At 37.0% G+C, this 238721-nt stretch overlaps 4 protein-coding genes and 2 long non-coding RNA genes across 22 annotated transcripts; 2 read left to right on the top strand and 4 right to left on the bottom strand.

Moving 5' to 3' along the window:
• Positions 1-35464: 35464 nt before the first annotated feature.
• Positions 35465-114451, bottom strand: BRIP1 (BRCA1 interacting DNA helicase 1). Of its 6 annotated transcripts, XM_068910179.1 has the most exons (21): positions 114359-114450; positions 113722-113829; positions 112710-112837; positions 111777-111888; positions 110612-110806; positions 108793-108920; positions 107956-108090; positions 98565-98858; positions 96366-96587; positions 95642-95841; positions 91463-91595; positions 90798-90949; positions 89742-89913; positions 89490-89627; positions 88909-89070; positions 60188-60347; positions 59321-59442; positions 43939-44051; positions 41425-41507; positions 39731-40057; positions 35465-38917 (listed from the first exon to the last, which is right to left on the bottom strand). In XM_068910179.1, the coding sequence occupies exons 3-21, from the start codon at positions 112800-112802 to the stop codon at positions 38028-38030; spliced, it is 3831 nt and encodes a 1276-aa protein (XP_068766280.1). In that variant the 5' UTR covers positions 112803-112837; positions 113722-113829; positions 114359-114450; the 3' UTR covers positions 35465-38027. The 6 variants fall into 6 exon arrangements, with proteins under 6 accessions (XP_068766280.1, XP_068766283.1, XP_068766277.1 ...); XM_068910182.1 differs by lacking the exon at positions 110612-110806 and having other exon boundaries at positions 114359-114451; XM_068910176.1 differs by lacking the exon at positions 113722-113829 and having other exon boundaries at positions 114359-114443.
• Positions 114452-115165: 714 nt separating this feature from the next.
• On the bottom strand, positions 115166-135142 carry INTS2 (integrator complex subunit 2). Its single transcript, XM_068910183.1, has 24 exons — positions 134754-135142; positions 134491-134629; positions 133673-133775; positions 133303-133416; positions 132478-132608; positions 132195-132368; positions 131452-131678; positions 130494-130619; positions 129826-129897; positions 129600-129714; positions 128874-128942; positions 128298-128432; positions 127611-127787; positions 126768-126876; positions 125652-125756; positions 125043-125207; positions 124624-124825; positions 123917-124042; positions 122098-122287; positions 120755-121000; positions 119625-119732; positions 118141-118246; positions 117783-117959; positions 115166-116945 (listed from the first exon to the last, which is right to left on the bottom strand). The coding sequence occupies exons 1-24, from the start codon at positions 135044-135046 to the stop codon at positions 116776-116778; spliced, it is 3579 nt and encodes a 1192-aa protein (XP_068766284.1). The 5' UTR covers positions 135047-135142; the 3' UTR covers positions 115166-116775.
• A 2011-nt stretch (positions 135143-137153) lies between these two features.
• MED13 (mediator complex subunit 13) lies at positions 137154-195699 on the bottom strand. Its single transcript, XM_068910175.1, has 30 exons — positions 195217-195699; positions 192956-193190; positions 182728-182896; positions 168430-168575; positions 167148-167345; positions 165714-165908; positions 164332-164494; positions 163911-164021; positions 161125-161808; positions 156765-156981; positions 155714-155798; positions 155212-155333; positions 153150-153240; positions 152767-152981; positions 152099-152295; positions 149978-150894; positions 148384-148551; positions 147342-147565; positions 146593-146782; positions 145625-146090; positions 144739-144958; positions 143871-144062; positions 143481-143704; positions 142856-142998; positions 142467-142625; positions 142172-142357; positions 141824-141972; positions 141363-141536; positions 140038-140138; positions 137154-139284 (listed from the first exon to the last, which is right to left on the bottom strand). The coding sequence occupies exons 1-30, from the start codon at positions 195280-195282 to the stop codon at positions 139152-139154; spliced, it is 6540 nt and encodes a 2179-aa protein (XP_068766276.1). The 5' UTR covers positions 195283-195699; the 3' UTR covers positions 137154-139151.
• Positions 195700-197739: 2040 nt separating this feature from the next.
• LOC138061225 (uncharacterized) lies at positions 197740-207776 on the top strand. Of its 2 annotated transcripts, XR_011134926.1 has the most exons (4): positions 197740-198159; positions 203223-203301; positions 205561-205675; positions 206064-207776. It is a non-coding gene; the product is annotated as an uncharacterized lncRNA (long non-coding RNA). The 2 variants fall into 2 exon arrangements; XR_011134925.1 differs by lacking the exon at positions 197740-198159 and having other exon boundaries at positions 203026-203301.
• On the bottom strand, positions 202581-229462 carry LOC104142769 (uncharacterized). Of its 11 annotated transcripts, none has more exons than XR_011134921.1 (12): positions 229323-229462; positions 228458-228540; positions 227739-227772; positions 226451-226587; positions 222706-222775; positions 222458-222554; positions 221937-222017; positions 220943-221059; positions 220365-220463; positions 219573-219618; positions 207770-207827; positions 203370-205041 (listed from the first exon to the last, which is right to left on the bottom strand). It is a non-coding gene; the product is annotated as an uncharacterized lncRNA (long non-coding RNA). The 11 variants fall into 11 exon arrangements; XR_011134924.1 differs by lacking the exon at positions 228458-228540 and adding an exon at positions 227423-227510 and having other exon boundaries at positions 220943-221087; positions 229323-229458; XR_011134919.1 differs by lacking the exon at positions 222458-222554.
• On the top strand, positions 229408-238382 carry RNFT1 (ring finger protein, transmembrane 1). Its single transcript, XM_068910174.1, has 9 exons — positions 229408-229515; positions 231357-231774; positions 232100-232176; positions 232807-232907; positions 233534-233687; positions 235515-235673; positions 236011-236076; positions 236945-237046; positions 237441-238382. The coding sequence occupies exons 2-9, from the start codon at positions 231399-231401 to the stop codon at positions 237573-237575; spliced, it is 1170 nt and encodes a 389-aa protein (XP_068766275.1). The 5' UTR covers positions 229408-229515; positions 231357-231398; the 3' UTR covers positions 237576-238382.
• Positions 238383-238721: the final 339 nt, after the last annotated feature.

Raw genomic sequence — 238721 nt, 5'->3', positions numbered from 1 at the left:
CAAGTTTATCATTCATCAGATTTAAATGAACATTAAAGAAAAGACTAAAACATAAAAGTTAGCACCATGGGTTAACGTGCCCATTCTTTCTTCCTCTCAAGAATATATTCCAATGGAAAACTGGGGAAGAAAATGTTTTCACGGCCTGTTCAAAGGGCTAAGCATTGTGCAGTGTTGAGTGGTTTTCAGTTTGAATAGCAATATAAGCACACCTGCTGAAACACTATTCTTCAATTAATGTTTACTTGGGGAATAGGAGTATGGTGTTTGGACTCTCTTGCTATGACACCATTGAAAACATGATTTGAAAAGGTTATTTCATTAGTACCTTTTCAGTGATCTGCATTGGACTGTTAATCTGTTCTGTGCTTTCGTCTATTGTTCCGTTGTGCTTATCCAAAGTCTTTATTATTAGTGACTTGCTATTCATGGAACCTGTGAAAAGTTCAGTATAACTAGTGATTAAATGAAAGGATCTCCAGAGGATAATAACTTTTGTGGCATTGGGTGTAACCTAAAAATGGGAGCTGGTGATTATTACGCACTTTACCACACCGATATCACAACTAAATTCTATATGAAAGCTTTATCATACATGAAAAAGCTCTTCAATGCTCAAGGTATTGTAAAGCTGAGATATTATTTCCATTCAATAAAGTGCCGACAATAACAGAACAACATGATGTATGACTAAGGTAGATCAAAATGAACATCTGAAACGTTATCTGAAAGCTGTGAATTGCTTACTTATTCTAAAGAATGCATTAGTTTGCTTTGAACTTCCTTTTGCTATGAATGATGACAGTGAAGAGTATGAAAAACTGGAGAGAGAGTAAACACAGTTAATTTTCTAACTTGCAGCTACACTGTCCGCAACTCATTCCTGCATTTTTCCCCCAATTTTACATCAGGAAGAACTCCAGTTGTAAGGAGAAGTAAATCCCCTTATAGATGGGCATGAAAAAGTTTTATAGTGTTATTGAGATCACAGCATTTTCAACCTATTCACAGTACACATCAACAAGTAACTTGTATTTACTTTACAAATATTTCTATAATATTTCAAATTTCTTAAAAAAAAAAAAAAACTAGTCTGAGAAATGGTAGACACAGTATTGTTATTCTCAGTAAAGACTCCAATGCAAAGTAAGGTAAAACTTCTGTCAAACAACGTATATGGACAAACGTACAAGAATCTTCAAAGAGACTCATTATTTCTCTCCTAGCTCTGAATCAAATTTATTCACGCATTCTTGAAAAAGGGAATTTAGTTCTAGACAAATGTGTCAGGCTGACAGCTCTGGAGAAAGAACTCTGCTTTAACACGGAGCAATGTAAACCTATGGCTGTCTGCTACCCCACATCTACTTACAAAGGTGATTCAGCGTGGACCAAGCATATCTCTACAGATGTAACTCTTGTTTTCATAACCCATCCATATTTACCCAGACTGGTGAGACCAAACAGTATGTATTTTTTGTGATACCTTCACAGCATGGCTATCATGACAGCATGGGTCACAGCATGGGACAGCATGGCTTCATGGAGAGCTCGACTCTGATCACCACCTTCAATCAGAAAGGCTCTTGAATAGTGTTCACACCGTAGCAACCTCAGGCAGATTTGAAATCACATCACTTGACATGGAAGGTTCCATATCCCTTGAGCAATCTCCTTGACCAAACCAATCTGTGAAGGACTTTCCTTTTCTATGGTCACTAAGAAAATGACAATTGATCTTATCCACACTTCAGTAATTTGAGGGAACCACTACATCACAGTCAAGCTATAGCAGACATGAATCTGTGTATATATAACAGACAATTACAAAAACCAAGATTTTGATATTCCAAATACAACTATGTTTCCACCTCTCTCCTTACAGATACACTCAAAAACTTGATGTATACAGATAGATATTTACTATGCTGCAAGAAGTAGTTTCCATTCTGCTAGGTTTGGTGAACTTGTACTGACACCAAAGACACTCGCTGGAGGCCAGGTCTTCACCATGCTCCAGAAGTACCTGTCACTCCAACTGCAACTTGCCTTCAGGAAAGTTGATATTGCACAGTTTTCATAAATTAAAAAGCTTCATGAAAAAAGGAAAGAATTATAGAAAGACTACAGAGAAATGCCCTTTAACAGTTATAAAGGAGGTCTTCCTCTCAGCAGTTCATCAGCATGGGAGCTTCTGCATCTACACAGGAGCTGGAGACTGCAGTCCCAGCCCTTGGCTTCACAGGACTTGCCAGAGCAAAGAGCTTGTCCCTATTTCACTTCCATAATTCAAAAGCTAGTGATAACTTAAAATATTCATTAAAAATACTTTTGTGGCACTTTGTATCATGGTGGTTCATTTTACAAGATTTTATAGGATTCTATACGTCTGGCAAATTACCTGCTTATATTTAAGACTGTGGCATTAATCTTGCAAACACTTAACATTCACTGTTCTACCTTTATGCATGGCAGATCCATTTGACTTAACAATTAAGTGAATAAATATTCATCTGCAGGCCTCGGGATGAAAATCTTAGAACTTTACTTGTACTATCTGACTTCAGCATTACAGATGAATCATTCACAAATCATGTCATGTGAATGCCTTATTACTATCAATTTACTAATGGGCCTTCCTGCATGTATTTCAGTGATCCAAAGCCAAACACCTATTCAAAACAAGCTTAAAATCAATGAGTCAGCTGGCCATTTGGCCTAGATTTGAAAAAAAAGTTGGTAACTAAAATTCAGACAAGCACAAATAGTGAGATATTCAATAATGCCTATGTTCTTAATTCCTACTGATTTCAGGCCAGATTCTCTCCTTATTAACTCCTACTCAGCAAGAATATTCGCCATACTTAAAGACAAGCAAAAGTTGGTGTTTTGACGAATAAGCATGAGTGGCTTGCTCTGTGTCACTTCAAACTCATTCCTTGGGCTGTCATGCATTTCATGCTTCAGGAATGATTTGCTAAAATAAACTCAGATAAAACCTTACAGGATTCAGGAAAGAGGACAATCAGGCCTGAATGCTCTGTAATATTTGAAAGAAAAATAAGTCCTATCTGCAAAAAACAATTAGATTAGCATATAAAATGTTTCTTTCAACAGCATTATCAACATTTAGATTAGTATTCTCATAACATTTAGCCTAGATGCTGGGGCTGGGTTAAAATAATGCCAGTGTTCTGCTGCCATCTGCAGCTGAAGAGTGCTAGTTTCCTCAGCAACAGCTCAAGACCAGCACCTGTATTTGAAGTTATACGCTATTTTCAATGGTTAAAATGATCTCTCCCTGGTTATAATCTACGAATCTATACCAGTTGTACTGTCTCACATTACTGAAGAGAAAACTGGTGAGGAATTAGAAAGGCTAGTCCACCCACGTGAGAAATTCAGAAGAGTAAGAGAAGAAATAATTGAAAGTTTAAAGAGTATGAAATATAAGACAATTAAGCATGCAATATTCAGTATTTGTGAAAAGTATATTTCAATCTTGTCTTTAGTTAATATCTGAAAAAAGATATTAGTTAATCATTGTGTTTTGTTTTGTTTTTTTAATTTCTGAGGATGTCCTTATCTATCTATACATACTCTCACCATCAAGTTGACTCACAACTTTATAACCACTTTGCTAAAGGAACTGAAGTAGCTTTAATAAACTTTCATTTTTATGCTGACCAAACTGATTCATGTTCTGGTGAACAGCTAACAGACTCCATGCCCAGGAAAGCCACATTTGTCTTGCAACTGGGTAGTTGTGTGGCAACAGGAGAAGAAAAATCACATCCATCCTTCTACGTCTCAATTTAATAACCTGTAAAGAGGGTCTTAATAGTGCTTTAGGCAGCTCAGAGGTGCTACGAAACTTAAACGTTCCAAGAGTCCAAAGGAAAACAATATTATTGACATACACGTTTTGCTGCACTGAAGCTAAACTATCACTGAAATCCATTAAAAGTTTCCATGAAGGACTCTCGTGGATATAGGCTGCTATGACTGCTAAACTTACTTTCCTCTTTAATTTTTGAAAAATGATATGCATATTCATATCAGCATAAGACAGACAGCATATTAAAAATGCATATTAAAATGCTAATTAAAAATGCACTAACACTAGGGATAAAACTGTACACCTTCTGTATCAACTGCATGTTAAGCACTACCTCTGACTTCATTTGTACAGCTGCTTGGGAGGGAGAGGTTAATCGAGGACTCTGTAATATTGTGTACCTCCTTTTGGACTTTCCAAACAGAAACCAGGAGTAAATAAAAGAAAGCATCAAAACTTATTGCTGTTCTGTAAGAGCAATGACAATCAATTTAACACAAAAACAGAATTCTGCTTCTTCAGAACAAGGTATTAACAATTACATATATAGAGAAATAAAACCCAAGTAAACATGTTGCATTAAAAAAACTGTTAACATTAAAAAGAAATGTGTTAGCTACTTGCTATTCTTAGCATTTTTACAAGCTTTTAATCTATTTAACTTTTCATTAATAAAACATTTGAAATACTTCTATAAGCATCACAACTGCTGTCATCACAACTGTCACAACTGCTTATGCTTTACTTGTCACCACAATCTATTCAAATACTTTATTGAGATTACAGATTTTTTTTTTCTGGAATGAGGCAGTGGTAGTCCTTGTAAAGATATATTACAGCTTCATACCACCTCCTGATACCTTTCTCTGGGTGTGTTATTTTTAAATATCTCTTAGCATCCAGAAGTCAACCCAGCCATATATATGAAACGTCATACAAGATTTAAGACAAACACTCATAGAAATTACATGAACAGTCTCTCACTCATCTTTCATCATGTGTAAAATGCTCCTAATTTATCTATGCTCTTTAAAGTAAACAAGGCGATTGCCAAGAAAGGCTCTGAAAACTGCAGTTTAAACTAAAAATCTTCCATAACAGATCTACAACTTTGAATATCCAGTTCTGAACGGCCTAAATTCTTATACAATGAAAGTCATATACATGCATGCACACGTATATCCTCATGTGTGTATACACAGGCACACACACACATATATACATATTAAAACACATACATGCACGTGTATACGAGGAGATTAAGTCTGAATTCTCAAAGAGCAAGACTGTGTAGGGAGTATGTAGGCAGCATAAGGGCAAAGAAAATTGAAGAGAGGACTGAGAAGAGCTGAACAGTTTGAATAAAAATGATTACATTTAAGTTAGCTGCTGAAATTGAGAATCTCTGATTACAGATCATGAAAAACACACAAATACTCAAGTTACTATCGATCTGATTTCTCACCTTTGTCGTTCTGTCAGGGAGCAGAATCAATATCTTATGACTCACCTAACCAACTACGCAGCACCAAAGCATCAAATTTAAAAATGACAAACACAGTAGCTCACAATGAATAAAACAGACTATATTAGCTATGCTTTGCCTCCTGAACAATTTTGAGAGCGTACACATTGTAAAAGCCAAATTATTTAGCAATAATTTTCAATAGAGAAGAGGGCAAAATATCAAATGCAGTAAGAATAAATTGGCCTTGCTTTAGATTTCTTATTAATTTATTCCAAAATGTGAAGCTAATGTTAAACTGTTTCGATATACCTCATCAGAGGCTCGCATAATGTGTTTTAAAAGAATTTTTATCTGTTGCAATACGAAGCTGATGCATCTTAAACTGAGGGTAGGTTTTCCTCTAAAAGCTTCCACTGCTTTCATGGTTCTTCTATTCAATTTGTATGTGAATAGAGAGAAAGAAAAGATATTTTAAAATTTAAGAAACAAAATCACAGAGATACAATGTCACTTGGAATCAGACACCACTATGGAGGTTGCCCCCTCAGTCCTCCTCCTCTAACTCTCCCCTTTCACTCAAACATCAAGTACGTCCTACCAGAACTTTGTACAAAACTGGTGCACTCCACAGTTTCCATCTACTTCAGGGTATTTGTCTGTTCTCCAGTAAGTTAAAAAATACTTAGCTTGGATACTTCTGAAAAATACTGCATAGAGAAGTTTCCTGTGCCTTGTACGTATCTAATGACGTCTATTCATTCCAGTTCTGTCCTCTCTGAAACAGGGCAGACCCAATCTATGAACAACCAAACAAATTAAATAGGTAATAACTAATATAACCTATCATGTGTTGCTTCAAGGAGATACAAAAATCAAAGAAAATGACCAGATATCAATATTAAATCAAAGAAGTCCGTCAGAAACTGGAAATAAAACACATACCCTTTTGAAAAATACAATGTAACAATAGCACGTGTTTGAAGGTAAGGATATAGATTGTGCCCAGACATCAAATAATGTGACAGCTGGTATTACTGCATGGGAGATAAGCATCCCACTGAGGCCTCAGAAAATGATCAGGGACCGCTTAATATTTACTAGTCTGAGTACCCTGTCTGACATGCTGGAACAGTGGCTGTAGCTACCAGTCACTAGCGCCGCCCTCCTCCTGTCTTTCCAATGTGAGGGTTACGAGCTCCACTGCAGCGTCGCAACTCTCCTGTCAACGTTACTCACTGTCTTCTAAAACACAGCAAACCTCTAACGGCATAATAATTTAATCATGCTAAAAAGGAGAGTGACTGTCATGCTGATGGCTAGCGATTGGCATGGCCTGGATTTCTGCTGTCAAAGATTTGCATGTCAATCAATAAGAACCCATATGGCATGTGTTTACAGTGATCATAAGTCATTTGATATCAGTATCGTAGGAAAGCTTTGACAGAAATGACATGAGACCCATGTTCTATATTCCCAAAGATATGAATTAGAACAGTTTCATTTAGAGGTCGCATTAACTGAGTCAATGCATATTAATACTGAGATAGATTTGAGAACGCAGTGCTCTAACAACAAAAAAAGAGGCAACTTTTACTTATTAAATTCAGTGCAGATGCCTTGTCTACCCCTGGCATGCTGTCTCAGAGCTGCTCCTATTGATTTTGCAGCTTTTCATTGTATGAAATAATACATCTCTTCTAAATGTATGTGTGTGTGAATCTCATCACCTCTGGTAATGTCATCAGCCATGAATTATTACTGAGCTACCTCTAGACTTCTTTCACAGTTTCTTTTGGCACTTCATGCGTTCACTTCCACTTTTTGTTTGAAGTATTGCAAGATCATTAGCTAAATTTGGAATGCTATTGGAGACCAGTCAGGCCGACAGAGGGGGAACTGAACATTAGATTCAAGAGAGAAAAATAACTTATCAAGCAGATATCCTTATTGCTTCAAATATCTGGCATGGTATTCATTGGGAAACGATTCTGGATCAATGCCACAAAAACATGGACTCCTGCTGTTTTTATTGTAAATTCTTGATAGCATGAAAACGCACGTCTGGTAGCAATCACAGCTGGGCACAATACCATCCTGTAATGCAACTCTATGCACCCAAAGAGTGATAAAAAGCATCTTGACCCTTCATATCCATGACTGAGGAGGCCACAAATTTACCCAAGTGTACTGCAACAGCAATAAAGCTTTTCTCTCCATAACTGAATTTCATGTTCCTAATCCTGCCAGCCTGCGGACAGATCGGATCACAACGTTCTTCCACACCGAGAGTCAGATTAAAAAAAATACACCAAGACTGCAGAATGCCTGCATAACTCCCCTTTATTAATTGGTAATTTTTTCTTCTTTATTCACTCGGAACCTTTTCTAATGCCTGACCGGCTACAGTTGCTAATGCCAGTTTTTCCAGATAAACTGAGTATTGGCTGCATGTGACATTCAATCACAGTCTAAAAGTGTCAAGTGCACTCACATTGTATGCAGCACTCTCTGGACCATTCATTAGAAGGCACAGAGCTGTCAAATTTCCCAAGTATCTCTGGGGATATATCTAAGTATAAGACCAAATGAGTTATCCAGCAGAACAATAATGACTTGAACTTTTTTCAGATGGACAAAAATGAAAAAAAAAAGTTAGAACTAGGGGGAAAAAAAGAACCAGGAAAAGAACCCAGGGGTGGGGATTCTCTCTGCTCTAATTGCCAAGTCCAGGTTATCTTGCTTGTATCAGCTACTTACATTTCCTGGATGGTCACTTAATGAAGTAATTAGCTCATCATCTTTAAGTTTAAATGCTATGTGCCTAGACAAGTTTTGATTTTGGATACATAATTCCTTCATCCTTTTATTGGCTTTAGCGCAATTCAGAGTGACTCAGTTTACGAAAGAAAGAGGCGCAGTTTCAGTTTAGATAAGAATTAACTGACTATCCAGTAGCAGCAAGTTTTTCTCTCTCCAGAAAATGCTTTAGCCCAGCATTCTTCCATTGTGACCCTAATCAAATAAACTGAGGAAAGTAAACATCTGTAATTCAGGGGGCATTTGATCACAGGCTTTTGGGCTTTCCTCGGCATTTCAACCAGGGGGTTCTTTTACAAGATAGCTGCCCTCTCCCAGGGTGGTATGCATTGATTACCCAATTCCTGTTGTTACAACAGACATGCTTAAACTGCCTATTGAGTGTACTATCCATAATTATATTTGTGGTTTTGTTACATACTATCTCCCAGTCTGTGAGCTCATGCCTCTCCTAATCCTCTTTAAATGAATGACACAGTTCTAAGGTCTGAAGATCTTGTTACCAACATTTACCAGTTTCTGCCTTTTTACAATACTTCAGGAATCAAACATACAAAGAGGATATTAAAGATCTTTCAGACATATTAATCAATAACTCATGTGCATGTCTCTATGTAGACAGATTAAAAGAATTTATCTGTACCCCTTTCTAATAAATCTGGAAGTATTAAAACTATGAAATATTATAGTGACCCCAGGTTAAGGATAATAAGAGAAAATAGATGATGAAATACATTTAAAGATTGTATCGAAATATGTGTGCAGAAGACACACTGGAGGCTGGAAATGTAGAGCTAGTCCCCCCTCTATTACTTTCATTGCTTTGGTATGTCATGCATGTTCACAGGCCATGGAACTAATTGAAAAAGCAAAAAAGTCTACTCTTCATAACAGAAAGACTTAAAAGTCTTGAGGTACTTGCATCCCCATGAGATCTGCTTCTAAAGCATTTTGGTCACTTTTCAAAAAAGTACTTCCCTGCTACCACTGCAAAACAGCTTTATTTCTATTATTTATGAGTTTAAAATTTGCTACACGAGAGAACCCCGTATTTTCAATCATTGCTTGCTTAGACCAACGCCTGGCCCCTAGCAAGAAAGAGAAAAGCCTCTCCCACCATTCTTATACCTGCAGGGATTAGAACGAAAGCAACCACGGAAGGATCAGCCTCGTGGCACTTTTCTCCTTTATCATTTTCATAACCTTGTGGTGTCTTCTCTTGGTATATTCTGTACGATTTCCCCTGACAAAGAATGACCCTTCATGTATCAGCAGGTGACAAGCGCCTTGAACTATTTCTGTTACCTATTACGCCACTTTTTAACAAAGTGGTTTCAATAAGGTCTTCCTAAGTAGATCTGTTGAGTATGCTGCTCCAACAGCTCTGACTGGAAGCTGAGAGGAAGGCACCTAAAGATACTTAAAATAGACAATTCTACTGTGCAGTAGAATTAGTTCTAACATCATGTAACTACTATAAGCCTGAACAGAAAAAAAGTAGACATTTCCAGAAAAATTACCATAAATTGAGACAGTATTTTACTGGTTGTTTCTTTTGCACCCGTTTTATGATAAAGCACAAATAAAATCTGCATACATTTAACAAAGAAAATAAAAATTACATTTTATTGATACCTATCAATTTTTTCTCTGCATTTTGTAGTATAATTTACAGGAATCAAACTAAAGTAGCAATTGCAAACTATTTGGACTTTTTCATCCAGTTCCAAAATACAGTTTCAATAATAGTAGAAATATTTTATAACACACAGCATGATTGAAATCAAGGTTGAGGGAAAAGAAATCTCTTTAAAGGTCAGATGTATTTAATGTTATTTGACTGAAAGTGTAAAAAGATCAGAGTAATAAAAATTACATTGAATTTGAGACACGTCAGAAAAATTTATAAGAAAAAGTGGCTCTCACAGTAAAGTCAGTTTTGTTTTTGTGTCACTTACTGGTTGTATAAGAAGTCTTATATCTTACTGAAGTCATCAAGAAAACTTCTATTGATTTGATAGAAATCCCCCAAAACAATCAACTACAGAATTACTGAATAGACATTTGTTACATTTCAACGAACATCTAAGCACTGTGTCCCTACAATAATAATATTAATTCCAGAGATTAATATTTTATAGAGACTTTACTATAATGCTAGTATATTAACTACATTCTTTTCCTAAACACAAGAGACAAATTAATATCCACTCTATGTTGACTACCACATATAAAAGGTAGTTAATTTAATTGGAATATCTGGTAGAGTAAAAGTAAAAAAAAAAAAAATTACAGACAACATTGGAATGCTAACAAAATTTTACAATCCATAGTATATTTATTTCCTTATTGCCCAACTCTGATAGTTTTATTTTCTTCCCTCTATACAGATCCTTTATATTGAAGTTGGATTTGAGAGATTAGAAACTGGTTGGAAGTTTTGAAAATGGCCAAATTCTGCAAGCTCATATAACTAAACACATTTTAGGCTAGGCAGAACTGTATGAGCATATACATACACACACACACACACACACACATCTCTGTCTGTAAAGCGCTTAAGATGACAAGCAATATGAAGACTCAGGAATACACAAAATCCCATACAGGTAAATTTAATCATCAGTTTAATCTTATGTCCCATCTCTAACAGTGTTGATTCAGACAACCACGAAATCCTTGTGTACAGATCGGGACCCCCGGTACAAGGCAGGCTCTGATAAACTGGAGCAAGTTCAGCGGAGGGCCACCAAATTGTCAGGCTGCTGGAGCATAAACTGTGAGAAGCTGTTGGAACTGGGCTTATTCAGCCCGGGAATGAGAAAGCTTGAGAGAGGGACACAAGAGCAGCCTACGAGGAGGCTACCAAGATGATGGAGTCCAGCTCCTTACTGAAGTGCAATGTAGGAAGACGAGACAGAGGTCATAAACTAAAACAAGGGAAGTTCTGACTGGATATAAGGGGGGAAAAAAAATCCCCATCAAGATAATTAGCAGTGCAACAGGGGCCAAGAAACCCCTGGAGGTTTTCAAAACCTGACTGGACAAAACCTGCAGCAACCTGGTCTGAATTCAATTAGGGTTAACCCTGCTTCGAGCAGGAAGCTGGACTACAGGTTCTACAAGGTCTCTACCACCCTGAATGATCCACAGTAACGGCTGTGCTGGGTCAGATGAAACATTCATCTGAAGCGGCTACACCAGTCTCCTGAGAGCGGCCAAGAGTGGATGGGAAAAGAAATAAAAACAGGAGAATTGCAACGACCCCTAGCCCAGGTTCCACTTTATGGATTGCCTGAGCTGATGGGTTTTTTATTAACATCTTGTTTTTGGTTCTTGAAACAATTCAACCAATTCTTGTTTGAGACCTTTCTTCCATGAGTTTTTCCAATTGCTTTTGGAATCCATTTATGCACAAGGCATAAATGGATGTTACATCCTGTTGCAAGGAGTTTCACTGCTGAAGTCAACAATGCATGAAAAGTATCAGCGTCCCACATATACATCAAGAACTCTTCTCATTCATTGTTGTACTCATGCTTTTTCTCATTGGAAGTCTTTTTTTCTTATTATTTATGAACAAAGTAATCAAAATGTAATCAGATTTGCAATGATCATTTTGGAAGAAAGACAGCAGTGATAAAATCCCTTATGGATCCACAGTTGTCAGTCATTTTAATCTGTTCTCTTTAAAGTTCAAATACAAAGATTAGACACATAAAAGCACTAACACTGAGTCATTATTGCAAGATATAGTATCAACCTAACAAATTTTTAAGAGCATTCATAACAAATATGTTCCTTCACAGAGAGACAAGTTCCCTTTCGCTTTGCTTGCGAGCCTAAAATAAATTCCTTTTACATTAGTCTTTCAGTGGACTCCAATAGGATCTGCATCAGATCTTTACTGAACAATAATTATAGAGAACAGTGACCTTTTCTTTTTTTCCTTTTTTTTTTTTTTTCCTTCCTCTCCCACAAGTCTACATACAGGTCTACCAACAGCTGAAACTATTATGAACCTCTAGCCAACCAATGCAATTCATCGCTGTTTGACTCAGCAAGGCTATGGCTGGCCACAAAGGTGGGCAGGACACAGAGGCTGACACAGCACAGCGTACTTGTTTAAGATTTGGCATTGTATGCAATTTCTTATTTTAAAAATATCACATCTCATTATGACAGTTCCAGAGGAGAGAGGCTGGGCACAATGAAGGGCTTGCCTTACACGTCTTTCAACAGCTATTAGATGTTCTTCTTCTGAACATTCTCACTAGATTTAACTTAATATTGTTACAAAATTTGATTCCTTCCAATCTTTCAACATTTATTTTATTCCTTATCACTGAAAAACTGTTCTCTTTCTCTGCTGCTGAAAACCCAAGAAAAAATTAGCTTAATTTGCAGCAAAAATTAAGGTTGCGTAGAGGAAAACCTTTTTAGCTCTGAAGGTAGTGAAACACTCCAACAGACTACCCAGGTAGTTGATGGAATCTCTTTCACTGAAGATTTTTAAAGATGACAAACATCTGTCAAAGATGGTCTAAGTAGATTTGATCAAACTAAACAATGTCTAAAACTTCATTCTAGTCTCATACTTTCGTGATTTCTATGACTAATGAATTCTCTTAAAAATTCTGGCCTCTGTGCATTGTGCAAATAATATTTTTATTTTTTAAACCACACCAAGCACTTGCTTATTCATCAGGCTATAAAGTTTGTAAATGCCATAGCACCTAAGCAAGCGAGAGTGCATGCCACGCAAATTCTAAACACATGTCTAAAGAAGTTTTATGCACTTGCAGTAAACCACTGGTTATTTTCTTTTAAAGACAATTGAAGCAAACCACTAGAATTTTGTCTTATTCACCTTTTACAAGTGGTATAAATATGCTACTCACAGATTTACTGTTCATTCAGAGACTGATACAAACCTGGAAGCTAGAAAGGCATACCTTTCAAAAATATAGTTACAGAAATAAGATCATTTACTGGGCTCATTTATTCTACTAATTGAAGTTTGCTTTAAACAACCGTGGCCTATAACTTGGCATAAACTACTTATTCCAATGCAACTCATATTCAAAAGTTTTACTCAAACTAGACAATATGGGAGGGTCACTTTTCTTACTTTGTTTTTTCTTTTTTAAGAGAGCAATGAAAGTACAACAGTCACAAAGTCTGCTCTAAAGCAGAGGGCCTTGGCATGGAAAATTAAACATTATGTTCAGTTAAACCTCAGCAACCAGCTTTAAGCTGGGATTTTAAAAGTTCCTAAAAAAAATGAGAAACCTGCTTGAGAACAGCATCATCAAAATGAATACATTTGCATATATTCTCAGACAACTAAAATTTACATTTTGTAGGCAAAATTGGCCAAGCTAATTACAAAGTCATAAACTGAACTATGAAGTTCCTTGTTACTTTCAATGATACATTCAATGTTATTTTAGCATATTTTTAATAGAATTACGGCTAAACACAAATACGCTATATAGCACACACAAACCTCCGCTGGGAAAAATACTCAATTACTTTCTGCATGCACAATGACACTACATAATAATCCTAAACATTTATACAAAAGAAGTTTAAGTTTTTAACTAGGGATTTAGTCACACTTCATCAGTATCATATTTACATGAGTTCAGCCAAACACAAGTGAAAGTTTTACTGTCAACTTACTTTGCATGTTCTGTTATTAATCCATACAAAGTCCGTTGGGCTAGTCCCCAAGGTACAATCAGTTTTCAAATGTTGTGAAGAGAGTGTTTAAAATCTAGGCTAAATGGATTTGCCAAGGTATGGATTTTATCCTATGACAAGTTTAAAATGTATAACACAACCGAAAACAATCTGTGGTACCAGATATCAGCGTTAAAGATGACAGAGAGTTAATGCAGGATATTAAATAGGTGGACATTACATAACTGTATGATGTGTACATGTATGCATATTACCTTCTTGTAGACATATGTGATATAAAAATTATATAAATCATTATAATGCATACTGTTTTGTTCTTATTTGAAGCAGTGAATTCCTACAGACATTAACGGAGAGTGAAGCCCCATTATGCTAGGTTTTGTCTAGATATATAACCTGAAATGGGCTTTCAAGGCTTTGCTGTCTAGATAGATGTCAGATGAGTCCTCTCTGCATTAACAGATACATACAACATACTAAGATATACATACTACAGAGAAAAGATACAATAACATAAACAATACAGGCACCTATAGTATGTGGCAGTATCATAAATCAGCACACCAATAAAAGCATATATTTCTATATAGCAACAGTACTTTTTAGCTCTTTTTAACTATTATAAATAATCAGAGATGCCATACATGGGAATTTAAGGTCTAAAAAGTAGGTGAATATGAGCTACACTTAAAGTAAGTCACATAAAACTCAACATTTTAAAGCCATAAACTTCCCAGTCTGTTAGAAATAAAGCACGTTTGTATTTAAAGAGGTTTTCCAAGTGCAAGTGTGATTTACATTGTTCAGACACTTACAGTTATTATTCATTTCCGTGAAGCAATGCCCAGGAGAATGGTTTTGCATGATTCATCTTAAACCTGTGCCAGTTCTGTACTTTCTGTTTACACCTGTGTAGATGGCAGAGTTTTTTTGAAAAGCCATATTTTCCTTCTGAACTACCTAAACAAACATTAAAACCCTTATTTTACAAATATCTGCCATTCATACTGAATATTTGATATATTCTGTAGGTTAGCTCTAAAAAATTCCATATAGTAGTCAAAAACTATCAAGGTCGTTTCCTTTAGATGAATTATGTTTTGACTGGATTTTTCAATTTTTTTTTACTATGGTAACATATGGCCAATCAGAATATGAAAGTTCCATCTGTTTGCAATTGGTTTCAGCTACTATGTTTTAGTCTGTTGGTAATATTTTGCATACTAAGCTAAGTAGGACTTAAACTAAGATTTTTTTTTTTTTTTAAAGTAATATTGCCCTCTCTAAAGGAGAAGATTCCTAAACATAGAATATCGAAATTTCTATAGAAGATAAAAGTATGGAGGAATTTGCAAACCCATCCACAACTGTAAGTATCTTTAGTATTCATAATACAGTCCTAGACAGCGATCATTGTTTTGAGAGATCAATAATTGTTTCAAGTTATGATTTAAAGCATTTAGAGGCAATAGTTTATGACAAAACATGACTGCTTTTGGCATTGAAACTACATGATACTGGGCTTGTCGCACCAGCTTTGAGGGAAATTCTTCTCTCATCACTTCTTAGGAAGACTTCCCACTAAACACACACCTGGGTAGGGAGAACAGTTGGATGAACCAAGCCTGCAAGCCTCGGCTACATTCATATTTACTAGATTACTTATAATACATGCCACTGCTTCTTTCTAAAACTCTTCAATTTATATATTCTTAAGAGCCTATAACACAACATATCACCACTTTTAAATACAGCTAAGCTGCTTTGAAAAAAAAAAAAAAAAGCAGCCACAGCATGATCAAATGTTATAGTGAACAAAGAAAGGAGGGCAGTATTTACTAAATTTAAGCATATATTTACTACATGGTATATTATATATCTCCTGAAGTAAGCAAGCAAGTGGTATACCAGATGCTATGAAAAAGTGACTTATGAGATCGTTACACTTACTAGGCATCAGCTAAAACAAATTGCATATTCACAGGACAAGGAAGTCTTTAAGATTAGTGTCTGATAAGGGAGTAAATAAACCATATACCAAACAGGAATAATAATCCAAGTATTTAAGTTATTAAACCTACTGTGCATCAAATCATCTCACCACTGTGTATGATGAAAACTTTCAAAAATAAACACCCGATAAATCACCCACGCAGAGACACAGTTAAATATGAACTTATACAATGTACACAATCAAATGAAAATTTCAGGACAGATTTATTAGCTTGTGGATGTTCCTAATTATTTGAAAAACTGTAGTCTTACTCCCAATAGCAACAGCAATCTGTAATAAGACTCTAAATCTCAGAAAAATGAAGTTGCTTATTGAAGAAATGAAGAATAAAAGGAGAGAGAAAATTAAACCAATCTTGTAATGTGAGGCAAACATATGGTGGGCAATGGCAGCGTCACTCGCATCGGCGCTGTTACACTGTCACTACCAACAAGGCTTACTATAAGTATGAACTGAAAAGATACATTGCAGAAGGCGTACCAGAAGGAAGGCAGGGGAAGATTTATTGCTTTCAATTATTTTTGTTTAAAAGTTTCCTCTGGGGCACAAGCACATAATATATTGTACTTTCCATTACCTGGCGCAAATGTAAAACATACCTGAAAAACACATTTCATGCTTATAACATATTAAAACAACAAGTAAGATGTCATGGCATGAGTTTGATAGATTAACTGCCAGTTACTGATGTTGTACTATATTAGTTAACAGCAAATTAATATCATCAGGCATATTTCCTCTCTTATAACTAAAAAATATTAGTATGGAAACAAAGATTCCCATAAATTCCTTATCACTGGATTCTAGAATGGGGCTTTTAATCTAACTTGAGGCAAGATAAGAAACAATTTATTATCCCAATCAAAAGCCTCTTCTACCTCAGTTACCTTTTGCAATTTAAGAATTTTTGTAAGCTCAAAAACCTACCTAGGTATCCCCGAGATTACTTCACTGTGGTATTGATTCTACTTCACACATGGGTGCGCGCACACATACACACTCTTGTAGTTTATGAAGTAGCTCTTAAAGAGCATTTCAGCAAATTCCACTGAGCTTATGATAACCATCCTTACTAAAGGATGAGATCAGGATCTTTCATCAACACCTCTTATTTCAAATTATAGAGCACAGTAGATTGATGGTTATTTTAAATAAAAATAATGGAAAGCTAGCATGTTTTCATCTAAAATTTATATTACCGTACTTATTTTCTACAAACCCAGATCATCTGGAATGTAATTCCACTTCCATTGTTTTGCTTTGTCTTCCACATTTTTTTTTTCAAAGCAAGGGAAGCAAGGAAATAAATATTAAGCAATTTGACATAAAAATCAGGCAAAGATAAAAGTCTGAAATGCTATCATGTCGAATATATGGTAAAGTCTGGCCTTTCATGTTTAGCATTTCATATCCTCTACTGGATGGGTATTTCAATAAAAATTAAGTGCAATGAGTGATACACTGTTACATGCCATTCCTGGCTCCGCCTTCAAAATAAAACTGCAGACACATTAGTCATGGCTGAAAAACTTCAACTTGCATTTAGATACCACTTCAAACCACATACCAAAATGAAGGTTATTTTAATATACAGTGACCAGCTCCTGGAAAGCACCAGTCCTAACTATGAGTTGGGCACCTCCCCACTACTGCTGTAAGTCTTTCTGTAAAATGTTCCCCTACAGGAGAGATCCCTAGCCATTGTTTGGGTTTTTTCCATGTTAGATCTACATACTCTTATGCTTCCTTTGACCTGAGAAGACTACAGCAGTGACCCTTGGGCGTCTCCTGAGTACAGGTTCTCCACACTGGAGTCCACAATCCACTGTCCCTGTCCCAGCACTAACCCTCACAGTTCCCTTCCTTTCCCAGTTTGAAAGTCATCAATTGTATTGCTTTCACATCAACATTGCCTCAGATATGGCTGTATTAAGTTCCAGTGATATCTTTCATCTAACATCCTCCTTTGTTTATAACCCTTTGGTGAAGCAGGACTGTTAACTCCTCTACCATCTCTCGCATTTCTTGCACGTTTCTCTTGCTTGTTTTCTTAATTTTTCTCTTAAAAGGACATCCTTAGATTTTTACTATAATAAAGGAGTTACTGAGAAACTATTAGCAAGCAGTCTTTAATTCACTGCTTAATTTGAAAAAAAAGTTACGTTCCTAATTACTAGTATATTTTCATTTACAGGGTTCACATTAATGGCTTTCAATTGCAAGAGCCAGAAGAGGGAAACCTGCTCAATGGCCTAAAATATTGTGTTATAAACTTTCTGCTAAAGTGATATTTCTAAAAAGGCCCCAAATGAGTCAGGTGATTGACTGTTAATGAGAGTCGGGTGCCCAGTTCTCTTTTGTCTCTTCTGCATCTTTCAGTGTTTCATTTGGTGCCAGGGTACCATCCCTCTGTAACAATAATACTGGACTCTCTAACTGACAGATTTCTAATTAAAAAAAAAAAAAAATCATCTCAGTTTGAGGATCAATGTTCAAACAATCCACTGGAGTTGGGTTTCTTAATGCACGCTCCTCAGAAGTTAACTTTCCAGTGGCCTAGTACGTTACCTATGGTCTCATATGAAATCAGCTGAGGAAGGATGCGTGTTTTAAGTGCTAACATTCAACTTTTTTTCTGTACTAAACTATGAAGTATCAAAATGATTGATTTCTTCATTTGTAGAAGCAACTAAGAACACCCCCCCCCCCCAACAACCTTAACAAAATAACTTTGAAGCAAAACAATGTAGATTAAGCTATGACAATATAAACCCAATGGAGTTCAACAGTCATGCTATTGAAAAACAGTCACGACGAAAGCTTCAATTTTCAGTTCAGGGATGACAAATGAGCTCTATAAGCTGACATTCCTAGCTTTTGCCATAAAACAAACAAACAAAACCAATAGTATCTTTAATGATACACAACAGTCTTTAATCAAACTGAACAATTGGTTGAGAATTCTCCTGTGACAAGAACAAGACTATGTTGGCATAGTTAAAAAACAATCCCCTGTCAAAAAGAGGAATGGTTCTGCAGCTCCTGCTCTACAGAACAGCTCCGCGCCGGCACAAGAGACAGCTGGCATGAGCAGAATTGCTGAAAATATGCAAAACTATTTATTAGTAATTAGATGATAAATACAGGAGAAGAGAAAAATCACACTGCAGGTACGTTAACTTGTGCTGTAAACCTAAATGCAGAAATGACTAAACATGAATTCAATCCCTATCTTTGTATTTTCCAGGTCCAGAGCACAAGCAAGTACAGATTGAAGGAAGTGGGTTTGATTAATTAAAAAAAGCAGTACAAGAATGCAGCTGCTTCTGCTTAAGCACACAGCCTCGGAGCACTATTCAGCTTTGCAGCCTTGATCTCAAGCCACTCCATCCTGGTTTCCTTCAGAAGAGGAAGGAGTTGAATACGGCTGTATAACATGGCTTAATTTTCATCCAGAATATCTTCATGCTTTTCCTTTTTAATTAAAGAAACCCATTTTAAAAGAATTTGGGGGGGAAAGTCTGATTTAGAAAAACTAGCTGCTGCAGTAAGAAACAAACCTGTTCTGTTAAAAATTTATTTTGACAATTTAGAATGTTAAGCAAAAGTTGTTTTAAAAAAAAAAAAAAGAAAAAAGGAAAAAATTCCAGATATCATTTACCCTTTTTTAAACTAAAGAAATCCTGAATCACATAACTGTCTCTTGTTGATTAAGAAACCAACAACTAAAAGCAGAGGAAGGATGTTCTGTGCAGGAATCCTAAAAGAGCAAGTATCAAGAAACCAGTGAAATGTAGAGCCCAGTGAAAGGTTCAGCATACAATGATAACAGCACAGCAGTGATTCAAAAGCAAATAAATCCTGCTAGAATGAAAAATCAATGAGATTTGAGAAATTCGGACAATGAAAGGGTCTCTCTCCCTGTGAGATCAAGTGGAGAAGCCCCATTAACACAGCGGCCATCTGCTTTTCCCTGATTGTTCTGTACCGTGGAACCATGTATGCTACTTTCTCCTTCACCAATATAAGGGCATCAATAATTGAGCAAAGAGGCCCAAACCTTGCCAAAAAATAATCTTGAGTGACAGAAAAGGGAGCCAGATAAGAGACCTTAAAACAAAACAAAACAACTCCCTTCCCTCAGCAAAGTATTTGGAAATCACGGAAACACCTTCTTGCTGCACACAGTATCTCTAGTGAGAGGGAAACCAAAGACCCAGTGAAGGCTGAGAGTTCGATTTACCCCATTGAAGAAACTGATTGTTCCCTGGCAGAAAAATTAAGCATTTGTGCAAGTTCCTGTGTAAGAGTAATATCTGACACAGCAGTGGGCAAAGGAGTTTAAAGAAGCCACCAGCTTCATGTCAAACAGACCTGATTTCCTTGAGTGCTGCTGAACAAAACTTCCTTTGAGGAGAGGAAGGAAGAAAGAATTTGTATTACAGACAACCAGCTCTCTTGACATGTCTCCTGTGACTACATACTGTGTCAGTGTTTTTCTAGACAGGCTAAGGGTTTCTAATGCAAAGGCGAAAATACCTACTGTGGAAGAAGAAATTATATAAGAGATACTGGGTAACAAGAATGGACTAGGTAACAGAAGCTTAACCACTCTTTTGAAGAAAAAATTGGCTCCGATTCTTTCCCTAAAGGTGACATTCATAACAAAATCCAAAACAACAAGTGGTTTGGATTTGGTGTCTTTTTATCAGCTGCTAGTTGAGATACAGCTACAAGAAAGGAAATATTCTGGTTCCATTCATGGTTATTCTCTTGTTGCTTTGCATGCCTTTGAAAATAACAAAATAGTTGAGAAGTAAATGAATAAAAGTTAAAGAACTACACAACATACCCAGTATAATTAACAGTCAGATTTCTGCGTTTATAGCATCTAAAATACTCAAAACGAAGCTGGGTTCCTAATCCCAGTCAATCACATGGACTGCACACTGTGGACGAATGTTTTGGCTACAAGCGCTAACTCTTTTAAGTGCATACATATATTTGTTTTAAAAGTAATACAAAACATATTTATCCCTCTCCAAATTCCCCAAGTGCCTCCTCTTCTTCTTCCCCATCCTTTCTGTGGGGCTGTAATTAATAGACAAATGTTTCTTCAATCTCCTTAAATTTACAGCTAAGAGGGCATACAAGTTCTTTACCACTAGTATACAGCTCTGTTTCTCTTCAGCTAACTATATTCTTCAATACAATTTATACTGAAAGTATAATTTGAGCAAACTGACTTTGTATAATGACTCTCAAATTTATGACATGAGAGAAACAGTTTCTCTACTACTATAAATTCTAATGATTTATTTTAAACTAGTAAAATGAATTTATTTTAGCCCTAAACTAAACTAAACACAAACTAAAACCCAATCATTCACCAGCTTGTGGCATTCCGGCTTTATGAGTTACGATAACAATCTAAGCTATGATCCACATAACCTTTATTTATCTGTCTTTTCCCAGAAATATCCTAGACTGTTGAAATTTGGCACGGAATATAGATATGCATCAAGCAAAACACTGCTTTACAGTGATAAAAGGGACAACAACAAAGTTTAAGAGATAATAGTACCTAGTAGTTTGTGTCCCAGAAGAACAAACTGTAACCTCTTAGTTGGGTGGTTCAAAAAAAATAAAGCTAACTCAAAAAAACCCCAAATGTCTCTGCGAGCTACATATTTCTTACTCTTAAAAAGAATGCACAGCACTATCATGGTTTACTACGATTTCTCAGATGATTTCCAAATGTTTCATTACTACATAGTATGGGATACAATTTCTGATCCAGATGCTTAAAAGAACAAATCTAACAAAGAAACTTAATCTGAGCTAGACTTGGCAAATTTTCCAGAAGAAAAGTAGGATGATGTTTTGGAAGCTGCTCAAACAAAAGCCAAAATGGAAATATGCCTCTTTCAACCATACCCTAGGCTGCTGTTAAAAATAAAAGGACACTTATATTTTCCACAAGTGTGAACTGCAGCTGAGGTTTATAAAATATAAAATGTAGATGTCAAAACTGCCCAAGAATAGTTCTTTTATCTGAAGTTAAAATAACCATTTCTACACTGTATTAACAAAAGAAATATATAAATGAAAGGTTTTATGTATACAAAAAAGGTTTTATATCAATTAGGATGGACATTCGTTACTTATAAAGTGTTAAGTCTTTAAAAATAAATCACGCAGAAGCATATAAATGGTTGAAAACTGACACAAGTCCCCTAAACAGTAATAACATATGCTTCTATAGAAACTTTTATCTCCTAATTTCAAAGCATTTAATGAACGCAAGCTAAATGCATGTATAAGTTTTCTCCACTTATTTCCTAGGAAACTGTAGTACAGAGAGCTCAAATATGTTCAGAGTCGCATAAGATTTCTTTGAATTTAAATGTATTGAGGTATCGCGTTATCTGAGCCACTTTTCCTCTCCCGAACAAAGATAATCACCTGGCTAAATCTTTGTATAGCAATGCATCTATCTATAAATACCATAACAAGATCTTTAAGATTCCAGCCCTTTCATTTATGTATTTATTTTAATTTCAAGCCCTTTGGAAAGGAGAAAGAACCAAATTTATCCTTGGCTCCATTGACTTCAGGCAAAGAATTTGGCTAAATGTTTGTGTTCTGTGAAAAGGAAAAAAACTATGAACTTACACAATAAAGATAACCAATACCATATACAAATTACATATGGAAGAATGGTGGTAATTATGTGTCTTTCCACCCCCCTGCTAATATAACTGCTGTATGGTTGCAATTTAAGAAGTAGAAAAGTCCCCAAACTAGAATTCCTACAGTGAGCTAGGCAGACATTACTACTACAGAGAATATTCCTGCACGCTGCATACCACAGTCAGCATGGTCTGAGATATACCATGGAGTTTAATTATGTAAATATATAGTATTATATTTATGTTATACAAATCAATTTTATTCTGATTTCCTAGAAAGGACGAATGGCTTACAGAACCCAGAGGTATCTGATTTAGGAAACATCTGCAACAAATCTAACTCTCTCTTTCATTCTAGCGCAGCCACTTGGCTCCTGAAGTGTGAAAAATGGCTATCACTTAGTAAACTTAGTGTCAAACTGCCTTGAAAGGATATTCATTTTAAGATTAAAAATAAAAAAAATTACCAATGTTCTTACCTTGATTAGAGATTTACATTTTACAATAGAACAGAAATTTACAAGAAGGGAGAGTTCAGTATATAAAATTCATGATGAAAAGTTTAGATGCATCTAGTGAATAAAATAAAAGTTCTATAGGATTCAGATGCTCTAAGGGCTTCATTTATATCTTAATTATGGAAAAAAGTACAGTAAAGCAAGATTTTTAAAAAGACTTGAAAAAGCATTAACAGGAGACGTTTAAACTCCTGTAAATGAATTATTGAGCTTTTAATTTTTCCTGTGCACAATTGTTATTCTGCTTTGAATTCACACCCATAATGGCCAAGATATTTCCCATACTGATAACAAAGAGGTTTTTTGTTACTGCTGATTGAGGGGTCAGTGGCAGCTGCACTATGTAGCGGACATAATCAGTATAAAATACTAGCTTGTAATAATGGGTGCTCATTAGAATATAAAACAATCAGAATGTTGAATTTGTAATTTCAGCAGCTGCTACTGTACACTTTACATACAACTTGCTAAGCATCAGCTATACATACACTAGCTTTCTGCTTCTCCACATCCCAAATCTCATTTTGCTGATAAAACTCTTTGTGGGGCTGTACCATAAATGGGATTATTTTAAAACTGCATTGTTTCAAGGATCTCACCAAAACAGGCAATGCTTTTCGTCCAAACCATTCCAGAGATCCATTTGGTAACAAAGCTTCACAAACAGTTGTCCTAACGCAAGAGAGGAACAGACTGAGGCGCAGAGGGGGAAGCGGCAGTAGGGAAAGGACAGCAACTTTAAAGTAGGCTTTCCTTCAAAGGCAGCATTTCCTGAAAAGATGACCTGAGTTTATCTAAATCAAAATTTGTTGCATTCCTGTATCAATAGAGCACTACCGCAAAAGAAGCGAGCAAAACAATTATGCTTCACCACTCACAAACGCAAACTAGAAAGGCTTCAGTTAGGCTTCAGTTTTGTTTTTGTATCTGAAGATATAAACTCTAAACCATGCAGACCTGACCAAGGCTTTAAGTGATACACTTCAAAAATGCTGGCACTTTTGCCAGTCGTCTTGTAATTTACACTGATATCACTGAACCAAAAAAGAAAATATGCAATTATTGAAAACTTTTATAACACCAAGACTTCATGTGTTCTTACTCTACCGCAATTCTGACATTAGCTTGTTTTCACATCTACACTTCCTTTCTTGGTAACAGTCTTTTTGATTTGTGAATTAAAAATCGTATTTTATTCTGTAGTATGAAGGTCTTTCCATGATTTTGTTATCTCTTAAGTCATAATTACAATGGAAGGTTCTAAATTTATAAGCTGCGGGGATCATCACTGTAGCAGATAAACACAAGGACATACATTTTTCCGAACAACTGTCTAAAATTAAGCACTGGAAAATTTCAAGATGTAGAGTGAATATAGCCGTATCAATTTAAACAACTGGTACTAGTTCTAAGCAGTTACACAGAATATGTGATTTTCGTCTTCATTCTAATTATTTCTTCCCATACCAACGCAGAAGTCTTTTAAAGACTTCTAGGTAAAGGCAGATTCATATCTTACAAAACAGAGCAAAAGCACTGGTAACTGCAAGACAGCATTCAAAAGTTGGCCTGTATTTCTCACTAATTAGGATTAAGTTTCACTAAATAGCTCTCAAGGAACTTGTGAAAGAATAAAATATTCAACCCTTGATACCTAGAGCTTTCACCCTTATCAAAGACAAGTGTAAGCATGGTGATATGTAAGCATATGATGATAAATATATGGAAGATTTTACAGTGACAACAGGGCATATACTAATGCATGCACAGATGCATTCACTAAACATTGTTTGCTCTTCTTCCCAAAGCTATAAACCCGTTTTTTCTTCTTTTTCTTTGTCAGGAGGCAGTACGTTCAGCAACCTTAAAAATATTATCAAGGAGGCCGTGAACATTCTTTTAACGGCAAAGGTAGAAGTGGCCTGCAAGCACTTTCAATGTATTTCATAAAATTCAAGCAGGACTGTACACCACAAACAGCAACGGCCAGTGGAGAGGAGAGAAAGAAAGAATAAATATATTTTCGGAAACATGACCACAAATATATTCAATATCAAGCACAGGTAAAGCAATTCAGACAGGTACCTCCTGGGAGATTACTGATTCTGGCACTAGCAGAGGGAAAGAACCCAGAAGAGAGGTCTTTTGTGAGGTCATCTAAGGCTCCTCCCTCCTGAAGGTGTGCATGCAGATCCTCCAAAAAGTATTTAATCTATTTAAACTTAAACAAGTTCCTATATCCCATGGCCTGTCAGTGCCAAGATCCTTAGTGTGCTACTTCTTGGAAATTCTCAACAAGCCTTGCAAAAGTGCTCAAGAATTGGCGTGGTGTGACTGTACTCTTTTGTACAAAATACATTTACACATTGGAAATAACACAGGTAGGTTTAGTCATGTTATTTAATTAGCACGCCTAACTAAACGGATCACTGAAACTCAAAGTAGCAGGAAAAGAAAAAGGGCAGAGAATAGAAAAATAAGGATTATGGAGCAAAAGAACTGTACTGTCAAATCAGCGTGGATCTAAGGCCAGTAAGTCCTCAACCTTATTCAACAACTGGCTGCAACACGTATACGTGTTTTTACAGAAAGGGTTTTTTTTATATGCACTTCTATTATATGTACACATATGTCTGTGTGATATTACCATTGAAAAGTTGAAAAGCATTCATTAAAACTGATGATAGAGTCATGCTTGCAGAACCTCTGTATTAATAGGAGTATACCTGTGCCTATTCATAGTACTATATTCCCAAACAATAATTTCAAATAATCCAAATAAATAATTTATGCCATTCAACCATTTTCCATGTTTAGTAGTCAGGTGATTTATCATGTTAAACCATACGCCCAGTTGCTAGCAGGGCAGCAAAGAAAATTTGGTCTCTACAGAAAAAATGCATTCTGATTTTTGGAAGTGTAAGATAAATCTATTCTTCCCGAGTACTCAGTAATGACCTATTAAAAGTGACATGTTTAAAGAATAACATATAACTTCCATGCTCGATTTATTTCAGCTTGTATTGTATGAAGCAATGGCCACTGTGTTATTTAGGTTATACTGTTAACAAGAGTAACGTTAAGAAATTTAAGTTGATGTAATGATTTTCATGGCATCTTTTTGAAAACAACGTCTGCATCTGAGATCTGACTACTCACAATTTCTAAACCAGATTATAAAGCTAAATCCATGCAAACCCCTAATGGATCAGGATTTTATTTCTAGCGCTGCAAAAACTTCAGTTGTGGCCAAGTCTTATCAGCTACAGTGGCAGACAGATTACAGAAGATGTGCCATGGATAAGTATGAAGCACTACCAGCTTAAACCAATTAGACACTTAGCACAAAGTTGTCAAACTACAGATGAATGCCAAATCCTAATATTTATTTTCTAACATGCTTATATATTTTAAGGAGAATTATACTGAAAAGAGACTCCGTAAGAAATGCAAAACATAGCTAGGAAAACATAAGGGAGCAAGAACGTTATTTTGGAAATACGCAAAAATTTAGTGGTGTGTGAATAAGAAAACCGTACTTAATTCAAGAATTTCCATTTAAGAAGCTACAGGATATTTTACGGGAAGTCAACAGTTCAAACTCGTCCATATTTATTTGTTTGGCAGAGACATCTATTAAATTATTTGCCACTTGAGAGTCATTTCTTTTAAAATAAGAAACCGCGTAAGAGGTAGCTACAAAACAATCCATAGTTGCCCTAATTATTCCACATAGGGGAAAAAAAAAAAAAAGTGTGCTAAAATGCATGTTTTGTGCTTCACTTCCTCTGCTTTACTTGCTTCAGTACTGTTAACCTGTAGCTTCTGATGGTCTTCTACAGTGCTCTTAAACCATATGGAAAAATCAAGACAGACAATCACTGTACAATTTAAGGCACATAATTAGCAATTATTTCATGCACACTTCACAATAATAATCTGTTACATGCTAAGGGAAAGAAACATTAATGAGCTACTTCTGGTGCTGCTCTGTGTACTGTGTTTGCATAATAATGAGGTCCAATCTGCTGGAAAACACATAAAGGACAAATTAATAAGGTCGTCATTTTTGTCTAATGATGCTTAATACAGTTTTAGCAATCTGCTCAAGACAAAAGATGGTCACTCAGACATAGCCGATTACGCATTCGCGTGGCAGATGAAATCTTTATTAAACAGAATGATGAATCTGATTAACATGCGATAACAAATATACAGCCTGCGAAAATGACCGTGCCACCTCCTGCAAGCATCCCTCACGTCGACTATTAAGGCTTTACTCAGATTGAGGTCAGACTGGTATTCCCGAAAGGCGCATTAAGATAAAAGTTTGCCAAATGTGGTAACATGATGAACAAAACAATATCCTGTTATATAAATGCTACTAACTCAACAGCTGACTGTCTAATCAGTTATAGTAACAACTGCTTAATAAGTTTAAAAAATTTAATTGTCAGACTTTCATTTACCTTTTAACATATGAAAGATAATTTACTGCATTAGCTAGGCTAGATCGTAAAGCACCCTGAGTCCTTTACATTTATGATACCAAAATATTTTCTCAAAGTTCCAAAGTACAGTCTTCGGTAAAGCTGTTACCGCTTCACATAGAAGACTGCCAAGGGGGATACACAATTATTTAGAGTATTTTAAAGAATGTAAATAATTATAATATTAATTTATATGTCACTGACATCACATAAAGCACTCATAAACCCTGAATAAGTTAACGGAGGTTTCTAGGTCAATGGCAAACACATGATGCAACAGAATTTGTAGAAATGTAGCAGTAAATTTAAAAATTCAATTTTCAATATAAAAGGATACTTCTTTAAAAAAGTGTAGATTTGAAAAAACCTGCAAGATTAACAAAATGTAATTTATAAATCACAGCTTAAATTTAGGTCATGAAAATACAGTAGGGACTCCTTAAACGATTACCAAACCCTTTATTTTAGAAATAAATTATAGATACTAGTGCCAGTGTTCAGGCTTGTGTTGCTACAGCAATGTGATTTTTATTAAATGAACAATTTCTTGCCTTCCAAAACCAACTGTTCTCAATTTACAGAGAGCACATGACATGAAGTAATTTAAGATGACTTCTGATATCCCATGACAATGTACAGGGTTTAACATAGAATAGGCTGCAGTGTAAACTACAATGTTGATTTCATCTCCACAAATATATTGCTCAACAACAGGAGAATCCTGTATTCAAGAATATACAAGTGGGAGCTAAAACAGACTTAATCACAGCCTCTTCACACCAACGCATGTGCGTTTGCTCTGGCACATGATAGCGTATAATAAATCATCGTTTTCACCTCCTTTGACTCATTCCACAAGTCTTCGTTTACGCTCATATACTCCCAATTACAAAAATAATAGCCGTTTGATTTAAAGCCAGGAAATGATCAAATTAAAGCTATCTTTACTTCTACCATCATTCATCCCCAGTCCATTTTAACCTTCTAAATAAGTAACACTATTCTCATAAAAAACAAGGAGTAGCTTCCTTCCTCACCCCAGCAACTCTCACAATCAAGTCATCTGTCATATTAACCTGGTCACACGGCACACAGTTTGCAACAGATCCAGGGCAGAGATGCCAGCTCTGACAACTGTTTCACAGGTCTACTGAAGATGATGGGATTTTTTTTCCTCCGAGCCTCTCTTTGAAACAAAGACTTGCATTAAGAGATTAGGTGTCTCTCTACTGAATGCCAGTAGCTTTCAGAATGACTCTCAAAAGCCAGATGTGGCCTTTTTTCTTTTTTTAATGTATGTTGCTCTTTCATAGACAAGGAGCTCACTGAGATTTCTTTCTAGTGTACAGAGATACAGTATAAAGAAAGAAAAGGAAAGAAACAGGTGTATTCAAAAATCCTGTAACAATTAACAGTGTTTTTAGCTAAAAAGACATAGGTGAGGTTAAAACCTGCAAGTGGACCAAGAATACAACACTTGCTTATTTTACACAGTAATAAAAATACAACACATGCAAAACTAAAACCAGCTGATTACACATTTATACTTGAGGCACCGGGTACGAAAGACAGTCAGTCCCCCTTCAAACTTGTCTACCTCACTAGCAGTATGAATAAAACTGCTGACATTGTTTGGTTTGTACAGCCAGTCATGGAAAGCAACAAAAACCAGAACACAATGCTTCTGATCTCCTAGCAGTGCTACAGAACCCTTACTTTAAAGGCACAGATAAAGACTGCTAAAACAAGATATGTTAAAACAAGAAAACATTTTATTATACCTCATAGGAACCCATTATTTCCTGTTCTCTCAGCATAAATTCCCTCAATGTAACATTTCGTTACGTTCGGTATTTCTCACATAAAATGACTCCCGAAATATTATGAAATGTTAATAATACAGCCTGAAATACCAACGTTCACGGAACAGAACGCTTCATAAACTTAGTGTCATCATCACACAGTGTCATGTAGCACATTTCAGATAGCTTGTTCAGGGGATAATGACATACATAGCCCAAAATCTAAGGATCATATTCAGTTTTTGGTGAAGTTTTAGCTTTAAAAATCTCTGATTAAATTCAATTCTATTTCTGCCAACAGTACAAACGAAGGAAAATTCAGGAGAGACATCGGTGTCCTGAGGTTATCTGCATAGCTCATTCCCGATGGAGTCCCACCCTCTGTCTTTATCTTAAAGACACTATTAAGAGTATGGTAAACTACACATAGCTTTATTATCTAATTTTCAAAGAGGTCTATTGACAATTTATTTTGCTCGATGGAGTCCCACCCTCTGTCTTTATCTTAAAGACACTATTAAGAGTATGGTAAACTACACATAGCTTTATTATCTAATTTTCAAAGAGGTCTATTGACAATTTATTTTGCTAACATTACTGGAAATATAATATCTATAATTGAATTTCTTCCTGTGACTCCTTTAGACCTTTTCCATGTTCTTCCATCATGGTCTGATTAATATTTTTGTTATTGCCACAAATAAGGTAAAACTGTATGTCTGAAAATTCAAGTCTGACTACACCACTTGCACAATTATGTTTTATTCCCATGTTCCCTTCAGAGAAGACAATGGTAACTGCAGCCTATTTGCCTATCACCTTTCAAAAAACTTAATACTATAGACATTGCATCAAATGAGGTAGAAACAATGACAAAATGTTAATTAAGTGACCTGTCTTCAGTTCTTACCTACTATACTGAAAATCATGTCAAGCCTCTGTGGTAGAAATTGGACTATCATCTGTAATACCTCTAACTAAAATAATATTTTCATTCTATCTTTTAAAGAAGTGGTATTTCAATATTTTCTATATGAACAATTGAGTAATAATTTTAATATATATAACAAACCACTTTGACTCACCCGTGACTGTGCTTTATTATTGAAAAGAGTAACTTCAGCTCCTATTAAAGGACACGGAGAGATGGACTGGATGACACAGTTCCTGCATTGCAAGTAACTTGTCAGAGAATATTGGTTCTCATTCCAAACAGAATTTAAAGATAAACTGCCACTGAAGTCTTCCAAAAAGAAATAATAAAAAACAAAAAAACCAAGTGCTTTACATAGACATCAAGAGATACTTTAAAACAAATAAAACAGCACAAATTATACTTCCCACTTGAAAATGTGAAGTTAGTTCTTATTTTGCCAGGAAGTAATGTAATAAAGAACACTTACTAACCTCTGCAAATTCAGTAACATTTAATACAGAGCCTTTGTGACAAAAATCACATATGATTGTGCCAGCCTAACATCAGAACTGCCCCCACACTAACAAAAATATGTACTTTGCTTTCAGTCTTTGTCCTCGGAACGCTGCTAACGGATTACCCATTCCATAGCTTGGCACCTGAAATCATGTCTTATGAAACAGGTTGCTTATACACATCCTTACTTTTAACCACTGGGGCTGGGTATAAACCCCAATCCATGGATGTTAATCTTTGTTATCAGAAGTGTAAATAACTCTCTTTTCATAATCCTCATCTTTTCTTTTTGATCAGAATACTACATAAGGACCTGAGAAATTCTGGAAGGGAGGGCAGGCTGGTGCGCATTTCAGCGCTGGGTTGAACATATAAACTCAGCAGAACTCAGTGGAGTTTTGCCTGCTTCCAGCCAACAGCAAATTGTGCGTGAAATTCCAGTTGTGTGTCAACCAATTCTCTCTCATTTTCACCTATTGATGGTTGAGGTAATGAGATAGTGTCCCAAAGGAATAAATCTTTTGGTCAACTTCGCAAAAGGTCAAAGGCAGAGGCTGTCTTGTGAATGGCCCAGTTAAGAGGAAATGAAAGTATATAAAGTATTTTCTTGGCTACGGCCCACCGTCAATATCTGATTCCCTGACTTCTGTATTTCCAATCAGTCTCCTGAAAAGCCCCACTGACCCACGTGGTTTTGCTGTTTATCAGCTTTCTAGACAATGCTGTGCCATGGATAGCAAGCCTCTACTGAATTCAGCTTTCTTACTCCATAAAATACCAAAACTTCTCCCCATAAGCTTATAATGATCTTCTTCAATAATCTACACGTCAAAACCATACTTTAGAGTTGCCACTAATGTCTTTCAGTATTGCAGTATTGTTTTTATGATTAAATTGTATCAGCTTTCAGGTATTTCCTGGAGCTTTCAGAAACATCCACAATCCTTGACAGGAGGATGTAAAAATACCAGCATCATTGAAGGTTTTGCTATTTTGATTTAAGAAGTAACTTCATTTTCTTTAAGGAGCAAAACGTTCCTTTCAGTAAGCTATTAAAAGGAAAGATGTCCCTGAAGGAGAAAGCAAACAGCTAGAGAATTTCACTCATAGTCAGAAAAGAGTTGCTGGATACTCAAGAATACCTGACTTCCTTCAACCTTACAGAAACCTAAGTAGGAGAAAGGAAAACGTATGGAAGTTGAGGAATTAATGCAGACTCAACCACCACACTATGGCAATAAACATAACACCGTAAAGTGAAATGTTTCTTGAACAAAGACGTAATGAACCAAGATGCTAGAGAGACAAAGATCAGAAAAAAATGAAGTCAGGATTATAGAACAATAGGTGGGTAAAAATCAATATCAAGACCTTATCTAGAGGAAAAAAGAAAACAACGATTGCGGCAACTACACTCAACCAGGAGGGAATTTCCTGATAAGGAAACAATTACAACAAAGCTTTAGTACAGCTTTAAATCGTTATATAGAATATTTAAAGAAAGCCATATTATAGCTTCATTGAAAGCTCAGATGTTTCTTTTGGCTCAAAAATGTTTTCCATTAAAAATATCTGCAAAACCTATATAACACTATTTTGGAGACTGAAGAAATACTGAAGCAAAAAACTTGTACTGGTCCTTTCTGTAGGAGGTGATTTCACACACAGCTCAGGAGCTACAAATGTTACCAAAAATCAGATGCACCTGCAGGAAATAAACAATCTATTCTATTCCATTTAAAGCTAAAGAACTTGACAACCCTTAGGTGGTATTTATCAGTAATCAGTAAGATTTACCTCCACATGTCATTGGCACCTCATAAACTTTCAAAGTTTCTTTAAGGTGACTAAGACTTGCAGCATCTGTGATGATCAGCATCATATTATCATCTTCTGAAATGGCACCGAGCTCACACATACAATTGCTGAAGGATTGTATACGTCTTACATTAGTATTTCTGAAGAATTTCCAGATTATTTTCAGTTCAATATTGCTGCAGAAAGCTTTCTTCAGAATTCCTATAATTTAAAAAGTGGAGTGTAAGACTTTATATATAGATGGTTTTGAATACAGTAGTGTTTGAACTTACTGCAAATTTTCCACATTTACAAGATGGCAATTTAGGCCCCGGTCCAATACCCACTGAAGTCAGTGAAAAAGACTCCTATTGTTTAAAATGGACCATGGAATAGGGCCTTATATAAATGTTTTAACATATCCGAAATCTACTTTTCAATAGATAATTTTTCCCTTCATATATCTAAGTTGACCAGTAAGTTTGAATCCACTTTGAATAAAGTTATTTATTTTTTAGTTTCTTCAAATTGTAACAGATTTTTTTTTTTTTAACTTTCATCAATTAACTGACATTCAAGATTCACTTTAAACACTGTAAAACTCAACTTTAATAGATCCACAAGCAATAGGGATATCTCCCCTTCCCCTCAGGCAATTCATTGCTGTATAGAGCACCAAGCAGAGAGGTCTGGTCTGCAGAAGAGGGGACTCCTCCTTTCTTCATTCTTCTGAGCCGGATAATAATGTCTGAGTGAGCTTTATGACCTGATGCGCAGTCCAGTTGTATCATACAATGGAGTCATGAGCAGTTAACAAATAGTTCCCGCCTCCTAAACCTGGCTTCCCTCACTCTTATTGCTGAAGTGGGTTACTTTGAGGGCTTTTTCTTTTTGCAAGTGTCACTTACTTGATTCTACTTCCACCCTTGTTTCATCACCTAATGAGCTTTGGCAGGGGGGAAGGTCTTCAGGAGTGTGGGGGTTTGGTTTTTTTTTTTTTTTTTTTTTTTTTTTTAAAAGGATCCCACGATATTGGGCTGCCATAAACTTAACTCTACACAAGGGACAGGTCTCTGCTCTGTGTCCAGTGCACATCTCTCTTCATCTCAACCCTCACATCCTCCTAAAAGCGCTGGCATTCAGGCTTTCAGTCAAGGTCCTGAGACGCATTTGGAGACACATATAGAGGACTGTCGTCTTATCTTCAGCTTTGTAAAACCTGGGACCAGTTAAATCCTCACTAGAACAGCCTTGGCAGGCAGATTACTAACTTCTTCTGGAGGACAATGTTTTTATGCATTAACTGTATTAAGCATCTTTATCTAATTGCTTCTGCACGTACCTCATGAGAACAGCCTGTAACTAGGCCATTACCACATACAGCCCAGTAGCCTGAAGATGCAGTGCCTTTCAAAAAAGTGGCAGTTATTACCGTTATCAGCTTTTAGACTTTCCCAAATTAAGGTGCCTCACAAAAACAGTAGAGGCACTTTCAGAGAACATTTAATCTGTTTCATATAATGTATCAATTGAGGGCTAAAAAAGCAAACTAAGTTAATATGAGGAAGGTTACATATTGAAGAATAACAATATGATGATATGGCTTTTCAGAAAAGCATATACAACTTTTGACATTTTCATTAGCACATGTATTAGACTCATAGAGTTATTCTGCCAAGATATTACTAAACTTCTCATAGCACCTGGTAGCAAACTCCTGGGAAGGAACATACTCCCCTACAAACAGGCCACAACGTTACCACCTCCCCTTCATCTCTTTCAGCCTTGATGATGCCATGACTGGTTGCCTTCAGTTAACTCTCAAATGCCATTCAGTTTCCCGTTATATTTCAAGACACGTCAGCATACTGAGATGAGTGAATCGTGAATCAAGCAACAGAAATACGGCAGAAAGAGATTACATGAATGCAAAGTCATTTTCACTGAGATCCCAAGTGGGAAAGTCTGCTTTCTTGCGACAACTTCCTCTCACTCCCAGAAAAGATTTGCTGCAAGTCTCAAGCGTATTTCTAATAACTTATTTAGTTACCATATCCAATGGACAATTAATCAATTATTCTAAAATATGCCTGCAGTATGCAAAGCTGTGGAAGTAAAAAGATGCATAACAAATTCTGTCATTCTGAACACAGAACAGGAATGATCAGTTATATAGATCTCACCCTCTGCTTTTGGTAATATTTCAGCTCCACAGATAACACAATAAAGTCCTTCCTTGCAAGGCTGGCGATGTGTTTCCTTCTAACAAGCCAAAGTACAAGTTAATATAAATACTGTTTTGCATATATTAGCTATGCAACTCTGTATATTGAAGCATTTAAATGTAAACACACTGAGAAATAGAACTGCCTCAGAGGAATACAGAACTTGTAATACTGAAAGAAATCTGTTTGAATCAATGTTTATCATTTACATTAGCTAGTAATTAACATACGCATCATACTAAAAGCATTTAACCAACTTACATAGAAATATTTTGATACAAAATATAAGATGTTTTATAGAGTCAATAAGGCTCCAAGCTATGAAAGACTGAGTTTGGAATTTTGCAAAGGAACCTGGGAAGTTAGGTGCCCAACTCTTGTCAAGTTTCAGTGCAACCATGGTCTTAGGCTTGAAAGTCCTACCCTAAAAATTACAAACTAATCAGAAATCAGAAGCTCTGCTCATATTGACATAAAAACCACATTATAATGAGTTGTAAGCTGGATTCTGCAGCCTGTTAAATATCTTCAGCTTCTACCTACATTAACAGGACCTGGAAATACTGTCCTTTTGTTTCAGATGAGAAGCAAAGGTATTTGCTGAGTGTGCAAACTGCAAGGAATCTAGAGCAAGCCATAAGGAACTATGAATACATTGCACTATTTCATCTGTATATTTCATTTAAAGATTATATTAAAATGTTATACATTTCTTTTATCTTAACAAACAACACACTAGCAGCTTAAAGAACTTTATTCTATCTGCACAGTACCTTTCTTTCACAGGTGTAGCCACTTTCCCTAACAGTAGCTTTTCTTCGTCTGCAGTGTCTCTGAACTTTCAGTCCTTCAATAAATTCAAGATTTGATGATTATTTTAGAGATCATATACAGTTATTATATCAAAGTACGAGAGCATTTTTGAATAATTTAGCTTCTATAGATTTAGGAGGTCCAAATGAATAGTTCTACGAAAAAAGGTAAATTGATTTTGCTTCACTTCCGTTTGCAGCCTGGGCAGCTCAGTATTTAATATAGTATCCTGAATTACTATAAATATTTTAACTACAGAAATGTTTTTATCATTGACATTATATACCATAGATACAATTAGATAAAAAGACAAATGAAGATTGAATTTACAGCTTTACACCGAAAGAATCCCCCCAAACCAGCAGTACTACAAAGGGTTATTATCCTCAGTTGTCCCAAGCAACTCAGCTGTGGTCAGGACTTGAGTTTGGTGAATTTGTGGGTGGAAACTCTTCAAGAAAAAACATAATGTCTAATAAGGAGAATGGTGAGATATCAAGACCTATAATTATAAAACAGAACAATGGCTAAGGAACAATTTTATATAAAATAGAGACAATGTACATTACTGTAAAATATTTGATCTGAAGGCCCATGCCTTAAAGAGTTTCTAATCAAAGTAAGATGCAACACAAGACAAGACATTGACTCAAGAAAGGAACAATCTGCTCCTGACAAGGAAAGGAATAATTTTTTTTTTTTTTTAATGTTAGGGATTTAAAGACAGATACATAAAGCTTCTGAAAGATGAATATGGAGATAATATTCTGTGAGATGTGTAGACAAGCCACAAAGCTAAGCTTAAGCAACTTTGATTACCTATTGATATATAAACGTAAAAAAATGATCTGCTACAGACAATAGCGTAGCTTTTAAGACAAGTGATCTTTCAGAGAGCTGTGAGAATCAAGCTGGTCAACTCGTGGGAGCACAGCTGCCCCCACCCCAGGCTGCCTCCACGGTGGCCGTGGGGTGGGGGACAGTTCTGGTCCAGCAGCCCACTATACACAGACCCTGCCTGGCGTACTAAAGTCCTGATACTCAATCATTTACTCAAATCTAAATTAAGGGTGTTTATTTTCAGATGTATCATATGTTTAAGTTGCTTCCAAGCATTAGAGTTTGTTTCTGCCCCATCAGGCAGAAGCACAGGCAGAGCTAGTTCAAAACTGTCAGCACCTGAGGAAGATGATTTCACAAAACCTAAACCAAGGAATGTAATCCCTAGGTGGCATTAATAAAACAAAAGATTTTAAGCAAGTGTCTTAGTATCCTGAGTACTGCAGGAGAATGCTTGCGTTAAAGAAATTCAACACAATTCTTGCCATTCTTGCAAATACAGTATCTAATTTTATACAGCTGTATTTATTGTGCAAAGAAAGGATACAATTTAAATCAAATTGATACGAACACATTCACAGTTTCATAGAAGCGGACATCAGGGAATTATTTAGACCAATTTGTATGGAAAATGACCAGTTTACAATTTCATCTCAGCTCTCATTCAAAATATATAAATATCTATAAACCAGTCTTAGGTTGTAAAAATCCAGCATCTTAATATTAATATATTGTGGAAATAAACAGTCTTTTCTTGAAAATCAGGCATACCATGTTTTATTACAGCAAAATCTTGGCTTATGCTTTGATTGCAATAAATCAAAAAACCGTTTAAAACACTTCAAAAAAGTACACCAAGAAAAGTTTAAAGTCCATTATGTATAAACTTACCGTATAAATGTATATGTATAAAAAGAAAATAAGGCCCTCTCAAAAGGACACTTTAAAGAAATTTCAACTTTCATATAAAACAAAGAAAGAATGTTCAATAAGAATACTCTAATTATTATCAAATATCGATGTGTCCAAATACCATTACACAACTTCTGATATGCTCATTTTGACAAAAGGAATTTGAGGGAAACAAAGTACTGAAAAACCCAGCTGGCCTATTTCAGAATCTAGACTCAATCTATCATATTACTTGATCTGCAGAGATGCTATTCTGCATAATTAACAAAAAAAAAGCCCTAACAAACGTAGATAACCGTAACTGGATTAAATAGGTGTTTTGCTTTCTCAGAAAAAAATCCAGTTGTTTGATTGCTTTTAATAGAAAACTAATTCAATCTGCAACAGACCAACCTTCTCCTCACTCTGTAATTACAGGTAAAAAGCTATACAGGCTTCCAGTTAGAATTTCCACACATCATATTGGGCCTTTGGCAGCACAGTTACGATGAATAATCTTAATTATATCTACAGAAAACTGCATGGTGCATAACTTGCATACTGAAAAACAAAAAATAAAAATCAAGTCTGATCGCATATATCAATGAGAACGAGAAACTGAAGACTGCTCTATAGTAAGGCTATGTCATAGAGGCTTTTCCTTATGTCTCATCAAACCTGACACTATGTGCTAGTATTGGTCAATAGGAAAGATGACACACCTTTATTTCGTGATCTGGAAAGACTGATTTTCTGATTTTTGGTGTCCGCTTCTTGAGATTGTGTCTGCTCTGCTTCTATTCCACTAGTTATGTCTACAACATTATTAACTGCACTATTCTTACTCTCATCATTTTGCCTTATTCCATGTAAATTTGTGTTTATGTCATCAGTAATTGTTTCTTTAATAACACTTAGTGTTTTTGAGGTGCTGGTTTCAAAAAAATCTTCAGCAACTGTGCATTTTCCATGTTCAATCCAATTCTCAGCTGTACTACTGGCCGGAATTAGCAGACTGATTTTCTGTTCCTCTGGTTCTACATCATCATAGAGTTCTGGTGTAAAGTAGATACTCTCATCCTCATCCTCAGCTTCCGCAGATACATCTAACCTTACAAGTTCAGACTTCCCCCCTTTTGAAGGGGATTCACTACAGGGCTTAACTTCACTGTCATGAAGCTGTGGCTTACAAAGGTCCTCCTCTTCAGCAACTGTAGCCTCAGTATTTTTAAGTGAAAAATTAGTTGTTTCCAAACATGATGCTGGTACACTTGGTTTATGTTCTGTAATGAATGATGACTGGCATTGATTTACACTGTCAATAAGTTCACTAGCCTTATTCACATTCTTCTTGTGTTTGCCTTTAGCCATGGACATGTAGTTCTCAGCTACAGACAAAGGTGTTGAAGTCAGTGGCTTAATGCAGAAATACTCCTTCATAAAATCAGAATTAGTCCAATTGTTCTTTTTTTTTCTCTCCGTTTCAGTGGCAAGCATTTTGGACGTGCAGTCCATATGTTTTTCTCTTTGTGTTGCATGGTGAGACTGACCTTCTACATCAACTTGCTGACCACCTGTGAAAAATCACAAAACATTAATTAATTGTATATGCTTTCTCCCCACTGATTTACAACATGTTTAGCACATCAAAACTACCACTGTTTTATTAGGTTTATAGTTATTTTATAATACTCATTAAGATCCAATACAAACAAAAGTCCAGATGTTACAACTATCTTTGCGCATGAATTGTCTTAACGAAATCAATAGATTAACTGGCACATGTAAAGTCAAAGCACATGCACACGACTGGATTTAAAAATCAGTATCTTTAATTCTTTGTGTTCTTATTTTATTTACATCTTTCTTATCCTAAATGAAATAACAAGTTCTTCCTCAAATTTAGGAATGGATGGATAATTACTTCTACTAAGTAAAGCTATTAAAGGAAGAGATTATATAAAAGGTGTCTGTCTCCCTAGTAATCTCCAAATATCAGATGTAGCTAGAATCAAAGCATTTGTTCAGATTTCACACTTCTAAGTTAGGTAAAATTTAAACAGTCATCTATTGTATGAGTTCAGCTTTTTTGTTGTGATAATGCTAATACTCATGTGTTTCAAACACACTTTGTCTTCATATTTTTCACTAACACAAGCATTTCCGACTCTACTATAAACTCACACGTTATCAAAGTTGTTTTAACCAGATGGAATGACAATTAATTTTACAGTCTGCTGAACACAGTTTATATACCTTGGTGAATAATTATCATTTTGCAGCATAATACCTCATTAATTAAAAAAAATTTTTTTTCTTCCAAAAAAAGATGTATTTTTCATAGTTAAAGTTGTAAATAAAGTTTTTCTCAAATGAAATGAACATACTTTGTTTCATTGTTGCCCTGACAGTACTTGGCTGACTTGATGATGCAGGACTAATTGAGGTGATCGTTTTAAAAATATTCATTTCTGGGACTAAATTTTTCTCCTCGCTTTCAGCAGGAACATCTGGTGACAGATGAATAGTAGCCTCCAGTGAAGAAGCTGGTGACAGGTCTTCTGAACTGGAAGGTACATGCAGAAATTCACTGTTGCACTGTGATGAACCACCAATGCCTTTTTGGTTTTTGCTAGCAAATGCATCCAAGGATTCAAGCGCACTACCAAAATTTTCATGGTGCTGGATTTGCTGACGAATCCATTTAGATAATCCTAAGAAAAAGAAAGTATGTTACCACAGAACTACATAATCTATATGAGGTGTTTCACTTTAGTAAATAGTATCCTAAAATTGAAACATTTTTATATATGTTTAGTGCATACAAACTCAAACAGATTTCAAGAAGTTGTTCATGACAGTAACATTATGTATGTCTTCGTTTCTAGGGCCAGGAATACGATTTAGTGAATGGTACTAATAATATTGCTCTTTTTTATTAAAAGAAAAAAAAAAAAAAAGGATTGCCACTAACACTATTTTGAAGTTTAAACTGCTACATTGCAAAACATCATTACCCTTCTCCATTTACATCTGTGTGTTCGTTTTCCTTGTTATCATGAACTATTAAAAATTAACTTACATAGAGCATAGCAATTTATTATCAATCATATCAACAGGCTCTGATAAAAATTAGAATTTAAATAAAATAAAGACTTTAAAACTTTGTTTCCTATTACTCAGCAGTAACTCGGATATTCAGAAAGAATCACAACAGCCCTATAGCTGTTAAAAATAATGCAACATACTCTTATTTTATACAGTAATCATTTTTTAAAATTCTCTGATTCAAGAAGTCTTAAGCACAATAGCTGTTTGGATGATACTAGAACATTGAAGATTGAATTCAAATTTAATTTTCTTGAGTTTAAAAATTGAGGTTTTAAAATACATTTAAATATTTTTAACTGTTGTTTTTTTTTTTAAATCCCCAACAGAATGGAAATGGATTTTTTAATGAAGTTTTTGCTTTTTAGAAAAAATTGCTCTTCCCAAATGTTGAACGTATTTTGAATGTATTACTAATATGTATACACTCTTAGTGAAAACAGACATGTTGGAAAATGGCTTGGCTTTTACTACAGCAGCTGAGCTCCACCTGCTGACTAGACAGCAACATTATCTGTTTTACATCATCTCTTATAAACATGGCAGGAACAAAGATACGTAATGAATGCATCCCTGAACAAATTTTTTAAATATATTGTGCATGTCCTTTTGTAGTTCAGCTGCATTTATTTCTAGCCTGCATAAAACTACAAACAGAACCTACTTTTTGTGTACTAAGCAAATGTTCACTGATTCCATTACTAGGAATGACCCAGCCTTTACCTTTTCCTATCTAAATTAACCCTGATTACTAAAGCTCACTACGGGCAGAAAGAACAGCAGGTGAAAGAAACGCTACATCCACTAGAGACTTATCCAATGTCAAAATAAAAATGTAGTAGTGACTGTGTGTGTGTGTGTGTGTGTATATGTGTACACACATATACACACATAAATTCATATTTCTGTAGTCTTGATTTTTCAGCATGTATTACATGTTAGAAACTTTTCCAGAAACATGTTTACATCTTACCAGTTATGTATTTATTAGGGTTATTCCGAAAGCGGTCATCAACTAAAATAAGAGCACCCCAATCATTCCTGTGTCTTATACACCTACAAGTGAGCAACAAGAAAGAGTGCATATAAAATTAGAGTGCATATAACCAAAAACTGCGGGGATCAGAGAAGAGGACTTGCAGAGTCAGCCAGCTAGAAGATGCAAAAACATATGGGAAATGCTTTCCTATTGTCTTGCAGCAAAAACGTTTGTTACAGATGCAAAAATTCCACTACGAGAGTTTAGCACAGAGGCTTATTTTCATTCAGTTCCTAATTGACTATGGTAAAAGCAGATGAAATTAAAAAAATCCCACAAATATTCAGCTGATAGTCACACCATACGTGTTATCTGTTTTCCGCTCTAAAATACTGAAAGGAAAACATATAAGAGTATAAAACAAAAGAGAAAGCACTCTGATGCAATTGCAAGCAGATTTTTAAAAAATAATTATGCACTTTATTTTTAAACAAAAATATTATTTTTAACTTTATCTTTAATAATGAAATAAGTAATGTTACAGATAAAAGTACTAGGTGGTACTGTTCAGTTTGTAATTCACTCGTTAGAGGCCTACAATAATAATCCAATAGTCACTATATATACACACTAATGTTATTTTTAATACCATTAGAATTTCTATATTGTGACCCAGAAAATAATTCTCAAAGAACAGTAATAATGTAAACGAAATATGGCAAAAGAATTTGTAAGTAATAGTTTGGGATTATTATCCTCGTTGTATCCCCCACCAAGAGGACAACTTTGGAAAAAGGTATTTACTTAATGTACTTAAAATACAAGTGCATCAGAGTCAGGGCTTAAAAGGGCAGCGATATGGCTGGCTCTCCAACATGTTGTTTATATTTGAAGTATCCCCACAGTAAGAAAAGCTGCGAAGACAATTTTAAGAAAAAGAAATTTCTTCCAACTTTTCATTTTTTCATTGCTAAGTGTTCTTTTAACTCATAGTTTAAATGAATTATGCCCACTGGAGACATATCCTACACTTCTAGAAAAAGCAGCATTGCAAGGAATTCATAGCACAGTTGTCACCTGGCCATACACACCATCTGTTATATTCCCAAAGGCTGTTATTTCATTTCATGGACTTATGTTACTTCATATACTGTAACAGCACTGAATTAAGAGAAAAGTGCCAGAGTCAAGACTAGCATGCTTCTGCTCACTTCAGTCCCTGCAGGCATCGTTGCAGTAGGAAGCTCGTCTATCTACAGCAACTGCTCTCTGCAGTTGTCAGAATAAGCTATATTCCGATGTAAAACAACTTAGTAAACTCTTCTCTTTTTATAAACACAGTCATCAGGCACTGTCATCCTTCTTGAAATATCAGTTTACTAAGACTTAGTCTAATATGATACACAACAATTTTCCCTTGTTTTACTAAAGGGTAAACCTTTTCCATTTCAGTCGGAATGGAAGTCTCTCTTCTCCCTGAGCTCAGATTAGCAAGCTTTCATTCAAATGACTAACTATACAATTCACAGCTTTCACTAAAACTAGTTTTAAATTAAATCTCATTTCACAGTGATAAAATGCCAGATTTGTTTTTTTTTTACTATTGGCATTCCACTGCTGCTCTAGCTTTTTCTTAAATAATAAATTTTAACTAATGCTTTTACTCTCCAAAGATGAAACTAAGAAATCAGACCTGTAACAACATGAATTAACAATGAGATTTTACTACATAAAAGATATTCTCTCAAGTTCCTTTCTAACCTTCACTTATGTCATCACATTTTTATTAGGTGTAATTCAAATTGCACGTGTCTTCCAGCTGAGATCTCTCTTTCTATTTACAAATCTGTGTCGGTACTTCTGTTGATAGATATATCTAGCTATGACACATATAGATGATAGATAGTCGTACCTGCCCATGTATATTATACATTATGATGAAGGAGGATGAATTAATTCCATCCTGTTAATAAAATTATGGGGAATTTTTTCATTTGAGAAAGTAAACTATCCCACTACGTCTAAATTTGGGAAGTGATCAATGAGGGTAATTAAACCGATCTTTCGAAAAGCTCAGAAAATAAAAAAAGCTATTTCTCCATTTCAAAAATACTTGTAGGCTAAACTGTAAACCATTGTTCTGAGCGTGCCAAGAGTATAATTAGTGTATTTGAAAAGACCTAATAATTTTAATTTGATTTATCAGCTGAAGCATCATTTCTCTCTGCAAATACTTTCATAGCTGCATATCTGGACTAATTGTCAAAAAAACCTGCAACTAAAGTGGATTTTGAATGCAAAATGAAAACACCAAACACTAAAATGCACAACAGACTGAAAATCAGACAGCTGCCAGTGCAGAACAGCTGAAGACCTCATTTCAGCAATACAGTTTTTTGGTCTGATTTATCCCCTTTGTGTTAACAGTGAGGAATTAATCACTAAAGGTGCAGCAAACAAGAAGCTCTATAAATACATATATTTTTAATTACGTTCGTTTTATCTTACCTTCCCAGGGCTTGGTTGAGAGCTCTATAAGCTTGAATTTCGTACCACTGACTCCCTGATAAAAGGCCTCTCTGATTTTTGTGCTGGTCATTGTATTTCCTCTTTAATTCAACCTAAAAAGAGAAATCACGAAATATTATTTATAATAATAATTTCCCAAAGGAAATATTATAAAGGGGGGAAACCAAGCAAACATTGATTAAATACGTAAATACGAGAAGACAATCAGGCAGCTTGTTAGATAAAACAACAGGTTAAAACAATGTCACCTCCAGAGAAAGTCTTCTTCCAAGCACTGCCCAGATCATAAGTAGAAATAATTATCCAAATTGAACCATTATTGGTTCATACTATATTATGGCTAATCAATTCAGCATAATAGCCCTTAGTCAGGATTAAATTAAGCCTTACCTCCAGACTAAAATGAAGAGCAGAGCTTAGACTTGGAGTTAGTGTCATTTACATAAGAATCACAAGTCATCAAAACCTTTTAAAAATGCTTAACGCTACATCCAGTTGGAGCCACGGAGCCACTGCCTCTATAGCTATGGCATCATGCACTCACTAGCAAAACCCAACTACAGATTCATCATGAGTAACTCAAGTTCTTCTGCCAGCACAGTTCCACTAGTCTATGAGCCATATAAAATAAGCTGACAAAATTCTTTTCTGTCAGCACAATTGCATCCCTACCAGGCATTTTGCTATAACTTTCTCACTTTGCTGAATTTTTTCACATGCTCAATTCATACCACTGCACAGACAAAAAAAAACTACAGCACCGAGATCACCTCACCTTCTACCTCAGCTTTACAAAACAGCTCTGAAAATAATGCAGTAAAGCGGATTACCGCTTCTTACCACTTAAACATGCAAAACAATGACATTTTAGACATGGGGTTTGTCATATAGACTTACCAAGGTTTATTTCATCAGCTGGCAGCGTGATGCAATATGAGAGGTATGGAAAGTACACCACAAACAGACAACCATACATAACCTCCAACAATATTAAAAGTACTACTATCCATTTATCCATTATAAATGAATGGCATCAAGTAAAAAACATACAAAAAGTGTTCCAAGCTGTAAAGTTAAAATATTCAGTTGACTCATGACTGCAGTTTAAAAGGACCGAATACAACAGAAATAGAAACGGCGTGTTTGTCAACAGATCTGCTATGAAGCCATTGGAATTTGAAAATGTTCTGTATAAATTTCACAACTCTCTTTTTCAAGGAAAGATTGCACCTGTAGTAAATAAACATTTATCTATACCATTGGTGAAAATAGAAATTGGATGTACTTTAATAAGAATGGCTTAATATAGAGAACTTGATTCTTTTGCTGCTTTCTAACTATAAAAAAACTCAAAAGCTTCAGTTTCAACTTTATATTTTACATTCTGACCAGTTATAGCTTTCACTCTTCAAGTTATTTGTAACATGCAATTTGCCCAAATAATTTACACTTAATAACACAACACACACACTTATCCCAATCTCTGTGCTAGCGGTAGAAGGATAACCATTAATATGGCCAATATTGTGATTTTCTGCTTTACTTGCTCATCTGGAAATAAATGATATAACGTAGAACTTTATCCTTTCCTTTATCACAAAGGCTGAGTCCCAATCTATTGCTGAGACCAGACCATACTTCTCTCAAGTGAGGGTTAAGCAAACATAACCTCTTCTTCTACAGAAGGTAAGGAAGCATTTCAGAGACAAAACGGCCTCCCCAAAGTACTGAACGTTAGCAGCCCCGACTGTAATTTCCAGTTTGGAATGACCTTCTGGGGTCTGGAAACAAACACTTCACTGACTAAACGTTGGGACAATTCAGTATGAGGGAAGATGAAAAGCCACGCTTCTTCAACTGTCTTGCTGTGAAGACAAACTTCCTTCCACACCCCTTCCCATCCACCAAGAGAACGACCAACAATTTCTACTGCAGGTTGCAAACATCTGCCCCAGATTGCCCCCTGAATGGCAAGCTTCAAGTTCATGAGTAGCAAAGAAACAGGTCAAAATAAGGGGAATAAGTTGTGAACTCCTTTTCTGCTAGCAAGAAAACACTATAATCTGCACAAGAAAGTAGCTTCATTCACTATTTTTCTGCAGCTGAAAAACAAACATGGGCTGCAAGGAGCCATATTTCAAACATTAACCAGGAGGCGAGTGTCGAAAGGACTCCTGCCTCGTTACACAATACCACTATCACGGCCATGTGGTGTTCTGACCCCTAACGAAGGAATTCCAACAAGCTCATCAGGGTGAACATTAATACTGGCAAGAAACATTCATATTACTCACAGTTAACAGGAGGCAGGCATACACTGTGGTTTAATATATAGACTCGATCTTTCCACACATTGCAGAAGTGCAGAAAAAGAACCTCTGTCGCTGCAAGATTTCCAGAGATCTGACTTTGACACAGAACTGGAGGGGCCAAAGAAATGGATTAAGCTACAGCAATCTCTCCAGACTTATGGTGCATTTTGTAGTCTGTTTGTGATCAAAGCAATATTATTTTACTCGTAGAGCTCTTTCTTGTCAGTACCTTTTGACGTAAGATGCAGTATTTTGGGGCTGAGCACATCAGAGGAGGAAATGCTTTCAAAGTATTAGCCAGAACAGAGGGAAAAAACAGAATAAAGACCACGGGTGTAACAAACTGAATTCAAAGCAATTTAAAAAAAAAAAAAAAAATCAACTTTTAGGCTGCTGAAGCAGCAGTCTAGCATGCTGCCAAGCAAGAGGGTGACTGGGGTTAAAACCTGTGGGCTAGAGTAAGGAGCAAAGCCTGCTTCCTCTCTCAAAAAAGCTCTCTCCTAGCTGCTCCAAAGGCAGATCTGATATCAACCGCAAAAGAAAGCCTGCCTCCCCTTTTCTAATCAAATGGATAACTACACATAAAATGCCTGATCTGAATTTGAGCGTGAGCTTCTTATTTGGACATTATACACAGGTCTAATATGTATCATAAGATTTGATTATAATTGGGGATGGGGCATTGAATTTTTTTTTCCAAAACAAACAAACATAAAGCTACACCAGAAAGGGTCTTTCCATTGCTCTTTTGTTCAGTATTAACCTTTCTAAACTGACAACCGAAAGGACACGCTTCAGGAGAGAAAACAGCAGACTTCTAACCTCTTCTGACAGGTAACTTTCAAGCTGAATTCGGATAAGAAATTTTATTTTATGTACTTATGCCCTTTAAATAGCCTGTCAAATTTACAAATTCAATCTTTACAGCCAGAAAGTAAATTCAGTTTGATTTCACAGATTTAATATTTGTTCCAGTCACTCAAAATTTATTGACTGGCACATGAGGTTTTCTCTGTAATTTTCAAAACAGAGGCTGATTTCTTCTGAACAGCACTTGAACGTTTATATCAGTTTCTAAAAAGGAACTTGTACATATCTGTGCCTTCTGACAAATGCAAATACAACCAGGAGAAATTAAAGAGTTTTACTCAGTATTTAAAATGAGGCATAAAGTTGGAAGATTTTATTAAAGTCTTTAAAACATAACATTTAAAGTCTTTGAAACATAAACATTAGGTTATGTTTTAAATATATTCCTGTAAATATTTTGCATCTGTCTTCTAGTCCTGGTAAGTTTTCTAACAATTTCCTCTTGTGAAGAAATTCTGTTATCAGCAAGATTTTGGCCATTTGTAACAAATGTATCTTTACCACAGTTTCTTACTCCTACAACAGGCTGCTGAAAGAACGCATTAGAACAACTCGTCATGTGTCTTACACCGATAAAATTACGTGCACTTATAATTATGTGCACAAAAACACTGAAGTAACGGGAATGCAAAATTCATTCAGATCACCTGTGCTGAGTTGTATTACCCTGTGAACTGAATACACTACTTCTACAGTCTTCTATACACCATAGCACTAGGCAAATGTATACATTTGCTTGCACAATGACATTTCCATTTTTGAAATTAGGGAAAAAAAACGGTACTCTCTTGGCTTAAATGTGTAATGTATCTTTAAAACCTATCTTTTCTATCTTATTTAAAAAAATGGGATAACAGAAAATAAACATTATGTTTTCTCACTCTAACAATCGTGTCTCAGCATGAGATGACAACTTCCATTGCCGAGAGTTCAGTTTTCATTATAAGTCTACTAAAGGTAAAAGGCCAGGGCATGTCATTTTAATGCCATCAGAATCTATTTCATTGTATAACTCTTACATTATCAAGCATCAAATCAGCGCCCAATTCAAAATGACATGTTGCATATGTGAAAAAGCCAGTCTCTCCTGCTAGCGAATATCCTAAATGTGCAGTAAACCACAGGCTAGAAGGGATTAGTTAAAATGTCAAAAGACAGCCTTTTACTTTTACCTGTTCATCCTTAAAAATATACTCTTAGCTATCAGGCATGCTTTACAGACAAATAGCTTCAGCAAGCAGCAGCAGCAGGCCTGTGGCAAGCTCTGCCATCTTGTAGCTGTCAGACAGATTAGTCTTTGATCTATCTGGGAGGTCATGGTCACATTCACATTAAGTGAAGTCTAACAACATTATACCTGCTAACCGCTCGTTCTTTTAATGCTTAATTAGTTCGACATCTTCCACTGTGGAATATTAACTGAGAAATACCAACAAAAGAATAAATGCCACAAAAAAAAATTTGTTTTCATGACTTGGAAAAATACGTTGAGGAAGTTTATACTGCAATTCAAATGTATTTTGGCTATTTTTTCCCCTAAAGTTAGCAAAAACAAGTTACTGTTGTTGTTCAAGAGGTTTTTATTAAAACAGATTTTAGAAGTGTTGATAAATCACAGGAAATAAAGGTTAGCTGTGGTAAGAGCGCTTCACCTGCAGAAACACAGACTTATTTCGGATTCGAAAGACACATAAAGTAAGTATATCTAGTCCACAGTAATCATAGTATAAAACTGCCGCTTTATCAGCCAGCTTATAACATGATGCTCAGAAGGCTAGAGGAGGTTTTGTTTTTAAACCCCAAGATAACCTGCAAAGTTACATACAGAAGCCTGCAACATTCCTTTTTAGCAACATGCCAAGCTGAACCACGTTTATTCAAATTTAAAAGAAATGGTTGCATTTAACAGTAAGAAAGATATACAAACAGCAATGTATTATGAGTTAATACTTTCTACAGAAAAATCAATGGTTCGACAATAAAAGCAAAGCAACGTTTTATCCTTCAAATAGAATTCTTTCAGTTCTCAAACATAAGCCTCTCCTTGTTTGGCAGCAGTAATTACAACTGAGATGATACGCAAATTTGAAATGAAATTTGAGTATATTTTAAATATCTTCAACTAATTAGTTGTACAACATCACACTTCTGAAGTGTGTTTACTTGTGAAGAACTTTTAAGGAGAAAGAGCTTAACCAAAGAATAAAAGCTAGCTTGCTAAATACTGATTAGAACAATTTTACAAACCTTGCTTCAGTAAAAATAAACAGATGGTCCAGCAGAAACTCATTCAGAATAATTTTATCTCCAACCAAAACTTAGTCTTAAAGGGTTTATAGCAAAACCAAACTGGACTGGAGAATGTACGTTTGCAGCATTTACCTTTCGTCATCGGAATACGGTAAACCTATTTATCAGTGCTAGTACCACACTATGAATTCCAAAGGGTAAATGGACTAAACTACAACAAAAGATTTTGTATTTCGTGCAATTTAAACAAACAAAACAACAGTGACTGGGTTTAGTTCATCTGGCAAAGAGTCAAGACTTTTAGACACAGTATTTTGTTTAATCAATTACAGTACTTTATTTTGCTATTTTTTGCTATTTTGCTATACAGAACTATATTTTGCTTTTTAAAAACAGACAAACAACCTTCCTCCCCCCCCCACCATTAAGCTGTTACTAGCAGTTAACAAGCCAGGCTTGCTCCTTGACAAGACATCACTTCACAAATAACTGCAATTGTCCCCTATTTTCTCCGGTAGATTAAAAACAACCTCCAGTTTGTAACCTGTGGGACTGCAAACCAGATTACCCAGAAGGCTAAAGACAGAAGCTCGTGACTACAATGGCACCATTGTGAGCACTTCAACAGAGCACTCAATTAAACCTGCATTTTCCTTTACATCAGCACTCAGCTGTGTTGTGACAGCCAAAGTTAAAGAAGGAGCAAAGTGCTGATAGGAAAAAGGCAACTTGGCTTGGAACTGTATCGGTACATGTACCCGTGCGTATGCAACACTCTGCTGCACTTATCCTCCAAAGAAATAAAAATTAGAAAGTATATTGGTGTTTTCTGGCATTCCACTGACTTGTTTCTCTGGTTTCAGGAGAGGAAAAACAGTCATGAAAATAACAACCACTGCCCATATTATCCAGCAAACTTTGAAACATGCAATTTGTGTTTAACATCTAGTAATTCCTCACCTCCAAAAACAAATATAAAAATCCAGGTGGATCCTCTCATTCTCCTTCAAGCCCCTCTCTCCCCCGAAAAGACATAAAAATAGTTTTAAACACATCTACCTTCTTAAAAATCTCATGTGTCCAGTTAGTCTCTCTTCCACCTGAAACAGTAACAGCTAGACTTCTCCTAGAATATACTCGCTACCTACTTTTCTCCTGATGAATGCCAAGTAATCATAAAAGTTTGCAAGTGAGGGAAAGTAAAAGACATGAAAACCCATTTCTTTTCTTTTACATCTGAAAATCCTTAAATGGAAGTAGCATTAAATAGTGCAGCATTTAACTTTTTTGTCCTCACTTCAAAAGCAGTAACAACATCTGTAAGATTTAAGACTAAATAATGTATGTGTAAAGACCTGTGTGAGTCACAGAATACGCTTCAAACATCCTCAACTCCTCAACAGACCTACTAAAAGCCATATCTTAAAACATAATGTCTCAGTTTATTAGCCCACAGGATTAAGGTATTACAGCAGGACATTATCTTCAAATGCTTCCGGCATCCCAAGTGCAAGCAGTTTTCATACATACAAACCAGTATGAAATATGCAAACGCTTATCACCTATAATTTATCAAACAAGTTATTGTCATATACAGAATCTAATGAGAGCCATTCTAATCATCTTGTATAGCTAAAAATGGTCACCAGACACAAAAATATATCACTATTCTGTTTTCACACACAAATACCATATTTTTTTTAAAAGAAAAATCCAACAACCTGTGACTGCAGTAATACTATACTCTCTAAAAAACCCCAACTTTATCAACTAATGACATGATCAGTACTTCGTATTACTCAGTTAGCTACAGGCTGGTGTGCAATACAGAGAAATCTGTCCTACACCAGCCTCTGCAGGGGTGGAATCGGAGGCCGAACCCCGTACCTCTCGCCCTCCCCGCTGGCTGCCACTTACGGAGGCTATCGATTCAAATCGATAGCTTTGTACATCAAAGCCACGTAAGCTTCAAAATAACTCAGCTGACCTTCTCAGCCAGCAAATTTCAATGAACACTTAAAAATGTGTCTTCCCTCTGACAATACCAAATAAAAAAAAATAAACCCCAAAATTCAACAGCAAACTGCTGTCTTTTATAGTCTAACTGGCCAATGCCATCTTCAGTGGCAGAGAAGCAGCGGTACTATCTTATGCAAAGCCGTATTTCCCTTATTTTGAGTTCACCATATATCTTAGGACTAAACGCTTCCCAAGTACTCTCACTCTTAATCCCAGTGTTAAAGAGAGGGGAAGCTTATATAACGCTGTAACCACTGAACACTTTCAGTATCGTCAACTACACCATGCAGCATCTCAGAGATCTTGAAATTTTACGGTTTGACAAATCACGTAGCACATTCACCCCAGGCCCATCTACTCATCTCTGTCTTGTAGGCTTTGAGGGACTGCGAACAAGTGACTTGATTAAAATCTAATGCAACCAAAACTCTCCTCTGAAGAGGAAATTCAATCCATTTCCAGTGAAGCAGAAGTGAAAAAAATCAAACAGCTTCCCTTGAGGTACAACGCTGCTGCATACGCTCAGTGCCGCTGCGTCTAAGGTGAAGTGGTAAGTGTCAGTCATCCTCACAAATCCCCAAGGTGATAGCTTCACTTTTAAAGCTTTCAACATACTTTGACAGTAAAGTAAAAACTTAAAGGTCAGCACTACTTGCTAAGGACAAGATAAACACAAGAAAATCACTTTTCTGATCCATAAGAAATTCCAAAGTAAACTATTAAACGTAAAGGAAAAGTTTTGATTTGCTGTATTATTTATCCAAAGGCTTAACTTCTGGATATGTTCAGGGACGACCTCTGTAATCTGTGCCAACATACTGACATTAGCCTTGCACCAGTAAAAGAGAAATGCCATCCGCTAGCCTTATTTGATGAGCAGAACTTAAATGTTACCTCTCTTAGCTACAAGAATGTTATACTCCATATGATTTTACAGATATTCTCCCAAATGAAGCCACCCAGTCTTTTATTTAAAAAAAAAAAAAATTGTAACATATTTATATTAGAAGTAAGAAGAGTGTGAATATTTGACTTTTTATTGCCATTTTTATTTGGGGAAAAGTGAGAAATAAAGGCCTTTTGAGATACTTAATTACTTTAAACTAATGTAAAAAATAGTCATATTATCACGTCACTGCTCACAAAGTATTACAGCAAGGCAACACAGAACTCCATGTTGCTTTGAATTTTCTTGAAATTAGACCTTTCCAGCAAAATTCCACAAAAAAAATCTCAAGGAAGTAGCAAAAAAAAAAAAGTATGTATTTGATAACACAGGTAGGTATACCTCTGACTTTCCTTTGAGGAGAAGGAGGAAAAAAAAAAAAAAAAAAGCACGGGAGCTCTGCAATCTCCACCCAGTCATCTTGGTAGGCTGGGATTCAGCAGACCACGTTACTCCTCAGTAACCAGTATCACAACCACTTGAAATCATTTACAGTATGCTGCTGCAAGACAAGCATAATGCCAACTGAATATTAGGAAAGCATGCTCTTTCACAAAATTTAAAAGGTATATTGCCCCAATAATTGTTATTTAACATTTAAATCTTTGTTTGTTACATAATATTGTACATTACAACGCTGTAAGAATATTTCTGTAGACCTTCAACGTTTGTGTTTTAAAAAGCTACTTTAACTATAATACAAAGTAAAATTGAACAGGAAGTAGGGTATGGAAGACAGACAATTGTGTGTATATGTGCACCTCTACACACACTCACCCGATTCAGTATTTCCTTCTAAGAAGCATGCATTACATAACATGCCATGATGTCTGGCTTTCTGCTGAAAAGGTTTTTCTGTTCCTCACTTTATATTTGTAATTTTTTTCCAGCAAGGGAGTGAAGACAAAAGCAGAAGCGACTCAGGTTTAGATAGCCATTAACATAGATAATAAACAGATAAAAAAGTGGCGAGCTTTCTACAAACATATTTAAATCATGCTGATGTCAGCTCATCTGAAAATTGTAGTATATACTGTGTCTTAAGGCTCTAACAATTTCATATTTGACAGGAAAGTTGTAGCAAAGTTGCTCAGAAATATTCAACCTGCTTAAAACAATCAAACCAATAACAGACTACTCAGTTTCAAATCTTTACAAATAATTCTTAAATTTCACAGACAATTGTGAAATTCTACTAAAAATAAGCACAATAACGGTTATTCCATAAAATGTAAATTGTTGTATAAATTCCCCCATATTTTAAAACGATTTATTTCAGATCAGAAGTGAGAATATTTTTGAAGTGATCCAAAGCTACCTTAGAACTCATAGAGTTCATGCTGTTTCTTGACTCAAATAAGAATCTAAAATAACAAGCATTTTCTTAAAAATTTTTCTTTTCCTAGGACATCGTATTTTATAGTATGCAAGAAAAGAATTATTTCAGTAGCCATTTAACTAGCATAAGTTTCTTCTTCCAACAAATTAAAAACACACAGGTGAAAACACTGCCACAAGGATTAGAGAAATTAGCTTAAATATTAAGAAGAATGCCTTTGTTCTGAAATGATACAAATGTTTCTTTCTCTTTTCAACAAATTGAGACTTCAGCTATATAGCTGCAAACTTTCTGTATCATTAAGTTAGATACAGGGAAAAAAAAAGTAATTGGAATGATGTTTTCCATCATGTTTCACAAATTACGTTGCTGGAAACAAAGAAAGTTATTTGCCTTCACAGCTCATATCCACTCTAAAGCTGCTAAAGGAAATATTTCTCATTAATGGCAAACTCTGTTACAGTTCTTGAACAATGTCAATGCACAGAAAGCATAGTCTTATCAAGTTTATTTTCTTTGCACATCTATTTATGTAAAAGGGTTTGACTGCATTTTGCTATATATTTTAGTAAAGTTCTCTTAGCTGTTATATGATTAAGTACACCCTACTGTAGTACGATCAAAAGCATCTGGAAAGGTGGAAGTGAAGAAATGCTCTCTGGGAAAGTTAGCTTAATGCTTGCACTTCAGAGTCGCCCATTATCAACATTTCATAGCGAGTTTCTTTATTTTCAGGTCCCCAAGGTAAGAACAGTAAATTATGACTTGAACTAAACAAGTCACACTTGGCTCCAAAATCAAATTTTCCTACCTCTAGTTTTAGGTCCCAGAGGTGGGCAGAGGAAATCCTGGTCACAGCCAAAGAAGTCATTTTTGGCTCTGAAATAAATTTTCCTGCCTCACTAGAGCCAAACCTTACCATTGAGAGTACCATAGCTTAAAGCAGTACTTTAACATTGCTTTTTTATATTTTGCATCAGCAACTCGATTCTTGCAGAATACGAAATCATTTTCAGTAATACAGAATTAGGGTTTTGGCCTCTCTTTCTTAAAACAGTATTGTTTATTATCAAGTACGCTTCTGATCCTTAATCATCTTTGTTTCCCTAGTGTTGAAAAAGTGGTTTAGACACTTCTCTCAGTAAAAACGAGCGAAGTTAAGATACTACGTGCCTAAAATTCTAAGGTGAGGCAATGAGGAAAAATGGAAATGATGTTCTGAAAAGGTCCTTATTTTCAAAAAGGTTAAGCTTACAGAAAATAACATAACTTGTAAAAGCAGTTATTTAAGGAGACTGAATCGTGCCGCTTAATAACTGATGTAGTGGCATATATTTAGCATAAACATATGGAGAAAATAAAATTGGATATTATACATCATACTTGACAATGAGTATTTTTGCCCAAGTAAAGACTGATGTCTGGATCCAAACACTACAATTCAGAATATATAACAGAAGTTAATGAATAGTATGTTAGCATCAGATAACATGTATATGGGATTACAGATCTTTTTCTGTCACATTATTTATGTTCTCTAATATTACAGTTCACTGGTATTAGCATCAAGTTACAAATCATAAAATACATTTAGAAAGCAGGTTGATCACAGACAAGCAATATTAGTGGAGATGAGCCAACATGAAACTGCCAGCATAAAATATTGGTCTCCAAAGGTACAATTCTACAAACCCTTATGACTGTGCATAGTCCTAGTGATATTAATGGGATTACTCACACAAGTAAAAGCTGTGTGCTGGAGTAAAGGGCTAGAGAATTGAATCTGAAGAGGCCTTTTATTAACCTAAAAAGCAGACATGCAAGTGTATTTCCGTGTAGCAACTCGAGCACTTTTTGGCGATTTAAGGCAATCCCAGAAGTATATCACTCATGGATTTTCCAAGGAAATTGTTAATCACTTGCATTTCCTATTTATAAAGGGATGTCATTATTCATCTTTGTATCAATTTCTTCATTTAGCATATCTATCAAGCACCTATTGCTACGTAAAGCAATAGTTGTACCTGTGATCACAGTGGTATGCCTATACAAGCCTACCTTAATTTGTATTACTATATTTAGAATCCTCTCCTGCATACTCAAAACACAAGCTCCTCCTAATTTTTCAGATCTAGAATTTTTATATTTTTCAATATTCAATCAATTTTCTGGTTAGTCTGTCACAAAAATCTGAAGAAACACCAATCAACTACAGCATAAAAACAAACGTCTCAACTATCCTATAAACTATAATCATGTCATTTAGGAACTCACGTTCCCTAAAATCCCAAAAAGACAGTCGGACCACACAGTGTCCTCTAATCCTTAAAAATCCGGATTCTTCTAATTCTGGAAGAAAAAAAGAATTCCAAAAGAAAAAAAAAAAAGGTTAATGAGTAGAAATATTTAAACAAAAATCAGTACCTTAAACCAATTCTGATACAAAACGATCAGAAAGACAAAAGCCACCCTAAAAGAAAGTCACTCTGTTGCATGCAGCAAATACGTGGAAGAGAGAATTCATACATTCTTAGCATGATGGGCACTACTGAATATGTCTTGAAAACAATACCAAACAGGAAAACGTATTTTAATAAAGTACTGTGATCATACTTTTCCTGAGAGCGTTTATCCAAATGTTCAATGCAAGGAGTATTTGAACACCTACTTTCGAATACCTGAAAACCCTACTCTATTCTTCAACTCAATTCCAAAGGACTTGGATCTGATTAAATAAGTATAGTTAGAAAATGAAGTTGTAGCGTAAACAGGACGGCAACTTCTTTGCAGTCGAAGTATTATTTAATCCCCAGGCAATTGCGATTGGGAGTTTGGATAACAACTGCTAATAACACAGTAATACAGCCAGCAAAACTCCAACTAGTTATGATAACAGATTAAGGCCTAGTTACATTCAACTGTCTAAAATTAACAAAGAATCCCTTTTCACTTCAGATAATACTGATAACTATCTGCTACACGAGCACGGTTTACAGCATCATTTCCAAACATGTTTCAGGCTTCCTTTTTTTTGCCTTCCTACAGATTAATATTCGTTCAGTTCTAGGGTATTTTACTCATTGAGGATAATTCCAAAGTATTTTGAAAAACTAAAATAAATTGCACAGGAATAAATCTTTATTTTCCTTTCTAACGTTTGGGTAAGGTCTGTTGGTGGAGGAGGACTGAAGTGACAAACAAGCATTTGCATCTGTTAACACGGACTATGAAATAGGATAACATACTGGTTGTATATAAACTTAATAGAGGTAAAAAAAAATACAGTATATACTTTTCTGTACCTTTTATATTACATTTGTTTCATTCTGCGAAGCGATACTAAAGGATCAGCTCTACCAGAAATACACAAAAAAGCACAGCTTCAGGGGAAACCTTGTCTATTTTTTCATTTTTATTTTACACTCTAACCTTCATTATTTTAGGAGCTAGCTGTTGATAACCTAATTCCAATTTTTTTCCCGTACTGATGGGCACTTGGAACTTCCACAATTCCTTTGTATCTATGCATACATTTCTATAAAGCCACAGATTAATCATCTTCTTCCCCCAGTTGACAACCTGAGCTCTAGTAGGAAAAAAAAAAAAAAAAAAAAAAAAAAAGACACGTACTAATCTCAGGTATCTCACAAACCTAAAGCCTTGGACAAACCAAAATAAAGTATTATGCAATTTATAGGGAAGTACTGCTAGCTGGATATCACTTTGAGCTTAAGTTACTAAGCAAAAGACAACTGTACAATAAAAACAATTTCCCCTAGCATTATTTAGGAGCACTGCCACACACCAGCCAGCTCCTCAAATCTGACGCTGAGAGACTGGTGGATGCCCTTCTCTCATCTAGAATTGATCACTGCAGTGCTTTTTGCATTACCGTATCTAAATATATACACTCAAATCTTCAGCTGCTTGCAATTTGGCAGCTAGTGTGTCTATCCTTACTTAAAAATTTAGGGGTTTTCTTTAGTCTAATTAAAAAAAATTATTCAACATAATATTGACTTTTGGAATTTAGTTAACAGTAATGGGATGCATTGCCTGGATTCCTATTATATTGCATATTCGGTTGAACCCCAAGAAAAATATGTACTAATTTAATCTTAAGGAACATTATTCATCATGAATGCAATTCACCCTTGACGTGTTCTTTTCAGTTTAATTTTGTATCATTTAGAATACAAAAACATTGACTTTCTGGAAATCATTTGCAGTGAATGACAGAGTTCCAGCCATACTACAGAGCAAGTATTTCCAAAATATCATTTCAGTGTATGCTTCTAAAATAAGGCATTTTTAACTCTAGAAAGAGTGCTAAATATTTTTCGTGTGTGCATGTTTTCATACTAAAATACAGTGTATTATGCTTTAGTAAGAAGGAAAATGTTATGGCTGAATAAGCGCCTCAAGAAAGTTATGTAAACATTGAAAGAACAACACACTAGCAGCCACCACTGGTATAATCTTACTAGTCCTTATAGGATGTGGGTTTTTCTACCAAGGCTGTAACTAGGCACCATAGGCAACAAAGTCATCTTCGGTTGTGCTCAGAACGCATCTCCATAGCCAAAGCTGAGTCTGTATGGGCTTTCAAGTGCAAACCTATAATTTGCTTGTTTGATTTGGCATTATTAGCAGCCAGTGTTGAGCTGTCCTTAGTTTTCGTTTAATACACGACACTTCACTTATTTCACTTTGTCAGCTGTTGAAGCAACAGTTACAGTAGCAGCATGCTACTTTGGCTGCCTGAAAGATACAAACAGTCTTGAATTTCTTTAATTTGAGGTACTTCAGAATACTACCTTTAGAAGCCACTAAGAAGTTTTTGCCTAAAGTCAGATGAAGCTTGACTCATCAAAAAAGTAACGTTCTCAGTATCCAGCAAGGATATGTTATTTCATAATTTCATAACTCAAAATCTCAAGCCAAAAAGCAGCACTAGCTTGGAAAAGGTTTACAGTTCCAATCAGTCTAAATAGGAGAGTGTTATACGCATAGTCACACTGAAGTAGGTAACAGAGATTAGAAAGGGGACGTGCTGCAATCAGTAATGAAATAACGTGTGAAACACAGCACTTCGTTACGTTAGTATTTTACATTATAACCATCTTTATCTCTCCACCTATTTTCTGCAATAATATTCTTATTAATGTGCATACTTTATTTGAAACTATTTTCTTAACATTTATCCTAGACTTTCCCAACCAAATGCTGTGGCAATAAGTTAAGAGGTAGCTTTATTTCTGTACAAATGGGATAAGCTTTGGTACATGAAAGCATACAAGTGAAGACAGAAACATGTACTGTGCTTGGCAGACTACAGAGATAGCGAGCATTTTATCAATGCAACAGCCTTCACTAGCAACCTCAGGCAATAATTGACAATGCATTTATTTAGAATGATACAAACAAGCCCAGAAGACATGATACGCTGTTCCTCCTCTTACCAGTGGAGAAGGTAACTTAAATAATTCATATGATTGGTGGGACACCCCGGGAAAACATTTAGGAAAAAAGAAAGAAAAAAAACACACACTTTTCTGCACATTAGGTATTTTAAGCATGACATAAAAATAAAGTACAACTCTCAGTTAGGTGTTGATATCCTACCTGAAGGTCTTTCACATTTGGAAATGGAATACCTATGGTTATAACTGCACGGGCATTGTCATCGCAGAAATCCAAGCCTTCACTAACTTTTCCTCTGCATACAGCTATAAGGAGTGCTCCATCTTGAACAAGCCAAAGAGGGATTTACAAATCATTCTCAGGGATAAATTAAGTATCAGAAGAAAGTTTCCCCAATATAGTTTAAAAAGCTAAACATAATATAGCATAATACAGCGTATATCAGTCCGGAAAAGGTGATAAGATATAAAAATATACACTTCATTGTCAGACAGTGAGAGTAACTTCATTTTGATCAATAATACTGAGATGTTGAATACCTACTAGCAAAATAAATTTGCATTATGTAATAGTGGTACTTAATTAGGCAAGAACCATGTGCACCTACTACAAAACTAAAATTGTTAAACCTTACACTTGCATTCCAAAAGCCATGCTATTTATTTTCCTACATACTATCATTCTTTATTCTCTATACTAGTATATAAGTACTTTGAGAAGAAATCTTATAGTGGCTGTAGTACAAGATGGTAAATCACAGCTATGCCATGTATGTTCGATTCTTTGAGAAGCTATAGCTAGTCTACACTCTGCTGGATGTGTAAATGCACATCCTTATACAATTCACCGCCTTTTGAATACTATTATTAGGATTATGCTTCATCCTGTGCTTCCCTATATCCTCACGCAACAATTCAAACAGCAGATACTCTCCCTCCGTTTTCACGATGACTTATTTAGCTGAGGTTAGAATCCATACCTTACTCTAACTGTGAAACATTATATATATATATATATATATATAAAAAATCTGAGGCATCTGTATCAACTCATATCTGAAGAACATACCTTTTTCTCCTTTACATTTTATTGCATCATAGTATATTTTCAGTAGTTCATCGAAGTCGCTCTTTGCTCCTCCTTGAGGCTCTGCAATGACTGTCTTGACCAGCTCTAGGTTTCTCCATAAGCCAGTATGCAGCCAGCGATCTTTTAATTTGTCCAACAGCTGAAAACAAACAAAAATCCAGGAAAGCAACAATGAAAGGTCAATCATTTGAACTGTTCAAATAAATCATATATCAAAACACTTATTTTTGTGAAATTATATTATATTATTCAGTATTTGCATTGTTCCACAGCTAATGTGACACTTAGTAAGTACGATGGCCGCTACTTTTGAAAATTAGAAACAATGTGGATTTTCAAGTTATCAAAGCAAAATTCTCTAAATCTATGAAAGTGGTCACTAGAGAGCATCCTCTGGTACTCCTCAAAACCAGAAAACTAGAAATTACCTGTTTTTCTGATTATCAACTAGGAGTTCCATATTTAAGACTGAAAGCAAATCCTAAATTTATTTGACATTAGCATTTATGTCTTAATTCTCCAATGTTTCAATACTTTTAAATTTTCCTAGGTAAGCTCTGGGGGAAAAGTATGGATGTAGGATTTATCAACAGCTTCCTCCGCTTCTTGAAGGGCCTATGAAGTTTGTTTTATACGTCAAATTCTGAACTGTATTTATTTTACTCCAAACAAATACACGTTCAAATCTTGTAAGCAAACAGCTTGTTTCACTTTCGCTATGAATATAATCAAAACATGTTCTGCCTTATAAAAAGCAAAGTCGGACATTAATACAGGATGTGTAGTCAGATGGGCGGGGGTCATTCTGCAGTTAGCAGTCATCACCATGCCCTTTTCTCATCAATTCCTAGACCGCGTTTTATCAAGGTAGGGAGCAAGAGAGTCATTCTTCCGCCTACCATATTTGTCTGATGGTGGACAGCACTGCCCTCAAGAAAAAAGGAAGGCAACCCACACATTTTATAATGAACTGAGCAGACCTGGTTCAGTGGACAGAAGTAAATACTTTAATTCACTCCTTTTACTGTTCAGTGATCCCTAGTGTGTCATTAACTGATGTGCAGTCGAGTTACCTGGCTTACGTACACAGATTTTAAATTCACAGAGCCTCTGTTACGGATTATGCTCTTAATTGGTCTGTGCTTCCCTCCAACTCCACTCACTCCAGACTATCTCAGTATTTCGCTTTGAGGTCTAAAACCTGCTCCTTGCGAAACCTGCACTAGTCCCAGCTCATTGCTCAAGAAGCTACGGCATCCCTTAACGCCAAACCCAGCTGCCTTTGTGATGCACTCCAGCCAAAATCTGAGGGCTCGGATGTTCAGATTCTTACAAACACACCCTTATAAAGTGTTGTTAGCAGAGACATCAGAACTCAAAATTTGTTTCTTACTTTACCGAAACAAAAGCCTGCTGATTCCAAAGATACAGCAATATTCCTTACAAAAATATTTAATCCTTCATTCAGTTCTACTGAGTTTCTTTCACATTTGAGAGAAGTACAACTCTTATTCATAATTGAAAACATGGTACTAAAAAACCTTCCTCCAAATTCTTAAGAAAACATCCTCTCTCTTTTGCGGGTTACTCAGCTCCTTCAGGCAAGTATCTAGGAGACCCTAATAGGTTCAGGTTTCTCTCTTAATTGACAGCAACCATCACAGGAGCTAATACACAGTTTTTGATGAAAACGTGCAAATTATTCATGAAAGTGAAAATCTTTGCAATAGCAAAACAATTCATTTAATTCACACAAAAGCCATTACCTCCTTGATTTGATGGAGTTTGCTGGATATGGAAGCTCTCCTATATGCAGGAAAGTACACACAAACACACAATACCCATGCTATAGACACAGCCACTACAACAACAAGAATTAGGGACACAACTGAATACAAATAAATAAAATATAGAACCCATACATGCCTCATGAGAGCTATAAATCAAGTGCAGGATTCTCATGAAAAATTATTTCACTTTAGTTTGAAAAAGTGCAAATGGGAGCAAGATATAATGCCAGGAATCACAGGAAACAGCCATTAATGTCCATCGTCAGTCACTTTTTCTACCCAAGGGAATAATAGCTTCTGCAATGCAAGGCAGTCTACATATGTTTTATTAAATCCTTTTAAAATGGATTCTCAAATGGTTTATTAACAAATGGGTCCTCCTCCAAGAGAGCAGAAAATATTGTTAGAAAGAATCTGTCATCTTCCCATGCACTGAAGGATGTTTACTTTGGTAGTTTTCTTTCTTTTTTCCTTTCTGCAGTCTAAAAACACCTGTAAGTTTTGATCCATAGAAACTATGGGCGCAGTACCTAGATCTAATATCTATCTTGTCAGCATCCATTTTTTGAGGCAGCTTTTGAAGCCTTCCCAAAGTCTGGGAACGGGGGAAAAGGTTTTCTCAAAGTCTCCTGGCATTATGCATCACTCTTAGGCTAAATCCTAAGGAAAAAGGAAAAGCCTTGCCCCTTTCTATTTGCTGTTCTGCTTTATACAGTGCCAGCAATTGCATTAGGGGTTTCCCATGTCATGAAGCAAGATAAAAGTCTGTGTAATGCATTTCACCCTAAGGCAAGTTCATTGTAATTTCCAGCACCTTAAAGAAGTTGGGAAGTTTAACTGCAGCAATCGTACTGCTGCAGCATAACATGGGAACGCATGTTTCCTGCGGTATTCGTTACCCCCGACAGTGATTTTTAAATAGCAAATACCTGAGACTGAGGGAGGGTCTAAAGGAAAACATCATAACGTGATGAGTTACTTACTCCAGTTTACAACTCCCTAGCTCTCCCTGCTACAAGCACCTGTTACTGAATTTCTTTACATAGAATAGTCCTTAAATGTTTTAGCACTTGGTTAATGTAATGAACGGATTGCATCTTGCCAGTAGAGCTAAAAAGGACAACTAAAATATTCCCTCTGTCAAAAAGTGCTTGGGCAATCTGCGGAACACTTCAAAACGTAACAAGATTTTCGAGAGCAGTACAGGGCAAAAAGGGATAACAAAGCCACACTCGTGATCTAAGCTGCTGCAAGAGTAAAATAACTCTGGCTTTACTGGCCAGTTTAACAACTGCTACCTATTTAGCAATACCTACCAATTGCATTGTATATTCTTACGCATTGTCAAAACTACCTGCTGTCTTGTTATCTATACATTAACGTAACAACTAAATAAAAGATATTTCAAGGTACAAGAGATTTGTATAAATTTTCTGCAACCCCTTTAAAACAGATTGCCATTTTACACTAAAAGAAAAATTATCCAAATTTCCAATATTTTTTTCATCTTGTTTATATATAAGGCTTTTTTCATGATTTGAAGTTCACTTTCCAATGTTAAGGACACTTAACAGTTTCATTGTTATTTGGAAATAAAGGGCAGTTGGGAGGAGAAAGTAAACAGCTATTAGGTTTTTCTTAATAATAAAAAAAAAAAAAGAATCACAGTATTGGCACCATTGCTAGTGCAAAGAGTCAGCAATTCTCATGAGACCAACATTGATCTAAAAGCCTTTTCCCATGCAGAGCTCTTCATGTGTTTGCTACTAGAATTTTCTTTTTGAATAAGCACTGCTTCAAATCCAAGTGTGTCTCCAGTGGGCTGGAAACGTGTTTGAAGGGTCAAATAGAAGTTCTACACACAGTCAGCATAAAACTTCAGAAATGGAAAACAGACATCTGCAGCCAGCCCAGAGGCCGAGCAGCAGAACCGGCTTCGCTAGTCTCAGTTGTGGTAGCACTAAGAGGGATACGATACACTTGGGATGGAAAAGGCAGAAAACAAGGCTACCACCCAACCCACCGACATACAAAAGTGACTCACAAAGACACACAGAGTTGCCATAACGTTGTACTCTTACATACCCTTTCCAGGATCAGTCCATTCGTACATATTCTACATACAGAAATCAAAATTTTTCATTTACATGAAATGAGTGAAGAAAAGACTTGGTGTCTGTTTTAAACGCAGCTAAAATCCCATGTTATAAAAATTTTCCATTTAATTTTCAGGCTGTATACATGTTCTTCTAATGCAATATAAACATAGGCATCGTAAGAACCCTTTCCAGTCACGGTTTGTAAAAACTGAGATTTCTGGAGAGACAACACGTGAAGAAGATTGACTTGTGCTGTTCCCGGATGAATACCTTGAGCTGATGGATTATAGGAAGCATTTCTAAAGGGAATCTAGCCCTAAACTAGAGGAATACAAACATGCAGATCAGGGACTTCAAATAAGGGATTCCTTTCCAATAAAGGAGTCCCCCAAAGAGGAGGGAGATGAAGAAGATTGCAGTCAATTTTTCATGTACTAAGACTAAAATACATCATTTTATTCACCTCGGACACAAACTAGGGAAATTACAAATTGTCTCAGGATCATTAAATAGTTCATTTTCCCAGATAATTTTGAAACAGTCTTACAGATTTGTTCACTTTTCACTTTGCAGTTCTAAAGAAATTTTAAGAAACTGTAGACATACATCTGCATATACATATATATGGACACATATCCAGCTGCACCTTTTTGCATACATAAAAGATGAACAACTATTTCAGCAATAATACTTAAGATTCAGAGAGAGAAAAAAGAGAACCTGTCAATCTGAATTGCACTCTTCAAGCCTTTCCACAATCTTACATTTTGAAAAAGGCCATAAACTCCACAGGTTCACAAAAACAAACACAAAAATGAGAACAAGAAAAAAAGAATACAAAGGCAATTCCAACTGCCGAGAAACCTTACTAGGATGGAGGAAACAAAACTAAAATATATTCATTTAAATAAAACAATAAAACCAACGCACGCTGTTCTAATCTTAAAGCTAGTCCTTCTTCCACTTTCATCTGAATTGTACTTAAATAAACTTAAAAACATGAGAGGAAACAGGTATCCCTGTATATTTTAAATTTAAACATAGATCAATAAGGTCTCACACCTTTCCATCTATATAACACTTAATGTCCTACCAGCATTTCAATTTCAATAACACATTATAAAAGAGAAAAAATACATCATAAATTTGTCCATGGGAGATGCACATCTGCAACTGATATTTTAAGCAATTCAGTAACCAAAAAAATCTAAACAGCCTATAGACAGTATTGCAAAAAAACTAACACTAAAACTTTATAGAATTAAATCATTAAATCATTTTTTGCTCTCTGTAAAATTTCTTTGTAAGTGTTCTTCCTCTATAATTCACAATGTGCATGAACCAATTAAAAAGACTTTTAAGACAGATAAGACATGCTATTTAAGACAGATATCACTAGCAGCAGATAGAGTCAGTGTACCTAAGGATATTGTCAGTATTTTTGCTTTAAGTTTTATGCTTGATTTAAATGTAATTTATACCTACTCTAGTAACAGAAGAAATTAATTTCTGCATCTCTCCTCTCCCCTTCTTCCACTGATCTCTTAAATCTCTGCTTTGCCTCAAAAGACTGAATAGCTCAGTCCTTCAAATGAGCGCTTTTTGACTTATCTAGGCAACAGAAGGAGGCAGCCACTAGCATAGACACCAAATTTATGCACTGAGTTCTATCAAACAGCTTTGCTTCAATGCAGCACTTACACTTCAATTAAAAATAGGTGTCAAAAACAAAGAAACTAAAAGCTCTTTTTCCCTATATGTACAGAAAACCTTACATTCAGATAGGCTGTCAAGAAGAACTGCAGTTTTCTTGTCTTACTAAAAAATGTTTCCCACCATTTGGGCTGTCTGAAAAAAATAGTACATGTTGCTTATATATCACAGCACAGCCAGAACTGCATCAGCTGTCTCCTCTCTTCCTTTCAGTGAAGGAGAAAAAAAAAGGGCGGGAGGAGAAGAAAAACCCTATAGATTCTGACAGATCCTTCTTCACATTTAAGCTACAAAGGACATCATATTTTCCACAAAAGTAATCCTCTGATGATCTCAAGGCACAGATGTTTTTATAATACATCTAATTCCATAGGTATTGCATTACCTTTAATAAGCTTTCAGGATGATGCAGTTTGCTGAGTCAGCTGGTTAGTTACAGCTGTAACTTTTTGTTCAAACCACTCTCCCACTGGTCTCAAAGCTCTCGTCTGTTCAGCATGATGGTTAATGACCGGGTTCGATGCTCTAATTTTACTTTAAAGAATAAAATTTGTCTCTGTACTGGTGATAATTCCAAAATATATTCAGTCATTAAACAAATTCACTTAGTCTTTCATTTAAACAGTAGTGGCCTTAAAGTAATCTTATTTCAAAGTAACCCTGGAGAACACATCTGATCAGACTACACCCACTTTTTTCACATCACTTAAATTGGTGTTACAACCTCATATAAAAATATTTCTTCAAGATCTAAGATGTTCTGGAAAGGGAGAGAATTAGTAAAAGTCATTTTAAAGCTCTCTGACCTACAAGGCTGCCAAGCCTCCATATTAAGTGATCCAGAATAGTATATGTAACAGACGTAGAGGACTTTAGAGCTCTTCAATTTGGGTGGAACAAAAGTTTACAAGCCAAGTCAATACAGTGGCACGGGATCAGTAATTTAATTCCATTTCTATCTTTTGTTAAAAAAAAAAAATATATATATACATAGAAGAAAGAAGGGGTAAGAGATACTTACTAGAAGGATTTGGGTGAAAGGAGAAAGCTGGGCTTCTTTCCAAGAACAGGAGGGAAAATATTTGGGTCAACTAGCCGGTAACCTCTTATGTCCATCATTCAAATTTTAAAAATAAATGTGCAAATAGCACTCCACAACTATGAAAAATAGTGCTATAAAAAGCACACTATATTTAATAAGAATATAATGCCACAAGTATGAACAGAAAGTAATCAAAATCAGTAACATTTATGAACAGCACCACAAATATTAGATGTTTTCAAAAAGTCTGTAAGAATCTGTACCTTTTAGTCACAAGTAATTTACCAAACTGGGAGAGCTAATTGACATTTCACCTTTTTTCTCTTCTTATCCTTCTTAATCAACCTGCTTATTTTTTCAATTGTAATTTTATCTTAATCACGTTCATCACACACCCACCCACCCCACCAAAACTTTGCTTGACACCCAGTCCTTTGCACTGCACTAGGGCAGGGACTGTATCAGCCAAGAATAACTTAGATCATTGAATTATTTAAACAGTTGTTTGCACTCAATTAGATTTTCATGAAAGGTTAAGCAATAGGCATTCACAGAAACGTCTTCATGTTTAAGGGAGGTATCCAACACACTACAGGCAAGTATTTAAAATTATTTTAAATGATTAAGCTAATACAGAATACTAACATAACCATTCACAAAGAAGTATTTTAAGCTTCACATTCCAAGTTCTGCATTTCTAATTATCATACGTTATACTTCCTCAAAAACAGAACGCTAAAATATCTGTGCTCAGAATGTTTCATTTGTGAAGTAAAACTACTTTCAAAATAGACATGTGTTGTTCACTGTACATGGGAAACTGGAAAAATACCAAATACGCATAAAGCACACATAAATTATGCCACTTTTAAATCGTTTCCATTACAGGTTTAGCCAATACATAACAGAGATGTTACCTTTAAATGCATTAATTCCTACACCTAAAAACAAGTGATTTTTTTTCCTTTATGGGCCAAAAATAAACAGCATTTTACAGCATTTTAATGGAAGCAGGCCACATAGAGATGCTATTCTTATACATGGCAGGCTATGCTTCCTTTCTGCCGGACGTTTCCCCAACCATTTATCATCATAGCTGGGCTACCACAGGCAATGAAGAGAAGACTTCTTTTACAAAGTAACAGCTTCTAGACGAATTTTTGTCTAATTTCTTTTCTCAAAGTGTCAGAGAGGCTCTGTAATTGTATGTTCCATAATTGCAAAATAGAAAATACAAAATACCAAAACAAAAAAAAAAAAACCACTCCACAACCCACATGTTTCTGCTGGAAAAAAGAAAGCATTCTGTTATAAAAGCAATAGGTAAAAGAAAATAGAGAACATAGTACGTTCAAAAAAGAGATTTTAATTTCTTTGTCTTAAGGGACACGAAGACTAGGAAATATAAAGAGGAATTTTAATGCGGAAAAAGCTCTTAGAAAAGTCTGAAATAAAAGTAGAGATTGTGAAGGAACGAGACCAGAACTTATACTCATCTAAGTACAACTTCCAGAGGAAAACACAAATTCCTCACTTTTTCAGAATCTCTCCTTTTGGACTGATAGGGCAGATCCTTGCCCTTTGTTATAGCAAAAAACAAATCGAGTGCATAAAATAAAACTGCGCCTATTTAAAGCAAAAACAGTTAAAAGGAAAGAGATGTTAAGAACTTACGGTTGCACAGGTAGTCACGATCACAAGAATGAAATAAAATTGCTGAAACTGATCAGTGCTTAGCATGTTTTTCCCTCCTAAAAGAAAAGTTACATTTTATTCGAAAGACTAGCAGTCTAGAGATGGAATTCAAAAAGCTGAAAACCTCTATCCAAATCACATTTATTCTGACATTTTACATTTCTTCCAGAGTTATAAAGAAAGATCATACAGGCTTTTAATATTCTGAACAGGTGGTCTGTATCATGGACTCTTTCCCCTAAGCATCTCCCAAGAGAGAGTTGTCCTCAGTCGGAAATCTATATTACTACCGCATGTTCCATTTCGAGAGTTTTTTCACTTAGATCTCCTATACCATATCTTCACAACAGGAAACCAGCCTGAAGAACAAAACTTGCTAAAACAACATAGGTTTCCTATAATTTCCAAGAAGTGGTGTGAAAAAGTGTCTGTTTAAGCACTGTACTTATTTTCTCGAGGACAATTTTCAACAAACATTAAAGGAAAAACTCAAACATTAGGACCAAGACTCATGTGCTGAAATATCTACATATGCTAGGAAATGCAGAATAAAATCTGCACTAGCCCACACTGGCTTGGCAGACACACTGTTTTTTTTTTTTTTTTAAAAAAAAAAAAAGGAGAGAGAGAGATAAAAGCAATCACGCAACTCAACTACATAATTAAACTAAACCCTGAACATGGTGAAAACTCTGTATTATGAACAAGACTCTGATCACCATGTGCACACTCCAGCACAATAAAAGGTGAATAATTCATAATCATTTTTGAGGAAAGAGTATGCATCACTCAACTTGGGGGAAACACAGGGGATTTCACTGGTATGATTTTTCTGCAGGGACAGTGACAAAGTGCCACGCACCAGCAGGAAACTGAAGCACTGAACTGTGTTCCATGTGCCATAAATCAACACTGCAGCCTACAGGATGTCTCTCTGGTACCAACATACCATCAATTTTTCAATAACCTCCTTAAATAATGGAATATGTGAACGGCGACAACAGTAATGAAAAATGAAATGTTTTGCACACCAAAGACTCTAGAATAACGTGGCTAATATGTTGTTTCTCTAGTTAAAGAAGTTTTTTTATATAAAATCTTTCCCCCCAAAACCATCATGTTTTACCACAAAACAATCTGGTTAGCCTTTGAAATATTCAGCCTTTGAGCTCTTTCTAAACAGCTGTTTCTAAGCAATCTAGTTTAAAATAAGATTTCTTTTGCAGTTTTAGTCTAAATGAATTAATTAAATTAACCAAGACAATAGCTTTCTGTGTTTCAAGAACTGCTTGTACATTCACCCTGGGCCACCACTATACTTTCACTTTCTGCTGAGAGAACTATCCTCTATACAAAGAAAACTCTCCAGTAAAATCGTTTCCAAAAGGACTGTTTAGAAGCTGCTTCTGAATCAAATACAAAATAATTAGTAACTAAAGAACATGTATTCATTAATGAGGTCAGCATCCTTCATTGATGTCCTCTTCTTTACCAGTCAAAAAAGAAGTTCAGTCATCTTTGACCTCTTTTTCCCCCAGAATAGAGAGGGGGAGAGGAAAAAAAAAAAAAAAAAAAAAGACAAGATTGTCTTAGTGGCACATCAGCAGTGAAGCACAGTGCCATGTGGGAAAACTGTTTCAAACCAGACATGTAGTCCTAGGCATTAGGCCAACAGAGCCTGTGAATGCTGTGCAGCACATACAGTAAATGGAGGTAGTTAGATGCATGTCAAGGCGAACTGGCTCCAACAGTGGGCGAATAATAGTAGGTTTTTACTTTTAATCTTCTACAAACACTAGCAGAGCAAATATTTTTAAATTTTTAGAAACATTTAAAATCTGTATTTATTAAATCACTTTATGAATAGGATTAATTATTACTCTCTTTACTGTCTCACAAAGGTTAGTGATTTTTCCATTGTTATGTAGCAAGCCAGTGCATGCAGAAGAACCAAGGCAATTCCTCAGCAACACAATCACGTACTGTATTTGTGATGCTTGACTCTGCATAGGTAAGTACACAAAGATAAGTTATAACGCAAGAGAAAGATATCAGCTTTGATTCTCAGAGTTGCCTACAAGCTCTCATTTGGGGAGTAGGATTACTCTCCTGACAAATTAGTATAATTCTGGATCTAAGTCAAAGAATAAAACAAATGTTAAAATACAAAAATGCAAAGTGGTAAAACTTTCCACTATCATGACAATGCAAATGACAACTCTCATCAACGACATCAGCACTAGAAAAATGCTTTTCAGCCAACGGCAATTAATCAAGCAGCAAGAAACTACACAATGACTTCATTAAAGAAATTTTAAAGCAATCTGCCACAGTCAATTAAGTGTATAATATTTCTATAACAAAAGAGATAAGATAGGGTTCTACAGGTAAAAGAGCATGAAGAATAAGAATAAATCAGGATGAGTTACTTATCTCACAAAAAGAACCTGATGATCGGGAGAAAAGCTAAGGGTAGGATCGTTAAACACACATTTTACCATAAATCCACTGTCCTCACTGGAACTGTGCTGACTTTCACTAAGGAGCTGGTTTTCTGTTTTAGAGGTCTGCTTGGATTTTTTTTTTATTTTTTAATTAAAGTTAGGACTCAAAGTATCCTTCCCTTCCCAATGAAAAAGAATTATCTGACCTTACCTAAGTTGGAACAACTTTTTTCACTGCATTCGCAGTGAATGCGCAATGTACCTCCACCAACCCAGTTGCCTCTTCCTCTCCTCACTCCCAAACGGGGGAAGAGAAAGGAATAGCAGACTTAGTAGAATAACTGATTCTTAAGAAAAGAATTTCTCACCTCATGATCAAAAATAGAAAAAAAAACAGTTGAAAGAAAGGTTTCAAATGTCACACTGCAATTTGTCTACTAATCATCCAAATGCCTCATTTGCAAGCCATAAAACAGAACTTTGAAGATTAACTTTGTTTTGTGAAACCTATTTGCAAAAAATAAAATCTTTTCATGAACTCTGATCTGAATAAAAATGCAATGGAAACTTTCACAATACACTCTCACTAATTAAATTGTATCATTAAAAAAACAAACAAACAACTTTCTTAGCTGATTAGAAAGTAAATCTAAGACATGATTTTCAAGTACATGATTTTGTAGGCTTCCTAACCTTACAATGAAGGAGGTTTTTTTTTTTTTTTGAAGTTAAAATAGCCTGTGTATCACTTCAAAATGTTTAAATTCAAATTTTTGTATATGCTGTTATATTGCTGATATAGAACACATTACCTAAATATATGCTTTCAAATTCATTTTATCTTATACATAGTGTTTTTCACACATGAAAAGGCTTCAGTTTCCAGGAACGTAGAAGCATGTAATCCAGGATGTTTTTGTATTGGGCAAATTTTGTGTTAATGGAAGGCAAAAATGAAAAAGTAAAAATAAGTAAGCAGAATAATCCAGAAACAGTCCACTCTCACTCCCTAGAGCCCACCAATGCAAGAACATTTCCTTCAGCAAGGGTAAAAAGTAAATCAGCAGCAGAATGGCACAGTATATGTAAGGTAGTAAAGGTAAGCTTGTATGGTCATGGAAAGCTACCAATAGTGCAATAAAAACGTTTTAATGTTGCAAATGCATCTACTTTAGCTGACATCTTACCTTGTTCATTAATGCATTAATAATAAACTTCAAAGGTAGGAGTTTGAATATAAACATCACAAGATTGTGATCTGTCTACTGGCACATTGATTTTCCACATCTCTATCACACCAGGCAGTGAAACTCTAAGAAATGCCAAAGGGACCAGGAGCTCTGTTGGTTGCAATGGTACAGAACAATAGTAAGGTCAAAGTAACCGGTGCAAGATGTACTTAAAAAAAAAAAAAAAACAGTTGCTCCTATGCATTGTTCCTTATTAATAATTACTGTTTTAATCTTGCTTTCTTTTCCTTTTGTTAAAAGCTCTTGAGGAAAAAACATGTTGACTGTAATTGCTATTTTCTATTTGGACTCTTGTACTCACAAGCTGAGCTGCAGCACACTTCTCATCTGTGAAAACTCATTTCCAATGCAGTTGCTACTTAAATGGTAGGAAAAATATATAAGCAAAAAGCGTTAATTACAATGGAAATTATAGCATGTGTTAACTAGATGCAACAATTCAGCTTGCAGCATTTTGACAAGCCAGAGCTCAGAAGTGAGCAACAATAATAGATTTTTAGTTTATCTTCCTGATGCTGTATGCTCAGGGTGTTTAAACTAAGAGTGTAATAAAATATTAAACTACACTGCTTTCAGGGTGTGAAATTCACAAGGAAAACACTCATCTACCAGTATGGCATATAATTTTTTTAGACATAATATCCAATAATCTGCCACAGACTGTCGCTACAGATTCTACTTTATACAATGTGCAGATGCTACCAGAAAGTATCTGCTTGATGTAAAAAGCAAGCGCCACAGGGCACTTGAATAATTGCAAGTCCCTTGCTGGTCACTGTAGCAGTTCAATAAGCCACAGAAAGTATATTTGTTCAGTCTTCACAGCCAGTAATGCAAGAAGATAAGGTGGCACCAACTCATCCCTAGAAACCTCCCTTGAGCCAACAGCAGTGAACCACTACAACATTGTAGCGCAGCCACTGTCAGTGGTTGCTCTGGTGAAATCAAGAAGGGGCCGCACGTAAAACACCTGGTTGCAATAACCATGATGTATGAATAGCAAACAGCTCCTCTATTCTCCTAATCTCTCTCTCATTTTCACATCATGTGAACGATGAACTGCATGTTGTAGCTTGAAAAACGGATGAATGTGATTGTGAAAATACCATAAAAGTTTTTTTGTTTGCTTGTTTTAAGGAACACATCAAATAATCAAATTCACATCCTGACCTCAAATAATAGTGTGGCTCAAAAGATGATCTCTTCTCTACTATCATCTAAGTCTTTTAAGAAATATATGCACAAATTTGACGAATGCACAACATATACACACACAACATGTTTGTATATACACCTACATGCACACATCCTTACGTACAACTTTTAAAAGAGAATATAAAATGCAGTTGACAAGATAGCAGGGTGATAGGCTCCATAATCCAGAAGATACCTTTCAAACCTGTATTCTTACACTGCCTAAATATACGTTACTTATTGTAGCACCACTCTGGAGAAACAAATGTTACAAAAATGAGGGTTTGGAAATTTTAAGAGAATGTATTTGTAGTCCCAACCTCAGTAAGATATCATAGCGGCTTATCATAACAGCTCTCGCAACAAACAGCGACATCAGGAGTTTGGAATTTAACATGCAAGCGCACCAGCACTACCGCCGATAACGCAAAACGCGGGAATTAAAGAATATACTTTTAAGTACTTTAAACAGCTTAAAATGCCAGCCAAAGCGTCCTTTAAACGTAGTTCTGCTTTGGTGAGCCAAAAAGGGACAATTTTAACACAACTGAAATCTAGAGATGGGGAAGCGGACACCTTTATGCTCAGTCACCAACACATAACCGTCACCTCCAAGGGACTACTTATCGCACTCCTGTTCCACAGGCTATTTCTACTGTTTAGTAACTACTGTATAATTCTCTCTAACGTCATTTTTTGATCTCCAAGAGATAAAGTTTGTTTCTTTGCTCTGTAACTTGAACACCTTATTGCCACCAAGCATAGGCTCTGGGCATGAGGCTGCAGCTTTACTAGTAGGCTAACGGCAGGCAAGTCAATATGCAACCACCTCACCTATCGCTGTGAAACCACACAGTCTAGGTCAGCATGCTGCTGTCACACCTAATTGAGCAATGGTACTGTAACTCGTTATGAGACATAGCACAGCTACTTAAGCCATGATCCTGTAATTCATACAGCCAAGCCTGACTGTTCTGTGTTCACGTTTGCAGAATGTTCTCAGGTAACTCGCTTGCTATGTGAGGAATTTTGTGGAATAAAAGAACAGCCTGGTGCCTGAAAAAATACTTCCTCAACAAAATCCACGACGGTATGGCAATATATCGTCATGTAAACAAGTATAATCTAAGCTCCCATGTATAACAAGAATAAAGACCTGATTTTTTTTAAATAGACATTTTTCCTCAGTGTGCCTCTGAAGAAACCATTATCCAAAAGAAAGATAAACAGAAACGGCCTCTGAAAGACCTACCCAGGAAAAACAAAAGCAGAAGTTTGAAGCTGAAAGTAGAAACACATGGACCAGCTGAACATGGAAATTAAGGCTTCACGGCAAACCTCTTTCACGCATAGCTTGACAATTTTGACCTTACAGAGGGTAAGACTACATGGTGACAAGGACTTGGATTACCAGTGATAAATCTAGAACTTTTGCTTGAAGAAAGGCACAAACGCGGAGCTATGTGAGGGGTTTGCCTTGAAAAAAAACAATAGAAAGAAGAGAAGCAGAATAATCCAGAAACAGTCCACTCTCACTCCCTAGAGCCCACCAATGCAAGAACATTTCCTTCAGCAAATTCTCTTTGGCTCTGCGTTGCTGTGTCCTTAAAAACATGAAGCCTTTGTGGACTCTTAGACAGATTCACATTTTCAAAATGACCTTCCCTAGCTAAAAAGTACTTTAAGTACTAAAACAAGATTTCTCAACCTCAAATAAAATTTTGTGTTTTGATGAGAAAGGTTTTTTTTAAGTCATACTGTACAGTTTTCTGTACATTTTTATACACAAAAAATTGTAATGTGCAGTTCTGCATATGTTCTGGGGGTATTATGCCAATGAATACACTCAGTTCCCTTCCCCAAATATAAACTAAGAAGAAGATGAAAACTTAAAGCTTTTACCTTAACCGCAATCACAAATAATATGCTGTGCTATGATGCCTGAGAATAAAATAAAGGGAATTACAGGTGAGGGTTTGGTGTAGCAAGATAAAGAATACTAACTATACTTTCAAATAAAAAGCCTATTTCAGAAAATCCTAATAAGAAGAAAAAAAATTAATCTGGCTTCTAGCTTCAGTGTAAGTGAGGAAGGATATCTGAGCGCTGTAAGTATGCTCAGTGGAGAACAAGTAAGAGCATCTTATCCTTACTTATCATGAAAAGAGGCCGCTGTGTTGGACAGCTGCTTCACCAAAACAGTCCCTGCTGCTGCGTTCCAACGCGAGTAAGTGAAAAACCTGTTACCTAGCCATTTCTCTTCTGACCTTCCCCGACTCCCAGTCATTTTGGTTATCATGTGGGTTACAGGTTTTCTGAACGTAGTATGTAGTCTTGAACTAGGAACATAACTAGGTACCCAGATCTTGGAAAGAAAGCAGATCTTGAGACAGAAAAGCAATTTCTTCTGTAACTCAGTGGTTGCTCCTTTAAACTAATTCTGGGATTCTCATTTCTTCATATAAGCAGGTTTCCACAGAATCAGAAGCCAGCAGAACAGTTCATTCCTTTTAAACCACTTCACCCAAATTTCTACTCACCCACAATATTTCCCCGAGTAATTTTCCAGTTTATTTGGTTAATACATGATAAAGACTCAGTGAACAGTGTTAACACCATTTTAGTTTCATAATAACTACTCTATAACATAAACCACATTCCATAAAAACATCAGAACTTCTAAATGAGTATGTTTATGGATCCTCATATTAAGGTCAACCATTGAAAAACGCATTATAAAAACCACGGTACCAATGTTTCATTTCCGAGACTGAGCTCTAGTGGTAAAAGCAATGATCCTGCTCCCTTTCTTGCCTGTGCAATACCATCTCTTCCCTTGAGCTGCCTCTGACACTTCTCTGACCTCTTGATGAGCCAACTCAGTTCACTAGGCCAGCAGAAAACCAACCAGAAAAGAAAAAAAAAGAAAGAACAAACCCTTTTCCACTGTTCTAGATATCTGAATCAGCTCACCCAAAATCAGAGTAGCACCGGAACTAGCCCAAGGACAGGGGATAGGATCTGTTACTTCGGTAATGAACTGCTACTCTCCTCTAACTTCTCTAAGCATTTCCAATTTTTGGGTTGTCTCTAATTTCCCCGAAAGTAGAAAAATTAGCCTTTAATCAGTGTATATCACACTACTTAAAAAAGAAAATATATATGGTGCAGCTAATCAGACTGTCTGCTACCATCCTAGAAAAGAAAATTATATTCTTGATGTAGCCCACCATTTTTCTTGATCTGCTCCGTGAACAGCCTATCTGGATGGTCAAAAGCCAAATTAGCCATCAGCACCAAGCAATGAAGAAAAAAAATTAACTCGGGAGATTAAAAAATTATTTAAGTGAAAACACTGTAATCGATCTTTGTAATAAAACACTTAGCTCTTAAACTTTTAAAGCTGATCTTTTGCAACACTTCAGTTATTCCTTTGGACTGTAATTCAGCACTACTCTAGCTTTCTGTTTTAAAGAAAATATTTTTGCTGTGGCCTCTCAGATTATACAAAAAATGATCTTGCAGGGGTGTGAACTGTCAGCTCCTTCTTCAAATTTAGTTTAGCACAGTAATTTGATTGAACTGATGGCATGAAAGAAGGAGGCTTACAATAGAATTTGAAGCCAAAGATAATCTATCTGGTTATAGAAAATCTCTTATCTAATTCAGTTTGTGTAAGCCTCACTATTTCTTCTGTTACTGGTCTTCTCTATTTGATGCAATAGTGCCTAAGGCAGAGAAAAAAAGTAATGTGATGGAATGGTTGAAATCTTCCATCATACACAGTGATTTTTACATACATCTTTTCACTGTGCCCAAACCAATGGAAACAACAAACCGTAGACCTTCAGAAATCACATTTAAGATTTAGAGGAGCCATTGTAGCTCTCAGAAGTCACCTCAGATAATGCTGCACACAAAGCTTAAAAATTGGCCTTTTGGATGAATGTGAGGGCCCCATAGTTCGGTAGTTTATATTACAGACATTTAAACCTTTAAGTGACAGAAAAAAGGAGAATAAAACTGAAAGCAAAGATGTTGCGCATGATTAACAGGAGCAAAAACCCCATAAAACATGAAGAAACTAGAGATAAACATCAGAAAGAAAACTACCAGTGCAGAGTGAGAGTGAAAAAACAAGCAATGAAAAACCAACACTGGACAACAAGCAAAACAAAACTCCATCTACTTTTATTAGGTACAAATGTTAAAATGTATAATTTTTAAATCATTAAAATTTGGCTTTTTTAGACTACTTATTTTCCCAAAATTATGCCCCATCAGACAGAAATCACTTTCCTAAGATATCATCAGAGTAAGGCAAAACATACAGCTTTAAAATGTGGAAATAAGTCTTTCTTTTCAATCAGCATGAGTCAAAAAAAAAAAAAAAGAAAGAGAGAGAGAAAGAAAAAAAGGTCACTTCAGTGTCATGGGACCTACCTCAGCACTCTGAAGTCACTGAAAAAACTCCAGTGACTTCCAGGGAGCACTGGATAAACTTTAGTGCCAGGGAAGAGATAGAGTGCTTTTCACATGTTGTTTAATTACTCTTCCATCATTTTGCACTATTTTTATTGTTAGGTATTTGCACATAATTTGAGATAGCAAGAACAACAGAATTCTATTCCCTAAAGTCTTTTCTTGTTTTTAGGGTTTCTTACATACTGTAATAGCACCATTGCAGCTGTTCAGCTCAAATAAATAAGGCTTCTGAAGTAAGAGAGTGCCTTTCCCTTAAGAATAGCAAGCAAATGCTGTCAGAAAGTACCATTACTAATTTACAATTATTTCATAACTTACTCCCTGATATGCCAGCCTGTTTAAAGGCCTCATTTCTTCTCATCCCAATGAATGTGATGTTGGACATTAGCCACAATTACAACAGCTAAAACCGTATGACACAGTAAAATTTTTGCTTTCCACATCTTTTTAAAGCTGCAACAGTCTAAATTACATTCTGTAACATTAAAATCATGTAGAAAGTTAATATTTCTGTCTTTTTGAAGAACAGATTTCTGTCATAAAACATACTGGGTGCAAACAGATTCCTACATCCCGCAAATATTTACACACAGGAGTAAATCTCTTCTTCGAAGTACTTCTACAGCTGTCAACAGGAATATCAGGGAGAATGTTACTCCTGATTAAGGATTTATCCCGGCATAATATACATAAATATACCTAACAGGAAAAGTGTGAGCAGTCTCATGGAATCCAACCTACATTACCAGATAATTCCTCACAGTAAATACTCTGTATTTAGTGTGACTATAGCACACACCAACCATCTGTGGTGCAAACAACTGTTTTCCTATTTTATTTCAAACTCACTTTTTAGCTGCAGAAACCCTAGTGGTTTCTAATTTTTTCTCTCTACACATTACAAGCAAAAGGACACTGTGGAATGTTTATCTCTTATCTGGATATTGTCATTTTACTGTCTCAAACTTCTTAAAACAAGCTTTTCACTAGGGAGGAAATCAGTCAGCATCAGACCTAGTGGGGAAACCCTGCACTTGCTCAATGTCTATGGCTCTTACACAGTTCCAGATGTTCAGAACATTAATAATGCACTAACTCAAAACCTCTTTTTGAAACTTTAGAATGTGCAAATTGCATTAAAACCTCTTTGCCCTCATTAATGGTATTGTTACAATCCCAGTACTCTGGAAAATGTTTTTTGGCATTTGTTTAACTTCGTGATATTGCCATTTACTCATTTTAACAGCCAGTGCTCAAATCTTAATGCTTTTAATAGGCCTGGCTAAACAGACTACCATCTTTTGTAAATTTATTGAAGTAATTTATTAAATAAGTAAAAGTTGTCAGAAGGCAGTTTTTTTATTGATGGTAGAAAAACAAGTTTCTTATAATTTATTTACAAAACTCTGTTTCAGGAAAGTTTTAGAAATGAAAATATTCTGTTCTTTTTTCAACGTTATGACCAATTTATTTCCTACCACTCTGACACAGATTTCTCAAAATTTTGTTTCTACCCACCTGACACAAATTCCAGTAAAAAAAAAAAGGGGTCTGTCCTAAACTAAGAAGAGCCAGACATTCAGAATTAATACTGAAACCATATCCCTTCCTCAGTCTGTCATATATAGGGGTGGCACATTTACGTCCAGGCCAGGAGACAGTATATGCAAGGACTTGGGCTCATATCCAATGCAGACACTGCTATGCAATGCTAGAAGAGTGCAACAGGCCAAGGTTAAATTGAGGTCCCTCCTGTTTATTCCAAGTAACTATCTAGACCGAACTTGAAGATTCTCAGCGGCGGTTTGAAAGCAAGACAAGTTAGACCACTTCTTCTGGTCAACATTGCTCACTGAGTTAATTAATATCATCAAGGCCTGCTTGCCTGAAGTTGTGTAATACTGCCAGGAATGGTATGTCAACAGAATAGTAAATAACAGTTGTATGAGACTTCAGTACACTTTTGGCTGATACCTTAAGCATGAAAAGGGAGCCAAAATAATAATAGTAAGTGTTTCAGTTTAAATGGAGTTGCTGTCATCTAATTCTCTCCATTCTTACTGAAGAAAACACGATCAAACAAGACACGCAGGGAAATGAAACTGACAGAACTTAAAACTCTGAACTAAAAGCTCTAAAAACAGTGAGATACATAGGAACTAAAAAATAAAATTCAGCGTTTGTAAGTGAAGAAAAGTTACTGTATAAGTACCATTATAACCATATCCCAAAATCCTCAAGGGAAACAGCAAATGCAACGCAACATTAATTGGTCTGCACCTACATGCTAATAGTTCTGTCTTCCTTACTGACATAGCGCAAGGTAATGCCAATTTACGAGGAAGAGTATCTGTTTGTTAGTAGCAGGATTGAGACTGCCAGATGTATTCAAGACTGAGTACTGAATAGCTGGGTCCCAGACTTTTTGTACACAAAGCTCCTGACATACTCATTTTGCATGGAAAATTGCCTCAAAAGTAACAACTAAATGCAGCAAGAAAAACAGTCAGGTTATTCTCATTATCTTGAAATCAGAAGCAGTGGAAAAGTACTGGGAACTGGTTTATGCTTTGGACACAAAGAAAAAAACAACCACCCACTGTTCATATCAGACATGAATTTTCTGGAGGGAAGCATGGGAGCTCGATTTCGACACCAGACATTCAAAAGCAGTTATTGAGTACCTACTACCAACAGTAACTAATACATCTGAAAATGTTTTTCTCCAAATACTGACAGATGGCATTCTGGCTTCTAGAGCACCAAATACAACTAACTGAGACCAGGAAAAAAAAATCCATAACGAAAACAGAAAACACCATGTGTACAGCACTAGACTTTTCTCGACCACTCACGTTCAGCTTCAGCTGAACTACTTTCCAAGCCTGTATTACTGAAGGAACTTCACATCCTCTACAGAACAAGAAAAGTGAAAAGATGAATCATTTTTTATTCAAATACACCCCAATCTAAACTAGTGATTTATTTTATGCGGAGGCATAAATATTAACAAACGCTTTACCTTTCTCACAATAGCAGATTTTCTACGCCGTTCTTCTGTTCTCCACACTTGGATTAAAAAACAGTCCTTACCGACATTCTTACAAGTACCATTCTGTAAACTAATACAACCTCCCGAATTTTTTCAGTTTATCATCTCCTTGTTTGTTGATTATTTCTTCAAAATTAAATTACATCTAACATATTATATATCGATATCAGTTGCTAAAGGCCTATTTCTTCCTCCCAACTTCATTATGTTTATTTGGAGTAACAACAAAGGAAGTAATCATAGAAAATAATCTTCAAAGATACCAGGTATCATAGCCAAACTTTTATATTGATTTTTTTCAGTTTACTCCAACAAAAGTTTCCATCTATGGCAACATGAAAAGTTATCCATTTACATCAAAATCTATATATGAAGCAAAAATATACACATAGTTCCACAGTATCTGTGACAAAGCGATCTAAAAATATATTTTTCATTTTTTCGTTGCTTTTAAACCATATCCTTAAAACAGAAAAGCTGCTTCAGGAATGAAATGGGGCTATTTAGCTTTATTATTCTTGTTTCCGTTTTTTCCTTTGTCTGTTCTGCTTTCCTTTTCTTTAACTCCAGCTCCCAGTGAAGAGCAGATGAATAGGAATAAAACTAAAATTTAATATTAAATGTATGAGAATCTTCTTTAGGGTATACTGACTCACCTTACCAGAAAGAGGTAAGGCCAAAAAAAGGTTATCAGAGAAAAAAGCGCACTAGGAAACAAATGTCTTTGACTACTTCGTTCCAACATAGTATTTGTTAAAGTTACTCTTTTCAACAACTATTTGAGTCATTGCAATACACAGAAGAAACTCTAGATAGCCCCAAAATTTCCTGAAGATGTTATTTGCTGGAAGTCAAATATATTAAAAGATTCAATGTTAATGCAATATAAGACAGACTTAAAAACTCGGCATTCATTTTCTATTCCATTATTGTCATTATTTATGTAGTTAATTACTCACTAGAGGTAAAAGGATTTCATATAGCAGCATAGCTGTAAACCTCAAACACCTGTCACCTGCATTTTATAAAGCACAGTAATGCAATTGTTCTGAAAGAAATGTATTTTGCAGACATTTGGATGCTAATATTTCATAGATAGCATTGCAAATAATTTAAAAAAATATAGATTTAGATCATTTAACCATTTCTAAGAGGTTTGTAAGGAAGACAACAAAGCAGTTACTCTTTCTATCTTTTAGGCTAATACTTGTTAAATGCTCTTTGTTTTCCCAGCTATCACCCTCTACAAATCTATTTGATATAGTATAATGTAAAATGCACAGCAACCAAGGAAAACTTTGCTATTTGACCTGAAAAGTTAAAGCTTGGCAAAGAAAAGCAGATACAATAAAGATATGATTAATCTAAATCAATGGAGAACATTTTACTTCTTAAAGGTGTAGGACAAAGAGAGAAAAAAAAGAAGTAAACAAAACAAATCTCATTCTCAAGTGAAGAATTCTTATCTTTTCACCAGTAAAACTTGTGAACTAAGAAATTCAAACTCTTTTGAGCAACTATCTTATTTTAAAATTTTTACTTCCAAGTTATGAGTCAATAATTAGCAGGCACAAATTAATCAACAATGGCTCACAGAAAAAACATTAACATTATTATCCAAAGATTACAACTTATTTTATGAAAAAATCTACTAAAGAAAGGTCAGCTAATTCATCATGATGGATTATCACTAAAATTTATAAGCATTAGCATTTTTCTCCTTGCTAGATACCCTGACTTTGATATGACACATATTGAATGAATCATCTAAGATGCAGGCACCAGGCAAGATATATCTTAATGCAGACAGGTCGGCGACATGAACCCTAATGGTCCTTATCTTAATCTTGTTTAAAAGCATCTTAGATTTCTGAGTAATCTTTTCACCTTCTGATATTCTCTTTTATAGAGTGCTTTTGCTGGAGTTGCTACTGATTTTAACATAAATGCATTTTTGTTACATAGTATCATCAGTTTGTTTTTTAGTAACCCTAAGAATTATCTAGGCTTGCAATTTAGTAAATGTGAAATTAAGCTTATTTTCTTTTAAATATGTCAAGATGATAGCACTTCGATCATGAAAATAAAAATTTATATATTACTTTTGGTTACTCCACATACAAAACAGGGCACCATAGGTATGAATAAGATAAACTGATACGTATCAGATGTAGGGATGTATATCCAATGCATTGTTTTCTTCTCATACATACATTTTCCTCTACTGGATTATTAATCTCAAATATTTGTCATTTATACATTCTAAATGGCCACTTTCCATGAGAAATTTATTTATTCAAATATTTGATAAAATAAAGGCAAATTTCTCTGCTATTGCTTTTTTCCCCCCTCACTCACATAGTATCTGCGTAATACCAAATTATTCAGAAACAACAAGGTGGCAGAATTTTTGACCTGAACTGCTCTAATCTCTTTCTGCCTCTCTCTTTCTCCTACAGTTACCTTGACAGACAAAGAAAAAAAATTGGGGAGGGAGGGAGGGAGGAAATAAGTGAATTATTTTTAATTCCTAAGTTTTAAAAATAACAGTCAGTTCCCTGACATATTGGTGTCCAAGTAGCTTATCTCAACTTTGTTTTTGCAAGAAATTAGTTACCTGCTTTAGTCCATAAAACTCAAAGAATAAGCTAAATTTATCTATCAATAAAATATTCCTCATATTAATCCATTTTACAAAGATATGTGGAAACTAAGGAGGTATTTCTTGAAATTTTGACATGAAAAGTATATGACTTTTTAATATTAAAGCACAGAGCAACAGAAAAAGTGCTATTTTATACGCAACATACATTTGGCATATCACAGCTATGCCAATTACTTTAATGTTTAGAAGGTTGAGACTGGGCTTTGCAGTGCTTGCTATTCTACAAACTCACCAATTAGACATCATTTCAATCCCAAAGAACAACTTAAAAATAAAATGTGGTAAGTGAGCTCAACAGTCAGGGAGGTAGAAAAAGTAGAGTAATGATAACGTTGCATAGGTAAACAAAAAGCCAACCAGAAGGCAGACAGGAGTGGTTTCATTTCCAGTTTCTCCAGTACTGGATAATTGTTCCTCTGTCAGAGTGCTTTCTCTTGTGTGTGGTGTATTTCTATTCTGTTACTCGTTTCTCATCTTTTATCTAATAAGAATTCTGAAAGCACCTATCTGAGGAGACAAAGAACAAAGATGACCAATAGCTACACTATCATCAGTTTGAGGATGGCATAGTTCTCCTGAGCTTGGATGACAGTTAGCTGGCAGAGGATCAGACGATAGTACCACCCACCAAAATGGCAATTTTCATAGTAGAACAGATAAACTAGTTTGCATGGTGTTTCTCTAAGTAGAAATGCCCTTTAAAACAATTACTTCAGTGAATTTCTTTAAATACACTGAGTTCACAGCTTTGATCAGGCTTCGATTGCTCAAGAGTATCCAGGGGACCACCCAGTCTCCTTAGAGGGTTAAGTAGTATTTTCTATAAGATCTGTTAGTTTCAAACAGGCTTCTGGAAATGACCCAAGTTGCTGATTTTCATAGTTACAAGTCACCTGGCCACCAAGCAGCTAAGGAACTAATACTACCTTCTTGTCTTATACCATAAGTTTAGATGAACTGAATCAAAGCCTGGCGTTAGTCATCTCAGAGATGTCTTTTGCACAGGTACTGCATATGGAAATACTTCTTCTGGCAGATCAGTTGAGCAACTCACCAACAGCTGAGCATGATTTTCCTTCTAAACTCATAGAAGGAGACTCTGCTACAACTTAAACTATCAACTTGACATTTTGTCAGATTAATTACATATGGGCCGGTGTTTGAACTTGTTTGCCAAAAAAGTGCATCGTTTATATTAACTGTGAAACAAGGCCTCATTAACAAGAACTGAAGGTCCTTTCCACTGAACCAGACTTACCACATAGTCTTACTCCTTCTTCCAAAGATGATGTTAAACCTTGCACACAATTGCTTAGTCTGGGTTTTACTTGGGGAAAAAAAAAGAATAAAAAAAAAAATTCCAAAACAAAGGCAGAAAACTTTCTGCTGCTCTGTTTTACAACTAGGAATAAAACTATCTACAAATGAATATAGTTACCAGAAAAAGAAGCAAGGCTGATAACCACAGTAGGAATTAAAAAGAATATGCAAGTTGGTTTTACGGAAAGATGACATTCCCTAATAAATTCAGCTGATCAAAAGGTCAACATTCAGTATCTGAAATTCAGCTCAGTTATGAAATGTGTGATTTTTATCAATTTTACATATTTGCAGTGTGTTCCTAGGAAAAAACAGTATCTCCTATGCTAGCAAATTACTATATAATAGCCATCCCTTCGGTTATAAAAATTCTCATTTTAATACACATTGTTCTAATATTTGTCAATAGAGTACATTATTTCTGTATAAGGCATTATTATTCAAAAGAAAGAATTAGAAAACTGCAAGCTATTTGATAAAACGTGTATGTGCATTATGGATGACTCAATTTATCTGCAGAATTATTCAGAGAAGTTGTTCTTAAGTATTTTAGTGGAATGCTACCCATTGCTGGCACAAGAAAGCTAGAGAGAGAGAATCAGTTTCCATGTTTACCTACTATTTTTCTTCTTTTATCAGCCAAATAAATAAATATGAAAACATAAAAAGGAAACGAAAAGCATACAGCTACCAAAAAAGGTCTTTGGAAAGTACTTTCTCAGCCTGTCATAAAATAGTTGCTTAAATTGATTATTAGGAAAGGATGCAGGCTCACAACGTTATAGCCATAAAATTCTTTATAAAATGGTGGAATAATATCCTACAGATTATAGATATCTGTTTCTAAGGGGCGCTCCACAGCAAAATTTAGACAAACGACTACTAACTCTTCCTGCTAGTAGAAGATCTATTCAAAGGAGCCTAGAATCAGCCAGGAGAGAGCCTACCTGAAAGAAGGCTAACAGAGAAAAACAGAGACCACTAATGGATGCTTTTTGCGCACATTAGCACTGGAAGGAGTATGTGACTAAAATGCTAGCTCCTATAGCAACCTACTTGGTGACATTATAAGGTTCATCTCAGATGTACCGGAAGAAGCATCCAGTTTTCTGATTTTCTGATTAGTTTAATGTAGTGACATTCAGAGACTTTGCTTGCCCTCTATTTATTTGCACATGCAAACTTCATATAGGCTGATGCTTCTTATAGTTGAGGACAAAGTATTTTTTCCCTCTACTAAACACTTCAAAAGTCTGAAAAAAACTCACTAAATTTCGGCATGAGTTAGTTTCCCCAGTTCTAACTGGAATGCAGGTGTTTCCATTTTCACACAGCGTAGAAGACAAGAGTGCGTCTTTCGTGTTTACAAAGCAATTTAAAAGCTAAAGACAAAATATAGAGAAATAAATATTGTTTATAATAAAGACCCCTAAATTCCAGACTGGGAAGTTTGAATAGTTTAATTTGCTCCACTTCTGTCATACATTTATTCTATTTCTGACATCACGTAACAAAGTCCTAACAGGACAAGCAGAAAGAGACCACCACTTGTCTCCCGGTTCGAGGCTCCTGATGCTGATCATTACAAACTGTGTTAAGTAGGCAGAGCTCTGCACCTCTGCTTCCAGAGGCTATTGTTACACCCTCCATTCTTTCTCTTCCCTTAGATTGAGGCTGAAAACTGTTATTTTACCATTCTCACAACAAAAAGGTAATATACCTATATTTCATTAAAGCGAATGAAAGTCTATGAAATTTAAAATACTTTGATGTGAATGGAAGTGCATTAAGACGCAATTACTGTCTCCAGTACTCTGCGTATATACAAAACAAGGAAGATGACATTCAATTTACTACCGGAACTATGTGAATAATGAGCTTGATAGGATTAAACAATTTCTTAAAAAGCTGCAGTTTTTCATGAGATGTAGCAATTTCCCTAGGAAAATCTCTGAAAAACAGTTTTGAAATGCAAATAGGCAGGTAAGCACAATTCTGTATGACGATGAAAAAAAAAAATCCTGTATTCTCTGTACTAATATGCTTACGCTTACAACATTATTCTATATTTTCAACATATTAATCTCTTAGGCTTAAAGGCAACCCAATCCAGAATAAGAGAAGCGGAATGAAAAAGGGCAGCCATAGAAAAATATTGGCAATATGATTTTAAAATATCAGCCTTCAATTGTCTGCAATTTATATTTATCAATACTTCTACTGGGTTCATGGAAGTGTTCCCACAAAAAAAAAAAAAAAAACACTCGATGTGTTTAGCCAGGTGACCTTTCAGTGAAGCAGAAGGGCAGTGAGAGGGGGAAGGGTACCAGAGCTGTCCAGCAATCTTTCCTTCTTTATTAAATGTCAGTTACGAAGTCTCTCTATGCTTTCCATTCATATTAGTATTCTCATAAAAACTTTTGCAAGTATTTCCCTGGTCTCTCTCTCTGTATAAGATCAACTCTCACGTACTGCTCAGCATTATATGCTTCAATAAAAGAATAGTGATGACAGTGAAAACTGAAATGTGCCCTCACTCAATTCCATTAACAAAAATAAACTGAACGAAAAGTTTATTTTCAGATTGTTAATTTTGCATATAAATGCATATAGTCTTGTGAGCCAGGTTAAATACATTTATATCTAGTAATCTGCTCCACCCCCCCCCAAATGACGGTACGTTACACGGTCTAATGTGGTCACCTAATGGCTATTGTCAGTAACTGCATGGATGACTGCAATCCTTTATAGACACCTAGGGAAGAAACAGCCTTGCATTGCAGTCTCTTCAATTAAATAGCAAAATTAACATGAAGGTTTTGACCAAAAAAAGATAATTTTTGTTTAATTTTTTTTTTCCTAATTAAAGGAATTCTAATTAGAATCTAGTTAGAGGAACCTTAGAGATCAGCAAAATGGTCAGAAACTGTTATTCTCGTCATGCTGGAGTATTTTGTTCAGTGGCTTTTTTTTTTTTCTTAAACACTGACACCTTTTTTTAGACTCATAAAAGATGGTTTAAATGAAAAAAGTTGCACTCTTTCAACCGAGACACTGTCCTAGCATTGTAAGACCAACAGACCTGAAGTACAGATGTATACTGCAGGTTTACACTCCTGTTCCTCAGAGCTGAGCGTAAATAACAATAAAAACTAATGGAGAAGAAAGCAGAACTTCCGTGAGGTGCAGTATTAACCATAACTGGATATCTGCTATCAACAAAATTAGATATTACATAGCTTAAAATTGAGAAATTTGATTCCTTTCAGCTGATGTCAGTGAGCAATTCCCACCTGGCTCAAAAAAAAAAAAAAAAGAAAAGAAAAGAAAAAGACAAACAAAAAATCCAGAATCTCCAGTACAGTAAAATTAAACGTGAACCAAAGAATGAAGAAATGAACCGCATGAATTTAAATGGCACATAAGGACATGCAAAGGCATTCTTGCAGCTAAGTTATGCAGTTTCACTTCGTGATGTGTGTTTAAATGGAGTTTCTTAAAAAATAGTTTCAAAACATTCAAGGAAACACTTAAATAAAACACACCACTAGTGTGAACTTTCCACTTCAACGTTTTATTTTCATACCAAAAATCTTTCTGACAAGACTCTGCCTCTCTCTGTGTATGCACATATGTATGTAAACATATGCATACAGTGTATGCATATATACATATGTATACATTTGGACTGCAGATCACTCTGGCTTTTTCTGGTAAAGCTTATCAAAACAATAGCACTCCTTTCATATTAACTGAGATACAGATAGCTGGTAAAAACAAATATTAAGATACTTTTCATGAAAACAAACCTGTATGGCAGATCCAAGAAATTACAGTATAGATATTTTATATTTGTTGATGCATAAAACATGGAAATGTACTGTGCAACCTTTTGTAGGTGGATTTTTTTTTTTTTTTAAAAAGGAAGAACATGAATTAAGATTTTCTTACCTTATAAGATGGCAAAAAACACAAAACTCCTTGGCCAATTGTCTGACACACTGAAAGCAGAAGTGCTCCCACCTCATCTTGGAATTCAAAGGTCTCTGTATGCTGGAATGTGGCACATAGCTTCCGACCATTAGGGCCTGCTCCAATGGTGCCAATCCAAACCTGGTGTATTTAATATTAAAAACATTAATATCAAAATATATGACAAGAACTGTATCAATTTACATTAGGTTAAATAGCAAAACTTTAAACGTTAAGAAAAAGAGTCAGCTATTGCTGAACAAATTAGTTGTAATGCTAAAAAAACAGAAGAGAGAGAGTGCAGAAACTGACGTTAGATGGCTATTACCAAAATAGCATAGCTTCAATATTTCCTGCGGAATAAATGCCTAAATATTGCTCCCTTTGTCATTTGAAAATTCACTTTACAACACCATTAATACAAGTAAAAGTCTGTTTTACACATTCCTTTTTACTTATGTAAAAAGTGTGTTTGTTACCATTCATATTGCAAGTTATTGTTTATTTTGCAAGGGGCAGTATTACACCTCAGGAGGGGGAACAACTCTGCACATTTTTACCTGTGAGTTCCGAATAACATGATTTGCCTCAAGCTGAATAGAAAACTTTACACCAAGTTCTGAAGAAAACGAATCCATTGGAGAGAGTGTACCAGATGTCAGAACAATTGTTCTAACATCACTTAAGTCTGAAAAAGCCTATGTCAGAGAAAGAAAAGAAGGAATTTAGACTACCAACACAATCATTTTAAGATCTTATATGCATTTGTGATCAGTCAAGTTACATAAGACCTTCTGCTTCACTCAGCTTACCACAGCTGGATTCAAGCACCAAAAATTAAGCATGTGGACTACAGTTTTTTGCCGTGAGTTCCTTTTATGTGTGGTCCATGGAAAGGGGGCACTTGCATCTGAAGCATCAAGTTGGTTTGTGTTCATCCAAGCATAAGTTTGTTGTAAAGCTACTCTGTAGTCATCTGCATACCTATACAGATATATGTAAGTATTAATAAAAACAATTAAGCAAATTGTAGCAATTTCTCTATCACCTTGAGTCAGCATCAAGCTCATAAAAAGCAAAGACAGTATTGCCACAATGCCTTTCCAATTTGAATATATAAAATAACCTATACAATATACTGTCCAAAAAAGTAGATGTAGATTATGTAGTGTGTAAAACAACGTTTGCTCGAAGATCTCTACTCTAGAGTTAAAGTTTCAACAGTTGTTAGTTTCCTTTTTAGAAAAACAATGAAGTCTTATAATAATTTATAAATAGAAACGAGGTTTAAAAAAATCAGAAAGTTTTAGTAACTGCTGGCATTAGTTGTCAAGACATCAAGACATCAGTGGCCAAATCGTTAAGTGCTAAATAAAAAAACCCAAAATCCATGCATGTTTAACTTGGCAACACATCAAGAAAATTTACATGTAACCTTCAAATAAACTTGTTCACTACTTGAATTCACTTATAAATGAAAAAAATAATTTGGCAGTATTTAAATTAGGTCTCAATAAATTTTTCCCACATAAATAGATTTTCCAAAGCTTTTCAAGTGTTAGGTTTTCCTCAGGAGAAGCCAGGCACCATAAAAGAGGTGTTGTACAAATGAAAGAGGCAATTTGGCAAAGCAGCAGAATTAAGTTTGTGTCAGGCATGCGTACCTGGCTACTACCAGCACCTGTTTGTCCTTCAGCATACATACTAAAGCTATTCAAACATTCTATAAAACATATTTGCAGTTACAAAAAGAAAAATGACAGAGACCTATGAAATGCTGTCACTTGTAATTTTCATTTCTTCATTTCTTCCGAAGTAGGAAGGGAGAAAAAAACACCACAGAGCACAGGCTATGTACTTTTACTGACCTGCTATTATCTTTAAAAAGGCATAAAAGAATCATGAATAACCCTTTCAGCACAATCTGAGTAGATGGGCTCACAATCGGTATCTCAATAACTTCTTCTCTACCAAACATCAATATTTTTTCTTCCTTTTCTAGGACAGCAGCAAAATGTTTCTGTAAGAAGCAAACTCCACATTAATGACATTCTATACATCTTCTCAAACCAAAGCTAATACAAATCCAAGAGAACCGCCACTTTGTTTTAAAAGTTCACCTAATATAGCTATAAAGTCAAGCTGAAGGTAGAATTGGAAAAGAAAAATAACTATACTTTTAACATGTTCAGTTTACACATAAAGGACAGATAAGCTTGAGAATACTGTAAATACATTTCAACAGTCAATAAAAACGTAGATGGATAGTACAGACAAAACTATCAGTGACTAAACTGCTCAACTTAAATAATTTCACATGATCAATTATATACATTAAAACATTGATTCTCTACACGTTCCAGTAGCTTAAAAGCATAGCTCCTGTTCTTCATCAGGTATAATCTGCAGACAGCTTTATAAAATTGTTTTAAACTGAAAGATGTGCTAACGCTCATCTTACATATATTTCAAGATGCTTAACTTGATCAGTATTATACACTCTGTCACTCATATACATGGCATACAACATTACCTGTAGAATGGGAAAAGTCATATTGGTTATTCCCATATCATGCAAAATGGTGAGCATTTCTTTTCCACTCCAAACCTTACAGGAAGTTTCATACCCTCTTTCTACTAGTTGACCAGAGCTCTGCCGTAACCAGCTGTAAGAGGAAAAATCACAAATAATTTCAGCATTAACTTCAGTGCGATTTAGAGACACTTTCCAGGTACAAAATAAACTGAACCTCAAAAATTGCACCATACTTTGGTAGTGATAAACATCTGCAGATAAAGAGCTAAGTAGATAGATGCTGTTTCTCCTTATGCAAGTTTTACACCTTTGAACTGACTTCTATGGAACTGCTTTTGATATAGCTCACGGAAGTGAAAGGAAAGCTTGTCCCCATATGTTATATTTTATCGCCACATAGTATCTTTACATTAGGAAAAAGGATGAAAATATAACCTGTTCCTATGATATAACGTCAGGCATATTTAAGGAATATTTCTATAGTCTTATTTCCACGTTTAAAGTTGTTGTACTTTTCAAGCCACTCATTGGCTTGAAACACCATTGGCATGATACCCCAACTGATACTCTGATTGGTTTGTTATCCTACCAATTTCAAGCTTCCTTAGTAAGAAACAAACTTTGAGGTTTTCTTAACCATAAAAAGATTATTTTTAATATTTACACAGTTATGGTAGGCAGACCAACAAAAAGTACATACTTTAACCTAGCTACAAATGTAGCTTTCAAGACTCTGACAGTTAGGAACAACATCCTGAAACTCTGTTTCAGAATTAAGCAGCATTATAACGCTACTGACAAAGCAAAATGCAATTGAGGTCTCCATAAACATGACCTAAACATACAGATCTTCTCATCTGTGGCAGCTAATATTTTCTCTAACTAAATGTGTCCTTCAACATTTGTCCAGTATTACAGCACTTTCTCTCTGTCGAGAAAAGGAGACAAGCTTACTCCCTCTCTGGAAATGCCGAAGCTGTCTGTTTCATCAACCAGCAGGAGGCATCAGAAAGACAGCTGTCATTTCTGCAACAGTTCAAAATATGTATCTGTAAAATCACTTACTCACTATCAACTAAAGCAACAAGGCTCAGGGACCGTTTCAGTTCCAGATTTCCTATCCTGTCACTGCAAATAATCTCTTCAATGGAACAATTAAAAACTTGTTTTTGCAAGGTTAAAAACAAACCAAAAAGGAACACTATCATAGCAATCACTTGTTTAGCCATAATTTGGTCCATCTTGTTAAGGAATCATGATCACTGACACACAAGCAGGAGTTCATCACTGTAGTAGTACTCAGCACCAATTCCTCAAATGTAAGAGCAAAAAGAATGGGAACTAAAATCAGGAAAAGGTCACTATGACAGAAATTGAACAGATTTACAATGGATAAAACATTTCAGGAAATGTAAAAGTTTCATTCTATGTTCTGAACCTCAAACACCATCACAAACCTTTGAAATGGCCATACTTTAAATGCCAATACAAATGTAACAAAATGATCTTCCTAAACTAATATATCACACAAAACTTTGCAAATTCTAGAATAAAATCCATCCAATTTAATCTGAAGTATTTACTTGAAATACTGTTAATTCAGTATAATTACCTTTTTTTTTTTTTTTTTTTTTTAGAATAAAGCAGTAAGTATAAACAAAATCAGCCTGATTCCTAGAAAGATACCTATGGTTTTGAAGGGCAAATGCTATATTCAATTTATTCAGGAAAAGATTTAGCAAATGTTAAAAACTGCATTCATTTTCAGAAAGCTTATTTTTCATCCCCTTCTCCAAAAAAATTCTACTGTTCACGTAGCTTACTCTACTGAACAAACTGATTTGTACTGGTAAACCTGCATCTCCATCAGGAAAGCTTGCCAGCCAGTATACCTCTATGGTATACCTTCAAATTCCTCAGAAAGGTCATTTTAGCACCTCAGTGGCACTAAGCCCATGCTTAAGTGCTTTCTGGAATCTGGGCCCAGAATATTTATAACTGAAATAAGATTTTTCTAATTATCCATGCATTTGGCAAAGCCCTGTCACCTTATGCAATAGCATATTACCAATTACCAACCATTTACACCCAGTCTTCTGCTTTCCAACAACTGCTTTTCATACTGTTGGCAGATTTGCCAAGACAATCAACCTCAGTTTTTCTGATAAGGTTAAAAAGCTTGAGGCAATCAAATCTTTAGCTATGCTGTTCTGATCTTTTACTAAATTTTAACATTCAAAACATCCAAGATAGGAGAATTAGCTTCGGGGGGGGGGGGGGGGGGGGAGGAATCACTTGTCTCTGTGGCACATAACCATTAATTCTAAGAATGGAGAAAGGACACGAAAAATGGTAAACTACTTGCTGCCCAAGGTTTCTTTCACCAACCACTAATATAACAAAATGATTGTTTGACATGAATCAGAGTTCAGTTAAATTCAAAGCTAATTGTATCATTATCCATTTTTATACCACTGACTTTATTGTTCAAGTTTCAACAGCAGTGCATTTCTGAATTCCTTCAGTCCTTCGATCCTCAAAATAATTGATTAAAGATTAAGGACTATCAAGGCTAAATTCCCAATTTTCTAGTGGTGACAGACTCTTCTGACATTGTTTCAATTTCCTGATCTAACTGCTCCACCGAGACTACTTCTGCCTTGTCCCCTCGTTTCTTTCCTGCCTTCTCCAGCTTCTGCCCCTGATCTTTATTTTCTTCTCTCCCATCCCCTCTCCCTATTTTCAACTTCTGCTCAGGTCCTTCCCTTCCAATTCTACCATCTTCAAGGATTCTGGGGTTTACTTTCCCTCCTCTGCCTTATTGCCTTCTTCTCTATGGGGAAAAGCAGAGAATAGAACATTTTCCATTTTCTCTGCTTTTCTCTGCCCTACCCATCAATTCTGGCTTCCAAAACAACTTTCTCACTCATCCTTATTTCTCTATTCACTGAATTCTATGATCCTTATGTTCCAGCATGGTAAGTACTAAGAGATTTGGCACATGCGTGGTTTCAATTTCAGTACAAATCATGAAAATCACATTCTATTGACACAGTCAAGGGAGAAAGAATGCTCAGTTATTCTGTGTGGACAACTTTTTTCTGACAGCAATTAGAAACTCAAAGAGGATGGTGCACGCTCTGTGCAAAGAGAGTTTGCTATCTGAATTCTCAAAAGACTTTAACAAGTCTCTACTGACAATTTGTAGTTACTGCAGTTTTTCATACCCTCTTCTCCTTGCTCGAGTAAAGTTTCGGAGGGGAAACAAAAGGCATGCTTGACAAATTCACTTTCAAATATTGAGAATCTGTTCCAATTCCAACAGAGGCAAAGAGATTCTGAGGCAGATTTAGGGACTTCTTTAATATTAAAGCATGGACAAAATATTTTCCCTTTGACCTTTCTGAAAAATAATTGAATGATTTTAGACTTACGATTAAAACTTAACAATTTCCCATCCTGAAAATTGTAAGCACTGTATAAGTATTCAAACACTGCAAAGATGGAAGCAACTTAAAACCAAATATTATAATGAAAGTGTTTGACAGCTTTAGCGGTTAAGCATCATTACCTACACTCTTGGTAATGAAGTTGGCTGCGTTTTATTGGACCAATAAAGAATTATTATTTTACCTACAGATGACAACACAGTGTTTGGGTAGAATTTTTTTTCTAGTTTCAGCACAGAATACTCTCCTGGGAACAGAAGTTTCTGCAAATAGAAAGTGTCTGTTACACCATTTTCTGTCCAGGGCTCCTAAAGTGTTTTATAAATATTAACTAACTAATGCTTTGACAGAGTAATGCTATTGCTAGTCATCAAATAAGAAAATATACACACGTGAAAGATACATGGGCCCATGTAAAATTTTTGAACAGAACTTCATAAACTAGGAGAGTAAGCCACATAAAAATCAGCAGAATCTTCAAGAGCATAAGTTACTTTTCAAAACAGAATTTGAACGCTTCCCCTTGAGTAAGATGAGGGTGTTTTTCTTTAAATACACCAAAACCTTCTAGACTCCCAAAATGAACAAAAATCAAGTGACTGTACAGTTTAAAGTATAACTCTACTGTCTTTTATTTGATGCAAGACAGCAACCAGTAAATTGCATCAGTAAAAGGAGCATAATTTTTTTTTAATACTAATTGATATAATAAAAAGAGTTGACTTACTTTGTCAAAGAGCAGCACACAGCCCGTAGGGGCTCATGATCCTTCTGCCTGATGTTGTTATTGACCATGAGATCCAGCTCTTCTCGAGCAGATCTTAATTGATTTTCTGTAACACTGTAGCTCACTGACTCTCGAGCACAGTCCTCAATATTATGGGCTTCATCTAAAATGACTACTTGGCCTTTTAGGTTAATTTCCATCTACAAAAGAAAATAATTGTCTAGTAAAACAGAGTGAAATACATAAATGAGAAACGGCAACCAGCAGGTTCCTGTTAGAAAGCGCATATTCTGCATCACGGTGCAAGCCACAGAAAATTGTTTTCAGCTTTTTGATCAAATTTCTGTAACTAGAAAATAACCAGGAAAAGAAAAAAAAAAAAAACCTTATCTCAGCCTAGGTGAATATAATCTGAACCTACTATGTTCTCCATAACCCATACATTTGTTAAGTTTGCAAAGGTTCCTTTCTACTGAGAGAAAAACCCATGTGATTAATCAGCTAAAACATAAGACCAACAAAAGTATTACCCGCAATACAGAAATGCTCTTCTTAAATGAAAGGGGGAAAAAAAAAAACCCTCTAACCCAGGAGTTATCTGTAGCTAATATTTTGGATATAAATATTGTAGTTGACTGTTGAACCAATCCTTATGTTCTTCATTAGCTTCATTTTAACTTCAGTACTTCAGTTACTGCAGTGTTTCACTTACAAATATACTTACACTCTCTCGTATCTGTGGGTCTAGGAGATAATTATAAGGACAAAATACAATATCTGCCCCCACCATGAGCTCTCTGGCTGCAAAATAGGCACAGGCACGAAGCTTCTTTCCCAGGCTCACTAGATCTTCAATGTCCCAAGTCTGATATTTCCTATGTGCTGACTGTAGTGCATGATATTCACTGAGTTTATGAACGCCATGATAGTAAAGACAGGACTTGCCCTAAAAACAAATAAGGATGCATAGTTAGACATGATAAACAATAATAAAAACCAAATTTAAAAGCCCAAAGCTGTCATGTGCATTTAAACTTTTGTTTATGAAAATGTTTCTAATAGCTGTTTTTTACGTTGGACAATGATAAAAATACATCATGTCAGAAAGAAGACAAACAGATCCACGTTCCAAAAAATGTAAATCAATAAAGAATATTTTCTTCTCTTTTAACTAAAAAAACCAAAGACAATTTCAGTCTTACTAAGAACATCAAGCTAGCAATCATCAAAAGGCTGAAGATTTCAAAATCATGAATAATTACATCTAAATACCCACATAAATACAATACATTCTTATCCTTTGTCAATTAATTAATACATTCTGCTTGGAAGTTTAACGGGGAAAGCAAATTAGAGAATTCAAATCATATTTGAATCTAATTCTGCTCCTTACTTCATATGTTTCTCACCTCTAGTAAGCTCAAGATGGATTCAACGCATTTATCAACCTACTAATGATTCTGTCCAAGATTTTCAAAGCAGCCCTTGTACTGGTGTTTAACTATATCAAATAAAATTCAATATTCTGGGCATTCTGAGGTTTGTGGGCAGGAAAAGTCAAATGCATGGATCAAATATAATTTCCAAATTACAGAAATATGTAGGGAATGTTAATATTGATGAATAATGATACTAAGATTAAAACAATATTTCTCTGCTCTAATCAACGTGAAAACAATTTGCTATAAATTAGTTGCTGTGATTTTTGTAATATAATAAGCACGTAATAAAAATTAAAGAAGATAATGAACTCCCCAAAAGATTTTCTTCAAAGGCATTTAAGGATAGAGTGATAACCACAATAGGAAATCTCATCCCTTTTTAACACTAACACAACCAAAAGTTAAAGGTTGTCGCTTTAAGTGAAATCGCATTTAGAGCCTTTTGGCTCACAAAATGTCCAGTATCTATTTAGTAGCTCACTTCTGTAATAATAAATAATAATTGGCCCTTATTATCACTAGAACTTGTTCTGAGGATTCAAGAACACAGAAACACTCACACTTAATAACTATAAAACAAACTCAAATCTCAACAAGATGATAAAAAAAAATACCAGATACAGAATAATATTCTTCAAAGTAATAGTCTCCTGAAGTAACAAGTTTGTTGTGCCATTTTCCACTGCTCTACTGTGAACTAAACATGGTGTACAAAGCTTTTTCTTGTTCCTAATTCATTTTAAACATAATCAGTCTATATGCACGGCTGTTGTTTTGTTTTAACAGGGGAACTAAAACGCATGGGAAAATCTTGTTTTTTGCTTTACGATGATCAGAAAGCGCAATAGGCTTTACCAAGGGCTTGCAGGACTAGAAAAATGGAAGAAAAAAGCACCCCACAGGAACTACAGCGGTCAATGAATTTTGTGCTCCACAGAGAGTGAGCAAAATCACCATGTCACTGCTTGGGTTATTAAGAGATTAATATGACAGAACTGGTCATGGCTGATCGAATCAAGAAAGGGTTCTTAGCAATTATGCATATGACACTAGAAATTAAATCCAATCTTTATTTTAAGACAATTTTTCCAACTAAACAATTATTTTATCCTATCTGTTGTAGTTAACATTATCAAAGTTCACAATGCAAATGAAGAAAATTTAAGTATTAAGGCACTAGTCCTGAATGTGTAACTTTAGCACGGTTAAAGGAAAGCATTTTGAGTATCATTTTTTTAAAAATTATAATTAAACTTACAAGTAACCAACAACAAATATTATTCCTATCACCACTTTCTTTTACTGATTGATATCACGTATCAACGTTTTCTAGTAATTAGCATTCTAGTTTAAAGCAAGTTACTGGAGGGCTTTTAACCAGCATAGCATTAAGAAGTTATAAATACTACTCATTACAACTGTTCACACAACTCTTTCATTCATTTAAATGAATGCCCTTTTTCCAAAACAAAACTACTCACCTGCTTTCCTTCTAGCAACTCTACACACATTTCATTCCTGTTACTACCACTACCAGATACCACTGGATGAATACAGGTATAATCCCGGCTAGAAAGAATTGTCATAGGGACACTGGAATATGCTGTTCTCTTCAACTCTCTGGTAATCTGGGATATTTGCTTGTGCGTTCGTGTTCCAAAAAATATTTTGGGGATGAATGACTCATCTCCATTTTCCTTCTTCTTTGCATTACTAGCATCTTTATCAGTTTCTTTCCCAGAAGAACAGGAACACTGAGTGCAAGGGCCAGAAGACTGCAACAAGAAACAAAAAAAGATGAACAAAATCCCACTGCAAGATGAACATGCCAAATCTGTTTATCCTCTATTTGGAAAATGCTTTCTGGGATAGTTCAAGATAGTCTGTGAAACAGGTTGGCCTAGCAAACTGCAAAAGTTTTATACAAGTTAAAGCATACACAACACCTCCTTATGCCTGAAAACCTTAAAACACTTTCAGCAATCACTGGATACAACTTTATCATTACCCAATCATAGCAAGGTTTACTACTCAGCTGAAGATTGACACACATGAATAACGTAAAGGAACATCTCATATCCAAATATTTAAATACAGGTATAAGGACACTCCTGAACCAGAAGAAAAAAAAAAAAAAAAAAACGTCCAGCACCTTAAAGGAAGAAAACCTAACCAGACACCCAAATCTAAAACAATGAGAATATTTTCTTTTAAAGCAAGCAAAAGAAGTCTGGACAGTTTAATGAAATTTCATTTGCAGATAAAACAGACTACCTCATACACATTCCACTAGAAACATGTTTGCCATGCTACTATATCAAAGGATATTTAGTAACTATTTGGTAAGATTGTCACGATTAGTGTGGAAACCAAAAAATTATGAAGTAAACTTGTCCACACACCTCGCCTATAAGAGGATAATTAATTTTTCTAGCGCAAAATAGTTTGTATTTGGTTTTCAGTTTGATAGTGCAAGTAACAACGCGTACCTGCCCACTCAAATATTCTCCTCTCCCCTCTTAATTGTAATCAGTAAGATTAACCCTTATAAACAAATGCTAAGTCACGCCGTGTGTTACACCACAATACTGGGGATCAAGCTGTCTTTTAGCCTCCGCTCTGTGGAAAAGCAAGTTCATATTACCTTCAGCCCCACTCAGCCTTGTCCGCCATTAAATATTACAATACACGATAGAATGCAAGTAAATGTAACCCTTCTGGAGCTGTCACTCACGGGGATAAAAGGTTCACTGATGTGCCAAATAAACAGGCCCTCAAAGCAGATAAAGTTACACCCATGCTGGAATTGTTACATTCCCCTCTCAGGTTGCCAGTAACAGCAGATTTCATTACCGTGTGCTGCCACATTAAATAGCCAGTTCCAAATATCCTGCCTCCTATATCGAATAATTACTTATTCACTGAAAGGATAAAAAGAAGAGTTATGAATGGGGCTCTTGTCAACAGTGAAGCAGGAAACAGCTGACATATGGTATATGTTACATACGTGGCAAGATTCAACTCAGTTTGTACTCGCACAGAAAACGGGAATGCAAATTCTACCTTGATATTTCTATCGCCTATATTCTGTTTTGCTCTTTGAAATGGTGACCGCCGCATTTACATACTAATAACTAATATCACAGAAGCAGAATCAGCTTACCACACAGACCTTTAAGAAAACATTTATCTCTTCATTTTAATTCAAGATAGATTGCTCATGTTTTCAGAGGAAGAAAAAACATGCATAAGCCAAAGACAATAAAAATATCACTAAGGCTTCACTGATGATGCTAAGCCTCATATTTAATTTGCCAAATAAAAATAACAGAAAAATATCAAGGGTAAACAGGCAAAAAAAAAAAAAAGTTGTTCTAACTGTTCCTGCACAATTAAGATTATAGGAAAATATAGTTCAAATATTTGATATACCAAAGTTCTTCTGTGACGGGTTTAAAATAGGGGGAAAAAAAGCTTCTTTCCCTAAAAAGATTTAAAAGTCTGTTCGTGTATGTAAGGTTACAGTATTTTATAGGCGCTCTCATAAGTTTTTCTTAAAAAAAATTTAAATTGATATAATACTGGCTTTAAAAAGCACTTTATCCACCATTCCATTTTTAAAATATTACCCTTTTAAAAATGTTTTTAAAAGAGAGAGAGAGAAAGTTGTAAACTCAGACTGATTTTATAGTAACCAGTAAAAGCATAAAACTGCCCTGCAGTAGTCATAATATTTCTGAAAGCCACAGACGCCATTAGCCCAAAATAAATAAATAAATAAATAAATAAATCCTTAGAAGGCCCTTTATAATGAAGAGAAACATTAAGAAAATGGTTACAGTATAATTTAAAAGTTGAGTTCTTCATGTTATTCGCAATACGACATTTGAATTCTTTGTTATCCTTTAAAAATGGTTTGGCCACCTCTGAATTTTATTAAAAACATACTATTTTAATTCTATATTACTATGAAAGAAGTTACTGTCAATATCATAGAGCAAACAAATGTAGTATTGTTAATCGCCCATTACTACTGAAAAAACAAAGCTGCAGAATATGCAATAAATGGACAAAGTGATAACTGCTAACACGGCAGTTCAAATGGCAGAGTTGCCTCAAAAAGTATAAATCTTTAAAGCTAGAAAGCAGAGATACTTTCTAACCTATAATAAAATTAGAAAACTTTCCAACATTTATGTGAAGATCTGTAGACTTTCTTTCTTTTTTTATTATAAATGATTAATATTAAAGACAACTGAGAACTATTTCACTAGCAGTCCCAGTCCGACATACTGTGAGAGCTTTGCCTCCTTACCCCTGCAAGCCACCACCTCAGCCACAGGATCAATTTATGGGTGTGATGGTTCAGGTTTTGCTTTATTTATGATGCTATCAAAATGCAGTTATTGGTGTTCAAGTTGCTGTGGGCTTTATTGAATATTTTAGTTCAGCTGCAAAACCTGTGTGACAAAAAACATCACTCCTTTCTGAACACAATCAAGAAAAAAAAACCCATAAACTCTCATGTATACTAATAGCTGTTTAAATATTTTATAATTTCACTAGCCTTCCCTGACTATATATTATTTATTTTGGTTTAAAATTCTTGTAATGTACACGTAGCATTACACAAAAGGGGCAGCTAATGAAAAACTACTAAAATAATTGAGAGCGTGAGGAGAAAGTGGTATATACACAATTTTAAAGTGTCACAGAATGTAACCCTACAATCCTACTGATAACGTTCCAATTTGTTCCATTTGCATTGTTCTAAAATAGCTGAGTTGCAAGAGTATTTACTATGTATGGTGTACTCTTGTTTGGAACGTGACAAGAATAAAAGGACTATACTTATGGGAGTAACAAAACGTCCAGAATTACAATAGTTGTCCTTAAAATTTTGCAGTTGATTTAAAACTCCCTGGCTTCATAACTAAACCTATTTTTAGCTGTCTGAATCTGGGAGAGACTTTCATTCAGGAGAGGGAGAAAAAAACATATACCCCTCCACTTTCTGCAGTATTTAATCCGAAATATCCAGTAATAGATGCTGTTAGACATCAGATACCAGACTATATGGACCTTGTTCTAATCTAGCTTGTTTCTCCTTCTGTTCGTGGGTAGATAAAGCAGCCTATCACATCAATATTTATATGGCAAAAAATGTAGAAGTACGATTAATAAAAGAACAATCAAGTTCACCAACCTGTCCTACGTGTAAAATAAAGCTCAACAAACACTGAGGCTGTGATCTTTGAAGCACAAAGAGATAAGAGGAGTTCTTCATATCTTCATCTACATTTCCTGGTTACAAAGCCATCTAACTGATACAGCAGTGAATACCTCTTGTGTGAAATATCACACAAGCACAACCTAGTAAGATATCAGCAGTGACATTACCAGAGCTTTTCAACTATTCCTTTATACGCTCTCAAAAAGCACGGTATTCTGCTGCTGCTGAAGCCTCTTGATTAAAGTACACAAAGCAGCTGTTTATCCTCTCACAGTAACCAGCAGGTGAACCCAGTTCAATATTTATCACAGGCTTTCACAGATCACTGCTAACCAAGCAAACCTTTTAATTAAGCTGGAACTTGCTTCAAAGAGCTCATTCAAAATGTCAATCAGCAGGTAAAGGATCAGATACAGTGTCAGGTGAGAGCATGTAATACAAATCCACAACTTTCTTCATCCCATCGCGGTAAATTAGCCTATTCTAGAGTCCAGACCCTGATTGTAACAGACTGCCAGTCTCCTGGAATGTGTAACAGAAGTCACTCAAACTCTATTGTGAAGGTTGTAAGCAATATGTTAAACTGCAATGGGCTAGCACATTAAGACAGATTCTTTTTGCAGTTGTTTTTTGATACCCCAAGTGTTTGTTACACTACTCTCCATTTACTGCTTACTTTTTTTACCTAGTATAAATGGGGATTCCTTAACGCAGCTGCCCCAGTTTCTCAGACCACATGCTTTGACAGAAGTAATCAAGAGAGTACCATAAGGGTATAATTTCTCATCTAAACTCATACTAGAACTGCCCTCTTTTGCAAGAATCAGCAGCTGAAGGACAAAAATGGAGCCCCAGGCTCTAGACTGAAAGAAGCTAAGAACAAGCAAGTGCTTTGAGCAGAAGATCCTGCACCTCCGGGACCTATAGATGTTCTTCTGGCGCTGCAATGCTGGGCAGCACGTCTCATGATCTTGCAACAAACAATCCATTCTCTCTCTGTTGGACTACAAAAAGGAATACTTGACAAGAAATTAACTTCACTTTGAGCACAGGATTACAATAAAACACTAATTTAACAAAGCAGGTTTTATCCGACTGTTTAAGCAAAATAAAAATGGAGGAACTCCTCTTGCACTTTCCAAATTTTATGAATTACTTTAATTGTCATCGCTTTTAGTAAACTTAGGAACTAACGCAAATTTCTTCAACGTTCCGTAAATGTTAGGAATCAACTTTCAAGCAACGTGCACACCCAGGTTAGCATTAGTAAGAATGGCTTACATTAAAAATAAGGGACTTAGTCATGACTAACATTTCCAAGCATTTTCAAACTAACATGGCTTTTCATACTAACTTTGTTTTGTTGGAGTATTGTCACAATCGGTGCTGCTCAGGGGAGCCAGCTAACAGCTTTGTAAGTGCATACCTTGTTTAAGGTAATGTAGCTCCTAAAACAATAGGCAAAAATGAGTTTAAGAAGGTATAAGATAAGCATAGATTGGAATAAACAATACATTATTGCATCATCCTAAATACATAGTCAATTACGATAACAGTGGTGGAATTACCTCCGTTGACTTTATTTCAAATAGGATAAACTAAACTAGAAAAGTGTTTTCATACCTAACAGCCTATAGTGTGACAGTCTTGATGTTTTAAATGTAAACTAGTTAAAGTAGCAGAAATACTAAAGATAAATAAGGCCTTACTTTCTGAAATTGTTTCTTGATGTCAGATCAGCTCTTAGCCCCTAAAGCAGAAGTTCACCACAGGCAAATACCACTCTATCCTTTCAGTCTTAAACATAGAGATTCAAAAAGTTTTTATTTCTTAGGTTACTTTTTCCCTAAACTTTTTTTTTTCTTTTAAAAAAAAAGAAAATCTTAGAAAACATGTTTGAATATGTTATCAATCCATGGCACAACCCAATAAAGTTTTTAAAAAGTTGCACATAGCATGATTTTAGTCTTAACCTTTTTATTTCATAAACACATCGGTAAGTCTTGGGTTCTGACTTAATCACCCTTTTTTTCCTCTCCTCTGTAGCAGCTGGATTTGAAACCAACTATTGTGTTAGAGCTGAGTTTATTTTTTTCTACTTTGGGATGCAAAATAGTTCTAATACAAGAGTGTATTTTTCATCACCATCAGAGACTGAAAACAGCAAACTCCCAGTACAGTTCCTGGATATGTTCCAAATATGGAAAGTGTAGAGAGAGAGGCCTGGACAAAAATGTCATAACACCACTTCCAGGCTTACTCCAAATCCAGAACTTCAGTGAACATCCAGTCTAAACTGATACTCGCACCCTAGGATAGTTGAATAAATTCCTTTTTGGCCTGAAGTGATATTCTTAGTTTTTCAGTAGTCTTTAAACAAGGATGTTCAGTAATAAACAGTCCTCAGTAATATACTACATGTCTATCTGTAAAATCAGACCCATGGATAGCACATTATAACGTGCCGCTCGACTTCAGAAGACTTAGATCAGACACTGATTCAATGTTTTACTTAACAAATAGTCAATCTATACTAAAAGTTTTCAGTTTTCTTCACTATCTGAAATTTCTAAAACTTATAAATCAAGTTCTTCAGACACTCACAAAGTAAATCTGACAGTCAGTGAAGGAAGAAAGGTCTGAAAATCAACAGCACACTCTGCTGGCCTTTGTATTTCACAGTATCAACTGAATTTCAGTTGCACAAAGCATTTAAAGTCCTACTTGACAACCTACGCACCTTTCCCAAAACTAATAAAAATTACTTCCCTTCAAACAAACCTAGAACACAGATTCACTTTTGTCAAGAAAAGATTTAGCTGCCAGTATCTTGAAGTGTCTGGCTTGTTCTGTGTTTACAAAAGCAAAGTATACTGGAAAGCTGCACTTGAAGTTAAAACAAACACTGATTAAAATAAAAGTTAATTTAAGACATGGGCTGTTGGAAGAGGAGAAAAGAGAATTCAACTGCTTGTTGAAATCAAGCACATTTCCAAACATGCATGTAAAACCCTGTACTTAAAAAGTTGAGTTACTTACAGTGTATTACTATAAAACAATACAAGAAAAAAAAAATGGGACAGACCTTATTCCTTTCTCATATTTGTCTAACAAACTTGCACAATTTCACAGTGTGCTCCTATACTTCAGTATTGACAAGAACCATTCTATCATAGCCTTTGATAAGCATTCATGTGAATCAGATCACTACTGTAATTCAGCATCTGACATTCATCTCTGTAGCGCCTCATGTTTCTTCCTCTACCGGTTTTGCTTGAACAATCTTTATATAAAATGCAGAAAATTCAAGCACCAAGAATTAGAGAAAATTCCTAGCAGAAAGCTGCAGAAACAGCCCTGCATATTTGCACGTCAGCTTCTTCTGTGAAATTTCTGCTATAAAAAGTGATAATTTCACAGTTTTAAAAAAATCTATCATGGAAACGCACAGCATTTTTCTTTTTAATCACATGCAAAATGTATTACATGGTTTTTGTTATAATCTATTGCAATGATCAGCCCCAGCTTTCTCCACGTTACTTTTTTTAAGGTCTTAAAGGCACATATGTTAATATTAGATACCATCTCTCATTTACGGCTTATATTACAAAACAAAGAAAGGGTAGGTGAACAAAATCTATAACCTCTCAACTGCTCTCACTGCATTTCCACGGTCCCTATTTCATGTTTTTACATATATGATGCCATAAATCTACAATGACAAAACACAAATGTATATAAGTTGTACAACAAGCTGTCACATATTGAAAGTTAACAGGCTGAATTACTGGACCAGATTCTCTGCTGTTGGGGAGCCATGGCCTAAGTCACCATAGTGAGTTCAGCCCACTGTTTAGAAGACCAAATTGGACAGAAATAATTTACACTTTGCAAATCACTGCACTTCAGTTAAGAATAAATCACGTATCCAGTTAACATGTTTTCTTAAGTGATTGTAAACTGCAATAATTTAAAATTAGAAGCAAGTCTACAACCATCTTCCTTATCTACGTTTACGTTAAAGCTAAGATAGAATCATTAGCCATGCTTGACAAAGTAGTTATTAGGACCTGACATGCCTTAACGGGTCTGATCGTTTAAAAATGCTAAGCATTTAAGCCCTTAAAAATTAAGACTCTGAAAATTAGACATGACTTAACACTCAAAAAACAAGTTATGGGAATTCCCTTACAAACATATTTTGATATAATTCTTTTTAGAAATACCACCTAAGTCCCTTACAGACCATTAGAAAACTCTATATATGTAAGCCATATTTTAAATGTGAGTCATATTTTAATTTGTGATTCCATATTCAATGAGTTCCGAATGTTTAACGTAGTACTACAGTATAGAGAGATTACGACACTAAGAAAGTATCATGAAAAGTACATGAAAAGTATATGAAAAGTATTCTGAGAGACCAAGGCACTCTTCAGTTAAGCTTTTACCATAGCCTGTTAAAAAAGAACTCTTTAATAGTAACTATACTATTCTAGGATTTGAAAAGTCAAGGCTATGAATCCATATCATCCATATTTAGGTGCCTCTAATGATACAGCTTTGCTGAAGGAACAGCTCTCTGTCTCCCATCACCTCCTCTATCATAACAGCATAGAGAAAAAAAACGTTTCACTCTGCAGTTACTGTTTAACAGTTAGATCCTCACAGATGAAAAAAGTAATATGTATTTCTCAGCTTAGCAAGCAAGACTATCAGTTTCAAATCACTAATTTACAATACAACTTAAAAGCAGTCAGTCATGTGATTAGTATTACATAGAGCGTTTAGCCTCTCTCACCCCTTGAAATAAAGAATGTATGAAATTTTATAAGGATGGAACATAGCCCCAGTTCCAGAAAAATTAACTTCTATAGAGTCCAATTGGCTACAACCAAACTCTGAAATCTGACTATGAACGTCCCTCAGCCGATCAGGATCCAGGAAGATGATGCTGCTTTTAAAAATGAAGGTAATTTTTCAGGGTTTTTTTTTTTTTTTTTAAAACCACAAGAAGCACACACTCACAAAAGATAAGAGTCAAACTAATTCTAAACCCACCCAACAATGCAAAACTTACAATATTTTCACCTGTTTTAATTGTTTGACACTTAAAAATGTATGACTCCTTCAAAACGTATGAAGAGGTTTCTAAAATACATAACAAAACAGTAGTTTTACAAATCCAGCTTACAAGAAAAGAATACAGAAAGTCTCAGACCCACACCAAAGGGAACCACAGATGATATACTCACTCTACCAGAAAAAGGAAAGACTGTTCCAGTGCTGAAGACTGTTACACAAGGGTTACACAAGGCTTCCCCAGCCATTTCTCTTCTAGCTGGTAATGAGTCAGCACTACCTCAGAAAATTCACTTTTTTTCCTTTGCTAAACATCATTAGCAGTAAAAGCCATTGCAATTCTCACTATTGATAGTGACAATACATCACTTTAAAAGAACTTACATACTTGCAGTTTGGGAACTTTTACATTAATTACGGAGCAGGACACACAGTGCATTCTGAAAACATATTTTTTTTAAAGTCCAGTTTTTACAAGCTATTTCATTGCAGCAAAATCATTTAAAAGTCGATCTCTCTTGAAATAACAGTCTTGATGTAAGACCTTTATTACTTACTGTGTTGGGAGAAAAAACAGTGTTTTTCACACTTTTTTCAGAGTGAACAATCAGCTCCCCGTTCTTTCTCTGATGATAAACTTCTAAAGCATCAACTAGCTGCACTCCTTTTGCAAAACAATGACGTTTTCTCATCTGTTGGGGAAAAAAGTACTCTGCTCAAATACAGTGGACAGAAGCATGTGTTTACACTAGTGGTCAGTGATTTTGCCTCAATTTTTTTCCCCATTGTGAATCTGTTTTGGTAATACAGTGCACCGCTAATACTCATTAACAGTTTAACTAAATCTAAGCCACACAAAAGAGATTTCAGCAAAGTTACAAAATGTTAATATAAAATTCAATAACCAAAAAAACTGTTAATTTTTAACCAATATCATTTGGTTAAATTGCATTGGTAATTTTTTTACCAACACAGGTAAAACCATTAGAAAAGTATTGCATTCCATGTATTAGGCCAGAGATAACCATGCCTGACAGGATATAAGACAGAATTGCAATGCATTCACAGTGGTATTTATATTTTTAATCTAGAATATCGTGCTTCAACTGATTATTACAAACCAACTGGCGATACACGTATGCAATAAGCGTATAGTTAGTATGCAACCAGCAGCAGTACGTAACAAGTAATTTATGACATGGTATTGAGAATAATTTAATGCAGCAATGGACTCCATTGTACCAAGTAACAATAAAAACAAACAAAGTCAAATTAAATTAGGACAGTGACATGACCCAAATGTTCTCTATGCCTTCTTCTGAAATGTTGATCAATATTTAACAGGTTGGTTCAGCTATGCCTGAATTATCTTACTGCCAATACATTTTGCTCACCTGCTGCTCAGTTTCTAAAGAGCGAATCCTTTTCCTGTCCACTTGAAAATCATCATTTTCGTTGCCACACAGAGATGCCCTTTTTTTAGCAGATAATTTTGAAGCTAGGGTTTCGTTTTCCTTATGTTCTGTAAAAAGAGTAAGAGCATGTCCATTACTAAGAATGCATTAAATAAAGACAACATTTCTAAAAATAGAAATTATTACACATACAGTTAAAATACACGATGTATGAAACAGTAGTGGCTATTTCCTGACCCATTTACCATCATTTCCAAATAGAGCAGAAGCATGTACTACTATTACAATGGCAAAAAAAGTCCTTGACTTGAAGAAAGCAAACGAAAGATATCACTGTCTATACCTTTTACTTCTGGAACAGTTTTTGGCTATCTATAATATGAAGGAACATGATTTAAATTTGTTTCTTAAAGTTCTGTTTCTCTCTATAAATTAGATTTAAGACAGATATGGATATGCATACAGTATCCAACAAGAATGGGAAAAAAAAAGTTTTTAGTTTAATTTCTGTTGTAAATCTTGAGAGCTGAACAAATACTAGAGGCATTAATTTAGGAGGCAGAGCTGAACAGGGACTTAGCATAATTGTGAAGGACCAGTAGAGCGAGGTGTTTAGCGCACTACCTTTGGACACTTTCATAGAAGACAGTTTTTAAAAAGCCAGTTAAGAAATAAGTATCTCCATTTTCTTATCTGTACTTGATATTATGGCTAACTGCAAGGGACTTTATTTTTTAGAACTAAAATAGCATCCTCGTAATAGTTCTCAACAGTTTGCCAAAGTCATAATGCTAGACCAGGACAGTGGAGACCAACATCTTCTGCAACTGTAAATGAGGCTTCCTTGAGGCATTTCACAGCAAACTGTTGTCTCCAGCAAGTAAGTTCTATCTGCACCTATATTTTCAGCTAACTACTCGTCTCCCCCCCCCCCCTTTTTTTTTTTTTTTTAAATAATTTTACAAACTATGGATTTTGCAAAATCAAGTGAAACTGACTACGGAACTGCACCGTGAAATATCTGTTTAAAAAAAAAATTCCCAAGCACAAGAAAGAAACCTCTCTAATCCTCATTTCCTCAGTTACAGTTACCTGTTTTCCTTAACAATAGGTACTTTCAGGGAAAACAAGAATTTATGGTGACTCTTTGTGTTTATGAATGTACTCAATCTCTTTTTCTTTCCATATCTGACCAGCAGAACAGGTGTTACAACACCTCCCATGTTAATGACAGAGATGTCTTTCTGTAGAGAGGGATTTGTTCAGTGTTTGCTACCGAGTATAATATTCTAGGCCTACATGGCCCTCGCAAGTTGTGTGTTGACTCTAATATATACAACATGCAACGTAGGAACACCTGTTACTTGTATTCCTTTAAGCTTTAGCTTATGGTACAAATGATTTACTTTCCCAGAATTCTGATTCCAAAAAACTAGTAGATACTGCAAGAATTCAAGTTTTCCAACTGAAGTTACGTACTCCAGCAGTGCTGGAGATTTCTTCTGGAACCATCTATTGGCTCCTACAGTTCAAATCAGCAAAGCAGAAGCAGAAAATGTCAAACAGAAAAACACAAATACTTTCACCTACAGCGCAGTCCTATTGCCTGCCTTTTGTGGTCACTTGAAGTAGGGTGAACAGAACATCCAGATGTCACTAACGATCCAGAGAAAGGTTAGAAGCTGAAAGTGTCGAGACTGTGGTCCAATTATGAGCCATGGTTATTTAATGACCCCTACTACCAGGACGGCTGGACAAAATAACCACCTCACAAAAGGAGGAATTTACTAAAAGTTACCTGTGTTTGTTAGTGGGGTTTCAGTTTTTACGGAACTTCCTGCTTCACAATTATTAAAAGAACAAGAAGCACCATGATTCACACTTGCTGCAGCCTCGTTGCTCTGAGAGCGGGAATGACATGTGCAGCAACATGGCAATGAAGTCTCTGGCTTTCTGTCTTCCTTTTCACATGAGGTTTTAACCAGTGACTTCTCTAAAGAAGATAAAGGACACAGTCATTTGTCTTCTATTACAAAAAAAAAAAAAAACTATACAGGACTATACGTTATAACTAGAACTTTCAAAACAGTTAAGGTGAAAGATTTTGTTTAAATATCAGTTTCTAATCACTATGTCTGTAAATCATACACCTTTAAAAACGAGATACATGCAAGCAACTTACAAAAATCCTTACTTTTTCTGTTATATACAAACCAGCAGAGATTTAGTAGCTTGTTTTAACTTTCCCACACATCACCTTAACTAAGGGAACAGGTATTACTTAGGAACTTTTAAAAAAAATGTACATACATGAAAGAAAGACTTTAAAGTTCCTCTGAGTATTAGCCACACTGAATCGCAGTTCACAATGATGTTACCACAGTATAATAAATATGGCAAGCTATGCAAATCATCAAGTTTTGGATCTTTAGCATCGTTTCTTGTACATAAAGAAGCAACATTCTTGAGGAAAGAGCCAAATTTGAAGTGTCAGATACACAGCCATAAGCGGCCCAACCCAGAATCAATAAAGAAAAGAAAAGAAATAGATACAAAACCTTACTTTCAAATTGAGTTCTTCCCAATAAAGTAGTATAAGTTTTTTCAAAAATACAAACAGAAAATTCTTATAAATTTTTAAGCATCATTTTGGATGGGACTTTGTTTGGTCCCGTTACACATTATGGATGCGATCTTCATCATCTATTTTATTTACATTATAAACTTTGTGTCTCTGTGTACTATGCCGTCTGAACAAGCTGTCATCACTCTGCTTAGCATTATTGGCCACTGCTGTTTTGATTGCCTAATGCCATTTTGCCAATAAGCCTGTATGTATAATGATGGACAAAGACCTGCATACATTCCTCAAACCAAAAGTTTAAAGGTTGAAAAGCAACAATAATTCATTATAATATATTTCAGCAACAACAACTGGGCACATGGACACTGAGAAAGCTTACCATACAAAGACTGCTGCCATGATAATGCAGAACAAAGTAATGCCAAACTTTTACCGCTTCCTGTAGGGCTCTCCAGCAAACAGTGTTGCCTGTTATTCAATCCCTTAACAATCTTTAAGGAGAAGAATGAAAACAAAATCATAAATAACTGTGAAAGCAAAAAGAATGTTTTAACTAAGCTAAAGGTAACTTTTAAAAATAGTCCAGGGCACCTGCAGTTATGTTCAAAAAAATAAAAAAAAAATTAAAAAAAACAACCCTCTGAGCAGTGCTCAGAGGTTCGCTTACAGGGTACTATGAAATACTTACCTGCTAATAGCAATATCTGATGGGGCTGACTTTCTTTCTGTAGTCTTATAGAACCAAAATATTTAAAATATCTATCGCAGAACAAGAATATTTGTCTCTCAAAGAAGAAAATATTTAAATTTCCCAAATTAAATATAAAACGTACATATTAAATATGCAATATGAAACATCATATAAAAACCCTCCTCTGAAAAAAATTACTAGAATATTACACTCTGATTAAAAGACATGGTTTAGTAGAACATTCCCTCCTTGTACTTGCAAAATCATACACAATTTATATTACAGCTAATTAAATAAGCATTTATATTACACAGCACATAGCTTGGTTCTTAGCATAAAAGTTCAGCCTACAAAGCCAAAATGTATTTCAACATTCCAAAACATTATTACTATCTTATAATCCAAATACCATAGATTCCTAGTCACGGGTCACATGTCATTGTATAGCACAAACACGTACAAACAGAGAACAAAGAAACACAGTAATACAGTAAGTTGCATTACAATTGAAATACTGAAAATAGTGGAGACTGAATTGTATATGCTCTTTTTCTAAAGGTTGATAAGAATTGCAAAACATAACCTATTACTTTAGCGAATATTAACATAAATTCTACTTACTGCATTCATCATAGCTAGTTGTGATGGGTAAGCCTTGCAAGGGAATATAATCTTCACTCCCCCAATAGTATATTCTGACACGTCAGAAGACATTGCCACTTTTCACCCTGTTTATTTCAGATTTATAACTGCAATTGAAATAAAAACAAGTATTAACCAGCTAAAATTAGCAACCACGGGAAAGTCTGAAACAACATGCAGCACCAAACAGAAACGAGCAGAAACTGCTAACCTGATAAGAGGGCTAAGTGGCTCAGGATATTAAGAAAACTCGCATACAGAAACTTATACTACATGACAGCAGTTCAAGCCTGGTCCTTGTCACAAACAAGAGCAAGTTACCACCATCTGATAATTAACATTAGCAATGTAAGCAATTTAGAAATAACTATGAATGAACTACTTACATCATTTCAATTTTATTTCACAGGTTTTACTTCCCCCCAAATTCTTAGGGGAAAAAGTATTCTAGGATATTTAGTAACTATAAATAATCAGTTTTTCAATTCTGCGGCTCCATTAACTTGACCTCCAAGACGCTGCAAGTTACAGTGATACAGCCAACAGCTGTAGCTTCTGAATATGCCTTTTCATTTTGTAACAGTGAGAAATTAAGATTGGATACTGACTTTAAAAATAAGATTTTAAAACACCTTTCTTATAGTACTAATATAGTAATTATTCAGGGGAAAATGAGCTGTCATTCATTTTACTATTCTACTTATCTTCTTGCACTTCTCTCATTTTGGGTAATAAAAACCGTACTGTTTCAGCAAGCCACACTATCCAGCTGAGCATCCAGCTGAACAAACCTTACACCCAGTCCTATCTTCCATATCATTCTAAAACATTGAAACTATTGAGGTACAAATATCGAGTAGGGATATACAGCTTTAAAAAAGACTACAGCTTTTAAGCATCACTAACTTTTCTTATCGGTCTTAAGCATCTACAAAATAACTAAAAGTGAATTTATGCTGGCAACCTCCCTGTGATAAATAAATTCACTAACCTGTGTGCTCATCTGACTCTTTAATGAGTAAATGCATGCATGAAAAAGCCACCAACACAAGGCATGATTCAGCTTCATCATCAGCTTCCTCAACAGGAAAAAGAAACCCTAGCCAAAAGAGATTGCTAGCCTGAGTTTGCAGCCATGCCCTCCTTCCAAAAACGTAACTGCACCTCACTGAAAGGCTTTTCCTCACACGCAGAGGGGTTCTCTCAAACGTTTTTTTGAGGGGAGTGCGAAGGATCTTTGCCTAAGAAAAAGCAAGCCCCTACGAGGGAGGCGGGAGGGGATCAAAACCGGAGTGCGGCAGCAGCCGGAGACGGGGGCCGGGAGGGAGGGAGGGGGGGCGAAGTGGAGGGACCCTCGGGCCGGGGGCGGCTCCCCAGGGAACCCCCAGGCCCAGCGCGGGTTTCTGCGGGGCTCGCGGCGGAGAGCGCTGGGGCCGGCTGCTGTCCTCCTCCCGCGCCTTCCACTTTCCACCCCGGCCTACAAAAGGCACCTGGGCGCTTCTTTTCTCTGCCGGGAGACGGAGAAAAGGCAGGAGCCTCCGGAGAGCCCCTTCCCCGCGGCGAGCCGGGTCCCTCAGAGCCGCGCTCCGCCCCGGGCGCGGCCCCGCGAGAAGCGACGAGCCGCTCACCTCACGCGGCGGCAGCGGCCCTCTTCAGCGTCCGTCCTTCCCGCCTCCGCCCCGGCCGCTGTCCTTCCCGCCAATCAGCTGACAGGAAAGGCTCCGAGCCGCCAATCAGCAGGCCGCGAACTCAACCGCTCCCGCCTTCCCCCTCCGCGCTGTTAGAACCAATCGCGGAGCGCCTTGTTAGCTCCTAGGTTGTCTTCGTTGCTGGGCGACCGCGCGGCGGTGGTGCTGATGGCGGCGGCTCGGGCCCCTCAGGGCCTCCGGTAGGTTCCTTTCAGCAACTATCGTCATCTGGGGGAGAGTTTGGGTTTTTGGGGGCGGGGGTTTGTGTGTATTGTGTGGGTTTTTTGTTTTTTGGTTTTTTTTAGCGGGAGGCGGAAGCTCTGGGCCCGGCTCCCCGGTAGCGCTCGCGTGATAATCAGGATACACTGTAGGACGCGCTGGTTCTTCACGCCCTCTTCCTTAGGGCTGAAAAAATAGACTTTTTTTTTTTTAATTTACCTTTAGGACAGCTACTGCAAATACTGTACAGGAACCTAAAATGCTAATGAAAATTGTTTTTAGTAAAGTCTGTCACGTCTAAGTACTTACATGCATTTAAAACTACTCTTTCTTGGCAATTCAAAAGTCTCAGGATCAACGTTAAGATCTGCAAGTCACCAGCGCTGCTGGGTTGTTTTGGTCTTGGGAGGGTTTTTTTTGCTAAGGCCCTAAGGGATGGTTCCCTCTACTTAACCTAGGTATCAAACTGGAATATTTAAATCGATATAGGCAAATCTTCTTGAAATTAAAAGTACAAATATCTACAAATTGATCCAAAACATACACTTGTTTTTACTTAAATACCACTACAGCATATAAAATCACAAGCATAAGAGGAAAAAATACATACATGTAAATTATTTACATCTTTTACATCAAAATGACAAAAAATATACTTGGTAGTCAGATGGTGTTGTCACCTGGTTACAGCAGGCTTTACATCAGCACGTTGGTAACTCTGGAAAGTGTACCGTATCTTTGTTTGGCAATTCAATATTAGCTTTTCTGAATCGCATTCCAACACATCAAGACATTCAGAAGGCCAGACTAAACATTCAGACCATGATTTCTGGAATATAAACTGGTTTTAATTGAAAAATATCTTAGTTAACCTGGACTCTAAATACTGTCATTTTCAAAACAGCAAATGCTGCATTGACAAGTTTAGCAGTTACAGTTCGTTGAAGAACTGCATTCAATTCTAGCACAACAGCCAAACCTTAATTTTATCTCTGTCTGCAAAAGCATTTGCTGCCTATCATGAGAGCTTGTGCAACTTTGAAGAAACTTCCAGATATTGCACCATACACACCCTTCTGTGATGCCACAAAACATCTTTCAAGGCTAAATCGTGTGGGTTTTCCTATATGAGAGGACAATCAACTGCTTTCAGAGACAGTTCTGTATGCATTAAGCACAAAAGGATTCAGCCTTCTTGTCCACCAAGCTGCAAGTTTCTAGGATGTAACCACTTTGGTATGGCTAAAACCTGTCATTCCAGTCATTAGAGTGAAATTCAGCTTCTGTCACAGTAACCTCCAACACTGATTTTTTTTTTTTTTTTAAATCTTAACCTAATGACAATTCAGATATCTTTGTGCTTTTCTTCCTTAGGTCTTTCTCCTCTCTTTTAAACAAAGTGATGTTTAAAAAAGAGACACCTAAGCAGCATTAAAAATATATATTATTTAAAAATCATGCTTATACACCTCATTTTGTACTACTTTTTTTTAGAAACTTCTAGACCAGTTTCAAACTGTTAATGAAGGCTGACAGATGTTTAAATGAACTCATTTTAAAGTGACTGATCTCATGAACTCACACTGGCCAATGGTTTGAAAAGCCAATCCAAAAAAATGTAAAGCCTCTTCTCTAGGTCTCAGTGCAATGGTACGACATGCCTACACCACACTTTCCAGTCTTCTGTGAAGATTTTTTTATTCCATCTTGTTCTGCAAGCCTCTGGAACACTAGTTCATTTGAACTTAAGCAAAGTTCTCCAACCTCAAGCTTTTCTTACCCATTGTTTTGCTGTTTGCTCAACAAACTAAGCGTTCGCTTTTCAAAAAGTGTTATAAAACCACGTACAGGTGTGTTGCTCAGTTCATGAAGTGATGCAGCAAGCCTAAAAATCATGCCCACTTCCACTGGATGGGGAATTGTTTACCAGCCCCAGCAGCCTCAGAACTTTTCACTGGAAGCAGCGTAAGCCTCTTTAAAGAATTATTTTCTTTGGACAAGGTTCAGCCATAACTGAATCTGATGAATGAAAGACATGGACTTGTGCTCCAGTTTCTCAATCCACTTGGCAGTTCTCGCCGTATTTAGACACCGTAGACTGTGATACGAGCTATGGTACAATTTCATTTCTGTACTTCCTAAACTCCACTTACACTCATGTTAATTATTTCAATGATAGTACTTTCAACACACTGGCATAACTGAACATCAGGGTCCGTGCTTGCTATGTCCCTTGAACAACTTTTATAAGATGAATCTTTACAAAGTCCTGACACTTCATTTGGTTTCTCCTTTAGTTGCTGGAGACCTAGAAAATTAAATAAGGAGGGGGGGGGGGAGTACAAATAAATACAGCAAAGATAATTGTTATACTACACCCTTAATGCAAATATGCATATTGGGAAATAGTACATTTGAACCATCACTATTTCATACAGCGAGTATTTCTAGGGACACTAAAAACATCTTTCATTTCACCTACATCTGACTTCATTGTTTTTATTTATATTCTGTCTGACTTCTTTTAACATAAATATCCTAGCACAGATAATATTAGCAAGTCTTGTATCACAGGAACGGAACATTTGTTTTTAGACAGAAAAAAGACAGAATGTTTCGCTCAAGTTGAACGAATAGACTTAAACAGTTAAGTCCTCTTCATACAATCACTATATGTTTATCCATCCATACTGTGAGACTTCAGCTAACTCATTTCACTTTGCACTTCCAGTAGACTAGGAAGATTTCCCTAATCAGCTCTTATGCCATAGCTGAAGCATGGAAGTGTCTTTGTGTTCTCAAAAGCCAATGGTCTTTGCTCATGCCTTTCCTCCTAAGGCTACGATGGCAAATTCCATGCACAACCCTGGCACGCAGGGTTAAATCTTGCAATAATACGCACAGGGAAACAAAACAGAAGGAAGGAAGTTCATAAAAGCTTAACAAAGGAATGTCTTCAGCCTCTTTAGCCTCTAACTTCTTTCCTCCTCTCCAATAAATCCACCTTTACCCCTTCTATATTTACAAGGTAACGGTAGTACATTTTATTTTGCATTCAAACTGCACTGAAACATCTGAAACATTAAACATCATTTTCTCCCTGGGACCATGATATTATTTTTGAAATACAAGATGCCTTACTTACGTGTAATAATTGGGTCAAAGTCTCTTGTCTGCGTGGCAACATCAGAGGCACAGACTTGCCCTACTTGTATCAGCAGAGACATAATATCCTCATACAAAGGCGGAAAGGCTTGACAGAAGGAAACCAAACAAGGCAAGGTTGGCATAAAAAAGGCATAACGCTTCGACTGGGTTAGAACTGTCAAGGAAAGAGAAAAGAGTCCGTTAAAAAAGGAACTATTATCAAAATCCAATCAATAATTTTTGTTATGTTTTCAAGTACAATTATCACACTGGCATTTCGGTAAAATTGTATTCAGTCTAGACAAAATAAATTTAACTTCTGCAACAGTGTGCTTAGGCGTTGCTGGAATGCTTACCTGTGAGTAGGGTTCCCATGACATTGATAGCTAAACGAGCCACGCTGAGAGATTTAGGTAGTGCGTACTGGATACACAAAAATGAAAGTAACTGGATTGCAAATATCTGTTAAGTAGGTGAAAGGCAAAAAAGAAACAGGCAATAAATTTAGAGATTGCTTTGCACCTTCAATCCAAAGTTCTTCACATAACTTAATAATTAGTAACTATTTTGATTTTACCAATGAGGAAATGAAAGCCACAGAAGCCTTATAGTAGTTACTGTGAAATGTTTCTGCTGACATCAAGAAAAAAAAAAAGCTCACAGATTTAACATTAATGCAAGGACCAGAGTTAGTGTTTCAGAACCTCCCCCACAGACACAGTTTGTTCTGATACTGTTGGTGAGAAACAAAGCAACACACAATTCACAACATAATCCCCGTAAAAGTTGTTTCGTGTTCCATATGTTCTGTTTTTAACTTCAGTTGAGCGCCTTCTTATCAGCAGTAACTTAATATTTGAGAAGGGATTAAATACAAGTAATTAAGAAGTTAGTTTGATACAAAAACAGTTTTGGGGAGTTGTTTTATTCTCTTACAAGAATCTTTAGCCCAATAAATTTCAGTTACCTGGAAACAGCCAAATATGTAATCTCCCCTTGTTACAACATACCAATTCAAGGCCCATGAATTGCCTTAAGGAGTAATAATTATCAATCATTTGCCATTGTTTTTCCATAATCATCACAAGGCCTTCAAAAATACAGGCAAAACATTTCTAAAGCAAACTCCTGATTCCTCCTTTGCTGAGCTCATACTGAGAAGAAACCACCACACTTTGGATTCATAAAGAATAAACTTGAGGAAAACGGCACATTTCATTCTGATAGGCTTTGTGAAGGTATTCCTGCACTTAGGGAAAGAACTGGTAAGATAGCTGGCAAAGAAGAAATTTAAATTCTTTTATGAATTTACACCTTATAGTCTTGCCCCAAGCTTGTGTCAAGCAGTAGCAATAGTTCCCTGACTAAAGACTTGGTAGTCAAACCTTTCACAAAAACGAGTAACATTCTAATCTTAAAGCTACTTCATCTGTTCTACAGAATATCTCTGCAGTAAAGGTTTACAAAATTTAAATGTTAATGCAAGTTCCTCTAGCTATAAAGTATCAGCTAAAAAACTAAGTAGGCAAACATTTGCCAACTGATATATACTCTTAAAAAATGAAGTTAAAATTAAAAATTCAAGCCGTTACTAAAAGTGCTTTTTTCATGTTCCTGAATGTAACATTGAATTTCACAAGGATTTCATAAACAAACGTACAGAGATATCTTAGAGGAATTGTCACAATCTGTGATTTGAGGGTGAGACCTTTAATTTAAGATGAAAATGCTAAAACCATTACCTTAATAGTGATCTCTTTATTACTCCCCCTGCCCCAACCAGTACTTCAGCAGGGTTAACTACTTAAAATGACTCTCAAACTAGATGACTGTACAGTACCTGTTTTTCAAGTTCAGGCTGGGCAATGAGCTCAGGTATGAAATCCAGACAGATGTGCATGGATGGAATCCCTGCCACTGTCAGTGCCAGAAGTTCACACGGATAACCCTGTAAAATTTAGGAAAGAAAACATATATGTCAAAGGTGTTTCAAAAACTCTGATGCATTTAAGATATTCAGTTAGATTAAAACAGCATTAACGCTGTTTCAAAGCTTATCTACTTGTAACTCTCTCTCATTCCGAATTTTAAGCAACAGGCCTATAACCCAAGGCAACATAAGGCAGGCTGGGAACACACCCCAGGCTGAATCAGTTCTTTATCCACAAGACTCAATTTATTATTTACATATGAACTCCTCTTCCACTCCCCAGACCAAACCAAACTGCAGTGACCTTTTCCTTTTGTGCCTTGTCTCTTTGTTCCGAACTTCACCCCAGGCCCAATTTGCCTATTTCACAACTGGACCCTTAGGACTTTTCTAGTCACTTAATCAGTTCCAGGTCACAGGAAATTAACTCCTTTTAAAGAGACAGCCATCTGGCAATGAGCAATTTAACACACACTGAAAACCACATTTATAGCAAAAAATTTGCTAAGCTCCTCTCCACCCCCTTTTTGGGGAAGGATCTACAGCTGTTTTGGCAGAGGCAACCTTTCTTCTTCCACTCTAAAGAGATAAAGTGTGTCCAAACAAAAAGGAAAGAAAAGAAGAAGTTTATATTTGAAGCCAGATTTCAGTTTTGAATAATAGATGAAATATTTTAAGAACACAGCCAGAAAGAAGTAACCCACACAAGATGTGGAACAAGTAATTATAAGATGATTAGGCCAGTTTTCCCTGGCCTAGATTGGACACTCTATTTTGGCATACAGAAGGGGAGTGAAAAAACAAAGCATGTGTTTAATGATGAGGAACAGGCATCGTTTAGCTGCTCCCCTCTTGGCTATAGCACTGAGTGCATGCACGGAAAGAGGGAGGAAATGTAGGTACTACAGACTTGGGGGAATGGGAGGCAGAGGAGGGGGTCATGATAGTTTCTGAAGAACACAACAGTAGCATTCCAACACTTCATTTGGCTCTTTTCTAACCAGGGAACCATTAAAGAACTAAAACAGTGCAAACCAGACCTGGAAATGAACTAGTTTGACTATGTTGGGATCAGCTATATACATCTGATGCAGCAGACAGCAGATGAGACACTGGACCTCTCGAAGGTTACACAGCAAGCTATCCTCTTCTTCTTCTAGTTCTGGGCTCTTAGAGCCAGTGGTACTATAAACGCTTTTCAGCAGGCTGTGGGTGTTACTGCTCTGAGCTTTCTCTTCTTCTGTAGGTAAGCAGATCTCTAAAAGAATCTGCACAGCAGCACTATCCTGGGAAGAAATTAAACAATACAGCATGCTTAAAAAAAAAAACAAACAAAATCAAATACAAAGTAATGGCAATTTAAGAAATTAAAGGCTGTCAGATGGCTAGAATTGTTTCAATTAAAAAAAAAAAAACAACAGTTCAAAAAATCACAAACCCTGAGAATTGCAATAACCCCCGCGCCTTCTCCCCAAAACACCGCATATGTGAATCAAGACTCCAACAAGAACAAAAGCTTACATCTGGAGCAAACAGATCATCATAAGCATGGATCAGAAGAGTCATTTTGAGGGAATCAAATATCATTTTAAAACATATATGTAAATAACATGTTTGTACTGAAATGCTTACAGACTCTTGTTATGTGCACATATATATAGCGTATGCCATATGCAAGCACATAGTAAACCTGGTATCAGGTAGCATAAATAAATAATCCAATGATCCCTTAAATCACAGAGATCAGACAAAATATGTACATGGCCATGTAATTCATAGTATTTAGAAGAGACTACCATTTAAATATAAAACCTCCTATTGACTCAAAACCCATCTTCTAATAGGGTCTTGCTTCCAGAGAGAGGTAAGAAAAGATTGTCTGTGAAACAGGATTACTCAAGAATTCTCATTATGCCAAAGTAAGTTAACCGTTCTTCAGCCTCACACTTCACAAGGCTGGCTGCTTCTCTTAAACAACATAGTTCAAATGATCCTACGCAGGTACGTCGCATTTATTCATGCTTTACTACGCCAATGCTGAGTAGAAAAAGAGCCCTCTGGATACCCCAAGCAAGAAGGCAAAAGTGCTAGTAAGCAAAATTCTTTTGTTCTAACTAACAAATGACGAAAATCCACCATCCGTATAGTTAACCAACACAATGCTTCAGACTAGAAAACAGAAAATTTTTATGTGGGGAGGAAGAACGTTAATGCTATATTAGATACAATCGGGAGTCAAACGCAGAGGCAGTTTTCTTTTTCTGGCAACAGAAGTCAATAATAAAAGTAGAGAGGTCTCTTTTTTTTTTAAATTTCCCAAGCCTGTATTTCTGTTTATCATTGCCTTTTCCCACTTCAGTTTACATCTATTTCTCCCCCTTACCTGAGCAGCAAGCAATGCGTTTTTTAATTCTTCCCTGGTAACTTCTGGGGTCTCTGGACCCATTGCATTGTTTTGGGATGGCCTAATGTCCTGCTCTGCCGTTTCCTTTAGGTGAGAATTGAGGTAGGCTTTTGAAGCAAGAAGATAGCCATTCAACATGTGCAAAGTTATATCCATCAGAGGGGGACTCCTAATACAGAAACATGGTAAAGAAAAGATGTTTCAGAAAGCAGAACAGTATGCCTATAACAATAGGAACAAACTAAAAATACTCCTCAGAGATTCATTTGGTTGTAGTCTGGTTCATACTAAAGCTATTTCCCTTAACACAGCAAAATACTTAAGGTCACAATCCCTTCTGCTGTCCTGCCATTCTCCTACTTTTCCCATGCACACATAGGCACGCACGCGCTCTACAAAAACAAGGAACTCCTGACGAAACTGATTTTTAACAGTCTATGAACAAAAGAAATCAGAAAATTTATGTGCTGTACATGAACTAAACCAAAACAATGATCTGAATGATGGGGATAGAAAAAACAAGGCAGACAAGCTCTAAACAACTGCTTCCACAATGCTAAGATGATAGTTTTCAAATCATACTGCATTATAAATCTCCCTAACAGTTCTAGAAACTTGGGATTTTCAATTTGCATCCAGGGCTGAATGGACATGCATTTAAATATTTCACCTACAGTTTGGCATTAAAAATATGATCAATAGAAATTTGAAATCTAGACTGCTAGATTTCAAAATGTACAAACATGTACCAAGTCAAATGGAAACTGGATTAATGACTCAATTGCTATAAGGCAAGGGCAGACAGATACATACAAGCAAGAACATAAAGAACAAATAAATGGCTAATAGTCACCTTAATTATGAACAGAAAGATAATGAAAAAGCAAAAGGGGAAAAAATAAACTACAACTGACAAAAGACATGAACAAGAATACAAAAGGAGTAAAGCTAGAGGCTGAAGTACATTTAAAATGAGTAACGTATCTTTTTTTTAACATATCTTTTTTAAAATAACAAATGCAATTTTCTTCAGGACTGTGAAAAAGCAAAGCTACCATTTTTCAAATTCTAGTTTGTATTGTTTGCATTACTTTACGTTCTCCTTACAAGTTGGTTTGTTGCTATCAGTTATGATCATTTTCTCTACTAAAACTCTCAGCTTATTCTTCTACATCAAAGCCATGAAGCAGTGTTATACATCTCCCCTGTCATCACTGACATCTAGAGGAACTAATTTCCAAGTACTACTAAAATACTTACTTGAAAAATGAATCAAATCTACTTTTGTCATATTCATCAAGCATCTGCCAGCAGAAATTGTTACCCAAAAAGATGGAATACTTCCAGGCCCACGAGGGATGGCAAAAGACAGTATAAAGTGGAAGGATGTTTCAGTTACAGCCACCACCATGTGGCAGCAGCCATTTTAAGTATGCCACAATGTCTATTTGGAACAAATTCACATGCACAAATCTAACAAAATGGATGGATCTGTGTGCAAATCCATTTACAATCCCAGAGTTTCCAAAACAGAACTGGGTATAAGTTTTGTCCAACAAGAGACTCATCTGGATAGCGTGACGTGCTGAAACAGCACAGTTCAGTCAGCGCTCAGACCAACAAGCTTAACACAAAAAGTGGTGCAGCAAAAGAGGGAACTTACAAGCTCATACAACTACTTTGAAAATATTTTGAAGTACTGAAAGTTTTCAGAAGTTTTCTGTGAGATACCACTCACTATGCATCAATTTTAAGTACCACAGAGCGTCAGAAGAAATTAAAGGAGGGAGATGCTTACCTGTGAACTCTCTGATCACATCTTAGTACAATCAAAGGATCAATCATCAGATCATTCTGAGTGTATTTCTGCTGTCGGACTATTTTTACTGAAGGCTGCAGAGCATTAACAGTCATAACCCACAGTCTAAAAATGAGATTATTTTTAACATTTTTATAAGATAATCCGTAAGAGAAAGAGGATCACATAAGCATTTGGATATTCACTTATCTCAATTAGATGTATTTTTCTAAGCCTACCAAGGAGCAAAACGCCCCATACTGCACTTGCAGCTCCTGAAGTTAACCAAGATATAGTCAACTTACGTTCACTGGAATGATATCAACCAAGTCATGTTTTTGTTGCAATACAGAGTATCTTACTTCCTCTAAAAAGGCACACTATTACCAGAACAGAGTGTGTGCGTTTCAGAAATAATATGTCATAAATGATGTATACTATACAACCATTCTATTATAAGCCAGCTGGAGACTTCCTTTCCCCTGAGAGCAAAAACTACCTTCCTTTTAAATAGAGAACAGATCAAAAATTTCAACAAAGCACAAAGGAATGTAAATCCAACACAGTCTACTCGATCACAGCCTCCAATTCCTGGACCCAGTCGTTAAGTTTACTATAATAGACAAAGGCAGCCTGTCACTATTTTAAAATAGAAAGTTGCATTCCACCCATCTGCAACAACAAACGAAACAGTAATCTGAACCTACCTTCTTGGCATCACAGTGTTAAGAACCATCCAAAGTTTATTGACAGTCTGAAGAATCCTCCGTGGGACTCCAGCATTCAGCAACCGATTCATGTTTGAAGTCAATACTTCTGCATATGGGATCAATTCACCAGCAGAGAGAAGTGTTAAATGTTCCAGAATCTGCATCAGCTGGGTATGATTTCCTGGGAGCATGGAAAACGCTACAAAATAAATACAATGGGATTTTGATAAAACTGGACTCTGACATTTTAAAAATCCTTCAAGTGAGTTCATAGACTCAAAACAAGCTTGCAGCAGAACATTCTCATTATACAAATGCAGTATAATCAAATGATTCAGATGGATATACACTCCCGGACCCACTAAATTCCAACCAATTAGGAAAGAAAACTGCTTACTTCAAATGAGGTTACTTACCTTCCTGGAGCTGTTTGGGAGAATGATTTTTGGCAATGTTTGTAAGCAGCATCCTCCTCAGTAAGGCATCAGTGCCTGTGATCTGCTCCTCACAGATCCAGTCTTCCACAATACAGAGGTGTGGATAGTTAGTAGCAAGAAGGCGTAACAGTGCAGAATGCAGGCCTGTAAGGGTGTTAAGAAAGCGTAAATCTTAAATAGCTGCATCGTTCACCTGCACATATTACGTCCCTAGCATCTCAACAACAGGCCATAACTGAATCACTGCTGAGAAGTTTAATAAGCTTGCATGTTTATGGCCTGAAATTTTAACTCCAACAGAAAGGGAAAGTTACATTTTGGAAAGGTGGGAGGAACCTGTAGAAACTCTAAAATGCAGTCTGGAACAATTATACAATTCTCAGGTAATTCAAATCTACTCTAGAAAGAATCGTCTTCCCCAAACTTTCACTATGATGCTGTAAACATACCTGTAACCTCATTAGTGACTACTGAGGGATGTTAAACAAAAAAGAGAAGGCACACCGTGAAACAGACAACAGATGTAAAGCTGGAAATACGCTTAGCCTTCCTTCTTCACGCACATTAGACCTGCACACACACATATACCTCCAAGTTCCTGCTGCAGTCCTTGTGCCTGGCGGATGAGGTACTTGATTGGAATTTGATCCATTAATGCTGAAGAGTAAGACTTGGGTTTTTTTTGCATGGCAGCTATAAGGAAACAGGGACAGAAACCACATATAATAGTTGGAAAAAATATTTCTCCAACTGAATCAATAAAGAAAATGTAAAGCACTAGCCTCTATATTATTCAGGCAAAATACAGAAAACTCCAAATAACAGACCTCAAACCTATCAGGGTATTAAATTAAGCCCTTTAGAACAGCATTTCTGTGAAATGAATCTTTTCCCGGCAGCATCTAGGTTTGTTCAAAAGATCTCTTTAACATTTTTGATCAAGTCTAACTGATCCTGAGATCACAGCTCCAAACTGCAATTTCTTTATTCAACATAAAAAAAACTGTCTAGCAGTTGCTTCATGGAATTTCACCTGTTAGCACACACAACAACCGATAGCAGGATAGAGGTTATAAATGCAGGAAGAACCGTAATTGCTTTTTAATGTGTTTCTTTCTTAGATAATATGAACAACACAGCACTGATGAATGCTGAAAGTTTTGCACCCTAAAAAGGGCAGATAAAAACGCACATCAGATATAAATACCATGTTTTCAATTAAGTCAAGCTCGGTCAATAAACTACGCAACGTTCTTTTAGTATTGATTTAAAGTCTGAATTTCAAAGGCAAAAAGGGATTATTCGGCCTTGTCAACAATAAAATCACCAGGCAGAGGAAACATGTTAAGGTTGCAAGTTCGATGGCACATGAATAAATGCAGATCTAAAGTCATTAAGACCTCTTTGTTACTTGTTGCTATATTCATCAGATTGTTATAAACATTTCTGGTAACTTTTTGGCCAAATTGGATCCTTTTCAATCTAGAGCACAACTATAGAGTTTTAGTAGTACTTTCATCTCCTTAATTTCTACAGTAATGCTATATTTATTACCAGAATTACGCTGCCAAAATAAACTCTGATCTAAACTTCTTATACTGAGCTAAATCTGACTCTAATATGAACTTTGGTTATTGTAAGAATTCCTGTATTTGCATCTAACTTTCAGTTCAGCTGTTGCCCACTGAATGCGTTCACATATACCTAGAGTCTTAGTGTTTGCCAGAAGTGCTTCTTCATACGACAGGACGTAGTAGAGGACAAGCAATCGTGTTGTGATGCTGTAACGTTGAGCGAGTCGAGCATTTTCTCCCTGTACATAAAACCACATACAAACGTCATTTTGCATCCCTGATTCTTGGGAACACAAATTTGGATTTACCTGCAAATATGAAGAAAGATAAGGCAGTAAAGCTTGGATAAAAATATCAAGCCAGATAAGCTCCAAGTGGAAGGCTGTGGGAAATTTTTATTTTTCTAAAAAAAAAAAGATAAAACTTCAAACATCAAATGTGTTTTTGAATACTTGGGACACCAACATGGAGCTATCCCAGGATTTCAATGCAAGTCAAGGCTTGCCACACATTCTAGATGTGCCCAAGTGACCGTTCTCGTACTTCTTTCAAAAAGTGCTTCTTCCAAAATTAAGTAGGAAGTTTCAATTAAGTAAGATTTTTGATCTAACAAGACCGAGTCAGAAAAACAAAATTATAACAGTGCCAAATAAGCACCTCCACTTTCCAATTCATTTTACTGCTAGAAAGAGCCAGTAACTTTTTAGAAAGTGTTTTTCTTTTTTAATAGCATGAGTTGGTCACTTCCCAAGGAACAGGGCAAAGGGGGGACAAACAGCAACCCTCACAGAAACCTGACTAGCACTGACAAGAGTCCCATCAAAATATGGGATAGGAGGCAGTTTACTATATAGGGGTCAAAAACAAAAAAAAAGAGGCAACTTTCAGTATCTGCATCAAGCCTATGTAAAACGTCCTGTATGTACCTCACATTCACCTGAACACCCATGAAAGAAGTAAACAAGCAATTTACCCCAGTGAGTCCTTGAAAAACATTCAAGATCTCCTGTTCCGTGACAGGCTGGTTTGTGGCCTCTGGGTTGGATTTAGATGCCGGAGTAAGAATAGAGTTAATGTAGACATCAATAAGAGGAAGCAGCTGAGGATGAAGTGGAGTGGTGGTTTCACAGAGCTGCCTATAGATCCAGTCCTAGAAAAAAACATGTCCTTACATGTTTAGTTTCAAAGGTGGATGGTAATGTTTTGGTTTGCCAGTGAATCCCTTTTTAACTAGTTAGGCAAAATGTATTTGAATGGGGCGTTGACTTAGGAAAGTGTAACACCAGCTCTGAGTTGGACCTGGTCATAAACCTCGGATCAGGGAAGAGCTTCCCTGTTCTGTACAGCTCCACCAACCAAATTTGTCCTGGATGGAAATATTCTTCCAACTAGGAGTTTATTAAGTGCAGAAAAGGGAGAGTACTTCCTTATAACTTCCTTAAGTTCCAGTCTCAGGATTACACAGCTAAAATTGGGTATGCTAATTTAATAGTGTTCCTTCTTAAATTATATGGCAATAGGCAATTAGATTTGCAAAGAATTCTGTCCATACTAAAACTTCTTAGTTAATTTTACTTTACCAAGATAAATAAATAAATAAATGCCTGCAGAATCTAATCAACATCCAAAACTACAAACAGAAATTAAATGAAGGTCATACCTTAATGGATACTTTGTGCTTGGTGAATGACCGACTTCTTAAAAGCTGGTAAATGCAGTGAATAGGTAAAAACCCAGTAATGTTGGCACTGAGATTGCCTGTAACAGGCACACGAACTGCATGGGCTGTGACAACCTAAAGGAAAGTTATAATTACCAAGAAAAATATCACAAACATTCACCTGATCACAACGCATAAGCACAACATCACAAAGTCGCAAAACTACATCTGTTCTGGCATTTATGCAGTTTTGTGTGTTTGGAAGCTAAATGACTTTTTAATGTAGTTTGTGTAATACAGTATATGTACAATTGTAGCACATGTACTACATTTGCATACAATTCCCTGCTGTAGAAAAAAAATAGTTTCATACTGGACAATTTCTTTCATTTGCTTCCCCGTACTTCAAAAACACAAGTGTTCAAAAAAGCATAACCAGATCAATGTACAAAAAGAAAAGGCCAAGATTCTTCAGAACCAGCAGCATTTGGATTCTTCTGGTAGGTCAAATTGAAGTGATTTAAATTAGAAAAAAAAAAAAAAGAAAAAAAAAAAAAAGGCTTAGACTTAAAATACCTGTTCAGTGAAAATCTCCTGGGTGAAGATAGTCTTCATTCTGCTCAGTGAGCTGGGCTTAATAACAATCTGAAACAAAGAACACAGTACCTGCTGTTTTAAGTTCTGGCTTCAAACTTATTTCATAAACTCTTAACCTTTTTCAACTTGTCTTGCAGTACCAGGAAAACATTCATATATCTATACGTGGAATATAAAGCAACATAATTTTCAAATTTCACAAGTTCATGACTCCACACATCTTCCTCATCCTGAAAACTAACTACTTAGCTTTTACATTTGATGAGGCGAGTTGTTGTTACAGGACAGTAAATTGAACACAAGTCTCTCTCGATAATTTTCAGAAACTGATTAAACATTACATATATAGCTATTTCTTCAAACTTTTTAAAATAAAACTTTTCCAGACAGTTTAAAAAGGACTTCAGTTAGTTTTCTAAAAAGTTCATATCTTGCAAGTATTGATTTCAACAAGTCAGCTCTTTTTGAAGGTATCTTTTATCTTCTGTATCTATTGATTCTTCTGTATCTATTTGTATGTACTTTTTGAAGTTTTTCTAGAGGAACTTAGTCACTTGCTCATGTCTTGAGTACACGTTTGCTCAAGTATATTAGCAGTAACTAAGTTTTTAAATCTAAAGTCAAATAATTGTAGGTGTATAAATACACAGTAAAAAAGGGAATTTAATAGAGAACTATATTTGATGGAAACAGCTTAGAGTTTACCTTCATTCCCAAAGTGGAGCAGACCAAATCAATGATAGCACTGAGCTGATTACTATGGAAATACATGGCTACCAAGAGAAGCATCTCTCCAAAAGAAGCAGACACACCAGAAATGCTACAATAATACAGAGAAAAGAGTTAATAAAGAGTTAGTTTCCAGCAGGGCATAAGTAAATGTGAAATTACTGGAATTAGTAAGAACAAAACAAAAAAAGCCTGCTCTCACCTTTCAAAGTAAGCTTCTTCCTTTATCATCCAACTAAGCCACATTACCATGAGCTGTTCCTGTTCCGGGGTACTGCACAAAGAAATCCCATATGACAGTTTTTCCCCAGGAATTACAGACAGTTTTACGAGTAATTACTAGGCAGAAAAATCAACATTTGAGGAAGGCATCTTACACCAAGAGATTTTTTTGTCACTTTCTCTTTAGCATCAAACAGCCGGATAAGCGCTGATATCTAACATACACTTTGAAATCTGTGCAAGAGTCCAACTGTCAGGCAATTTCCTGTCTTGAAAGCGCGGGGCAGAAAGCTACAACACATAAGCAACTATTTTGCTACTCTCTTGTCTAGGGCCTTTAAAGATTTAGCCACAAACTTATTCAGTGGAGAAGGGAATAACTGCCTTCAGACAGCCTTCATTGTAGCCATTTCAAACCAGGCTAATGCTGATACTTCCCTCTCAAAAGCATTCGCCATATCAACAAGAGGGTGAGCAGAGTAAAACATCAATTTACTCGCAGTCCTGGAAGACGGGTCCCTTTCAACCAGCGTACAGAGATTGTATAAAGAATCAGGAGAGAAGAGCTGTGCAGCTCTGGGACATCGCTGCCTTAACTGTGCTCAAGCAGTAACATCTTTACAAAGCTCCTTCTCTATCAAGAGGTACCTGACAAGAGTGGAGAAGGCCAGAAGCATACAAAAGGAGAGCGACACAAAGCGAACACCAGCTGGAGTTGCAGGAGGACGGCTGGTCATTAGCTGAAGTAGCTGCTCAGCTTCTTCATCAGTTGGTCTAAACGAGGGGAAAAAAAATCTTGCCTAATTTAAAAGCAGAGAGATTTCCAATATCATCACAACGGTTACAGATTATTTAAATTTTCTCTATTACTTCATGTGTATCTGTTTACCAAGTTACTATCAATAAATGAGTATTGAGATTAGCTCTTTGAACTAAAGACTCATGTTAAAAATCTGTTAAGAGGTGACGAGAGTGACAAAACTTCCTCAGGGTATAATCATGCTTAGTAGTACCACATACTTAAAATTAAAACTAATAAAGTATGAAGATGCTACATTATCACTCTCTAAAAAGTAAAAGTAGAGAAAAATAAGTTAAAAGTTCATAAAACATAGGTTGCTAGAGTTTTCAGCTGTTTTGTTCTACACTGCTCCAAAGGCTGAGGCCTAGATTTTTTTTTTTTTAGTGCTTCTATAGGATTGAATTTTGGAACATTAAAGAGAGCGCATTTCTCCTATTATGATTATTTTAGGTAAACATTTCCAGTGTAGTTTACACATGGATCTTCACCAATAGAAAAATAAAAAGCTTTTCTGATAAGAGTAGTACTGGAAAGCAAAAAAACATACCTCTCTCTGCATAGTTACATAGTATTTGCTCTCTCTACACTACAGCGATAAAGAAACTTTAATCAGCTGGCAATTCCAGCCCTGGGCACACGAGAAGTGTCTCCCTCAGCACTAAAAATGGCACATCCTGCCAATAACGGCTCAAGGACACAATGACATTAGGAGAGAGCTTACGTTAAAATTGCCCAAAGATCCCAACCTCTGTTTAAATTGGACAGACAGCGAAAAAAAACATAGAGCATTAAAACATTCATTACTTCAGCCCAGCAATTCCCATCAAAGCGCAATAGAGACGTAACAATGCGCTGGCTTTCACAACATGTTCTTCCTTCAGTCCCGAGTACACAGACACATTTGGCTCCATATCAACATCTGCTTCTTCAACAATGTGTGTGCTGCGAACCGTGGGAAGGATTCCCATGAGCTCCAGGAGCAGCTGCCTTCTCATTTGCCAAAGCACAGAACTGATATTATCTCTTTTTCTCTGAGAGGTTAAAAGATGAAAACAACAATATAAACCTCATGTCATCAGACGTTTTATTACATAAAAGCTTCCATAATGACAAAGACAAGAAAAAAAGAATGGGGAGGGGGGGCATTTTTTAATAAAATTTTCAGTACCAGGGTAACAGGTAACACACGATCATGTTACAATGGTTTATTTCAATGAAACACAAGCTTTAAGCAAGTCAAGACACAATTTTCCCTTGCAAATACTGAGCACAAACACATATACCAGCTAAACATTACTGATTTATGATTCCCTCGTTTCCATGGCTATTGGATCACGTACCTAAAAATCTCTCAGAGGAACAATGACATAGCTGTCTTCAGTAATACTATGTAGAGATCTGATGGTCCCATTTGCCTTGTAAAGGCTGTGGCAAGAAGCAACATAGGAGCTATGCACTTTCAGACAAATGTGCACGCCCACATCCAGACAAGTTACAGCAGCTTACAAAAATAGTTTTTGAAAGCGAATATTCAAAAGCGTACCTACCTGTTGGCCATTTCGGATAAAAGTTCCAAACCAAGTCCGAACCTTAGCATTTGTTCCAAGTAGCAAACCACTCACAAAACACACCAGATCGCTCACTCCATCATCTGAAGATTCATTTTTGGTGTGATCCAGGGTCAAAGCAACACCAAGACCTGGTAGATGACACTCTTCCACCTAGACAAAATAGCCGAGCTCAATCTTTTTTTTTTGTTTTTTAATGCTCCAATAAGGATCACAATTATGATTTGCGTGTTGTCTCGTGATAGAACAATTACAGACTTACCACCATGCCTCTGACCCTTAAAGCTTGGGAAGGGTTCATTTTACACAGGTGACGAAGTGCTTCTGTTCTACGACGGCCTCCAACACTTTCCTCATCCTGCCGCTCGCCGTTCTTAATCAAACCTCTACAGACTAAACATTCGAGAGGAGGTCTAAGTAAATCTGGCCTTTCCAGCAGAAAGCCACGTAAACATATAAACACAAGACGAGCCCTTTCATTCAGCGGACTGTGATTTATTAACTGAGCCACACGAACCTTGTGCCAGGGAAGAACTGTTGATCAACGCTGTATCAGTAGAATAAGGAAACGGTGTTTCTCCTCAGAGAAATTATAGGGTCATTACAGATTTAGGCATCATTCAATTACTGCTCATACTCTGTCTAACGCAACCTGTGCACCTGGCAGCCCTGCAGACTGAAGTCTTCTTGCTACATAAGTGATAATAAATGGGCAACGGCAGTATGAATTTTTCACCTCATAACATGCCTCGCTCTGAGAGACAAGGACAATTAGCAAGGACAGACCAGGTTCCTAGACCCAATCATTCACTGTCTGAATCAGCCTTTATAAAGGTGACCTACAGATGAAAAACTGCAACAGGCACACAATGAGTCTGAAGTACGCTGCAGAAATAGGTAGTGAATGCGATGAGAACGAGAGGCCTTTCAGCATCTCTAAGTATAAATGCATCCAAAGTGCATTTCACAAGCCAAGCGCTCCTCAGTTCAAATATTTATGCTGCTTAGCCTAGAATCAATTTGATTGCTGGAAATTATTTCAAAGCTTTACAAAAAGAAAGCTTGGCAAGAAGAAACTGTAACTCACCCTCGTTAAAACTATCGGGAACATTGGCCACTAGGAGGCACAGGAACCAGGCTCCATTTTTAACGTGCAACAGAGCTTCAGCTACATCAACTATGGGCAACAGCGATGGCAGCTCTGGATAAAAAGAGGATCTCATAAGTCACTGTAAAACAGTAGCTTTTAATATAAATTTATGTAACGTGCTCAAGTTAACGAATGAAAGATTACTCTTTGGTCTATTCCTCTTCCAAAGAGCTAGACATCCAACATTAATCTTAATTCAGCTAGGAGAGCTCCAAAAGTTAGGGTAATTTTTTTTTTACGTTTGTAAGTAGCGAAGTCACAAGCAAAACAGCATTAAGGAAAGCACTATAAATACAGAGCACTACACCTGCTTGCAGAATGCAGAGAACATCTGCTGCTTCCTCCAGATAGACAGGACTCTCGAAGAGCTCGGACGATTTGAGAAAAAACTCACCGTTTGATTCTGACACCTATAAGACAACGTTCATCATCACAGAACAGGTTTCATGAAGTGATTTGTATAACTCAATCAGCACCTGTCAGACTTTCAGAGCTTTGAATTCAACAGATTGAACGTATTAAAAACTGTCAAAAATGTACAGCTATAAACAGAACAGGCAAGCAAAAATGCTTAGAACAAGCAATATTTACTAGTAAAGATAATTAAACACCGCTGGTATCGTTGCTTCTTTCCGGAAAACAGAAAAACAGCTTACTAAGAAGTCTATAAACAGGGTAAGTTTAACAGAAGAACATAAAACACAGAGAAAAGTGAGAAACGTGGTGGTGCATATTACTGCAATAGCAGTAAAAAAAAAAAAAAAAAGGACAGAAGGAAAAGCTACAACATCATCCTGAAACATGATTTCTGCTCTTATAAGCCATCGCATTGTATTTAAGTGCAGCATGTTATAGAACGTACAGAGCCTGTTAAGAAAAGATTGCCCTCCTTGCCGGGAGGAAGAAAGACTTTCTCTGGGAAGCTGGGTTCACGAGGAGTTTACGTGACAGAGTTTAAGTCTCGGCGAAGCAGCTACGGACCGGAGAACGGCCCTGACACGCACCGGCAGCACCAGCAACGCAACCTGGCGTTATTTCAGCACATCCCGCCTGCAGCTTTCTGGTTCTTCGCTTTCAGGGATATAAAATTCACAAACGCCGAGCGACGGGGAAGCGAAATTTTACCTTATTCATAATTGCTAGTAATTCACTAAGCACAAGACGAAGCCGACGAGGCGAATCACTGTGCTCAAACTCCAGCGTCAGACCGTGCTGGAGCTGCGACACCAAGACGCTCTCTCCACTGCCTCCTCCCAGCTTGTGTCTAACAGACAACGGAAACGCAACGACAACCGTTAAAGAACAAACAAACGAGCCCGACGAGCACAGACACCTCCTCAGCTAAAGGCAGACCGCAATTCCCGGGGCAGCGCCCGCCGCGCCGTTACCGCAGCTGCTGCTCCTTGCTGGCGTCCTGCTCCAGGGCGTGGAAGTCCACCGAGAGCAAGGCCACGATGGAGTTGACGGCCTCCACGCCCGAGAGGAGCCGCAGGATGAGCTTCTTGTCCTGCGCCCAGCGCTGGCTCTGGTCGGCGGGGGCGCACAGCGCCATGCGCACCAGGCAGGGCAGCAGCAGCCGCAGCTCGGGGTCGCTCAGCGCCGCCAGCCGCACCACGTCCACCTTCTGCATGGCCTCGAAGGCGTAGGGGCTCACGAACTGCAGGCCGGAGCACTCCGCCATGGCGGCGCCCGGCCCCGCGGCGGCGACCGGCCACGCTCCACGGCCGCCGGCCACCGCCGCCTTCCGGCGCGCGCCGCCCGCGTCACCGCCGGAAGTGAGGTCGGCCCCGCGGCGGGCGGCCGTTGGGCGGCCGGGTGCGCGCGCGCGCGCCGCCGGCGGGAAGGCCGCTCTGAAGGGAGGGGGGAGGGGACGGCGCCCCCCCCCTCCCCCGGACGTCTGCTCGGCCCCCGCCGTAAATAAAGAGACAGCGCAAGCAAGGCTTCATGAATAATTTATTCCATTTGAAATTTTTTTTTAAAAAGTATAAACCTTTTCTCTCTCTCTCTCTCTCTCTCCATTTCCTCAATCACAATTTGTACAACTCAGCGTTTATGGCATTCGGCAGCAATAGCGTTTGTTCCTCAGTCACGTTTTGTCACGATAAAGGCGACGGCTCGGACCAGTAACCGTCAGCGCCGTGTGCGAACTTAAGAAGGGCCCCGGTAACGCGACCCGGCTGCGGGGGGGCGCGTCCAGGACCGAGGCGACAGGCTGCAGCCGGCTCCGCCAGCTCCTGACATCCAGTTTACTCGGGAACAGCGAGAGCTAGACGAGTAACTTCCTGAAAAGTGACCCTGAGGATTATGGTAGGTCCCAAATCCAGTTTTGCTGTAAATTTAAGTTTTACTCCGCTAAAAAAACAGGATGTACAGCGCCCACAGCGCCCCCACCACTCTTCCTCCCCCCACACCACCACCCCGGAATAGTCCTGGATCCTTTTAATTAAGGACAAAAAAAACCTTCCCCAGTGCAGGTTGTCAAGACAGTAGTGTCATACGCTATCACCTAATTCAGAAAACAAATTCTCAAAAGAAACCCAGTCCAAACATTGTTTATGCAGCATTACTATTAAAACAGACTGATATGCTGTGCCATACCGTTACGCAGCAAATTATATGATGCAATAGCATTTTAAAAACATTTTACTCTTATTTTTGAAAGCTTTAAAATAGTGTAACATATTTTGATATTACAGTATTAACAAATAGTGCTTGAATAAAGACATCTGCAAGTCTTCATAGCAACACATGAAGTTAAAAATTACCATAGGAGGTAAATACAGAAATACAGTAACCTGCGCCATACTGACAGCTAAGTAAGAACATAGCTGAGGATTTAAATATAAATTCATTTATTTTTACTTATTTCCGGAAACGTTAGGAAGATTAACATGTTACAGCTACTTTAAAATTTGAGGGTTGTTTGCAAGTACAGTTGGTGGCCTGCCAGTCTAGCAACAATGCTTACAGAAACCTAATTCAAATAACAGTATAAGTCACAGTCCAGATGACTGCATGGCTTAAGCACAGTATAACTAAATTAAAATACTTTTTTTTTTTTTTTTTTAAATCTGAACTGAAGGATCTCAGATGCATCTTTCACTGGCTATCTAACATACGTAAGTAGCTGTATAAGTTTATTTCCTCTTAATAGAGCACTGCCAGGAACAATGTTTTCTTGCAAAACCATTTTGAGAAGCTAGGGCTGAAATGTTCAAATACATTAAGCTTGTACTTGCTAAACAACCCTAATTATTGGATTGTGACAATTTTATTCATAAATCACTAATTATGTGCCCTTAAAAGAGGAAAATGGCTAAGTGAATGAAACCAACAAAAAAGCACGCCCAATGTAGTAGCTGGCTCCATGGGGATGGCAGTTTTGATATGCACATTGCTGGCTGTGACCATCACTTCCAAAAATGGCCCTCCTGATCTTTTCTAGTGGTTACAATATGACAGTTTACTTAAACTGCATTTGGGGACATGGGGAGGGGGGAGGGGAGAGGCAGACTTCACAGTTGGAGTTTCACAGGGAAGGTTGTGGTCCAGATAACAGAGTACAGTTATACCAATGCTCAGGCAGCCGATTCACTTACCTTTATGGATACAAGTCAGATTTAACAAAACGAAACAAAAAAGACACGTGCTCTGAAAACTCCAGTTTTAGATGCACTTTTCCCCTTAATCTCAGCCAAATGAGAAAGAAAACACCTGCTCTAAAACAGAAGTGTGCTGTTTAATCTGCAGTACATTATCATTATATCAAGAAAAAGTAATGGACAGACCCAGGTTTTTACCTTTAATATCAAAATATGCTGACTTCTGATTGCACTCATGTTTTTTCTGAAGAAACTACTGAAAATTTTTGTCACCAATTGTACAACTTCTTTATACAAAAACAAAAAAAGTCGCTAATTTTGCATATACACAATTCAAGGAAAAATGATCTCAGGCAAATATTTTGCATTTACAAAACATAATTTTCACCAACATAATAAGTTTTGTAAATACAAGTGATTTCTTCGTTGTAGAGGATTAACAGTGGGTGCCCCAATGTATCTTAAAACTTGCTCCTTTCAAGATTTAAGCAGGCAAGATGAACAGTACTGAGACCCAGGTGATAAACTAGCATGGGTTCTCTCAACAGGCTCACGTGGGCACTGCAGGAGTAAGTCTTTACCCTGGCAGTCAGAAGATGAGGAACCAAAGGAAAAAAAAAAAAAATGCTGTTGCTCCTCAGCACCCGTAGGGGCCATTTTAGAGCAGCATCAGACATTTGGCATGTGCTGAGAGAATGGAAGGAAACTACTGAGGAAAAAGGGCGACTGTAGATAGAGGGAGAGGTTTACAAAAGCCTTATAACTCACGAGACCCTTCCTTAGGGAGGGCTAAGCCTCCTTGGCACATGCCCCAGCCGGAGTCTGAAAAGGGGATAAGGGGAAGGCCATGCACTGATACTCGAGACCTTCACCTCCGTGCCAAAATACATGAAAAAGGAAAACATTCAGGGTTGTGTTTTGCTTTTTACTAGTGGAATAAAGTCTGAATACCAGAATTCACTGAGAATCTATATACACCACATTTTAGTTAAACACACACCAATCTTAAAGTCAAGATTGACTATTTTTTTCATTTGTAAAATGGCTAGAGCTGGGCTAAATTTCAGCCTTGCAGGAGACTTTGGATAAGGTCAGAGTTTTCTGTGTCTGTGTGTTCCGACTCAGATTTGTGTTTTGCCACAAACGTGAAAGAAAATAGTGCAGTCACCACGGTGCCAAGAATATCCAGGTAACAACAATGCACAATAGATATCCTTGCAATAGTAAAACTTGTCTACTGGAAACAGATCTGAGAATCTAGCCACAGCCCTGAACCATAACACAAACTTCAGTTGAAGAGTTTATTCATTTTATTCTCACTACAAGTTAAACCACCTACAATATCACTTATATATTGCCATTGTTACTCTGTAAAGGTGTGATATAAAATGCTGTAAGACCCGGTACCTTTTCAATTTTATATAAACACAGTGAACTTCATTACTGTACATGTACTCTGCAACTACAGCTTAGCTGTAAATCCCCCACACACAATGGTATGGACATTAACCCCTCTATCCCCATTAAACTGTACATCAAGACAATACAAATTTACTGTCCCCACCCACCCCCTTACAAAAAAATAATACTCTAAAAGCAACCTACTGCAACTTTTAATTAAGACGATTACATATATTTTAGACCAATTGCTTTAAAGCAAGAAGGCAGTATAAACCTTCTAGGAAAATTTTTATAAAAGAGGTTAAGAAATATAAGACAATTTATACATTTAAAAACTTACAATAAATAAGAGATGCAGGCATTTTTTGAATACTAGGTACTATAATCCAATACAAGAACATCTTGATGTTCTGAAGCCATAGGTTGAAACTTATTGTTCCTCCTGTTTCTTCTCATCTCCATGCTTTAAAATTCATTAACCATGACTGGGTACTATGGCTCATTACTCTTCACAAATACTGTGACTGGGGAAAAATGGTTAATTTTGCTACTAAAAATGTTATAATACACATTCTGATCATCATTCTAAAGAGTCCCCCAGAGTCATTGCATCAAAGACAGTAGGGTTATAGATGCCCTTCTCACAAGCCAAAGCAATATTTGCTGGAAGTAACAAGATTCATACCCCATCACAAACAACTTGCACTGAGAAGAATTTATAACTTAGTCCTGCAGTGAAATATCCCTTTTCCTCATTCTTGTCTTTCAAAATTCAGATGAAGATCACAGCATATTCATGATAAAGTTATACAACTGATTCAGCACCACAAAATGAACTGGGAGACATGACCGTCTGTCCTGGGTTGCAGGATCACAGGTTAGCCAGGAGAGTGCATTGTACTGTTCCAGAACAAACCTAGAAAGCAAACAAGCTTCCATCAAGCCAACAGATTTTCCCACCACTGTTTTCAAGAAGGCATTTTATAGTCCTAATTTAATAAAAATCCAGTTTCTTTAGTACTGAACACACAAAATAGTTTTGCCAACATTCTGAAATAACATGCTCTCAGAACTATTACAGCAGGTCAAAGCTAAACCTTTTTTTTATTCTCAGTGAAAAACTGCCATTTTAATTGTTGATGCTTAACTAATATCAGGAGACTTGCATATGAAAATAAAAATCTAGAGACGTCCGACTTTTTCCTCATCAACACGTGTCCCATTTTTTCATGGGTCTACTCTTTTCTGCTTCAGCACTTCACTGTTCCCACAACCCATGCAAGATTCTGGCTTAACAACTTCATCTATAATCTTCTTCCATTCGTTTATGCACCATCTTCGATGTTACACCTCAAACTCCCTTCTAGCTGGAGGAATTCATTGTCTTTCAAATATTTTCAGTTGTAATCAACATTAGTTTAAAAAGGGCTTTGAGATGTTTTAGGGTTTTTCTTTTTTCTTTTTTTTTTAATTGCACTGGGATAAAGCCATCTTTTAATCACTCAAAGCACAGTAATTTACAATGTGTCTATGTGAAGTACTTAAGTATTTATCAGCAGCACAAAAAAGAAAACTTAATAGCAAGAAAAATAAATAAATATGTAACTTTACAACAGCAGTATGAAAAATGACATGCAGAATATTTTTGTAAGTGATCAATCATAAATACCTGAGCACATCAGAAGTTTGATTAGAATCAAGTGGATGGGAGTGTTTACTGTGGAGTAGCTCGTCTGATTGCACTGAAGGCACGTGGAGGTGCAAAGAGGCCTAAGAAAGGAAGAGGAAACGCTAGCAGTTACTACTTGATTCTACTACAACATACTTTTCCCCCTATATTGTTGGTCTGTACCTTTCAGCCACTTTCTATTGTGTGACACGCAAGCCAAACCATGTTTTAACCTTATACAGTTAACAAGCACCGGAATTATCAGAATATGAGGAAATGCACTCATAAAAGCAGAGTGCTAATAGCATAACATATCTTAGGAAACATTTATTTTTAAATCCCTTTGCCTACATTAAGTGATTATTTAAAAATAAATTAAAAAGTGACCCAAGTGGCCCAAGATTTCTAGTAATATATGAACTTTAAAGTTCAGTTGCTTTCCATAAGACCAGTCTATTTACATTCCATAAATAGAGCTACTTAAGCTAAATAATAAATCTTCCTTAAAAAAAAAAAAAAGAAAAAAAAAGAAAAAAAAGTCCTATACCAAAAACACAGTTGAGCTTAGGCCAAGAGGCACCACTAATCCAGACACAAATAAGGCTGAAGAAAGTAGATCAGTATCGTTAGATAACATAGTATTAGAGATGTTACATTAAGTCAAGAATTAATAATGCCAATGCGCAAAGTTTCTCTGTATACTAATGTACAGCTTTAAGTTTGCCAACTCTGCCTTGATTGTACCATAAAAAGATAAGGAGATCAGACAATATGCAGACAGATGGGGGCAATGACTATCACTTGGAAACAACCAACATTGAAAATCTAGCTTTTATGCTTTAATGCAATACATAAACAGAGATTATTTTTACCCAGTGTAAATGTGATATTACATTATACTTGTGTACTTCCTCTACCATCAGTTCCAAAGGGAGTCAAACATTAACCAGTGAGTTTCTGGCCAGAAAGGCAAGAGAACACCTATCCTTACGAAATACCACAGCATAAAGCCGGTAAGAAAAAGGAGACCAGGCTACTACGAAGAAATCATCAGAAGGAGCAGAACCCATTAGAGCATTTGCTACTTCAGCTAATAACGTTTCTCCACTTTAAAAGTGACTATAAAAAGCCTTTGGCTCAAAAATTTAAAACCCAACTTCTCTATTAAAGCAAAAACACGCATATTCTGAGGGACATGTACCAAATTTGTTTTAAACATAATGATGACCTAATTCTCATTATTCAGATCCTTGCACACCACACAATTATCTATTTCACACTGTCCAGGAAGATGTTTGTTGTACAGACTGCTGAGGTTACAGTACCTTAAGAAACAAGGGACACTGATTTTGTGCTTGAGGACACGCTGACCAAAACCAGTCAGGCAATGGACCTGCTTTGGCAGTTGACACAAAATAACCAAGGGCCAATGGCTGTTGCAGTATATTTGTTACTTCATCATGAGATTCTGTTGAAAGCAATCGATCAGTACCTTGACCCTATAAAACAACAGGTAACAGTCTAATATTAGGAGAAGGTGAACTTAAGAGAAACTATCTGACGCTTTCAAAACACAAAGCATTTTGAAAAGTCTGAACATTACATGAATTTTGCAAAGACAATCCAATATCCAATTGATCCAAAACATTTCATGGGAACTTTTCATTCCACAAACAAAATTAGCAAATGGAAGGGGAGGGGGAAAAACAAACAAACAAAAAAAACACAACACACACCACACAATGGAAAAATAACCCATTCTGCATTTACTCTAATATTAAATTACCTTGCCCATATCACCTCCATGGGGGTAGTGGGACCCTGGAGAATGTACAGGGGATCCAGTAGGGGATGCAGGAAGAATATTTATAATATCAGGATCAAGATCATCTCCAGTGTCTAACAAGTCAAAGATCCCCATTCCGTCTGCTCCATCTTGAAAAAGAACAAGACCAGTCAATTTCTACTTTCTCTAGGTAGAGGATGTAACACCACATTCTGAAATCAAGGAGTTTTCGATATAAATCTTGTGGCTCATTAGAATAAGCAGCCTTAATCTTAATATAGGGGGAATGGTGAGGGGTTTTTAGTTTTGTTTGTTTTTAAAGCAAGAAAAAAAAATCCATCAACTAACCATTGTTTGTGTTGAAGGCCAGGTCCAAATTTTCAGTGGTATAAGTTGACGATGCTACTTGCACAGAAGCAGATGTGGGAAACACAAGTATATGAGTGCACGATGTGTCCTGTGGGGTATTCAGCTGAGATGTCTGCATATTTAAAGTGGTGCTGCGTCCAAATACAGAGCCTGTCGATACGGAATCTTTGGAAGAAAAAAAAAAAAAATCAAGTATTTCCTTAGTTTCATTACAATGAAACTACTAGTTCCCTTGCCAAAAAAGAGAAGTTTCTCATCAGAGTTTCTCACATACCTGGCATAATAATGAAGGACCCCTGTGGTTCCATCGCCACCAAACACGCACTGAGAATACTGGGAGAGTCTGCAGCAGAGATACCACACATCCTACACATATCTTTTAGTCTCTTACTGAGGGACTGGAGGTTTCGGCGACTCAGCAAACAACTCCAATCTGAGGATATAAAGACATATAAGTTTGTCTAGAAGAACAACGCTTGCTGAAAAATACATATTCTACAAATAGCACTGTATAGTTTAAACTTCACATGTGCCAACTTTTGAGATCCTTTACATATTTGTAACTTAGTGTCTGTGTCTGCTTCTGGAAGAAAAACTATTTTATGTTGTTATAAAAATTTAAAGCTTCAAATCAAATTTTAGACTCTAAGATGCTAATGTTACCTTTTAATTCCCCATGTCCTATTCTTCCTAAACGGCCTATGACAACTCTCCACGGCAAAGAGCTCATCTGCACAAGTCCCAAGCACCATTCCCAGAGTTTCTGAAGACCAAGTCTGCGGGCAGAGCCCTTTTTCCTGCGAGCTCTAGAATGGAGAAACAAGGTGGGGGAGGGAGAGAAACTAGAACCTGCAAGCCATCTGCAATAAGTTTCTATTGTCATGTTTGGAACTTTATATTTGTATTAACCTGAACATTCACAGGGCACAGGAATGTTAATATTGTGGTACATCAATTCCAGCTTCATTTCAAATTAAACTGAACAAAGGGTTGGGTTTTGTTGTTGCTGTGCAGGGTGGGTAGGGAGTTGTTTGAACACACTCGTACCAAAGCATACATGAAACAGGAAATCAAACAAAGTTCTTCTACAAACGTAACTCAAAAACAACATGCATTTAATAGTGAAAACACCCATTTGCTTTAGTTAATTTTGCAATATAATGGGGCTACAAAAGTCTACAATCACAGTTATTCTTACAGCATCATAGAGTAATTTTTCAGGGGGAGAAAGAGAAAAGACAAGTCAAGATACACATGCTAAAATTTAATTTAAGATCTTTGTTCTTACCTATTTGGTACATCAATATTAATTATGCAAGTTTCTAACTGTTCTCCATAGAGATCTGTACAGGATGCAAGAAGCCATCTTTGATCATGAGACAAACAGTAGCCCACAAAAAGTACATTATACTTCTGGCCAGCTTCTCCAAAAGTTTCTCCTAGTTCTGTTTGCTTGTCCTTTACAGGAGCCAGTATAAAAGGAGGGGTATATAGTCGAATACATTCGGGTCTCTATAAAGATGACAGAACAGACAATGAAGTTTCAGGAAGTAACTGTTCCTAAGGAACTTTGGTTATTTTGAAAGGCTCCAGTGGGTTAGTAGACGAGAAAGACTTTTTCTGATCTGCATATTTACAAGATCATCAAGTTAAAAATCAATAACTTCCAAATACTCACATCAGGGCTCTTAAGAGCAGTTTCCATTGCTAAACCTGGGCCAAAGCCAGTTAATGTTTTCACATTGGTAGAAGTTGGAAGAGGTCTCCGACACTGAGTAAACGCTGAAAATGCCAAGGACTTTAAATGCTGAGTATAAATCTGCCGATCTTCATGTTTCACAGGTTGTAAAAGATACTGACAGGGGACAATCTGGAACAGATTACACGGGCGGAAAAAGAAAAAGGCCTCACTGTGTGCCATTTATAATCAGAAAACAATTACTGTTCCATCATTAGATTAAATGTTTTTTGAGATAGTATCGGATAAGCCGTTTGTTAAATTTTACTTAACAATCAAATTCTTCGATTGGTTCTTTGATATCTTCCCTCCACTTCTCCTAAAGCTATATGGGACTTCAAGTAATTATTCTTCTTGAAATTTTCTTCAGAGAATGCAAGAATTTGGTTAGAAGAGAGTCTTAGTGATCTCTCAAGAGAAAACCAGTTATTAGTTTTGCAGCTGCTGACAGCATTACAGACTGATGTCCATCAGGAAGGAGCACTGCCTAAAGCCCAGCAGGGTCACACTGCTAGCAGAGATCACAGTGATGGACAAGCAGTTTTCCCATACTTCACTCATTATTGGAGCAGAACAATACAACTTCCTTTGAGACGAAACTGGCGAGTACAGACTCCACCACAAGATTTGGTTTTGATTAATATTAGCCAAACGGCTCTAACAACTACAGTCTCCATAATTTAAGTAGCTGCGAACTGTTTTGTTTGCTTTGTAAGTGTTACTTACTTTCACCCTGAAGATGTCATCATCTCCAAAACATAGCTAAAGCAAGAGGTACTTTGGCATGTTGCTACAAACGATGGCTTACCTGCACAGAAATTATGTTCTTGATGTTAGGAGGAAGAACCTGAACCATCTCTAAAAAGCAGCGCAGAAGCCCAAGTGTCCACAAACTGGATGAGCTACTGTTCTCATCCTTTTTTTCATATGTAAAAGGATCAATTATGTAAACTACAATTGCAGGCGGATAGGTGATAGCATGTGAATCTCCATCTGTAGGGACGCCAACTTTATCACGATCCATAGTGCTGGAAATGAAATTTTGAAACTAGTTACAAAAAGCTGAGTTTTATAGTGATCTATTTTTGGTTATAGGGTATTTCTACGTTAAAACTAAGATCAAATTCCCAAAGGTAAACCTGAAAGACCTTTGCGTCAACTGTGATGTAAGAAATAGCCTTCTCTATTTCATTTTAGTATGTGAGCTCATAAACAATCCAACATCACTGCCATTTTCTTTAGCCTTCTTTGTTACAGAAGCTCATCAATGTTTAGTACTATTGCGTCAACCAGGGAACAAAATTATTTACAAGGTCAGTCCCTCAGTAAGAGTTGTTACTGCTATAACTTTGAAAGCAGAACAGAACTTTAAATAGTGCCAGTTATCTATTTTTCTCCTGTCCCACTTTAAAATATACAGAAGATAGTAGAGGAAGGGGGAACGGGGGTGGGGGGCAGACAGAGAGAAAGTTTATTTTTAAACCACAGCAGACACTGAGATGTTATGGAAACTAATCATTACAGCTAAGACTTGAACCAAAAAGTTTGGAGTTAAACTCCTAAAAAATAGCCTGGTAAATAGAAAAGAAACACAGGAGTTATTGAGAGAACCAGAGAATAGGCTTACATTTTTTGACCTGGGGCAGGGGAGAGAGGGGGATAGCCTAATGTAACTGGACTATACAGTCCGTTACCTTTCAGAAACCTCTGGATGGGGCTGCACAGGTGCAGAAGTATTATCTCCAGATATCACTGCTGTTTGCAGCGGCGGCTGTTGCTGCTGTCCGCCTGTTTGCCCATTTTGGACTGTTGCAGCCTGAGTGGGCAAGGAGGCAGAAGTGGTATTGTTCATACTGCTGAAAGGTGGAAACGAAGAAGGCTTGCTAGTTGGTATCCCACTGCTTATATTAGCAGAAGAAGAAGAAGTGGCAGTGGTAGTCAAAGTTGAATTAGCTGTAGTAGCTGCAGAAGACATGGCACTGTTTGATGTCACTGTCATAGTACTACTAGTAGGGGCTGCAGGAGCAGATGATGGAGTGTTGGGATTTCCAGCGTTACCAGTTACTGGGGGCAGAGCAGAGGTTGGCTGGCTTGGAGGAGGAATCAGATTTGTTTGGGAAAGTAAAGAATTGTCCAAGGGCTGAGAAGCAAGATAAGGACCTAAAAATCAGAAAAAGCATAATTTCATATTGCAGCTGTTTTTAGCATATTTATGTAAATTGATAGTTTTCACAACATAGAGTCTTAAGTTTTAGCATGCATTTTATATCTTAAATTACAATACAAGTATTAAATTTTCAATTTCTAGCTTTTTGTCTAATAACATGCTTTCAGAAATATCTAGGAATTTACTTTAAGAATACTTCTTTTCAGCTATGTTGAATTTGAGCTAGGAATCAATGCTTCAGAAAGACAGCAGAAGTCACTGTCAGGCAGTGATACTACCATGCCCTAAAGATACTGCTAGATGATAAGAAGCCATTTTGGCACATATCTAAATACATTTTTTTTCCCCCCCCCAAGCATGGAACAAAAAATAAACTGCATCCAACAAAAAGACTTAATAAATAAATGCAACTATTTCTCCTTTTCTACTGGGATGGAGTTTCTGGTAACTGTATGAAACAAAAACAGCACTGAAAAAAATTTAAAAACCTCATACCCAGCTCGTATCTGCAAACTTGTGCATATAGTTTGAGTTTGGAAAATGCTTCGTTGTTGGCGTTAGCTGTCTGCGAGAACCATTCTGTGACCAGCTTCTCAGAAAGTTTCTTTGAAGCACTGGGTCCAACTCTCATGATCCCATCAGGCAATAACTTACAGATAGGTCTATGCTGACCAAGCCTGCAAGACTACAAAGGAGGCAAAATAAAAGCAGCAAGATTAGGTATTTGTAGACTTTAAGAATTGTAAAATATCAAAGGAGCATATTATATAAATACAGAGAACTCAGTTTAGTTATGACATCCAAAAGCAGTATTTTAATTATAGAACCCTACACTAGTATGAAATACAGTATAACCATTTCATGGCTTATTTTCAGGTTTTCCTAAGTGTAAGAAAAAACAGATTGATACATCATCTACTGTAATCTCAATCACAATCTAAGTTATATATGCATTAAGTTAACTATACGTAGCTAAACAATTAGGTAGTAATATGCAGTTTTACCACTGAGTGGCGTCTATCAGACAGACTCTCCAAAAAGCTATTACTAAAAGGAACGATGAGCAGCGTGAACAACCCTTATCTTCCAAGTGCCTATTCCTAAAATCCTTTCTAGTAGCTTTCCAAGATAGTAATCTGTGTTTTTATATCACTGGAGGCAAGCCTGATAAGTAGTTATTGAGTACGTATCAGAAATAGTCTTTCAAAAATCCATTTCACCGTTAACTGCCATAAATAACATACCTCATATATGGCAGTCAGATCCCTAAAGAAGCTTTTTGCTCCATTCAGCAGAGCCTCGTTCTCAGGGCACACCACAACATAAGCAACATCTCTTTGAGATCCATAAGGTTCCAACATCAGCCTCTCCCAATACGGCAATGCAAAAGGAGACAGCACCAGAAAATCATAATCGTATCCCAGCAGAAACGTCGGGATTGGCAGTGGCTCCGGGGACTCATCAGTTCCTAGATAAGCAAGATACATTTTCCAATATATTAAGCAAGAAGCTAACGAAATCAATACCCTGCTTCTAGGAAACATGAATAGAAACACTAGCGTTATTAATAGGAAGGAACGTTGATTAGAAATGGAATAGTCCTCATTTTAATAAATACAAATGAGGTGTATGCATGCATGATCCAACTCTCTGCAAAAAGGCAGCAGCTAGTTATTTTTATTTGAAATCTCCCAGGGCCTCAAGAAGAAGTTCGCAGTTCAATACTTTTACTACTATGTTGACAGTCAGGAACAGATCTTCACTGTCCAGGAAGCCTTCCCCACAGAATCTAAACCATCAGTGATCAAGAAATGAGGGGGAAGAAGTATAATAGTCTAAGCAGATATGTGAAAGAATGCCGACCACAGAAGAAATACACTTAAGAACACGCAGTTACACGTACTCTCTATTTACAACTAGACTATTACAGTAACCATGAAAGATCTGCTGATGATTGATTCACCGACATGTAGAAGGGTGACCTATCTCACATGCTAATAAAGTCACATTTTAAGTCTTAGTTTACCGAGTACACAAAATTTATCGTCCATTAGTAAACGTGTATCATCTTCTAAAAGCAGTATCATTTCCTGCTTTTGGAAAATATATGGAATGTTCTGTTTTTGTAAAGAGAAGAATTCCCCCACCTAACAGTTCTGGTTAGCCTAAAGGAAGGTCCAAATGCTGCTTAGGCATTCCAGTAGGTTTAACTGCATCTAGACCCTGAGGTTTGGTAGCCGGATCAAGTAGAGATTAATGGACAGGAGTCTACACAGCAGTTTTTACCGTAAGAGCCTCTGCCAGCCATTTTGTGAAACTGTTGCCACGTGAGGGGGCCTTGCACACCCCAAGATCGGACTGTTCGCTTTTTCTGAATTGCGTCCTGAAGAACTGGCTGAAGCGAGAGGAGCATACGAAGGATGTCCTGGGAACACTGCATGCTCACATCCACAACTGAAAGAACAAGAAGTTGTCAGGGCTTACTACAACAACAGGAAAAAAGAAAACCCTCCATGAACAACCCAGAATCCTAAACTACCTTGATTTTGAACAAAGTCACTTTCTTCTGAAACACACACACATATGTATACACACACACATGCATGCTGTTCATACAGGCCATGCAAAGGCCAAACAACAAAACATCAAGCACACAGGTTTTTTTTTGTTTTTAATTTTGTAGAGTTCCTTCCCTCGAAAGCCTTACTATCCTAGCATTTTCTATTTAGTCTTCAGAGGAAAAAAAAAAAAAAATAGTCACACAAGCTTTAAAGTACAGAGCTTCTCCCTCCAAATAAAGGTTGTTTAAGCAGACTGCCATCCAGTGCTCACTTCAGAGAAGTCTAGGGAAGCCTCAAACAGCCGCCACAGTCTGTTTCATCAGCTTGACACCACTGTGTCATTTTTAATACAGTGTTTAGGAATAAAAAGCTAACACAAAATTTGGGAAAGTTATAATTTCATAGCCTCCATTTAAAAGCACCTTTTACATCTTTTTATCTTAAATACCAAGGTCACAGTAATACTGAGCCTTCTCCTAGGTGCCTGAAAACATTGATTTATCTAGAGCACGGGCTTTTAAACTTAACCCCTCACCAATACTCAGAAACCTAGCTGTCTGTTACTATTAGTTTTCTTCATGCTCACCAATGCCTCTGAACTGCAGTTAACTGCTATCAGAGTTTCATATTTCACTGTTTACCCTGCTAGAATTGCTACATGCAGACACTATTATTGAGAGCAGAGGTAGATATCCAAACATACATGAGCAAGGGTGTTCTGTGAGGCATTATAGCATTAGTCAAACTTTAGAAAGAAAAATCCAAGGATCTCTGGTAGATCCAACATACACTGAAGGCTACGTTAAAGTATTATTTTGTATTAAATATTTATATATTTTTATATTAGTGGCACATGTGCCACTAAACTACCACCACCGCCCTTAAAGAAGGGGGCAGAAGCCAACTAAATCATATGCCTTGTTTAATTCTACCACAGTAGCCTTGACAATACACTTACTCTTTGTACCACCTACACTTCCTAAGTGCATTCACTCCACAGAACCTCCACAGATGCAGTCATCAAAAGCTGCATTAAAAGAATAACCATGGTAAAATGCTGTGGACAATTACTGTGGTCTTATATTACACTTACAATCTATGTTAGATGGTAGTCAAGGCCTACCTTCCACTTTGCATAGGGTACCAGTGAAGAAATGTAAAAGGAATAGTTATTCTGAACATTACTGCAATAGAAGTTCATGTGAGCATGCAGGTGGAGGGGAAAGGGAAAAAAAAAAAGGGGGGGGGGGGAACCAAACCCTTAAAAAAAAAATTATAGGAGAAGTAGACAATAAGATCTAATTGTTCTCAGTATTTACCATTTCTTTTTGACCAGTGGTGCAAGCAAGTAGTTTTCACAAGTGCTTCATCAACTTTCCCTCCTGACATATTGTCCATGAACTGGCGTCCATGTTCCAATGCTAAGTAGCAATCATTGCAACAATCCCTTTCTTCTACGCGTACCAGGTTGCTAACTGCACCAACTTTGGCTATAGGATCTTGATCTGCTGCTCCAAATGGTGAGAACAAGTTGGTGCACTGATCCTGCAGCAACAGTATTAACTCATCAGGCAGTTTCTCAGGTTCTTTCAGTCCTCCACTGCTATGTTCAATAGAAGTAGCTCTGAGAGCTTCAAAGCGTTTTTCTGCTTCTTTGCCACACTCTGTATTACGCCCTAGAATATCCAATTCATCTTCAAGAAACAGTCCAGAACTGTTGCCAAATTTTCTATTCATAACAGCACTGAAACCACAGGTACACCTATATTGGGCCTCTTGTGTTGGATCAGGAATGTAAACTCCAACATCAGCACCTTTGATGTTCATATTGCAAACACATATGCAGCAGCTGTCAAAGTTACAGTCTTTGAAGAGATTCATTACAGACTCCGAGAGGATGAGATTCACATAAAGACTGTGTGCCTCTGGAATGGAAGGCACAGTCGCGGGTTCAACAGAATTCAATGGTCTACATGTTGATGGTGTGGAAGCTGGTGAATATAAGTCAGAGTTCTCATATTTGACTGAACCCTGTGCACTTGCGGGTCCACCAGCTCCACGAGGTGTCCGAGGAGTCCTTGGTGTCCTAGGAGTTGGGAAACGAGGGGTGGAAGGAGAAGGGAGAATTCCAGCTCCACTGTTACTGGGAGGTGCACTACTTGGCGGCATCCCAAACGGAGTATGAGTTTGTGGTGTGTAGGCAGGGCCATACTCTTGATCCATAGTGCTTCCATCACTAACAGCAGCCACAAGAAGGAGGAAATTTTAAATATATGAAATATTGGTTTTGAAGTTTAAATCTCAAATTTCTAAATAAGGACCTTCCTAATTAATATTTGCTTTTTTCAAACTAATCTTCCATAATCTACAGCATGAAGATTTTCACTCCCTAAGGAACTTCAAGAGCATTTGTTCTAAATGACTCTGCAGACTCCCATTGACAGCACTGTTAAAGAATCCTGCCCCTCCTCTTCTCTTTTGTCCTTTCCTTTCCACAGAACTTCCAGGAAATAAGTGTGGTCGGTATAAATTATAAACTCTATGGATGTCTGAAGGGCACCTTTTCCTTTTCATGTTTTATTTACATGCTGTGTTGACACAAAACACTTAGAAAATATACTAGGTCTATCAACAGCAGACTCCACTGGATCCACAAGGAAAGTATCACCTGGAAACATTCAATATTTTCTTTCCTAAGCAGCTGAGTATCTCCAAAGACCTATAAGACTAATGAGACCTGAAAACATATTGCTTATGTATGACCCAACTAGAAGCAATTTCAATATTTAAACTGAGATTTAAAATTCATATGATTTTACCAATAAATATGGAGCCTCCCTGTTGCCTAATCCATCTATAGAAGCTACTAATGCAGAAATGAAGGACAAAAACATTTTCTTCAAGAAAAACTGCCAGCAAAACCATCACTACCAAGTGCACGTTACAGAAACGCTTACTGCAACACTACTGTTACTAGGCAGTGTCACACTGGGCACAGCTTCCAATCACAGGGAGAGCTCCTAGTGCCAATACAGAGGAGATTTAAGAAGATAATTTAAGAAACAGAAGCACCACCTCCTAAGCCCTTACAGCACCTACAACACCATGGCAAAAACAGAGTCCCAGGTTTACATTTAACTTGATTGTTACCACCTTCATTACTTATTAAAACTGGACTTGAACCATTAAGCTTCCCCAAGAAGCCTTTCAATGAGACAACAAATAAAACATACACATGGTTAAGAAGCTATTTGAGAAAACTGTCTCTTACCATAAGTTTTAATCCTAAGTTTTTGAAAGGCTCTCGTCAGTTGTCTAAACAAAGTATTTTTACAATAATTTCTCATTACAAGTTTACAAAAACAATTAAATAAGAGTACTTTCTGTAACGTTGATAACAAACAGCCTCATAAAACAAACATTTGTGGCATAGCTCATACCCATCTTTGATGAATGGCATGGCAGGCCCTGGAGGAAGTAAATCCAACTTTCCCACAGTCCAGCTCTGGCGATAAATGCATTCCTCTGGCAGTTTGATGGGAGGGAGGCACTGGCTAGGGAGAGTCTTCAGCGGTGCAAACATGGAACATCCCACTAAAGCTTGACAGTTCTCCGGTTTATAAACATAAGAATAATCCTAGCAATTAGACAAGGTAAAGCATCAGCATATAAATTAGTAAATTTGATCACTTCAACAATGCAAATGTTTCTAAAAATTTAACCGAATAAAATTCTGCCTCCAATTCAAGTAGTAGTGCTTCTATATTCAACTCAGATATAGCTACAAGAGTGAAAGTTAAGATTTGCACACACAAACAGCATTTGCACCTACAGTTCTCCAACAAATGGTATGTCAACATAAAACAAACCATGAACTAAAATTACCGAGATGCATTCCTTGGTTTACTAATGGCTTACACCATCACTCTTCCTTGAAGCAGTGAATGGCACATTTTACTTATTAGATGTGCATTACCTACCTCAATATAACGTAGAATACAAGTCACAATCTTGCACTGAATTTGCCACAGGTCCTATTCAGGATTTTAGGTAATAGATTGAACAGTAAACATTAGAAGGATTTGTCAGGACTATCAGCAATACATACCTTTATTTCAGCAGGTTTGGGGCTGCAGAAACCCTCATCCACTTCAATTCTGAACTGAGCTCCCACACTAGAGCTATTCCCTTCAAGTACTGTTCCTCCAAGTGTAGTGTCCATACTGCCATACTCCTTATTATTCATGTTCATTGGCGAAAATCCCATAATATGTTGTTCCAATGAAGGTGGAGTTGGATACATTTTATGGAGATCTGCAGTGCCTAATTTCAGATTAGAAACAGGCTTTAGAGCATGACAGCTATTTGAAGTATTTCCTTTGTCTTAAGATTTCATTAAGGCAAAAGAAGAGTATGTTTCCAAATTCCTGTAACATATTAGCAATCAAGTGTTTAAAAGTTAGTATTCTATTTAGGGAAGACAAAACTTACTTATGCACGACAGTGGGTCTAAATTTCCTGCTTTTGCCTCTTTGCAGTTGGATTTGTCATCAGAGCCATTCACTGTTCTTTTAGATCCAGGCTAGGAAGGAAAAGAAGTACTGTAATAAAAAAATTCCAGACATGAACACATCCCATCAAGTATCCCCATCTAAAAAACAGAGCCATTCAGGCCATTCCTCTCGCCCCATCTGAGCTTGGAAATCTGTTTGAATTATTGAAGGGGAAAAAAAAAAAAAAAAAACACACCGCACATATCTAAAACTTCAAAAGCATTAGTCTGACTCCACAGCAAGAGACAAGCACTAAGGCCAAGAAAGTATTTTCTTTTAAGTGCTAAAAACTAATTAGAGCATTCCTAGTTGTGGTATTTAAAACGTAAAAGTGAAATTTAACTACGCAAGAAATCTATTTCAGAACTGCTACTTTCAACCACTTACCTAGGTTGCCACAGGTTATGTATAAAAAGTCAATTTCTCTTTCCACTTTAAGACTTATATTTTTGTGAGACCCGCCCTCCCAAACTTATCCATATTCTTAATACATCACTCTTCTCTACACAGAAGGGTTTCACACTTATTTACAGAAGGAGTACTGGGAAGAGAATTTGTCCTAACTTTAGATGCTTTAAAACACTTTTCCAGATCTTGTTCACACAAATACAAGATCTGTATAACTGACTGACTTAGATACTTTTAGAGCCAGAATAATGATAATTGTTCAATCAATATCATGGCTGTAGTTGCATATAAAGCACAAGCATAGTTTATTCCTATCATTCCTTCCATTTCAAAAAGCTATATAAATACAAGGAACTTAAATAAGCATAACTGCATCCATATTAGAAGCATCATACTGCTATACCTATAATATTGAAAGTGGCACAACGCTTATCTATATACAGAGCTTTAGTGTCCACTCTTACAAGCCTCAACCCCCAAAATACAGGCACATGAGCTAATGCGAATTTAATTTACAGTGGGCATACAAAGCAGAAGTTTCATATAATAGTAAAAATAAATAAATGAATTAGAAGCCACATGCTAGCAATTGGGCTTACATTTGTCCTCTCTTAATACTAGTAACCCAGAATGATCTGTCATCAAATCATGATGCTATTAAAATGAAAGATCAGTTATAAAATAAGTCTCAACCTGTTAGCAGATCTATTTTAAGAAAGCAAGCTAAATCTGTCTGCCCACAATCTATCAGGTTTGGGGGGGGGGGAGGAATACACAGTCCTGAAGTCATGCTAACATTGCTGACTTTACCACATGAACAGGAACAGAAAATAAAGGGCAACACAGAATTCCTGGAACAAGAGGGAAGGGGAAGAACTGTTGAAATTAAAAGAAGAGATATTTTACAATGTTTAGACAGTACTAAAGTCTATAGAAAATAAGAGTCTTCATGCTCAAAGAGCAAATACATTTGCTTTATATAATGATGACCTTTGATGGCTATTGAGATCCTTCAGCCCTTACTCAGCTACAGCTCCCATTAAAGTTGATGGGTATTTTGCCTGGGTAAGGGGATTTAGGATTAAGCATGGAGCAAAGTACAGTTCAGAAAAGACAACTCATTACCAGCAGTATTGGAATAGAAACTAAAAAGATAATGGATACTGAACCATCGGAGACTGCAAGAGAAACTATTACAAGATAATTCCTGGTACAATGAAGTAGCTTATTTGGCAGAACATCCACTTAAATGTCTCTCCTTTCACAGGTTGGTTTTGTTTCAGTATTAGCTGCATTAGCTAGTAAACAGAACATAAGACCACAGGAAAAGGGCACTCGTACTCCTCTCAAACCTATAAAATAACTATTGCTGTATTCAAGAACAATATACAGTCTGCACAGTAAAGATGCAAGATCAAAAGCTTGTTTCTGCACAAATATATGATTGCATTTGAGTCAGCCATAAGAGTATGCCTGCTAAAGAGGAGCCACAACACTTGTTTATATGCATGTTTTACAACTTCTTAAGTTCTCTTCCTACAAGCACTAAATAGATAAATAAATACAAGCCATTATTTTTGCAGATCACTTACTGTCAGTTCATCTTCATCAGAATTGAAGAGATTGTCAAGGTCAGTGTAAGAGACCACCAAGTCCGTTTCATGGAACAGGCTAGTTGATGCAGTGCGAGCATGAGCAGCAATACGTTGGGCATCTGTAAAGACAAATAGATTTAAAAGAAAAAACAATAAAAAAGCACCCACACACACTTAAGATGCATATATTCATTAAAAAAGCCATATTTCAAGAACTATTTCCACATCTGAAGAAAAAAAAAAAAAAAGAAAAATCTCTGTTCTCAGTTCCACTCAACTATTTTATACATGGATTTTAAAGCCAACATATTTATTTGCAACATTCAACAAAGAAAATGTGTTTTCAAGCAGATTATGGTTTATTTTTTCCTGACTCTTCAGAAAGTCAAGACTTTGCAACCTACTGAAGTCTATCAACTATTCAAGAGAGCATTAATATACCACAATTAAAAAAAACAAACAAAGAAAACACACACACACACACACACACCACTTTTACCTTGCTTGATAGAAGGACTAAACAGAGACATAGCATCCTCTCCTTCATGGGACAGAACTGTAACACTAGATGTCCCATCCTCAGCCTATAAAAAAAAAAAAAAAGGGGGGGGGAGGTGTTTATATGAACTGGGGTGGGGGGCAGGAGTTATCTGCCTATGGGAAATATTTTAAGTTTCAAAAGCATCAGGTTCTCATTAGCCTTCTAGCTCAGGAAGGTGTAGCCTGGGGGTCAGGTTAGTGGTACTTGCCCAGGGAGAAGGAAGGCTGGAACACAGGCGACAGCCCAGCAACATAGAGAGGAAGAGCACAGATAGGAAAGAAGTTTTGTTTTGTTGTGTTTTGTTTTGTTGTGTTTGTTGTAAAAAAATCAAGATGTAGATTCTTGCTACAGCACCTTATTGAAAAACACTTAAAAATCAAATGCTACACATTAACTATACTGGTAACTAATAATGAAGGAGTGCATATATACTTAAAAAGTCCTAATAAGCCAATTTCATAAGTTTATTTCATATGCAAGCTCCCAATTCAGAGCAAGTGAGTGAACAGTATTAAGTAGCAGCCTCACACGGTTGGTCCTGGCAAATGTGCAAGAAGAAAAAATACAACAAAGAAACAAGAACAACAACAAAAAAAAACTCGCTGTCCAGGCAACTAGTCAAGAGTTCAACCCCACTTACTCCTCTAAGCTTTCCACACATGAACAAAGCACTTGCCTTGCTCTTGCACTCTTCCCCAAGCATCTGCTATTGCCCATTTCTAGAGGAAGACTACCGAGCTAGACAGATTCTGGTTCTTATCCAGCAGTATTCTCCCAGTCTAAGCCATAGACCCTAGTGCAATAACATCACCAGTGTGCTGAAAAAAATTAGCTGATAGAGTTATTAAATGCATACTGTGAATTTTCATTGATCATTTCTGCTTAAACACAGAACTTTATTTTTTAAACGAACCTCTAAATATACAGAGCAGGATTTCAATTACATTTGGTGACTAAAGCAGTTTGTTTTAATCCCATCATTAATTCCTATCCTCACTCCTTTACTTACCTTGTGTTTCTTCCCAGCTTCCCTCTCAATGTTCTGTCTATCTTTTTTACTATCAGGAAATAAGAATTCCACATCACCATCAACAAAGGCATAAGGATCGATTTCAGGTTCCTGGTCAGCTTCCGATACTACTGCTGTAAGGTATTGGTTTTTACTCTGATACTGTTGCACCAGTTCATCTGAAACCTTTAAAGGTTTCCTACATTGCACCATTAATCTGTATGGAAGAAAAATAAAATCACTTATTCATGAGAATATTTTTGCTGTCACACAACTTTCAGAAAAGAACTTGACTCTTCCTTCCTCCTCCTTCTCCTCCTCCCCTCAATGCCTGAAAACTTTTGGGGAAAAAAGATGAAATCATTAGTCATATAACATAGCCTCCTTACAAACATGTCAGACATAGCACTGCAATTCATTCTTCTCATCTCTCCTCAAGCAATGTCAACCCAGATAAAGATCAGTAGTAATTCATCCCAGGCCATAGCTGTCATTTATTAGAAAGTACAAGTGTATGAAACTGTCTGTACCCACTATGAAAACCTAACAAGGTTAAAAAACAAACAAAAAAATTACTGACAGTCCCCCTCCACACCCAAACAAGTGATCAGAGATTAGTGATTAAAGCTGAATTCTCAAATTTTAAGAGTCTAACTCCTGAGCATTTAATTCAGTTTAATCTAGAAAGACAGTATGTCAGCCCTCACAATATCTAGATGTGTCTAATGCAAGTGCAATTATAACAAGCAGGTGCAGACAGACTGATATTCTGTTGTACATGTGAAGTCTAGCTACCCAAAAAGCCCCAAGTAATAACTACTCCTAAAGCGCACCAACACCACTACGTTATTCATTTACACTACTTTCCTAAATATAAGTGACGCTTACAACACAAACACCCGAATTACTAACCAGAATAAATAAAAACACATTTGCCATTTTCTGTACTCTTAACATTCAGAGCCAAAAATGGAATAAGTACACAAAACTTAAGTTTTTGTATCAGGAATAATGGTTTCACATATGTAACTTTCATATCACACCAAAGAGATACCGACAAGCAGAAAGCTATCACAAGCTATGTTATGAGTATTAGCTCTACGTATGCCCCTCTAGCTTCTGCCCTAAATAAACTTTATTTAGGTATGCCAGTACACAAGATGGGCCAAGCAAGGAAAGTATTCCTTCAAACAAGGGAACTTTACAGCAGTGTCAGACAGACGTAGCTGTACAATTTCCTTTATGCTCAGAGATCGCCTTCTTCCCAAACAGCAACAGAACAACCTGTGAGAGACACTCATGGAAGAGTCTTGCACAAAATACAGAAGGGTACGCTGCAAGGATGCAGGTTGCTGAGAGATACTTTCTTGCAGGATTACTTCATGCTTCAAGTCCAAGCAATACACAGGCTCCAAAACATATCTGTTCTTTCCTTTTTCAAGCCTCTATCCAAAAGAAAATGCTATTCCATAAGAAACCAAGACCTCCTGCAATTAGTAGGGCCTGGTTTTGACAGCCCAGCTCAAGGCACTATCTGGAGTTTAGAATAAAATAGGTTTAAATTTCTTCTGAGAGATCAGAAAAATAAGAAAAGTATGATAGAGGACACTAAGAATTCAAAGACTTCTTAAGCCTTGAAACTGCACACAAAGAGACATGGGGATTCCTTAGAGTTCCTCTCAGTGCCTTGTACATCCCTGCCAACATTAAGTGGCAGGGGTAGAAAGGACAAAGATCTCAAGTGTCAAAAATCTCCCTAGAAATAAGTTTTCTAAAGAAACACCTTAATTTCAACGTTTTTGTTAAATTCAAAGCAGACTTCCACATAACGTGTCTCAGCTAATGAGAATGTCAGACCTGCCCATACTGATCACAGCAATATCCTCACTACACTCTTTATTAGCCATGAATTTCCTGACAAACAGCAATGGACGTGGATTTTTGGTCAAGAGCTGCTGACATTTATAACTGAAGTAGCACGTGACAGAGTTCAGGATTTCTTCTTTTCTAGATCCCATAAAAATTAACATAAGTAGTGGGGAAAAAAATCCTAGGAACAAGGAATTAAACACCAAGAAAAAAAAAAACAGAAAAAGAAAGCAGCAGTTTTGGGTATTTTTAAGCACTGAAGAGGAAAATAAGTTAATAGCAAGATATTCTGAAAAAATTATGTTCAGTAAATTGTTAAATCAAGCTGGAGATCACACAAAAGAATTTCTTCAACAGTTATAAGTCTTGAAATAGAGCCTATCCTCCTCTTTCTAGCAGGCTGAAATCAATTTTTAAGTGCCAAAATCCTATAATGCACATCTTGAAATAGTTACCAGATATGCACTAGCTAACGTAAACTCTCAAGTAGTAGTTAATACAAAAGATAAGGCTAACAAAATGGGCAACAGCTACAGTGTATTCATCTCTACTCATAGCTTTCCCAAGGAGCAAGAGTCAATGTCGGTGCCATCTGTGGCTTTCCACTAGCAGCAGTGAAACAGACAACCACCATAGTGTTCCAGGCTTGTGGCTAGCCACTTCAGCTCTGCCGCCACAAGTTAAACACACTGCATCCTCTGAAAGAAAACCTCAATAATTTGACACCGTTCACACTAAGAGTCTCCTTTCACCTGAACAGGGGGAAAAAAAAATTCTGGGCAAAAAATAGTCTATGAGCAACTGAGCTGACAGAGGCATCTCTGGGTGCATTCACAATGTGTTTGTACTGGATCACAACCCTAAGCCAGTTTGTCACCTCTGCATCCAAGTCCCCATCACGTAAAGTTTACATTGCTCTTAACAGTCCTGTCAGCACCTGCTGCTTCCCATTACCATCCTCTTCCTGCAGCATTCCTCCTTCAAGCCAGGAGTCCTCACAATGAAGTGCTGTAAGAGATGGGTGACCGGCAGAAGTTCTCCGGCAGTGCAACTGCAAAGGAAACGCAACCCAGAGAGCCAAGTAGTTTTGCTTTGGGTTTTTTTGGTTCTTGTTTTTTGTTTTGTTTTTTAACTGAGACAGAAAAGCCATTTTGATTCATTCTGCAGTTCAACAGAATTCACACAGCTACCCTTGCATTGACCCAAATCAATGCACGTTTTAACACTAGAAACGCTAGTGTTATTCTTTTGGTCTATTGCCTCTAAGCTCTATAATTTAATCAAAACTTAGGCAGTATCAAAATAGCGACCAATTCCTTTATCCCACTTGAAACAGTCAGCAGCAGAGTGGAACATTTTAAAATTTGGTGCTGGATACTGCTTTCAGTTTCAGAGAAAAATCCAATTCCTTAAACCGAAACCTTTTTAAACAGAGTATCATTATAAACCTATACATTCTTACTTCAAACAAACAATCAGCTTTGAATTGTTTCTTTTATGTGCTATTTTTACTTAAGCTAATATATCTCAAATATGTTTCCTATAGCTTAAAGGCTGAGCATCTAATAGGGATATAGTCCGACTCTCTCAATTTTTCTTCCAGGTAGACAAGCTTTGCGTAATGAATGAGGGTTTCCACTATGAGCCAAGGTCCAAGAGCGTTAAAAGCAGACACACCAGTCACTTGCTTTCTTTGAAAGATAACCTCAATCCTTAAGCCTGTTCAACAACAAGATCAGATCACAGAGAGAATGCACCACGTGCAGGGATGCCAATTTATATGTTCCTTATTGCCAACAGAAATGTCTGATACTAAAAAGTAGCTGCAGCCTATGTTAAAGTTAATGTCTTCCAGGATACAAGACTAGCTTCTTCATTGTTCCCGAGAGTCATTCAACATAACAGCTTTCAAAAAAAATCTAAGAGCTCTTCTGAATAAAGACAAGAGTAGAACTGAGGTAAAAGAAACTTCAACTTTAACAGGGTATGTCTGCAGCTGAGCCCATCCAGGCTTTCTTCATTGTTGAAAGAAGTATTAACATGAGAAAGTCCTTCTCCTGCCCACCTACCCCCCCCCCCTTTTCTTTGGTGGGTGGCAGGGGGAAGACAACATTACCTTATAGTCCCATGTTTGCACAGTCTGGCTACAGATTAATTTTACAGTAGAAAAATAAACTCATCTTCATTACTACCTGCTAAAGCAGAGTTCTAATGAGGAAAAACTGAAAGGTCCTTTATGGTACATTTGACTTACGTTTCACATGTATTACCTTCTTATACGTGGAGAGCACAGAAAGTTGAGCTCACACCTAGCAGTATTGCTTGAGCTGATGAGACCATCATTTTGCTTTAGCTGCGGCTCATAACAAGAAATTACTCCTTTCTGGTAACAGACAAACGTCTGTAAGTGTGTTCAAAGTTAGTTAACTGTTATGGCCTTTCAGTTTCCTCACTTTCTCACATTAGTGCTGTAATATTAAGTGCTACTTACTCTGTAACTGATGTTATATTTTCCTGTCCAGCAGGTATTACCGGATCATCTCTCAACTTATCATTTGGCAGCTGAGGTGGTAAGAATTCCATATCCTTTTTCTTTGGAACTTTATAATACTTCCAAGTAGAATCAGCTTCATCTTCCTCCAAATTCACTGCAGTACCAACATACATCGTAGGCTCTATAACTTCAGAGAACTGAGCTGGGAAAGGCTGAGACAAGCCATCAAGCCTGTCTTCCATTGTTTTTGTAGGAACCAAGGGATCTGGCGTTGGCATCTGATAGAAATGTTGACTCTGAGGAGTAGAAGGAGCTTTAGACACCCCTTCATCAACTACATCACATGGGTGAGGACTAAGTGGTGGCGGCTGAGGTGAATTTGCCATTTCAGCATTATGCATTTGGGGAGTCTTTGCTACATCATTAGTTCGGATATTTGAAAATCTCACTTGACTGTCTGGCGCAGTCATCACAAGCCTCTGACTTGCTGAATCCGCCTCCATGGCAACATCATCACTGATAGATACGCGATGATGAAAAGGAGTCAAAGGCCGTTTTTGTGGCTTATCCCCTTTGTCTTGCTTCTCATTTGTCTTGTGCTTTGGAGCTGCTTGCTGTTGCTGGCCCACAGGTGGTGCCTGCCCCTGTTGACCTGAATTTCTTGGTTTGAGATTTTTGTGCCTGCAGAATAAAAAAAGTGGGGAAAAATACTTCATATTCATCTTTCAAATATGTCTATCATAGTTTTAACATAGTAAATCATAGTTTTATCACTAGATAAGAATCAGCTTCTAAGCCGTTAAACAGCTGACCACAGAAGTCTGGAACTGATACCATATTGAAGCAATACTGCCTCTGTCTGATCATAACTTCATTTGAAAGGCTCAGGTAGCACTGGAAGATTTTAGAATATAATTTAAAACAATTGAAAAAACTGTCTCATGAGCCCAACGTGCATGCAATCCTTGTAACTCAAGGCAGTATTTCTTAACCTATCTTTAACAGAATTAGACAATCACATCAAAAAATCACACAAAAGTCGCTGCTTTGAACTTTTGCCAACACTGCTAAATCAGCAGAACTATAAGAATTAGCTACTTCTTGCATTCAAGCATCAATACTGACTGATAGTGCTGTCTGCAAGTCTTTATGGGTTAAGGAATGGAAGATTAACATCAAGATCTAGAAGTCAAGCCGCAGTCCGCATACCCACAAATTTAGCAAGCATGGAAAGAACAGGAAAAAAACTCATGTCTCAACAACTCCATTAACACAGTCAATTTTTACAGTATAAATGCAACGGAGTTTAAAAATTTCATCTTGCACTTCAAGTAAGTATAAACATTTGTGAAAAGTCAGATCAGAAACACAGTACTTTCCACGATGCATGAGAACACCAAGACGCCAACTTGCTAGATCATTTGCCGGAATAAGAGATATGAAATACCCAGAATAAAACATTGATGGTTAAGCTATACAATTGCATGAACATCTTCAATGTCTAGGTATTCTCTGTCACTCTTCAGTCAGGGAAGTTAAGCAGCATGCATCTTATATTAAAAATCAGGATTAAATAAAAATAAAAGATGAGAGAGATCCAATTCTATTTCTACTTCAAACTCTTACACAGAGGTACACGTTTTTCACTGCCTATAATTCAAAATAGAATAAGGATTTTCAAGCTCAAGCCATTTCTCTTGGGGCAACTGCATATTTTAAATATTTACCTCACACAGTTAATTGACACTTTTCTCTTAACAGCGCTACTATACATAAATTATCCTTTAACAGAACATTTAATTCCCCTCCACCTTCCAGCACTTCTCAGGCCACTAGTATCTATCAGTGTCTGAAGTTAAAGCAACCATTTCAAAGGGAGGGAAAAAAAATGTTTTTCTTCAAAAATGCTACATCCTCCAGACATTAACTTTTGAAGATTCCTATATTCAATTTGCAGGGTAATCAGCCTAACAATTTAAATCAAAGTGTTTAAATGTTTGCAACACTTCAGTCACTTAAAGATTAATACTGTAGAATAAGTACAAAAATTGGAACTTCACTAAATTAATCATGGTTCCATTTATTTTAAGCAAATGTATTAACAGTCTGTGTCATTGCTTCTAGTGATAACAATCCTTCTCAGAGTTTCAGAGCAAAAGTCATAATAAAAACTGAAGTTAAATTCAGGACCTCCCCTCCCCCCCCCCGCCATGTTTTAAGTCCCTCCCACCCAGCTCATACCCAAAGCATATAATGGCAGTTAACTCACAGTTTCATATGTGTATACCCTAGGAATGCAGTATTTCCCAAGTAGTAAAGCAGGTTTTTTTTTTCCATTGTCATCAAGACCCAATGCCACAATCATCTTACTGTTGACCAATGGCTTTTTTCCTTCACGGTTAATGCCACAGCTTACTAGAAGAGGTTCTTGATTCCTAATAAATAGACATTTCTTCCCCATTACATCCTAAGAAAGTTGCCTATCTGGTAATTTCTACTCTTAGGCAGGTGTGAGGAATTCCAGATCAAGTCTCAGAAATTGTCATTGAGCTGCTAGTAGGTCCACTCAGATGATTCACACCAATAAAGACTCTCTATTACCTTAATGGGCAAACATTTCAAAACCTACAATGACGTTTAGGACACGGGGAAACAAATTTTGATATAGCTTTCACGCAAACAACTATTGCTTAATTATTCCTAAAGCAGTCATCAGGATTCCTCTCCTGAGCACTTCAATCTCAAAGTACATTGCTGGACTGTAGGTGTGCCAAATACCGTACCTTGAACAGTTGCAATTTGTCCTCTGCGTGGCTTCAACAAAATCCCAGGATGCTACCTTGTCAGCCATCTCTTCATCACATAAGCCATTTGATGTAGCAGAATACTTCCGCCTACGATTCAATATTGGGGGAGTTATTTGGGAACACCACATGTTCTTTCCTTTTCTTATCCCCTGTCAAACCTCAGCAGCAGTTTTGTGATACAGGATTCAAAGACAGAAATAATAATCAATCCTTTACTAACACGTTTAATTGAGAAATAAAACAAACCACTAGTTACGAGCACATTAACATTAAGCTGTTTTAAAACTAAGGGCAAATCACGTTCTACTAGCAGCCATAGCACCTTTGCCAGAACCACTGTCAACAGCAAATAAACATAAGACGGTGTATTTTTCAGTTTCACAAAGCGAGTACATACTTGTTCTGTGCTCTGTTCATATTGCATTCTTGCCAAACTCTGTCCACCACTTGATTGGCTAGTTTTCTAGGTATTTTGCCACCATGATGGCTAGTACTGTCAGAGATAAATCCATCAGAAACAGAAGAAAACTTCACCCATTTCTGGGCAGATTGAGCATCAACTGAAAAGCAGTACCAGAGGAAAAAAAAAATAGTTTAGACAATGAGTTAATGCACTCAGAACCTCATTTATTCCAAAGTATACAAACAACAAAAACCAACCAAACAAAAAAACCCCAGGCTATATGTTTATATTAAGACAGGGCTAGCTACTCTTTATTTTTCCAGAAACCACACAGACCTGAAATAGAACATTGCTCATACACTAGGAAAATTTGAGCATAGCTACCTGCTAGTGAAGTTAACAGTATTTAGTAGTCCCCTGAAGCCTACTCCTTTCAGATGTTATGGAATACCAATTGCTGCCTCCAAAAACAAACAATTGTTGCCATCTCCGATTAGTGCTTTTCTGTATGCAACAGATACTGGAAAGCACAGATCCCTCTTAAAACAAAGCATACTTTCTTGACTTGAACATCACACAAAGGTTAAATGAGAATGAGGTTAAATACATGTTTCAGAATAGACCTCAAGTAATCAGTAGCAGGGGCAAAAGTTCCAAAACACTCCAAACTTCCAAAGCAGTGGTCTGTATATAAAGAGGTGTTTTGCACAGCTGCATGGTTTGATCACACTCTAGTCATTCTCCTCCTTCAGATTAGGAGACCACTGCAAACTTTCCTGTTTTACAGCTTAGAGGGGAAAAAGCAAAACAAAACCACCACGGCCAACAAACCATTGTCAAATGAGAGTACGAGAAGAACAAAAACAAACACACAAACAAACAGCAAAACCTTGTCTGCACAAGACTTGTATATAAAGCCATCTAAAGACACCAGGGAGCCCTACCCACTTGGAGTTAAAACAGCTTTCAGTGATCACTGCTTATGGTTCAGAGGACATACAGCCCCCTTAGAAACTTAACTACAGAGACACTTCCTAGGACTGTGAAAAGGCCAAAAACACCACCTTGCTTAATACCAGTAGAGATGCACAACGAAGTTTAAAAAAGCTACTCCGAAATACACACAACCAACAAGCTAGACCACAGAAATGTAAAAGGACTAGACAACAGCATCAAGTACAAAAGCAGTCCACATTTTACTAACTTACAAACATTTTCATGCCTTTTACTGCAACAGATACACGACTAAAGAAAAGTGGTTTTGGTAACAAGTCAGTTGTATAGAGAAGATCCAAATCCTTCCCAAACACTGACAGATTTAAAAGGAGAAACCCTCACAATGATTTCCCATATAAAAAAAGGTAATTGTATTATACCTGTTTGAACTTCCTCTGGGGATGTTGGTGGAGTCAGAGTTACTGAAGACATGGCAGGATCTCTTGTGGAAGCAGGCACTTGGTGGACACCCAAGCAAGTAGTTGAACAGTGAGACGCCCCAACAGTGCTAGGAGCCGGGATGTCTGTCTGAGGAACTAAAACGAAGCATGCTGGGTACACCATTCGCACACCAGCTGGAGAAGGGAAAAAAAAAAAAAAAAAAAAAGAGCAAGTTGATTGTACCTTCAGGTTCATCCTCAAGCACTGGATAAAGGCTGACTTGGAAGTTTTATAAGTCTGCAAGAAATTCTATAAACTTCCACATGAACACAAAAGTATGAGAGAACTAAGTCACACTGTAATATTGTAGCTCTTTTTGTTGTATTGCAACCAAGAAACCTATCTGAATAGGACAATCAGTTTGTGAGATTTAATCCTTGCCTTACAAGGAGGCCTACAACATCCTTACAGGAGTTCTGACACTTATGCAGGCACTGTGCCAAAAAGCTGCTCTCTGCAACATTACTACAGGCTACTCTTGACAAAAAACCCTTAGATCTAGAAAAGTCAACAAAAGGATAATTTTACCAGTCACTCATTATAAGTTTGCCTACCCTTTCCATCTACTAAAGCATTGTCCTTGGACAAAAAGGCTCCTATGTCACCCTCATCATTAATTTATGATTTGCTTTGTTCAGAAGATTTGGAAGGAAGAATAAAAAACACATTGTATAAACAGGCAGAGACAGCCCTGGTATCTACATGCTACTACTTGCTTCTATCATTTTATTTTGTAAAGAAGATTGAGGACATATTTTCAGTATCGCGTAAAACTGACAATGTTTCCATCCCCACCATCATCAGGGTCTCTAGGCATCAGTGCGATACCACCTTGTATCACTTATTACAGAGAAATGATTACATTTAGTTACCAAATCAAAGGTCAGTACCCAACAGCAGAGGAACAGACTACTGTGTCCCAGGGGCTTAGAATTTAGGAAATAGCAGCAGATAAATGCAGTGCCTCAGTACTTTAAGTTCTCCAGGACTGTGGTTTTGAACAAATCCCTGAAAGGCACATCTGTTCTGTTTGAATTTGCACAGAAACTGAAATAGTACAACAGGCTTTTGATGCATCTCAGATGTGAGTGATAGCGATGTAGGTTTTTGTTTTTTGTTTTTCCTTTTTAATGATAGTCTTACTTCTCAGAGCCCATAAAGGGAAAAAAAAAAGAAAAAAAAAATCCTATTCCTAATAGGTCTGCAAAACCCACTTTCAGCAGCCACTAATTTTAGATGGGCTTGAGCTATAAACAGAGCAACAAGAGACCAGCAGCACTTGCAAAAAGTTGTAAAATAAAATAGGTTCACTATAGTATTCAAAATTTTGAAGACCTAACCAACTTTAAGTAAAAGGTAATCAGACCACCCACCAACAAGGACTTCCACAGCAGCTAGAGAATCGTCTTCCCAATCCATTTCTTCTTGTTTCTCCTCAGATCCCTCCTTCAAGTTAGATGTGACAGGATAGAATTGTTTCCATTCACCAATAAGCTTTTTTGTTGATGAATCAGAAAGCTTGAATGACTGCCCTGTAAGCGTGCCATTTAATCCAAAGGGGCTTAGAATAACTAAAAGGACAAATACAAACATGTTAGAGACTACATTTAACCAAACTTTACTCTTCCCTACTGAAAAAGCATTACTGTTACCTCAGCCACTCTCTAGACCAAATAAACTACTTACCACTGGTAAGTTAAAATGCACCTTGATCACGTTTTACTACGCCGAACCTTAAGTTGTTGATAGTAGGTATGTATCGTTAAACATATATGTATATGCACTGCAAGAGCCAAGGTACCACAATAATGATTACAAATGAATCTATTTAAACAAGCAATGAGCAAATTTTCATCCTGGCTACCAATGAATCTGTAACATACAGGTGGGTGGGATAAAGAAACACAATTTCAAATTCTGACTGAGTTAAGGTGTTTCTCCATCCTTTCATTCTGCTTGGTACAGTTACAATAAGGCTATGTATATACCAGGAAGTAATGTTTCTTGTTTAGTATTGTCCATATTAGGGAAGCTACTGTTAAACTGCATTCAAATAAAGTAAATCTGAACATTGCTCATTAATAAACAAGGGCAGCATGTGATCATGCAGGAGAACTGATTTCTATAGCCAACGCAGGTGTGTCTAAGTCTAACCAGATTCAGGCCCCATCGTTCCTTTGTCTTCAAGAGGATAGCCTGCATCTGCTGGTGGAACCAAAGGAATTTACAGGCAAGGAATGGCCAAATAAAAGAGGAGGGGGGAGTGAACAGGTTAAGAAATTTGTTTCTAACTTGACATACTAAAAGAGCAGTCAGGGAAAGTATGTGGGGGTTAAAAAGGACATTGAAAAATAGTTTACTTTTTCAATGCTTAAGTCACCAGTTGGGCAGTACTTGGAAATTAAGTTTATTCTGTCAAGAAGAAATTTGGCTATATGCCAGCAGAGTAACATGGAAATCATCCACCTGCAAGAGATCTGAGACACACCAACTGTTTTTTGGCTGGCTTTGTCAATACAGTGGACATTTGGATAGAACAGTTAACCAACACAGAAGAGAATATCTCTACTCTCCACTTCCAGTTTTTGCTCTAGGCCATCATTCTGATATAGGACTGATTCATTTTAATACTTCTAACTGACTGGCAAAACCTACCTTGAAAAGGGCTGTTGGACTGCTGGGCAAGAGTGAGGTGTTCTTCACTGAGCAGGTACACAGGTTGATGCTGACTGATTTCCACACTGGTGCAAACATTGCTATCTCCATGTAAGAAAAAGGTGAATGAACAGGACAGGTGCTCACTAGGGAATGAAGAGGGGAAGGGGAAGAGAGAGGAGAGGGAAGGTTGAAAAAAAAGGGTATCACTTAAAAATTGAAACATTTATGATAACCTCACTCATTTGAAGGCATTTCCTTCCAAAACATTAATTAATGAGTACTCAAAAAAGCCCCTTCCACCTAAATAACAAGCACCTACTAAACACATGTCCCCTTAGAACATCTACAAAATATTCCAGCATTAGAGTCAAGGACATAAAAATCAATCGGGTAGAAAACAAGAGACACTAAATGTTCAGTCTCTTTAGATTAAGATTTTATGTTTTGATGTCTAGAGGAAATTTAAAATCCAATTTTTCGCAAGTCAATTTAAAAAAAGCAAACTATAACTTAACATTTTTATACTTTTTTTTTTTTTAAACCTAGAAAGGTATTTCTGAACATTCATTAATTTTTAACAAGTTCTTATCCAGGTTCTCCTGTCACAGATCCACTAAGCAAATTTATGTTTTAAGATTTATATCAAATATTTGCAAACAAGAAGCTCATTTAAAAGTGGGAAGAGGAAAGCAAACAACTTTGGGGAGTTTTCTTGTTCATTTAGGGAAGAGTTTTTTTTGTTTTTTTTTTTAAATTGAATCTCATCTTCATGCTCCTGAAGCAATTCAAGTAACTAAAGATAGACTTCCATACCTACACACAAAAGGAAAGATTAAAAGAAAAACACTTATTTAGCAGTGACTTAAGTTAAAGCAAATAGCTGTTTAATATCAGATGCTTCACTGATAGCTTCTGTTGTCAGTCAAGCCAGTGATAAGCTTTAAAAAAGTCCTGTACAGCAAAACCAGACAAACATTTATGCATCTCCTATCTAATTCTGAATTAAAGAAAGCGTGTTTATAATGTGCTGAGCATAGTTAGTAATTAGTTATCAACTCAGTGAAAGCTTTCACCTCCTGAGATCAAGCTTCAGACACTTCCCAGTTTTTAACCGCCCTGTCTGTTGTTTTGTTATGAAAATATAGATAAACATCTGCAAGTACAACTGTCAAAAGAGTCAGTGATATATCCAAATCATTTGGGTGTTTTATGTGAAATATATTTGACTAATTCTAAATAAAGGACAGGAAGAGAACGGGAAGTCAAGGAAAACAGAAAACTTAAGACCCCTGCCAAACCACATGAACACTAAGTCTTCATACCCACTTCCATCCAAGTAAGTTACCTCTGATTTTATTTATTCAAAGGAAGTCGTACAGGCACAGCAATTTTGAGTTATATTAGCTTCAAATTACCTCAACTGTCTGCCAGACCAGAAGACTCCCACAGGAAAAGGACAGATGTTTAAGAGGAAGATGATGTTATTTACAAGGGACATTAAATTAGGTCCACCAAAGCATTTGAGCAATAAAAGAATGAAAGTCAAGGAGAACCTTAAGAAGTACTTAATAGACTACTGGATAGAAAATAACTCCGTTTCCTAAGGAGGACAGTATGAAGTACCTGCTCAGTCTCATTAAAACAAAAGAAAAAAGGCAGGGGAAAACAAACCAACTGAAATGCGACAAAAGAGCAGATATTAGTGCATTTTTGCAAGGTGAAATGGAAAAGTCCCTCCAGGAACTACAGACATCCTAAAAAGACTATAGGAAGGCAACACCACTGTTCCTCCAAAAAAGGAAAATTAGATCCCATCAACTAAAAAGCCCAGGATTGAGGACATGCTCTCTGACCTTGTGAAATGCTTCAATCTATTAAGACTACAGTGCGAGAACACAAAGCAAATTTTGCATTCCTGAAAAGGATAGGAACAGGGGTCTAGGCCACTGAAGCACGACAAACTAAGCATCTAGACAACCCTAGTAACCCTACTAAACTCCCACAGGTACAGTTACTGGATACGGTTTTAGTGGCTCTTTCCAGATGTCTCCTCCACTGGGAGGTAGATAGGAGGACAGTAAATTCTAGGGATGGGGGCAGTTTCCAGAATTCTGGAAGAATTCTCACATCTGGAGTTTTCTAGGTCTCAACTCACCACAAAGACAACCACCAGGGTGGTCATCACAGTGAGAAGAAGGAAGGTTACAGTGTCAAATGTATGGCTTCAAGTACCAACGGATTTGGATTAGGTAACTAAAACACTTCAAGGAAGACAGAACCCACAAACTGTTCAGGGAAAAACAAGAAGCACAACACAACATTTTTTATTATAATAACCTAAAGCAGGCCATGAAGTGAAATGGATGAGGAACTGCTCTAAGTGGCTAGCCCTGACTGACTGGACCACGAGCATTTTCAAGGTGCATCAGGTCTGCGGTGGCACGTCAACCAGCTGTTCAGCGTTTTCTTAGGAACGTGAAAGTCAGCATCCAGATATACAAGTGGATTATCACTCTTCCCTGATAACTACTTAGCACAATTGCTTCTGTAATCCAGCTCCTGACAGTATATTCCCTGCAGATGAAATATCATTCTGGTCCGGAGTCCCAATAAAGTTAGCTTCCAAAATCCAACGATGATTGAGCTAAGCATCTTGTTGTTGACTCGAAGTTCGAGTGAAGCCAGGAGTCACACGCTTAGCGAATACCACTAAGTTCCAGTATGGAAACCTGACATATTGAACTGTTAAAGTGAAAGAGTGGATAGCGTTGCTTTTTCGGAGTGACAGGCAGCAATTTAGAAGCTTAGTACAGATGAGGCAAATTTTTAAAGTAAAAGCATAAATTCTTTAAACACACTGTAAATGTGATTTAGCTATGTCTCTTGTGAACACAAGATTACTACACAGATGAAGGACAGCCATTTGTAGTATAATCAGGAAGAATTCAGATAAACCAAGACAAAGGAAAGCATCAGCAGGATAACAGAAACATTTCAATCGGTTACAGTGCAAAACCAGCCCTAAGTAGTAGCAAGAAAAATTCAAGGTCATCATGCAAAAGCCAAAATAATAAATAAATAAGAGACAGAAAAGAGCTCATCTCCCCCACTCAGCAGGGGGGAAGTTTCAATAAATAAATAATAAAAAGTAAGAGAGTAGCCATTGTTGCCACTGACATCATTCAAATAGCTTTGGCATGAAAGCTGCAAGCAGTTCCACTATGAAACAATTCATTCTAGCAAACCTAAACACTATAAATTTTTCACTAATTCTAAGTTTATTTAAGTGTTAAACAGCAAAAGCATACACACCACCTTGGATTTTTCTTTCAGTATTTTCAGAGGTGCAGCGAGGATATTTCATAAAGAACACAGTAATATTTTGTTTCATATTAGAAATACACAGTAATATACTGTTGTCCTACCAGAAAGAGATTTCTGCAGGGTACACAGACACAGTATCTCCTGAACACATGATAACCTTCTTTAAACTAAAAAAGTTAACATGAAAGGCAAAACTAGTACTTGATGAGGTCAAACATAGCATTAGGTTTCTTGTAGCTAATTATGCTCAGAAGCCATTTCTTCACATTCAGTGTCATCACTGTGAGATCACAAAACTTCAAGAAATATATTAATGCATATGAAATAATTATTAGTTGCATTTTTTGTGGTTATCAAAGAGAAATCAAAACATACTGAAATTCTTGGCAGGGGAGTAGAGAAAAGGAAGATGGAATCAGTGCAATGTTACTAGATGCCCCTGTATGCACCGTTTTGCAGACTAAGCAATAAATACATAGGCTTCTTATTGTTTATTTTTTAAGTTAGTACATTTGTACATTCTCTATTTCCTTAGTTTCCAGACCTCCACTGCTGGTACGGGATAGCAGTGTCACCCTCTCAACCTCAACTCAGGAAGAATCTTTTCAAACCTTACTGGTATATATTTCAAAAAAACCAAACAAACCAAAAAAAAAAAAACCAACCCACAGCAACCACTACCACCCCACATACCATTTCTAACTTTTTATTTCCTGTCCTATGACTCTCATCACAGCCAACAATCCCAATCAAGCTAAAAAGGAGAGGAGCTCCTTCAGAATTTAATAAGACTGCCTAACTGGTCAAAAAGCATTTCACTTGGGGATAAACAGGCAAATTGCCTCTGCAATTCACTCTGTTAGTGCAAGAGGACACACAAATAGAGAGAAAACTGGTGGTCTTCTGCCTACTAACACAGAGTTCATCCCATGTTTTTATTTGCAGACATTTTTCCTAAGTAGCTCAGAAGGCCACTAGATAATCTGTGAAGAGCATCTAATGACCACAATATATAAAATACCCATACAACAGCGCTCAGAAGTTTAGTCCTGCATGCAAACAAAATTATGGAAGGCCTTGAGGAGCAGATGCACCAAAAAATAAAAAGCCTGCATTAAAGCTCCTATTTAATCACTACTTTTTTTTGGTACTTTTACAGTACAATCAGGTATTGCTGCATGTGCATATGTAGTAAGAGCAGAGAACAGAATTTTAACAGAAAATTCAGAAAACAAAACACTGTTCCTCCCAAATGTCTCATTTTCTCCTACCCTTGAATAGGAAGCTATTCCATTTCTATTTCTAATTGAGTTAGTTTCACTAAAGTCCTAATCAGAACTCTAATATTAATAATCCCTTCTCCAATACTGTTAAGAGCTCTCTGAACACAGATGTTCAGAAATTTGTCAAAATGAGCATTCTTTATGAATTATTCAATCTGCACACACCACAGCTCACTCTTAGGAAGAGTTCCACTACTGAAAGCAACTTATTTTTATTTAAAATGTTTAAGAAATTCTTCAGAAATAACCGTTTCAAGTATCCCTCAGTCCTCCCTATATTCCATTAGGATACATTTGTATGAACTAGATTTTTGATTCCCTCAAATTTCATCTGCTCCCTCAATGGACTCATACAAAACAATGACATGTTTTAGTTCAGAGACAAAAAGATTATGATTCCATGTGAGAAGAAACAAATTGACATAGTGAATGCAATTTCTACTCTCGCCTTTGTAAGAGAAACTGAAGGGAATGAGGGGAAAGCACACTAAAGTTTACATATACAAGAAATTTCTACATCTCCGTTAGCAAATCTGAAAATACCTCCTCGATAAAAAGGCGGTGAGGCTCACGTTTTTTTCCTCCACATTAGAATTTACATGCAGCTAATGTTTGTGAAACATTTTGAAGAGAAAGCTCCATCAGACCCTCACTAATCCACACTTCCCTAGACTGAATACTTCAAGTCTGCTCCACACTACTACGGCTGACAGGCAAGGAGACTGCAACATCAGAAGTAACAAGGAAGTCTCCAATTACAGTAACACCTGAGAGCACATTTAATAGTAATTTGACAACGCATCCAAATTTTGCAATTAAAATAGATGGGCTTGTCTTCCTTTGTTTTCATAATTATGATCACATTTTTTTCCTATATTGTCTTTGCAAGCCACTTTTGCATTGAACCAAAAATGGCCAGTCAAGTCAGAGAACTGCAAATCCTACCAAAATAAGTTTACTGTATTCTCATTAACTACATACACTATTCCCATTTATTAGATGAGGAAAACTGACATTGCAAAATTACCTTTCCCAGACCCAGTGACTGTCAAAACTAAGATTCAACCTGTTCAGCACTGCAGAACACCTTGTTTAGGAACACAAACACATCAGCTAGAGTTTTAAATCATTCATTAATATACTACTTTATTTCAGAGTGTTACAAAGTGTCTGCCAAAAACTGGGACACGCTGGCCAACGCCAGACCACTTTGGAGTATTTTGACCAAGAATCAGTATATCGTGACAGCCATCATAAGCAGCAACGGACCCGGCAGTTCCAAACTGATGCATCATAGTTGCCTAAACAGAAGCATCTCCAAATAGCTATTCCTCACTACAAAATTTAGCCAGATTATCTCAGTACGCCATTTAAAAAAAAAAAAAAAAAAGGATAAAAGAGCTTTATTTTAAAAGGTGACATTTGCTTTCTACAGTTAATTCATGGGTTGGAGAACACATTCTTACAATGAAATAAGTTCTTTTGGAAAGAATAAATTTAAATAGAAAAATCACAGTTAAGACGATACACACCCCATGAAGCCCTAAAGAAACTTCATATTCAGCCTTTTTTTTTTTTCCTCCTTTAGCAAGGCTTAAGGGACAACACTAGCAACCAGTACAGGATAGAAAACAGAAGTGTCAAATAATCCAAGTCTAGAGGAATTATATACCTTATCATACACTCAACATCGCTACATAGTCCTCTACCCTACAGTGTTGCACTATACACTTTGTTCTTTGTTAAGCAACCCTCTAGGCTTCTCATCATGGAGAAAGAGTAAGCTGCCAAGTCACTTGAGGCTTTTTAAATTCACAGAAGAAAAGCACAAGCAACTCCCTCAAAACAATCTATCTACCACCTTTTCTTTGTAAGTGCTTGTTCAGAACGGTTTGTTGTGTCTACATATATCATCCAGGAACAGTCTTAACATTGTAGAGCACTAGTGAAGAGAAGCTTTCTCTGCAGCCACCTTCATTCCTATAATGCTTCAAAGCAAATCTTATTTTGATAGGGCATTTTCCATTCTGTTCACCGTAACATAATCCTGAATTGAGAAAATTCATAATCTTAATTCAGGCTAGAAATAAGCAGGAAATGAAATATTTTAGTGCCTATAAGTAAAATATGAAAATAAGAGTGTTATATTAATGCAGCGTCAAAAAAATTGCCAGGAAACACCTTTTTTTTTTTTTTTTTTGATTTAAGAAATGAGAGATCAAACAAACAAATAAATAAGAGCCAAGGGTGGTGCACAAATTGTTTCAATTATGAAATACTGTGGGTTTTAGGGGTGGAGGAGTTCATTTTTTTTGTTTTGTTTCTAGTGCTAGGGGAAAGACAGGATGGGAGAAATTAGTGTTCTCTTTCTAGAGAACTAGCTACTAACACACACGTTCACTACATTCAGCACAACTTTCTATATGATAAGAGATGGAATCATCATTAATCAATTCACAAACATGCTTTTCTTGCCCTTGGCTACAAGTTTCCCTGTAACATCAGGGTTTGTATCAGCCCCTATCACAAGGTCTGCACTTCCTATCAGGCACAATGGCACTAATATCCTTTACGTGAAAACTCAAAGAAATCTGCGCGCATCTGTATCTGTATTTTCTAATAAGTTACATACGCTGCCTTTTAACACGAAATAACAACATCTCAAAATGGAAATGCTTCTCTCACTACTGACAATGAGATGGAACAGCAGACATTTTTCTAAGCATCTCTTTCAGTAACTCCCTATAGTCATGAAGGTAAATACAGCAGAAAGCTGATTTTGATGATAATACAAAGCAAAAAACATAGCTAATAGCAAAGCAGAAAAATCTTCCAGTTCAAAGCACATCATTAATGACTACTGTCAAGGGCTCTCCAAATATTTTTCACATAGCTAAAGATTTGTTTTGTTTTTAGCTACACTTGTAAGTTAAAATATTTGTTTATTCCATAACTAAGTTGTGTACACTAAATCAAACACAGATTTAATAAGTGACCTTTTCTCCAGAATTTAGTAAGTCATATTCACCTCAAAGGCTTCCAAGAAAAAAAGTTTGAAACAAATTAAGGATTTTATTTTTGCATCCTACTGACCAAAAATATAACATGACTTTTTACCTAGAAGCAGAGTTTTTTTTTTTTTAAATGCACTGCAACTAGAATTTTATACAGATTTATATAACACACATATATACACATGTCTCTAGACCCAGCAATCATAAGCAATACTACAAAAAGAGTTGGCTCTTGTTCCTGCATTTCAGAACCTAAAACAAGACTAAGAGTTGATGTCTTATATTTTAGCAACCTTTAATTATTCAGGTTGCAAATCTCAATTATCTGAACTTGAGCTTTCACATTGGAATATCCCTGTGCTATAACCCAGCATATATTTGGAAAATAATAACAGCTAGACATTAGTCCATTTGAACAGTAATGTCCGCTTTCAAGTTATTGTTCTGTCTCATTCTTGAAACAATTATAAAAACTGTTAAACCAGATATTTTCCAAGCTCAAAATTAAAATGCATTGTAAATTTTTCATTTAACAAAATCTGAAGTGTCTATATGCTTTTGCATTATCTTATTGCTCAGTGAACAAACAGAGCATAGATTCATTGTTGAAAGCTAAAAACCCAGAGCTATGTCATTTTTTCATTTTTTCCCCAATGAACCAACTACCAGTGTAACTTATGCTAAATAAGAGAAAACTGCTTTGTGATGTAAAGTGCTAAATTTGTCTGCTAGTAGTCTCTGTAGCAACCCAATATTCCAAAGAGACAATCATGTGATCAATGCTCTCAGCTCCTGCTGTTTATCCTGCACTGTCCTACTTACAGCAGCTCTCAATTCCAGCTGTCTACAGTAAAAGGAAAAACATCACCTGCTCTCCTGCCAGTACATGATGCCAGAACAGCCTCATTAGAGCTGTTGTAAAAAAATGTTGACATTGTTTGATTTAAAGATTAATAGAGGAGGGAATTTACACAGCTAGAAGAGTAGAGTAGACTTAATAGATTACAGAAAATATCCCAACTGTATCAAGGAAGAGCCGTTTAGTTTCAGCACTTACGGTTTCAAATTCATTATATAAAAATAAAGGCAAAACCTGTAGCTACATGTTGTTCTGATTTAGTTAACTCTCTTAAGGTTGAAGAATTTTGAGTCTTAAGACCTAGAAATCTCCTCATTCTGCTCCTTGAGACCATTAGGGCATGCTTCCGGAGGAAGCAAGGAACACATTCTATTCTATCAAAAGACAACTGAATGGCAAATAGCAAAAAGGCAGACAAACATAGACAAACATAAAGCAGGAACGTGGACTCGAGACCCAAAGTTTAATATTCCCTTCATTTTACGGGCGGTCCTTCAGAATAACTGCTATTACATTAGGAATATAAACATTTCTGAAGTAGACAGTAAGACAATTTCCATGTCCCAGGTAGGGAGTGGGAAATCACATACACACCAAAGCCACGGCCATTCAAAGTTGCAAACGCGTCAACAGGCTTACACCAAAGCTCAGGAATTGAGTCCATCCTTTACCTCTTCCTCTTGGCAAGATGAGGTAAATAAAAAAAGTTATATTCAGAATTATGATAAGCACACCTTCAAATCAAGATAGTTCATCTGCAAAGGCTTACCAAAAAAGTAAAGTTGTATCTAGAATATTTTTTCAGTAGTCATATACTTATTACTTACATTAGCTAGATAAAATAGCATTTCTATGGAAAAATAAAACAGAGCCGGGCTTGTATATATATAATCCTGCATCCAGACTAAGGTTAAACTGCACTACCTGTGAAACTTGTGCAGCAAGTTTTAGTTTGTAAAGTATGATAAGCTTATCACTTACGATTTTCCAAGTTTTTTTTTTTTTTTGAATGAACATGCCAGACACCAGTTCTGTTTTGCCACCCTGTGCAACTGGTTACATTGCTTCTATATTTGCTTGTAAATAGGAAATATAGTAGCTTTTAGTATGCTGGGTTTCCAGTTGTCTATTAGATCATCCCACTAAGTCAGAATTACTCAATTATTTGCTTACTAGTCTTTCAGTTGCATTAAGTTTAAAAAAAAGTACTTATTACCAAAATTTCAGCAGATGTGCTCTATGTAAGCACTTTATGCTTTTATTTTCAGTAAAAGTAGATTTGATCTTCAGTGAGGAATCATATCTAAAATAATGTTTAACAAGTTTCCTAGTCATATTTATTCCAGGCAAGAGGAAAAGCCTCATCCAAAGGCTGTTACTTGAGCAGTCTAACCAGAAAAGGGAGACAGACAGATGGATGCAGCAGTTCAATCGTCATCTCTTATGTTTAAAGCTTGGATTTATGAATTAAAGCGTTCACAACCATACTTGTGAACGTGACATCAACAACAGGATAGAGTGGAAAGGAGAAAAGAGAAAAACATTCCTATTTGTTAAATTCTGTAATTCAATATGCAGTCATTTAAACCATATTACTGAGATTCTGCAATCTACCTTGCTTTGAGTGAGTGAAGAGAGTTACGTGACAAACACTGAAGCAATGATTTGTTTCATTACAACTAAGGCCATTAGCAAAACATTCTCTTTAGTCTTTCATTCTTCTGTTGTTCTCCCTGCTGACCCCATCACCCATTCCAGAGAACTCTGGAAATCACCCACTTACAAATTAACAAAAGAAACTTTAAGCTGTTTGCTACTCCATTCCTTCCTTACTATCTTTAAAAAGAAGTGGGCCTAGCATACTCCAATACGTCAGACAGAGTTTCCTCAGGCATGGTAATCATGACTTGTTCTAACAGATCAAATTTCACCAAATACAACTGCCTCGCTTTTCTCAATGCTGGTTTTAGACTGGGGGGGAAGAACAGGTCAGGGTTACCTTGCAGCCTTGTCAACATACAGTGTGCATGACTGCAAAACATAAGCATTTGAGATTTTCACTTTTTCTGTATTTTTTAAAAATAGATTAAATAATGTTATTTTCATTGATTTGTTTGTTTTAAGGCTCACACCATAAATATTATTAAATAGCAAACACCTAAAACCACATAATTCCTACTTCCTTGCTCATTTATTCACATGTCACAGTGGCACCAATTTACAAACATTAAGGACTGTACTCTTAAAAAAGAAAACATGCTACACAATGATGAAACAGGCTTTTTAAGTATACCCTTACACAGGCAGAAGAGTGACATAGCAACAGAAAGGAAGCCATGGTTGCCTGAGGACGTGTCATCACAGTCAACCACCTACTAGAAATCACACCCTTACGTCATGTCATGGATCTCCCAGCCTGCTGCATCCTATACAAAGCTATTATACCATATAACAGAATGGCATATAGTCTTAGTTCCCTGCTGCACTGCCGCACAAGAACAGCGCAACACAACTGACTCCTATGGTTGGGATACTAGATGACAGAAAACCTCACGTACAGTGGAAACACTTTTTCAAACAGAACTCAGAAAAATAAGCTGGGATCAGCTGCAAATGAGAGGAATAGCTCTGTCTGCATGCTGGCCAACGAGAAAGGAAGTGAAAAAGTGGGACTAAGATCCTGTACTACTATAAGCTCGTCAACTAAAGCTCCAGAAAGTAATGTAAAAAAATTACAAAGTTAACAGCCCTGACCACCCAGTATCTAACCAAAGATCTTGGATCTAAAGATTGACAGCAAACACAACCAGCCTTATCTAAAACTGAAATTATAATACACAGAGAACAAGTCTATACAGTAGGTAGCCAAGTCCCAAAGTATAGGATAGTACAAACTATGATCCAAAGCAGACTGGTAGCAGATGTACTTCTTACCCAGTATAGTAAATACTTCTAAATTATATAGGCTTGTGAATTCTATACTCAGAGTTTCTGAATGCCCCCAAAATAGCAAAGCATACATATCTTTGGTATCAACTTCCATGCCTATTGTTAACAATGACAAGGTCTGACTTGAGGCAAGGTAACATTCATGCAGGTATACCAGAGAGTGGGCAAAGTCTTCCTTTTCTTGGGTATATGCAGTTTTCTCCTGTACTTCCCCACCATTTAATAAGTTTTGCAAGAAGCAAAGGAATAAGAATACAGCAACATACACCAAATCTCTCATAAGATAACTTTTTTCTTCCTTAAGAAGGAGGCATACATTTAACCAACACAAGCAGTATAGAGAAGCACGACTACCTTCCTCAGAGAGGTAGTGTTCTCTGAGACAGATGCGATACCTGCCACATTCATCTGAGGCCACTTCTGCAGAGGAGAAATATTACTTTTCCCAAAAGCAAAGAGAAAAAGGGGAAGAAGAGAGGGAGGAGCCAAACACACACGAAAGACCTCTAACAGAGGAAGAAACAGACCAGTTCTTCTGAAAAAGGCTATTCTTCCTACACCAAGGCACTATATGATATATTTTTAAGATTAGCGTTATGAATATTAAAACTCCTACTTGAAAGATGGAGAAAACTCCAAAAAGACAAAACTACAGCTTAAGAACATTCTGATTAAAAATGTGTGTCCATGGGCAGAAGAACGCCTTTAAGTTTTTAAACTGGTTTCACCTACAAGAAAAGATAAATTTATGTTCAGTTTCATCAGCAAGATGTTTACTGAGGAGGAAAAATATGCAGAAGTGGTTGAAAACCAACAAAAAAAGAAATAGCTGCGACGTGCCTATGTAGCTGTAAAACCACTTGTCTAATAAGGCAATAAGGATGCACATAAGACAACATTCAGAGTGTTTTCTAGGCAGGCTGCAAGTCTTTGTGCTGAATTAGCGCCTTATGCTTTGTTGCAATGTCGTGCTTAACATTCGGTAAGAGGGAAACATCTCTTTTGACTAGACAAGCCTTCTAATTTACGCAGGAGAATAAAATCCTCTCAAACCATTCCAGTTGACGTTTCCACCTCAACCACAAAAGTGACAAACTTCGTAGCTACAGTCACTTTGTGATGTGTCCCCTATCTCAACGATCTGGATTTCTACCTGCAGGAAGCTGCGTGGAACAACAAAAGCCTGAGTTGGTACCTCCATGCAGCCTAACTTTTCAGGGAGCACAGATTACCCAAATTATGGATATTCCTACAAGGGATGAGCCAAACGTGCCAAGAGTAAGCACATCTCTTCACCACCCCCCTTCACTTCATTTCTTAAAAACAACTACTCAGAACATTAAGTGGTATTCAGCTGTCTTGTAGAAGACACTGAGATTTCCATAAAATGTGCAAAATTGTGTTTTTATACAGATTTCTCATCTTTCTACATATTTTCCACTAGTCCTAGACTTATGATGTTGTGTGCCTACCCACAAAACAATCCCTCAGAGAGTTATTTTCATCAAGCAGGCAGACCTTCTCACCTTCTTCAAAAAATTAAAGAGTCTCCAAATTAAACCAATGCTGTTGTTATATTTTAAAAAGCTTGCAGCAGCTTTTCCAGCTGCTGCAAAGAGATTTGCAGAATTACTATAAGAGATGGCATAACTAATGCCAGCTTCAAACAGCATTTTGGAAAACCAGTTCCCCAAATGAGCTGAGCTAGACTGTGCCAAAACTTTTAACTATTTAGGCCAAAATTGTAAACGCCTTACTATTGATTTATAGCACCAACTGCCAACAGACTAAAGAAATGGATGGACAAGGACACCCTAGAGAGGAGACATTTGCCCTGACTAGGGTAGAGAAAGAGATGCCTAGAAATAAAGGACAAGTTTATACATTAATTAAAAGCAGCAGTTCACAGCTATTAATACAAACACGTGCTTCTGCTCCTCTTACTCCAAAACAGCTCTAATTTTGTTTCAAGTTTAAATTTATTGCAGAAGACGTCAACAAAGGCCAACTCCACACCCAAACAGCAAAGCCACTGATCCCAAAGTTTCCTGCATGCAAGATTTAACTCACACTAAAACACCCACACACAGGAGGGAGGGCAGAAAAGGGGGAAAAAAAAAAAATCCACCATCTAAGCTTTAAATTACTTCGGATTTTAAAAGCTGATTTGGGAACAGCGATTAAACTTGTTCCAGCTAACCTAGTTTTTACTCATTTCGTTATTTATCGCTAGGCAACATAGACCATGTCAAACCACATTAGAACCATGAGAAGAAGTCCTTCCAATCTAGACTAAAATTCTCTCCTCTCTCTCCTCCCCTTCAATATGGGGGCCATGTGTGTTCTTCCAACAGCAATGTTTCCTGACACAACCTGCTTTCTGCCTAGCAGCTGGAATTACAAACTCCCTTCTCAATCTCCCGTAAGATGCAATTTGCCCAACTCACACCTGCTGCCTGCCTGTAAAGTGCTCCCTAGATCCTGACCGCTCAAAGAATAAGTCTATAGTAGTGTTTCCAAATCAGAAATAGTCTCAATGATTATACTAGTAGGTCCAGATAAGGTATCTCTTCACAGTTATCCTTGTCTTTCTTGAAGGCTCTAGCTTCTTCTCAATAGCTCTCAGCCTACATACGAGCACCAGTACAGAAAATACTTCCTTTCTTCATAAGGAAGTTTTGAAGAACTCCAAAAAGGCAGGGGAAAAAACAAAAAGAAGAAAAAGAAAGAAAGATCAAAGATCCAGGATCCCAAACAAATCATAAACAGAGTGCTCCTAATTTAATGCTAGCATAAAGCTAGCATTAGATTCTAGCATAAAGCTTAAATAAACCCTACAACTTATTTAATAAAGCAAAATACCTACCTTTTGTTTATAGGTTTTTCATCTTTCTCATAAGGCTTCACAAACCATTTCCCAATGCGTACAAAATTCCGATTCATTAAACACCTCTCCAAAAGGTTATGAACAGCTTTGAAAAGTAGAGTGCGACATTCATAAGAAAGTCCATTCTCCCAAACACCATCTTCTTCTTCTACAATGCAAAGGAAAAAATATTAGTAGAGTTCCATCCTATTATTTCATGCACTAGACTTATTACAAAAACTTGGAGGAGAAGAAAGGATGTTAAGATATTCATAGCATAACTTGTAATAAAAAAAGAAAAAAAAATCCTGCAACATTCAGGTAATAACTCTACTCATAACAATGTAACTGCTAAAAGTATTCAGCTACAGAAATTTCTCTCAGAAAAGAAGTATTTGTACACAAAAGAAAACAACTAGCACCAAGATATTACATATTTTATCCTAAAAGATCAGCGTACACCAATCTGTTTGCAAGGTGGCTCATGTTTTGACTAGTCTGAACTATTTACCCTGAAAAGATAGTTGGCAGTTATGCTTAAAAACAAATTGCCCAAGGCCAGATTTTTAATACACCTGAATATTTTTAACTACCATTGACTGAGGAGAGTTGAGCAAAATTTCATCAATTAATTGACCCTTAATGTTTATCAATTTCTTGATGAGGAAGAAAAAAGTAAGTTTTATAAAACACTGGTAAGAGCAGCCTGATTCTGCCCCAGAGGAGTCGCAGTTTTTTTTTTTTTTTTTAAATCAAAGCAACAACAAAAAAAAGATATTTAAGTAGGCTAGTCCTGCTTTCTGACTAAGCATAGAAGAGGAAAGCAGCAAGCATGAAGACAAAGCCCAGCTCATACTGATAAGATTTCAGTGTTTAACTACAGAGTCCTGTGCCCCCCCAAATCAATATCAGTCATGGAATTCAACTTGCACAAAACAAGTTGACTTGCCAAACGGGAAGGCAAAATTCCTTACAAGAAGCTGTAATCTCTTCAACCATGCTGGCTCAAATCAGTGTTTGATAGTAGTTTACTGGTCCTAAAAGTATACATGCCAGCCCAGAGAATTACAATGTCAACCATGTTACACAAGAAAAATGAGGGACATTTTAAGGTTCCTGCAATACCTCTGAGTATATAATACCATTCCTTTCCAGCAACATATAATATAGAGCACATAATATGGAACACAAAATAAGAAACCTTAAAATCTTGTCCTCAAATTACTGACAATCGGGTCTTATCTTTAAGCCTGCAACTTCCTGGTATACTGTGTTTTACATATATCCTTAAACATCTGCTACTGCTCACCTTGGACTAACCTAACATAGTTACACTGCCATTGCTTTTATACTCCAGGTAGCAGCAGAGACTAGAAGACTGTCTGACACAGATAAGGAGACATTTTTACTTCAGTCTCTCAATAGTCATAGAATAATTTAGGTTGAAAGGGACCGCTGGAGGTCATCTGCTCCAACCCCCACTCATAGTTCAAACAAGTTGTTCCTATCTCATGTCCATTGCCCCTCAGGCTTTCACTGCACACCCCCAGAAAGAGAGGCTTGGGTTCACATTTAATTCCATGTAACTACTCTTATATCAGAGCCCTGTCTGGTCACCTCTCCTTCACAAAGGATTTTGGTTCAAATAGCTTTCCACCAGTTTGGTCAATGGTCAGAAAACCTTAGTAATGCAGCTAAGTCCTTGCATTTTAAATCCTCCTTTGAAACAAACCCTTCACCTTTATCTGGAAGCCACTTACAAGCTTAAAAGGCTGCAATAGTATTAACTAAAGTCTCAATATACTTAAATTAGAGAGCATGTAGAAAAATCAGACACTTAGTTATTTAGAAAAAAACAAAAACAAACATTGTGTATCGTGAGGACCTGTAGAGTGTTTTTTTTTTTGTTTAAGACATAAAAGAGAAAGCAGTTTCAAGACACTATTGCAAGCAGAATATGGGAGCCAGATCTGTGCCTTGCTATATTCCACATAAGTAAAATACATGTTTTTCACTCCCAATCAGTACTGAGAGTTAAGGAGAATTACTCTTTATCCTAGCATCATTCTCCAAGGGACAAAAGAAGAGTAAACAGACACGTCCCGCCATTTATAAATGAAGAGATGCACATCCTTACAGACAAGTAGTTACCCCCGAGATCATTTTCTGGTAAAGACAAAGCAAAGCAAGGAGCTGTATTTCCAAATAAGAGACTTCACAATGATTTTCCTCTCCATCACTCTATTTCAGCATGGAAGTGCAGCAGTAACTTTTTTTTTTTTTTTTAAAATCATACAGCCACAAGATAATATAGTAACTTACTAAAACATTGTACCAGAAAAACTTGTAACAAAAAGCAACAAAGGTTCAAAGTCAAAGGGTATAAAACGTCTGTGCCAAGTGGACACATTTTTCCTGAGCACAGAGATTTGTAGACATACACAAATGAGCAACCCTGTCCTACAGGCAGCCTTGCTGTTCAGCACATAACTGCTCAACTGGTGGCAAACAAGCAGCTCAATAGAACAAACATTAACTACAAAGCTTAATGATATTGGACTTTAACTGCACAATAAACTCCACACCATTTCAAAGGTTAAATAGTTGGTTTCTATATGGCTCTTGTAATTTAAAAAATTGTTCCAAGAACATCCCCTGCATCAATTACCTATTATAAGCGGAAACAGAAAGAGCCATTTCCAGTCTTCATGCCTAATTTTGTTTTGGCATATTAGCGTATCAATAGAGAGAAAGATGCTGAAGTCACAACTATACGGAAGCGTAATTCAGGGCTTGTCCTTCAGTGGTCAGACTATGGACACCAAGGAGAGGGTTCCATTTTCTGAAGACGTTACAGAGTGCTAGGTATCTCATTCAGCATTAATAGTTACGCTGACGACAAGGTTACGAACAAAAGTTTACATGCAAGAACTTGCCACAAGATTGTTTCAGCAGTAAATTAAGACAATTCAGAGAGCTCTTCAGAATTACAGAGGACAAGCACATTATATGGGGAAGTGGAAGGCATTATATGGAAGTTGCAATTAAAACCTTTAATGGCATGCTGCCTTTTAAAATAAACATGCTTACTCATCAGAAAGAATATCTGGCGTCCAGAATAAGACCGCCTGCTTAAACCAAAGTGAATCTTGCTATAGAAAAGGAAGGTTAAATAAGATGCCAGCTAGAAATTCTCCCATTTCAGAATATTATTCAAATTCATGCAAATAGCAGCAATAAATAAGCGTTCTGTGTCCTTCTGAAGTCTATTTCCCCCTTTTTGAGTGGGGAATGGAAGGAGCAAATTATGACATCTGCTCACATCTCCCACCTATCTTCTTTCTTCACTCAAATTGCTTTCTCTCAACATCAGAGAAATCTCCTACTTAGCAGAAATTGTACAAAATATACCATTAAGAAAGGAAAGAGAGGAAGAGATACCTTTGTCTTCAAATATTTCTTAAACAGAATAATCCTAAATGTTCACCCTGTGATAGCAGATCAAAAAAGTTGCTTATTTATTTTAAGGCGTTAAGTCACAATTTCACTTCAGATGAGTGATAACCACAGGAGTGCTCTGGCAACTTGGACATTACAGATACTTTGGCTAGTCCTCTTAGCTGTCCAAACCACTCTACTCTTCCATACATTTCTATCAAACCTCCCTCTCTCTCTCTCAGACGCACACACACCTCACCCCAGTATAATGAATTTTGTTCCCTACCTCTTTAGACCAAATATTAAATGGAGAGCTTTCTTTAAGCAAAGCTTAAAAATATCACCAAATAAAAAACTATGGGAAACAATGATCAGGAAAACGTAGCTTCCATACTACGCAACAGGCAAACTTTTTTCAGCTAACACCTTCTTGATATTACTACCATTCAAAATTAATGAAATAGTTTTAGAATGCTGATTTGCTTTCATTACTTTTATGTCCTACTTCACATTCTTCATAAGTTCACCTGAAACAACAGTAGAGTTCACTTTCACTGATTACGCCCCTTTCTCTTTCTGGTGCTCTTAGACAAGCATACTGTGAGACAGGAGTTTGGAAGCACGATCTGAATACAAAAGCCCTGCCATTTCTAATGAATCCTGAAAAAGCAGTTTCTTGATACTGTTTCCATTCAACTCAGATGTTTTAAATCACATTTGTTACCTACAGATATTTAGCCAAATTTAAGAATCAAGGAATGCTGACAAATACGTCTTTGCCTAGTGCATGCTTTTTTTTATAAGAACACCATTTCTGAAGTTTTTTGACCTATTTTGCAGTGGAGAAATACACAACAGAAAAAAATACGGTTTTAAGAACACATTTAAAGAACATGGGTTGTCCTCTTCTTTCTTTCACTGTCTAGCTGATCCTCTCAGCAAAACACCACTAATAAGCATCAACTCTTGAAAAGGTTTAACATATTTACCATCCCATTAAAAACATCATCTTAATGCTCAATGAACCTCTAACACAAAGTATCTGAGGAAACAAATCACAGTCAAGTCTGCATTTCAGACTATGCTTTTCTACCCCCAAATCAGCTTCAATCACATAGAGGAAAAATCCATTCCTTAGTATCATGACTTAGACACATCTTTAAAAGGTGTTACTTACCTTCACAGATTTTCCTCGAGTTGCCTTTTGACAGCAAGCCAGTTATAGAAACAAACTGATGCAAAACTCTGATTTATACAACCAATCACACTTTCCACATAAGTTTCAAATTACCAGGAAAGTGTAATAAGCAAAGTAGCATGGAATTACTGCTCTATGTAATATAACAATAACATATGACAGAAAGCTTTACTCCAAGTGTTACTATTTTTTAAAACTACATTATTGAATTCAAGTATTTAATTCTAAAATTAAATAAAATTGCTCACAGCAAGAACGATCCAGTTAAAGTACAAAGTAGTAATTGAGGACCTACATCCCTTACAAAAGGCTAAACAAAGGATTTTGTGTGTAGACAGATTGACTACAATTCAAAAATACTATTTTAAGAATCTCAGTAAGACACCCTAATTTTGTTTCCAGCCAAGTTGTATCTGTTACCTGTATTCACCGAAAAGGCCTCAGATATCTAGATCAGTTGGAAAACTTCATAGCTGAGAAGCAAGCCAAAACGTGAGCTACTGTCCAAGACCATGCTCGATATTCAACATCAATACAAATCAGCTTTTCTAGTGCTAGCCTTCACCAGCCTCACATATACAGACCTCATACCTTCTCTATCCAGCAGAGAATTTATGTTCCAATTATTAAAAAAAAGTGTTACATTTTTGTAAATATGTAAATATGCTTGTTTATTTAGATAACAAGATAATAAGTAACCTTCAGCATTCGTTAGCTTTATAGCTGCGGCTTTTTTGCTTCTCTGGAGACCTAGAGTATGGCCACAAAAGGAGAAAAGCTGAAAGATAAATAATTAACTTTTGAGCTAAATGTTCTAATATCTTCTTCCCTGCCATCTTTGAGTAATACCATATGCAAAGAGATTCTACTTGCATTGTTAAATCTTATCTTTAGTGACAATGGACTCATTGCTTTTATAGAGGTGTATTATGGATGTGACATTGTACCCATAACCAGCCTATTATGATATAAAATCCTCATTTACTGTTACCCAGTATTTTTCACCTTACTCCACAAATATTTCACAGGCACATTTGCCAGAACAAAAATAAGTAAATAAATAAATAGGAAAATAAAATTAAATAGCACTCGTCACTTGATGTGACTAGCGGCTTGAAGGTGACAAGTCACAGAAGTTCTACAGAGACTGCTTCAGGAATTTTTGCATAACGCTTAGCGGCAGTTTTGCTGGAGTGGACACACCTCAAACATGGAGGATGGAAGATGCTAAAGCACCAGATCGCCATGCCACAAATAACAAATATTCATAATGCTTTCTTTTTATGTATATAGGAACATAGGTATCCACCACAGACAAGCTAATTAAGCTCAGTATATGGACACTGGGTACAAATTTTTTAAGAAGGCATCCTTTTCCTTCAAGTTGAAGGGTTTCAGGAGGCAAATGGTGTTAAGGAAAAAGTGTGGGCAAACCACTAACAAAACTATTTTCAAAGTTCACTTTGTGGACTACTTGCAACTGGCTAGCTTTTTACAAACACTCGCTGTGTTAACTGGCTCATGTTCTAGTTTCTCTCATATTAGGAGAAATGAGACACCTAATGCTGACCACATTACAGATCAACCAATTCAGATTCGTTTGGAAACAAGAATATAATCTATCACACACATTGAGAATCACCCAACATTTAGTCTCTGCTGCCATGACTGCTGTCATTTTTACCATATAGGATCAACAGATCAGCATCACTATATAGACCTTTCTCCTTATTCTTTAAAGCCTTCCTGCAAGCCTGGCACGAGAGTCAAGACTAGCATTTATCCCTCATTGAGTTGCGCTGAAGACTGTTCAGCAAACAAGAACTGATTAACTTTATATATGACAGGTACATGAAAAACTCTTTAATTTTTAAAGTAAATTAAGAAGATTTCCTAGATAGCAGAAGGAAAAATCCACATCTTATAGCTCACTACTTAAAAGATGCAATTTGAAGGTCAAAAGCATACTGGAGTATTCCCCTATCCAAACACTATTCAAATTGTAACCATTTCCTTCAGATTACCTCTTGTGCATAATTCATACCCAACTGTTTTCAGGATTGAAACCACCCACAACCAATTATATATTTTACATATATATATACACACACACTTTATATATATATATATACACACACACACACACAATGTATACATAACCACTTTAAAATAAAAGAGAGTCTATTTAATAAAATAACTGTTGACCAGATCGGTGAGAAAGCACCGCATTCTGAAACCTGAAGAGATGTCCTACTTTAAGCGTCGAGTTGCAGGAATTACTCTAATCAAGCCTCACTGTCACAACACAAAGATAACCTTTGAGGTTGCTGGAGGATAAAGCGACATTTTTATAGCTTCTGTCTGCCTTCAGCTATGTTAGGAGAGGAACAGACTTTATTTATCGTATGTAATATGGAGAAAAAAAAAAAGTGTTTTCTAGGGAGGAAAAAAAAAAAAGATTGAGTGAAGTCAATATTACTGATCAATCATCATTTCTGAACAAGTCTCCTTTTCTCCTTTTGACGTGGCCCCAGGCAACAACCACCCCTGACCATCAGCAAGACAGTTACCCAAGGCTTGCTATGAGAATTCAGATATAGTCAGTAGCAGTCATTTGAACATATCTTCAGGGCAAAGAATGAACTTCTAGAGCGTACAGGCTGAAGATATAACACTCTCTCTCTCTCTCTCTATATATATATGCACACACTTCTTTTTTTTTTTTTTTAAATCTGATATGCATAGACGCACACCCACAAAACTATTCCCTTTTGAAGTGATCTTGGAAAAGGGCTCTGTAGGGGATAAAGAGATTCTTGAAGGCTGCCATACGTCAAATCCCTCAGGGTTGATGACCAAGATCTGTTCCAGGCAATGAGTGCCCATTATTCACTGAAACTACAACTCAAGAGAGAATCAAAAACTGTCAGAATACTAACCTCTCCTCAACAGGCATAGTTTCATACCAAAGAAAGACAGAATCAAAGTTCTTAATACCGTCCAGACATATTTTTAACTAGAGCTCTTTCAAATCTCATTTCCCTAAGAGAAGTCTGCCGCTAGGTAAAATAAATGACACACGAGCAGCAATGGACTTTTCTTAGCCCCTCCCTTCCTTCCTTGCTTCTCCACTCTATTCTTTGGGACGGTTCGTCTTCTATCTTGTAGAAGAGTTGTAAATGAGGCAGCACCTTAACTGTCAGCCACAAACAAGTTCCAGTCAATTCTGCAGGTAACAAGCCTCCTCCATGAAGTAATTTGTCTTTCCCATTGAAAATGTAACAAGCAATATCAGAAGAACAGGGCAACATGAAGTACTAGGAGAAATTGTCCACCAATGAAAAAAAAAAATCCACTAGGTCTATGACAAAGGTCAGATAGAATTATGGCTGAACCCAAGCAATGTTTTCTTATATGAGTTCATGTTAAGATTTTGTGTAAGGGGGAAGAAAAAGAATACAGGTGCAGGCGCTCCTCAGCCATCTCCTCCACAATCTAGCTGATTAATATCTTTATCAGCCTTTGGTCACATTGAACCAAGCAGACTAACATAATCTAAAAGACCATAACGTTCCTTCCTAATTAGAAAGGGACAAGACCATGCTTGCTAAAACCAATAGGTCAGATATGTCTACACAGACATAGGTCACAGTCTCCCAGGTGGTAAACGTTTATGTTGAAAAATGTCTAATGGCAAGACAGATGCAAAATAACCTCTATACTGAAGTGCAGACATCCACCAGTGACCTGAACAAAGAAAACACCCGAAACAATTGCAGAGACATGGCTGGGAAAAACTAAACCTCTACTATCTCTCTCTCTCTCTCACCAACTCTTAACCTATCCTAGAGAATAAGTACATAGGAAGATATCTGCTATCTATTCGCACAAAAGTGCAATTCTGTAGAAGCATGAATACATGCTAATCTAAAAGGTCAGCTACAAAACACCAATATTTTCAAAAGGCATCTCATATTAAGTCACTAGCAGATAGATTCAAAAGGTAAAGGAAGTTGTTCCAACAGATAATTCTGGTGGCCAGCAAGAATAGAAATGCAGTCTCCAGATGACTTAATATGTATTTTCTGTTCTACACAAAAAGCATAACATTCTTGCCTCAATATAATCGCACCAACCACATACAAAATTTACATGGGTACTTGTGCACAAGTGTTGGTCTTGGCTCAGGGCAGGTCCAGGCCAAAAACAGCATTTAGCCTAAGTTACATCTCAGCAATACAAAGCGTGGTCCCTGCAAGTCAAGACTGAGGTTATTCACAGGGCAAAATAAAGAAGCTGTAAATGCACTACAGTATTAAGCAGCCTACACTGCAAGTGACATTTAAGCAGTGAAGTTTCCATCTCCAGGACAGACAGCAGCAGCCTAAACTTTAAAGCCAACTATTCCATCAAAAACTGTCATTCTAGTACTTTGATTCTTTTCCAAATCATATAATAGCGGAGTTTTCATACAAAATAATGTAAATTGTTTCAAGTCAACATCCTTAGTAGCGCTTCAAATTTACATTTGTGCTTTGGCCTACAGATAGTATTAACAAATCCTAGTTACTAGGTCACCAGACCTGGGTCTCAGTTTTACACTTCAGTAATCTGAATACTGTATATCACTGGAAATGACAGTAGAGAGATGCAGTTTACTTCTTTTCTAGTATCAGGGTTGTCTCACCAATAGACTTACAGAGACAGCAGTTTAAAAGTTAACTTAATCACCTTGCTGACAAGCAACTTAGCTTTCTCTTCTCATAGATGGCTTGGAAAGCTATCTGCTTTAGGAATTGAGATCAACAAGTAAATATCGTCAAAATAGGGTGCCGAACTGAGGTACAAAAAAAATATATTGAAAAATATAAATATTCTGTCTTTCAGAAGTGGCAAGTCTAAGGTTGAAAGCAAGTACAGGTTCAAAGCATTGGAGTGCAGGGGGAAAAAAAAATACATATATATATAGAAATACATGGTTTAAAGATTCTTGCACAAAAAGAGCAAGCTAGTTTCAGATGCCTTTTAAGACTCATTGCTGCTGATTTGACTTCCAATCAAGAAAACTCCATATGGTCCACAAGTTCTCAGATCACTACTTTTCTTTTTTTTTTTTTTTTGACATAATAATAAAATGGAGTTTAGTATGTGAACTTGGAAATGCGAATTGCCCAACAAAAGAGATCTTATCAAAACATATTTAAGACATCAGACCCCCCCACTTTTGATTCACAAGCAAAGCTCAGGGCATATCTTTTCTGAGAAAGTCAAAGTCAAAATTCTTAGGCTTACTTGATTTCTCAAAAGAAACACAGTAAATAAGTGGGGGGCACAAAATTGCTCCTTGAATATCTAGCAGCCAAAGACCACCTAAACAGATACCAACTGTTTGACTAGCGCACTGCCATAATTTGGCTTTTCTGAGAGCCCTATCCACTATCACCACAAACTCAAAAGTCACAGACTTGTAGTAATAAAACTATAGACAATAAATAGTCCACCTAGTATAGATTTTGTAAAGACTGGCAGGAGACAGCCCTGAGTAACAGTATCCTTCCACCAGTCAACAGAAGGTATTTTAATTAAACCTACCTGAAAGATCATGATGAATAAGATCAGCAAAGTTGGGATCATCACCCCACCAAAATATCCATAGCTCCCTGCGTCCAGGTCTTTGGTCTCGACGCCAAACACCAAGTACATCCGCCTTCAGACAGCGACTGAAGCTGCTCAAAATAGGGTCCTCTTCCGTGACCGGAAAGAGAATTGGGGCAGATGTTGGACCCTGCCATACATATCGCTTCCATTTAATCCCAGTTAGATCAGCCTAAGGGAAGGAAAAGAACAATTATCAGACACTGGAAGGGGGACAAGGAGGAAAACCAAAGTCGAGAAGTAATTCCAAGTCTCTTGGAAGGGAACTGGAAACGGTCAGCTTTTTGTAACTGAAACACCCTGCTATACCAAGATGGTGACACAGAAAGAGGAGGGTGGGAGGAACAAGGAAGGATTATATCAGCAAAACTTAAGATAAACTATACTTACAAGATACATTATAAAATAAGGTGCCTGTTTATTTTCAATCTCTTTAAATAACTGCAGTAAAGCAAGAGTGGTTAATTTTCACTGCAGCATTAAGATTGCAGAGGGAAAAGTAAGATTTAATTTTAAATAAAAAACTGAAAAAGTGCATGACATTAGTAAATTGTACAGTTATAGTCTGCAAATAATTACATTAAACATTTACCTTAGCAAAGATCTTCAAGCTTTATTTATGCATACACTACCTTTTAAATTCAATATTTCTCTAAGGAAATAGATAATACAGTACATCTAGCTTAAGCATACATTCTTCCAGTAATCTAGCATTTGGGAAAATTTCACAAGCTTATCCATTTTAAAATATTCTCTCCCTCACACAGGAAGCCTTTCGAGTGCACTCTCGTGCTTTTCATTTCTCACACTACATTTTAAGAATTTTAAATCCTGTTTCTATCCTGAAAATTACATATCTGATTTAAGTCCACACTGGTTAAGATGCACTAAATCCCCTTCCAGACAAAGATCCACATTACTTTACAAAGTAAAAGAGTTGCAATTATTATACCTAATAGGAAAGAGACAATTCCTGAATAATCTACAAAGCAACACTGTACCAAGTTTTAAGGCTACCAAAGTTCCCCCCCCCCCCCACTTGAGAACAGTCACCTTAAGGCACTTTGGAAGCATTGCCCATGGGATCTATTTGAGAAGGGAGAAGGAAGGTTAGATGGCACACTTGCCAAGAACTAATTTTTTCTTCCTAATGTGACAACACACAAGATTACTGCAACATTTAAACCTAACATGGCAGCCTTCCTACCTTCAGTAAGGAGCAATTTAGATGAAAGGTAGGGAGTTTGCAACAGTTGATACCTTAGAAAGACTAAGATTTAAAAACATACTACTGATATGGAGCTGCAGGCCTGATGCAATCTGAAGGCACGTTCAGGTTGTCCAGATTCCCCTCCCTCCAAAAATACCAGCACAACAGCTTGGCACAGGTTTTTACTTATAACAATCTCTAGAATAATAAATACCAGGCAGTCATCTAAAATTAGCTAATATGCCTGAGAAAGCAGATGAAACAGGTCATCACAACCACCAAGAATTGCATCATGGTCCAGTTAAATCAAATCGGGAACTGCCTAAAATCAAGAATTTAAACAATTTCATACTTAGGTTTAAAAAAAAAAAAAAACACACTACAAAATGGTGCACAATAAAACAGAAGATATCACTACTTCATACAGAGTGCATCACTAAAAACAGATCTCCAGAATAATTAAAACAAAAATAAACGAAAAGCAATAAAAGAAACCATTTAGGAAGCAAAGGGGGAGGTCTCAGCTCTGAATTTGTTCGGGATGTCACGGGGGCGGGAGGAGGGGGGGAGAAAGTTCACTAGAGGAAGAAGATGTGGGGCAGGGAGAAAAGGAGCAGGAGATCCCCCTACCTCCTGCTGGAAACACCACATTCAGTAGCAGAGATAAGGTTAAAGAGAAAGCAGAAAAAGTTGTAGGCAAGGAAACAGCAGGAAAAGGCAAGTTGTAGGGAGAATATCGAGAGAAAAAGGAGGGAGGGGCAACATTAGATAGACAGCAGCGGCGGGGGGGGGGGGGGAGGGAGGGAAGCAGAGGGGCACCGGAGAGTTGGCTGGCTCCAGGCAGGGCCTACTCTGAGGACTCATCCAACAGAAGCTATGCTAAAAATGGCTGCTTTGCTGCCACTACCCCTTCCTCCCCTCCCCCCGAAAGCTTCTCCCTCGCCCCCTCCGCGCCCGCGGTGCGTGTGCGCCGGCGGCGGGCACTCACCAGGCAGAAGAGGTTGGAATGGCAATCCTCCAGGCTGGCCCCGTTCGGCACGAAGCAGGAACTCATCCTCACAGCCACAACCCACACGCCATTATCCCACAGCCTCCGACAAGAAAGAAAGAGACAGACAGAGAGAGAGAGAGCGAGAGAGAGAGAGAGAGAGAGGGAGAGACAGACACTGCGAGGGAAAGGGGGGAGGGGGGGGACTAGGCACACGCACAAATAATAATACAATTAAATAAGGGATTTACATACGCACATACACACAAAATAGTGGCAGGATAAATAATCCAGGAGGAGAGTGGTATAAGACAGGGCTTTTAAAAATAACAATTAAAAAAAAAAAAAAGAGAGAGAAACTCAGAACGTTTTCTCTTCTTCTGGATATCAAAGAGGGGGGGTAAAGCCACCATGGAAGGGGAGAGCAGAAAGAGGGAGGTGGTAAGTAATCCAACGACAGGAGATTAAGATCAAAATCCTCCCTGTTCCTCTTGTCTTCTCATTCGCGTAAGGAGGGGAGGGAGCGGAGGTAAGGTGAAGGGGGTAATTGATCCAACAAGAGGATAAAAAGGGGGTAATTAATCCAGGGGGCTAGGGGTAAAAATCAGCTGACATCCCTCCTTCCTCTTATCTCAGAGGCCAAGCAAGAGAAGTAGGAAAAAATAAATAATCCGATGGGGGCAATTAATCCAGAAACCTCCCTCCTGCTTCTTTAGTCATCAGATGGGAAAGGGGCAAATCGTGGAATGACTGGGAAGGACTGGTGGTGGGAGAGAGCAAAATCCAGGCTCGTCTCTTCGGAGTCCGAGGGCAACAGGGTAGGGGGCGGGGGGGGGGGAGAATCAGATTCTTCTTCCCTGCTCCAAATATATTCCAAATAAATTAAAAATTAAAATCATAAAAAACAAACTTTAGGGCCAGAAGCAAGGCAAGCCTGAAGAATTCGTAAAGGCAGGAGAAGGAAATTTCCTGGGGTGCACCCCGAAAACCATCTGCGGGGGCAGGGGAGGGGGGAAGGTATTCCTTGAGAGAGGAGAGGCCGCAAAAAGTCTCCTCGGCAGCCCAGCAAGGGATTAAATTCCCTTGCGGAAACCCCCCCTCCCCAAAAAGAAATACTCTTCGCTGAGAGGGTGAGACCAAAATATCCTCCGCTGGCGGCGGCGGGGGGGGGGGGATCCTTCCGTGGGGGGAAAGGAGGGAGGGGAAGGGGAGGGGGTCGGAAGGAGGAAACTGTGGGTGACCCTCGAAGTCTCTTCGGGGAAGGACGGAGGCGTCTGGCGGCGGAGGCCGAGCCCCAGTCTTTTCGGAGGAGGAGGAGGAAGGGGCAAATCCCAGAGCGTCTTCGGGGAGGCTCGTCTCCCCCCCCCCCCCCAAAAAAAAAAAAAAAAAAAAAAAAAAGCTGTCCTCCGGGGCCGCGGGAGCCCCGCGAAGTCCACACGGCTGGGCGGGTCTCTTCAGGGGAGCCCGCACCCCGCCAAGCGCCCGCCGAGAGCAGGAGGCGGGGGGGCCCCCTCCACCGCGACAAGCCCCGCAAGACCCCCGAGAGCTGGAAGGGGGGGGGGGGAGGAGAAGCAGCCTAGTTGCGAGGCTGGACCCTTTAAAAAATTAAAGGAAAAAAAAAACAAGCAAAAAAAATAAAAAAAAAGGAGAGAAATATAAAATATCAGTCTTCAGGCGGGGCGGTCTCTTCGGCGGGGGGAGGGGAGCGAGCCCCGGCCCCCCCCCGCTGGCCCCAGGTGAGGGGGCTCCGCGAGGGCCGCGGGAAGGCTCGGCGCTGCCCCGCCGCGGCGGCCCGGCGGGGGCAGTGGGCGGAGGGCCCCCTGCCCGAGGTCTCCTCGGGAGGGCGGGGAGGCGGCGGCGGCGGCCGAGCCCCGGGCTCTCCTCAGCCGGAAGGGCCGCGGGGGAAAGGGGTCGGAGCCCCGCAAATCCCGGCCCCGCTGCTGCCGCCGCCGGGCGCCGACACCGAGGGGACGCGGCGGCCGCTGCTGCTGCTGCTGGCGGAGTCGGTGCCCCGAAGCCCCCGCTGGCGGGTCTCCTCCTCCTCCTCGCTCGCTCTCTCTCAGCGGTGCCTCTGTCGGCGGCTGCCCGGCCGCGGCATCCTGGTCAGCCGGCTGCCCCTCAGCGCGTCTCCCCCATGTCGCGTCGCGGCCGCCGCGGGGAGGGGGAGGAGGGGGGCTTCTTCTCCCGTTTAATTCCGAGCCCCTTTTTCTTTAATGGCGGCCACAGGGACGAGAGTCGGGGCCCCCCTGCCGCGCTCCCATTGGTCGCCACGCCGTCACGTGGGCCTGCCCAGCGATGGCCGCCGTCGCTGCCGGGCGAAGGCGGCTGCAGCGGCGGAGCCCGGCCGGCAGCCGCGGAGGCGGCGCTAGAGAGCGCGGCGCTTTGCTCGTTGAGAGGCCGCCATCTAGCGGCCGCCGCCGGGCGTGGCGCCGCGGGCTGAGCCGCGCGTTTGGGCGCAGCGGGAGTTGCGGCGCCCGCGGGTTCGAGGCCCGCCTTCCCGCGAGGCCCGCAGCGGGCGCGGCCCTGCGCCGCTCGCGGCTCCCCCGCCGGGGCGCCCGGGCAGCGGCTCCCGGCAGCGCCGCGGCCCGTCGGGGGGCCCGTACGGCGCTTTACCGAGGTGTTTCTCAAGCATCCGCTCGCAGCTGGCCCGCCTCGGGCCAAAGTCCGAGCACAGGCTGCTTCACCTACCTATGAGCGCGGAAAGTCTTATCTTGGCTCGCTCTCTACACGTTTCAGCTCTTGGCAGAGACGGGCGCTCAATACCACGTTGGCACCGGGCACTGGGGAGCGCGAAGCCTTTTTAAAGAGCTACGCAAGCATTAAGAACAGGAGCTTATGTTTTCAGGAGTGCCACAGACATCGGATCTGCTGCCGCAGCAAAACCGTACTCCAAAATTCAAGTTTTCATGTACGGATGTAGATCGTGTAACTCGTGAGGAAGAAGTAGGTGGTACCTCTGTTACTACGTGTACAGATTTGCAGAAGGACTTAGAGAGTATTCAGAATTAAGATGCTACAGTGACAAAGTGAAAGCTATTTTTAGGAAATATTTTGAAAGTATACTCATCTTGTTAATACTCCCATGTTACATATTAATTTTCTATTGCACTAAATGCAATATCTTGCATGTAGAATGTAAAATTTAACATTATATTTAGAATGTTTGGTTTGCAAAATTAAGTGGAAATATAAACCACTGTAAAGTATCTAAAGTAAAAAAAAATATATAAACCACTGAAGCGTCTACAGTAAAAGAAAGACACATTACTCAGCTAACATGACATTCACATTAAAATATGATATGTTCTTGCAAGAGCAGCACATTGCATCACAACTATGCAACATGATGATGTTTCAAAGGCCCTACAAATTATTTCGGGACTCACGAACAAGACGAGTGGCAACCTTCGGCAAACGTCTTGATAGAGTGGGAGGAAAGAAGGACGCTCTATAAATAAATCTATCTGATAAGTAGAAACAATAAGGAGGATAGATATTTTCGCTAAGACAAAACTTTGAAGATTTACTCACACCAAGACTATTTTTGTATGTCAGTGTAGGCAAGCAAAATTTTGCTTCTTATCTAAATAGAACGGGAGTATTTTTAACACAGGAGATTCATTCCCTCACTGCTCATCTAAATACAGCAGCTGGGGATGAAGCAGGGATGTGGGGGGAGGGCAGTGTGCAACCCCAGCCCCTTTCCAAGTAGAACAGATGGTTTTCTCCATGGTGACTGGAGATGAGGACCATGCGAGGAGGATTTGCTCTGCAGCAGCGTTTGAACCTACTTCTCCATGCTGCCGTGGGCAGAGATGCACACAAAAGACCTCCAAAGTTTCCGTGCTCCACTTTGGTCATTAGAGTGGTTGTCTTACTGCACAGAGAGAGAGTTCCCTGGCAACGTTTTTAAGTCACACCTCCCTAAGGAGAAATCCAACACTTCGAAGGAAATAAAAGAAAGCAGCACTTGGCATTAATACACAAGAACCGTTATGGTCTTCCTCTGACAGAGAAAGTATCCTTTGGTAAAACTGGGATTTGGTGGAGGGAATGGAAATCCAGTAAGATGCCTCACTGTGGGCTAGCCTCATAACAAATGTAAACTTGCATTTCTCCACTGAATTCAGGATAACACCAAATTGTCACTAGCTGAGAATCTATTTATTTTCCCTGAAATAATACAGTTCAATGTCCGGATCAGAGGATTAATCTAGCATCTAACATTGGTTTTGGCACTGATTCACTTCCTAGTTTTGAGGAACTCGGTTTCTGTATCTCAGTTTACTTATTTGTAAAACGCATTTTGAGACCCAGTTCATTAGTTCTTACATATTAATAGTAGTAAGTACTTACATAGGACCAAGGGACAGTCAAGAGCAGAACATCATTTTTCCAAAACCTTATTACAGGAGGAAGAATCAAGAAAATATTGACAAAAGAGGAAACAAAGCTAGTACATCAACTAGAATTTGTTTTTCAAATCATTCTCTTCTTGTGTCGTACCTGAAATACAGAACCTTCAGGTCATCAACTTTCCTCATTACACGAACAGTACTAAATAACATTAAGACACACTGGATAATAGTTATATCCGTGTGTGACAAATTTTGGATCTTGTGACATAGCTTGCCTTTGGTTACTGCAGGTGCTATTTGGGAAATAAAGTCTCCTTAAAAAAGAGGGAGGAGGCAGATAAAAAAATATTGTGAAAAAATGTCATTGAAAATACACTTTCTATTTTCTACATACGTTCTTATACAGTTCTCATCACTGCAACTTCCAGAAGTGCAGTAAGCTGCATAATTAGCATCTGTCACATGCAGCCTTTTCCATCTCGCTTCCTCTCCCTAGAGGGAAACTGCATGAAGAAATTTTAACATAAATGTTAGTATATACACTATGCAGTGCATTCATATTGGGAAAGGGACAGTCCAATAAGTTTGTGCTCGTTCCTAGGTTCATCTTTGTGTAATATAAACTTTACCAGTTAAGAAAATGCTACTGATCCAATTTAAAAATTAACTAGTCTTTGGAAAGAAGGTAATAGTGGGGGCAGGGGTGAGATGGTCAGTGTTGCATCAGATTTAAACCAATGGAACTGGTAGGAACTGGGCAGTTAACACTGTAGTCACTTGTCCTGGTATTACATCCTCACGCTTTTACATAGTCACAGTCAACAAAACATCTAGCCAAGAATAGTAAGGGATAATTTTCCCCTTTAGGCAGAAGTAATACTTTTGACAGGAATAATGATATTTTGAAAAACACCAACACAAAAGGGAGAACTTACATATCGTTTGCATTTCCAAACCATTCTTGTTTATACTGCTTTTTCTTTCACATTAAAAGATGTTGAATAGGAAAAAAATCAATGGACTACAGGATCTCCTACTGAATCTCTCTATGGACAAACTTAAAAGAAAATGAACCTTTTAGATGTAAAGACTAAAAAAGCAAGACGTTTAGCTTAAGGACAACAGTACATGAAGAACAGTGACATTGTTTAGCCTTTGATTTTCATTCAGACTCTCTCCTAATTTTTCAAAGTATTTATTTTCTACTTAATTAGTTGAACAAAAACTGAGATTACAGGACTGCACGTATTGCCAGCAACCTGAGGTATGAAGTGCAGACTGAATGCTTAAACTTCAGCTACAAAGGTGGTAATTACTGTAATTGGTTCATGTGAAGCAAATATATCAAGTAGTACAGAGTTCAAATTCATGCCAGTCAGTCTCCAGTTGGCACAGGCAGTTCTATCAGGAGGATATAGAGGTCTCAGCAGGACTTATTATTGGAGAAGAGAACTGTCGAACAGTTGCCAAATGGTTTCAAGGGGATTTGGGTGGGAAGAAAGATAATTTTTAACAAATTAAACTACCTAAAAATGGCTAGATGCCCAGAGCCACCTAGTCTGCATTAGTCACTACTACTAAGCCATTTTAAAAAAGATTAAAAATATCATCACTGTGAAGAAATGTCTATCATGCTTTAACAATATGATCAAATCACTGCAAAGTTACCAATATATGTACTGCACATAATGCTACAAGCATGTGTATAAATATGTCGAGAGTAAAAGGTACAGCAGAATATTTACACAATGTGTGATCTTCTGTAAACAAGTAGCTCAAGTTACTGGAATACGTGGATTCCTCTAAGGACAAGTCACATATTTCAAGAAAATAGAAGACCACTTCCTTTTTAATTTAAAAATGACAATAACAAAATTCCCACAGAAGATAAGATTGGAGGGACTTTTTTTTCCTCCCATTAGTATTTACCTTAAAGCATTTGTAAGATGATGATAATTGTGGTGATAATTTAGATTATCTACATAATTTAGATTTGCACTGAGTTTTTATGGAAGACTCTGCTCTATGCCATACTGACGTTCAGCTGCTTTGTGTAGATGTTGCAAGAATGCCTTTTTCAAATGGTGAATATGTCGTTTTTAGAAGAGGTCTCTAATAGAAGATTTGAGTTTAATACATGGCAATAAAAAGAGGAATATGTGAATTCCTGTTCTCTTTAGTGTCAGCTTTGGTTAAGACGTATGAATGCACATGAATAGTCTTGTCAGGATCTCTGGGGCTACTGACATTCAAGATCTAACATACTATTACTTCTGACCAGAACATTAGTGGCTATGCAGTAAGGAGAAGGGAAAGAGACAAAGATGGGATCACTCCCTAATCAGATATAAAATTTGTGCATTTCTCTACTTGGAAATCTCTGAATAGAATTCTTCTACCCTGAAACTATTACATCTATATCCTCATGTGAGATGAATGACTGTGCAAGCTCTTTAAATCTGCAGCGGGAGAAAAAAAAATCATTGTTTCATGCCTGATCTTGCTCCTTTTCCTCATGGAAAAGATTCTAATTAATTAATATAAATGAAGACTATACAACCAAGTGTTACAACCTTGTAAAGAACACAGGCTTATCTAAAGAAACTTTCTAGTATTTCTAGCTGCTAAATCTTTTTATTAACAAAAGACACAAAGTTTCTTCAAATTACTAGTTTCAGATAAAACTAATCTAATTAAAGAAAAAGATAATTTAGTTAAAATAAGATCATTTTAATTCAAGTATCAGTATATATCAAATCTGGGATATCATCACAAAGGAAAGGTTCATTTACGAGAAGCAACAATCTCACAATGTACTTACGACCAACTTAAGAGAAAATGTATTTTGGAATTCTCTGTTATTGACGTTATGCTGCCAAATAAATGGGTATTACTCAAAAGCATTGACAACTAGTTTGTCAATAATCAGTATGTTGGTCTTCTGAAATTTGAGGTGAATAACGGGTACCTTCCATTTATAGTGCAACAAAAGAGAATATTCTGCACTTTGCAACTGAAACTACCTTTAGTCCCCATTCACAAGTTACAACATGTTAGACAAGGAAACTGATTTGTTTGGTGCAATAAATGATGGCAGACCTTTACATATTTGAAGTGCAACAGATGGTCTTCCAAGAAGAGCATAATGACTGGCAGACAGTACTCTTCGTTAGAGTGGCTTAGAATGTCTTCAGCAATTACACAGTGAGTGCTTTGGGGGGGGAAATCCTGTCATCTCTATGATTCTTTCCATGTAAATAGCAGCAATTTCCTTGTTTAGATACTAAAAAAATTGTATTGTTGAAAAACAGACAAACTAGCCAGGGAACTGGGGAAGGAAGCATCTTTAGCCCCTCCAAGACTATTCGGAATGAGGCTCCAAAAATGTAGTCACCTGAGAAAAGACACACAAATAGAAAAAAAAAAAAAGGCACTTAGAAGAAACAAGTTTGGACATGTAGCTGTAAAACTATTCATCTGCAGCCAAATATTCCATGGAATTGTAATTTATGGAAAAGAAGAAAGTTTAAAACAAGATTCTTCAGACTTTTAGAAGCTGGGAGGTGAACAGATACAGCTATAACATGCAAAATCTCTAGGAAAAAAACAAAAGAGAGTAAATTACTGAACAATGATTCCTTCCTTCAGGACATTAAAGGACACTACTGGTGACTTTCAAGAGTCCTCTTCAGCATGAAACATTGTGGCTACAGTTCTTCAGGGCAAGGTAAAGCGAGCTTTTGGGGGCTGTGAGAAGGTCTTTCTGCTTTTAAAGACAAGCTACAGTACAAGCCACCAGTTAAGTAACATTTATCATAAGAAATAAAAAGAGTAGTAAGATTCTGATCTTTAATATTATATACATAGGTTAGAAAATTTTCACTTCTTTCCCTTCCTTCCACCCTTTCCTCCCTCTGTTTCCCATGATCCCGGAATTAGTCTTTTCTATTATAAAATCTTCCCCACCAAATTCATCCTGAGTAGAATTTTATATGGCAACATAAACACAACCAAAATGCATCCTTTAACAATGTAACTTAAATGTTGATGGAATCATAACTGCATTACTCCCTCTCCAATTAGCAGCAGCTTTCTTTATGTTTGCTTATGAAGCGTAAACTGTTCGCTTGTCACTACAAAGACCTTCTGTAGAGGACTTAAAAAAACAGCCACAGCAATTAAAATGACAACAACAGAGGTGGATTGGTCACATTATGACAGAAAATATCCAGCTGCTTCTTTCCAGCAAAAGGACACCAACTATCTGAAATATAATGACCAAATTTTGCCAGTCTACGTAATGCTGATGGCTATTCTGGCCAGCGTAAGGATTTCCAAGAAAGGAACGCAAATATAGAACTAAGCCACATCTCATGGGCTGATTTATTTTCCCTGGTCAGGATTATCATTTTACTCATATACAGCTGCTTTTTTGCTAGAAGAATAGATGCTCTAATCTGTGTGAGATTCTCTAAAATCTAAGCAAAACGGACTAGTTTTTGTCATTCAAAAGCAGCAAGGCAAAGAGTAAACGGATAGCATAAGGACAAGTAAATTAGATTTTAAAATTATTTACTTCGGTTGTGTTGAAAAACATTCAGAGAGTTAATTAAGACCATAAGTCTCACTACACCCAAGTTATTACTTGTAAAACATTAACCTCTGTTACAATCACTTCTGTCTCTCTATGCTGCTGGCTCCTGCCTGTTCTGCATCACGACAGTAATAATACGGGGAGTTATTTGTAACATATGTAGAAAATTATTATTATTATTTTAAGTATACATTTAAATAATAAAAAAGGTTTGAAAAGTAAATGTTTCGGATTAGCTTTTCTTAGTTAAGAATATAGGGACTGAACATCTGAAATTATAAGATAGGTCTGATTACTAATACAGCAAGAAGGACAGTGAGAAACATAACTCACACACAGAACCAGCCATTCAGGGGAAAAAAACATCTGTGGAATCCACCTACAGATATATTATTGGAGAAAAATTGATGACAAAATTATCGGGAAGAATTTCGTGACAGTTTCTTTTCTAGTAGTCTTTGCCTCTCATAACAGCAGGGATATGGCAACGGCTATGTATCAGAGTTCATCCACGCATTATATTTTGCACATCAAATTAAGTTGTTAATCCATGACTTTTTAGGCAAATACAGGACTGCAGAAAACATGTCAGCTGTTATACATAGAATACATGAACACTTCACTCTTTGCTTTACGTTTAAAAGAGCAGCAGACAATGAGCGAAAAAATTTTCATTCGTGAGTTCAGAAGTATCTCTGGCTCCTTATCTATTAGGTGAATCAGAACTTACAGGTAGCTCATAATACTTGTTTTCCAAGCAGTGGTTGTCTCCAGAGTAATTGCCATAAGTGGGCAAAGGTTGAATGTCTTCCTTCGACCTTCAGCCATAATATATTTCATAAGTGGAAAACTTAATAGACTCAAAAAAAATGTCTGCAAAATACAAAGGAGGACAAGAAGAAAAAGGGGGAAAAACAGAGATTACTTAAAGAAAAATAAACAAAATGTCTTTTACTCCCTGAAGTCTCAGAATTAATCTTCAGAATTCATGCCTTTGTACTGTAAATTGGATAAAACATTTTCAGACTATAACATTACCCTTCTGCATCTTTTATCTCATAGAACTGTTGGACAACATACATCTTTTTCTCTGGGAGTGTTCTGTAATGAATTTATTGGCATTGGGAAATACATAAAAAAGCTGTTTAATTTGAAAGTTTGCAAACTAGACATCAATGACAAACGCTTTCATGTGACAACATATGCAAGACCCTACCTTAACCATTCCGCAGGTCCGTGGGCACAATAACTACCATTTTGCACTAATAGCCACAAGAAACATAAGACTGCCAAAAGTTTTGAAATCATCAGGTTTGGCAAACCAGTAATAAATCTTGAGCAATAAAAAAGTATGTTCAAGCAGTATCTCATAAATATAATGATTCTTTACAGATGTTTGCGTTTAATACAATGGAACGAATGCTTAGTTCCATCTGGTCAAGTGGTATCCCACACCAATTTACCAAAGACAACGAGAACCAAACACAGGACTGTTCAATCTCAAGAGGTAAATTCCTTGACATTAGGCTGACAAAGTAATTGGAAATTTTGTAATATATACATTGTTTCATACAATAATTATGCTTTGTTGTGTATTTTACAAATACTTTTCTATTCACAAAAACGCATAAGCTAGCCATGCATTCTTTATTTTTGAAAATAATATTCATATAAACAGTCTGATTTAAATCACTAGGATTGCTTGTGTATGAAAATTATGGGTTAAAGCAAATAGTATCTTATTAAAATGTATTGGAAATGCAGAAATTAGACTATCTTTGTGACGTGTTCTGCATCCTCCTGGAAGTCATACACACCACAGAGTGTGAAAGTCTGAAACTTTACAATAACATGCAGGAAAGTAATAACTATAGCTATGTTTATTGTCTTTGCAGGCTAATTCATTCCTATTTGTTTCAGAAGAGGCTGACTACCCATCACTATGTCAGAATGGAATGGACTGTAACAACCGCTTAATAAGATGTCACCTTCTCTTCTAAAGTCCTTAGCTTTCATACAGCTAACGCTGTTGAGTCAATTTTATTCCTTAGATACTCAAAACCAATCAGTTTTAGAAGGCATTAAGCACTAGAAATACTGTCTGCTTTCAAAAACAATGGGCCTTTCTTTTCATGTAAGTCTTGCAGGATTCTACACTGAAATAGAAAAGACTAATAACGTGGAAGGCTCGAAAGTGTGGCTGCACAATGCTTGCAAAATGCAAGCAAAGCAATAAGTTGCAATGTCAGTTTACAAGTGGAGATGGCGTTCTTGCTGGAGGTTGATTCAAACCCCCTTGTATTAAGTGAATCAACACTGCTTAACTTCTTATTAGAGAAAAATAAAATTCCATTATTTGACCAGTACAAATTGGGGTTCCAACTTGCCTAGATATCAAAATCTCAAGCATGATTAGTCAGAAAATGTCTTATATTAAATAAATAATTTTCTGGAAGATTGATTGATATTCGTAAAATACTAGGCACATTCTGAACATTAACATAGTTCACAAACGTGTAACTTTGCAGTGTAATTCCAATAAGGTTGCAAACCTTGTAGAACTGGCAGATCAAAAACCTAGGGGAAGGAAAAACACTTTTTGTGATGGAAAGACCTAATAGATTCAGGAGAAAAACTGATGGAAACTGTCATTTAATACAGATGCCTCTAAATACAGATGGCTGCATAGCTGCAGTCACTGTTTGTAATGAAGACAAGCAAAAGGTTGTACAAATTACAAGAGAATATGGCAACCACAGAGCAGGATATTCCACTGACATACGGATCCTGAAAAGACTAACTTCTGGATTAGAGTCTCTGGAAGGATAACAGAGAATAAAAATTCAGTTCTGTGAGGCAAAGCAGGAGCCTATGTCAACAAGAATCACATGCTCCCATTATTACTCAATGGATGTATTTGAACTTGAGGAATAAAAGGGGTACTTAAAGAACACATGGAAGGTATGTGCAAACAGGTCCTGGTTCACTGCTGTTTTGCCTCTTGTGCAATCACTTTCATTGTAGAGGAACGCTAGCTGGGACTCAGAATACTTTGTTTTGTATTAACTGAAAAAAATCGAGCAAAAGTGATATTGTGAATACACAACCATCCGGTATATTAGAAGAGGCTGGGAAGATAACTTTGACAAAGCACAAACCAAAATATGAATAAACCATATATGAATGGGACAAGCCATATATGCATTACAACTCAGTAAGCACATTTACCTCTGAAAAATTTGTAAGTAAATCTCTCTCCTGAGGAAAGGCTATAAGACTATATCTTCTTTTTTTTCAAATATACACCACCAGTGAACTCCTGTAAATTAATAGTCTCCTGCAAATAAACTGATGATCTCCACTTTTTGGCAACTCCAGTAAGAACTGGCTTTTAAAAATCCTGTAAGCAGGGTTTTATTCCTGTGAGAAATCTCCCCAAAGAATGAGGAGAAAACATGAGCTAAAATTACTAGCACAATCATATTTCATAACTGTGCCTAGCCAGCGGTATTGGTTCTTCTCTTTCCCAGGTATAAAAATGCACAAACTTTTCTCTCTTTTACTAAGAGGAAGAAAAATCAGCTTATCCTTGAATACTCACAGAGTTTGGAGACGCTCAAAACGATGGAGCACTGTGTACCCAGCTCATCCCATAGACTCTGAAAAAGAAGTAAGGAAAAGAAAGCACAAAGTATGTAATTACTGTTCCATGACATAATTTTGTTATTAATACATCCCCTAAGATAGCATGCATAGTATTGCAGTTTAATTAGATGATAACTGGAGGGGGTTTGAATTTATGAGGCAACAAATATATTTTGGACTAATAAACTCCAAGGCTGAGGTGTTTATTAATCTAGAATATAAAGATTATAAAGTTGGTAGGAGACAACCTCAGGTTGCACTGAGATGCCTATTCTTTGTATATGTTGAGACTTTGAAAATTGATATTTTCCTTCTTCTGGGAGCTAGATCAGAAAGCCAAGATTGCTGTGGACGTTGCTGAACAGTAGAAACTGTATTCTAAATGTATTTTAGCAGGCAGATATTATTTAAATTTTAGAAGATGTTGTCTGTTTTAAAGTTTCACCTTTTAATCAATTTATCATATCACGAACTACTAAGTACTGCCAATAATACTTTACATATTATGCCCTCTGACAGCTGTCAGTGCCTTATTTCTGAGAGGAGGAAAGGACAGATTTGCTTACACAATAACCAGACCATACGCAACCCTAACAGAAACCCCCATGAATACTCAACTTCCTCTATTTTCCTGCTTTTGGATTCACCTGCAAGACTGTAAACTATGCGGTAAGCAAGCACGACAGTTTTAACGTCTCATTACATTTTGTCTTTCCTTAACACCAATCTAAAGACTTTTTTGCCTAGTACAGCACATGAACAATTTAGAAACTAACTGTTTGCCACTGTGAGGATTTATACGCGAAACAACTGTGCCAGGAAGTCATAGGTATCAAACTGCATAATCTATTAACTTGTCCTCGGGTACTTGCAACTAGAGCCTTATAAACTGCCATAGAGTCCAGGCCATTTAAGGTACATTCCTCTGTTATTTTAAATGTGCCTGTGCCCAAGGCAGACAAGAGAGAGGACCAAATTTAATCCTGGCACAAGCGTGCATGATTGAAGTGAAAGACCAGGTTGCTTATGCCAAGGCTAAATTTAGGCTTGAGAGAACTACGGAGGAAGACGACGGAAGCAAAGCTAGGAGGAATAGTTTGTATTCCTTAGCGGCATGCCCCCGCCTTGCAAACAAAACAAGCCTGATAATTGCAAAGGGAATCCTGTCTCCACGCGACTCAGATGGGTGATGGCCGCTGCAGCATTACTGGACAAAACCATGGAAATCCTGGATGTGCCGAAAGAGCCATGGCATGCTGGGGCAGGGGCAAGAGGAGGAGGAGAGAGGCAAGACGCGTCACCACCTCTTAGATCTGTGAGAAAGAGCCACTCCATGTTGAGCAACAGAAGAAAGAAAGTTGTGCTGCTGAGGCTGTAAACATTGAAAAATATATAAAAGAATGTTTATTAATTAGCTTAGGTGATCCAAATATAATCGGCCATGGGTTCAAACAGCTTCCAATCCGGCTCCATAGGTTCAGAGCAAAGGCCTCATTACTAAATCTGGAAAAGACTATACAGATATTTAATGGAAGATGCTGATGACTGCCATTTCTAAAGCTCCTGCTTTTTAATTCCCAGGCTTACATACCCTCTCCAAATGAAACACGCAACAGAGCTGACTTCCCAATATTAAATCTCTAGGCAGTATGTTATTCATACAGCTTATGTAGATGTCTTTACCCTCTGGAAAAACAAAGTTTAAGAAAAATGGTTCTATCTTTGGGGAACAGTTTAAGTCTCAGGATAACTACATTAGGAAATCTAACTCTATTACTTTGTATCTTACATTTTATTACTAGATTGGTAATAGGAAATTACCAGATAAAATTGGTATTTTACTTGGTAATTTTTTTCCGTGGGCCTCGTCTAATATGAAAGATGGTGATCATCAAATTTATTCAAGTTTTCCTGTCAACAACATCATTAACCAAATCCCTCAATTTCAAAGTAAATAAAAGCATCTGGGTTTCTAGCACAGCAAGACTGACTTGCATATTTAAGCCTCATATATAGATGAATTTGCACTGGACCAAATTTGCATATTAATGAAGGACTAATTGCTCTTTGCAGTCAATTTTATGCAAATGAATTTACTCCTCTCAGTACAATTTTCATAATGTTCAGAAAGAACCAAAAAATGTAAAACTTTTTAAAAAAAAGTACACAATTGTTAGACAATCGAGGAAGAAATATCATAATGACAATTTTAATGTAAAGCTGTTTGATGTATATAGTTCGTCTTTTATATTGTTGCTTTATTTTAACAGCCTCCCACAAAGAACTGAACAATTCATAGAATAACTTCAGCCTATTCCCCCTCCTCTGCCTCAGATTTTAACAGCTTGTAACAACCCATTATATTCTCTTATTTCCAGCTGGAAGGATGGAGCATGAATTTTTAGGGGAAGTTAAGTTTGCTAAATAGGAATCTATTTTCTCTCAGTCTTCCTCATGTCACAGGTCAGCTAAGAGACACCCTGCCCCCTGCCATGACTTTAAGTTGGTTTTTACCTTGTTTCCCACTATCAAGAAAAAGGTCAAAGCCCAAATCCCTGTTCAGTCTTTCCATTTGAGCTGAAATTCAATACACAGAGAAAGACAGGAAAGTACATGTGAAAGGGAGACATCAACAAATGCTGAGAAAAAACGGTAAAATGGAGGGAGATAAAAACATGTATAATCAGGTCTAGCTAAAAATAGGAAAATTGGAGGGTTGGAGAGAAAGTTCAAGGTAAAGAAAACAAATGAAAGAGAAAAATACATCCACAAATGCACCACAGAAAAACAAAAAGAAAAAGAAAAACTAAAAGAACAGGGAAGAGCTAGTGGAAGCGTATTAGGGATCTAAACTTGCGTGCATATCCTTCCTCTCTCCAATGAGAAAAGCTTTATTTTAACTATAAAGACTGATAACCATAATATACATACATTTATGTCTAATCAAATCACTTAAAGAAGGCAATTTTAATCAGAAAAGGAATTGCACAGAAATTACGTCTTTAATTGACTTCACATCTTTTTGTAGAAGAAATACTACGATGCATACACATGTGAATATGGTTACAACCTCCATAGCTGTCATATCTTTGATTGTGTTCGTTGCCCTTCTCCGCAGCTTTTCCTGTTTTAACATAACCTTTCTAAGACATGCAGCCCACAGTATTCAAGATGCAGATACGTGATGGATTTATACTGGTATCAGCATGTCTTGTGTTTTGGCTCCATTTCTTTCCTAATAGTTTCTAGCATCCTGTCTGCTTTTTGGACCATATGGCATTGAGCTAACAGATCTCTTATAACCCCAAAATTTTGCTCCTGAGAAGAAATAGTTTATGACCATCACAGTATTTCATGATCAAAGTAAAATGGTCTTCAACATGAACACCCTTTGACTGAGTTCTGGAGTCCTTCCCAGAGAAGCAGCAGAAGAGCACAACCTGCCAGGGCTCAGACACAAGGGGCAAGGAGCACAGAGAAATTCTAAAGAAGCTGCTTTGCCGTCTCTCCTTTTGGTCTCAACTTTGATGTAAGAAGCCACAACACATGCAGTTATAAGAGTTATATAGAGTTATATAAATTAATAACAGCAATAATTAAAAAGTGAAAAAACTGCTTTGCAGCTGATGAGGCATTTTCCGCAAACGAACAAGACTCCAGCTCAACAAATCAGCCAGGAGGACTTGCTATTAAAAGTTAACTGAAACAAACTACAGTTCTTTGTTTAGTAGTACTTAGAAGATACAGCTTTTATTCTGGTTTATTAATTCAAAACGTCTTCCTGTTTTGCTGATAGAGAAGAACGGAGGCAAATGCATCCTCCTTCATAACTCATGTATATGGCATTCGAAAACCTGCTATGGGCAGTCCCCCTTTTTTCCCAAAAGATGTCTGGTTCAAGCGATTAGTGCTGTGTGAACGTAAACAAAGATAATTATTCAAACAAGAACAAGATGTTCCACCCAAAATGATTAGCTTTTTCAGAAGATGAGATGCCTACTTCTAATCATCAAGAAAGGTTGACCTGACCAGATTTAATTAGCTACTTAATACAATAATAAAAATGCTCACATAATTAGCGAAGAAAAAATTGCAGGAGCAATGCTGAATCCAAACAAAATACCTCGATCAAACACAAAGCCTGAGAAATTACACGAGATGTTATTACATGATTACACTGGTGTAAGAGTTTCCAAGTTTTCACATCCATTATATACAATTTCGAAATTGCCTATGCAGAACTTTGCTTAATTAACAACAATAAACAACCCACCCCAAGAAACAACATGATAAAATTAACTCGGTAACTTTTCTCAACACTGTGCCGCAAATCTGTAGATGACGTCAACCAGTTTGTACAAATAATTTGAAGACCTTTTAGTGAAACAAATTACTATTTCCTTATAATCAAAATAAATAAGAAAATGCCTTCCCACCACTTTCCTGGAATCACCCCTGCTCAGCTAACTCCCGCAAGGCTACTGAGCAAAGTTCTGACTCTGAATTAAGAGACAGTTCTTACTGGTTAAGTGTATTTTAATAGCTACTTCTCTGCAGAACAGATGCTTTCAAGTTTCATGTATACCATAAATATTAAGAACCGAGCAGTATATTTTAGAAGGAAGTTCTCAATAATTTGTTAGCATTTGTTAGGACTAGGCCTTATGGAAGATTTTATAATATAAAAGGAGATATTAGACAGAGGTTTTGGACGCTGACTTGATTTTTTTTTAATGAAAAGAATATGGGCCTTTTTCTGGAATATTTCCCTAACAGTGAAATGAAAGGTTTCTAGTGCAATAATAAAACAATAAGTATTTAAATATTATTTAGTAGAACTACTGCAAAATATATAGCATTTCAGAGAACTTCAGGAAAACTTATTAGCCTCCTATCTCTTGATAACATATATTAGCAAGTCCTGATTGAGGGGGGGTTGTATTTAAAAGGGTTACCAAATAACGGGTTTTAAACTACAACACTGAGCATCAGACCTTCCATTCCTGGAGATCTCCCCCCTGCTTCAGCCAAGTTTAAATATCCCTTAAAGTAAACAATTCAGTGCAAACCAACGCATCCAATGCTGATTTATTCTATTCATAAAAAGTAACAACATAATGGTAAATTCAATCTATTCAATGAGAAGTTTATGAGCTTAAATATATCAAAAGGGCAATGAAAGCTAATATATAGTGATTAAATAACAATCTGTGAGAAAGAGACACATAACTTTCAATTCCATTTTAGTGAAATCATATACTGATGAAAAACCAGGCTTTTGAATTGTTTCAAAGGAGGCTGCAACCGTTTGCCCTTTGTAACAGCTTGAAAGTTCATAAGAAAAGATTAATTTATCATTTAACTAAAGTGTATCTCAAAATAAAGTTTTTGATTAAAATCTACATTTCTGAGCCGCCCGGCAGTGGCAGTATTGCTGAAACAGGACATCAGCTGCAACGCCAGCAATTCTGGAATGCAATGCCATAAACTGTAAATCAGTTTTGTCCTACTTTTATATTGGTTTAAAAATAAATGAAGAACTTTGATGTTTAATACTTAAGTAGTATAATTATTCCTTTAGAAGTAAGTCCAGAAGGACCCTTCACGAATACACAGTGCACAACAACAATGAGAGAATGAGTTTTTTCTAGTCACAAGGCTTTAATTTGTAGGACCCCGTTTAAAGGGACAGCCTAACTTGCGTGTGCTGTGGAAGAAGATTCCACAGAAAATCTCTGAAGAGGAAACTTCGCTCTCTCTGATAAGGATGATGCCAGTGGATCTGCACACAGAATTGAACCAGAAAGCTTAAATACTGTCAAAGCAGAGAACTATGAGCAGTATCCACTACAGTTGCTCAAAAATCATCAGCAGTTGGCTATTGTGGTGTCCCGGTGTTGAAACCCAGACACAAGGATTGTCTTTTTTTTTTTTTTTTTTTTTTTTTTTTGCAGTGCAGATTTGAGCAGGCAATGCCTCCCTTTCCCTTTTTCCCCCCTCTTGCCTGCCTTTTCTCGCTTCAGTTCGATACTATAGGAACGGGTGAATACATAGATATTTAGGCTGTTTTGGAGAATACCTATAAATGAACTAAGTATTCTCCCTGAATAATTTTTCTGGGGGAAGGCTATACAGAAGGTAAGTTCTGCAGCTGCGCTACAACTAGGGAATGTAGGGTAATTATAACTGCAAATGTCAATTTGTGTCAACCATAGTGGAAATTAGAAATACAGAAACATTTCCCACTATTTAAGTAGATCCAAGATACTACTGAAAATTCAAACATAGATGGTTCTCTGCTCTAAACAGAAAATTTATATGCTTAAGGAAATATGAGAGAAAATGAGATCATTCATCTCAGCTTTGAATGCTGTTTGTAAGATCAAGTACTTCGAGTTACATGCACCAAGGAAGGATGACAAAGAGATAAAGGAGTATAGGCTGAACTATGACTTTGTGATCCAAGAGAACATTTAAAGTAAAAGGACGTTCTGCGATACAGACAACAGGCATTATAACTTGACTTCTAGTGCTGGATCACACTAACTGCTGTACTGCACCACGCAGCATTAGGCCACTATGTTTCATATATATTTCAATATAATCTGTGCACTGGAACTAAATTATGATTTTCTAATTAAAAACTCCATCATTTATTGCACTCTGCCTTCACTTGTTCCAGATACGAAACGAAAAAAAAAGTTTAATGAATAGAAAGGGAAAATGAAAGAGGAGGAAGGAAAGCTTCATAATTAAGGCTAATGAATACTTTCCAGGGAACTGAATACTATCATTACCTCTACCATGGAGTTCTTTGGCAATGAAGGATAAGTTATATAAAGCCATGCTTTTCAACATTCAATTACTACTTGGGCTGTCAACATACAAGCATCATTAAAGGTAAAGCCTAGTTCCAGCTCTATTGCCTGGGAAGGTACGCTGCCCAGCTGAACTACAGTAGGGAACTGCAACGCCCGGACCAAGCTCAGGAAGCACAGACTCATCTGAGATTTTAGCCGCTGAATTCTAACAATATGTTTACACAGTTATGAATGCAGACTAGAACAGAATCTCTTCCATAACTTTCCTTCTAAAATGCTGAATTTGGAACTACATTTCATTTTGGTACAGGCTATGGTCTTTTGTCCTGTCACAGTGGGATACTGTGTTTCAAACCTGAGGTCTCCTCCTAGCTGGGCTGCATGAGAAAAAACAAACAAAGCAAAACAAAACAAACCCCACCAATACATCAGTTACCGTCATCCCCATTCAGTGGGGCAAAGATGCTCAGGTTCTGCGTTTCAATTCATCTGTGGTAACTGAGCACAGCCAAAGGTGCATTCTTATTTGCTAAACTAGAGCCATGGCCCTCCACCCTGCTGCTTGTACGTGTGCTGGACTTGAGCCTATACACATGCTGAAATGGCTTACTTGCAGAACAGTCTAGGACAGAAACTGCGGTTATTTGTCTCCGTGGACGTAGCCCAAGAAAGCTCTACTAAGAACGTACACATCGAAAAAGAAAGAAAAAAGATAACTGGCAGTCACTCTTACAAAGGAAAGGTTAGTAGGCCCACCAACATCATTAAAGAAAGGCAGCTAAAAATTAAAAAAGATATATACTGATGATTAGCACAGTAATTGGCGTTGAGATCAAAATCCATATTGATTAACATCACAGAGTACTGGAAAATAGCAATCACTTTTCATAACAATTGCAACCCTTACTTTTTACACTGAATTAATTTTGGGAATATTTATATCTGAATGCAAATAAAGACAGATCTACTTCAACAATCCAGTAAAAAACTGGTCACAATGAAAATAAGATGGCCAGGCTTTCCCTATTTATCATTACACTCTTATTCTTCAATCAACTTTCAAGTGCCACGTAATAGTTAGCATGATAAACTGAAAAAAAAAAAAACCCACAACAAAAAAGTGTGTTTATTAGCTCAAGCATTATTCGTTATTTGCATTATTTCAAAATGAAAAATAACTGTGAATTCCTCTGTATCTTCCATGCATACATAAACACTCATTACGCACATACAATTACTCTTAGCATTTTGTGACTTAAGTCCAACAAGTGTATGCACACATCTAGACATAAAGATCTACAGATTAGATATGTAGATAGAGGGAGTGCACACAGGCAGGCATTTGTACATAACAAATTTAGAGTGGTATTTACTACATAATGCAGAAGGATTAGATCACTTTGGGGATCTCTGCAGATTTGTAAAACCAGGGTGACACGTTTAGAATTCTTCCTCTCCTCTCCACCACTAAAGTAACTCAGGCAAATGCACGAATGCAGCTGTAAAGATTCTTACATAATATCCTTCGCCTGCATTCAATCCAAGCACAAGCACTAAATTCTAAATTTGTATCACTCACATGTACAATACACAAAGTCTCAATCATTTTGCAATGTATTATTTTTACAAGTTACTTTTTAGGGACAAAGTCTGCACCCAGAGGGAAGTTCCAGTAGTGAAGTGGCAAGCTTCCTGAGGCGACTGAGGAATGCCAAATAGATTGGGGCATCTCTAGCTCTATTGGTTCCCATCAAATCATATAAAATCTTGTCTCCTGAGGTGGTACAAGCCCCGGCTCAGAGCAGCTTTGTCAAATTCAGAGTACAAGTTTTCAGTAAGAAAAAAAAAAAGAAAAAAGAAAAACCTGATTCCATAGTGCCTAATGAGCATTTGCCTCACCACTGAAGTGCATGGTTTTCATACCCTTTGTCCATGGATTTATTTGTTGTTGGGCATAAGAAAGGCTTGAATCATAACCGTTCAACATGTCAAATGATCTCCTTCGAATTTCCTTTCAATCTAAATTTTAATAAACTAAATATTTTGCTTTACCATTGTATTTTATTTGCTATAAATCATTTGGAGGTACTTGCAATAAAGAAATTCTATAAAACCACTGAATGCCTGAAAGCGAATATAAAGTGATTTACTTTATTCTAAAACCTTTGCTTATTTTTTCTCGACTTGTTAAAAAAAAATGTATTTTGTTGGTTGAAATAATGCAGACATAGTAACAGAAATATTAGGTGACAGTACAGAATAGACCAAATCTTTGTCAATCAACTCCATTCTAACAGGCATAAAAAAATAAAATAAACCAGCCTCAACTTGATGCAACTCAAGATGGATGTTATAGCTCCAAAATGAATGTTAGACATGAAATAGCAAAAAAGGCTGGCTAGCCAAATTTATCTTGTTGTTGTTGCTATTGCTCCCCTTCTACATTTTCAGCATATCCCTTAACGCTATCCTCTTTCAGAAGGAAATCTCAAAAGTCTCTGAAAATAATATTTGCAATCTCTCAGCTGCAATCTTCTTCAGGGTATTTCACTCTAGATGTTTGTTAGTTTCTGTGAGGAACAGTTCTGCTGGAGTTTTCAATTTAGAACAAAACAACTCTGCTTTTCTGATATACTTCATATTCAAAATATTCCAAAATGCAGTACAAAGAAATGAATTAGATAAGAGCATACCGGAATGTGCAATGCAGGCATGGCTGCCACGTTGAGCTCGCCAATAACTGACATAGCTTTGAACATTAAAACTAGCTATAATGAGAGATGATACTGACCTAAATGCCAGGGTTGTCTCCACTGGGCTATCACCACTATTTCCTTCCAAAAAAAAAAAAGGGGGTGGGAGTGGGAAGAGATTTAACTGCCACTTCAGCAGTTTCCACTGACGAGTAGTTTAGTTTAACTTCTACTTAGATCTCCACTTAACACATCTTCAGATTGCTACTTAGACATATAAGAATTGCAAAAGCAATTTCTCTCTTAAATTTCTATTGTCCTATAATTTTTACACATTCCATTTTAATTAACTAAAAAGTCCAACTCCATTTCCCTTTTTACCTAGGCCAAAGATAGATACCTTACCTTCTGCTATATCCTCTCTAGATCAGTAACGCTGTTTCTGTGCAGTCTTACATAAAATGTACAGACGAAAAATCAAAGCGTCTAATGCAGTGGGTCTTTTGCTTTGTATTCTGGTCATTGCTAACACAGCACCAGATACAGTTCTTGCTTCTCTAAATGTATGTCTGCCTACACTGTAGTAAGAAGAGCAACAGAATGCATGTAGGTATTCAGGCTACATATTTTAAAGTCAATAGCAGTGCAGCTCCAGCAGTCCCTGCCCTCATGGTTTAAGGCACTGGCATCCACGCCAGGTGGACTATCACCAGGTTAGTTTACAACACGTGTTGTAATCACACGTCTGACCGCAGTGGTAATACTGGTCATAGGAAAACTGAAACTACAAGATAACATGCGTGATTAAGATGAGCTATCAATAATCATCTATTTCTAAGTACAGCATCCTATAAATCCTCCTAATTAGTACACTAGATGACTCCTTTTTAGTCAACAATCCCCAGTCTACTTCCTTATTTATTTTCTTGAATTCAATTATATTTGCCACCTGCTAGCCCAATCACCTAAATGACAGATTCTGGATGTAAGGTAGAAACTGGGCTATAAATAATAATTTCATTATATTTCAATTTAAAATATTGCCTATACCTATTTTCTCTCTTTTATGAAGAACATTTATGTGATTTCCTCCTCCCGAACTCTGCTGGCTGTGGGAGACTGCTTTCCCTTTGGGGGTTGTGGTAGCAGAACCAAGGAGAATTTTGCACTGCTCCTTATCCTCCACTGCCTACCTCATAAGAAACACAGGCTGAGATTTTAGCAAAGGGGAGGGAGCACTAGAGGCTGGATATGAAGGAGAGAAGCAATTCCTAAATCAGGACAGAAGAACAGACAGGAGTCCAGAAAACGTAGCTGGTTGCTAAAAAGGACTGTAAAAACACACAGTCCTATCCATGTATGAACAGAAGGAAAGATCAAAGAAATCTGAAATCTGCTTTGGTCCATTTTGTTCTTGACCCAAAACTCAGTGCCATCTAAAACATTAGGGTTCTGTAGTTCAGGCCTTCAAAGAAATCCACATCTTCTTCCATCACCTTTTGAAACATAACTTATAAACCTCCATCCAAAAACTTGTTAGCACATTCTGAAGCCGTTACAACCTCCTCAAGAAATACTGAAAATGTGGAAAAGCTACCCACATGAAATTGAGTCAACCAAACATTGTGACAGGAGACATACAAAAATAATAACACAGTATGTACATAAATCCATGCTGCGAATTTTATAATTTCAGAAACTTTCTCCTTTATGTTTTCTCATAGCTGGTCAAAAATACATATGAACACAAGTTATACTGTAGTAACACATTTCTTTTGTCATTTTATGTCTTTCATCTGGCCAGTCTTCTCCCAGATTTATATTCCTTGACTGTCACCATTTGAAAATTAATGTTAAGTCAATACTGTGTAAAAACTATAAATTTACCATACTTATTTTGCAATAAATAGTAATTTGGGTGACTGTGTAAAGCTGCATTGTATACAAATGAAAACATTAGCCCAGCAGAAGGTGTAAAGTCAGCTACTGCCCTAACAGAGGAGCCTTGGAGTGAGAAACTGCACAGCATTTTTATGTAGCACGGTGGGGGGAACGACTGTGCAGCATGGGAGTTTCGAACATTAATACTGCAGCTATACTAAATCTACTGTGTCAGCCTCTATCTGCAAGCAAACCAGATTTCAGGAAGTACATTTTCACTGCAGCATTGAAGGCTGAAACACAGTTAACCTGGTTAAGTTCGAAAGAAGCTTACTTAAAAGAGAATAGACATGATTATGTGTACCTGTTAAACAGTCACAGACAGTCCGGTACGTAGACAATTATTCAACCTATGTAGAGTTTCAAAATACAGACCAAACAGTAAGGTTACAATTATATTTTAAGACTGTGGAAATTATGCAATGATAGAGAACAAACAACGAAAAATAAAAAACACTTTTGTTTATCATAATTTCCCTGGATAACGTCTTTTGTCTGTTCTCATGTCTTTCTCTGAATGTATCATAAGTGTTAGGTGGATAGCTGAGCGACCCTGGGTAGAGTTTGTAAATATTATTTTATTGTAGTGTTTTCACATTTTCTTGTACATTAAAAGAAAAAAAAAAAGCTCTATTGCACTCAAAGAAATTTACACAGGGCAAATGCTGCTCAGCTGCTGTTATCACTCAGACACATTTAAGAAATTTAAACAAATACGCCAACTCTTCTGCAAGCAGCGAGTTAGTTGTTTTCTATGAGCACCAAACAGCGTGCTGGCCTCACTGAAGACTGCGTAGAAGACATCTGCAGGCCCTTTCTGACAAGAGGCATAAAAAAATACCCTCTGCACAGTTAAGTTCTGTAAGATAGGATACATAATTTGAAAAATTTTGAGAAGTATGCAGATGCACATATACACACACACGAGTTTTGGGCATCTTTTATATTATATCTGGAGCTCTAAAAGAACTACGACATATTTCATTTATAGGTTGATGTACCGGCCTCTTTCCCCCTCTCCTCATGCGGTTGTTCTCTCTAGCTCTCTGTCACCTTTCACTGGGCTAAAGAGAACCTTTTGTTATTTTGCACATACCCAACCATATGTTCCTTGTCCACAGCCCGTGCTCACACAGTTGACATCTCCATTTGGTCTTCTCTACTGAGCTTTTGTCAAAATTGTAACTGTAATTATCTAAAAACAAGCAAATAAACAAAACAACTAAGCAGTGTGGTGTGATGAACTCAGCATCAAAAGCAGAAATTAGAGTGGTAGACCAAACTTTTCAAATTGGAATGCCTGAAGTTACAAATTCAGATCCTTATTTACATGTTAGTAAGCGTGATTTTCACCAGACATGCTCAGGGTCAAGCTAAGAGGGCTTTCAGCATCACTCAGAAAAGGCTTTTTATTTAGGTACTTATCTGTGAATTTCTTGCCTAACTTCAGGCAAACAAGTCCTACAATTTTCACTTAGACCTTGGCGCTTCAGTTGCCACGTTAATAAAAATGAGTCTGTTAACTTGCTGGAGCCTGAATGGCCTGCAGCAAAGTTTCTGCTTATACTTTGGACCTGTGAGCAGTCAGGGACCTGGCTGAAACTGATGGACAAGACAGTTATTTTCTACTGAAAATGGGGGAAAAACACCACACTTAGAATCATGCAAACTTACATGCTTAATTTTTGTAATTCTTCTCACAAAAGTTACATAAGAGGTTAAGATGGATTCCAATATTCCTCCAACAAATAGTGTTTTACTTTGTAAGTAGTTCTACTGTCTTCCAGGAGGCTATTAATGAAGAGAAGTACTGAGCAAGCTAGAACAGAAGGATTTTTCCTTAAATTAAGATAATCATTATCATAAACAGATGCTGTTTTATTTGACAATTTGAGGGGTATGGGAGCACTATGATTTAGTTCAATGGAAGACTTGAATCATATGATAAAATGAATCAAATAAACTCACCCTAGTCTCCAGCTGCATAAAACATAAAATCACCATTCTAAAGGACTGATTTTGAGATCTTTGCAAAAAGACACTAATCTCGTTTCTTAAGTGCAAAAATATTATACTTCCTCTACTTACTCAAAACTGGTTTTAAGTTTGCCTTTGCAAGAAAAATGTACTTTACAGCAAGATAACAAACGTGACTTGCTAACAAACAGTGTTATCTCATTTGACCAGAACCAAAGAAGATGGCATAATCTCCTATCCATATGCTTCAGACAAAGCCTCTGGCAGGTTGAAGTTAAACACCTTGTACCATCACGTAGCCAATTATAATGTAACTAAACCACTGAAAAATAAGCACACAGCCAACTACAACGTAAATATGAAATGCATGGGGGATAAATTCTTCCATGAAAAGTGAAGTGTCACATCTGGAAATCTGGAGGAGTCAACTACCAGCATCTAAAGGTCACCTACGCGTTTCCTCCCAAACTGCGGAAGTGTAACTTCTGTACTTACTCTGACTTAATTGAAAAATGGCTAAGTTTGTGCTTACTTTCCAAAACAAAAATGATTTTGGAATTAGCAGAAGGAGCTCTCTAATTTTATTCCAGAAACTTTTGTCTTCTGAACTAACATCTGCATTCTAATTTTTACAATCACAACTTCTGCACAGTTAGGCATAAGGAAGTAAGATGAACTGCTTAAACGATACCAGCTTCATCTGAAGTATTCAATTCAGAAATGTGCTGCCTCTTCTCCAAGCTGTGGAAGTCTTTATCTGATTTGGTAGTAACTAGGAGCACAGGATATCCACAATTTCAGCAACAAGTAATTTTGTGTATTGCATAATTCAGATACTAACTTTTTACTTTCAAAAAGTTACAGTATTACTATAACATACTATACTACTAGCCACCAGATCATCTGAAAATATGTGCTTGTTGCTGTTAAGGTCGATGTAAGGTCTATCAATGATATCAACAAGGACAAGCATGATAAAATTATAGATATAAGTTTCTGCGTGATATATATCCCAATAAATTCTGTCATATGCAACCAGAATCCCATAAATTATATAAACATCCATATCTCACCTCCAGCTAAAACATTTTTATTTATGAAATCAAAAGGCAGTGAGCTATAGGCTGAGAACAAGCATAAGGATTTGCTAAAGAAAAGAAAGCATTCTAAAATAACTTTAAGGAAAGGAAGGCTTTGATCTGGCAAACTCACGCGAATAACTTCACAGACAAGGAAGCCCCTTGATTCTGATGACACTAATCACTTACGTAAACTAATTCATATACATAAATATTCATAGGATTAAGTCCTAAAAATGAGAACAGAAGTAGATTGCATTACTGAAAACATGGTCAAGTTCTTGAGGAAACTGCTGCTAACATATCTGAAAATGTTTCACTCATTTTTTGCAGATGCAATTTTATCTATGATTTTGCTAAAATGAAGGAAAAGTTGCATACCTTTGCCTCTAGACTCAAAAAGCCTCCTTGAAAATCACCGTCGACATTGTTTCTGCCATATCTACAAACCCTGGCAGAAGTAGAGAGTCAACGGTGATCGTTTCATAAAAGAAAAAAAGTTAGACGCGGTTAGAGATTTGTATTAGAGATATGTTTGTTGCATACTGTGCTAATGAATACAGTAAAGCTGCATTAAAAAGTAAAATCTTCCCCCCACCGCAAGGATTTTACTTCAAAATCTGTGCCCAATCTCTTGACTTCTTTAGTATTTGTTGCTTTTCTGAATGCATTGTTTACTTTAATTAAAGGCCTGTCAACCTTCCATTTATTATTAGTTTTTTAAGTTCAAGTTAAGCACCTTCACTCCACGTTCTTTTTTCAGACGGCATCCCCAACTAAGTTAATGCCAGACTAACTTAGCTGCAAGCAGGTCTGGCCTATGAAAATCCTATTCAGCAGGCTATGCCTGCTTTTATTCCAACCCGATGCAAGCTTTTCCATCAATACATAAAAGAGAGTTGGGAAGTTCCTCCTAATGCCACTTTTTAGTTATTAACGTCTGGCACTCCCACTACTAGAAATCAAAAGTAGTAGAGTATGTTGGCTTCTCAGTGTTAGAAAAATCTTTTAGTGTCACATTTTGTACTATAGCAGTTGTCTCTATTGACTTATAATACGCTTGCAATAAATAGCTTCGAGTTTTAGTTAATTCAAATCAATTGTGTTTAGGCTATTAGCTGATTTCAGCAATAATGTATTGACTTGTACAGGTTATTTGTAAGAAGAAATACTATCATGTATTAATTTAAACATGAATTGAATACCAATGTTTAAGCAGGGAGGATTTTTGCACTTCCTAATAAGAGATCCTAGACACATTTGTCTTTTTCGGGGGTGGCGGGGGAGAGAGGAGGAAATAAAGGGAGCACAGAGAAGTGACATGGAGTAGAACTGTGTGTCTGTGAGCTTCTGAAAGGATCCAGCGCTCACTTCTAGTACACCTCTAAAATGTGAGCAAGGGCTCTGGTTGAGCACCTGAGCATAGTCCAGCATTTCTGAACTGAAGATCCAGGCAGTGCTCATCTACTACCAGATGAGAAACTTCAAAAACTTCAAGTTATACTGAAAATCTGAAGAGGAGCAAAGATGAAAGCAATAGCATCAGATAAAGGCAAAATATTATGGCTGACTTTAAAGCTTTCCTTTCCACCCCATCCCCTGCATTTCTTCTTTCTCTTTTAACATATTTGACCATTAAGTCCAAATTTTCAGAATGACAACAGTTAAGAAAAAAACAAAACAACACAGAATCCACTGCAGAGTTCTAAGAAAATTCATACCATTGAACTGAAAAATAAATTCAGCAGTTCCTTTACTCTGCATTAAGACCACTGGAAGAGCAAAAACTCCACTCCTGTTATTTACTTCTATTTCCAGGAAAAGAAGCTTAAACTTTCCACGCACAAACAAGCCAGAGTCCCACAAACTTTTGCGGGAAGTCAGATTGTGTAAGAAATTAAGTGCTTGAAAAAGATGACAAGTATTTCCTCAGGATATGTGAAAGATTTATCCAAATTTAACTCCCAGTAAAATTTGTGGGAGCCAAGATCTACATATTGCATCTGAGGTTCTCCTTCAGTCTAATGATTTTACCTTTTGCAAGAAATTTTTAAAAACAAACTACTGAATCATCAGTTCATGCACAGCAGATTTTCCTCTGCCAGAGAACTTGACTGTAAAAATGTAAAAGCAAGTACAGACACACACACAAAAAAGATGTGCAATTCCTATTCTACAGGCTTATGCAATTTTTTTTTAATTCAGTAATACATTTCCTCAGTTTGCCCATATTTTCAAAAGTTATCCCTTTTATGCTTGTAAAATGTTGTATTCTTGATTTTGGGAATCTTATTAAATGATGAACATTGTTTTACTTGTGGATAAGACTTCCTAATAAATTAATATACATCTGTTAACATAAAATCTTTGTTAGCAACGGAGTAAAAAACCCTCCATATTCTTAGAAACATGGAATTTTGTATATGACCACCAAACTAAAAACAATAAGTAAACATTAACTTTGTGAGGTGCAAAACAATGTTATTGACCAGTGAGGTAAATATTGACTGAAGTGCAAATATTTATGTACTGATGTTAATGGGACAAAATTCTGTTTAACATGGCAGACAAGATTTTGCCTGCCATACTTCTGTGATGATATTTATTCTGAGAGTTCTGAACGGAAGCATCAGGAAATCATTCTACAATGGTAACGTTTTTTAAAAAATGCAATTGTTTTTCCTTAGCAACTAAAATGGAGATGCATTCAGAAGGCCAGAATTATGTAACCTGTAAAGACAGACTTCTCGACAAACTTTCTTCAAACGGACAGAATGCATCAATTTACATATTAAAATCAGAACCAGACAACAACATTCAAGACCTCTCTTTAACTGATCTCTAAAAAGGTAGACAGAATGTTACCAATATAATATTTTTCAGCCACTCACAAACCAAAATTTTTCTTATGTGCATAGGGGTAACTAATGCCAGAATGTTCTTTATCTCATTTGTTTAGGTTACATTCAGTCAAACAAAACTTTTGATGGCTAGCAATCTTAATCATTAAAACCCCCCAAAGTAAACTTTTTTTCTCTTGTTAGTTAAAGATTGCCACCCTATCAGAATGTACACAAAACTAGTCAAAAAATTACTTATACTAAGTAATACCTCAACCTGAGGTACTAATAGAACCAGCTTCAGTAAAACTGCCTTCACTCCAATTAACAATGTGTCACAGAAGCCAAACAAACCCTTTTCCTTTAGATTAGTTTTAAAAAACTAATCTAATTTAATAGGCCAATACAACTTTTAAATAGTTCTGTTTTGATTGTGAGCTTTGTTAAAAAGAACATTCATTCGTTTCCTGAACCTAAAATGTTAATATTTACCAGGGAAAATAATCACTATTTAAGGAGATTATTGTAAACAGGTATTGCAGATCGAATACAAGTTAAACAAACCTACCTCTTCCTACAAATCGACTCAGAGTAAGTTTCTGCTTACATGAGAAGTCATTACTCAATAGGACTATTCACACAAGGATTCATGCATTCAGATTGACACATTAGGCAGATGGCCAAAAAAAAAAAAAAAAAAGAAACCTCAAAGATTCTTCTACTGGAAATTCTGATACCTTTAAACACACCCATTAGCAAATACTAATGTCTTACACAGTGGATGATCATCACAGCACATTTTCTGACCTAAATACCTTTGCAAGCAGCTCTTATAACAGCAATTAACAGACACCTTCCAAAATTCTCTTTACCAGCTGAGTGTTTTTAAGTGTAATTATATTTAACAGATTTTTCAATGTCACTACAAGAAAAGACCACTTCAGATGCCAGCTTTTGAACTTCATTCTAAATACCATGCATGGGAATTGCTCTTTCATACAAATAAAGACAGAGGCTGAGCACCCTCCTGTGCAGTGAGCCAAAATTGCAACTGCTCTTTGCAGCTTCACTGTCTAATTTTTCACTCAAGGTTTTACCCATACAGAGAACCAAAGACTCAGGGAACTGATTCAACAGTTTTAAAGAATAATGTTACACCATTTCACTAGAACTACTCTCAGCTTAAAATGATTTAATAGAAATCAGCACATTGCTGTATACAGAGGACTAGCAAGATTACTGGAAATCTCAGGGAACAAGATGATGTAACCGCATTATAAAAATACCTGGCTCAACTTCTTTGCGAGTCCGCTTGACAACGCCTACGTGATCAAACTTCAACAGTGAAATTCAGATTCCTCCGCAATCATTCTAGCTCCACTTCTGATGTCAGTGGGACAGAATTTAACCTAAGCTTTCAACCCTAAAAAACAAAAAACAAAAGATCAGATTTTCAAGACTGGTCATTATGCTAGACTGCCTTCAATATGGGAGTACTGGAGCCCCTTTTCCTGTGCTCAAAATAAAGGTTGTGTAATTGCAGGAGCTAGTTATTACAAACACTGAACATTAAAAAGGCAGCATCCAAAATTTAAAGATCATTTGAGCCTCTTGGCAGGACTTTCAAATCCTTCAAATACTTTAAATGTAACACCCCTTAGTTTTGCAAAAGTCTTCCATACTCATGTAACATTCTAGGAGGAAAGAAAACAGCCAATACAATCTTAAAATACTCAGGGCATTCTGCTACTTTACAGACTCTTGCACGGAAACAGAATTTAATCATATTAACTACAATTCCTTTGCATATATGTGAGATCTATTATTTCAGATTTCAAAGATGCACGCTGCATTTCTAATTTTAAAGCACTCTAGTTCCTCCCACACCTTGTGATGAGAAATTGTGATATTACAATTATTAGGAAAAACAAAAAGGACAAACACTTAAGATTTTAATCCTGTAATCCATTCTAAGCAGGCAGTCCTCTGCAGAGCTCCTTCAAGAATTAGGGCTAGGATACAAAATATTAGCTGTAAGTAACTTCTAGTACCGAATAACTGTTGAAAATGTATCGCGCTGCCAAGGCATTACTGGCAGAGTTCCACAAGGATCAGCATTTTCTTCCAATGTTGTTTCATGCTTTTATTCACAACCACCGCAAAAGCAAGCATGCACCACCGATGACATCTCCTGACAGCATCAAGTTAGCAGGTATTGCCTGTATCTAGGAGGATGAGGAAAGTCTGGAACTACTTACATCTGGGTGTTTCCAAACTGTCCTCTTTTTCCACCTGAAAACATGTCTGGACAGTGATTTGGCTATCTGTGTGAAGTTTACAGGCCTCCTAGGAGGTGAGTCCAAAATAGAGATTGGCAAGGTTATTATTAGGTGTTACATGACCCAATGTGTGCAATACCCATGGGAACAGACTTCCGTCTAGACTTCCATACAACAGACTTCTATGTTAATAGTCTCTGAAATCTTTCTTGTGCCAGGAATTACTCAGTCTAGAGGGCATTAATAGCACCATGAGAACATACCTGTTAAATAACACGACTGAAGAGTTACATACCTTCTAATGAGCTGCGAATTGGAGACAAAGCAGCCTGCATGAGCAAACATGATTAATTAATATGTTGTCATGAAGTAATTTCATATTTCCAAGGCATATAACAATGAGAAACAGTCTCAGAACAATTGATTTTCAACTACATTTGCACTTTAATGCATTCATTTTACAAAAAAAAGAAGCAGCTGAACCAGGCTTTTATATTTATACACTTCCAAGTAACGTGCAGAAGGCTTGCATAATTCCCAACCACGGGGTATTATTTTTTTAAATAAAAAAATGTAAATTGCTCTTCCTCATCTGAGAATCGAATTAAAACGTTTCACGTCATCCTTCACACTCCAAATACTATGAGAATGACTTAGTGAGCAAAGAGTAAGAGAATGACCAATATGGTAGGGGAGAAGTCAAACATAACAGCCACGCATCTTTAGAAGGATGGCGATACAGCCACATATTTCTTAAAGGGCTTCCTCCTCTGTATCCGATGTCTGCAGCAGCGCTGCTACTGACTAGTGTCGTGATAATTAGGCACGGTGCTAATGTGCTACATTCTGTTATACTAACAGAGGTGCTATACAAGTCAGCAGGCCTTCTCAGTTCAGAGGGCCTACAGAAGAGAGGAGCTTTGTGTGGTTTTTTTTGTTTGTTAAATTTTTGAGCGTATGGGTAGCAGCTAGCCCAGGTTTTGCTTTGGTTTTCTTCCAATAAATCGGCCGCACCCTAAATGAAATGCTGAGGATGATTCCTCCTTCCCTTGTACGAAGCCACAAGTCTCCAGTCAAGAAAGTCTGGATGCAGATTCCTTTGAAGGTAAACAAAAACATCACAGAAATAGATAAAATTGCCACGGACACCTTCCGCCGCCCTGCCTCCAACAAAGCAGAGATGTGCACAGCGCTTTCGGCTTCTTCTGCCTTCAAGTATAAAACACGAGGTTTGATGGTATGAGTTACTAAATACTAGGCCACTTAATTTTTTTCAAATACCTAGTTTTCCAGCCTGTGAGACTGGACAAGCCTAGCTGCAGCAAATGAAGAAGTGACGCTCCCTACGCATCTGCCCTTCCTCTCCCCCAGGGCTGCGGGCCCCATGGCAGAAAAATATTTCCGTTTTAATTCAAAACAATACAGGATTGGTTTTCAGAACTGTTCAGATGCCAGGCACCGATTTCAACCCGAGTCGGATACCTAAAGACTTAAAAAAATAAAGTTGAAGCCGAGGGCAACAGACGCTATTTCCACACGTGAACCGGTTTATCCGAGAGGGCATTTCGAAAGAAAATCCTGAACCTATTTAATTTCTAGTTTCGCCTAAACAGCAGCGTGAGCTAGGGCAGCACTTTTTTCCAGGTTTCCTAGGAGGTGAAGGCAATTTCAAACCAGCAGGACTTCCCTGCGGTAAGCAGCGATCCCAACCGAGGCGCAAGATACCACTGTTGACAGATATTATATATATATATATATATATTTTTTCCCCCCCTTCATTTCCTTTTTATGACTGCCTCCCCAGCTGCACGTTAATCGACGCTTTAAATAAAAAGCACCAGAAACTACCGCCCCCCCCCCCCCGCGCGCGCCGCCTCACCGGCCCTTCCCTGACGGGACGAAGGCCTCGCGCAGCGCGGGCCGCGGCCGCCCGTTGCCAGGCAACGCGCAGCGCCGGGCCTTCCTCCTCCTCCTCCTCCCGTCACGGCTCCTCCTCTTCCTCTGCCGCCTCGGCCATGGAGGCGGCCTGGGCAGCGGCGGCGCCGGGCGGTAGGCGCCGGCCGCCCCGTGAGGTAGCTACGCGGCGCCGGCCCGCCGAGGAAGTGGGGCGCGGCCAGGGCCGCCGCCTGCCCTGCGCGGGTGGGGGGGGAGGGGGAGAAGCGCGGGGCCCCCTCACCGGGCGCGGCCCGCGCTGGCGCCGCCGAGGGGGGAAAGGAGGAGGCGGTGGCGGCGGCTGAAATGGGGCCGCGGCGGGAAGGGGCTGGACGGCCGGAGACGGTTTCGCCAAATTAGGGGGGAAGGAAAGAGTTGCGCTGCCTTTAGGTTCCCTGCGTTGGGGGGGGGGGGGGGTTCAGCCGAGCAATAACCGAGTTACTGGAGCGTTCGTTAGGCAAATTGCCACGGGTGAGCTAAGTTACTAGCCTGGAACAACATCGCTCGCTTTTTAAAAGCCATTCACTGTCCGTTTTTGCAGAAGTAGGCCGTAAACCTCCACCGAAGCCTGCTAATGAAATCTTTTTTTTTTTTTTTTTTTTTTGTTAAAAACAGCATTAGTGGTCTGATCCTGCAGACACGCTGTGTAATACCGTTCACACAAGTTAACACCGTCTCCAGCTTATTGGCTTTATTCGCAGCATAAGGTTGCAGAACGCGAATTTTGGCCAGATTGACGTACGGTATAATCTTTGGCCATCAAAAATATAGCAGCAGCGGTAGTAGCAGCAGCATTTCTGAATGGTAGTAAGAAGCTCCCCTTTTCATATGTTCTTTAAATTCATGTAATTCACTCTTCCAATACAATCACTGTTTTAAAGGTTAAAGATTTTTACATTTGTGCAAATATATTAAGAATCTCTTGCAGTGCAAAATTACTTTTTCAGATTCCAGATATGCAAACAGATTTTGCTTTACCCTTTTTGTATCCCCAGTGAAACTAACTGTGCATATACACTGACCTCGGGAAACTTCATTTCAAAGAGGAACCTGGAAGAGTTGTGACCTATTGAAATAGGTTTATAACAAAAACGTTTCAATGGTGTTATTTGATAGTGACAAATACTGTGCTAATAGTTAGCAAATCCAGCCTCAAAGGATTCTCTAAAATCATTACTACGATACCACGTGATTCCAGAGAAGTAGATTAATGCTATTTGACCAATGGAGAGACATACAAAGAAGTAGAAAATTGCCTAGAAAGACAGTGGAAAGATGTTGCAAGAAAAAAAAAAAACTGACTCTGGTGGTCTCACTGTTAGACTACTCTTCATTTTTTGCATTTCTTTTCTGACCTAGACCATATGGTCGAGGCTCTTTTAAGTGCTTCTTACAAAATGGACTAACCTGGTTCTGCATACTTACCCAGACAGGATAATCTCTTGATAATCTTGTACTGGCCCTCAATTTTGAATAGGCACTGGCTTTTGATTAGGCTTGTCTGAACAAATACTTGCCGTTTTATGGATGCATGTAAACATGCATGCTCTTTGCTTCCTTCCCATCGTTGTTTGTTCCTCCTTTAGCCTGCTACTGACTCTATTTATGAAATTATGCTGTGCATCTCCGATCTCTTCTGTACAAGCTCATGCTGGATCTCCGATTCAAGAGCTTCGGCTGTTGTTCCAATATACGTTGAAGCAACCCCAGATTTTACTAAGGCAGCCAGGTTCACTGCAGGTTAGAAAATCTGCATGTGAATGATAGCAAGTCATTTAATGCAGCACACAGAAAGGTGCCCTGTAAAGATGGATGCCACCCAGCACGCCAGCCTTCAGCACTAAGAGGGCCAGTCTCAGGAGGAGGACTGAAATGTTGCTTCCCGCTGGCAATCACAGTACAATCTACTGTATTTTTACTTTCTTTTTCCTGAACTAGTTATACTCTTCCTTAAATTGTGACTTTTTATCCCCTACTCTAGGAGACAAAGTAGTAAGAATCTGGACCAGAAAAAAATCCCACCATGCAACCAAACTGCAGCCATCTTCACAACATCCAAGGGAACAGTGATGATTCTTCATCTTCTCAGAACGTCCATGCAGTGAGATTGCCAGGAGAAAGCTCATGCCATCATAGTGGAGATGTTCGCATACAGCTAAACTCTGCCGTGGGAGAAGCTAGAGAAAATGCAAGTTCCCGACATTCGAGGCCAGGCCCACGAAGTCACTCACACGGACATACCCACAGCGAAGGAGAGGGGCTCAATGATTCCACTCTAGACTCAGAGGAACACAGCAGCAGCTCCCTCTCAGAGCTCAGATACCTCCTCCAGTGGCTGCACAAAAGTCTGCCGTATATCTTGATTCTGTGTGTCAAATTGATCATGCAGCACATAATTGGTAGAGTATAACAGAACATGGTCTAGGGGAACAGATCCTCCCCCAAACATAAAAATATGCTAATAATGATGCCTGAAGTATAACTCCATTTATTTTTAGCTTTATTGTTACTTGCTTTGTTTATCAGCAGAAATACATTTCTTCTGTTTTCTTTTGCTGGCATATATACAATGTGCTTAATTATTTTGGCTTGATAATCTGAGCTATTAACATTCTGTTATAGTTACTGCAAAGACATATTAGAAGTGGCTTTTTTTTTTTTTTAAATCCAGTTCAGGATAACTTCTTATTTTAATGTATATAACTGACCCTTTTTTCCTAATAGGCATTTCTCTTGGAATTGGGCTGCTAACAACCTTTATGTACGCAAACAAAAGCATAGTAAATCAGGTTTTTTTAAGAGTAAGTATCACTCTTTGCAACAAAGTTCTTTAAGTTAACCAAGACCTATATGCATCAAGTTTAGAAAGACGTGTGAATGGAGATGATATTTTTTGGTGAATAAAACAATGCATGTCATAGGTTTCGAGATAGATGTACAGTTTTCGTATAGATCTTAATGCTTCTGCACACGAGGATAGAGCTTCTCAGATAAAGTTTGCAAAATACAAAGTTTTTTTTTTTTTCCTCTGAATACTGAAATCACTTCATTTGATATAAGCTTTTTTTCAGTTTATGGAAGAACCTCTTGTCTGTATTTGTAGAATCAAATAGCAGTTGGCAGGTTTAACTTTCGACGGTCTCTGTTCACTCCCATAGGAGAACTTGTTTTTCAGAGTGGAGTGGTTTCTGGTTGATTTTTTTTTTTTTAGCAAAACCTTTGATACACATAGAAATTGTCTTGTTGAAAAGATTAAAATTACTGCTTTATCTTTCCATTGAGTTCTTCTATTTTATTTACCCTAAAACTAATGCAATAGTATCTTGTAGTAGTAACTCTGTTCAGGTGCAGCAGACTTGGTGCTTAGGGATATATCAAAGGCATTGCTACTGAGATAAGAACTGTAATATGTCATAATGATTACCTTCCAGGAACGATGCTCCAAGTTTCAGTGTGCTTGGTTACTAGTATACCTATCTGGATCATCTCTTCTCTTGTATTACACCTTTCATTCTCAGTCACTCTATTACAGGCAAGTAGAGGAACATCAATATCAAAAATTATTCAAAGTTAAATATTACCCGGGAACATTTAATCAGGGCTGCAGCTATTTAACAACAAGAAATTGTGGTATTGTTTTTTCATTCATTTTAATCTTCATTTCTCCTCTGCCCAGCTATCCTGCTGGACACTATGTTGGAATTTGTGAGATCAGACCTCAGCTCACTGACGCTATTTTGCCGTGTGGGATGTAGCAGGGTTTGATTCCTAGCTTTGACCCTAACATCTTGTCTTCAGAATACTGAATATGCAGCATTCTGGGACTCTTCTGGATTTATAGCTCCATTTTTTTTCTTACTGTTCTGTAGCAACAATCTTCGTTGTAAATCAGTCAAGGGCAGTATTTCTAACTGGGAAATAAAGCTTATCTCTAGAGAATGAGGGTTGTGATGAAGATTCAGGAAAGCAGGTTCAAAAATAGAGAAGTCAGAGATCATTAAGGATCAATTTATGATAAAGAGACCATTTTTTAAGCAGAATATTTTTCCTCTATGCAAATCAGGTTTCCTTTTTTTAATTAAGCATGCTGTGATAGTCTCTAGTTATTCTTTCTTCTAAAGAGGCTGCTCTAGTAACTTCTGATACTTCTTTTTGTAGCTTAATCTTTTTAAACCCTACTGTGGATTTCATGAACTTCTGGGAGGTACTTTGGATTGTGGGAATCACAGACTTTATTCTGAAATTCCTCTTCATGGGCTTCAAATGCTTTATTCTCTTGGTGCCTTCTTTCATGATGTCTTTTAAATCCAAGGTAAGAAAACAATGTATATTTTTGCTTCCTTTTGAAGATCCTTTTGCGATAAAGTTAGCTAATTATTAAATTCTACCCAGAGGAAAGTTTTCTTAATTAAAGGTCCATATATAACCCAGCACTACTGCTGTGGGCAAGAAAAGCCCGTGGAGATCATGTTCTTCCCTGCTTGGTGCTAAGGAAGGCTTACATTCTGATCTGAAACAATGGCTTGTATTACGTTATCGGGTACAGGGGTGTATTTCTGTCTCGGGGTGGGGGTGGGGGGGATTAAGAAACTTTTTATTTGCTGCAATGTAAGAATGTGTATACAGGCGATTAGCATGGAACAGCTGATGAACTGTAAATTTTTTGCTTGCTTTATAATAACTGGCATGGGATGATTTTAAGATCTGTGCATGAAAACAGTTGGATCTCTCCCTTAGAAAAATAATTCTCCGTTTTCATTTTGTTAATAAACTTAAGTAACATTTGTGTCAGGTCAGCAAATTTGATTCATAGCTTAATTCCTCAAACCAGTAAAGTTTGATGGTTTTATAGAAACCTGCAGTGGTTGGAGATACTCATTTTTATATGCTCTCTGAGGTAAGACATGCAAAAAACAGTCTAAATTTTATGCCAGGATAGGAAATACTAATACTGCGTTAAAAACAAAACAAAAAAACCCAGACAAATACAGTTACTACGTGGTAGCATTTAAACAGGGTATTTTGGTAGGTTTTTATTTTTTAAAATGCACCAGGACAAAGTGTTTCTCAGGTACAACCAAATTACCAAAATACTGAGTTATATTCAACATCTCTGTTTTTATCTTCTACTAGCAATACAGCATCCAAAACTAATTATTGAAAATGCCATTATACCAACTGTGACCAAATTAAAGAGGGAATCTGGTCAATAGTGGCAAATCATTGCATTAGCCAGCACACAACTGCTGCAAGAGTACTTTATCCACTGTTGTAAAGATAGTATTAAAGGCAAACTTTAGGAAACAATGTAAGAGCTAAACTAAATATGTATGATTAATTTTAACGCTTAAAAGTCTGTGTGTGTACATACTATATATATGCAGATATACACACAAAGTGCTCTGTGCAGGATGCTTGGGTTTTATAGTTTTATTCAGTAATTTTTAGGGTGTCACTGGACTCAGTTTACCTCTTCAGTCCAGCTACTTACTCTTCCTTCTCCCCCTTCCCCCATTATTTTATCACCCTATCCTATAAAGAAGTTCATTATCTCACAATAATAAGGCTTTTAACACAGCTCTGAGATAACATTTAGAGAAAAAGAGTTTGTTAGTTAATAAAAGTAAGGGCCTTTTCTTATCCTGTTTTTAATCCTGAATACTGGACGCAATTCTGTCAATGGCAAGCTGATTTACATGACTAAATTTGTCTTATTTTCCTTTTTCATGTAATTTTGTTATCTTTTTTAGTGCTTACAAAAGTAAGACTGATAACATTGCTAAGTAGGTAGGCATCCTACAAAGCCCACCTTATTTTACCCTATTAATTTGTTTTGATTACCCCATTTATTTGATTTTCTTCAGTACAGCAATTAATAGTGTTATCTGTGCTGTTGTGGTGAGACTTACCATTTGGTCTTTGTTCTTTCCACCTAAACTTAGTTTTGGCCTAACTTTTTAGGAGTTTGATTTGACACTGTAGTTCTGTAAACCTATGGGATTTTCATTTGAACGTATTTAGTTTTGTCAAGATATGATGAGAGAAAACTACTCAAATAAAAAACCGCATCTTTTCTATATATTTAAAAAAATCCTTTGTGTTTTAAATCTTGAGAGATTCCTTTGCGTGTCTTGCTTAGGGCTACTGGTACATGCTGTTAGAAGAAATCTGCCAGTATTACCGTATGTTTGTCCCCATACCAGTTTGGTTCCGTTATCTTATTGGCTATGGGGAGCTGGACAGTGCACTAGGATGGACCCTTGGGATATTGCTGGGCCTACTCTACCTCATCCTAAAAGTAGGTAAACCTTATATTCCTATTAAACTATTTTGCAGTAACTATCACTGGATGGATATAGGCATATGAATTAATGCATTTCTGAACATTTCCCAGTGCTTGAACTTGCTTAAAAGTTGATGTTCTTCTTTTCAGTTTAACTGATACAGCTTTCCAAAATTGACAGGAAGACTGGCTAAGGGCACTAAATCTTCTTGTCTTTATTTTTTTTTTTTTCCTACCATCATTGAACTAATAGTGAGGCTTTTACTGTGAGAATCTGCACAAAACCTTGAAAGCTCTTTAGTTTACAGAGAAAAATGTTATGCATAACTCAGATTTTTCTTTCCCATTTCAGCTTTTGAGCTTTTTTGGACAATTGAGAAACTTTAAACAGGTTTTACGGATATTTTGTACACGACCAGTGAGTATTGTATTCTTTTATGATAAAACAGTAAGCCTGGCTTACATAAAAGTGTTTCTTTCTGAAATAACTCATTCCTATTACATTCCTACATTATTTTAGATTGTTCTAGTAATAGACAACTGCATTTTTAAAGTAATCCCTATTCACTTGTCCCTCCATTTCACAGTTTAAATTTCCTGACTACGTGATTATGGGGTCACTTGGGGAAAAAAAAAAAAAATCTATTCCGCCTGTCTTTTCAGAAGAACTTAGGTTACATAGCATATCCTTTCTGTCCTAATGTTACCTGAGATAAATACTGGTTAGATTTGAGGCAAAGCTTTATACTGGTACTGCAGGTGAAATATAAGTGAGAAACACAGCGTGGCAAAGTAACTGATGTGTAAGTAACTATTTTGTTAGAATTGCAAGTTTCTAGATAATGATCTTTCTCTACAATAGATACTTCATTTAGAATCTGCTAGTGATGCAGTAACATGTATTGGAGATTTTGGAGCATGGTATTATTGAACTAGAAGAACAATAAAATGCTTAAAAGTATTTAAAATATGATTTTTAAGTGCTTTCTTGATCAAACTGGAACTTAGCACAGTGTTTTGCTTAGAGGTCACTGTTAAAATAAAACTGCTCCTGATCTTGCCTACACTGTGATCAAGGGAAAATACTACCTAGATATTATGGTAGGTAGGAGCATGTAAGCTTTAGGCACCAAGGGAACTGATGGAATATTTAGCAGCATTCTGTGACATTAGGGATTGAATATTTTTCCTTACATAGCAGCCCGTATTCCCAACTCCTTTCTATCCTGATTTCTTTCTGTTTTTTTCCCAGAAAATAATATCTGCTGCAAAATCTTGTTTTACAGCACTATGGAGTGACAGCTAGCAAGAGAGAGTGTTCGGAATCAGATGATATTTGTTCAATCTGCCAAGCTGAATTTCAGAAGCCTATTCTGCTCGTCTGTCAGGTAATAACACAACTCAGAATTTCTTTAAAATTTCCTGCGCTCAAAAGGCTTGTTGTACAACTTAGAACAGTGTTAACTGAAAAACAGCAGCTTTATGGAAAAGTTTTATTTAGAAAGTAACTTGGAATAGATCACTTCTATAGAAAAAGTGATCGCTCTTTCACTTTTCTGTACTCCCTCCTGCAACTTCCCATCTGCTCATAGACACATTCTGAGCATTACTTTCCACAAACTTAAGAATCTTTTTAACTACTCATAAACAAAACAATGTGAAGTTAGATTAATGGGAGTGTATGTCTTCTGATTATTTTTAGTAATGAGGCTCTACAAATAATATGCTTTCTTATAAATGGAAGAACTTAGAAGCTCTAAGTTCTCATTCTTTTCATTACAGCACACGTTTTGTGAAGAATGCATCTCTTTATGGTTTAATAGAGAAAAAACGTGTCCACTCTGCAGAACTGTTATTTCAGACCATGTTAACAAGTGGAAGGATGGAGCTACTTCTATGCATCTACAGTTTTTCTAAAGCATGTCAGATGACTTCATTTTTACAGTTTCCAGCTTTTTGCAGCTACGATTGCAGGTGGCATAGGGAAAGACTTTCCAAATTTTGGAAATCTAGGATTTTACGCTTCTATGAAATGTTCCAATATTTAAAATAGTATAGAAACATACACTTTAAGTTTTTAAAAAAAAAAAAAAAAAAACAGAATGAATGCAGAAAAGCCAGCATTGCTTCTCTCATGATTCTTCCAGGAAACAGTCAAATCCTTGAAAACGCTGCATTACTGCTTGCAGCAGCTTGTTAATTCAGCATTTTATTTAAAGGTATAAAGTATTCCGGACTCTAATAAGCAATGTAGAAGAAAAAAATTACAATTTAAACTAAAAGGTCAACCTACAGGCTATATTCAGATTATGAGCAATTTTTATATTTTGGACTACAATGGGAATTAAAGGTACTTGCCACACTTGGCATTAAAGATCATTTAATGCTAGCTCAACAGATCAGAGAAACCAACTTTTTATTCACGTGTCTTTAACGACAACTACTTCTCATTGTACCTGGAGATAAGCCACAAGAATAGGATGTTTCCCCTTTGGCTTCTTGTAGATTTCTAATGGATTCTTAGGCTTAAAACATAAATCAACCACTGATGATAGTTTTTTACATAGCATTTTATAAAGCTGATATTTTTAAAGCGGATCTTTGATACTATATTTTTTGTCATAACAAGCAACCAGATTTTCTTATGGGGAGAATCTATTTTATACTATATTTGCAATTTGTAGTGTGCATAAAAATCAGAGAGAATAAATGCATTTAAATCTATCCGTTTGGTGCATGTTGAATAAGCAAATAAGATTCATTACTGTTTCAGTATTAACTTACATGTAAGCACATAATGATGGCTCGCTCACTGCTAGGTACACTTCTGTTAAATTCATGTCTTGGGGGGGAGGGGCGGGTAGACAGACCCTGAACACTACACTTATTAATGACTTGTTTTATGCTAATCATATAGCCAACTTAAGTACAATCTTACTTCCTTTCTTTTTTTCCCCTACTTTTCTTTTTTCATCTTCCTATTCAGATAAGAATGGGCAAAAAAAAAAAAAAATCACTCAAATTATTCAGTTACAGGAAAGTTAAATTGAGCTGACTGTCACT

The sequence above is a fragment of the Struthio camelus genome, chromosome 16 (assembly GCF_040807025.1).
Source record: "Struthio camelus isolate bStrCam1 chromosome 16, bStrCam1.hap1, whole genome shotgun sequence".
NCBI lineage: Eukaryota > Metazoa > Chordata > Aves > Struthioniformes > Struthionidae > Struthio > Struthio camelus.
The sequence above is the reverse complement of the archived record's forward strand: the minus strand, read 5'-3'. Positions and strand labels throughout refer to the sequence as shown.

Excerpts from the sequence above, each read along its gene's own strand:
- INTS2 (XM_068910183.1), bottom strand. The coding sequence starts at position 135,046 with ATGGCGGAGTGCTCCGGCCTGCAGTTCGTGAGCCCCTACGCCTTCGAG. Across the intron at positions 129,715-129,825 it reads GAAGAAGCTTACTTTGAAAG|CATTTCTGGTGTGTCTGCTT; the intron begins GTGAGAGCAGGC and ends GTATTATTGTAG. Across the intron at positions 117,960-118,140 it reads CATGGGAACCCTACTCACAG|TTCTAACCCAGTCGAAGCGT; the intron begins GTAAGCATTCCA and ends TTTCCTTGACAG.
- BRIP1 (XM_068910179.1), bottom strand. The coding sequence starts at position 112,802 with ATGTCTTCTGACGTGTCAGAATATACTATTGGGGGAGTGAAGATTATA. Across the intron at positions 108,921-110,611 it reads AACCCCACTAACAAACACAG|AACATAAGGAAAACGAAACC; the intron begins GTAACTTTTAGT and ends CTCTTTTTACAG. Across the intron at positions 89,071-89,489 it reads ATGTTATTCGGAACTCACAG|GTTTGGATTGGCACCATTGG; the intron begins GTAAAAATGTGC and ends TAAATACACCAG.
- MED13 (XM_068910175.1), bottom strand. The coding sequence starts at position 195,282 with ATGAGTTCCTGCTTCGTGCCGAACGGGGCCAGCCTGGAGGATTGCCAT. Across the intron at positions 153,241-155,211 it reads CTGATGAAGATGAACTGACA|CCTGGATCTAAAAGAACAGT; the intron begins GTAAGTGATCTG and ends TTTCCTTCCTAG. Across the intron at positions 141,973-142,171 it reads GGCCTTCAACACAAACAATG|ATGGAGCAGACGGAATGGGG; the intron begins GTTAGTTGATGG and ends TTCTTTTTCAAG.
- RNFT1 (XM_068910174.1), top strand. The coding sequence starts at position 231,399 with ATGCAACCAAACTGCAGCCATCTTCACAACATCCAAGGGAACAGTGAT. Across the intron at positions 232,908-233,533 it reads TCTCAGTCACTCTATTACAG|CTTAATCTTTTTAAACCCTA; the intron begins GCAAGTAGAGGA and ends TTCTTTTTGTAG. Across the intron at positions 233,688-235,514 it reads TGATGTCTTTTAAATCCAAG|GGCTACTGGTACATGCTGTT; the intron begins GTAAGAAAACAA and ends TGTCTTGCTTAG.